Source organism: Coffea arabica, chromosome 3e (genome assembly GCF_036785885.1).
Source record: "Coffea arabica cultivar ET-39 chromosome 3e, Coffea Arabica ET-39 HiFi, whole genome shotgun sequence".
Classification (NCBI taxonomy): domain Eukaryota; kingdom Viridiplantae; phylum Streptophyta; class Magnoliopsida; order Gentianales; family Rubiaceae; genus Coffea; species Coffea arabica.
In genome coordinates, this window is record NC_092315.1 from 48,776,142 (window position 1) to 49,058,416 (window position 282,275).

The 282,275-nt window shown below is 36.9% G+C and overlaps 24 protein-coding genes and 2 long non-coding RNA genes across 50 annotated transcripts; 10 read left to right on the forward strand and 16 right to left on the reverse strand.

Annotated features, from left to right (window-relative positions):
* Window positions 1-29,278: 29,278 nt before the first annotated feature.
* Window positions 29,279-30,792, reverse strand: LOC140038331 (mediator of RNA polymerase II transcription subunit 4-like). Its single transcript, XM_072083642.1, has one exon. It carries the CDS (start codon window positions 30,768-30,770, stop codon window positions 29,538-29,540), a length of 1,233 nt encoding a protein of 410 aa, XP_071939743.1. The 5' UTR covers window positions 30,771-30,792; the 3' UTR covers window positions 29,279-29,537.
* A 4,957-nt stretch (window positions 30,793-35,749) lies between these two features.
* LOC140038592 (F-box protein SKIP24-like) lies at window positions 35,750-36,800 on the forward strand. Its single transcript, XM_072083977.1, has 3 exons — window positions 35,750-35,851; window positions 36,373-36,576; window positions 36,663-36,800. Exons 1-3 carry the CDS (start codon window positions 35,750-35,752, stop codon window positions 36,798-36,800), a joined length of 444 nt encoding a protein of 147 aa, XP_071940078.1.
* Window positions 36,801-38,289: 1,489 nt separating this feature from the next.
* Window positions 38,290-42,725, forward strand: LOC113735225 (cellulose synthase-like protein D5). The gene is made up of 3 exons (XM_027262227.2): window positions 38,290-39,447; window positions 39,806-40,616; window positions 40,711-42,725. Exons 1-3 carry the CDS (start codon window positions 38,546-38,548, stop codon window positions 42,484-42,486), a joined length of 3,489 nt encoding a protein of 1,162 aa, XP_027118028.2. The 5' UTR covers window positions 38,290-38,545; the 3' UTR covers window positions 42,487-42,725.
* Window positions 42,726-43,316: 591 nt separating this feature from the next.
* On the reverse strand, window positions 43,317-47,964 carry LOC140038332 (thioredoxin-like fold domain-containing protein MRL7L, chloroplastic). 3 transcript variants are annotated; one of them, XM_072083644.1, is made up of 7 exons: window positions 47,538-47,964; window positions 46,384-46,630; window positions 45,748-46,265; window positions 44,542-44,623; window positions 44,352-44,463; window positions 44,131-44,257; window positions 43,317-43,998 (listed from the first exon to the last, which is right to left on the reverse strand). In XM_072083644.1, the coding sequence occupies exons 2-7, from the start codon at window positions 46,549-46,551 to the stop codon at window positions 43,995-43,997; spliced, it is 1,011 nt and encodes a 336-aa protein (XP_071939745.1). In that variant the 5' UTR covers window positions 46,552-46,630; window positions 47,538-47,964; the 3' UTR covers window positions 43,317-43,994. The 3 variants fall into 3 exon arrangements, with proteins under 3 accessions (XP_071939745.1, XP_071939744.1, XP_071939746.1); XM_072083643.1 differs by having other exon boundaries at window positions 47,531-47,963; XM_072083645.1 differs by lacking the exon at window positions 47,538-47,964 and having other exon boundaries at window positions 45,748-46,251; window positions 46,384-46,520.
* A 1,462-nt stretch (window positions 47,965-49,426) lies between these two features.
* Window positions 49,427-54,207, reverse strand: LOC140038334 (probable poly(ADP-ribose) glycohydrolase 2). The gene is made up of 3 exons (XM_072083647.1): window positions 52,457-54,207; window positions 52,079-52,182; window positions 49,427-51,950 (listed from the first exon to the last, which is right to left on the reverse strand). The coding sequence occupies exons 1-3, from the start codon at window positions 52,595-52,597 to the stop codon at window positions 51,800-51,802; spliced, it is 396 nt and encodes a 131-aa protein (XP_071939748.1). The 5' UTR covers window positions 52,598-54,207; the 3' UTR covers window positions 49,427-51,799.
* A 145-nt stretch (window positions 54,208-54,352) lies between these two features.
* LOC140038333 (tyrosine--tRNA ligase, chloroplastic/mitochondrial-like) lies at window positions 54,353-56,805 on the reverse strand. Its single transcript, XM_072083646.1, has 3 exons — window positions 56,640-56,805; window positions 55,132-56,133; window positions 54,353-55,041 (listed from the first exon to the last, which is right to left on the reverse strand). Exons 1-3 carry the CDS (start codon window positions 56,788-56,790, stop codon window positions 54,542-54,544), a joined length of 1,653 nt encoding a protein of 550 aa, XP_071939747.1. The 5' UTR covers window positions 56,791-56,805; the 3' UTR covers window positions 54,353-54,541.
* A 1,333-nt stretch (window positions 56,806-58,138) lies between these two features.
* LOC113735226 (poly(ADP-ribose) glycohydrolase 1) lies at window positions 58,139-66,379 on the reverse strand. The gene is made up of 11 exons (XM_027262228.2): window positions 65,873-66,379; window positions 65,547-65,741; window positions 65,169-65,272; window positions 64,193-64,397; window positions 63,903-64,007; window positions 62,938-63,056; window positions 61,834-61,977; window positions 61,106-61,250; window positions 60,710-60,910; window positions 60,006-60,068; window positions 58,139-58,992 (listed from the first exon to the last, which is right to left on the reverse strand). The coding sequence occupies exons 1-11, from the start codon at window positions 66,182-66,184 to the stop codon at window positions 58,846-58,848; spliced, it is 1,740 nt and encodes a 579-aa protein (XP_027118029.2). The 5' UTR covers window positions 66,185-66,379; the 3' UTR covers window positions 58,139-58,845.
* A 1,777-nt stretch (window positions 66,380-68,156) lies between these two features.
* On the forward strand, window positions 68,157-72,368 carry LOC140038594 (inactive glucose-1-phosphate adenylyltransferase small subunit 2, chloroplastic-like). Its single transcript, XM_072083978.1, has 9 exons — window positions 68,157-68,336; window positions 68,526-68,837; window positions 68,966-69,226; window positions 69,394-69,567; window positions 69,690-69,796; window positions 69,898-70,012; window positions 70,162-70,260; window positions 70,329-70,454; window positions 70,608-72,368. The coding sequence occupies exons 1-9, from the start codon at window positions 68,157-68,159 to the stop codon at window positions 70,722-70,724; spliced, it is 1,491 nt and encodes a 496-aa protein (XP_071940079.1). The 3' UTR covers window positions 70,725-72,368.
* Window positions 71,280-80,944, reverse strand: LOC140038335 (potassium transporter 4-like). Of its 2 annotated transcripts, XM_072083649.1 has the most exons (11): window positions 80,552-80,927; window positions 80,287-80,427; window positions 79,467-79,622; window positions 78,099-78,339; window positions 77,765-78,010; window positions 76,857-76,907; window positions 76,505-76,765; window positions 75,537-75,589; window positions 75,180-75,294; window positions 74,832-75,086; window positions 71,280-72,555 (listed from the first exon to the last, which is right to left on the reverse strand). In XM_072083649.1, the coding sequence occupies exons 3-11, from the start codon at window positions 79,620-79,622 to the stop codon at window positions 71,468-71,470; spliced, it is 2,466 nt and encodes an 821-aa protein (XP_071939750.1). In that variant the 5' UTR covers window positions 80,287-80,427; window positions 80,552-80,927; the 3' UTR covers window positions 71,280-71,467. The 2 variants fall into 2 exon arrangements, with proteins under 2 accessions (XP_071939750.1, XP_071939749.1); XM_072083648.1 differs by lacking the exon at window positions 80,287-80,427 and having other exon boundaries at window positions 80,552-80,944.
* Window positions 80,945-83,374: 2,430 nt separating this feature from the next.
* Window positions 83,375-89,460, forward strand: LOC140004198 (RAP domain-containing protein, chloroplastic-like). 7 transcript variants are annotated; one of them, XM_072083655.1, is made up of 5 exons: window positions 83,375-83,657; window positions 84,481-84,602; window positions 84,754-86,495; window positions 86,587-86,669; window positions 88,556-89,460. In XM_072083655.1, the coding sequence occupies exons 3-5, from the start codon at window positions 84,929-84,931 to the stop codon at window positions 88,652-88,654; spliced, it is 1,749 nt and encodes a 582-aa protein (XP_071939756.1). In that variant the 5' UTR covers window positions 83,375-83,657; window positions 84,481-84,602; window positions 84,754-84,928; the 3' UTR covers window positions 88,655-89,460. The 7 variants fall into 7 exon arrangements, with proteins under 7 accessions (XP_071939756.1, XP_071939751.1, XP_071939753.1 ...); XM_072083650.1 differs by having other exon boundaries at window positions 84,481-86,495; XM_072083652.1 differs by having other exon boundaries at window positions 83,377-83,509; window positions 84,481-86,495.
* A 1,508-nt stretch (window positions 89,461-90,968) lies between these two features.
* Window positions 90,969-95,549, forward strand: LOC113735234 (uncharacterized). Of its 2 annotated transcripts, none has more exons than XM_027262250.2 (3): window positions 90,969-91,127; window positions 92,267-93,219; window positions 95,235-95,549. In XM_027262250.2, the coding sequence occupies exons 2-3, from the start codon at window positions 92,269-92,271 to the stop codon at window positions 95,238-95,240; spliced, it is 957 nt and encodes a 318-aa protein (XP_027118051.1). In that variant the 5' UTR covers window positions 90,969-91,127; window positions 92,267-92,268; the 3' UTR covers window positions 95,241-95,549. The 2 variants fall into 2 exon arrangements, with proteins under 2 accessions (XP_027118051.1, XP_071939758.1); XM_072083657.1 differs by lacking the exon at window positions 90,969-91,127 and adding an exon at window positions 92,047-92,191.
* Window positions 95,550-102,663: 7,114 nt separating this feature from the next.
* LOC140038336 (uncharacterized) lies at window positions 102,664-104,852 on the reverse strand. The gene is made up of 2 exons (XR_011842160.1): window positions 104,319-104,852; window positions 102,664-103,822 (listed from the first exon to the last, which is right to left on the reverse strand). It is a non-coding gene; the product is annotated as an uncharacterized lncRNA (long non-coding RNA).
* A 902-nt stretch (window positions 104,853-105,754) lies between these two features.
* LOC113735236 (serine/threonine-protein kinase rio2-like) lies at window positions 105,755-111,248 on the forward strand. The gene is made up of 12 exons (XM_027262253.2): window positions 105,755-106,276; window positions 106,366-106,412; window positions 106,586-106,656; window positions 106,837-106,950; window positions 107,067-107,242; window positions 107,331-107,419; window positions 107,878-107,995; window positions 108,312-108,385; window positions 108,516-108,563; window positions 109,090-109,258; window positions 109,557-109,646; window positions 110,608-111,248. Exons 1-12 carry the CDS (start codon window positions 106,193-106,195, stop codon window positions 110,902-110,904), a joined length of 1,377 nt encoding a protein of 458 aa, XP_027118054.1. The 5' UTR covers window positions 105,755-106,192; the 3' UTR covers window positions 110,905-111,248.
* Window positions 111,142-117,963, reverse strand: LOC113735235 (MLO-like protein 1). The gene is made up of 14 exons (XM_027262252.2): window positions 117,514-117,963; window positions 117,229-117,286; window positions 116,813-117,063; window positions 116,404-116,520; window positions 116,237-116,297; window positions 115,769-115,863; window positions 113,667-113,741; window positions 113,486-113,574; window positions 112,831-112,880; window positions 112,683-112,723; window positions 112,154-112,363; window positions 111,995-112,062; window positions 111,837-111,897; window positions 111,142-111,721 (listed from the first exon to the last, which is right to left on the reverse strand). The coding sequence occupies exons 1-14, from the start codon at window positions 117,640-117,642 to the stop codon at window positions 111,407-111,409; spliced, it is 1,620 nt and encodes a 539-aa protein (XP_027118053.1). The 5' UTR covers window positions 117,643-117,963; the 3' UTR covers window positions 111,142-111,406.
* Window positions 117,964-119,693: 1,730 nt separating this feature from the next.
* LOC113735237 (uncharacterized) lies at window positions 119,694-125,378 on the reverse strand. Of its 4 annotated transcripts, none has more exons than XR_003459546.2 (12): window positions 125,059-125,378; window positions 124,653-124,827; window positions 124,364-124,522; window positions 123,827-123,920; window positions 122,784-122,854; window positions 121,919-121,970; window positions 121,563-121,611; window positions 121,346-121,483; window positions 121,114-121,233; window positions 120,898-121,036; window positions 120,360-120,569; window positions 119,694-120,267 (listed from the first exon to the last, which is right to left on the reverse strand). XR_003459546.2 is itself a non-coding variant. In XM_027262254.2 (11 exons), the coding sequence occupies exons 1-10, from the start codon at window positions 125,262-125,264 to the stop codon at window positions 120,901-120,903; spliced, it is 1,200 nt and encodes a 399-aa protein (XP_027118055.1). In that variant the 5' UTR covers window positions 125,265-125,378; the 3' UTR covers window positions 119,694-120,569; window positions 120,898-120,900. The 4 variants fall into 4 exon arrangements, 2 of the variants coding, with proteins under 2 accessions (XP_027118055.1, XP_071939760.1); XR_003459545.2 differs by adding an exon at window positions 120,648-120,739 and having other exon boundaries at window positions 119,694-120,569; XM_027262254.2 differs by having other exon boundaries at window positions 119,694-120,569.
* A 3,508-nt stretch (window positions 125,379-128,886) lies between these two features.
* LOC140038338 (uncharacterized) lies at window positions 128,887-132,068 on the reverse strand. Of its 6 annotated transcripts, none has more exons than XR_011842164.1 (7): window positions 131,675-132,068; window positions 131,036-131,101; window positions 130,845-130,951; window positions 130,246-130,332; window positions 130,044-130,124; window positions 129,761-129,936; window positions 128,887-128,986 (listed from the first exon to the last, which is right to left on the reverse strand). It is a non-coding gene; the product is annotated as an uncharacterized lncRNA (long non-coding RNA). The 6 variants fall into 6 exon arrangements; XR_011842165.1 differs by lacking the exon at window positions 128,887-128,986 and adding an exon at window positions 129,167-129,504; XR_011842166.1 differs by lacking the exon at window positions 128,887-128,986 and having other exon boundaries at window positions 129,167-129,936; window positions 130,035-130,124; window positions 130,259-130,332.
* Window positions 132,069-136,054: 3,986 nt separating this feature from the next.
* On the forward strand, window positions 136,055-144,882 carry LOC113735238 (methionine aminopeptidase 2B). The gene is made up of 11 exons (XM_027262255.2): window positions 136,055-136,418; window positions 137,579-137,615; window positions 137,710-137,817; window positions 141,326-141,425; window positions 141,585-141,730; window positions 141,994-142,085; window positions 142,217-142,311; window positions 142,503-142,599; window positions 143,628-143,771; window positions 143,864-144,081; window positions 144,508-144,882. The coding sequence occupies exons 1-11, from the start codon at window positions 136,286-136,288 to the stop codon at window positions 144,616-144,618; spliced, it is 1,281 nt and encodes a 426-aa protein (XP_027118056.1). The 5' UTR covers window positions 136,055-136,285; the 3' UTR covers window positions 144,619-144,882.
* A 145-nt stretch (window positions 144,883-145,027) lies between these two features.
* LOC113735242 (uncharacterized) lies at window positions 145,028-150,156 on the forward strand. The gene is made up of 3 exons (XM_027262258.2): window positions 145,028-146,064; window positions 146,467-146,673; window positions 149,721-150,156. The coding sequence occupies exons 1-3, from the start codon at window positions 145,408-145,410 to the stop codon at window positions 149,862-149,864; spliced, it is 1,008 nt and encodes a 335-aa protein (XP_027118059.1). The 5' UTR covers window positions 145,028-145,407; the 3' UTR covers window positions 149,865-150,156.
* A 1,781-nt stretch (window positions 150,157-151,937) lies between these two features.
* Window positions 151,938-156,449, reverse strand: LOC113735239 (uncharacterized). The gene is made up of 7 exons (XM_027262256.2): window positions 156,363-156,449; window positions 155,664-155,817; window positions 153,883-155,359; window positions 152,838-153,791; window positions 152,690-152,761; window positions 152,477-152,605; window positions 151,938-152,383 (listed from the first exon to the last, which is right to left on the reverse strand). The coding sequence occupies exons 3-7, from the start codon at window positions 155,356-155,358 to the stop codon at window positions 152,180-152,182; spliced, it is 2,835 nt and encodes a 944-aa protein (XP_027118057.2). The 5' UTR covers window position 155,359; window positions 155,664-155,817; window positions 156,363-156,449; the 3' UTR covers window positions 151,938-152,179.
* A 16-nt stretch (window positions 156,450-156,465) lies between these two features.
* Window positions 156,466-165,555, forward strand: LOC113735240 (methionine aminopeptidase 2B-like). Of its 2 annotated transcripts, XM_072083660.1 has the most exons (12): window positions 156,466-156,927; window positions 158,075-158,111; window positions 158,203-158,310; window positions 160,128-160,188; window positions 161,942-162,041; window positions 162,195-162,340; window positions 162,603-162,694; window positions 162,826-162,920; window positions 163,112-163,208; window positions 164,249-164,392; window positions 164,485-164,702; window positions 165,151-165,555. In XM_072083660.1, exons 1-12 carry the CDS (start codon window positions 156,916-156,918, stop codon window positions 165,259-165,261), a joined length of 1,221 nt encoding a protein of 406 aa, XP_071939761.1. In that variant the 5' UTR covers window positions 156,466-156,915; the 3' UTR covers window positions 165,262-165,555. The 2 variants fall into 2 exon arrangements, with proteins under 2 accessions (XP_071939761.1, XP_027118058.1); XM_027262257.2 differs by lacking the exon at window positions 160,128-160,188.
* An 889-nt stretch (window positions 165,556-166,444) lies between these two features.
* On the reverse strand, window positions 166,445-179,558 carry LOC113735243 (protein GET4). Its single transcript, XM_027262260.2, has 12 exons — window positions 179,284-179,558; window positions 178,799-178,878; window positions 178,611-178,689; window positions 178,184-178,265; window positions 176,880-177,036; window positions 173,682-173,772; window positions 172,940-173,023; window positions 172,493-172,539; window positions 170,350-170,478; window positions 167,373-167,457; window positions 167,140-167,220; window positions 166,445-166,731 (listed from the first exon to the last, which is right to left on the reverse strand). The coding sequence occupies exons 1-12, from the start codon at window positions 179,329-179,331 to the stop codon at window positions 166,714-166,716; spliced, it is 981 nt and encodes a 326-aa protein (XP_027118061.1). The 5' UTR covers window positions 179,332-179,558; the 3' UTR covers window positions 166,445-166,713.
* A 5,559-nt stretch (window positions 179,559-185,117) lies between these two features.
* On the reverse strand, window positions 185,118-190,084 carry LOC113735244 (large ribosomal subunit protein uL6c). 3 transcript variants are annotated; one of them, XM_027262262.2, is made up of 4 exons: window positions 189,853-190,084; window positions 189,112-189,221; window positions 188,620-188,928; window positions 185,118-185,567 (listed from the first exon to the last, which is right to left on the reverse strand). In XM_027262262.2, the coding sequence occupies exons 2-4, from the start codon at window positions 189,144-189,146 to the stop codon at window positions 185,231-185,233; spliced, it is 681 nt and encodes a 226-aa protein (XP_027118063.1). In that variant the 5' UTR covers window positions 189,147-189,221; window positions 189,853-190,084; the 3' UTR covers window positions 185,118-185,230. The 3 variants fall into 3 exon arrangements, with proteins under 3 accessions (XP_027118063.1, XP_027118064.1, XP_071939765.1); XM_027262263.2 differs by having other exon boundaries at window positions 189,838-190,067; XM_072083664.1 differs by lacking the exon at window positions 189,853-190,084 and having other exon boundaries at window positions 189,077-189,211.
* A 1,334-nt stretch (window positions 190,085-191,418) lies between these two features.
* LOC113735245 (apyrase 2-like) lies at window positions 191,419-198,611 on the reverse strand. 2 transcript variants are annotated; one of them, XM_072083663.1, is made up of 10 exons: window positions 198,051-198,190; window positions 197,801-197,947; window positions 197,472-197,600; window positions 197,292-197,348; window positions 197,084-197,176; window positions 193,697-193,902; window positions 193,398-193,489; window positions 192,240-192,457; window positions 191,913-192,102; window positions 191,476-191,818 (listed from the first exon to the last, which is right to left on the reverse strand). In XM_072083663.1, the coding sequence occupies exons 2-10, from the start codon at window positions 197,936-197,938 to the stop codon at window positions 191,703-191,705; spliced, it is 1,239 nt and encodes a 412-aa protein (XP_071939764.1). In that variant the 5' UTR covers window positions 197,939-197,947; window positions 198,051-198,190; the 3' UTR covers window positions 191,476-191,702. The 2 variants fall into 2 exon arrangements, with proteins under 2 accessions (XP_027118065.1, XP_071939764.1); XM_027262264.2 differs by having other exon boundaries at window positions 191,419-191,818; window positions 197,801-198,611.
* An 18,601-nt stretch (window positions 198,612-217,212) lies between these two features.
* LOC113735246 (guanine nucleotide exchange factor SPIKE 1) lies at window positions 217,213-238,556 on the reverse strand. Of its 3 annotated transcripts, none has more exons than XM_027262266.2 (31): window positions 238,105-238,556; window positions 237,653-237,743; window positions 237,385-237,547; window positions 235,381-235,508; window positions 235,182-235,294; window positions 235,012-235,067; window positions 234,790-234,887; window positions 234,485-234,622; window positions 233,582-233,887; window positions 232,781-233,068; window positions 232,373-232,540; window positions 232,104-232,295; window positions 231,916-231,959; window positions 229,383-229,452; window positions 229,023-229,184; window positions 227,342-227,449; window positions 227,123-227,160; window positions 226,808-226,952; window positions 226,388-226,514; window positions 225,672-225,865; window positions 224,660-224,790; window positions 223,988-224,063; window positions 223,746-223,856; window positions 221,842-222,024; window positions 221,088-221,231; window positions 220,788-220,961; window positions 220,364-220,711; window positions 219,936-220,268; window positions 219,661-219,846; window positions 217,945-218,916; window positions 217,213-217,726 (listed from the first exon to the last, which is right to left on the reverse strand). In XM_027262266.2, exons 2-31 carry the CDS (start codon window positions 237,734-237,736, stop codon window positions 217,472-217,474), a joined length of 5,535 nt encoding a protein of 1,844 aa, XP_027118067.2. In that variant the 5' UTR covers window positions 237,737-237,743; window positions 238,105-238,556; the 3' UTR covers window positions 217,213-217,471. The 3 variants fall into 3 exon arrangements, with proteins under 3 accessions (XP_027118067.2, XP_027118066.2, XP_071939766.1); XM_027262265.2 differs by having other exon boundaries at window positions 232,104-232,310; window positions 238,105-238,425; XM_072083665.1 differs by lacking the exons at window positions 237,385-237,547; window positions 237,653-237,743; window positions 238,105-238,556 and having other exon boundaries at window positions 234,790-234,898.
* A 6,408-nt stretch (window positions 238,557-244,964) lies between these two features.
* On the forward strand, window positions 244,965-247,087 carry LOC140038340 (syntaxin-61-like). Its single transcript, XM_072083666.1, has 5 exons — window positions 244,965-245,114; window positions 245,305-245,498; window positions 246,327-246,417; window positions 246,595-246,660; window positions 246,836-247,087. Exons 2-5 carry the CDS (start codon window positions 245,314-245,316, stop codon window positions 246,944-246,946), a joined length of 453 nt encoding a protein of 150 aa, XP_071939767.1. The 5' UTR covers window positions 244,965-245,114; window positions 245,305-245,313; the 3' UTR covers window positions 246,947-247,087.
* Window positions 247,088-252,214: 5,127 nt separating this feature from the next.
* LOC140038341 (probable phosphoinositide phosphatase SAC9) lies at window positions 252,215-256,511 on the reverse strand. Its single transcript, XM_072083667.1, has 4 exons — window positions 256,243-256,511; window positions 254,425-254,877; window positions 254,112-254,342; window positions 252,215-252,718 (listed from the first exon to the last, which is right to left on the reverse strand). The coding sequence occupies exons 1-4, from the start codon at window positions 256,258-256,260 to the stop codon at window positions 252,437-252,439; spliced, it is 984 nt and encodes a 327-aa protein (XP_071939768.1). The 5' UTR covers window positions 256,261-256,511; the 3' UTR covers window positions 252,215-252,436.
* Window positions 256,512-282,275: the final 25,764 nt, after the last annotated feature.

Here is a 282,275-nt window from a genome sequence, read left to right on the forward strand (position 1 = left end):
AAAGTTAGGGTTCATGAACCCCTAATCTGTCCGAAATTTTAGGTCATAGATAGAGGCCGAATTGGACTTTTCTCAAAACATAAAAGTTGTAGGTATTGATGAGTATGAAGTGCCTACAAAATTTCAGGGCATTTGGAGTAGTATAGAGTGAGTTATGCCGTTTTTACTGTTGCTGTTTTTGGTGAACAGAATGTCCGAACTGCGATAGTAATTGCCTGTTTTGACTGGAATTGGTTTGGATTTTGTTGTTGGTGTCTTCTGATGAAATGTAGCTTGATGTCTTAGCTTTCATATTCCTTTGGAATCAATGCATTTGGACCTGTATAGACTGAATTGGACTGATTACAGTTTTGTGTGATTTGGGAACCTGCAATTACGGTTCTGGGTTGGTTTTCTGCATTTTTGACCCAGTTGTGCTAGGATTTGGACTGAGTGGCCTTCTACATTGTTGTAGCCCTGTCTCTTAGCTTCACGATGGTGGGTCTTACACCCTCATCCGATCAGCGTAGCGCATTTTGTGCCATTACCGCATTAGGAGGCCAAAACTATTTTTGTTGTTGGGTCAAATGAGTTACATTTCCTGATTTTCTGGTTTGCTATAATGCTTGTATATGGTTGCAAAACCCTATTGGGGTTGTGATTGGCATTTTTTTGTGACTCGTTATCGAGTCTCATTGCATTTGTTTACGTGTTCTAGGGCGTGACGGTGGTTCACGACATTCTCCTGACGGAAGTGCATGAAATAGCACTGAATTGATGAGTGAGTATACTACTCACTTAAATGTTACTGCGTGGCTTTGTTATATGTGAATGTGATGCCTTGAAGGCTTATTTGGCTATTGGAAGTGAATGAGGTGAGGGTGTACTTGACCGCCCTCACCCCCTTGTGATTCCATTCATGACTGTGTACCGTTTCACTGAAAGACTGCACTTGCTATATGAGATATTGAATTCCATTCATGGAAAACTGATTTGGTGTCGTTTGGACGAATGTCCAACGGCCTTACTGTATTACTGAGCTCAACCCCGTAGGTAGTCAATTGGATCGAGCCGGCGAGGGCTTGGTCGTGAATATTGACGTGCCACGGGGACTGTACTGGGGAATCTTGTAGTAATGAGACTCTTGGTTCCGGTATACTCGAGTATTACCAAAATGACTGATTGGAGTGCGGGCCCGGTTGGGGTATGTTTGGTGGAAGGAATGGAGTGAAGTGAGGTCTACGGTCGGGTATTCTTAAACATTGACGGAGGGTCAATGAGATTGGATCAAGAATGTAAGCGTGAAAATGGGCTCTTGAGAGCCATCCGTATCCTTTTACCGACTTGTTTTAATTCTTAATTGTGTACTCGAAATGAAAGATTATGCTTATATGATCCTTGTGCTTATGTGGTAGTAACTCACTGGGCTTAAGCTCATTCCGTTCCATTTGTTTTCCTTACAGGAAATGACCACTTTTGGAAAAGGTTGTGTTAGTTGGTTGTCAAGTTGAGCTCCTGTAAATGTTTTTGAATGAAACCCTAATGTGTATTGGGTTCATTTTTGATTGGCAAACCGAATTTTGTCTACCTATGATGAATAGTTTTTGACATGCCGATTTGGTTGTAAAGGTTGGATTGCTATGTATTAATGTTTGGTGGGATTCCGGATTCTACTATTCCAGGCACTATTCATCGTTTTCATTTTTCTTTTATTTTGTTATTTTGATACTTGTGGCTTGTCCGAGCGCGCTTTTACTTTCCCGAAACGTTCTAGATCGTGTGTAACTGCCCGTAGTCCTGGCGAGAGCCGGGCAGGCAGTCCGCTAACCCCTTTGGTTCGCCTTAGGGGAAAGTGGGGCTGTTACACATGAATTCCTCCTAAAAAAGACCCACGGTGTTTTTTGGAGGAGGAGAAACTGCATAATCCAAAGCAAGATAGGATCTTTTACACTCTCTGCTCCTATGTTGCACTTGTAATGTTTATCCGCAACATTGATACTCTTCATTTTTTGACATTTTCTTAATTTATTGGGGTCAAAATTTTCTGGGATTTTCGAGTTAATTTCTTATTTTAGTGAGTCTTAAAGTTTCACATTAGTTTTCGTGGGATGGATTGACGAAATTTTGGAGCTTTGTTTATTTCGAGCTGGGTAGCTCAGCTGGGCAGGACAAAATTGTTGAAATTATGCTTGTAAAAAAGTTATATTTTTTATTTTTCTTCTTTAGGTTGCAAGCTTAGTTAGTTTAGTACTTATTTTTTGGGTCTTCTTCCTATTTACAAACCTTTTGAGGAGGTTCGTAATGTCTCTGTAATTTCATTGTTACTAGATTACGAACTAGTATTTTCATTGTTACTCGTTCGTAATCAATAATAATTTCGTTGTTAACTAGAAATTACAGGTTCGTAATGTCTTCTTCCTGATTTTTTATTTTTAACTTGTAACAAACTAATAATTTCTCTGTAATGTCTCCGTTTTCACTAGGGTTTTTCTTTACCCCTCTCAATTATGTTAATTGAATTTTTTTAATTTTTAATGTCAATTCTTTTCTGCCTAAGTTGTTGTGGTTTAATTTTGATTTTAATTTATTTATTTAATTGTTAAATTATTGAAAATCTAGTAATCAGTCAAAAGAACCCGCAATATTAGAAGAAGGAAAGGAAAAGATGAGAAATTGTCAAAAAAAATCTGTTCAAGTTTTGCATTATATTCTGTTCAAACCAATTGTAAGTTTTTTTTCTTTTGGCAATCATGATATGCTAAAATATTTGGCTTTTTCGCCTATTGATGGGCAAGCTGAATTTAAGGTTTTCAGAAGCTCGAAAAGTTTCTTTTGCCTTTGCCGTTGTTGTCTTATTTATTAAATTTTAAATTGTTCGAGTAGTAGATTAAATCAACTTAAACTCTATCTAAAACCGTCGTGGCCTGAGCCCAAAATTATAAGTGAAGATGCCGAAAGAGAATGAAAATGAGAACTTAAGCTGCATTGCTATCATTTTCAGGATGGTGATGTTGTGCTAGGTTTTCAAAGCCAAATAAGTATTGGGTTAAAAACTCGAAGAAAAGTAACTATGCAACGGATTTGCAAAGGTCTTTTTGTAGTGTGTATAAGATAAAATACACCGTGTATCAGAATAATAACATGATGTCAATACAAAATAACCAGTGGAACATGGTATGTATAAATGCGTACAACATAATATCAGTTTATACACATAAAACAACAACATGTAAATGCTATTAAATCAAGAGATCGCCGTAATGTGTATCAACCAATATACACCGTGTACCAGAATAATAACACGATGTCAAAATTAAACAATGAGTGATAAATAATTGTTATTTGTATGATTTAAAAAATGAATGTGAGGAAATAAATCAATAATCTGTAAAAAATTTTATCCAAAAGTGTAATCATGTGTCCAAATGCAATAACGATATTTTAAAACAAAGTAACCAGTGGTACATGGTATGTATAAATGCGTACAACATATATATCAGTTTGTACACATAAAACAATAACATGTAAATGCTATTAAATTAAGAGACCATCGTAATGTGTACCAACTAAAATATACCGTGTACCAGAATAATAACACGATATCAAAACTAAACAATGGATGATAAATAATTATAACTTGTACGATTAAAAAATGAATATGAGCAAATAAATCAATAATCTGTAAAAAATTTTATCCAAAAGTGTAATCGTGTGTTCAAATGCAATAATGATATTTCAAAACAAAGTAACCAGTGATACATGGTATATATAAATGCGTAAACATATATATGAGTTTGTACACATAAAACAACAACATGTAAATGCTATTAAATCAAGAGATCGCCGTAATATGTACCAACTAAAATATATCGTGTACCAGAATAATAATACGATGTCAAAACTAAACAATGGGTGATAAATGATTTTAACTTGTACGATTTAAAAAATGAATGTGAGCAAATAAATCAATAATCTGTAAAAAAAAATGTACAAAATGTATATTACTATGTCAAAAATAAATAACATGTGATGAACATTCTATCACTAATATGTATACCTTAATAACCAATGTGTACAAGTAAAACATTAATTTGTAACAACTAAATAACGAACAGTGAACTATAATGCACTAGTTCTTCAAAGTATCGTAGCATTGTACCAGTTTCACCATACTTTAATCCCCTCTCTCTTTTTGTTCGTAGATAACGTTCTAAGTCATCACGAGTGTAGCGAATATTGCTTAATCCCCCTGCCTCTTTTCCCATGAGTTCATGGGATTGTTTCAAGGATATTCCTGTATCAAGTGCAATCTCAGCTTGGACTCCTTGAGAAATACGTACTTTTCTTTGCGAACGCATCATATGAACACATTCTGAAATGTGTAGTGTGTGATTATGCTCGATTACTAGATCTCGAACTTGATACTTCATTGTTTCTCTGTTCAAAATTATCCCAATTTCAGCTTTACATCCGATTTTTGTTTCAGCCCGAGTTCTCTTTGGTTTTACATCTCCTTCTTACCGTCGTTTGAAACCTTCTTTGCAACATGTGTACCTTCTCAATGTAATTACACCGTCTTTATCCTTGTTTAAGTAGTCTTTCCGAACACTAAATCCAACAACTAATCCGTACCTATTATAGAAGTTGTATGCCTCATCTTCTGATTGAAATTCCATGCCGATCTTAGGACACAACACTTCCTCCGTTGTGCTGTATTCGACAAAAGCATTTTTTGTTATTATTTTTCAGGACAAACTATTATATTTATTTTTTATTTCCTTATTCACATCATAAGCACTTAATTAATTGTATTCACATATGTACATACTTTATAACAAGGTGTACATGCTTTACAACATTTTGTAAAACAATTTATATGGATATGTATCTTCTCTGTAATAGGTAATCACATAACTCTAATAATTTGCAAAGCATATTTCACACTATATAATATATACATTTCAAACAAATATTATAATCAATTTATGTATAATATCAGTATTTACATACTTTACAATCATATGTAAACACTTTATAACAATGTGTATACCCTTTATATCAACTTGTAACATAACAAATTCATGTATGTAAAATACACTTTTACATAGCGTAACGTTTGATAGAATTATCAAAATCTATACATTGTCATTTATACCGTTTGTGTAGTTATTTAAGTTTGTCACATTGTTAAGTTATTTTTACGCTTATGCTATTTTATTTGTACACATCCTCATTTATATTTGAAATTCTGTACGACATTTTTATTGTACAAGTTAACTATTCTCTCTAAAAGGATAATGACATACTTCTTATAATTTTTAAATCATGTTTCACTAAATAACACATTTATTACAATCAAATTACATATAATATTAGCATTTACCTTGGATAGAGTTTACCAAGCAGTGAATTTCAGATGGGCCGCTCACAAGTCTAGGCTATGCATTTGTTACTCAATAAATATCTATCTCAGTCATCCACAAGTTAAATCGGCGTGTATGTTGCTGCAGCGGATCTTCACAATTATCTTGTGCACACCTCAGACAAGATGTCCGTTTTGATAGGGTTTATTTAAGAGTTGGAAGAGCAGAAAACAAAAATTTATGTCTATGTTATGCAAAATAATTTGTTGAGAGGAGAAGAACAGAAGGAGCTTGTTGAGAGGAGAAGAACAAAATGAGCTACAGCGACAATGTATTGTGTTCAGACAAAAGCCACTACCACCATTTTCTTCCCACATCTTTTAAGTTGAAAGAGTTTTAAAACCCGCCGATCGTACCAAAAGTTGATTTTCAAATTTTGATTTTGAATTTTTCATACCCTTAATGGCCAGACCAAACGGAGTTAAAAGTCAAGTTTGTATTAAAGCAACAATCCTCTACACTCATCTCCATTTTGTTCGGCTTCGTTTTAGCCGTTGATGATGGGCCCACTACATCTTGACCATGAAAAGTTTGGGAGCGGTTGTCAGACAACCGCTTCGGCCCCTTGTCCATTGTACTTGGCCTTCTGACAATGCAGTAGTGCTGTCCTTAAAGAAACGCAACTCGCTTTACTAGTGTTTTTTTTTTAAACCAATCAGTTGACTTCAAGTCATTTTTTTGCTATTTGTTAGACTTTAATTGGCCAATAGAGAGACACTTCAATCCCTTCCTTGGTGTAAATTAGAACTGCAAATGAACCTAACCGCTCGCGGGCGGTTTGAGTTAAAGTTCGATTCAAACTCGATCAATATTGATCGAGTTTAAGTCGAGTTCGAGCTGGTCAAATCGAACTCGAACTCGAGTTCGAATTTAAAATTATTAAGACGGTTTGTGAGCTCGAATATATATATATAATTTTAATAGTAAAATTACATTTATATTCATAAGTTATTTTATTATTTATTAAGAAAAATATTATTTTATTCATTTTTTAAAAAATAAAATAATTATTTCTTATTTTTTAAACTTGAACTCGAACTTGAACTCGACTCGAATTTGAGTCGAACTCGAGTTCGAACTTAATAAAAATAAGTCAAGACTCGGCACAATTAGACCAAAACTTAATTCAACTCGACTTATTTGCAACTCTAGTGTAAACCCTTGCCTTGCTTTTCAACCTAGGATTTCTTGAAATTTCACTTGTTGATGCAAAGTGCATCTGTTTGGTCTAGAGATGGGTAAATTCCTTTCCGATCCCTTACTGGCTGACGAGCGCGGTGTATGCATATAATAATTAGTTTATCCATAGTCAAATTTTACATTTATAAAATCATAAATGCCCCACATGCGATTTTTCCGCAAGTATGCAGGTCGTGAGTGAGTATAGGACATTAAAGGCCGAACCCACATGAAAGATTGTTAATTACCGATGATTTTCGAAATCCTTTACTATTTAGACTATCACATATGCAAGAAATTAAATCTACACTACAAATATGAGATAAAAGTAATAAAAATAACAATAAAAATCTCCTAGAGATTTGGAATTCTTAACTACTCTTGCAAATAAAGTTACAGTTTAAATGAATGCTACTATCTTGACTCGTTACAACGTAATTTTCTCATATACGTGAAACCTACTTTCGTAGTGAATCAACTATACTTGTAACTAAGCCATACGTACTCTCGTGGTTATGAAATTAGTTACAAGCTCATTTCTTCTATGAAATTACACGAAACAAGTCACTAAAGCCACAAAAGTGCTTCTCTACTCTTGTGAGTGAACTCTCTAAGTTTATCATTTCCTTGAACTAGTGTTAAATTCCAATTCTCATTGCAAATTTAACACCTTAAGATTATCACAACTAATGACCAGTTAATCATGATTAGCTAAGCAAAAGTGATAAATAACTTATTCAAAATAATATCATCACATAACTAAGTAAATATCACAAACAAGATATATAAAGTTTATCCATAACGCTAGGCATAAACTTTAACTAAACATGAAAACAAACACCAATCTTATATTATAGCTAAACATGAATTCAAATACAAAAGAGAAAGTGATAAGAGAGAAGTCACCTTTGTCACATGAGTTTCAAACTCTCCATCTTACTCCTCAAATCTTTATCCAAATTTAGCTACAAATACAAGAAAGATAAACTACACTAACTATACTATACTACTCTAATTAATGAATTAAAAAAATTCTAGTAAAGACTACATTTTTGTGAAATTTCTCTAACCTTCCAAAGTGGTGAAAATGTTCCTCCAATGCTGCTATTTATAGAGAATTCAAGAGCCAAATGAGTTGTTTCTTGTTGTCAAAATTAGCTCTTGAAACTCCCAAAGGTTGCTTCCACAAGTTTCCACACACTTCTTGATTAGATTCAACAGAAATTAGTTGCTGGAATTGAGCTGGAAAGTTGTGTGAATGTAGAACAAGTTGTAGAGCAAGTTGCAGCAGCAAATAAACAATACGCAACTTCCGAAAAGGCGAGGTGAAGTCGCATTTTGTTACCCCACATTTTCTTCTTTGCAGGTTTGCACTTTTTGGGCAGAATTCATCCTTGCTCTGTTTTTTATCCAACTTCAACCATATTTTTCTTGATGTCAGAAACCGAACTAGCTCTTGTGTAAGACATGAAAGTTGTAATCCTTTGACTTAGCTTCCCAATGCATTAAGAATCATCCAATTTGGAGCTCTGTGAACTATGAAATGAACAAAATACCCTTGACTGGTCAATCCTCTATTTTAGCCTTCGACAATAAAAATGTACTTATGTATTTCGACTTTTTGACTTGGAAAACGACTAAACTGGACTTTAATGTCTTCACATTAAATGTAGAGCTATCGCTTAGTTTCAAAATGATTTATGAATCACCTCAATTGGATGCTTGTAACTCAAGATATTGCCGAAATACAAACATGTTTCAAAGCTGTCTAACATTTCCTTTTTTATTCTTAATTGCATTTCATCTTTGCACTTCATATTCTCTTTAAACCACTTCAAATCATCAATAATCATCCAAATATCTTCTCAATTCACTCCATTTGATGATTGAATCATAAAACCTACAAAAACATGAAATTTTTGCCATTTAAACATATAGAAATTCAATTTTTTACACTTAAATCACAAAATGCATATTTTCACTAGAATCTTAGTTAATTGGCTATAAAAGTAAATAAAACACTTAAAAAATAACTAGTAAAATACATTTAAAATATACAAAATATACACTTATCACTGACCTATTTAGGTCTAGTTCCTGCCGTTAGTGTATAGTAGAAATAAGATAGATTAGAAATTATTATATCCAAAAAAAGTGTTGCTATCTTTGACCCGTTACCTGTTCCATAAATAGTATTCCCTCCGTCCCAAAAAGTGTGTCGTGTTTTGGGACTTGCAATTATTATCAACAGTGCAAAACTTTTAAATGATTTGCACTGAAGTTCCAGCAATACCCCTTGACTTCCAATGTATTCATATGTGGTTGAATGATAAAGGGCCACAAGTTGTGATGAGACATGTGGGACCGAAAATAATGAAAATGTCTCCACACTACTTTAGAGGATAGTGTCATGCACGAGTGTTATCTGCATTTCACGTGGGACTCACGAACAATTAAGTGCATGTTGGTACTTGGTAAGTGAACGGAAATGTGTCACATTGGACCCACTAAAAGATAAGTAAAGGCTGACATATTGAAGGGTATGGAGCGGAAATGTGCGAAAGTTTTCATTGCCAAATTTAGTAAGTGACAATCATTTTGGGACAGATAAAAAAGGAGAGTATGACACTATCAATGGGACGAAGGGAGTAACATTTTATCCCGTTGTATGAACTAATTGTAATTTGGGATAGAAAATAATTGGATGTTGATGAATTTAGAATTTAAATTGGTTCTTATTTTCAAAACTCAAAATGTCAAATTTTACCAATCTCATTGCATTTTATTTATCACATACCCTTCTATCCACGCCTCTATCCCTTTATGCTTTTGGTTTGGCTTCTATGATAGCAAAAACGTGTTGTGTTTCTAATGGTTCATCAATGGTTGTTATGGCCTTTAAGCATTTGATGAAGGCAAAATTTCTTTCTCTGCGGGCACTAAAATATAGACTACTTTTCTTCTGGCTTATTATTAGTGAATAATTGGACTAAAGAATTATTTAAAACGTTAAGCCTATAGATGATAGCTACCGTAAGCAACTTGGAAATAAAATAGGGAAAAACTACTTTTCTCAAAATAATCTTTTGTTGCTAACTTGTTTAGTTAGCATTAACATGTTCTTGGTTTTGACAGTTCACCTGTGGTTGCTATGGACTTTACAAATTTTATTAAGACAATATCTCTTTTTTGGTATGGACTAAATTATAAATGACTTGTCTTCTGGTTTACTGTAAGTTAATAATTGAACTAAAGAATTATTTATACGTTTAAGTCTAAAAATGATGGCCGGCAACTTGAAAACAAAATAAGGGTTAATTATTATTTTCCAAATAATGTCATTTCCAACCATAAGAAAATGTCAATTTGCAAGATTGCACTTTAATCTCTAACATTTGTTGTTCTCTCACTTTACCCCTATACTAAATGGGGTACTTATACTAAACCCCCTAAAAGTAAATTATACTTTTAACTTTAGTATCCATATTTAAGAGTGTGTCGATTAGCCCCTTTTAATCATTAGTCAACATAATTATGTTGTTAAAGCAAATGTAATGACAAAGATACCCCTACCACTACTAAGATTTTGTTTTCTTGTATAATTGTGTTCTGCAAACAATTTAAAAGACAAACATGTCGCTATACTTTTGTTATTAATTTTTTGTTGCTTGCCTTTTTACATTCCTTGGTTCAAGTAAGAACATATCACTTTCAAGGGGTTTGTTTGGGGAGGAGGGAGAGGGGGGGGCCAAGCGCGCACACACCTCCCCCCTCCCCCCTAAATGATGTGTGGCAAGTTAATTTATTTTAAATGAGAGAGACCCATATCATCAATGATATATCCATCCATCTTCCCCTTTTCTATTTTGCCTTTGTTTTAATGTCACCAATACAAAGTAAATTTGAAGTTTACATTGCTTGAAGGAGCTTGCATGTATAGTAATTTATCAAAAATATATATTAATTATTTCCTTATGTTGCTTGAATCACCAAAAAATTGAAGAATGTATCTATTAGTAACGGAAAATTTGATAGCAGCTCTGTCCTTGAAGAAATGAAACTGGCTTTCCTGGTGCTTTCCGTTCCCAATCGGTGTTGACTTCAAGTCCTTCTTTAATATTTATTAGATTTTGTAGTTATCTCTTAACTACGTGATAAACAGTAATGTGTTATTTCATTATGAAATTAATTTTAATTTGAAATAGTAATCAATTGACATCGATGAATTCAGAATTGAAATTGGTTCATCTTTTTAAAACTCAAAATGTTATATATTTTACTAATCTCATTCGTATTTATCACACACTGTCCTATACAAACCCCTATCGTTTCGTAGTTTTGGTTTGGTTTTTGATTCATCAATGGTTGTTACTACTTTAAAGATTTCATGAAGATTCTCTACATGGACTAATATGTCGAGTACTTTTCTTCCAGCTTATTAGTAGTAAATGACTGAATTAAAGAATCACTAAATACGTTAGGCCGACAAAAGATAGCCCGCCATAGGCAACTTGGAAATAAAATAAGGGCTAATTACTTTTCTAAAAATAATCTTTTGCTTAATCGGCATAAACATGTTATTGGTTTTTATAGTTCATCAATGGTTGTCAAGGCCATTATAAATTTGATTAGGACATCATCTCTTTCTTGGGGACTAAATTATATATTCTCTCTCTATTCTACTTCATTATTAGTCAATAACTTTTTATCAGACGGCAACAATTAGTTTAGTCTACTCCTACTCCTATTTTAGCCTACCCTGGAGGGGGGGGAGGGGGAGGAAAGGGAGAGGCCCAACGGAGCTAAAGAAATTAATAGAGACTGAATCACTATGGGACCAGACGAGTGCACTACACAACCGTATAGATTTAAAAGAAGTCATATATAGTGCTTAAAATTGATTCCTGTATGTAACAAACAAAATTTATACAAAATTGATTCATTTTAATTATTCCTTAATTGCACATACATTGGGCATGCTCTCAACACTAATATATACAGCATCTAAGATATTATGAATAGTAGCAGTTACTGCTCACGTGAACAGTGTTTTATCCTGTATGAGACATAAATATGGAAGCTTTTGGGGATAGGGCATGGAGTCCATATCTTTACCTGGTATCAAACGAGGCTTCATTTAACCTATATTTATGCATCTCTCCTCCATTTTGAAACTTATGAGTTGCTAATTGTGAAATTTATGCATCTCCCCTTTCTTCTGACAATGCCTTATGAATTTAAGCATAGGCTATGGAGGTATTATGTCAAAAGGAGTTCTGGTTCTCTCTTAACCTCTCTATGCCTTCGCGTCCTTCTCCATGTTCTAAAACACGGTACAACGTTTAGATTTTTTATGCTTTGTTCTTTTTATATACGAATAGCAGTTTATTCGTTAATCTACTTTAATGAATCAATCAGTTAATCTGGGTTCGAACGATGTTCTATTGATTGAACAATTGTTGACTTACATCAAACATATGATGTAAAGCATGCAAATTAGTGTAAGGGTGTTCTAATTGAAATCTTTGTTACCTCGATCCCCAATTTAGCTCATCTACAACAGTCTTTGCTCAGCCAATGACCTATTTGGAAGCGCCAAGGCGAGGAATGAATTCATGCTTGTGAATTGAACATGATTTTGTGCTTCAATTTTAGTCCTGGAGATTATTTAGGTGCTTGTATTTTGCTGCCTCAGCTTGGAAACTACATGCATTGAGTATAGAGAGTATAGACTTTGTCCTTGTGCTATATATGTTTTCCACAAATTACTAGTGGAACAAGCAATTGTTCTGAAGAATCAGTTATCAACTCATTCTCTTTGCTTGGAAGATGATTGTAAGAGGTATAGCTTTTGGGTTGTTGTATGAAACTTTCCTTGATTAAGCAATGCTCATATTTTACCTGTGATGCTAAATTTGTTAATTTCTCAGTCATTTTTAAGTGTAGTTCTGTATATTTCTTTGCATTTGAACTCGGATGAGCTTGAGTGCTTTCTAAAAAGGAGATGAAGTCAAAAAACTTCCTCTATAATCTAATCCCAAGTTTTGTTCATAATCACTGGTAGTTGTCCTAATGGTTGGTGAGAATATAAACACCAATTGGTCTCTTTAAGTTGTAGCAATGAGTAGGGGTGGTAATGGGGCGGGGGATCCGTTGTCAAATAGCTCCTCCCGTTCTCCGCCCCATCCCCCGCCGTTTGCCCTCCACCCCTGCCCTGTTTTCCCCACGGTCTCCCTTAGGAGAAAAAATCAACTTATCATAAATGTTCAATTATAATAATACAATTGTAAATAACGTTAAATAAGATTAAAAAGCTGTCAAAATGAAAATAAAACACAAGAAGTCAAGTTATATTCACGTATTCAACAAATTCAGTTGAATTGATTTCTCATATTCAACAAACTAAAAACACTCAACAATAAGTCCGGCTTATTTCTTCATTAACCTAACTCAATAACTTTGAAAGATTTAGTTGAAGGCGAGGAGAACTTTTTTGCTCCCGCCCTGCCCCATTTCTACCCCCACGGATGCTCGCCCCGTTACCACCCATAGCAATGAGCTTTGGTTGTATTTAGCAAATGGGAATTGTACATGGACACACCTTCGAAATTAAAAGACAAAAGCTCTCTACAATGGCTATTTACTGTTCTCGTGGACCGTCAGGAATGTTTCTACCGCCAAGACTAAAATTCAGACACTATGAAATATATAACAAAAATTTTATGTTGATCCAATTACTCATGCATGTTACAACTACTAGCTTTGGTTCGGTGACCATCAAAAAAGAACTAAATTCTTTTTTGGCCTGTAGGTAGAGGGTTCAAATCTCATCTACAGTAAAAAAATTTTAAAAGAAGTGCCAGAACACTCCTTAGCCATGCATGTTACATTTTTATATCTTTTAAGAAAGATAAAATCGTGAGCATCTCAAGTAGAGAACTCTTTATTGCGTCGTATCCTCCAAATATTGCAAGCATAGTTCATCGAACTGTGCACGTCCAGTCTTACCCTTTCAGAGCGATCTTCCATTTTAACCAATGTTTTGAAAATCGGACCGTTAATCGAACCGGTGAAGTGAAAGGGTCGAGATTCAACCGGTCGGACTGGTTCAACTCCGGTTCAATGAATTTTTTTAAAAATAATTTATATAAATATATATGTGCACAAAATAAGACATGTAATGGATAATTTAATACTTTATATGATGAAAAGTTTACTATTTTCAAAGAACTTGGATTTTTAAAAATAAATTTTTTAAATTATAAGTTAAAACAAATAAATTTCATCTCAATTTCAATTATATCTACCAAAAAAATCTTAAATCTAATCCAAAAATATCACAATATTTGAAATTATACAAAATTCATGTCTATGAGAATTTAGACATTGTGAACTTAAATTTTAATTTATATTTTGGAATTTAAATTTACAATTTAAAAAAGGAAGTTTGGAGTTCGAAGAAAATCAAGAGAATTGAAAATAGAAATGCAAATTTGATAAGAAACAAAAAATGAGATAAAAGTGAGTGGTTGTGGTATTAAATAAATTGGGTTAAAGAAAAATAATTCTTTTTTAACTTTTTTAAATTTAATGGACAAAAACAAAATTAAAATATGGAAGAAAACATCAATAAATTAAAAATAAAGAGATTTGATTAAAAATGAGTGCCAAAAGAAAAGGTGATAGAGAGAGAGAGAGAGAGAGAGAGAGAGAGAGTTGAAGATTAGAAAGAAAGAGTCATTAAAGGATGATATTTTGTAAAAAAAAATGGAAAAAAGAAATATGAGTGTTTGTTTTATATAAATAAATTATCAAAAAAAACTAATAAGATGTGATGATGCAACAGTTACTAAATTGGTCTTCTATTACAAAGGTTTTGAGTTCGAATTTTGATAACTACATTTTGCAAAACTAAAAAAAAAAAGGTGGAAAACTCAAAAACGGAAATAACCGGTTCAAATCCGGTTCGGCGATTTCGCGGTCCGACCGATTTCTTGACAAAGTCAAACCTAGCATTGAACTGGACCGGAGCCATGGCCTGTTCGCGGTTCAACCGGCCGGTCCGGTCCGGCCCGATTTTCAAAACACTGATTTTAACTTGGATTTTATCGTGAATGTAATCTTTCAGCAATTTAGCTTTTGCTACTTCGTCTAGGCAGTAATTCATTTTCGGGTAATTACATATAACCCTTCTGTGTTTTTGTCTATTGCTATATGATCTTCCTAACGTTTCAAAATGTTTACTTCACCACCTTATAATTTTATGTAAAGTGAAAATTTTATGAAAAATAACTTATATAACATCGTTAATTGAAATACCAATAGTACCCTTACTTAAATATTAAATCAATTGATGGCTTAATTATCTTGTACAAAAGTGTAGGGGGATTATGCGTGTAAATAAAAAAAATCACAGGGGACTAAGAGGGCTACATGGAGATTAAGATTTTATGACAAACGCTTTTAGAGAGCATTTTGTATAAATACCATAACTAACTGTGCATTCCATCCATTTTTTATTTTATATAAAATTATAGGCGGATTATGTAGCTATTTTGAAATTTTAGGGGATTTATATGATATTATATAAAATCACAAGAGGTTATAAGTAATTTACCCTTCATTTACTGTGTTGATGCTTTATTTCGAGTTATGCTCCACCTTTACTTGTCCACACTTATTTTGGAATTCCATATGCTTGTCTCAGCTTTTATCCTTCGGAAAGTATACTTTTAGAATGATGAATGTTTGGACCTACACCGACACATCCATTTTTCTCACCTGAGATTTGTTTGGTTCAAGTACACGATGTTGAAATGAATTTTTGTTTGGTTCAAAATGCACCGAGGTTGATGAACTTTAAGATTTGTGCCCCCACGTGAATGGGCTGGTGGTTGGTGCCTCTTTCTCAGGACCGTCAGGTCCTGGGGTCGAACCTCCGCAGCAACATCAGTACCTCCGTGCATCTATCGTGCTTGGTTCTGGTTGAGGCGCTGGGCCGGGCCGGAGTGGGATTAGTCGGGCCGCCTTTACGGTTTTGACCCGGACACCCACTCCGTCAGCAAAAAAAAAAGAAAAAAAGATGAACTTTAAGATTTTTAGATATCAGTACTTGTAGGTCAAATATCTCACCTATTTAAAACGATCAGTCGTTAGATGCATACCGTTATTACTCTTTTAAATTAACCTTCTTCAGTGTGATTTTCCATCTTGTGCCTCTTACCTTTAACAATTGCATGTCTAGTTTCCGACTGGGTGTAATTCACTAATGCACTTGCAGTTTAATATTGATCGCATTCTTTTGTCAAGGCTTGAGTCGCTTGACCCCTTGGCTTGAGTTTGTATTCTTTTGTCTCATATTTCAAGTTTGACTCCAATCTTTTTCCACTTTAGTTGTCCCCCAAAGTGTTCTCTACTTTAAAGGAAATGAATTACAGTTATTGCTCCATGGATACAGGGCTCACATCTAGGCCTGTCAACGACCCAGACCGGATCGGATCAGCCAAATTTTTTCCGGATCCGAGTAGGGATATAATTCCGTTATCTGGATCCGGATCCAGATCCGTTTAGCCAAATAAAAAAATGGATCGAATACGGAATAAAGTATTCCGATTCGTATTCGACCAAATATAAAATAGATTAATAAATAAAAATATATATATTTATCAATATATACCCCAAATAACTAAATATTATCTAAATTTTAATTTTTTTCGGGTAGACCTGTCGGATTCGGATCGGGGACACATAAAAAAAGATCCGTCGAATAAACGGGTCAGATCTGAAACCGGTATAATAAAATGGATCTGGGCTCGAAATAATGAATTTCGACCCAAATCCGACCCGTTGACATATGAGTCGCATCCCGTGAAATTTGTTAGGTTTCTGACAATTTTATTTGACACTCTCAAACTTTAAGAAAATCTCACTTATGTCCAGGCTTTTTATATTATTTACAATCCATTTTAAAATATAATATTAAAAAATTCATTTTGGGAGAGTAAATATAATCTCATTTTAAATTTGCCCTTTTTATTGTATTACCCTTTTTCTTTTCTTTTTTTTTATGTAAAAGATCTTCTTTCATTGATATTAATAAGTGTGCACCAGCAAAATTGCAGGACAAGACCAAAACCAGTACAGCCAAACAACATTAACCCCTATCTACTTACACTGTACAAAAATTTCCTGTGGAAAATTCCAAATCAAACTAATCATCCAATTCGCTTTTGAATGATCAGCACACCTCTCCAAGACGCGACATAATCTCTGATCGCCTGCATGATTCTTGATGTTAGCTTCAGTCAATTTGTTACTGTAAATGCGAACATTTCTCTTCTTCCAAAGAAAAATGATGATACTGACAAAAGATGTCAAACTTGAAACAGACAACTTGAGACATTAGAGGACTTTGATGATGATGCTATTGAGTTAGAAAAAGACAATCATCCAACAGATCTCAGGAATGGAAGTCTTTTGCATGCGCTTAAACTCCCAAGCTTGTGGCTCCTCAGGCAAATAAGCCAAAGGTAATGGACTTTGATTTGGTGTCCTATATAATTGAGGAAAAATATAATCTTTTGGAAGTGTGATACCACATGGTAATAGAATTATCACAGAGTCAGTCATCAAATTGCTTAATATCCATGGCATTGACAGTGTACTCTTTTTTCTGTTATGCATGACCTTGGGATTTGCATTTCATACTTCCAGTGCCATAACTTTTGGGAGATCTAGGATTCCATTTCAGTTATTTAGTTGTCCAGCAGGTGACCAGGACATTTTGTCCTGTGATTCATTTGGGGATTCTTTTGTGGTTGGAGAAAATGGGATATGTATGGCTTAATTGACTTACACATGATTCTCAAATTTGATTTATTTTCTCTTGATTGAATTTTGGTTTGAGCCTTCTAGGAAATTTGAGATGCGTAATACTCGAACAGACTTTGTAGATGTAATTGCTAGAAAGCATTTTATGCTTACCTGTGTCATCGTGTGCTATAGATTTCTCCTTTTTGCTCCCTGAGAACAAAAAATGGCGGGAAATGGGAAACAAAAAAAAAAAAGATATGTATAACATACAACGAAAAGTCTCCTGCTACAATCTGGAACGTGCTAGGAAGCAGGTTTGTTCAGTGAGTCTAAATTGTAAAGCCCTTGCTTACAATGAAGCCACAATTAGTGTTGCACAAATGCAACTTGGAAGACAAGTTTTAATCCTAGCAACGATGAATGTTTCTGAATTACATGGGTCTAAGCTTGTCAGTTCATAGGTGACCTTTGGTAATTGTAGATAGCTGATCTCGAAATAGCATCAATTATATGTGTTGTCAATGCTATATCATGCTAATTATGCCACTCTTAGTTCTCCGGTGGACCTATCAGGCATGTGGAGCCTCTTGAGTTTTTGGGTACTTGATGCATCTTCCATGAGGTGATGATTGCTAAGTAGTTCTTAATGCAGTTTGCCTATCTAAACTAACTCTCACGTAAAAATTTTTACCCCTTCAAAGTCCTATATAGATGGCTTGCGATGTTCTTTTCCTTGGGTTATATATCTGTTTGTCAGAATGGTCCCTGAAGTGTATTCCCATCTTTTTTCGAGAAAACCCACATGTTGTAGACTACACAGGACTTGTTGTTTCTCAAAGTTCTTTGCATTTTGATATTTCTTGGTTAAACAATTTGGAGTTTGTGCGCTGTCTAAGCAAATGTTATTGACTTATAATTATTATTTCTTCCTGGTTTTGTATGATATGCTGTTTAGCCATTTTAAATGCCAATAAGCTGTGTTGCGTTTATTAGGCTTTTAAATATTACATGTGATATCTTTCCTTTAACAGGTTGTCTGGTGATGGTGATTTACCAAAAAGAGTTGACATAGGAGAGAGACCAAGAAAGGATGAACTTAGAGTTTTAGCTGGGGCTGGAAAAAGAACTATTGATGTTGTGGATGATGAATCTGGAACTCTTGTGAATGAGAGGGTTCCAGAAGTTGATTTGGATGGTGAGACCGAATCAGATTTGGGATTTTACAAGCAGGCAGAACTAGAACATGCTGCAAAGCTTGCAGCAAAGGCAGAGATGCATACTAGGTTTGTCTCTGGTTTAATCTCATTTCGTAAACTAAATTTTCTGCAGTAAAAGCTGTGATCTTAAAATTGTTCATAATTCTTGTGACACTGAGCATGAAATCTTGTTACGGGCTCGAAAATTTGGCATCTGAACTTTATTATTGAACAGAAATAATAGCTAACCTAAACTTGCAAAATTTGGGGAAATGTCTTGCAAACTTTATCTTTGAACAGAAACACTACTATTTAAGCTCAACTGAAGTTGCAAAATCTGGGGAAACGCCTTCGATGCGATGGTTCCAACCATCCCTTGACCTAGTCATTTGACCTATAAGGAACGCATGAATACAATTATGTAGAATTTAGCAATCAGCTTTCAAGTATTTACTCGTGTATCATCCAGCGCTCTGTTCCAAATCTTTAGGCTCTAGCTCCTCTTTTGATAGCTGATGTGATGAGCACGTGTTGCTGTCAAATTTGCGGTTGTTGTAGTTAGTTCGATTTTGACATTACATTGGACTGAGCCACTTCTTCAAATGTAAATCACATACTTCTGAAAGCGGCTAAGAAATCTTTCTTATCTCTGTGTTGACTAAATTAGTGTACACTTCCATAATATTCTCAAGACTGGCTCTAACAGCTCTTTGTTTTTGCCTTCCTTGAATCTTCCACTTTTTCTGCTATAGCTGTAGCTTTTTTTCAAACTGCCCAAGCCCGTAAATATTCCCAGTTTCTCTGCTTTGGGAACTTCAATCACAGTAGTCTCAAGATTTTGGACAAGAAAAAGAAGAACCAAATAGGTGCGAATGATTAATGCTGGCGGATTGTGAATCTCTCTTTCTCACAACTGAAGCACCAAAAAGCAGTGGTGCGTAGGAACTAGGAAGGGACAAGTGGGAGATATCAGGAAGCCAACTGGTACTTATGGTGGGGAAGCCTCGAGTATTAATGCAGCAATCAGCCGCAGCATTAGGTTTAAGAGCTAGTCGTTGTGGTGCTGCATTTGTATTTTTGGAAATATGAATATATATGTTTTTGCAGTAATTATCATGTTGAAGAGGGAATTTTAGGTTGAGGGAAGTTCATGTCCGCTGTCTATTTTTAGTAGACATCCAATTTTTGTGATAGTGACGAAAAAGTTTTGGAGTTTTCAATTAGATCTTAACTTCATGCATTCATGGTCCGCTAAGTGGTGCATATAGGCTCTTACTTCCTTGGCGCTCAACATTCTAGTGTAGTAGTTTCATTTTATCATATTTGATGATACCACTAGATATGTGGCTTACTGTATCTTTTAGCTCCATCTGCCAATCATTATCTGTGTAATTACCTGTTTAAGAAATAAAAGTACCCTTTTTGGTGACCTGCTACTAGATTCATTTACCCTTACATCAGAAAAAGTGAGAAGGAACCCTTCGATTACTTGTGTGTTTGTATGTTTGTGCTGGAGTTTTTGTTTATTTCAATTGATATTATTATTGAAAGCAGGAAATGTGGTGGTGCCTTTGTTTTCACCATGGGATTGTAGATGTTTTCTCATCAATACTGTTTCTGCTCCAATAATCCTGAAAAGTGCATGTTTGTTATTGGTTTTCTTACCCTGGACTTCCGGGTCTGGCAACGTGTTAAAATGAATCAATGCATAAGTACAGCTAGTTTTGGAGTTTAGGGGAGAGAGAGAAGAAAAATTAGTTAATGACACAAAAAATGATAGGAGATGAGAAGCAAGAGATTAGAGAGCTTTTAAATCTTGTTTTTAGAGTTCAAGAGATGAAAGAAATGGTTTGGTAAATTTAATGCTATCCTATTTTATATATTTTTAAGGCTAAAAGTTACATTTTGGTAACTCTAATCCATTTCTCACCAATTGGACACTTTCTTAACTGTGGCTCCAAAAGCCATCCGCTCATATCTGTCCATTTTTATGCTTTCCATCCCCATAAAAACCAATGTTTTTAAACTCGGACCGGCCAGCGAACCGGAGAGGGATCCGGTTCGCAGTTCGACCGGTCGAACCGGCCGGTTCAATGGTTCTCTATTTTTTTTTAAAAATCTGATTATTAGTATTTTATTTAAATTAAGTAGAAAACCGCCGGTTTACGGTTCGAACGGTTTTTAACGGTTCACACGGTTTGATCGATTTTTAACGGTTCACACGGTTCAACCGTTTTTAACGGTTTTTCATTAACTTCCGGCTTTGGTATCAGACCGGACCGGTGACATGTCCGGTTCGCGGTTTGACCGGTCAAACCGGCCGGTCCGGTCCGGTTCTGAAAACATTGATAAAAACTCAAAATGGAAACTTGACCTTTCTTCTCATGTCTCCTCTCTGTCGATGCTTATATTGTGCAGACAAAGTGGTTTGTCTACTAACAGAGACAATAACTCACATCCACTCATTGACCAACCAAACAATGAGATTCATTGAATTGGTGGTATCTTAAAGTTTGGTATAGCTGATACTAAAACTGTATCTTAAAGTTTGGTATAGCTGATACTAAAACTAGGCCACCGGTTGTGTAAGTAAAATGATTGTATGTACTTTGATTAAAATATGAAATGGAAAATTTTTGTTCTGATTAAAATATAAAGCTTGCAAACATAGCTAGCAAAATTTTGATTGTAGTAAATGATAGGTTAAGATACAGAAACCTATCAGCTTGTAGGCGAACACATCATCAAGAGTACTAGTCTCCAAAAACAATGTTGGTAGATGTTTTGTGTTCACATTTCTAATCGTACATTTCTTTCCTCTAATATAACAAATTTTGGAAATTCTTTTGGCACCAGATTTTCCAAAACTCAAATACATTGTGTAATGTTCTAATACTCAATTCACTTTCACGTATAGCAACAAGGGCCTGTCAAGCAAAATGTCAAAAGATTGTATATCATCATGAGACTGAATATACAGAACTGAAGATAGCATATTATAGAATACACAGAATTGACTAAATCATTAACACACTCAGTGTAGACTTCAGTTTTCTTAGAATTTAAGCAGATTGTGACAACTTAGCATCCAATTAGAATATGATCAAAGTAGAAAATCTCATAGCTCTTGCATCACTCAGTGTTGGGGCAGCTCCCCTTGTGACATCATCTTCCCTATAAATCAAAAGATACGCATCCTATATCCACTCAAGCCTTCTGGTGGATTGGTGGAAGGATTACCACTCAAGCTTTTTGCATTTGCCAACTTAGAACCCTTCAACAGATGAAAGCTTCTCAATTCGACTAGGCTATGTTTCTTTAAAAGGGATGGCTAGCCTCATTTGCAGCAGTTGTCATCTAAATGGAAATAAATTTGGTATCTGTTAGGTTAAGTGCAATAGTAAATACACTCCAGAAAAGTGGAAGTAATAGACCTAGGAAGTAAATGCATGATTATGGGAGCAAGGACATACCACAACTTAAAAATCCGACCAGTAACTTTCCCATGTATTGCTCATCCATAGCTCTGTTATTTAACCTTGAAAACCATGGGTGGAAGATTCAAAATTTCAGACAAGTTTAAAATAAATGGCAATTTAAGAAGATCTTACTAATTCTATTGTTTATGAAAATTCACGAAGCCATAAAGAAATCAGCAATATTGACAAAAGTCAAACAAATTTTCTAAAACCAGAGAATTTTCATCACAAAGGGAAGTCTACCTGATGCAGGAGAATCCCTGTAGCTAGCTAGAATGATCTGTCGCTGTCAGCCTCATATGTTCTTTCACGATTTACCAATCTGAGAGTAGACTCTCAAACTAGACTCAATACTGCCTACAACCACGGGAAGAAATGGCATCAGATCAGGAGCTGCATAGTAAGCATACAACACTGTAGAAAGCATTACACTCATGGTGAATTGTAATTTAACGTTCTCTATATGGAATTAAAGTGCAAGAATCTTCCTCTTGGGAGAGAGCCCAGATAAATCCCTCCAACAAAGGAAGCTTTCTGCTTACTTTTTCTAGTGCAACTGTGATTGAGGTCTTGAACTAGGCCAGTCAAGACCTAAATCTTGGGAGGTCTTCAACTAGACCAGATATAGAAGAGGTTCCTCAATATGTGCAATGACTCTCCTGTTCACAGAGTGTCCTTTGAGCAAAAAAGTAGCTACCATCAGGCACCAACAAAGTAAGAAAAATTAGTAACATTCAATTCTTAGAAGATAACAACATGACTAAGCACTTACTTTTTAAAGGAATGAAGCGTAGATTTAGATCTTGAGTAGTTAATACTAACATGAATATAAGAGGATAAGTAGCTAGCTAAATTATTCTAATTTATTAAACTTGACTGTTGTTCCTTGGAACCCAACATCTCAATGTTTTTGGTTGTGCCAAATTTGTCATGAATAGATTAATATCAGGTTACTGAGGCCAGAAACCCTTTTGCACCCGCAATATAGCCAAATTCAAACTTCATCTAAGTGATCAAGCTATCTAAACAATGTATCAGGACTCTAGCTTTTGTTCAAGACAACCTGTTTCAATAGAAATAGTCCCCATAGATTTGAGGAACAAAATCAAAAGTCCACAAAAACATAAACAGCAAGAAACAGATAAAAAGCAAAATGATAAAGCTGATAGAGGATTGCAGCAGCATTTATTGTACCAAAATCCTTCCCAAAATTTCCAAGCAATTTCAATTTCGAAAACCACACAGTTCATTTTGTAAGAATTCATTAGATAAAGAAAAAACTGAATTTGCAAGATACCTCAAAAAATAAAGTCAATAAATTATATTACTTGATATTTAAGTCATGCCTTAATGCAGTTTCTTCATATTTCTTCCCAATGGAGCTCTTAGTGAAGATAATGGAAGTCTACTATTATTTATTTCATAGGTTATGCTAATGAAGTTACATATCATCAATGTTTTCAAACCCGGACCGGACCGGCCGGTTCGACCGGTTCAACCGCGACCCGGCCATGTGTCCGGTCCGATTCATAGCCTGTGTTGACTTGGTCCAAGAACCGGTCAAACCCATAAAAAACCGTACAAACCGTTTAAACCGGAACGAACCGTGAACCGCGGTTTTTTAATTTTTGGCAAAATTGACTGAATTTTGACCGAAATTATCTAAACCTAATCTCCGGTTCACTCTTCAATCTTCATGAATCAGTCTTCCACTCTTCCTCTTCGCTGCGCCGCTTCGCCGCTTCGGTCTTCCCACTTCCCCTGCAATTGTCAAAATTGCCTGCCGTCCCTAATCCCTTCTCCAAACTCCAATCTTGATCCAGTGCTATTTCCACACTTGCTCATCGATCAATACCCAATTTCTTCCCGTTATATTTTTCTCCAGGAATTTGGGCGATAACCAGTCCGGCAGCCAGGTCTTCTGGGGGTGGCAAGAAGAAGAAAAGCAACAAGGTACCTGTGATAGTTGGAGTCACAGTTCCAGGTTTCGTTCTCATCTGGGCTGTAGTTGGCGTTCTTGCTATATTACATCAGGTATTTTACTTCATACGCCTGCTGCGCTTCTATCTTCTTTTTTTAACCATGAATTGGTTTATGGTACTTCCTCATATTCGGTAATGAAATTTGCATGCGAAACATGATTCTACTAATAGTCTTAAGCATCATTTATTTGGGAGCTAAAACTGTCACCAACGAACTGAACGAAGGCTAGAAAGCCAGACCAGAATCACCCAAAGCTGGAAGCCTGGGAAAACAATAGGAAACATGAACACCATAAATTAGCATCGAACTATGATAAGCACGAAATAGATACTTACTGATGCTTGACGAAGTTAACACTGACCCCAGGAAGCTTCGAAAACCCAGGCCAGATTGTGTCATAACTGCGCTGCCCATAAACAGCTTCCTGATATGAGTCAAGGGCAAGTGCAGCTACCAAATGGAAAAATGGGTACTAGTAGCAAGAAACCAAGTTATGCAGGCGACAGTATTGAAAGAACTGTGAATTGGATGTATTCTTGATAAATTCAAAGTAAACACGAATAAAGAGGGATTGAAAACAATCGTTCTTGCAATTGGAAGCTTTAATCATTTAATTCAAGCAATCATTTTGTAATTCTGGATGCTGGGTAGTCAAGACCATTTCTGCCTGGTGTATTTGTTCTGAAATTTGTCTAAGGCAGGCAGTCATGGGGAAGGCGACTGGCCAATTTTGTATTGTCTTCTTGGTTATAAGCTTATAGCTGCTTTCATATATGCTTAATCAGATCAAGTGCTAAGTTATTGTAACCAGCATTCCTTTATTTAATGGCACTAAACGTAGAACGAGGTTTAGTATTCTTTGAGGCAATTGTAACAATCTGAGAGCATTTTCTTGTTCTTTTGTGGATTTTGGCTTTCAACATTAAAAGGGATATGGCAGAATTTCATTTCCTAAATAGATGGTCCTATGAACCAACTACTTGGTGGGTTGGCCACGAGTGAATCATAAGTAACCTGTACCACAAAGTAACCACCAAGTGAGTATATGGTTTCAAAGGGCTTCCATATTGACGTGCTAATCCAAAGTCACAGATCTTCAACTCACCACAATTATTTAAAAGTATATTTGATGTCTTTAAATCTCTGTGCAAAACCCAGTTATCATGAAGATACTTGACACCCTCAAGAAGCTTTTGGTGACAGTTTCAGTTCAAACAATTATTTAAAAGTATATTTGATGTCTTTAAATCTCTTTTGGTGACAGTTTCAGTTCCCAAATACGAATAGTCTTAAGCATCATTGATTCTACTAAAATTATTGCATTGCATCAAAATCATTTAAATTTACAATTGATCCACTATAATGTGTCCCGAATCACTAATTATTTTTAAATATCTCAACTAGGATGGATGCTGGCAGTGGTAGTAGAATTATTTGTACTCTTTTATTTTTATTTTTAAGATTTGTATTAGTTGGTGTGATGAAACTAATATGATTTTATACTTTTATCACTTGTCAGTGATTCATAAATTGGTCTTGGATGATGATGACGACTTGTCAAGATGGTTTTTTTTGAAGCTTTATTGTCTCAGAATGACGAAGAAGATTATAAAAGCCTAAAAAATTGGACTTGTTTGGATCTTTGATTGTTTTTTACACTTGTATTGTTTTTTTTGTTAATTCTAATATTTAGACAATTGGACATGTAAGTTGGATAACTATGATATTACTCTTATTTTAATTGTGGTTTATCATTTATATCTTATTTTGTGCATAGGTGTGTGTTTCTATATATATATATTTATTTATTTATTGAACCGGGGTTGAACCGGTCCGACCGGTTGTACCTCGACCCTTTCATTTCACCGGTTCGATTAACGGTCCGAGTTTTAAAACATTGCATATCATCCTTGTAGCTGGTTCTTGAAGTTTACTTGTTTATCTATAGTAAGCTAACAAAATACTTTGAGGTGTTCATTTCTTTTTGGTTGTATTTATCTGTTTGTTCATTGATTTCTAATTCAGTGTGTTCAAAAGTACCATAAAGGTGTTTGACTTGCCTATTCATTCTTAACTAAGTACTTGAAGAAGATTTTTGCCTATTCATCGGTTCCACTTCAAGGCATGGACAGTCTTTTCCACCAGGAGATTGCCGTCTAAATGACGTGTACTCCCAATAACGCAAGCCTTCCTCTCAAAAATTTACTTCCTGATTCAATGATATCCATCAGAATTCCATATAAAATTTTGACCGTCTCACCGTCCATTAACCTAATTCATCTTAAAGACTCAAAATGATATACACCTCATGACAGGCTAGAGAATTTTATGCAACATTAAGATGAACCAATAAAAGGAGAGTATTAACCTGGTGTCTTTGCCATCAACCGTTCAATAACCTTGAATTAAAGGACTGCCTCATCACTAGATTGCAAGAATAGCTTGTGTTCTTAGTTACTCATACACAGGAAAACTTCCTTAGCATGTCTATAGGCAATTCATCTGATCTCTGGCACTCAAATAACTGTGCGACAACACAGAGTTGCATTAGAGAATTAAAGAATGAATGTAATCTACTAGTAACATTGTTAAACAGATCCACAATCCACTAGGGCATAAGAACTAACTCAACAACTAAGAGAACCTTAAAATATTCCGATTTGCTAACTACAGATGAACAAGTAATTTCAAGAACCACATACAAAAATGAATATATGCAACTTCATCCTTCGGTTACTACATAGCAAGTGAACCAAAAAATAGCAGTTGCCCATTGTTTCGACAAGTAGCTCTTTTTAGAAGATAAATCAAGTTCAAGGCAACACTTGACCGACTATTCAACCGTCAGACAAGCTTCACTATTTCTTAAAATTTCAGCCACTAATAACTAAAAAAGTTGCTATTTACTGCTTCAAGGCAACACAATTTAAAGGTCGGTTCTTTAAATTGTCTTTGCAATTGGATAAACTTTTCCCGAATAAAAAATTTTTCAGCATAAAGAGGAGTGTACCTCATCTTTGTTGCAGCAGCAGAGCTCTAAGCCTCAAGAAGATATATTCCACCCTCTTCTTTTTATACTGTACCATGAATCTTTTCCAATACTTAACTGTAAACCCTCAAACTAGATTTGTCATTGCCTACAACATAAGAAAAGATGCCACTAGATCAAAAGTTGCCCACCAATTGAATATAGAAAAGGAGAAAGCATTATAGTCATTCTGAATTGTAACTAAACCTTCTCCATATACAGAACGAGAAAGAATCTTCCTTTTGGAGAGCTTTGATGGATCCATTTGAAGTTAGAATGCCACTGCCAAGGAAATAGCCCCTCAAAGATGATAAGACAACCTGTTTCAACAGGAATAGTCCTTACATTCTTGAAATATCAAATCAGAGTCCATAACTTGATTCTCCAGTTCATTATTTTTTAATTTCCGAGTTTTTTAACTAGCTCGGACTGATGTCTGGCCGGTTCTCGGTTCGATCAGTTTGATCGACTGGTCTGATTCGAATCTGCAAGCACTGCTTCCATATTGTACTTTAAGAAGACAAACCAAGAAACAAAAAAAAAGGAAAAAAAAGGAAGCCAACCTGTGGTTGTTCAAGCTAATTTTAACTAGTGCTAGATTCTACAAACAAAATCGCCAACTAATCGCTCTTGGTTTGAGTAATGTAAAGCATGGAAAAATCAGATAGGTTAAAGTTATGAGTTTCTCACATCAGTGAATGAAAATTTGCAGCCAAATCGTCCTGGGACAACTCAAGACCAAAATCAAAGGGGGAGAAAAAAACTAGTGTGCTTGACCGCTATAACAAATTAATGCAAAGACAATTGAGAATCCCAGAAGAACATACATCCCAAAAAAACATATTCATAAGCAAAATCCATGGGACAAATCAATGTAAGCAAAACCCAAGAAAAAGAGAATAGGAGGAAACTAACTCCATACGCGATGTAATTACTACTAGTAAGTATTTACCTGAGGAAGGGAAAAAATAATCTTGGTAAGAGCCTAATGATGTAGCATGATAATTAGCAGCAACAAATTAACAATTTAGTGAGCAATTGAGAGTGATCCACTAGTAAAATGATATTGAAGCTTAGGATTTCTTATGCTGCATGTTAACCAAGCGCAGGAAGTATGCAGGTACACAGCTGAAAAGCTGAATCTGAACAAGCATGATTTGCTGAGCTCTTTTTACATCCCAACTCAGAGAAAAATATGGCAGGCCTGCGAAAAGAAATGGAATTGATGAATTACAAATTTATTCAATAGCTAATAGATAAGGTTACCATGAGAAAGATATTTATTATTGTGTTGCAATCAGAGCCAACAAATTGTTGATTTGGATTAAGCGTCAAAGCAAGCTGATTTTGGGGGTTGCTCTGAATATGTTTGTTGATGATCATCTAACCAGTAGAATGTGGCAAGGACCGAGGACAAAGCTCAGTCTCGAGTCTTCACTGCATGATTCATGATTGATAATCAGTTTCTACTTTCTATAGTCCCTAGCATCTGCAGGCAGGCAGCTGTGCGCTAGAGTTGAGATGAATCATGATTCATGATTGATAAGGACTTGAGAAATTGAGATATGCTGAGTTTGTTGTTGGTCTTTTATTCAACTCCAGCAACAGGGTTTTTAGGCATGACTTGCAAGGTGTAAAAGAAGAGAAAAGCGACCTCAAAGCAGCCAGCTGCAAGTTCCTTCGAGTTAGGAGGAGAGCCCATTGATTTCAGGTGCATCAATCAAATTATATCCTATACGATGACAAAGCAACCAATGTTTACGATGACAACATATTCATTGATAACTTTTACATCTCATTTAACAAACGTTTGTCAATCAAGCATCAAGATTCTAGAGCGACTACGGTGGAAAATACTTTAATGTTTACAGCTACACTAATAGCTACCCTTATACTGAGTAGTGCGAACCTGAGTACAATATTCCTATGTTAGGATGTATGGAGTAACCTACGTAAATTCCCACCTTTCTGCCAAAACAAGAAGTACTTAGATGTATTGACTGAGGAAAGAAGCAGCTTTTCTACTTTCATTCGTTTCTTATCTTGCAGAAGACACAACAATATATACGATTGTCCGGAAAATGATCAACTATCACAAAAGTACGTCAAAGGTGAAACACAAAAATCTATTGCTGCTTTATTACGTGTGTAATGTTAAAGTGTACTGGTCCATATTGTCACAAATTTAAAAGATCATACTCACTCAACCAGGCTTCCAATAACCTTACAATCAAAACCAGTACTTGAACGGATTGCGAGAAATGTTCAGCAACTTGAAAGGATATTCTAGGTATGCAAACACAGTTAGACAACCTTTGAGGAATTGCAGAATTCTAGTAAAACTTCAATTTCATCAGCAGAAAGTACAGGCTAGAGATAGCAACTTCAATCCTCTTTGAAAGCTGTTCTCTGCAGCATTTCAGAATTTACAATGACATAAAAGCATTGGAGTTAAGGACTAATCTTCACTGTCAGAGCTACCAACATCACTGCTATAATCACTACTGTCATCGTCAATGTCAAGCTGCACATGCCGAACTTGTATAGGCTCGGGTGCCTTTGTAAGCATCGGAGGGGGGATATGCTGAGATTGTTGCTCTTCAATTCTAGGAGGTACAGGAAGAGAATCCAATGGGGGCAGTGCCACTGGATCACCAGGTTTCCAACCAGGTGGAGGAAGAATTGGTAGATCACTGGGCAACTCCACGGGCATTCCAGGTTTCCATCCTGATGGCACAGAAATATTAGGTGGAAGCAGACCCTGCATTCCAGCAAGATTGGCAAGTGGATTTGGCTCTGCTGGTTGCCCAACAGGAGTTTCGATCAATGGCTCAATAGTTTTCTTCTTATCCTCATCTGTTTTTGGTAAACCAACATTGAGATCAGCAAAAGCGTACAGTTGGGATGCCCGCATTTGCTCCTCCTGTGGAGCAGGTGGGAGTGCCCCACGGAGAGGAGCCTGTCCAGCACCAAATTCTGGTGGTGCAAAAGTAGTGTAGCTTATCCTATGGGCATATGACAATATATCAGAAAGCTTCAGCTGAGATGCCACAGTGGTGGTTGAAGAATCTTCTGCAACATCTTCTGACTTGGACCGTTTTGAACGGCGATAATCCGAGTAATCATCCACAAGGTTGTCAAGAACCTGCTTAGCTTCTTTGAGCTTGCTTGCAAGTGCAAGAATTGCAGCATCTTTTGACCTGATTTCATGCGAGAGTTTCTGTTTTCCATCTTGAAGATCAAGAATTTCTTGGAGCTCTGCAACAGCTTCAAATAGCTGAGTTTGAAGGTTTGTGAAAAGAGCGAGAATTTCTTTGGAGGAAGAAGGATAAGAATCTGGTGCAGTTGATGTCAAAGGTTGGGATTGGGAAGACAAGAAGGAGGGCAGGGAACCTCGAAATGCGCTAATCCAATGCGACCTATTAGGTGAGACATCAAAGAGTCTTGAGGCAAGTAAGGACATTTGCAGAAGAATAGACTGAGCTCTTGGCAGAGGGGGAAGCAGAGGAAGAAGTGTTGAAGAAGTTGGAATAATGCTTGGTGCATTTGATTGTTGATTGGGTGGATGAGATTGCTGGGCTTGGGAGGCAAACTTAGCCGGAGTAGCGTTTTGAAGAGAAGGTGAATTTGGATTTGGTAAGCCTAGCCAAGCTGGAGATTGCACAATCTGATGCGGAACATTCTGGAGCATTTTGCACTTGGTTTCACCTTCAGCAAAACCTAAATCATCCTAAAAAGAAAAAAGAATTACAAGTGAATTCAATTAAGTACAATCTAACCACAAGTAGAATCCAAATAGAACAAGGCACCACACTGGCTTTGTTAGAGGGGGAAAAAAAGGGATAAATAGATTGGTCCTGATAGAACCAGATTGTTCAAGGCAAAAGAATACTTGTTTCAGTTCATTTTGATCAACAATTTGCCATATAGAAGAGATAAGACAAAAGGGGAAGAGAATGCAACTTGAAAGGACTTGTATCCATCAACAATTTTATGTATCTATGCCTCCTGGCTGCTGTGTTCATCAATTCCACATCCAAAGTAATAGCAACTCATTAAATATCAACTTGAGGAAACATATTTACTAATATTTGATTTTTTCCCATTTCTATAACCCAATTATTTCCTCTTTCCATAGTGTATTTTAAGAAGAAAAACCAAAGAAACCAAATAAGATGTCAACCTGTAGTTGTTCAAGCTAATTTTAACTGGTGCTACATTCTACAAGCAAAATCGCCAACTGATCCCTCTTAGTTTGAGTTATGTAAAACATGGAAAAATCAGATAGCTTAGAGTCCGTTTGGTTGGACAGCCATCGAAGTCATTTTCCTGGAAAATCACTTCCTTCTCCATAATTTTCCGGTGTTTGGTTATTTAGTGAAAATATTTTCCAAATTCCCTTTTTCATAATTTTTTGGTGTTTGGTTTGCCAGTGAAAATATTTTCCGACTTTCTTTTTTAGTGTTTGTTGATATGTTGCAAATATTTTCCTATTCTCAAAAGCTTTATCTCTGGATATGTAAAGACTAATCCAAGACATTTAGAAGGCGACTTTCATGGTCCAAGTATACAAAACTTAGTTCTTCAACTGCTGCACCGTCTTCTCGAAAACCCAAAACTAAGGAAGCTGTACAATTTTCTCTCCAAATCAACCTTTATTTATGCTGTAAAAACTAGAATCCATAAATAATTTTTGCCACAAAATATGCATCCAGGTCATCAACCAACTTGATATTTGGTATCAGGTAACTAAAACTAATTATCATCTTCTTTAAGGACCAACTTAAGCAACAAGCCAAGCATAATACCACAAAACATGCAGCCATTTAAGACACAAAATTGAAGAAAGAATAATTCGTCTTTGATGTAAGCAGATGATCAACTTAAGCAGCAAGCCAAGCAGAATACCTCAGTACAACCATTACCAATACCCACACCCTTTGAATCACAAATAATCACAACTGAAACCTTTATCCTAGGAATTTACATCAATACACAACTTGCAGCAACACCAACACCGCTATTGCCAACATTATGCAGTCAGGTCTGCAACATTGATTCTAACAACTATGTCTTCTTTTGACAACTATGGCTCTAAACAGAAGAAACGGAGCACTCTCCAAGGGTCAGTTTCCACCAAGAAAAAATTGCTTAGTGTCTTTAAATAGTCACAATCAACATCTTGTTCATCTGATCATAGTACAAGCAATAACCACTAATTACAACAAAAACAAAAATGTAAGCATAATGAAACAGTCCAAGCTCCCATGTCCATTGTGCAGCTTCACGAAAATCATTAAAGGACACTGCTCTAAACAAACTAGTATACAACACTAGAACACCAGCAAATGCCAACAATTGAACTCCACAAGAAGCTTAGGAGGACAAAATGATAATCCATCAACAACAGCAACAAACATATTCAATTACAACTTCCTCAATAGTCCATATCCTAAAGAACAAACTCTGCTCCAAATGAACAAACTGAATGCCCAAGTCAAGCAACTCTCCACCCCAAATCTTTAAAGATAGTCAGAATTGCAAGTGCAAGTTCCCAATAGATAAAAGCCACTGAAATTAATAATCAGATTCCAAGAAGGTAGCTTTTGACTATATTATTTATGTAAAAATAAAGAACTAGTAAGTGTATGAATTCATGATGGCAATATATTTGTTGAAGTTCAATGGTAGTGCAATGCACTATCATTGAGGTCTTTTTTAGGGCCAAATATTCGACTGTAGGTACACCTGACTATATTGTGCTCATCCAATAAAAACTTTACAATGCTAAGATTTGATGTCATTGTTTTACTAGAGAGAATGTTAATCTGGTGAAACACTAACTCTAGAATGGGTTTCAATTCACAGATATCTTAATCATGGGAGGAACCAAATTGTAAGATTAATTTGAAAGAAAATAGGCAATCAAGTGCTCTCTCTCATTGTTTGTCCTGGTCTAAAAGTTCTAGACTTATTATTTAAATGTCTAAACAATGTGACTTTCGCTTTACATGCTTCTAAAATTAGGGACATAACCTCAGCTAAATATGTACAAGTATTACTCCTTAGAAAAACAAAAACTTCTAACTTGAAAATGCCAAAATGGACCAGAATAAGGTTTTTTTCTTGATATTCTACAAGTTGGAACTTGGCACTTGGAAATAAAGTCGAGTGATGAAGCAAGCAGGATACATGTGATAACTGATAAGATTAAAAGATTTAGGACAGATAGAGATATCATCAGAAACAGGGAAAGGTGCTGCAACATTTCCAAATCTTCTTGACGTTTCAGAGAACTACGAAGCCTAGCATTGACAGGGAATGAAGACTTTGAAATTTGCCAACCAACAAGACCTCCATAAATATATTCGTTGCTCAAGAAAAGGACCAAAGGAATTCATGAGTCTATCTGAAATTAAACGCTGATAAGTACTGCTATAAATAAAAGATTTGTGCAGCCCTTATAGAAGCTAGCATTGCTTAACAATCCAACAAGATAAACCCAGCAAGTACCTTTTTCTGTTTTGGTGATTTTGTCCCCAGTTCCCCATGATGTATATGGACTATGTCCTGTGTAAGTCCGATTTTACTTCTGGCTGCATCTTCTTTACTAGAGTACTTATTTGTGGTTTCTTGTATTTGCCAAGACGACAAACCTGAGTGATCATCTTACGACAGAGTCGTCATTGCCATTGGGTGATTCGCTTGCTGCTATGTCAAAACATTCATTGATATGGGAATATATCCAAAGCCTTCTGTGTTTCCACGGTTATATTAAGTTAATGGAACTGAAAAGTTTAAGGCTGCTCCGATAGAATTGGAGGAAGGATCTTTTTTTTTGGTTTCAAAGTTTTGACTTATATTATTAATTAACCCCTTTTCAATGAAGCAGCTATGGCAAGAATCAGCCTGTGGCTTCACAAACTTGATGAATGCACTAAAACTTTTACAAATGGTCTCACCAGATTGTAAGAAAAACACTACCCTACCCTACCAGGGTTCAGAGCAAGTCAGAGGGTCGAGACAAAAGCGCCAAGATTAATAATCAGACTCCAAGAATCATAAAACGCCCAAAACTCAGCAGCCAAATTAATTCATTAGCATCAATCAAATCAAATGTAACCCTAATCAGGTAAGCACCAACTAAAACAAAAGCAACCCACAAAAATTCATTCCAATCCAACTTCAAGAATCTACACCAGTAATTCTAGACAATTTTTCAAAGGAAAAGGGAGGAAAAAGAACTAATAACAGACCATCATACCTCTGGAAATACTTAAGGAGTCTTCACCCTTGTTGGAGATGCTGTTGCAGGAACGGGGATGAGATGTCGCCGCCAGAGTGGGGATGAGCCTTGATATTGGCTGCTTTTAAAGGAAAAAAAAGTGAGAGAGAGAGAGAGAGATCATAATTGTAGCTGATTTTTAAAAGGAGAATAACCTAATTGGAGGAGTAGCTTACCTCTGAAAGTGGGTCTTCGCCGGAGCTGGAGATGCCGTCGGCGAAAAAGGGATTAGTTCGCCGATGAGATGTCGTTACCGAAGGTCTTTTATGGATAGTCTTCAATCGTCTTTTTCAGTTGAAGACTGTGAAAAGAAGAGGCTGTGATTTCTGGAGATGCCGCCAGAAATCATTTTCTCAACAGTGGAAACTTTGGAAAATGTTTTCGAGAAAATGTTTTCTGGCCAACCAAAACAGGCCCTTAAACTTATGAGTTTATTATTATATCAGTTAATCAAAATTTGCAGCCAAATCGTCCTGGGACCAAAAAAAAAAAAACATATTCGTAAGCAAAATCCATGGAACAAAATCAATGAAAGGAAAACCCAAGAATGAAAGAATAGGAATCTAACTCCATACCTGATCTTTAGGCCAAACTTGTTTCGAAGAAGGAACAGCAGCAATTGATCCAGATGCAAAAATGCACTGAAAACCTGCTAATTAGTAATTATTTAGCTGAAGAAGTGAAAAAAAAAATCTTGGTAAGGGCTTGATGATATAGCATGAAATTAAAATTTAGCAAGTAATTGAGAGTGATCCACTAGTAAAATGATATTAAAGCTTAAGATTTGTTATACTACATGTTAACCAAGAGCAGGAAGTATGCAGGTACACAGCTGAATCTGAACAAGCATGATTCGTTGGGCTTGCGTTACATCCCAGCTTAGAGAAAAATATGGCAGGCCTGCAAAAAAAATGGAATGGATGAATTACAAATTCATTCAATAGCTGATAGATAAGGTTATCACGAGAAATTTATTATCATGTTGCAATCTGATCCAACAAATTGTTGATTTGGATTAAGTGTCAAAGCAAGCTGATTTGCAGGTTGCTCTGAATATGTTTGTTGATGATCATCTAACCAGAATCTGGCAAGGAGCAAGGACAAAACTCAGTCTTGAGTCTTGACCATGGTTCAAAGTTGCGGTTGCGGTCGGACGTGGCTCGGACTGTTCCACATCATCGGTCTCGATATACCGATCGCCGTCTTGACGAAACGCAAATTTTGAAGCATTTAATATTCTAAAAATTGTTTGTAATAATATAAAAAAATATGCTAAACAAAAATAATAAAAAATTAGCAAAAGAAAAAAAAATAATATAAACAAAATATGCTGAACTCAAGATGACTCGGCGTCGGAGACTTCTCGGCCGAATTTTCGACGATCCATGTATTTTGGAGTCATTTCGCCACAATATCGGAACGGAGAGTTACATCCCGCTGATGACTCGACCGAGTCTTTGAACCATCATGGTCTTGACTACAAGAAGGTGAGATGACCATCAACAAACACATTCATACCTGTACTGGTACCAAGATGCTAGAGGTCCAAGTTTGAGTGATATTGAATGAAATCCATGTTAATGTTGTTCAAATTCACTGCAGCCCTCCATACAATCATTTAAAGGGAGGCATATGCGATGGGATATTCCTTTCCTCAAGAGCCCAGAAATACTTGATCACGCAACTCTACTTATTGGTTGGTAGCAGGAAATGTTAGTTTTGAATTCAAATAGCAGGATGCACATGTCAATCACCAGTTCAAACATGATAAAAGTGCTTAATAGACAAAGTAGGGACATACGTATGCAAGTTGAAATGGACTATTTAATTAAAAGGGATAAACTCGAAGGTTAATCAGTTTCTACTTTCGATAGTCCCTAGCATCTGCAGGCAGGCAGCTGCACATTAGAGTTGAGATGAATCATGATTGATCCGGGCTTGAGAAATTGAGAATCTTAAAGGCTATGCTGAGTTTGTTGTTGGTCTTTTATTCAACTCCAGCAACTAGGTTTTTTGGCATGACTTGCAAAGGTGTAAAAGAAGAGAAAAGCAACCTATTGCATTGAAAGTATGGCAACCAGAGGCAGTTCGAGGTATGCAAAAGCAGATGGTTGAGCAATATGATGTACCTGTTGAGTCTCGGATTAGTGCACAGGAGATGAAGCTCAGGCTTTGCAAGCAACAAATTGCTAATTATGATAGTAAGGCCCTTGTAAGTGCAGATTCTAGTGAATTATTGGGTGAATTATGGGACAAGTGTCTGAAGAACTTAATGCTCTTGTCTATGTATCACTGCAGAGAGTTGAAAATCAGAAGGTTGACAGAGCAAAAGAACAGCTGGAATCAGTAAAATATCACCCCCTGCATGACCTTTGCAGGAAAGGCAGCAGGAGTGATGAACACGGCGTAAGAAGAAAGAAGTGGAAACATGTATGAAGGTGAAGTTCCCCATTTTAAGGTCTAAAAACAGAACTTAGGAGATAAAACTGTAAGCTAATAAAAGTGGTGCATATGATATAGGAAACTCCCGTAGTCATTTCTCCTTGAGTAATGCAATGACTGGGCCTTAATAACCTAATTGGGGAGATTTCTCATATTTTAAAAACCTCGAGGGAGGATAGTAGGAATGTCAAAAACTCGTAATCATTATTCCAAATCTTCTATTCTTTCCGTCTCGTCTCATTTTGATAGTTTTGATTTTTTTTTTCACATAGTTTAGGAAAAATTACTAGTTAAATTTGTTGGAAGAGTAAATTTAGCCTACTGTTTTTCTAAAATACCCTTACATTGATATTAGGAGTATGACTAATCACTATACCTTTATATTAATTACAACAACAATACTATGGAAAATTGTACCATTCAAGGTATGAATCCAAGCAATTAATGAATTAAGTAGGTTATACTCACTAATAACAAAATATATTAAATAAGGGTATTTTAGAGAAGTTACAAGCTAATTATATTTTTAAATTGAAAAAACATACTATAATTTGAGACAGATGAAAAAATAAAATAAAACTATCACAGTGTGATAGAGGGAGTACAAGTTACTGAACAGAATGCAAGAAATGCAAGAAAATAGTATAAAACCTACCCTCAAGGGGCTTGTTTCAAATATGCCAGAGTATAAGACCGGTGGTTGATTTCTCTCAAAATGCTTTACTCTCTTTTCAATATATTTTTTGAAAGTTTCGATTAAATCCAACTTATATGTTTCAAAACTATAGAGGGCCTTTTCTATAGGTTGAATTAACCACATGAGGCATTTCTGTAATGGGTAGAATAGGTATATTAAATGAAAATTAATTATAAAAAACTGTCTTCAGTTACCAATAGTTGTAAAACAAGTGCGTGTGCTTCAAATATGTTAGTTTTGACGATTTTCATCGCTTTTTCAATTTAGTTCAAACCACGTTGGATTATATATTTTGAAATCACGGGGATTATTCTATATGTTCATTTAATCACAAATGGCTTTTTTATTTTTTTACCCTATATTAAATAAGGGTAGTTTAGAGAAATTAAAAGTTAACTATATTCTTCAATTGAAAAAAAATGAACTATAATTTGGAACGGATGGAAAAAAAAAAAACTATCAAAGAAAGATGAAGGGAGCATAAGTTATTATTGAACAGAATGCAGGAAAACCCACCCTAGAGGGGTTTGTTTCAAATATGCCAAAGCTCACGGAGGCTCTTGTAAATTATTACGCTCATGAGATTGCTATACTTAAAAAAAAAAAAAAACTGGACCGACCGTTGAAATTATAGTCGGGCCCATTTTGATCGTTGGATTGTGGGCAGGGCAGAGTACCCTTTTTTTTTTAACTTTCTTCAAAACTTTCGGACACCTCAGCGTCACAAACGGGCATTTTATAAAGTCCAAAGAAGCGCCGTCCGATTTCTCCTAACCAACGACCATAATCAGTCGACCGTTACATGGAAATCTCTGTCTGTCTAAACCCCACAAAATTTCAAATTTATACCATACCTTCCCTGCCAGACTTCAGACTTCCCTTCTTCTTCTTCTTCTTCTTCTTCTGCCCCCCAGAAATACCCCTCAGCTTTCTATGCTTACCATGAATTTCTGATCTTTGTTCTCATACAGCTGCCGACTTCTGTTTCCTTCTTCTCATACCCGTTTTCCCCGAAGAAAAGGAGAACAAAAAATTGGTGAAAATGGGTGTTGATTCTCCATCCTCATCTCCTGTGACAATTACAGTCTCTACCTCAGGTGGTGGTGGGGGCCATGGAATTGGCTTGACTAGTCCAATCCGGCGTCATTCCTTATCAAACAATCCGAATTCGCCCCTGAGTGGAAGAGGATTAAGGGCTTCCAGTGGAGGCAAAGCTTCTTCTTCCAATACTACTGCGAGGTATCTTTCTTTCTCTAAAGACAGCACCGAGGAGTTTGTCGCCTACACAGTTCACATTCCTCCCACCCCTGATAACCGGATAATCGCTGGATCTCAGAACAGCCCTCTAGACAGAAGCAAAAGCAGGGGAATTCCTAGTGCAGGCTTCATCAAAGATACTATTTTTACTGGAGGACACAATTCGGTGACTCGAGCCCACGTCAGGAAAAGCTCCGAGGAAGTTGAGCTACCAAATGTGAAGACAAAATCAAATCTGGTATGCGAAATCGAGGGCTGTGATGAGAAAGCTCTTGATAGGAATTCCAAAATGCAGTGCGAGTGTGGTTTCAGGATTTGCAGGGATTGCTTCTTTGATTGCGTTGAAAATGGAGCCGGAAGATGCCCCGGTTGCAAAGAGCCTTACAGGGGAGATGTTATTGATGACGAAATTCAGGATGAGCCACGGTCCCAACCGCGAATCAGAGTGGGAAAGAATTACTCTTTGGTTCAGTCTTTCAAGAATCCAAACCATGATTTTGATCATGCACAATGGCTGTTTGAGACCAAAGGAACTTATGGGTATGGAAATGCGGTTTGGCCTAGAGATGGATACGTGTCTGGAATGGGAACTGAGCGACATCAAAATCCTCCCGATTTCACTGACCGGAGAAACAAGCCCTTAACCAGGAAAGTTGGAATTTCTGCTGCAATAATCAGTCCCTACAGGTCAGAACCAAAACCAACCAGAGTTTTGTTTTCTAGTTCTTGTTTACTTTTTCTGCTCAATTGTTATACATTTTTGGTTTTTGCATGATGAAAAAGATCTTACTTTGAAGAATTTACTAGCATGTTATCGGACAAGGATATGTTTCTCTAATCTGCGATTGATCATTGACTAATTTATGTCGTATGAGATTCAGTCCACTGTTGCTCTGACTTTTTCATCTTTGCTACGCTCTAGGACCTTGAATAGTTTAAGAAATGCAAATTCCTTTTATATATATATATATATATATATAGGTAGTAGGATATTGTTACCGGAAAATTCAAATTGACGCAAGCTTATGTTGGCTTGGCTGTGTAGATTACTGATGGCTCTTCGTCTTGCTGCACTTGCCTGTTTCCTTACATGGAGGGTGTCACATCCTAATCATGAAGCAATGTGGTTATGGATAATGTCTGTTGTCTGTGAATTTTGGTTTGCACTGTCTTGGCTTCTTGATCAGCTACCTAAGCTTTGCCCTGTGAAAAGGGTGACTGACCTGTCGGTTCTGAAGCAGAGATTTGAATCATCCGATCCAAACCTCAACAATCCCAAAGCATTATCTGACCTTCCAGGGATTGATGTATTTGTCTCTACAGCTGATCCAGACAAAGAGCCACCTCTAGTTACTGCAAACACTATTCTTTCTATACTTGCAGTTGATTATCCGATGGAGAAGGTGGCATGTTATCTATCTGATGATGGAGGTTCTCTGGTGACATTTGAGGCTCTTGCAGAGGCTGCAAGCTTTTCAAAATCTTGGGTTCCCTTCTGTAGGAAACACAACATTGAACCTCGCAATCCGGACGCATACTTTAGTCAGAAGAGTGATCCTCTCAAGAACAAAGTGAAAATTGATTTTGTGAGGGATAGGAGAAGAGTGAAAAGAGAGTATGATGAATTCAAAGTCAGGATAAATGCCTTGCCGGAGTCAATAAGGAGAAGATCGGATGCATACAATGCTCAAGCAGAGCTAAGGGCTAGGAAGAAACAGCTTGAACTTGGGGACAATCTTTCAGAAGCCGTTAAGGTCCCAAAGGCTACTTGGATGTCCGACGGCTCTCATTGGCCCGGAACTTGGACATCGGCAGAGGAAGGTCATTCAAAAGGTGATCATGAGGGCATTATTCAGGTAAATTGCATTTTTACTTCTTGGTTTTGGTGCAATTTTCCTCCTTTAGTCTGATGTGATTCTTCATTGCTAATATCTTGTTTCGCTCTTTCAGATGATGTTGATGCCACCTAATTCAGAGCCAGTTTTTGGGACTGAAGCTGATGAGGACAACTTGATTGATACAGCAGAAGTTGATATCCGGCTGCCAATGCTGGTTTATGTCTCTCGTGAGAAGCGGCGTGGTTTTGAACACAACAAGAAAGCTGGAGCCATGAATGCCCTAGTCCGTGCCAGTGCAATTATGTCCAACGGCCCTTTCATTCTTAATTTGGACTGTGACCACTATATCTATAACTCCTTGGCATTGAGGGAGGGAATGTGTTTTATGCTAGACCGAGGTGGTGACAGAATTTGTTATGTACAATTCCCTCAACGATTTGAGGGGATTGATCCAAATGATCGGTATGCAAACCACAACACTGTATTTTTTGATGTGAGTATGAGGGCTTTTGATGGATTACAAGGTCCAATGTATGTCGGAACAGGCTGCATTTTCAGGAGAATTGCTCTGTATGGTTTTAGTCCACCTAGAGCGACAGAACATCATGGATGGTTTGGAACAAAGAAAATAAAAACGCTCCTCAGGAGGAAATCCAAGGCGCCAAAGAATCAAGATGATGTGGAAACGCTTTTACCCATTTTGGGTGATGAAAATGCAGATGACGAAGCTGCCAAGGCCTTGCTTTCAAAACAATTTGGAAACTCAGCTTCTCTGATCGACTCCATTGCAATAGCTGAATTTGGGGGCAGGCTGCTTCATGAATTGCGAGGAAAGGGATGCCTGGGAAGGCCAGCTGGTTCTCTTGCTGTGCTGCGTGAGCCTTTAGATGCAGCAGCCCTGGCAGAGGCAGTCAGCGTTGTGACATGCTTCTATGAGGACAAAACTGAGTGGGGAAAAAGGGTAGGTTGGATATATGGTTCTGTAACTGAAGATGTTGTCACAGGTTATCGAATGCACAATAGAGGTTGGAGATCAGTTTACTGCATCACAAAAAGAGATGCTTTCAGAGGGACGGCCCCAATCAATTTGACAGATAGGCTCATCCAAGTGCTCAGGTGGGCAACAGGTTCTGTTGAAATCTTCTTTTCTCGAAACAATGCCTTATTTGCAAGTCCTAGGATGAAGTTTTTGCAAAGGGTGGCGTATTTCAATGTCGGAATGTACCCTTTCACATCTGTGTTCCTCCTTGTTTACTGTCTTTTGCCAGCACTGTCGTTGTTCTCTGGAAAGTTCATTGTGCAGTCACTTAATGTCACGTTTCTAGTGTTCTTGCTGGCCATCACTCTCACCTTGTGCATGCTTGCACTGCTTGAGATTAAATGGTCAGGCATCACTCTCCATGATTGGTGGCGGAATGAGCAATTTTGGCTAATCGGAGGAACCAGCGCACATCCTTCAGCTGTGGTGCAAGGACTGCTGAAGGTGATAGCTGGAATTGATATCTCATTCACCTTGACATCTAAATCAGCAGCACCTGATGATGAAGATGATGAGTTCGCTGAGCTGTATGAGTTTAGGTGGACTGTTCTGATGGTTCCGCCAATCACAATAATATTGATTAACATGATAGCAATCGCGGTGGCAGTATCCAGGACGCTGTACAGTCCTTTCCCGGAGTGGAGCAAGCTCCTTGGAGGTGTTTTCTTCAGCATCTGGGTGCTGTCTCATCTATATCCTTTCGCAAAGGGGTTGATGGGAAGAAAGGGGAAGATTCCAACCATTGTATATTTGTGGTCTGGACTGATATGTATTGTTCTTTCGTTGATTGCTTTGTACTTGTATCCTCCTTCCGGGGAACAAAGAAGCTTCCAGTTTGAGTTTCCCTAGAGAGAGGAGAAGCAGAGTTGCCAATGTTCCTCGGCAGCTCCTCAATTTGCCATCATTATTCAGGCCAAACAATAGTGTAAAGAAAGTGCATCTCAATTTCGTGTATTACTCTCTCCTCACTGTTGTGTTTTTTCATATGCCTTAGGATATTCTTGAATTTGATTTGTACAATTTAGACGACCTCAGTATTGAATGGTGTTTTGCCAACTATGATACTGCAACTCAGTTATTAAGTTGTTTGATACTGCATTCTATGTAGAATATAGCAAGGCAGTAGCAGGCAATACACAGCAGGCATCAATGCATACATGATACAACTCCCTATTCTGCTATTTCCTGCTCTCTTTGATAGCTGAAATGTCACAAATTGTCTACACTTGAAGAATGGTCACTGTGCTGAAAGGGGAAGTGAAGAAACCTAAGGTTAAAGCCATTGAGATCTCTGGCTAAATTGGTTTTGGATTCTGAGCCTGGTGGAGGTTTTAGTTCTGCAGAGTAATTGTTTGGGGTGTAAAAAAAACTGGAATGCAGAGTGTAAATTGTTTGGGGTGTCGATTAGACCAAAACTCGACTCGACTCGTTTGCATCCATTTGCATCTCACACAAAAAAGATCATAGAAAAGGTCACAGGACGAAGGAACGTGTAAGCAAACCTTAACTTAAGTTGCCACTACAGGGATCGGAGAGCAGAATAGAATACCAGCTCAGGGACCATTCGAGTCCTAATATTTTCCAAACCTTAAAAGAGTAGTACGTGACTTTAGGCTCCGGAATAGCTACACATTGTGCTGTGAATTTGCTGAATTCAAGAATATATAAAGACAGAAAGATTTGCCTTTGCAATACAGCAGTTCTTGTCGTAACTACATTGATTCCTTAGTGTTCTTTATACAACCTACATCAGCTTGAAGAAAGTTTGAACAGCATTTGTACTCTGATATCAGACACCCTCAAGTATTGATGCAATGATACTTGTTTAAAAGGAGCATGGAGTTGACATCTACTCTATCTCTATAACCACTACCAGTGATTTTTGTTTTAGTCTAATAAACAGGAACCTCGGAGAAACAAAAGAGCATTCTTGCAAGCTAACTATTACAACATAATCTAATACATGATGTGCATCTCGTAATGAATAATCTCACAGGCTCATATCTAAAGCTAAGTTATAAGAAGCCATTTGCAGGCTAGCAGCAACGTCCCACACTCTTTTATCCAATTGAGCTGTCCTTCTGTACCTTCAGCCTTTCATTATCCTAGCCTTCAACCACAACCTACTTAGATCATGGATTAGCCAGTAGCCCCTTTCTCTTTGTAACTAGGAAGGGAACTTTGTGCTGTTGAAATGAGAATATCGACACCAGGAAGAAGTTCTTAACAGGCAACTCATGTAGGTGATAATACTGCCTCGAACGGTTAAAGAAGCAGAGCAGCAGATCTTTGCTTCAACTTTTCATATTTAAGCTAACTTCTATTAAGCCACTGATACATGGTATCAGTATACCAATTTACCTGCCAAGTGTAGAATACTTATTTAACATTAAAGACAACAAACTACACAAGAACCTGGCCCCTGAACATTCGATTTTTAAGAAAAGAAATTGCACGCATTGAGCTGACTAAGAATGTTTAGGCACGACTTACTGCAAGTTCGAACTATAGGAGGGAACATCTTCTTCAATGTTCTTAATGCCACTAAGACAGGGTGGCATTGCTGCTCCAAAGTAAAAGAATGCCATCATTCTTGACAACTCATCTGCCGTTCGAATCGCTGAAGAAGCAAAAGGAAATAAAGTTAAATCACAATGATAGTTTCTTATGAAGGCAATCATCTAATCAGAAACTTCTCAACACTTGAACTTTACCTTTCTCGCGATGTAAGATTTTCCCTGCTTTAATAAATATGAGCTCCGGGAAAACAGAGACTTGTAGAGCAGAGACCAAACCGAGCTCTTTAACAGCATCAATTGCTACACACTATTTTGAAATACACGTATCAATATGCTGAACATGGTAAACTAGCAAATAACCTAATAACTCAAAGCCCTCGCTTACTCTAGGAGATGGTAGCCTGCAGTTCCATATGATATGCACAGCGTTCTCCAATTCATTCCTAATCTTTTCATTTTCCTTTGGTCTGCATAGATCATAAAGCTATGAGGAATAATGAAGAAATCCTTACAGAAGCAACCAATTATAGATCTTTTAAAATTCTTTCCATTGGATTGCATTCTTGAGGATTTTTTCAGAATAATCAGCACTTTCTCGTGGAAGAAAAGGTGGTCGGCAAGCTATAATGGGCATTGTAAAATGTGTTAGCAAAATGCTCCAAAAAATGTTTTGCCAATGACTATTTTGCTCAATATAACCCAGCTCAGAAAATGTAGCTGCAAAGGGTGTTACCAAAAGCCTTCCATCTGCATTTTCATATGACTACCCCCCCCCCCCCCCCCTCCAAAACAAACAAAAAAAAAATAATCCAGGTTCTCCCCGGAGCTGAAATTTTACCAAAGTACTCTATTTTTCAGGATAACAGATCTACAAATATATATGTAGACAAATGCCACAAAGTTATCCAAAACCCAGAAAATTAGGATCAACAAGCAAGGGGAAGAGCACAAGAGGGGAGGTAGAGGATTATATCAATTCTTTCAAAATTTTGCTCTACAGTAACTTTGCCAAGTCAAGCAACCAATCAAGCCTATGTAGGTGAATCAAATCAAATGACGCCAATTGCAATCAGTAAATTCTTGTTGGCACATTACCAGGACCTCAGTTCTATGTTTGCAAGTTATTCGATGCAAGGTAGGATATAGAAGCAAGTCAGAGTTGAAAAACTGAAAAGACGTAATCACATAATACCGAGACCTTAAGATAAATCGGCAAACACTTAGCTGGCAATAGCCTGCTATAAAGGTCAAAGTAACTCAACAAAGGCTATGCATATGCAATATCAATAGCATTTCTGGACAAAAGTCCCTAAATGTTTAACCCAGGGAGAGACAGATCTCTTTAAGTTCATAAGAACTTAAAGAGATCACCTAGCTAAGAAATTGATAGCCAGAAATTATCCCAAAATGATTCAGGCAGCAAATAGTCGGGCATCAGCACTAATCTACAACACTAAGCATCATATTAAAAGACAGGCAATTTGAGGTAACTAATCCCGATAACATTTTAAAAAGAAAAACATGGACATTAAAACCAATTAACTTGCACTAAAGGAGTGCCAATGACAACAACAAAGTAAAGCAAACAAACCTTTTATAACGGTTATGTACAAGAACAACTAAAGGACTGATGTCCTTGAACACTGCCTCTTCCCATTCTGCAGATGTTATGTCCTTAATTGGACGGATATAATCATCATCTTGCCACACAATTTCATTTTCACTATCATAGTTGTCATCATCATCCTTCTTAACATTTTTAATGGTAATCTTGTTGAAGAATTGACCTAAGCTGAAACCCCAACCATCAGCATCTTCTGGCCAATTGGGGTCATCTTCGTCAACAACAAGAGGATAATCAGCCAAAAGCTTTTGCATCTTTTTTCTACGTTCATCAGGATCTGCCTCTTCATCAACGGCAGGGTTCTTACTGATCACTTCCCTAATTTTTTTCCTCCATTCCTGCCTCTCTTCATCATCCATATCGAAGGCATCATCAGGTATAGAATTTTCACCAGATTTTTTGCTTCCTTTCTCCTTCCCATCCTCCGCCTCTGATACATCCACCGCTTTAGTAGTCTTTAACCTATATTTTCTGAACCCATGAACCTGATCAAAAACCCCTACCACTAAGACCTCCACAATGGTATGAATTGACACAAATGAATATTATGAAGTAGAAATAGACATTAGACACGGAAGGGAAATGAGGATCAGATCCACGTACCCATGAAGGCGATCTGGATAGGCCGTTCATAGACATCCAGGTTGATGATAAAACAGTATGGTTCTGTTTCTTTCTCCTCATAGAGAGATCACCATAGCATGAAGAAGAATCTTTTCTGCCTTCTATTTTAATAGGTGAGAAACAAGACTGCAGCCTCAATGCATCCATTTGTTGTAACCACGACTGCCTTTTATTTTAGTAGCTGAAGAACAACCTTTGATGCAAGGTCCTCTTATTGCAACCAGTGCTGCAAAATAACAGTGAAAACATTTTCAACTTGAGTAGCAGCAACAGTGGCCTCAATAGACAAGAAAAGACGTGTGTGCAATACAAATGCAGAAAAGAACCCAAAACAAATCCAATCTCAATATCCACGTAAAGGTAGAAGCTTTACTCCTAAATTACAATGGCAAATGTCAATGGTTAAACAGGCTATCTTATCTTTATTCCACGGAAACACCGTTAGCAATTCCTTCTTTCCAGTCTTCCAGGAAAAAAAATGAAAATAAGAATATATTTCACAAAACTTTTCGTCTGTACTTGACTTTGTGTGATCGTGTTCTTCTCAACCATCAGGGCAGAAGCATGAGATAAAGAAAGTATGATATATGAAAGGGCATGACACTAAAAGATCCTTTGAAAAAAAAAATCAGAATTTAGCAAACGCCAACACCAGTGGAGTGCTGAAAAATGAGATTCGAGCTAAATACACACTACTCATTCAACAGCCAACCCAGCAGCCTCAAAATGTGGAATTAACAAACAAAGCCCCATAGAGCAACCCCTTCCTTTGTAGCAGAAAAATGGAAATGTGCAATTTTATCAAGGATTAAATGAAAAGAAAAGGACAAATAGATAACAATAGAGAAGCTTTAAATTACAATTACAGGAGAAGATGTCTAAAGGTTATCTCCATAGGAAAACTCCCATAACCCCTCACTCCCCAGTGGAAAAGATGCTGTCCACATTTCAATTGAAATCACAGAGAAAGATTCAAACTTTGAGTTGGGGAAAAAAAAAGAAGAAAAAAGGCAACATGCAGCATGGAGGACTCGCATATATTTGTACTACTACTAACTCCTGATGGCATAGAAGGTACAAAAGTTTAGTAGTAACCAAGAAAGGGATTTGAAGGCGGGCTTCTTACCACTTACAATAGTATTTTGTTTTGGTACTGTGAAAAGCTTGAATCCAGAGAGGCACAGATAGAGATGTGGGGTGGTGAAGTTCTTTGCTTTGCGGATGGAAACCGGTCTCCTCAATTCTTTCTTATTAGTTCTTCTTCCTGGTATTTAGTATTACGGACTACAAAAGATAGCAAACTTGGTATCCTGCTACTGTTTTCTACTCTAGCAGTGGCATGGCGAATTCCTGGAGCAAGGGATGATACAACAATAGGGATAATTTCAGAAACCGCCCGTGAACTTTTATAGCTGTTGCACGATACACCTCAAAGTATGTTTATAGGCATCAAACCCCCCTCACTTTGTCCAGAATCATCTTAGACTGCCAGTCTTCGATAAAGATCATCCCTTGCAGATAATGCTGAAGTTGTGTTGCATAGAGTGGGATGTGATGGTCCATAAAGCATCTAAATAATTTTGGAATATGGTGTATGCGAAAAAAAACTGTTGTTTGGAATATATTATTATTTATATATCAATTATTTTTGGTACTTTTTTCTTTATTCTTTACCTTGTTCCATTTTACATTTTTCTTATTCTTTTCTGTCTTGTATGACTAGTTATTTCAATTTTTTACTATTATTATTTATATATTATTTTTAATGAACTTCAACTTATTCTCTTTTCATCTCTTTTTTATGTTCAATTATTAGTAGTAATAATAATTGCAAATATATGTTAGCTATGTGCAAAGCATATTTTGTATAGTATTCAAATTATTTAGATACATCAAAAACAAAAGAGCTCATAATAAATCTAATTATTAATAGAAAAGTCACAAATAATAAGATTAAAATAAAAAAGAAAATATTAGTAGCAGTATATTATTGGTTAAAGACATTTTTTTAGAAAGTTTTTATTCATTTGAGTAGATAAAATTTTCGTACTTTTTGTTTTCTTTTTGGATAAGAAAATTATTTCGAATAATATTTTACTTGCATCACAAACACAATTTACAATAAATTTTTTATCTTTCCAACCATCTTTTTTTTTTTTTTTGCGTACATTACATCCCAAAAAATACTATAATAGTTATTTCAATTAATTTTCTTCTTGGATTGTGAATAGTCCATGAAGTGCATAGAGGTGCTATTCTTTCACACCTGTATCTTGAGTTGAAGTTTGTTGCTTCATATGGATTGCTTGAGCTGCAACTATTAGGACTGTGCTCAATGTGTGTAGAAAACCGTGCAGCATTTGTGAAGAAGAGGAAATAAAAGTGGAGAAACTATGATGAAAATGATAATAAATGAGTAGAATGGACAAGTGACGATAGGTGGAGATAACCATTTATATTTGTTTGAAAGGAGGACAATTCTATCAAGAAATTTCAACGGAGTGCTGCTTGCAAGACACGCGCTTTGTATGACCGTGAAATCTGTGAACGATAGTTTTCGTAAGGTACAAAGTGCTTATAAACATACTTTAGGGTATATTATGCAACAATTATAAAAGTTCATAAAGATTTTCTGCATTTAACCTTATATAATAATATTTAGGGATGGCAACAAAGGTGCGTACTCGTACTAATTCCGCGGGAAAAATAATAGGGCAGGGTGGGAGCGGGGAGGGGGGGAATTTTTCTCTCACACTTTAAATGGAGCCGGGGCGAGGGACGATACCTGCCCCATCACGAAACATTATTGGGGCAAGTATATCCACCACCCTCTTACAAGTCTAAACACGCATTAAATTAATCCCGCTCTACCCAATGCTTGTGTAGACCAATTTTCAGTAATGAGAAAAATTTTCCCCTATTTTGTGGAAGTAAAAGATATGACAAATTAATGGTCCTTGTATGAATGGTAACTTTTGAACCTAATACTACACATATAGACTTAATTATAGGCACAAAGATAGAGAGATCAACTTGACGAAAAGAGTCATACTCTTGGAAGGGGACAAAACAATTTTAGACCAAACATCCGATCCTATCTTTCAGTGAATTCTATGAGCCTCCGTTCACAAAACAAGCAAGAGAGGAATACATGAATGTGGGTTAGATCCTCATAACTAGGCTGGTTATAGACAAAGCTTTTTAACCAATTTCTGATAGCAGCAGAGTTGCTGTCGCAAGCCAGTGTTTGATCACATATGCTTCCGCAGCAGTTTCAAATCCGGGGCAGTGGGCAGTAGACAGTAAATACCCTCCATCTCCATGCATGCAACCCCCTATTCTGTCATTTTCTTGTTCAATGAATAGCTAGAATGTCTTCATTTTATCTGCCCTTGAGCTCATCCATTCTCCCTTACAGGTGAATTGAAAAGGAGACATGCATCTTGGGTCAGACAAAATCAACAATCGGTGCAGAGCATCTCCAGATGCACTTCTTTTTTGTCACTAACGAACAATAAAATGTCCCTCAGATACACAGACCGCGCACCCTATAAGGAAAAATTATGCCAAGTATTCTATATTTCCACATTGCAACCAACAGTCATACATGAAAGCATTTACACTGTGCTAGTCTTCCAGAGTGAATCAAATATGAGCCGCACCAAGCCAAGAAAGTGCCCAACAAAGAAGAAATTTTGGTCAATGTTCAGTAAATCTCATGAAGATTCAGGTGATGCCCAACAGCTCATGCATCATTGGAATCTACCAAGGGAAGGAGCCAACTGAAAAAGCCAACTCTGGTTTCACCTTTTAATCCCTTGGATCCGTACTCAACCATCATATTCCAAAGTTCTCCAACAGTCCACTCATGGGATATAATCCAGCGAGTCACCTGCTCAGTGAAATCAAAGAGAGTGAAAATAGAAACATAAAAGGAAATTGTCAATGACAAATGGGCATGAAAAGAAAGTGTCCATCCATAAAATAAGGAAAGGTGGTCCAAAGTTCAATCAGTCAGATCTAAGAATCTAATGAATAATAGGCTGTGTGTTAGACCTATAATTCGCGAAGTGTAGGAGACACAGTATCCAGAAGCATAAACAATTGACAAGAAATTATTTCAGTATTTGAAATGCAACAGCCACATCATCGGGCACTAAATTTGGTGAAGGTTCAACCGTGCTCCTTCACCACCAATTTGTTACCTTTTGACTTGAACTTAGACTGCCACAACCTTAAAAACAAGGGAAGTTCCTTGATCAAGAAATGACAATAAATTTAACAGAGGAGCTCCAAAAGATAATGGCAACCATCTTTAAGCTATAGTTAATAAATGGACAGAATGAATTTGAGTCAAAGGGACAAACTAAACTTTGGCAAAGGCAACCAACCAGAGGATAGTTTGCCTTCTAAGATTAGCATTAAGAAAATGCTCGGAGGTGACACCACACTTAGTCACAATTCAACCATTTGATCACACCCCTAAAAGAAGATTGCAGGACTAGAATACAGTTTGTTCTTCACTTTTAGGAAACCCCTTTTTCGATAACAATGCACAAATAGTGGTCAATCGTGTACTTTTTCTAGTTTGGCCTTGAAGAAGCTGACCACAAGTGCATGTGGATATATATGAGAATTGTGCAGGTAAGTGCAATAGGAATTGGGACCCAGAAGTGAAGAACAAATTATGATGGAGGGAGCAAGTGTCTGAATACAAAGAAATACTCCAAAGATCATCCCTTTTTAAGGCCACATACTCAAAGCCGACAAAGTAACCAAGACCACTTGTCCTTTACTTATTTTTGTGTTCCAAAAACAGAAATCCATTATTCAGCAGAAAAACAATAAAAAAGAGAAAAAATCTCATATACATTCAAATCATTGTACTTTATTTTGCTTTCCTGGTACTCCTCATAACGCCCGTATAGAGACCTGAAACAACATTAGTATCTGATATATCCACTTGCCGACTGAACTGAAAATTCAGATAAGAATCAACAGCACTCATTAGATTTGATTGATGAAGTTACAATATGCATAATCACTCCCAAAGTTTATAGCTTCTCTTCCACAAGCTTCGAGATTGTAGAGCCAACCTCTCTCTCTCTCTCTAAGTTGCGCACTATCCTAGACTTTCAAGGTTTGACTGTGCTCCAACCACGATGACTGAAGTGCACAGATCAAAATATGAGATGGAGACATGAAACTGTATGCTGTAGGTCGTCAACTTGTTATGCATTATAATCCTCCTTTGTTATGTTAAATTAAGCACGCACATGCAGTACACTAAGTGTATTCTCCTCCATGCTTTCTGATCTACACGCTTAATTAAAAACTCAAAGGCCAGATTTACACCAGGAAAATGTTGTCACAGAAAAGCTAAATTGAAGAAAGACTAAGTCTTGACACAGTTAACCCATTGAAACTTCAGACCCATAGGAACCTTGTGACCACCAGTTTCGAAGAAAAAAAAATCATCAGTTTTCGATAAGGTTGCCCAAGCCGGTTGTTCCTTGATATCAACAAAAAGGGCCCGTAGAACATTGCTGGGAATATGCCAGGGAAAAGTTGTCAGTTTGCAAGGACAAGCAAGAGTGCAAAAATAGCAGAGTAGTTAATAATGAAGAGGTATGCACAAGTGATGATGATGCTGATTGATGGAATGATAACATACGCAAATAAATGATGAAAGTTGATCGCTGGGAGATATGTGGCACCTCTATTAGCAGCAGGAAATAATGAAAAGAAAGCGCAAGAAAGCAGAGCAGCAATCAACTCCTGTTGGGAAATAAAACAAACACAACGACCATCAATGTAAACCAGAAATGCAAATTGTAAAGTAGGAGCAGAAGAAAAGAAGTTTCCGGGAATCAAAATGCATAGAGAAAGAACAATCAATCAAAAATGGAACAGAATCAACGCGTTCTGGCATTTAATCGGTTAAAGTAGCAACATTTGGTGCTAGACAACTAGTAGGAACAAACGGCCAATAGAAAGAAGCATAAAAAGAAGTCCGTAAAGAGTATAAAAGGAATTTGCTTCTTATTCTTACTTGAGAGAGAAGCACAAGGCCAGGCTGCTGGGAGTCCAACAAGCGGAGGCAAGTTGTATTACTATCAAGGGGCTGCTGCTGCTGGCGCCGATAGTGGGTCTCATTTTTAGTTGAAATATTAAGGACCAATTTAGCGCGCATGCTAAATATTGAGAACTAAACTTGCATTTCTACTATAGTCGAAGTAGGACAAGCAAGCAATGAGCATGGGTACGATTTGCAATTTGGTACCAACAATTTTCCTTAGTTTGGCAATTGGCGGGATAAGTTTTACCATGACCAGTACTAATTTTACCCTTTTAAGTGTGTTGCTGCATGCAAGTTTTGTAAAACAGTGCAGAAATCAACTCCTGTTGTCGTATAAAACAAACAAACAGATGTAAATGGTAAAGCAGGAGCAGAACAAAAGAAGTTTTCATGAATCAATGCACTGTCAAAGAACAGTATGTAATCAAATGGAGTAGCTGTATTCTCACACATAATTGATTAAACCATCTTTATGTGCTTATAAACTAGTAGTAGGTACAAATGATTAATAGTAGTAAGTATTAATAGTACTCCATAAAGAGTTGACATTCTTACTTGAGAGTGTCTAACAAGCAGAGGCAACAGTAGGCATACTCTTAAGTAGCTGCTGCTGATAGTTGGTCCTCAAAAGGGACCGCAAATTCAAGAGCAAATCAGCCATCGTTGGAAGACCTAGTCAAACCACCTCACAAATTTTTTTTTTGGGGGGGGGGGGGAGCGCTGAGGTGTCTTGAGTCCAGACATAGTAGACATATCGGGGAAGATTTGTAGTAACATTTCAGACCATTAAGCTTTTTTGTTTCTTGCTATCAATACTAGGAAATATGTCTTCAGAGGAACTATAAGAACTTTTTTGAAGCATGTTAATTTGTTAATTTAGCATTTGAACCTTTACCATTGAAGAACTAGCAACTAATATTCATAACAAATTTTTATCCTTCACCTGAGAATCAGCTGGCTCACATCATTTCAACAATCATCCGGGAGCATAAATTCAGATAATAACTAAAAGAAACTTGCCTCTGTTCCCACCAAATGATGCTGCCAAAACAGGGGACCAATCTTTTGTCCTTAAAGGGAGGGGAGAATATTGAATGTTTACCATTACATGACATCTATTGTACCATCAAGAATGAAAACTTCTATTTGTTTTAAAGGGGATTTACAGCAGTTCCATACCTTCCCACAACCCCCAAATTCTCAATAGCTTTCAAAATCAAAACTTCCCTTTGACAACGAAAGCTATTGTAGCCCAAAACAAATTAAAAATTTCTCCGCAGCTTGGGAAAGTTTAGGTTTGTATAAGTTGAATTATAAAAGTCACCCCTTCTGAAGAACTGAAAGGCATGGCTATAGATTTTAACTCCTTTACCCAGCACATGCTTCTTTCCATCTCTTATTATCTTTGAGAATATTTGCTGTAGAAAAGAGGTATTCTGTGATCGACATCACTCTCCACTGCATTAAACAATTTAGTGTAGTGAACCAAGAAGTCCAGAAAGTTGCAAATTTATTAACAATAGATGATATATTATACATTATGAAGTATAATTTTTTTTCCAGAAACGATAATATATATACATATATATATATTGATCAGGTAAAACTGTACAATTGTTGGGCAACGGCCCAAATTTCGCTTTACAAAAATGTACCTAACACTGAGGATTATCCCATTCCTCATCTTGAGCTAAGCTTAGTGCATAATTACAGACTATGTTGATTCTATATCTATATTCTTGAGATAACAAACAAAATGAGAATTTCAAAAACAAGAGACTTAAGCGATCTCAGTAGTTGCAGAATGCCTTCGAAGGGTACTTCCACTATAAATGATTAATAGTGAAAAAATTCAGATCAGAGTGAAGCTGCTGAAATGATAAGTAATATCTATAATAGAATACAATAATCACGGAAAAGAGGAACAAAAGATATTCCAAATAGCATTAACTCCACCAAAATCTAAGTCCATATGTTTAATCTAGACAAATCCAAAACTTGCAATGATGAACATTCTGCGATGTAAAATAAATGAAAAATAATCCAAGGCAAAAGCAATCAAGAAACTCTTACAACCATCTTATTCTTCTTTCCAGCAGATAAAAGGATAACTTTTCCGTCTATAATATCATTTGCCTCAATCTTTTTTGCCTCACTGTCAACCCTACTGTTGTTCAGATAAAGCCCTCCTTGCTTGAGTAGACGCCGTGCTGCTGATTTACTCTCAAGCAATCCACTTGAAACCGAAAGATCCAACAGAGACAGACTCAGGACCTGATCGTAAGGCAGCGAACAAGAAGGAACATCCTCTCCAATCCCCTCAATGGTTTTAGCATCCAACTTGGTAGCTGCCCCAGGCCTCAAAGCCTCAGTGGCCTTGAGAGCCTCGTCCAGACCCTCTTGGCCATGTACAAAGCGAGTAATCTCCTCAGCCAGCCTACGCTGGGCAGTGTTGGGAACATAGCCAGGGGTATCCATGTCCCTTTCCAGCCGTGCAATCTCCTCCAAGCTCAAGAAAGTAAGCATCTTGAGGAACCTAACAACATCATCATCAGGAACTGAAAAGAAATACTGGTAAAAGTTATAAGGGGTCAACTTGGAAGGGGAAAGCCAAATGGCACCATCCTCTGATTTTCCAAATTTAGTACCATCACTCTTGAGGAGGAGAGGGAATGTGAGTCCATGGGCTGCCCCTTCAACGCGAAGAATTCTGCGGATAAGGTCAGTCCCGGCAGTGATGTTGCCCCATTGATCGCTGCCACCAATCTGAACAGAGACTCCTTCTTGGCGAAAGAGATGGACAAAGTCATAGCCCTGGAGGAGCTGGTAGGTGAACTCAGTGTAGCTCATGCCCTGATCAGATTCAAGCCTCTTCCGGACGCTTTCCTTGGACATCATGGTGCCCACCCTCGCATACCTCCCAACATCCTTGAGGAAATCCAGCAGCCTAACATCTTTCCACCACTCATAATTATTCAGGATAGAAACAGAATCAGGGGTAGGAGCAGCCCTGCTAAGAATGTGGCGAATGGTGGCGGAAATCCCAGAAATGTTCTTATGGAGGGTTTCAAGGTCAAGCTCAGGCCTTTCGGAACTCTTGCCAGAAGGGTCACCTACGCGGCCGGTGGCTCCCCCGATGAGGGCGACAGCACGATGACCGCAGCGGAGGAACCAAGAGAGGACAATAATGCCAAGGAGATTGCCGAGGTGGAGGCTATCAGCGGTGGGGTCGAAACCACAGTAGACTCGAAGAGGTGGTTGGTTAGGGGCGGAGGAGGAGCAGACGGACCTGAGACTATCGCTGGTGAGAGATTCCAGCAGGCCCCTCTGTTCAAGAATTTCCACCACATTGGAGGAGGTACTGGCGGCGTGTGAGCGTGGAAGTTGGGAAGCAACAGCTGCTGCTTCTTGTGAAAGCAAAGAAGAAGTAGAATAAGAAGCGAAGTGGTATCGGTATGGAAATGGTGCAAAAGCTCGGAGTCCTTTGAGAAGAAGACAAGAGCAGGAGGAGGTGGAGGGGGAAGAAGGCAACCTGTTTAGTCTGAACAAGGCGACCGCCCCAGCCCCAACAGCAGCAGCAGCAGCCGAAGCCGCCACAGACATCTCTTCTGCTGCTAGATATATATAAAAGGGCATGAAACTAAAAGATCCTTTGAAAAAAAATATATCAGAATTTAGCAAACACCAGCAGCAGTGGAGTGCTGAAAAATGAGACTCGAGCTAAATACAGACTACTTATTCAACAGCCAACCCAGCAGCCTCAGAATGTGGAATTAACAAACTAGGCCCCATAGAGTAACCCCTTCCTTTGTAGCAGAAAAATGGAAATGTGCAATTTTCCAAGGATTAAATGAAAAGAAAAGGACAAATAGATAACAATAGAGAAGCTTTAAATTACAATTACAGGAGAAGATGTCTAAAGGTTATCTCCATAGGAAAACTCCCATAACCCCTCACTCCCCAGTGGAAAAGATGCTGTCCACATTTCAATTGAAATCACAGAGAAAGATTCAAACCTTGAGTTGGGGAAAAAAAAAAAGGCAACTTGCAGCATGGAGGACTCGGATATATTTGTACTACTACTAACCCCTGATGGCATAGAAGGTACAAAAGTTTAGTAGTAACCAAGAAAGGGATTTGAAGGCGGGCTTCTTACCACTTACAATAGTATTTTGTTTTGGTACTGTGAAAAGCTTGAATCCAGAGAGGGCAGAGATAGAGAGGTGGAGCGGTGGAGTGGTGAAGTTCTTTGCTTTGCGGATGGAAACCGGCCTCCTCAATTCTTTCCTAGTTCTTCTTGCTGGCATTAGTATTACCGAAAATACAATGATAGGGATAATTTCAGAAACCTCCCCTGAGGTTTCTAATAGTTTCACTGCCTTCCCCTGATGTTCCAAAAATATCACTAACCTCTCTAAAAAGTAAAAATCAATTTTCTTGTAACAATTTAGTCCAATTCAAAAAAAAAAAGCAACAATAAAAAAATAATTTCAGATGTGAGAAGATTTGTTTATGCCAAAAGTGGCCCTCAATTATGATATTAGTTACATAAAATATGTGATCTAACTTGTTAATTTACATATGGGGCCATTACTATACATGGTCAATAAAAAATTTCCATTATCCATATGAAAAATAACAACTTTCAAAATTTAACAAAACATTTTTTTTCATACCTTAAGATTCTTGCTATCGCCACAATTATAAGAAAATTTAGCTCAACTAAAATCTCTTAATATTTGGTTCCTTTTTTATTTATCAAGTGCATAAATTGAAAAAACGATGCCTAGTATTGGAACCCCTTTTAGATGCCAAATTAGAATTTTTTTTTTTTTTTTTTTTTACATTTCAAATTATGGGATAGTTAGTACGAGAGCATCTGGCCTACTAAGAGTACTGAAAAAGAAAAAAAAAGGATATAAGTAGGTAAAATAATCCCTGGAATGGGAAAAATTACAATAGCCTAATCATTAGAATGGGAAAAAGTATTTTCAAACTCGAACTCTCAAAACCACCCCAAACAAAAAAAATTGATGTTCATCATGAAACACCAAGCACAAAGAGAGAATTAATCCCCTAAAGTCATCATCGGGCAAGTTTATCCACCACCCTCTTACAAATCTAGACATGCATTAAATTAATCCCGCTCTATCCAATGTTTGTGTTTGTGTTAAGGGTGCAAACGAACCGAATAGAATCGAGTTTTGATCTAATCGAGTCGAATCTCTAATTAAACTCAAATTCGAACTCGAGCTCAACGAGCTCAAAATGTCAAGTTCAAGCTTGAGCTCGATTCAAATTCGAGTCGAGCTCGAACTTAAAAAATAAAAAAAAATTATTATTTTATTTTTTAAAAATGAATAAAATAATAATTTTTTTTAACAAATAATAAAATATTAAAAATATATATATGTAATTTTACTATTAAAATAAAAAATAAAAAATATATATATAATCGACCTCGCGAGCACCAATCTTAATATTTTTTAGCTCGAACTCGACTTGATTAGCTCGAACTCGAGTCGAGCTCGTATTCGAGCTGCTCGCAATCGACTCGCAAGCGACTTAATTCGTGAACAGCCCTACTTTGTTTAGACCAATTTTCAGTAATGAGAAAAATTTTCCCCTATTTTATTTTGTGGAAGTAAAAAGATATGACAAATTAATGGTCCTTGTATGAATGGTAACTTTTGAACCTCATCCAAACGTGTATAGACTTAATTATAGGTACAAAAGGAGACGTACCAAACAGCTGATCCTATCTTTCAGCGAATTCTACAAGCCTCCGTTCACTAAACAAGAAAGAAAGGAATACATGAATGCGGTTTAGATCCTCATAACTAGGTTGGTTATAGACAAAGCTTTCTAACCAACAAATTCTGATAGCAGCAGAGTTGCTGTTGCAAGCCAGTGTTTGATCACATATGCTTCCGCAGCAGTTTCAAATCCGGGGCAGTAGGCAGTAGGCAGTAGACAGGAAATAACCTCCATCTCCATGCATGCAACCCCCTCCCCCCAACAGAACATCCTGTCATCTTGGGTCAGACAAAATCAACCATGGTGCAGAGCAACTCCAGATGCACTTCTGCTCGTTCACTCTACAGAATCTCATTTTGTAACTAACGAACAATAAAATGTCCCTCAGATACACAGACGGCGCACCCTATAGGGACAAAATTATGCCAAGTATTCTATATTTCCACAGCACAACTAACAGTCGTAAAGGAAAGCATTTACACTAAGCTAGTCTTCCAGGGTGAATCAAATATGAGCCGCACCAAAGCCAAGAAAGTGCCCAACAAAGAAGAAATTTTGGTCAATGTTCAGTAAATCTCATGAAGATTCAGGTGATGCCCAACAGCTCATGCATCATTGGAATCTACCAAGGGAAGGAGCCAACTGAAAAAGCCAACTCTGGTTTCACCTTTTAATCTCTTGGATCCGTACTCAACCATCATATTCCAAAGTTCTCCAACAGTCCACTCATGGGATATAATCCAGCGGGTCACCTAAAAGAGTGAAAAACACATAAAGGGAAAATTGTCAACAACCAATGGGCATGAAAAGAAAGTGTCCATCCATAAAATAATGAAACGTGGTCCAAAGTTCAATCAGTCGCATCTAAGAATCTAATGAATAATAGGCCGCATGTTAGACCTATAATTCGCAAAGCGTAGACACAGTATTCAGCAGCATAAACAATTGACAAGAAATTATTTCAGTACTTGAAATGCAACAGCCACATCATCGGGCACTAAATTTGGTAAAGTTTCAATCGTGCTCCTTCACCACCAATTTGTTACTTTTTGAATTTGAACTTAGTCTGCCACAACCTTAAAAACAAGGGAAGTTCCTTGTTCAAGAAATGACAATAAATTTAACAGAAGAACTCCAAAAGATAATGGCAACCATCTTTGAGCTATAGGTAATAAATGGACAAAATGAATTTGAGTCAAAGGGGCAAACTAAACCTTGGCAAAGGTAACCAACCAAAGGATAGTTTGCCTTTCAAGATTAGCATTAAGAAAATGCTTGGAAGAGACAAAACACTTAGTCACAATTTGACCATTTGATCACATCTCTAAAAGAAGATTGCAGGACTAGAATACAGTTTGTTCTTCACTTTTAGGAAACCCCTTTTGAAATAACAATGCACAAATAGCAGTCAATCGTGTACTTTTTATAGCTTGGCCTTGAAGAAGCTGACAACAAGTGCATGTGGATATACATGAGAATTGTGCAGGTAAGTGCAATACGAATTGGGACCCAGAAGTGAAGAACAAATTATGATGGAGGGAACAAGTGTCTGAATACAAAGAAATACTCCAAAGATCATCCCTTTTTAAGGCCACATACTCAAAGCTCACAAAGTAACCAAGACCACTTGTCCTTTACTTATTTTGGTGCTCCTAAAACAGAAATCCATTATTCAGCAGAAAAACGAAAAAAAAAAGAGAGAAAATGCCATATACATTCAAATCAATACGTTAAACATCATTTACAGCTGGAAGAAGTTAAGTACCTGATCTAGCACCTCCAATGTCTCTAAACCAAATGTGTGGTACAAGATGAAAGGTCTTAAAGCCTGGAACATAGGACAATATCAGAAAATTCATAGAAGAACTGAAAGGAGAAGACTAAATAAAACCAGTTGATAACAAAATGCACGAAATCTATGAACTGATGTCTTCGGAAAGAGAAAGAATGTCCATATTGTATGCCAAATAATTATGGTATTACACAAATAGGATATGGGCAAAGCATCCATTCCTAAACCAGATTCCATTACAACAGCAGTAGAAAAGATTTAGTAAGTCACATGTTTGCAATTCATTCAAGAATTCAATCATGATGACAGAAACGAAGACGTAAGTAAAGAGCAGCATATATCAAGAAGCTATCTCAGAATAAATTTGGACTCAACACAACATCATGACAGATCCATTTTTTCTGCAAGACAATACATTAGCTCAACATAGCTCAGCAACTTTCTCAGTATTATCAAATAACATATAGAAATGGTTCACCTGACAATTAACATGGATATCTAATATTTACTAGGAATATAAGACTGAGAAAGAAGAATTAGAACAGAAAACAGAACGCAGTAAATAAATCTTTCCAGCCTAGCAAAATGTCATAATGTCCAATATGGAATCAGTTAATCACACTTGGTGCATTGCACAACATAAAGAAGCTGAAAATGAAGCCTGTAGAGGGCATCACCTGAGAAGCAGCAAGCCACTGAATAATAGCTTTAAGTTGAGGATCTCCACCAAAAGCACCGCAACCCCAATTCCCTGTGACAATCCCAATTTCCTCTTGATGCTGCGAAGGTTGAAATGCCTTTTTATGAAGGCACTGATTCAGCTGATTTTCTGGTGCTCCTTCAGTTATTTGATATGAAGTTGAGGGACCTTCAAGAGTCTACCCAACAAAATTGACAAATAGAAGCAAACAGCCATTTGGTTAGTGCAGCATATACTGAAAAGTTCCACAATATTAAGAAAGTTACACAAATTAATACATTTAAAAATTCTTCAAGTTCAGTTGGAGGTAAGTCACGCATTAAGCAAAGAGAAGAAAAAGAGAACTAAAAAAGGGTTTGCAAAAAAATCTCACCATAGCATCATTTCTCAACTGTTCTCTCAATTTCTTTACGTCAAAATCAACATCAGATTCCCAGTGTTCATCATATTGGAACAAGTCTTGATACTGCTGATACTTAGACATATCACAAAAGCCACAGAATGCCTTGTTAATCTCCCTGCCAATCCAAAACAGAGAAGTATTAGAGAAGTTTGTCTAATACACAAGATATCCATCTAAATCATCTATGCTTAAGACATAGAAAGATAATCCAATACCATAATGCAATAATGGAAAAAGATTATAAAGGCCTAATGACAAGCAAACGATGTCATAACACCCATACTCTGTCCCAGATTCATTCATTTCCATCAACCTTTACCCTAGATCAAAGACTTTTTCATTCTAATCCACATCCTTGTACTTTCTGGTAAATGGGTTTAGATTAGATCATAAAGAACCAATACAGTTACAGTTACTCTACCATTCATTCCCAAAAATGAGCACTTAATTGTAAAGAATGAAGTTTCCTACTACCCATCTAAACAACTGCTAACATGTAAGGCAGTTGGGTACTTTGGACGTTGAACATACTTCAGACTGATGTAGATTAGCATGCCAGAAAGCTATCTGTTAAATCCCAAATCATAGAGAGGCCAGTAGCAACAAACTTCTGCAATCGCACGCTATTAGGCAAATCTAGGTGTCCCATAGCGTGATCAAAATAGATCAAGAAAGACCAAGAAACAAAATTTATGTACCTCAGGAGGCATTCAGATCCATACTGTCTCATCCCAGGACTACAAAGTGCATCTATGGCAATAATTCTTGTCTTCCGCCTCCCTAAAGAATCAGTATCCTTATGGTCCACATGGTCACCAGAAAACCGGAATGAAGAAGCATACCTGCAGCAATCATACCAACGAAAAACTAAATCTAGCCGCTGCAAATAAAACGAATAAAAGATTTACATCATAGTACAATATAGAAAGAAACCTTGATTCTCATGTTGATATTAGTAATCAAGCAGAAGATTATCTAATATCATACGCTGCGTGCCATTCTGAACACTCTTTGGCTCCATTTTTCTGATTCATAGTATACTACTTAACTTTGGCACAAATTGACAGTGCAATCCATGCTTCTGAAACTGCTACTAAAATTGACCAAAACTATCCTGCAGCCCATTGAGCTGTCAAGATCAGCTCATCCCAAATCCCGTCCATTTTATTTTACTCACCTCGTTGCATTATGGTTCGAAACCTACTAGACCCATTATTCAAGTTTGATTTTGTTTGAAGGTTCAAAATGTTTGCATTAATCACAGCCTCCTTTTTTTTTCCAGAAAAAAAAAAGAAATGATTAACGTTGCTAATGAATAAAACCTTTCTGTGCAATATGCACATGGATCTAGAAAATGACTGTAGAAATTATCCTAAAAGAAGGTCAGCAAGCCCCGCGATATCATTATGCCTAAAATTATACAGAGCTGGTGTGTTCTCTAAGATGCCAAGTATAACTCATCTTGTTCATGATTAAAAATAACAGCCATAAAACAATTACAAGGGCTGAACATTTAGCAAGAATTACAAGTTTAAACTTTGAATATAACTACATATAACAACACAAATTACAACCATAATCAGGCCTCATCTGCTAATTTCTATTAAAAACAGCATAATCATTCAAATCTCAAGTAGTCCAGGATGGAATTCTTAATATAAGACATAATTTTAGCAGCTTGTCTGGGATAGTTCCATTCAATATAAATGTGAAAATTCAATGAGCTGTCGTTGTTCCTATTCATCAATATGCCGCCATACAAAAATAATATGGTTCAACAGTAATCAGTTTTACATACTCACCCTGTATAATTGGAAAACCTTTCTGTACCAACGACTTCTATAGCTTCATTGTCTGCCATTGAAGGCAAGAATAGCATGCCGGCCACCAACTCAGGGTTAATCATAAAACGGATCTCTTCCTGAGACAAAGATTATAAACTAAGTAGCAGGAAAGTTTTTATCATTCTCAAACTCTTCCTTTAAAAATTTAAAAGTCTAATGTAACCTTAGTTCAAGTCAGAAAATCACAAAACAAACAAATAAACATGCAAGATTGTTCTAACCAAGAAAACACTGAAAGACCAGAAGAGTATCCTAATAGAGCTACATGCAAGTGTCCTAGCCCAAATATCTACCTTTCTGACCAAAAAGTCCCTCCTAAAAAAAAAACTTAATAAATAACAAATGTCAAACATTCAATCATTCTAACACCAATAAGCATTTTTTACTATCTGAATCAGAACTCATTAAACTTATTTAATAGGGACAAGGTAATCCTTCAGTACTTTAACTTGAAGTTTCATAAAGTTCGTGGCAGAGTCTTCCAAAGATGTCGTGGAAGCCCATATGGGCTACCGAAACATCTCCCTCATGTGGAGCAGCAATAGAAACACAAAAAGGCAGCAGGAAAGAAAGGGAGCGTGAAAAGTAGAGGCAAATGGCCAAGAAGGAGCCAAAAGGCATCTGGTGTTCAACTTCTCACGAAAGTCCAAATAAGGTAAATTACTATAAAACTTATCTTCCCATAGAAAAGCACAGGTAATTTACTGCTGAAAAATATATCTATTTGGAAAACAAAAAGGATTATAGACCATTAACAAGTTGCAAGCGTAATGCACAAAGTGCATCACTAATAGACACAAGCTTTACAAACTAGCTTAGCAACAGGAATCAGATATGCAACTTCTAGAGATGTATGAAGGGTGATTAAGAAATTAAAAGCAAACTAAAAATTCATCAAAGCTGTTTCAAAAGAAAAAGAACACCTGTACACAGCCACGATGGAGAGCACCACCACCTAAATACTGGTTTGCAAAGTCCACTTCCAAAGCTTCACGTACCTGATCTTCAATTAAACCAGACCTTTGGACCTACAAAGAACAGTGAGGACATTAGTAGGAGCACATATAAGAAGCTTTAAGTAGGCATCAATTTGTTCTCAAGTTATGTGGTGGTTAGGAGTTTTTCACAATCAGATGTAATTTTCTATTCTATTCTTATAAGAATCTTTAAGGTTTGTGTGAGTTGTTAAATAGCATCACTGGTCATTCAATACCTCAAAAGGGCACAGAGGCAGATCAGATTTGTTCCAGAAATCAGGCTTTGGATAAGAAATGCCAACAGCTCTCTGATCCAAAGGAAGAACTTTGCGCTCAAATGAGACATTGCCCGTAGGCATGCATAAGCATATCCTCTCAAAATAGTGAACAATGCACTTTATTTTGCTTTCCTGATACTCCTCATAACACCCATATAGAGACCTGAAACAACATTAGTATCAGATATATCCACTTGCCGACTGAACTGAAAATTCAGATAAGAATCAACAGCACTCATTAGATTTGATTGATGAAGTTACAATATGCACAATCACTCCCAAAGTTTATAGCTTCTCTTCCACAAGCTTCGAGATTGTAGAGCCAACCTCTCTCTCTCTCTCTCTCTCTCTCTCTAAGTTGCCACTATCCTAGACTTTCAAGGTTTGACTGTGCTCCAACCACGATGACTGAAGTGCACATATCAAAATATGAGATGGAGACATGAAACTGTATGCTGTAGGTCGTCAACTTCTTATGCATTATAATCCTTCCTTGTTAATGTTAAATTAAGCACACACATGCAGTACACTAAGTGTATTCTTCTTCATGCTTTCTGATCTACATGCTTAATTAAAAACTCAAAGGCCAGCTTTAAACCAGGAAAATGTTGTCATAGAAAAACTAAATTGAAGAAAGACTAAGTCTTCACACAGTTAACAAAGCAGCCCAAAGAAACTTCAGACCCATAGGAACCTTGTGACCATCACTTTCAAAGAAAAAAAAATCATCAGTTTTCAATAAGGTTGCCCAAGCCGGTTGGTCCTTGAGTCTTTGATATCAACAAAAAGGGCCCCGTAGAACATTGCTGGGAATATGCCAGGGAAAAGGTGTCAGTTTGCAAGGACAAGCAAGAGTGCAAAAATAGCAGAGTAGTTAATAATGAAGGGGTATGCACAAGTGATGATGATGCTGATTGATGGAATGATAACATACGCAAATAAATGATGAAAGTTGATCGCTGGGAGATATGTGGCACCTCTATTAGCAGCAGGAAATAATGAAAAGAAAGCGCAAGAAAGCAGAGCAGCAATCAACTCCTGTTGGGAAATAAAACAAACACAACGACCATCAATGTAAACCAGAAATGCAAATTGTAAGGTAGGAGCAGAAGAAAAGAAGTTTCCGTGAATCAAAATGCATAGAGAAAGAAGAGTCAATAAAAAATGGAACAGAATCAACGCGTTCTGGCATTTAATCGGTTAAAGTAGCAACATTTGGTGCTAGACAACTAGTAGGAACAAACGGCCAATAGAAAGAAGCATAAAAAGAAGTCCGTAAAGAGTATAAAAGGAATTTGCTTCTTATTCTTACTTGAGAGAGAAGCACAAGGCCAGGCTGCTGGGAGTCCAACAAGCGGAGGCAAGTTGTATTACTATCAAGGGGCTGCTGCTGCTGCTGGTGGCGCCGATAATGGGTCTCCAAAAGGGAGGGCAAATTCAAGAGCAAAAGAGCCATCTTGGGCAAAACCTCCTCAAACCACCTCACCGAATCAGCCCTAGGCATCAACTTTTTTTTTTTTTTTTTTGGAAAGCAAAGTGCAGTGGACACGTCATTACAATACGAATACGAGACAGAATTGATCAAAGAAGGAAAAAAAAAGGAAAGACAGGAATTGATTGGGAAAGAAAAGTGCATACGTCGTCGAAGAAGAGGGAGTAGCCGTGGAGAGCGGAGGAAGAAAGGGAGGTGGAGGAATAGTTGAGGGAGCTGCGGAGGTCGGAGATGGCAAGGGAGAGGAGTTGACCGGAGCGGACGTTGCTGTGATGGGGACCCAGGGAGAGGGCTTTGAGAGCTTCAACGACGGGCGGGGGCCAGAAGAGAGAGGAGGAACAGAGATGAAGGGGTAAATACGGCAGAATTGACTTCAAGTCATCCTCGGACTCCAGCTCGCCCTCGCCGCCGTGTGAGTTCTTCTTCTTCTTCTTCTCCGTAGAAGTATCATTCTCCATTTAATTTAAATTTTACTACAACTTCCTTCCATCTTTCAGAAATAGTATTGTGCTTCCCAGACAGACAGACTCCCTCGCTCGAACGGACTTCCCACCAAAATTCTTCGGAAAAAAAAACAAAAACTTCCCACCAAAGCCTATTAGTATATTACTCATATGGCTTTTCACTTTGCCCACACGGCAAAAGGAAGAAAGGTTTTTGGTCAATTATCATCCATTAATTACCGACCAATATAAGTAAGTAGTAGTGACTTCTTCTTCTTCTTCTTTTCAATTTATTTGTTTTGTTTGTTCTTTTTTTTTTTTTTTTTTGTCGACGCAGGGGTGCCCGGATCAATTCTTACGGGGCCCGACTAATCCCCTGCGATCCGGATCCGGCGCCCCAACCCGGCCCGAATACGTTAAGTGCGCGGAGGAATCCAGCGAAGCGGAGACTCGAACTTGTGACCAATATCTTATTCTTACCAATAATTGTAAGTGTATCTTTAATACAGACACACCAATCTATGAATAAATAAAAACAGACATTTTTTTTTCTTCTTTAAAACTAATAAAAAGTAACTAACATATTCCTAATTCAAAAGAATCCTCGTTATGGTGGCACACTGCTGTTTGGATTGCTAATTTTAGCAGTTTTTGTAGAAATATGTAATGTAGCGAGTTGTTGTATGTAAGATAAAAAGGTGATTGAGAAATGCATTCACAGAAAACGTAAAAAAATTTTTTGAAACTAACAATCCAAACAAGTAGACAAATCTTGTAATCATCTATCCCTTTTTTTCTCTATGTATGTGCAGCGACATTTCAACCTTGCAGTTGTTGTATATTGAATCAATCTTATGGAGATATATATATATAAATATATATATACTCCGATCAGGGGAAGGGATACATATGTACACACACACTCCGACCAGGGGAAGGGGAAGGCATGCTATTGCTGGCATTGCAATTGACTAAAAAGCAGCTGGTATCAATAATCATACATACATACATAAATCACAATGCTTAACTTCACTCCCACTTCATTCTTAATCGCCAACCTAAGCAAACCCCCAACAGCTCCTCTCTGACGCTGGGGTTCCAATGACCATATGCCCCTCCCTTCCCCATCTTCAAACCTTCTTCGATTCACACTATCATATCCCTATCATAATGCAGATGGACAGATACACTTGAGGAATACAAGCATTTGATAATTTTTCTTTTCAAGTATTAAGCAGTGGGAGATTGATTTCGAAACGAAGACTTTCACTTACACTCTTTCTCTCGTGCCACTCAACAGATCTCTCCCCCACCCCATGCAATTACTACTTTATCTTATGTTGCCTTATTACTGATATTTGGGGGAAGGGGGAGGGGGGTGTTGGAGTTGGTCGCATTTGGCATGGTTAAGGTTCGTTCACCTTTCTAATGTACCCAACCCATGAAACACATGCAATAATATACCATAATACTCAGACAAGGAAAGAAAGATACGCCAAAAGAATCAAAGTTAACACTACAACTCAAGCTACTAGTAAGCAACAACAATCCATTTGTGAAAAAAAGAAAGTTATGTAGTACTTGCTTACTACTAGCTACAATCAACCAGCCAGAAGAATATATTTGCTTTGTCTTTTTGCAACACTTTACGCCAATGAAATAGTAGTGTAAATTGTGAGGAGACCAGCTTCATTCACATTATTATCATTTCCTACTTCCTCTTAGCCAGGCACTATAGGCCAGTCAGTGAAGGAATATACCGCCCCCCCCCCCCCCCAACAAACAACACTTGGAGTATCCATGAGGAGGAAGAAACCTAAACATTCCATTCCACCCTTCCCTCTCAAGTTCCTCTCGCTACCACCATTTACAGAAAACCATGCAGGCGCAGCACATATAAGGGAATCAAGGGTCATTCATTGGCCGAACCAACCAAATTAAAACTTTGCCCGTTAATTGCAGTACCCTCTCATTGATTACTCTTGTCATGTCCCTTCATGTTTCTTCCCATCTCAACATTGTGCAGCTTCCTCATAATTATAACTATGCCAAGCCTGCGTTGAAGCTTACTGTCCCTGCCGCTCGTCCTCCTCCTCCGAGCCTGGCAGTTAAAAATGCGCAGCAAAATCCTGAACATGCAGCTGCTCTGTTCCCTCCTGCAAACCAGGTCTTGGTTCATCAAACTATTCTCCCTCAACCCTTTCTTATTCTATTTTCTGTCAAGATCGTTTGCTTAATTTGCTCTACATGAGTTTCTTGGCATGCATATCTTAGAGCATTACATTCTTGATTATTCTGCTACCTGATGATCAAAATTTTTGTGGAAGGTTTTTCTTTCTCAATGTCATGAGATTGAAGCATTTGTAATGTCCAGCAGAGTGTTGCAGCCATTGTTTTTGGAGATGGATCGCCCTCCAGGCTGTATCCTCTGACAAAACGAAGATCAGAAGGCGCCATTCCTATAGCAGGGAATTACAGACTGATTGATGCAGTTGTCAGCAACTGCATCAACAGTAACATTTCCAAGATATACGCTCTTACCCAATTTAACTCTACTTCTCTGAATTCCCACCTTTCCAGAGCTTACTCTGGAGCATCTCTGGGGAAGGAGGGCTTTGTGGAAGTAATTGCAGCATGTCAGACTCCTGAAGCAATGGGCTGGTTCAAGGTGAAGCACTTGACACTGCGGATAACCAATTCTTTTCTTATTACTTGGTAATTCTTCATGTTACTAGACACCCTCTTCACTGATCATTTGCTTGCATCTGTGTGTTCCTGCTTCTGACTTGATTCTAGGGACCTGCTGATGCTATAAGGAGGAGCTTATCAGTGCTTGAAGAGTATCCAGTTCTGGAGTTTCTGATCCTTCCAGGACACCATCTCTATAAGATGAATTACCAGAAACTTGTAGAGGCTCATCGGAACAACTCAGCTGACATAACTATAGCAGTTCATGGTAGCAGGAGATATGATAATCCAGGATTTGGCATTTTCACAGTGAACTCCAAAAACCAAGTTACTGGATTTCTCCGGGAGCCGGGGATGAATCCTGAATCGGTATGTTTCCTACATTGCTCAATTGTGTAAATAGGTTTTTCTTCCCTCTGAAGACATTATCATTTTCTGACAAACTGAAAGTTCTTCTATCTTTTGGAGTATTTAGAATCAAATTATCTTTGATGCTTTCGTTTTGAAGGAGGCCAGCTGCACTTGTTAATTTTCAGGCACAGCATTCAGCGACATTCACTGATATCCCCACCCAGTACAATATTTATCCTGGCATGGGGATTTATGTGATTAACAGAGATGTGATGATAAACCTTGTCACAGAACATTTTCCAACCGCGAATGATTTAACGGGCGAAATAATGCCTGGGGCAATATCCTTGGGGATGAAGGTCTGTCTAGCTGATTCTAAGTTCTAACATGCTTTCATTCTAAAACCTTACCTGCATCACACTTTTGCATTTCTATCTTCTAACTAAGGGTGAAGTTTCTTTGTTAATGCAATAATGACTAGATTCACGCATACAAGTTTGAAGGGTATTGGGAGGATATGACAAGCATTGAAGCATTCTATCATGCAAATATGGAAAGCACAAAGAATGCAAGCACTGCTGCACATAAGTCAGTAACTTGGAATCCATCAATACCAGGAGCTTAACAAATGCTGAAACATCAAATATACACAAAAATGACTTACTAGTTAAAAATGTTTGTGCTGACAGCAGCTTTTACGACAGAGACAATCCACTTTATACTCTACCTCGACATTTGCCTCCAACTCTGATAACTGATGCTGTCATTGCCGACTCTGTGGTCGGAGATGGCTGCGTGCTAAGCGTAAGAAACTATAAACTTAGTAGTTATCAAAACAAAAACCAAATGCAGTACCGGCATAAGTCACCACATTTCGCATCTTTTACTTTCAGAATAGTGCAGACTGCACAGTTTGTGCAATATAATGAGCTCTTATGATTTCTTCTGAGCAGAGGTGCAAGATCAAAGGCACGGTGGTTGGCATGAGAACAAGGGTCGGAGAGGGGGCAACCATTGAGGATTCAATAATAATGGGTTCTGATACATATCCAGTAAGTAGAATACTTACTCACTTTCACCTGTATTTGTGTCTGTCAGAATAAACAAACTACATTTGCAGGGAAGTATTGTTCAAGGGGTTAACGCAAATCATGGTGTCAGCAACATTCCTATTGGGATTGGGGAAGGTGCAGTCATTAAAAAAGCTATTGTCGACAAGAATGCAAGGATTGGCAAAAATGTTTTGGTACTCTTTCTAATCAATCATTACACACTACTATTATTTGTGAAGCAATTCTGCAATACCAGGACTTGCGTACCAGCTGCACTGATTCATGTTTTTTTCGACTCAAAAGAGTTGCTAATGCCAGTCATTTACTTCTCCTATATAATGCTGCAGATCATAAATAAGGACAATGTGCAGGAGGGAGACAAGGAAGCAAATGGCTACGTGATTAGAAAAGGCATAATCATCATCATAGAGAGGGCAATTATCTCAGATGGAACCATTCTGTGAAAAATTTCAACATCTTGTCCTCTCCACTTCCTCCCAAGGAAAAAAAGACCTCACAGGCTTCTTCCTTCAATATTATGTTGGCATTTACAATGACTAAATAGCTTCCCTTGGGAACCTCAAATGCATAGTGGTGAGCTCCTCTTAAGAAAAAAACATAAATAGAGGACAAATCCATTTTAACAACCTCAAACGACAAGCGTATTCCTAATAATGGAGTAGTTCCCAAAAGGATGTGTACAAATTCACTCCTCATGAAACATTTGAATTTGGGAACCTAGCAAGTACAGTAATAAATTAAAGCCCAGCATCAATAGGTAAATACTAATGGAATGGACTTTTAAATCCACAGAAAAGAATACAAGAATCATAGCTGAAACAATGCCAGAGCACAAATCAACAGTCTCCCCAGTCACCAAATAAAATCTTTCGCAATCAATCATTTAGCCTCAAGTTTTCAGCATTTTTGCCGACTCGGTTCCCAATCCAAAAGTATACAGCTGCATAACAGGCACGACGCTTTATCAGGAGTTTAACCCATCATTTTTTTGGTGTAACTGATCAAAATGATGCTATAACATCAAGTAATTATATACACAAGCTGGGTACAATCCAACACAGCTGCATAAAGCAATTTATGACCTGAAAGCTATGCTGCTACAAAAAGCTTATCAGCCTTGACTGATGTGCTAGCGTATCGCAACCACTGATTCAGGAACTTCTGTTAAATAGAACTGATGCATTAATTACACATAATATATCATGCCAACTTCAATAAGGCTAATGTGAGGAATGTTTAGAGCCACAGCAGGACCCCTGCAATTCTTGCGAAGGAAGGAGTATCCAATATCAATTACAAGCTTTTTCAAATACGAGGATGACCTTCTTGCCTTCACGTACGAGTGTCCCATAATATATGCCGCGCCCGCTTCCTTGGCCTGGATCAAGTCCAAAAGCTCTTCCCTGACCGAGACATCCATGCCAGGGCTTTCTGGCAATTGAAATCTGACTTGGCGTCTCCTGATCTGTGGGTTCTCATCATCATAAGCTGATCTCAAACTCTGAAGAGTTAAAGATCTGCTACTCTGGATGGAGACAATTTCATCAGAATCATCCCGCTCAGATACAACTAAACTTGAATTGGTTCCCACATTTCTGGTGCTTATCACTGCCATCCTTCCATCAAATGATGCATTATCAGAACTTGAGAACTGCGGTTCAACAGCTTCCATCTGGATGAACTCTGCTATACTTTGAATGAGCAGGTTTTCAAAGTTCCCATCATCTCGCTGTATATCCTTATATCCATATCTGACAATACAGCGATACATACGATACGGTCTTGGACAAATGCGGCCGACAAGGAAGCGTTCTTCAGGTGAGACATAAGGCACGGGGACCGATTTTACACAAACAAAAACCAATACCGAATGAAAAGCAGGGAGATTTGTCACAAAGTGTGAGAAGATAGGAGGCACTCCTGTTGCCAATTCTGAGTAAATCAGACCTATCCCAGGAACACGAACAATACCAAGGCTGGGGCCCAATCCAAGCAGCCATTTCAATGGAACTTTATTGTGCACATCAAAGTTGTACTTCTTACGTGTCCCATAATGCCAGACAAACATGATGAACATAAATATCACAGAGAGCAAAAGGGAGACCCATCCACCCTGAGGAACTTTGATGAGTGCAGCCGACAAGTAAGCACCTTCAATGATCCAAAAGAAAAGGAGGAATGCTGCTGCAAACAGGAGATTCCTTTGCCATACAAAAACTATGACGAGTGACATGAGAAATGTTGTTATAAACATGACTGTCATGCAAGCCAGGCCTGGAAACCAAAACCCCAAGGTCAAAACTTAAATCCACTTACAACTCGAATATTAGCTATTGTCAAAGATTTTTAAACATGTTGTGGAAGAAGAATGAGTATCCAATATAACAGATGTACCAGAGGATGAAATATAGTCTTCATGCATCTCAAGAAAAAGTGAACCCTGAAAAACATATATGAATGTTGCCTTTATAGGACAAGCTTGTCAGTAGATATACTTTTACTCATACTGTTATTCTTTCTTTCTTGGAGAAAGAGAGGGAGAGACAGAGAGATAAAACCAAATCTCATTTTCTTACTTCTTCTGTTCTAGGCTTTCTAGTTGAATACTTATTTCAAAATGCATTTTTAAATCTCTCATAGTAACATTCCAAAGCACATTTACTGGTCCATGACCGTGAAGGTAAACTCCTTGTGATGTGTCTTTGCACAAGTTCAGATATCTCATAGGCGTAACACAACACTCAGAATAAAGACCACAAACTAAACAAATAAAAAAAAAATCCACTTCTTAAGGACAAGATTGAGGAAGAACACCATGTTGCATCTTGCCTTTACAAGTTAATACGTTCATGTCACAGTTAGACCCTTATATCTGGTAAAGGCTGATGTTATTGCCAAAGCAATAAGTATCCTGCTAGAGCAATTTCCCAAAAAATGGAAAACTAGGAATAGAAACATGCTCTTTAATAGATAAGCATTCTTATCAAAAATAGTACACTGCAAACAAACAACTAGAGATGCAAAATCCAGAAAAGGAAGTCGGAAGGGCAGTGGCAGCATCAGCTGGTGAGTGGCTTAAAGGGCTCAAAAAGTTGTGGAAAAGTGAGAGGTTAGGAGAATTTTGGAGATAGTAGGATTGGGGACAGAGGGACGAGAGAGGAAAAGAGTGAGCATCATTGCCATTTTTTAACATCAGTCTTTGGTTAACTAAAACTTGCTCAACACTATTCAATTCAAATCAGATGAGAGGCATGACCTTGCTCGCCCAATTTTAGAAATAAAAAAAAGAAGAAGAAAAGAAAAGAGAGGGAAAGGAACTCTTAGGCTAAATCAATATGTCCCTCTAAGTTCCACCTCTGCAAAACAACATCCATCCATCATCACCACCTGTCCCTGCATCGTTTTTCCTTATCCTATGCCACCACGAGAATCCAAAGCTCTCCCTCTCCTGCCAAACCAAATCCATAACCACCACCCAAACCACAAATCTCCCATTCACTCTAATGCCTGCCCTCACATCCCAGTCTTTCCACCTTCCCAAATCTGCCTTCAAGCTGCCCCACAGCCCTCTCCTCTGACAAAACAATGCGCAGTTTCAATCCACCTAATGTCGTATATTTACTCTCCAACGTCATAGTGAGCTCCTCCTTCCTTACCAAAAGTGCAGATCAAACCTTTCACCTCACATAAGCAGATATTTCCTTTAACCCACCCCAGCCCCAACCCCCAAAACCCAAAAACCCCTGGCCTGCACAAGACTTCCAACATTGCCCAGCCTCAGTTCTCACAGAAATCACCAATCTAAGGGCTTCAGTTTCTCCAAGTGCTTGTATGTTCTAAGTTGATGTGTGCAAGTTCTTTCCTCTGCTGGTGTGTCCCTATGTCTACACAAATTTTATGCAAGATTCTGGATTGTGTTTGTACATGCGTAAATACTATTTCATACATGTTTATGCTGCTCTCTCTTTGTTTCTGTGCTTTTTTTTTTGGGGTTATTATTCTGTGTTTTTAGGAGGACAGGGTTCTGCCTACCAAAGAAAGGAGAGAGAATGTTTTGGAAAGGTAGACGAAGAGGACAAGTGCAGCACCAGCAGCAGGGCAGAACCCTTTATTTAATTTCTATATCAGTAGTTTGATACAGGAGTAAAAAGGAACGCAGGGAAGTTGGTGTTGATCTATACCCTACCATCATTCATGGTCAAGCGGCTAAATTAATGCTTTAGCTATACATTTCTAAATTTGAGGGAATGTAACTGTATGGAGAAAGCTGAAGGTATTGAACAGACAAACTCATTTGTCAATTTTTAATTCATTTGCCATCAGATGTAATAAATCTTTGAATGGTAATTGCCTTTCTGGTTAATTTTTCAATTTCTTTTGGTCAAGTAAATCAATTCTGTTAATTGCATCAAGATGGACTAATAATGAAGATTAAACAACTATTAACATATCCCCAAAAAAAAAAAAATTCAGGTGAACTTGAAAAAAGAGAACTATTGGGTAATAATCAAATGCAATAACCTATAGCATAATATATTTAGTTAACTTACCGTATGCATTCCCAATTGTAGTTGTATCCTGGAATCCAATTGCTATAGCAAGGGTAATAATCATGAGAATCCAATTTATTTCTGGTATGTAGATCTGCCCATATATGTGTCTTGAGGTGTGGACAACCTTGACCCTTGGGAAACAACCAAGTGCGTTACATTGTTTAACAATAGAAAATGTAGCTGAAATAATAGCCTGACTAGCAACAATTGCAGCAAGAGTGGCAATCACAAACATAGGCCAATATATGCTACCTGCAAAAGAGACCACCAGCAGAATGAAACGTTAACTTTATTTCATGCAGAAACTTATGGGAGAAATCACAAATTGTATAGAAGAAAACTAACCAGGTATTGAGTCATAGAAACCACGTGGAATGGATGGGATATTTTTTGAGAGAAAAGCAGCCTGGCCCATGTATTGGATCACAAGACAAGGGTATACAACAAAGGTAAATGCTATCTGGAAAGTTAAAAACAGGAAAACCAACACAGTGAAAAGGAAGATCACTGATGTAGTGGTTAAATTACACTCAGTTATGCAACCCATGATGCTTGTTATAATACTTCCTCCAAGCATAGACTGATAGTCCATGATCTTAAGATGAAGTACCACAATAACATCTGAAGAGGCTTACCCTCCAGCCCCCAAGATGTAGAAGGAAAATTCATTACTCAGCACCAGAAGAAAATAATAGGACTTACCCGAATTGAGCTGGCAGTGAAATGGCCAAGATCTGCAAACATAGCTTCAGTACCTGTTGAACCGGCAAAAAAATAGTAATTTTCAGAGTCAAGTAAGAGATTGTATTCACATGGTTTTAGCAGTAGAAACAATAAGTGGACACATTTTGAACTCTAAATTAACAAGTAATTACATTCTCCTCTGTTTTAGCCAAACTAACATTACGTTCAGTTTTGGAAAAACATACACCCTTATTGAAATAAAAGACACGGGTTCTCCAGAAAATAGAATGAGTATATTAGGCTCAAAAAACCAAATGATGACAAAATACAAAAGAATAAAAGCAAACTTCCCCACCCAACTCTGAAACTTCAACCAGCCCACCTTGCTCAAAGACTCTCAAAGTTCTGTACACAAGTGAATTTGACTACTGAATTTGTTCAAAGTTGAAGCTCAAGAGACTGTTTCTAAGGTTCTGGGGGATGGCTTATTCTAGTGTTTTTACAGCCAAATTTGTTACCATGGGGATGAGATGGGCTATGGTGGCATTGCTTGGATTTTGGAAGCCAACTCGGAGCGGTAACAAGTTACAGCAGCAGTTCACTGTCACAATTTTGTATTATGGATTGGTTAGCTTTCTGTTTTCTTTTTGCTATCCTGAATTCGCACTTCAATTGATTTAAAATCTAGATTTCAGGCATTGCCTCAGGATGGCATGTGACAAACTTTATGCTCAAGTAATCAAACTTTACAATCACCATTAAGTATTTAATACCACGGAGGTTCTTTTCTACAGATGACTTAGAATAAAGGGGACATTGTCATTTTTCAAAATCTTAGGGGGTCAAGCGGTTATTTGGCCAGCAAAATGGGTTCTAAATGTATTTAAACCTAAAGATAATGGGGTGAACAAACAAAAATTGCTTAACCACCAGTCACAACTTTCCAATGTGACAATAGAAAACAACCAACATACTCTTACAGCTACCTGTAATGGCCAGGAGAACTCCTCCAAGTGATATCCATCCATCTTTGCCAGTTTCCTTGAAGAACTTAACAATGTAGTGTGGAGAAAGAGCAGAGACTATTTTGGGGTTCCAATGTATTACATTGTACAGCCCAAGGACAAATATTGATATCAACCAAAGGACGACAACTGGTGCAAATAGAAAAGCAACCTTGTGTGTACCACAGTGCTGAAGAGCGAAGAGCCCAACCAATATCACACAGACAATCAATATAACTTCACCTATATAAAAAGGTAGTTTAAAAGCCATAAGAAAACAAAGTAGAAAGACCAACAATAGTCATCATTGACAAATAAAAAGATGTGCATGTACCCTGAGTTAACTTGTTCTCTGCAACTTTAATTCCAGATACAGAAGACAGAACTGCAACAGGATAGCATAATCCATTAGTAAATATGCCTGAGGCCAAACATATAGTACAAAATTTAATTACAAAAGCCCAGGCAAGATGATTTCCAACAGCCTTACTACAAATAGGTGTACTGGAGAAAAAGTTGAGTATTACTAAAAGGAAAAGATAAAAAATATATATATGTACCACATGTAAACACTCCCTCCGTCCCATTGTTAATGTTATGTATTCACTTTTTTGGATGTCCCAAAATAAGAGTCACTCTCTAAAAGTCAACACAACAGTTTATTAGTTTTCCCACTTTGCCATTTGAAAAAGTAGCTTTTCCCACCTACCAATGTGTTCCTCATACTTTCACATTTTGAATTTGAGGATAACATTGTAAAATCACCCAAATCCAACTCATCCAAACACAATGATTACATGTTCCCTTAAAGAGTTGGTTTCCGAAAAATGACTCAAATTATGGGACGTAGGGAATATCAAACATTTCCAAAAGTAAATTAGGAAATTTGTGTAGGTTTCATTCTCACGGTTAGATTATAGCTTCAACCATTTAGACATCGGATGTCATAAAAGTGTTATTGGAGCATACTCTAAGCACTTTTCTAACAATTATATCATACCCAATGATTGATGGCATGAACATAATTATGTCCGTGCAAAACAAAGAAATTATAGAAGGGATCGTTTTCCTCATAAGTGAAGTCCATCTGGAAATATACACCACTAAAGTAAGATTGTAGCTTTGAGTGATTAACTCAGAATCTACCATCAAGCAACCTGGAGTACAAAATTCTAGAGCTATCTTAAACCCAAAACTAAGTGAATAAATAAATAACAAATGCCTATAGATGTACTAGCCTACCAGAAATTGCAGGAGTGATTACACCATCACCTATGACCATGCAAGCCCCCAACAATACCACAAGAAGTAGAACCGTTCGCGACTTCTTATGTTTCTCAAGAAATCGCCTCAATGGTACAGATGATGCATGCTGAGCCGAAGGGCCATATTTATAAGTGGATAACTCCTCGTCAGCTGCTTGTTGATTTGGAAGTAAACTAAACTTTGCATGTCTGCAGAGCAGAGAGTAAAGAGCAAATGTTCCACCTGAATGTAATTGAGCCTAGTTGGTAAAAGAGATGCATATTCCTTCTATAATCCAGACAAAAGTTCACAAAAACGTGGATAAATATACCTTCACCATTATCATCAGCACTTAGCAGTATGAGCGTGTATTTGAGTAGAGGTATCAATGTTAAGGTCCAAAAGATGAGAGAAAATGCACCAAATATGGCATCCTCATTGGTATGACTTGACAGCTTCCCAACAAATATGCTCTTGTATACGTAAAGAGGAGAAGTGCTCAAATCTCCATATACCACCCCAAAGCTTTGGTAGGCCAAAAGCAAGTTTCTGGAAAGATCTGCCAAAGGAATCTGCAAGTCCACATACATCAATTTGTAGTTCAAATTCAAATGTGCTGGTACAGATATATTCATATCGAGGTGGATAGTTTCTTGGATGCAGGATGCATTTGTTTGTGATCATATGTGGCACATAAGCACCGCAGAAAGAGAGAGAGAGAGAGAGAGATGTCCTACAGGTGACCTGAAATATTAAATAGCCAAAGCTCCGGAAAAACAATTAGTAATACAGAAGGTCAACAGACTTTATTTTAGTGGTTATTTAGAGGGGCAGCGATGGCAAGCAAGAAGTAAGGTCGAGGGAGTAATGGAGGGAGGGCGAATCAAACCTCCATCCTAAGACAATAAACAGAGACCCTTACGAAACCCGATTCTTGAGGTTATTATTAAGAACATAAGAACTTAGGACAGATAACTTCCTTTCCTACTTTTCCAAGCTAACAGGATATTGTCCCCCTCTAGCTAAAAATGGAGAATGTCAAAGCAACTATAGGCATGCTTTAGACCCTCCTTGTCAATAACTTTTCGGACACCAAATTTGTTCCTTGGTGAAGCAATTTGTAATCTTTGCAGCACAGAAAAAGAAAACACCTTATGTCAACTTTCTAGGAGGATACATTTACTTTTTCTGGATATTACCTACACTACCACTCAACATCTTATCAAACCAGTAATAGCACAAGTGATGCTAAAAGCAGCATCAAAAAACACAGTACTTACAATCAATAAGCCTATCATAGTTATTAGATGGAAATATATCATAAGATAATAAAGTGAATTCTTAGTCCATAACTTAAACAAGTAAAAGTTCAATGCGTTACATATTTGCAGTTCACTAAATAAAAAAAAAGGTTTATTACTAAGGTGAGTTGCAGGCCATTAATGGGTTCTTTGCTCTTTTGTAAAGTTACTGATTAAATAAAAATGTTGCTTGCTGTGTGAACATTATTAGCACCCTACAGAAAAGTATAAAAAAAAAAAACTTGAAATTATTTTTGCCCCACCGCAAATAAACCACCGCTCACAGGCTCATCAATAAAGAACTAAAATTAATAAAGAACAGTAGTATGACATGTATAGCAAAGGGTTTCACAAAGAAAACTAAGAAGGCAGGCAATAAAAAGCAGATGTTCCAATACCTTGGCAGCTAAATTTTTGGTCCTCTTGGGCACCTGGGTTGGTTCAGTTCGTCCCTCTGGCCCACTAGCACAACTGGAGTTTTGACCTCCATTGGCTGCTTGCTGATGCAAGACATCATCACTGTCTTCCTCGCGATCAATATCAACAGTATACATCTATTGCCACCCAGCATTATATACAAACAATTTCAAAAGTTTATATTCAATTGATGTTGCTAAATGTTTATTTAAAGAAGAGAAGTAGTAAGAGTTTGAACAAGCAAGCAAGCAAAAAACTTCGCTGAGAACAAAGCAGAAATTGAAACTCCAAGCATTAAATTAATCCAAAATGTAGAGAAGTCCCAGGCAAATAATTACAAGAACGATTGAATAGTGCGTTTCAGAATGAAACCCATCTGGGCCAGCATAGAAGCTAGAGGAAAACACCAAATTAATTGTAAAGATAAGCAAGTACTAGATACAGAAAAACGATCTGGGCCAGCATAGAAGCTAGAGGAAAACACCAAATTAATTGTAAAGATAAGCAAGTACTAGATACAGAAAAACGAAATCTTCAGGTAGCAACAAATGATGAACCCATTATCACACAAGCATACATAAACGACATGTCAATATATGTGGACATTCAGCTCACAAACAAATAATTGTCAATCAATCAATCAAAGCTCAATGACAAGGGAGAAACAGCGAAGTGATATCCATGTCATCACAAAGTTAAAGTTCGTATCTTTCTTTGGAAGAAATGGTGGAAATACATATGCATAGATGCATAGATGATAGACACAGGATTGGAGAAATCCAGGATTGATGAAGAACATACTTAGAACAAAATCCAGGATTGGAGAAGAACAAAATCCAGGATTGGAGAAGAACAAAACAAACTATCCACAGGCAGACAGACGGGATGGGATACGTGAATTAAAAATGAAACCCCAGAAAGCTCCACCCACCAACCAACCCCCTGGCAAAGGCAGAAATTTAAATCGATGGGTGCACGTAGAGAGAAATGCCAAAAAAGGAAACAGAGACGTCGAAATCCCAAAATTAGTAAGAATAGAAAAGGGGGGGTAGGAAAAATGACTCACCGCGGAATTGGGGGATGGATTGATGATATGGGCGACGGAAAGGGAGGAGGGGAAGATGGCAGGCTCAAGCTATATTGATTAACACAACACAAGTAGCAGCAACACACTTCTTGTTGTATATTGGGAGGGAGGGAGGGATACTACTGTCTGCAACTCTATATCTCTTCTCCTCTTTTTCTATATACATATATTTAACCAATGAAAACATTAATAATTATCAATTGGTGATGATGAGAATTGATGTCAGGCTTCATCAACATCTACATCTGCTCGCCTGCTCCTCTGCATCTGCATCTTACGAAGTAGTAGTTATATTTGGCTCCTGACTCCCACCATTTCACTTTCACCTCTTTTTTAAGTTTTTCTTTTCTTTTTGGTTTGGTTTTTGACTACTCGTTAGTACTACGTAGGATAGAGGGATCATTTTTATGACAACAAGTGTGCGGTGGGGGGCCCCTGTTTTGTGTTCCCATCCCCCAATCATTTTTATATTTTAACATTAAAATTACACTAACATATATATATATATATATATATATATATATATGGTCCTAGTACCAACTGGCAATTTATTTAGAGAGGAAAGAGGGGCTGGAAGGAACGGTTGCAGTTCATGGTCAAGATTTGATTAAAAATATTTTAAGGTTCAGATTTCATCTTGTACTTCATTTTTAATAATATATATGAGACCTACAAAATTTTGTTTGAAAGTTACACGTTGTTAAAAATAAATTACATCATTTACAAACAAACTTATGCCGCATGCAAAAATACACATAACCTTCAGGAATGATTGCTTCTGCAACCGTTCCTGCCCGAGTCGTCCTTTAAGGAGTACCTTTGATAAAGCATGATATACTACCACTACAACAAAGTTAGTGCCAATAATGATTAAGGGTTGTGTGTCGAAAGCTGAAATACAAGAACTAAAATTTAATAAATGAAGTTTGAATTTTTATAAATTATTAAGTACTAAATTTGATATGTACGTTTGAACGTGTATCATATTCAGTAATAAATAAATAATTTATCACTTATTTTTAAAAATAAAATTTATAAATAAAATTTTAGCACCCCTTAATTAATTCAAATATCTCACTTTTTTATTGTCAAATGTATCTGAATCGTTGAATTTGGTTAGCAGACAGGAGGAGGATTGAGGGACGATCCAAAATGATCCATCCAATTGTTGTCTTTATTTGCTTTGCTTTGCAGATGTGCACACGATTTTCACGCGCATCAGCAACAGCATCTCTCTGTTCCTGATGCGGACTGGACTCTCGTACCCTTTACCACCACCAAGCACTAACTAGAGACAGCACTAGTCATTTCTGGTTCCGCACCACAACTTCATTATTATTATTTTTTTTTTCAATAGTCAACTCTACCCTTACTCTATCTACGGGAAAGACCTAATTGGACTTACGAGGAACCAATAGGAACAGAATCACCATCGAATCAAACGGGACAGAATTACCATCGGACCAAACGGATGCATGGTGCACCCGTCTGAATTTTTTGAAGCACCACAATTGTGCTAGCCTAAGGCTGATGGTTCCACAACTTCATTATTAGAGGATAAAAATTGAGAGAATTCTTCCTAAAGGGATCGTAGAATTTTCCCTAATATAAAAACCATATTTATAATTAATTAGATTATTTCTCCTTGATTGTGTGCCATATACATAATAGGTTTTACACATGTTGGCGGGAGGCTGTGTAAATTTTCGTACGTGTGTAGCTATAATATTGAATTTTTTCCCATCATTTTTTTTTCAAGTTTTAACCAAAAATTCAACGCGAAATAAAGTTTGCAAAATTTTAATCTCTTGAATTCGTCTCTATATATTTGATTTTACACAAAATATGAATGAATTACTATCTTTTTTTTATACAACACGAAAAATAAAGCAAACTAACATAACAAAATTTATTGTGTCGCCATAATAAATTAACAAGAAAAATTATATTACTTTATCATGAGAGAAATTATATTACTTTATTCCCACAATATATAAATAAACAAGAGGGATCCACGTTAAAAACTCTCCACAATCATTTACCTCTTGCACCAATTTAAACTTAACAAGTAGGACTTTATCATATTTTTTTTTAGATTAACTAACTTTTTAATCACCAAGTTAAAAAAAAAAAATCACTAAGAAAGTAACATTTGATGATGAGCATAATTATCTTAAAAAGTCAATGAAAAATGCAAGGGTGCACGGCACACGTCGGGACCTTGAATGGGTGATCCTCATCCTTTAGATATGTAGATAGATGCATCATATAACCCTAAAGTGGGGACCTTGAGCCGTTGTGGAAGAGGATAATCCTCTATTTTTTTTATCTAATAAACGGGGAAATGGAATGCCTTCTATTCACGAGTTCCTAAGATGGCATCAATTGCAAAAAATAACTGAAAAAAAAAAATTAGATCCAATTATAAAAACAACGAGAAAAATCAGATCGTTGACCTACTAAAGTGATATGACCTGAATTAGGATTGCAAACGAGTCGAGTCGAGTTGAAATTTAGGCTAATCGAGCGAGTCTCAACTTAATTTTATCAAATTGAAATTTGAACTTAAATTCGACGAGCTGCCAATTTAAAATTTGAACTGGAGCTCGACTCAAATTCGAGTCGAGTAGAGCTCGATTTCCAAAAAAATAAAAAGTAATTATTTTTTAAAAAAATAAATTAAATAATATTTTTTTGAATAAATAATAAAATATTAAAAAAATATATATAATTTTATTTTTAAAATATAAAATAAAATAAATATATATATATGCGATTTAATAATTTGAGTTTGAGCTCGAATTCGATTTCACTCGATCAACTTGAGCGATCAGTTGGTTTGCAGCCCTAACCTGAACTAACAAGAGAAGTTGCATCAGAGAAACCAGTCGTCAGAGGTTATCAAGTTGGTTTCGGAAGTAATAAGTAAATGATGAAGTGAGTGAGTATTAGAGAAGTGAATGCCGTTCGTTCACCTTTACTCATAATACCTTTTAGTTTCTTCATTGAGATTGGGATAAGCTGTGTGTCTGTGGTGCGAGCTCCCTCCCTCCCTCCCTCCCTCCCTCCTATGGAATAGTATAAGGTTTTTCACTATCCTTATCACAACTGATTAAGGTGTATGCCATTAGACATATTCGGAAGTTTTTACAATTGTCCAATTCACTTGTTTCTTGTAAAAATCTTTCCTTTGGCTCTCCTCTCCACTTTTATTACTTATAATAACTAGACTAGTAGTAGTATTAACTAGTCTATCAAAGGGCAACGGAGCTGTAGAATTCAATTCAATCTTCTGCTACTTCTTCTTCTTCTTCTTCTTCCCATTTCTGACTCTTCCATTATCCCATTGCCGCCCTTAATTTAATACATGCAATTCGCATGTTCCTTCTTCTCGTAACTGCTTCCTTCCTGTCAAAGTTTACCATTCTTCCTGAACAATTCATTTTCTTCTTTGGTACAAATTTACAACCTCCTTTTTTTTTAATTGTTGCTGTAACTAATTGCGTTCTTTTAACTTTTATTTTTTTCAATTGAACATTTTCCCCCCCTCTCTCTTTCAAGTAAAGTCCCATTCTTTTTTTTTTTTTTTTTTTGCATTGAATTGATAAGTGGAAAAAAAAAGATTAAAGAAAAAGAAAGGAAAGGTTGGCATTGAATTAGGATCAAGGAGACAATAATCCTCTTTTTTGTTTTTTTGGGTGTATAGTTACAGTATTGCAAAATGTGCAAGTAGTTTATACCTTGATGTCGTTTCTGTGTAGCTATGTTTCTTTCGATGATTGTGGAAGTTTTCCACTTCAAATTGATGTTAGTTGAGTGGGCCTTATGTGTTTGTTTTTTTGCTTGACAGTAGTTGAGCATTAACTCGGCTCACTACATCCTAAATTTTGCTTGCTCATTTGTGTCAGCGGATGAGCTTTTCGCCTTCACCATTGTTGCAAGCCGTCCGGGTATCGCATTTCCCTGCAGACCAATCAGTATCACCATTTCTATTTGTCTGAATTTTACTTGATGGAAAAGCTAATCCTAAGTACTACCGCTTTTCCTAGCTTTCAAAGAAAACCCTCATTACTTTCCACCTTGGTGCCTTCTGATGCTACTGTAAAGCTGGCAGCAGCAACAATTCCCATCACAAGTACAAAAACTAAATCCCCTTCCCATTTTGGTCTTCTTTTGCATAGGAGTTGCTGCGTTAATCCTTACAAGGGCAATAACGCTGTAGGCGTTCGGACCCTTCACCATGATCATGATGTTTACGACAGCAACGACAAAGATGATGCTGAAGTTGCTGGTGACCATCAACTGCAAAAGGAGGATTCTGCTAGCACTGATTGGGAGGTGAAATTTCTTGGGCAAATGGGCCCTTTCCAGAACTTACCCTCTGAAAAGAGGAAAGAGCAACAGAAATCCAGGTTGTTGCAAGATACTGATAAGATGGATTGGTGTGTGAGAGCTAGGAAGATTGCCCTCAAATCTATTGAAAACAGGGGCTTGACTTCTGTCTTGAAAAATTCTGTCAACGGTAATAAGAAGAAGAGAAAGAAGAACAAAAAGAAATCCAAGGTTGAGGATGTTGTTATTAAAGAACTGGACGAGGATTCAGATTTTGATATTCACGAGGGAGATTTCAACAATGTGGCTGATCTGCATTCTTCGGATGATACAAGTGACCTCAGGGAAATGGCGAGTATGATGGCTGATGGAATGTTTCAAGAAAGAAAGGACAAAACCATGGAAACATTTATTCAGAGGATTTCTCAGTTTTCGGGGCCATCTGATCGTAGGAAAGAGATTAATTTGAATAAACTCATTGTTGAAGCACAGACTGCTGAGCAAGTATTGGAAGTCACTGCTGATATGATCATGGCTGTTGTGAAAGGGCTTAGCCCTTCACCGCTTTCACCTTTGAATATTGCAACTGCGTTACACAGAATTGCCAAAAACATGGAGAAAGTGTCAATGACAAGGGCTCGCAGATTGGCTTTTGCTCGTCATAAAGAGATGTCCATGCTTGTGGGAATTGCAATGACTGCATTACCTGAATGCTCTGCACAGGGAATTTCAAATATTGCATGGGCTTTGTCAAAGATAGGTGGCGAGCTTCTGTATCTCTCAGAAATGGATAAACTGGCAGAGGTAGCCTTGACCAAGGTTGGTGAGTTCAATTCACAAAATGTTGCCAACATAGCTGGTGCTTTTGCCTCTATGCGGCACTCTTCTCCAGAACTATTTTCGGGTTTAGCCAGAAGAGCCTCAGAGATAATCGACTTATTTCAACCACAAGAGATCGCTCAATTGTTGTGGGCTTTTGCTTCTCTCTTTGAGCCTGCCGACCTTTTGCTGGATTCTTTGGATCATGTTTTCAATAATATCAACCAATTCAAGTATTCCATGGATGTTGTAACTAAAAATGCTAGTCTAGAAACAGGAAGGGAAGTTAATGGAGAAGCCACATCTGAAAGCAATTTATGCAGCCCTGTCCTGAGTTTTAATAGGGATCAGCTTGGGAATATATCCTGGTCCTATTCTGTTTTTGGACAGATGGAACGTGTCTTCTTTAACCATGTTTGGAGAACGCTAAGCCAGCTTGAGGAACAAAAGATTTCTGAGCAATACCGGGAGGGTGTAGTGTTTGCTTCTCAAATTCATCTTGTGAACCTATGTCTGAAACATGAATTTCCACATCTCCAGTTGTCTCTGAAGAGTGATTTGGAGGAGAAAGTTGCTCGAGCAGGAAGAACCAAGAGATTTAATCAAAAGACCACTTCCTCATTTCAGATGGAGGTGGCACGTCTTCTTGTTAGCACAGGCCTAGATTGGGTCAAAGAATATGAGATGGAAGGGTATACCTTGGATGCAGTCTTGGTTGATATTAAAGTTGCACTTGAGATTGATGGTCCAACTCATTTTTCAAGAAATTCGGGTTGGTACCATCTCTAGAGACCTTGTAGTATCTATTTTAATTTGAATTTTGCTTATACTGCAGTTAATCTAATTCTTAACCTACTTTGAAGGTGTCCCACTCGGACATACAATGCTAAAACGCCGCTACATTGCTGCTGCTGGTTGGAAGCTTGTGTCCGTGCCGCACGAAGAAGTGAGTAATCTACTTAGTTACTAATTCTTCTTCATATTCTTGGTGTGCATTAAAAAATGTCTTATTCAATGATCTAGAATGAGTTGACCCAAGAGATTCATACAACCAAACGATAACCAGTCTCTGTATCTCCGCCTCGTTTCATACTACCCTCCTTGCACCACAATTTACTGTCCAAAGAGGAAAAAAAAAAGATGCAGATGAAAATTCTGGCATTGGTTTCCTTTCCTGAGACTTTTTTAGCATTCCTAGGTTATCATCTATATGATGTCCGTATGTCATACCTGTTGTTGGCTCAGTGACCAACTATTAGGAGTCGAGACTTTTCTCTGAAAGCTTCTTTACTTTCCAATTCAGAAAAATACTTTGAATGCAAGGTAGTTTTTGGTAACAAGAGGAACTATATGGTTCAGGATACGCTGTTTTCTTTGCAATGCCTTGGAAATCAAGTACAAATTTCTATATGGACGTGAAGATGTTAGAATTGATAAACTTAAAATTTCACATCAAGCAAATGGTTCCTTCATATTACTGGATTGCCGTTGGCAGAAATTATTTTGGTGGTGATAGTTGAATGTTACTATACTATGTGACTGGATCTGTTTAATCTGTAAGTGGATGACTAGGCCAAAAAGTGTAGGAATTCTTCTATGGGTGTGGGAGATGGCCCGAAGCCTTCAAGACAAATGTTTGGTTTGTCCCCCGAACACCTACCAGATAACAGAAGTTGCCTTCTGAAATGATAGGCACTGACAACCATATAGTAGTTTGAGGGGTATAGAAGAAAGCCATAAGAGCTATCTATTGGATTCCTGAGTCTAGAATACAATTGGTGTCATCAACTCACCTTTATTACTTTGATCTCTTTATCAACTATTTAATCCTACTGCTGTACCAAAAACATAATATTTCGGGACTCTTTTATTCAATGGTTGGTACATAAACAGTCTGCGAACTAAGCAGCAGAATTCCTGTATTGCCTCTAGTAATTTGTCAGTTTCAGAAAGCAAAAGGAAAGGGTAATAAACCCTTTTGTGTAGTACACTCTGGTGTGCAAATTGTGATCTTGTAGAATTTAGGTTGGATTTTGCAATATTTTTGCCTGTCTTCTTATTGTTATAATAAGGTTATGTGCATGAAATCTTCAGATGTATCACCAAATACGCATGAATTATATAAAAACGCTGATTTTGTACTTTGAGCAGTTGGTAAAGAAAAGTTTACTTCTAAATGATAGTTCCATGCTCTTTAACAATAGGTTCATTTCAAAAGAATGACTTTTACACAAACACCATGGAAAAGATTCTGGAACTTTTCAGAATTTGCCATGGCGAAAGATTCTCCAATTTGAGACCACATAAGTGCCTTTAGATGGCAAATTATTAGTGTGCTCTGAGCTGCGGTGCTGGTCATGTACTAGACAACAACCTTCATTCTCCACAAGCTTCATTAGTTTCACTTTTCACTGGAATTTTGAAGCTTCCTTGTGATTTTGCGTGCTATACCTTTATTTCCTGTCTTTGGAATCAGCAGTTGATTAAGAGAAAGTGTTACACGAACTGTTCTTAATTGTATGCCCTATAGTAGAGGGAGGTCAAATTTTCAAAATTTTCATTTGTAGTTTCCCTCCTTTTCCAAAGGAGATGCATGCGAGTTTCAATCCCTATTACTTTCTGTGGGCCATCTGCTGGGAGTTCCAGTTTAGTGATTTTTCACCCCGTGCTACAAATATGTATGAGGATACATTTGACTTAAAAAAAACCACTCCTAGTTCTTGGTGTTTTTCTGAATCCCTAATCCATGGCAGGACTCCCTAAACATATAGAAGCAACAAATGAAAATTTTTGACATGTAGCATTTATGTGGTGGTGGTGGTGTTGTTGCAGTGGGAAGAACTTCAGGGCGAATTCGAGCAGCTGGATTACCTAAGAAGAATCCTCGATGATCACATTTGTAGAGAGAGAGAGCATCACTCGGTCTGGTGAATTGGGTTAAAGTGTGTTAAAAGGTTTCCCTGGTCGAGGACAAATGAGTGTCACTCTTCACTTGAGTTAGCTGTTGCTGTTTCCGAGTACAGGTACATATGAAGATACAAGCTCAAAGCCTGTTGTCCACGGGCTCCTGCTTTTGTTAAGGATTAAAACGACTCGGATGGAGGCCCACAATCCATTTGGATGAAAAATCAGCTCTTGTCTCGGTCACTTGTGTCCCAGGATGTGCCACCACCATTTAATCAGTAATTACAGAAGATTCTTGGGGCAAGAAAGTATCTGAGTTTTTATGCCATGTAAAAGAATCTTTTGCTTAGAACAATCTTCAGAGGTATCTCATCGTGTTGAGGAACTTGGAAATAACATGAAAAGAGAATGCATGTGGACACTGTCCTGCAAATTACTCGGCATCATGGAGCATAACACGGAAGAATCGGCCAAACTTCAAGATGGCCATGATCAAAGCTGCAAACCAAAGATGGACAAATATCCAAATAGAGCTGGAAGGCAAGAAGCTGATTAGCCAGCTACATTCAAAGCTCATGTCATCAAGGAAGTCGACTAGCTACAATCATTGAAGACGTGCAGTCCCTTTGTACTTTGTTTTCACAGTGCTGCTCCTCCCCCATTAACATAGATGATAAGAATGTTCAAATGCGCAAATATGCTCTCAACATTTGGAGTGCTGAGGCACTCGAATAGATTATGCTAGGGCCTTTGTCCTTTTTGCTCGGACCGTTGTCCATATACTGTACATTTTGACAGGCAATATTAATACAAGCTATCGTTTCAAATGCAAATGCCACATGAGTAGGATAGAGCAGGGTGGGTCTCAGCATGCAAATGCAAATTTGTTTAGGTGGTGAATTGGTCCTGGCGGATCAAATAAGAATCACACACAAATATTTTGCCAAATAAAATCTCATCGGTCGCTTGCATTGCATATTTGCATTGCATGAGAACAAAAACATTTGTTGACTGTTGATTAGGTTGTTCGTTGAATTTTTTTAGTAATAAAACAATGAGAGGACACAGCTGTACTGCATCCCCGCCTCACGTGTCTGAATCTCAAAGTCAGAAGCAATAAGTCATCCCCCAGGGCGGGGGCTCCGTTGTCTTAGTCACTTGTGTTTTTTCCTTTTCTATTCACCGGTTGTCTTAATCAATCAGTATTTATGTATGTCTAGAGTATCATTCATTCACTAATAGTATTATAGTGGACGTGTGTGATCAAAGTTTACAAATCCAAATTTTACAAATATATCTTACATCCAACTACCGTGATAGTGTAAACTAGGCTGCAAACGACTCGAGCTCGATCAATATCGAACTCGAGTCGAGTTCGAACTGATTCGAGTCGAAATCGAGCTCGAACTCGAGCTCAAAATATTAAGCTCGTTAGTTCGTGAGCCGGGTATATATATATATTTTTTATTTTTTTATTTTAAGTATATATATTTTTTATATTTTTTTTAATTTTAATAGTAAAATTACATATATATCCTTAATATTTTATTATTTATTAAGAAAAAAATATTATTTTATTTATTTTTTAAAAAATAAAATAATTATTTTTTATTTTTTTCGAGTTCGAGCTCGAGTTTGAAATTGTCAACTCATCGAGCTCGAACTCAAGTTCGAGTTCAATGAAATTATGTCGAGACTCGACTCGATTAGGTCAAAACTCGATTCGATTAGATTCGCTTCCAGCGCTAGTGTAAACACTGTTAGTATGTATAAGATTTATTCATATATAAAATAGTTTCTGATATATTGTTAAGAACTTTAAGATACAAAATTTGGCAATGGCTGTGGTCAATATTGGAGTATTATGAATGAAAATTGAAAACTCGTGATATACAAAAGAAAATGATTAATCTTGTATTATGTTGATTGTGTGTATATGTTAGCGATTCTGAACATATATCAGATATTTTTTGAAAAAAAAAAATTACATGCTAAGTAACATACAACTGAAACAATAGAAATAAACTAAAATATGATTCACATTCCTACGACTAAAAGATGGTTCACTTTATTGAATTTATTTATGGATATAGAACTAATAAACTAAAAGATGACTCAATTCATTGAATTTAATTTAGGAATTTTTATATTCATATCAATTGCAATTTAGATGATATGTCCTGATTTTCAATCATTTTTTTTTTTTTTATAAATGGACTCTAATTTCAGTTTTCAATTTCAATTCTTACAAACGCATTTGCATTTGTATAGACATTACAGTGTCAATGTACAGGATTCATTCAAGGCAAAAATAATAAATAAATAACCAAAAAAGGAGTTTTGTAGCGAGTGTACTGAGGCCGGTGCAGCATTCTTGTTTTTGTTCACACTAATAAAAATCAGAACAGCAAAAGTCTATCTCCGTCCTCATCGTTCCCATTCTCACTCACGCTCTCTACTTCCCACTCCGCTTGGATTATCTATCAAATTTCTCTCGCAGGTATATGAATAAATGGATTCCACAAAAAAAAATAAAATGGTGTCTGTTTTCTTTATCTTTTTTCCGTGATCCAGCAGATTGTATTGTTCATTCAGATTAATTGCTACTACTTTGTGTTTGCTTCTAGTCCGTACTCGTACTTGTGAATTTGGGAACTTGTTCCATGTCGATTCAGTTCATTCATCTCTCTCCCTGTTTTCTGTCATAAATGCTGCTGCTGCTGCTAGTATTGCATTCTTGGTGCAGATCGGATCTGATCGAAATTTTTGGTTTATTTTTTTTTTAAAAAAAGTTTATGTCTTTCTGGGTTTTCTTTTGGATTGCTCGTTCACTCATTGCTGAAAGCCAGATCATTCTTCAGTGTCTGATATGTTCTCCCTGTTTGTATTCTCTATTTCTTTTTTATGGCTTCTTTTTTCTTTTGGTTGTTGTTAAATGTTTTCTTTCATTTCTGCTTCTTTATGCTCTTTTTGTAGTGAATATTATTAGTACCATCTGCCAAAGACCGTAGCTTTAACGCCCATCGTTTGCTCATTGCTTTTTCTTGCTCTGTTGCTTTGTCTCCGGAGGATTTCCTTTTCCATTTGCGTCTGTCTTAGTTAAGACACTACCACTGTAATTTGCAAAATGAGTGTTAATCAGGTTTATTACTCTGATCTTGGGGGTTGGGATGAAATTCTGCTTCAGCTTCTCCTCTATAGCCTATACTGCCACCCCTTAACTATTACTCATTCATTCTTTTTCAAGGGTTAGCATGGTAGTTGCTCGTCTCTTTTTATTCATGCTGCTGGAATTTTCTCTTACAAACTTTTACCAAATGTAATTTTTACCTTAACCTATTATTGATTTTTTTTTGGTTTACTTCTTTTGCGACTCAATATGGAGACAAAACTTGAGTGAGTGCTAGCTAAAGTAGTCTCATCGAAACTGGTTGCTCATAATATCCTTTTCTTCCCGTACTTGTATAGCTTCAGCTACTTTGTTTTTTTCAAGTTGCCTAGAGTAGTTCCTGTATATTGTATTAATTTGTTCAAACTTTAGAGCTTGGATTATCAATTTATACTGTAAGTTGCTTTCTTTCTTTTTTTTTGTGCTTACTTTTCTGCTTTATCATTCTTCTTTACTATTCTTCTATCAAGGCATGGCATCTTCTGATAACCCAGAGATAGTTGAGAGGGCCATCAAGGAGAAAGAGGAAAAAGAAGACAAAAAAGATGAACAAAAGGGCGGATTTCTTGAGAAAGTGAAGGATTTCATTCAGGATATTGGAGAGAAGATTGAAGAAACCATTGGATTTGGGAAACCCACTGCAGATGTCACAGGAATTCACATCCCTTCCATCAATCTTGAAAAAGCAGATATTGTTGTTGACGTGCTTGTTAAAAACCCAAATCCCATTCCAATCCCTCTTGTTGATATCAATTACTTGGTTGAGAGTGAAGGGAGGAAATTAGTATCTGGGCTGATCCCGGATGCTGGAACTCTCCATGCACATGGTTCCGAGACTGTCAAGATACCACTTACTTTGATATATGATGACATTAAAAGCACCTATGACGATATCAAGCCTGGCAGTATTATTCCTTATAGGATCAAGGTTGATCTCATAGTGGATGTGCCTGTTCTTGGCAGGCTAACTTTGCCAGTTGAGAAGACTGGAGAGATTCCCATACCATATAAGCCTGATGTTGATCTTGAGAAAATTCGTTTTCAGAGATTTTCTTTTGAAGAAACTGTTGCTCTACTGCATCTGAAGATTGAGAACAAAAATGATTTTGAGTTGGGGCTCAATACACTTGACTATGAGGTTTGGCTGTCTGATGTGAGCATTGGGGGTGCAGAACTCCAAAAATCAGCTAAAATTGATAAAAATGGGATGAGCTATGTTGATATTCCCATTACCTTCAGGCCAAAGGACTTTGGATCTGCTGTTTGGGACATGATTAGAGGAAAAGGCACTGGCTACACCATCAAAGGACACATAAATGTGGATACGCCTTTTGGAGCTATGAAGTTACCCATCAGCAAAGAGGGTGGTACCACTCGCTTCAAGAAGAACAAGGAAGATGGAGGCGACGATGACGATGATGAGGTTTGTGGGTTCTTAGTGTTTGTTTGTCTTTTGGTGTGTCTTTTTCTTCCGTCCAATGTTGTTCAGGCTTTTTCATCTTTTAACTTCATTTCTGTGATGATACAGTAATGTATTTTTCATCTTTTAATCAGTCTGAGTTATACCATGGGAATTGACCTGCAAACTCTGTATTTGCATAATGTTGAAAATATTGACTTGACCAAATTATTGCTGGTGATAGATTCAGAAAGTATTTAGTGCATATATTGAACAAAATGTGGGGTATTTATGTAAATATATGTTGTCATCGATATTGGGTACTACCCAAGTTTCATTTTTGAGATAGGCTAACTAGAATGCTGGAATTGATGGTTAGTGCTAATTTAGAAGAGCTAGCTAGTTAGATGCTAATTGAAGATGTAAGTTCTCAAGTACATCTCTATTGCAACCCTTGAGATGCATAGCTCTCACGTGTTCTAGTGAGCATTCAATGATTAGGCTTTGGTTTTTGGAACCACATGTTTCGAGTTCATACAGATTTTCCTCCTCTTAGCAACCCACTAATGAAGTCCTCTGAACTTTCACAATTAGTACATTCGATAGTCTGAATTCCGAAAGATTGAATTCTTAGATGCTGAGTGGGATACATATTGATCTAATGCATAATTTCACGAACACGTCTTTAGGAACTGTGGTTAAGGTGAATTCTCAGTATGTTGGGAACATAAATGAATGACAACGCAACAAAGATAACGCTTTTTATTTTTACAGTGATTTTATTCTACAACATGATATTAAACATATCCATGACTGTGTAGCTAATTGAGATCTTTCTGATAACCTTTGAATGAACAAGCATTCATCACTTTTTGTGCTTATAGCATACTGCTGCAGGGGACAGAAATGTGTTGCTTTTTTGCCAGAATCATTTGATTGCCCTTGAGTTATATATGTTGGTTTTGAACTTAACATATTATTGCCCCACCTGATATAGCTGGGGCAGTGAAATATCTTGTTGTTGGACTTTTTGCAAATGTTGGCTGAGGAAAGAAGTGCATTGGTTTCAGAAGTCCCTCCCCACTCCCACACCCCCCACCCACCCCCCCCCCCCCAAAAAAAAAAGGCGCCCCACCCCTTTCCCTTTAAGAGTTCCCAATGGTCCCTCGCATCGAAATATTGTTAACAAATGACCAGTAGTTTTCTAAGTCTTGGGACCATTTCCACCTATCATCTTACTATTTTCGTACTGTTTCCTGAGGAATAGATGGTAAGGGAAATCTTTTGACATTTCCTGTAAATTTCAGCTTCCTTTTCATCGTTTGGAGCAGAGAAACTACAAAATAAAACTTTATGTGAGAAGAATGAATCTGATCCCTTTTTATCGGAGAATGATTCTGGTAGAAAAAATGGGAAGGAGCAAACAATTTGATCGATTTTTTTTTAACACTTTCCTAACCGTATTTCGTATCTCATATTTGTGTCTGTTGTCCTCCTTTCATATGGAAACCATCTTAACATCACTTATTAGTCTCTTGTTTGCTTCACTTTGGAGGCCTGAAGTTTAGATGTCTGCACGTGCTTATTATCATATTACTTTGAAACATTGAATGTGGCAGATTTAGGTGGTTATCAAGAATCATTCAGAGCTACAATTTCTTTTAATATCTAGCATGATCTGATATCAGTATTTTTAGAAATAATGAAAGAACTAAAAGTCTACTATATTCTGTAGGAGGTCTTGCACCGTGTAGGAATGTTATTAGATAAAATGAGCTCCAACCCCTGAAACTGTAGGCACTAGCTAATACAAACATTGAATCTGTGTTCAGCATCAGGTGCCATCATAGATAGATAAAGAGTCGATTTGTGTTTGTCCTGTTGCCTTACAAATCTGTCAACCTTGATATTGGCAACAAGGAAGGCAAACTAGAATGATTTCCCTGGCTTTCTGAGCTTCTTGGAGTACGTTTTTTTTTCGTTCTGTTGTTTGCATCAGATTGGATGTTGGATTAACATTTACATTTTTTGTTCTACAGGAGTGAAGACAATCTTGGTAGGGGAATATGGAAGCCAGAGCTGAATATGTGCTGTTGGTGAGGTAGTACTGCCTTAATAAATTAATTTAACTCGAGCTCTGTTGTGTACCTCAAATAATGCAAATTCTGTAATCTTGGAGGTGTGTTTTTTTGAATCATTTTGTGGCTGTGGGTGACTTTGGTTGTCTGTACAAGTTCTCACTCGTTCCATGCGCAGGTAATATCTGAGTGTAGTGTCCTGGTTGACTGGATATATTTTCTTGATAGAGTACATAGTGAGGCTATGCAGCATCAGTATATTATGCTTGTTCTCTATATTACCAGAACAATTTTATACTTTTCTTTTTTTTTTTGCTCTGGATGATGGAATCGCCCCCATTGAACTGTCTGCTTGAAGTTTTGGTACAGGGAAATATGTCACATCGTGTGAGAACATTCCAGCTTTGGCTTAGAATTGCAAGTATGAGTTGCCTCGGTAGTTTTTAGTGATGGGACATTGAAGCTTTTGCCAGATAAAATTTTGACTCTGAATTACACAACATGAAGCCTGAGAAGCTTGCCTGATGCATAAGTTACTCAGCCAAGTTGACGCATTACATTACGAGTGTGTGACAGATTACAGTACAGGCTTTCCTCCAATTCAACGAATGTGGTATTTTTGAGTGGATAGGATGGGATAGAAGGTTGTAGGTGAATTGGATTTGGTTGATGATAGAGCAGAGGAATGGTCTGAGTATGAAGTATGCATGTTTTTGGGGTCTAAAGTCGTGGATTTGCAAGTTGCACACGGCAGTGAGTGAGACGGAGGTGGTGGAAAAGGGAGGCATAATCATATATATGCAAGTTGGACTTTGGCTTTCTATGTACGTAATATATATTTTGTCTTTCTTTGACTTTGGGTGTCTAACCTGAGTTGCTGGATGGATGGACCAAGAAGAAGAAGAAGAAGAAGAAGGATGATAACTAAAAACACACTAATAAAACGTTGCAAGTAGGCAAAGGAATCGGCGTACTGACGGACGCTCTTTGAAGTTGATTTTTCCAACTTAGAAAAGAGGCATAAACGAAAAAGGGGATTTTTTTTTTTTGGGGGGAAGGCCATTGTGTGTACGGCAGATTGAATTTATCTCTTGCTCTTGTCGTTGTTCAGGTTCTAATATAATATTGGAGATCCTCATATTGAAGCTTGAGGGTAGGTATAGCCGTGTGGGTGGGTGGGTGGCCGGAGGTTGTGAGGACGGTGGGGCTTCTTCTACTTGTTGTTGTCGTCATTTTTTCATTTTTTTGTCGCAACGATAATATTTGTATAACCTATTCTAGTCTAATCTAAGGAGAGGGAGAGCCGACAAGATTATTCGGTCGGAGGAAGCCTCAATTAAGTGGCAGCCACAATTTTTTTCGTCGTTAGTTAATATATGATACTTACTAACATTGACGAGTCATTTGAGAGTAGTATTCAGAGAGCTGTAGTGTTTGGAGGGCCATTCTCATTTTCACTCCATCGGGGCTTGAGGGCCCTAAACCCTATTTTCACTCACCCTTACTGCAAATTTTTGTTTCAAGACTTGTAATAATAATAATAATAATTGTAGTGACTCGACCCTTACGTGGCTTTGTTTGGATTGTATTTTTTTGAATTTTTTGTAAAAAAATTATTATAGTGATTTAATATATGTGAAGTAAAAAGGTGATTAAAAAATATGTTCACAAAAAATATAACAATTTTCCAAACAACAAGTATAATCTTCTTATTTTGTTTGTGTTGCATGATGGGGAAACAAGTTGCAACCTACATTATCATCGCTAAGGATGCACCTGCAGGCAGGATCCCCCGTTATCTTAGATTGATGATCAGCAAAGAAGAAGCAGGGTAAAAGTACTCATAAAGGATTTGAGTCATTTGGGTGGACTAGTCAAACCGTAAACCCAAAAAAAAAACTCCAAAAAAGAAAAAGAATTCACTTCTGCGACCTGATCTGAATCCCAGTCACTTATGACAACCAACGGAACGGAGCCAACAGTCACATTTTGAATTCGCTCAAAAGAAAGCAAATAAACGTGTAAAATCCATTTATTTATATTCTCCTTTTCTGCGAACCATCCATCGAAATTTTGCTGCTTTAATGGACTGCACATCAACACGTGATGAGGGTCTCTTTAATTTAATGAGCACGAAGACATGTAATTCAGGTGTTAATTTTTTTTTAAAAAAAGAGTAAATTTAATTGGAGAAAGTATATAAATGCAGAGTAAAAAATTTAGGGAACTCATAAATAATTATCACAGTTTGTCCACTTTTGGTCCCTAACCTAAACTTTGCCTCTAATCGATTTCTGAACAATTAAAATTGCACAATTTAAAGAATTACGACCATTTTAGACGTAGGTCTAGCAAGAACCAAAGGGCATTTTTATACACAACCTCTCAATCAAAAAGCATTGGGAGCAAAATTTCAAGTTCGGTTTTTCAAAGATTTGTGGAGAAATCTTATGCAGAGGTTAAAGAAAAATGAAGGGTAGGGGGTCGGTTAGAAACAATACTTAGATCGGGGATTAAAATTAGACAACGGTGATAGTTTAGGGATTCTCGGATTTTTTGACTAACAAACATAAATATGAATGTGGCAGAGTAATAATTATTAGTATGTGTATTCTCTGTTAGGTGTGATTTAAGTGCATTAACGAATTATTGCCATGGAGCACAGTTAATTAAAACCCTTAACACATAAAAAATGTGAGATGTGATTTTCAGATTAAAAACGCTAGGTGCATGAGAAATAATACCAACAAATGGGAAAGCGGGAAAGGAAGCAGCACGACATGAGATGGCATTAGCAGTAGTTGCAAAGCAGCTACATGAGATGGTATTTGATTCCGTAATTATAATGGAGTGAGTCATGAGTGTTCTGGTCGGTGGGCAGAATTCCCTACTTGCACTGAAGGATATTTTCTGCATATATATATATATATATATATATATATATATATATGGACGGCGACAAACCCACGTGTGCCATTTGTTTTGCTTTCTTCGTCTTGTAATGGTGCATTAATCCTCTATTCGCGGTAGGTATATTAATCCACTTTCCTCAAATCTGCTTCTATTAGTAGTTCCAAAGATGATCATAGTGCCGCATAGAATTTGATAATATCCTGTTATTCGTGAAAGATTAAAGATACCATCACTTATAACGAATTATAGATGGAGAGAAAAAAAAAGAATCAAAGAATTTAGTACCTAATTATAATCATGCTAAAGCTCTATAATGTTGCTTTTCTTAAAAAACACACACACACCCAATACACTGACAGTATATACACTATCATCGTTAGATGAATATCACATAAGTGAAATTTAGATTTGATATGTGGTATTCATCTAAGCATGACAGTGTATATACTGTCAGTGCATAGAAGATTAATCATATATATATATACATACACATACATACATCAGCTGCTTGCCTGCGACTCATTCATTAGTCATTATTATTTATGGTGGAAGCAGAAGAGGAATTGATGAGCAGATACAAAGCAAATTAGGAAACGGAGAGATGGTAGTGCATTATATCAGATGAGGATGGTGGTGCATTAAGCAGGAGGACGAGGAGGAGGTTCAATTCAATGAATTGCTGACCGGTTTTCCTAATTAGGTGCAGTTTGGTGTGCCTGTATATCTATCGTATACTATTAGGTGCTTTTTGATTTCTTCCTCTGCCATTGTGTCGTGCTTCGTTGGGCTACTTGCTTTCTTTCTGCCTTTTTTTCCCTTCCCTTCTGATCCATTGACGATGCATCATATCATCAATTACCAAACTTCAAGACCCGTATATCTTTTTTCTTTGGTTTCTGTTTATTTTATTCCTTCCCAAAAAAATGAAATAGCTGTTGTGTAATGTTTTAAACAAAAAGATTTTAGCTTTAATTGCTGTTTAATTGGTTAACAAATGGCAATAACATTTTTTTTCAACACAGGGAGTATTCCAACTTTTTGATAGACTAATCTCCATGCACCTTTGCATCCCGCCTCCAAGAACATACGAGCGATAGAGAGGTGATTCGAACACACGACCTCTAAACCTAATTAGACTACTCCGAGACTATCCAGTAATAGCCAACATATTTTGAAGACTGGCGGACGGACGCACGACTCAGTAGACTGACTCCGGAGAAAGATGATCGATCGGTTGTGGATTTGGTCAATAAATAAATACTTTAATGCAAAGGTGGCTGCCGGGACTATTTACGTACGCACGAGTACATTAACGTGGAAGGGAATCGACAATAGTGAATTTTAGTAAGTACTTAGTAATTGTCGTGAGACGGATGGGTAAATTCAATGGAAGGGCGGATGCATGCGGCCTGACTAACTCGATATGCAGGATTCGTTTGACCGATGACTTGAGATCATGCCAGTGCCACAGCCAGCCGTCCCCCAGCAAGACAAAATTTACTCACCATGTTCTCTCTTATTACTTATTACTACTAAATTTATTCGTGCCCATCCATTCAAATAAATTGAAATGATTGAAGTTTTTCTATTTTGAATCGTGTTAGGTCTAATTCCTATTACTTTGGCTGGAATACAGGCTTGGTGATCAGTTGGACCTTTGATGACTACGAATTCATGAACGATTTGAATCTCAAAATTGGATATTTTCTTTTCCTAATGATATAAGTAAGAAAATACAAATTGATACATCAATATTGAGTTAAAAATTCCTCTCCATTTCAATTATAACAACAATTATGAGTATCTGTGAAAAAACCTGCTAGTGGAGGCTGGCCTCCTAAGGATAAGACATAAGGCTAAAGAGAGAGCCGAATATATGGATATGGATATCTTAAAATTTTACATATGGATATAAATGGGCTATCCAATAATACTTATTTATTAAATAGGCATTATTAGGTAACCCATCAAATCTAATTAACCCATTTAAAATTGTCTTCCCTCAAGCATCCTCTCTTCTCTCACTTTTTTTTTAGATTTTTCATTTTGTCATAATGTTAACTACTTTTGCATTATTATTATTATTATTATTATTATTATTATTATTATTATTATTATTTGCTGGTTTTATCTTATCATTTTATTTTCTCGTAGTTTGCTACCTTACTCATTTTTCAGTATTACCAATTTATGACAAGTTTTAACATCTTTTCCTACCTTTCCAAAATGAAATTCTAAATTTGCACACGAAAAAAGAATGCTTGGGGTTCAAAGTTGTTTGATTAAATTTTTATGTTAACTTTCATAGGATTTAGTTCAAATTTTTATATTCTTATTGTTTAATTATTAAATAGTATGTAATTTTGCGACGTAGAGTACGAATGGAAAAAAAATTGATAATTAGCCTTATTGAGCATTATAAGTAAATATTTAAAACTAATGATGGGTGCAAAAGGTGGTATAAATTGATAACTTATTTTGCGAAAATGAATTCAAATGAGTTTATAAAAATTTAAAATAAATGGGTTACAAATGGGTAATTGGGTTACCTAACTCATTTTTCGACTTATCTATTTATACCCATCTAATTAAATGAATATAAATATACTGACTCACTTATATCCATTACTCATTTTAACTAACCCAAACCCGCACATGTTTGTTTGGATTGGCCTTTATTTTTCCAAATATATTTGCTTACATCATCGTTACAATTTTCAATACACCTTTTTACCTTCTCAATTACCTTTTCATCTCATATACATCACATCACAAAAAGTGCTACAGTAAAAATATCTCAAATAACTTACAATCCAAACAAACCATTTGACACCTTTAGATATTACCATCAATTCAGTAGTATTTAGCATTTTGTGGACTATACTTGCTCCTAAGATTATACTACTCAGAATATTATAGTGTAGTACTAGTATTTACTACTAATACTCTAGAACTCTAGATTTGATTCCAAGAATCGATAATTAAGGGAGGGTCCGTCTTGTTGGAACTTGGGAGCGGGATCTCTCTCTCTCTCTCTATATATATTTATACATACATAGATACATATCTCTCTCCCAAGACGTAGTACTGTGTGTAGTGGGGGCGGGGGAGATGGAACGAGTGATGAGATGCCGAGTAACGTAGCAAGATGGGGAAAGAAAAGATTGCGCAACGGCACCAACAATAATAAAGAAAGCAGCGATGAATGAATGCATAGGGAAAAAAAAAATGGGAAGTTTGATTGCTGATGTCCAGGGGAGAAGAACCTTGGCCTTGGGCGTACATCCCATCGAGTTTCCAACCGAGAAAACATCAACTTGGTCTTTGGACATGAGCAGCCCCCACTTGTTTGTTGCTGTTCACTGAACCCAACCCCATTCCCCCCAATCCTCCTCTTTTTTCTACCCCTCTCTATCTTTCTTGGTCTCTTTCCACATAGATTATGCCACAAATATCCTGCACCGAATCATATAATTTAGTACTACAATTCAACCTCCCCTCAAGTTTATGATAGTTTCACTTGGCATCCATAAAGTTTTAAAAGTATTACTTGCCTCCCCTAGTTTCAAATTTTTGTAACATTCTCAAACCGATTCAAATTATAAATACTTATCTTAGGGAAGAGAAAATAATTTCTTTCCAACAGTACCCTTTTGTTGCCTTACTTTTCTTTTTTTTTTAAAAAAAAAATGTGTAAGTATGATAAACAGACGCTAAAAATTAGGACAAAAAGCATGGAGATGTATCTTTCTTTAAAGAGACAGGATATAACAGTCACAATCATAAGCGGTATGTTTTTCTAATGTGCAAACAAATAATAATAAGAAACATCATATTTTTCTAAAGTACAAACAAATAATAAAAGTTTATTTGCCAGAATTTTTTCCCTTTAGGGTTTGTCCCCTAAAGTCACATAACAAAACATAAACCCATTATTATTATTATTATTATTATTCTTTTGGAAAAATTGTAGATTTCTTCAGCAAAAGTGTTGCAATTTAGGGTTTTATCTATGATTTTAAAACTTCAATATTGGGCTCACTTTCATTTTATCCATGTGCTTATTATTGTGTGCCTTTAGATTACTAAATGAGAATCAAAAACCTTTCTTTTATGTAAATTGTTTTGAGCTGATTTAATAAATTTTATAAGTCGTTTAGAATCTTTAATTCTTATTTATCCGGATCCATGGCTTGAAAATTAGAAAAAGAGATCAATGTTTAACATTACATTTAAAACTTATTTGAGATGTTTAGAAGGCGAAAAAAAAGATATTTTCAAATAGTTTTTAGTTATTTATAATTTGTTAAATTTAAAAGTTGTCTCCAAATCATCGATAAGATTTGTCAAGCTATTTTAAATTGATTTGTCATTACATCTATAGGACCACAACTAAAGGGCAACTTTGGAATGAAATGATTTTCTCCTTCCTAATCTTACACCGTTTTAATCATATAATTTTACAAAAATTTGAAAATAAGGAAGACAAGTCATTTTTTCTTATAAAGTTTATGGGTTCCAAGTGAAATCGTCAGAAAATTGAGGGCAGGTTTCTGAAATCCAATCTCACGATTTCTCATTCCAACTTGATTCATTCCACCTTTCAAACCAGAAACCACCCCATCTTCCCCCTGATTTCCCTTCCCTGATAATGTACCGTACCCCTTCCCTTCTTCAAATAACTTGCGTTAACTCTCCTCCTTCCTCCATCCCTTATGATCACAGTCTTCCTCATTCTTTCTTTCTCCGATACCAACAATTCCCTATCCCCGAATAAATAGCTTATTCCATACATTATTATTATTATCAAACTCCTCTTCAAATTTGACATTTGTTGGGGAGGGAGAGAGAGAGAGAGAGAGATAACAGATATTGAGGATCCATTTTATCATTTTCCTCCTCTTGTTCTATTGCATCTGCTGCTCATTTCCTGGGCTCTTCTCAATATCAGAAGAGATTCGTTTCAGGGTACTGCAAGAAGGAGAATAAAGTAATAGTCAGCCAAATCAACAACTGATATTAGGAATAAGCAATCATCAACTTAATTGGCAATTATCAGGAAATCTGTACCGCATTGAGATTTTAAAGACGAAGCTGCTTCTGCTGCTGCTGCTGCTTGATACTACTGAATTGGTCGGTTGTATTGTATGTTGGAAATGGGTAGTGCTGCACAAGGAGGGCGGCGGCCTTCGGAGGGAGCAAGAGACTTGAGATTGTTCCAAGACCATCATCCTCGGCATCATCATCATCATCATCTGTATTCGGCCGGCGGCAGTTTCATGGATGTAACGACGTCTGCTGCTGGGAACAATATCAATACCGGTGGCCGGGGTGCTAATGCTTTCCCTGTGAAAAAGATGATGAATGGAACGACGACGGAAGACAAGAGAACAGAATACAGGCGGTCATTGTCCCAGCAGGGGAAAAAGGTGTTCTCCGGCAGCTCCGGTTATCTGAGCTTCCAGGGGCTGTTTCTGTTGGTTTGCCTGACGGCGTCATTGCTGCTGCTGCCTCTCGTCCTTCCACCGCTGCCGCCTCCGCCATTTCTCCTGCTTCTGCTTCCAATCTGCATTATGGGACTGCTCATGGTCTTGGCTTTTATGCCTTCATACGCTCGGGATGCCTCCTACGCATATCTGTAAATCCACAGTAGTGTTTCAGGATTAAAAAAAAACCCCAAACATCCCATCATCCCATCATTCCATTTCCATCCTCAACTTTCCCCTCCCCCAATTCCAATTAGTCAGTCCATCTCATAAATTTTGTCTACTCAATATATATTCACAGAAATACAACACGGTTCTTTTATTTCTTACTATCATTTATACATATGTTATGTGGTGCAAAATCAAGAGAAAGGGATGTTGTTTTGAAGACAGGCCGGGGAGGAAAAGGGACCTTTCGTCCTTTACTGTTCAACATCGGAAGGAAACGAACAAAATTGTGGAATCTGACATCTAAACGTGGAGGAAACGCGGATTAATGAATTCCAAACTGATTTTTTTTTTTTTTTGTTTGTCGTTAAATTTACAATCAAAAGTTTAAAACTTTTCTTCAATCGAATTATTATAAATATATAAATTGCTTTTTCTCAATGCAGATGAGTTGTAAGAGAGTCAATTTGGATCATACCTTTTAGTGTAGCAAGCCTTGATTTCACTGTGATTTGTAGTTCAGACTTGAATTTGAGCTTGGGATCTCAATCAATTTGATTTTCTGTTCTAGAATTCTATTTAAGCCTTAAGAATTAGCAACAAATTTGAGATTGAACTTGAGATGGAGCAATTTGATGCTATGTTCTAGACTGCTATATATTTCAGCCTTATAGCTAGTTTGGAAGGGCAGATTTGGTGAGAAAAGAAAAGATTACAAAGGAAAGTTGAATCTTTCTCACATTTGGGACTTTGGATAGGAAAGAATTGAAAAGAAACGGAAGGATGTCAGCTCCCTTCCACGTCAGAAAAACTTTCTGCCCAAAATCGGCGGAAAACGTGAGAAAGTGGAGTGAGTTAAATGAATTATACCATATGCCATTTTTACCCTTAAAAGATTAAAATATAACTATATAACCTAATAAAATTCTCATGGTATCTTAAGATTTAAGGGTTTTTATGTAAAATTGAATCTTGTCTTTTCAATTCTCTCCCTTCCAAACAAAGGAAAGTTATTTCATCTCCTTTCTTCTCCAAAACTCCCAAATAACATGAAAAGATATTATAATCTTTTCTTTTCTTTTCTTTTCTTTTCTAACTTAAGGTTTCTGTTCTTTTCTTTTCTTTCCTAAACTCCCAAACTAGCTATTAGAATTAGCAACAAATTTGACATTTAATAATGTTATTAAAAGAGCGTAGTATTTTTCACACACAAGTGATCATATATATGATTTCAATCTCTTTATTTCATTTAATTTTATGCAGCGGTCAGATTTCAATTGACGTTTGGTTAACTTGTAAACTCAAAGCAAGGTCGTATAATTCAAAAAATCATTCCAATTTCCACTTTGCAGCAGCAAACGAGCTGAGTTTGAGACGAGCCGAATTTTAGTTTAGTCGAACTGAGGTCGAATTTTACCAAGTTCGAATTCGAGGTCGAACTTGATGAGTTTCAATGTAAAACTCGAGTTTCAATTCGACCTCAAATTTGACCCTTGTTGAGTTAGAAGTCGAGCTTATTTGAGCTTTAAAATGTAAAAATAAGTGTCCTTTTTTTAAAAATAAATAACATAGTCATTTGTCCATAATAAATAATAAAAATATTAGGAATGTAATTGGAATTTCACTATAATTATATACACATGCGCACATAGGCGTTCGAGCCACTTCGATGCGCTGAATTTCTCTATACTCCACTCAAATTTGATTACTCGATTTGATCTGACTTGAACTCGACACGACATATCTACTTGTTCTGTCAGTACTACCCATTAACTGAGATGATGGATCCATCCATCCAAGCCTAAAAATTTTAGAGTTGGGGTGGAGGATGTCCGGATAAGAATAGACAGGCCAGGCCCAAGGTCAAAATAGCGAAACAAAACAGTTGTGCTTCTTCATCTTCTTAGGTTTATGAGCTCAACACCACCCGCGTGTGTGTGTGCGTGTTTTTTTTTCAGTGTAATGCTCAACGAGTATTCCTGATTCCTGATTCCTGATTCCTGAAGATCATAGATGCAGCAGCAGCAAACAGTTTAACATAAAGCAGCTGTGGGTTTGGGTTTGGTCTTCTTCTCCTAACTCCTAAAAAGTCAAGTGTATAATTCTTCTCTCAAAGTCCGTCCAGCACTAGCAAGCAAGCCGCCATCATCATCCTCAACTCAACTGAATCCAGAGACAGGTTAAACTCGCTTAAAAAGTACCCTCTCCACCACAACCACCGGCCGTCCAGGCGTCCACCGCCCACGCCTCCGCCTGTGATTCTTTTTGTTGATTTCCATATTAAAAGTAGCCGGGCTGCTGTACTACTAGAAGTAATAAGAAAGAAAAGAAAACAAAAAAAAGGGTTTAGGGATGAAGTTGGATGTGGACGTGTTGAGGTACCTATCCAAGGATGATTTCAGGGTTCTCACCGCCGTCGAAATGGGAATGCGCAATGTCTCTTTTTCTCTCTCTCTCTCTCTTCGGCTTCTTATTCATCTTTGCTTCTTCTTTTCTAAATTGCTTTCTTTCTGTTATATTTTCAGCACGAGATTGTTCCCTCAGAGCTAATTGACAGAATTGCCTCCCTCAAGTAAGTCCCCGTCTTTTCGCTCCCTTTTCTATACTACAACTATTCTCGTTTCTCACTTCACACTTACGGCTATATTCACAAATTTCACCTGCTATGTGTTATTCAACTCTTTTCTGCGCCTTAGCTTTCTGCTTTGTCTGAAACTATTCCTTCTTACTTTTGCATTTTGAAAGGCACGGAGGTACTTATAAGGTCTTGAAGAATTTGCTCAAGCACAAGCTCTTGCACCATGACTCCTCCAAATGTATGTTCCCCCCCCCCCCCCCACCCTACTTCTTACTTCAGCTCCACGATTGTTGTCATTCTCATGCCCACTGAGTTATAAATTTGTAAATCCTTGTGCTTCCTGGAAAAAAAAATCTTGATTGAATTGTACAACAACAATAGTCTGATTTGTTATTATCTTTTCTATGATGTGTGTTAGATGATGGCTTTCGACTCACTTACCTCGGTTATGATTTCCTCGCTATCAAAACCTTGGTTAATCGGGGAGTTTTCACTGCCATTGGTCGTCAAATTGGTGTCGGCAAAGAGTCTGGTAACTTTGTTGTTTACTTAAAAATCCCTACTTTTCCTTCGTATCTTGAGTTTTAACTGCTCTCATTCTCAATGTATTGACAAAGACTGTTGAAACATTTTGTCCCCTTATTGAAGATATTTTTGAGGTGGCCAAGGAAGATGGCACCGTCCTTGCAATGAAGCTGCACAGACTTGGTAGAGTATCTTTTAGAGCTGTCAAGTCTAAGCGTGATTATTTGAAGCATCGCAGTAGTTATAATTGGCTCTATTTGTCGCGCCTTGCTGCTCTCAAGGAATTTGCCTTCATGAAGGTTCTTCAGCTCTCTCTCTCTCTCTCTCTCTGCTTGTTGCTTTCTGCTTTTCTGATTGTGACATTTAGCTGATAGTTTGACTGAGCAGGCTTTGGAAGAACATGGCTTTCCTGTTCCACTTGCAGTAGATAGCAACAGACACTGTGTTGTTATGTCACTCATCCAAGGATACCCACTGTAAGTGCTTACCAATAACCGCAAATAGTTTAAAAAGATGAACTTTCTACTTTCATGTTAAGACTAGTAGCTCCAATATAAGCTTATGCTTGTAGGATTGCAGTGTTTATGGCTAACCCAAGTTTGTTTGTCAGTCTAGGCTGAATTTAGCTTCATATTGTTTTAACTTTTGGGCAAAACTTTCAAATATCAACTAGAATACATGGAAAGCTTCTCCCCTTATGGACCAAACTTCTGTTGCTCAACTAGTCTGGGCTGGCACGTGTCAGGAATAATTTCTGTTAGGCGTTACTCATCAGGATGGAATTTGTATTGAATGTTCTGCTGAAACTTAAGAATTAGTCGGTATCTGCTGCAATAGCATCTTTTCTCTTAAGTATCCCTTATTTGTGTACCTTTAGATTTCATGCAAGATGCTTTTCTGGCACAGTTAAACGTTATTTCCTGCTGTAATGTAGTGTACAGGTTAAGGAACTGCAGAACCCAGATACGGTTTTTGAAACGATTGTTGGCCTTGTTGTTCGTCTTGCTGAGCATGGGCTTATTCACTGCGATTTTAACGAATTCAACATCATGGTATGCTGATAAGTATTATATTACGTGTGCAATATTTGTCATTTGTACTTATTAGAAAAAGGGAAAAAGTAAAAGAAGTCTCCTGTTTTTTTTGAATTTTCTTTTTCTGATGGGCTGTTAAGGTGCCTATCTGTCTCGACTGTCTTTACTTAACCACTAATATTTCTGGCAACTTGCTTACCCAAAAAAGAAAAGGTTACTTTTACTTGTCAAGATAATTAGGTAATTCCAATGCTGTGACTGAACATAGCACTTCTATTTCTAGCTCCACATGTGTTGTGCCTTGCCTTTAACCTTGCTGTTTTGCTTGTGTTAGATTGATGATGATGAAAAGGTGACAATGATTGATTTCCCACAAATGGTGTCAGTCTCTCATCACAATGCTCAGATGTATGTTTATTGCTACTGATGTACACTCTAGCTTGTCTTTTTATTTTGTCCCCCTTGCTTGTTGCGTCATTTCATTCTCTAAATACTGTCAATTGTCATCATTGTTTCTTATAAGAGTTCCAACTTTCAGGTACTTTGATCGTGATGTAGAATGTATCTTCAAGTTTTTCAGTAAGAGGTTAGTGAATTTTTTCTGCTAGCATTGACAGTTTGATGGCTAGAAATCTGACTGGAAAGTTGTTTTAGTAAACTGGCAGTATGTACAATTGGACACTGTACTTCAGGCATATTGACCAGGTGACTTAGTTGATGTGCTGATATAGCCATTGCTAATTGATTGCTCACAAGATAATTATGGGGTTGCAACTGCAAATAGAAATTAGGCTATACAATGATATCCAACAACGTTGTAGCATTAGGGGATTATGTTTTTTGATATGGTCATGTTAATTCATTTGATGCTGGAGTTGGAGGAATCTGTTGGAAAAAAATGACTTTAGCAGCTAAACTTTAGAAATCTGTTATCCAGGAAACAAAAATAAAATGGTTTAGTGATGGCTTGTCAAAGTTTTCTTAGGGCTCATTATGTCAGAGGTTTTTCTGTGTTGCATTAATATCATTATTTAGCTTATCTTTTATCTTTTCGTACCTGGCATAATTGTTAATGCGTTTGTCTTACTTCCTTTTCTGGTAAACTGCTGCAGGTTCAACCTGTCTTTCGAGGAAAATGCTGGTCATTCGGATGATTCCAAGGTAGACTCAGAGGAAATTGGCAGGCCTAGCTTTGCTGATATTAAGAAAGTTACTGGTTTCTTAGACAAGGAACTTTCTGCAAGTGGCTTCACTAGAAAGGATCAGGATGATATTGAACGGGTATGAATCGGTTTTTGCCATTTTGCGAATGATGAAATTCTCAATAAATGATCATTCTTTATTAGAAATTACAAAAATTAAGACTCCTAAGGTAACTACAAAAATCTCTGGAGGCTTGGTGCGGTTTTGAAGTTTGATATGTGGTTTTAACATAAACTAATGATTTATACCACAATCGACTTGAATGTTAGGGCTTCTTGATTGCTGCCTTGGCATTAATTTTTGAACTCATTGATTGTACAAAATGCGTGATACTGACTGATTTTGGGTTACATATATGTAATGCATAATATTGCAGTTTACAGGAGATGAAGTTGAGAAGGATCTGGATTCTGATGACAAAGAAAGTGCAGATGAGCCCATTGAGAAAGATGAAGGACACTTTGAGGTATCTGATTCCTTGAGCTTGTTGATGGTAGTTTCTTAACAAATTTCTTGATTGCTAATGATTTTGCTGATCAAGGAAAACTTTCAAATCAAGGTTTTCTGGTTTATATTTTAGAGTACCTGAACTTTGTGACATCAGTTGGAATTTGGTGGCAAAATATATCATTTAGATGTAAACAGGCTGGAAGTAATGGGTCTTTATGCAGATTTTGTATTCGAACTCAACTAGTAAAAATGTTCCTAAAATTCAGTTTATAGTTTGGTTCCTACTTGCTGCTGTTACAACTCATTTGCCTTGTGTAGCTATCAAGCTGTGACATGTCAGCAATTATTAACCTGTGAATATCATTCTCAACTTGTGGTAACTGGGGATGATACTTGGCTCAGGATCATTTTGGATCAAAATTTTATTAGCGACTAAAAGGCAATCAGAAAATTATCCAGCACTACTCTAGGGATGTGTGGGAAGTCCTGATTTAATCTTATTGGGTAATAGAGAAATTATATGTTATCTCTGCTGTGGCACCATGATCGTAGACTTTTTTATAGTTCCATTTGATGTTAGTGCTTTCAGTAATACTAGTTTAGTCATCATGATTCCTAGTGAAATTGGAAGCATATCCTCAATTATAGCTTCTCATTTTCATGTGGATTAGATCACATAACAGATACCTTTTGTTCAATTGTCAGTCGTTACTATACTTGATTTGACTATGTCATCTAGCAGGCTTTTGCAGTATAATAGATGTCATAATTTGATTATTTTTGTTGGGATGCCTAACTCAATGTTGGTTATCGTATTAGTAGTGCCAGCATCTGAATTAACTGGAAGCTATACAAGCAGTAACTAGCGCCCTTCAACCTTCGACTTGTGTTACTTGTTAAATGCTTTCTTGGACATTCAAGATATCAGTCTTGATTTAGAAACTTGTCTTTTGAGCAAAGAATAATTTTTATTGCAGGAGGAAGGTAATCCAGTTGAACAGGGTGAGACTTCTAAGGAAGATACAGAAATGAAACAGGATGTTGTTTCTGAAAATGAGGGACCGAATGATCTTGGAACTGTTCCTGAGGAGGGCAGGCAAACTGAGCATGAGAATGAGCCAGAACTGACAAAACGTCTCAATAAGCAGAGAAGGCGGGCCATTCAAGCAGTCCATGGGGGAAGAAAGAATTTTACATCTAGAAATTCTTACAAAGATAAGGGAGGTCGGTCCTCTCACAATTCTAAGATTCAAAAGCAATTGGGCAACTGGTAAAGTTTGCACAAGACTCGTCAAAGGAACCCTTGTAAAGATGAAGATGGAATTGCTTTTAACGGTGTGGCTGGATTCAATCGAGTCCTGAGATGAGAACCTCTTCACGTGGAGTATTTGCCGAGAATTGAAGGCTAAGAAGAGCTAGGAGTAGTGTTAACGCTGCCCAGTAATTTATTCGTTCTAGTTTTGAGTTAGATTGTTTGGTATCTGCCTGCCATGTTTAAATTCACCGTCCGATGGTAAAACAAGTATTTATGGCCCATAGATTGTAACAGTTTTACACATTTGAAATATAGAGAACTATTATCATCTAGAAATACAAATTTGAGGGAATGGTTCCAAAAGGGATTATAGAATTTTAGCTATACTGCATGCTAGAACAAGCTGCAACTTCCCTCAAGAGTGCAAGGAATGTAGTAGAAGCCGCAATTCACAATTAACAATTGCAGCAAGACATGACAGTAAAAGAGCAAGATTTCGCACGTATTCTGCAATTGTCATATTATCGCGAGTCATTTGCATCAGCAAGTCTGATGTCAGAAGCTGAGGGGAGTGGCGTTTCATGCAGTTCAGTTTCAGGTTCAGGTTCGATTTCTCCGGCAGCTTTATTAATGTTCTTTTCCAGCAGAGTTCTACTCGCCGACTCATTCTGTGTTTGTGTCATCTCTACCGAGGGAGACTCCTTGGAACCAACTTGTGTGGTAGAGGCATTCACCACTTTCCTCATGCCCTTGTTCTTTCTTGCCTTTTGAGCCCAACCCACGAGTCCTTCTTGAACGTGTTCCTCGAAGATAGCTTTCTTGAATGTACTTCCCATCTGTATATATATTTTTTCCCCAGAAAAACAGCAAGAAAAACATGTCAGATAGGTGGATCTTTGTCAATGGACTCCACTAACCAACCACAGAAGCCTAGATGAAACGTAGCTTAACCTGTGTCACAATTGCATACAGAGGCAATGTACTGTAACTGCAAATGAACTGCACAAACGCCCTACATACACAAGAAACATTAGCAGCTTCAATTAATAACATTTCCTACACTCTTCATCCCAACTAGAGAGAGATTGAAAGGCGGTGATTATACCCACCCTAAAACAAGTCTTGGGATGACAAAACCAACTGCTCCCATGATGCAAGAATCAAATTTGTACTGAGCCTGTCATTTGGTGCAGCATTGTGTAAATCTTTTCCTTTTAGGAGGGGGCAGAGCAAAAAAGAAGCATTGAAAAATGAGATGATTTCCTTACCCACGTCCAGAAGAAAATAGCAATCTCAAAGGCATTCTGGAATAAAATGATATGAATCAGATGCAGGACAAGTTTTGGGCGGTTAAACCAGAAGTGATCATCTGAAGGCCTGACTACCAGCTCCCCTTGAACTGCAACATGTTTCTCAGCGACCTCTTGAGCTAACTGTGAGATTACATGCTCTAGTTTGGTGCCCACAGCAAGCAACAGCTGCAAAGTTCATAGGATATCTATCTCACTTTACCGCAAAGAAGACAAGTTAAATACCATATGTCTTCTAAACATGGTATCCAAAATTTTGATGGGACTTGATTGACTTGGATTTATGGAGATCAAGGAACTCAAGGCTTCACCAAGTTGAAAAAGAACAATTTTTTTTTTTTAAATTTTCGTGCATCCATAAATGTGTCAAACAACAAATGCGTTGCCATCTCATTTCTTCAGAGAGAAAAAAAAACATTTTTTAGTTTGAGATATTAATTCTTGTATGCTCTTATCTATGTAGGTAGCAGTAGCAGTGTATACTTACAGCGAAGGGAATAAATGATATCCAAAAATATGTATGCCAACCTGCAGGAGATGCATGAGAATTCTTGTTAATCAGTATATCATTTTTCACACTTCACATCAAATGGTGAGCAGGTGAGTTTTTTTGGGGATTAAGTGAATCATCTCACCATACACATTCAGCAAAAGAAAGAGGACAACGAATAGCCAAAGGTACCAGCTGCATTTGAGACACGTCCAGAGTCAGTAGGATCCATCAAAAAGAGAAAAGGATCAATTCTAAAGTTCAAACGCACTTCTTGTGCATGCTTGACTAAGAAGAGTAACCAAAACACTGAAGCTTGGTCAAATCACTCATATGCCAGAACATGATTCAATTCTGAAGGAAGGTAACAAAAGATAAGGAGCTGCCTCTTCAAAAAATCATAACAACATAGAAGAGAGAAAGAAATGCTTTCATTGTCCACCGAATCAAATGATGGAGAAAAAGTCAAGTACAAAGAGAGGATAAGAACAAAAGGTACTGAAGGAGCGAAGCAATGAGAGAAAGAAAGAAGAGAAAGGGGCCAATACGTTCCTTTTTTAAGGTTGTACCACGAAACTTCAGCACTAATGTAGTTGCCAATGAATCACTTGCATTTTGAAAATCAAGATAATATAAAAATTGAATGTAATTAACTTCCCATCAGTAAAGTTTTGCAGCTTTATGCACCATGTTGCTGCTCATATCAAAATGGTGTACAAGAAAATATCATGCAAGTATTGAAGAGCTACCTGGTCTGTTTTCAACAGATATGGTGTGCAATGAGCTTAGTTTGGAGTTACCTTATTCCAACAACTCTCTTAAAATCCGCTTCAAGGGCACGTATCATGTACTTGTGAAAGTTAAACTTTGGATTTCCTCGACAATGAGTCTAGCAAAATTAGGACATCAGACAAGTTAGTGAATGAGTACAGAAACAGAAGTTAACTTTAGAAGTATAGACTATGGTATACTTCAACTCACCATAATGAAGCCAAATCGCAGAGTGGTATAATCCGATTCAGTAACTGACCCATAAAATTGCTTAAAAAAGGATTCCTGCAGGTGAAGGAAACATAAAAATGTTAATGAACTTAATTTCCTCAGTTAGAAAGGACAATCTGAAACTTCTAATCACCTTAAAAGCCACAAAAAAAGAAAAAATGTATTAGGCCCAGAATTTGGAAGCCATAATGGTTTGATTCTCATATTTTTTATTGTGATGCATGTGGCCTTGAGGTTTAGACGCCAGGCATTCGCACAACAGCAAGTTAATTTCTTCCACTTTGATCCAGGCATCAAATGTTCCAACCACAGAAACAATATCATGAAAACAAGGTATAAAACAAACCCACTCTCTTTCTGGATAAAATGAGACTTCATACATCTAAACTTTCTAAACCCTGAAATGTGAGTTTTCCCATTGGCCTCACACTTTTGGAATTGTTTTCAAGGTACATGTGCAACAATTAGGGAAAATCTAAGGACATGAGCATCTTGTCTCCACGGAAAAGGCCTTGAAAGAAAAATGAAATACTGCTAGAACCTGGAGCCTGTAAACCAGGTTGGAAACAATTTCTAATTAGATGTCGTGGAAATGCTTTGGTTCAGAAAGATATTGTACTTCCGTCGTATGAACCCCTTTATAGAAGCATGACAACATAGTATTGTGGCTTCTATTCATTTTGATTTTGATATCTGTTGATCAAAAGCAGGTGACTTTTTATATGTTCATGATTGAAATGAGTAGAGACCAAACTGTGAAGTCCTCCTGGCCTCTGGGATTGAACATTTTGTCTTTACTTCAACTTATATGAAAAAAATAGTATAATATAATCCTGTTGCTAATTGTGAAGAACCATAAGGTACAACCGGCATAGAGTCATGAAAATGTCTTTCAGTTAGGGTAATCAGTAGCTTATGTTGTTCCGCACATGCCTTGAAAGTGCAGAGTGAACGGCTCCAGTTTTTCAGATAAAGTTGGGTTCTTGTACATGAGGCATTTTTGGGGTCTACTGCTTCAGTAACAAAAATGACTGGGATGTCCACTACTTCAGTAACAGTAATGATGGGGGTATTTCCTCAAAACTCAGAAGTGGTAATCTTAGTGATTAAAATTCAGAACTACACTAACCAAGAGAATAACTAGGAGAGGGAACTAAGCATCTGTGTAAACTGAGCCCTGTATATTCATTTGTGTGATCATCGGAATTGTAATTTGAAAGTGGCACCAAACTAGAGCATTGTGTTACTTTCTGCATGACAGAAAACTGTGAACTTCTGTTTGCATCAAGAGAATTAGTGCTAAGCTATGGCAGACCTGCAAGTGCTGCTTCACCTTGGACATATTTACAAAAGCAGTTCATCTGGTGGCAAACTAGGCTCAGATACTCGGTCTACTTTCAACTTATACATTTTTTAAAGTTTATCATGTAGTCTACAGTGCAAGAGGAGCCATGATTTTGGGCAACGTATACCCCTACCTTATATCCTGGTGATGCTTAAATCCAACCTTTATGTTAAGATCAAAGATCAAGCCAGTTTGTAGTTCAACATGATGCATTAGAGGAAATCATATAACGAAAGTCATGTGAAGCATGAGGACGGTCATGCACAGAATAAATAAATCAGCAGACTTTTTATTTACAACCTAACAGCAGAAAAGTCTGATATATGTACTATATGCGCTGGAAATATGTATATAACTCATTAAATCACATTTGAAGATACAACAGATGTTACTTCGCCAGTTATCTGTCAGGTTTCTTTCCTTCTGACTTCTATCTGATTAATTTTGGAAGTCTCTCAATGCAATAGACAACCAACAGTTGTTACTGCATTGATGTTTCCTGCCATTGAGTATTTCCATCCAAACACAATGTCATTGAAATGCATAAGGTTGGCCAAATCGCGTAGGAGAACTACATTTGGAAGAGTGAAATTGTTTCTAGCACACTAAGTACACATACAATCTACAATAAAGGAAACAATTTTGTTGCCATTTTACTGTTTTTTGTTTTATATTGTTAAATTAGCAAGAAAGCAACATAAGTTTCATCACACATAATTCTTCAACTTCAACTTACCACCCAACCAAGTGCAGCCGAGTCCTTTCCAAGGCCCAGAAATCGGTCCCTGATGAAGTCATGTTCCTGGACGTGGGTAAATTTCATCCGCTCAGCTGCATAAGAAACATCTTAAGTTCCCAAGATTGCAACTTAAATTGAATATTGGTAGGTGAGAAATAATCAGTAGACTTGAGTAAAACATATTATTGCTTTCCCAAAAGCAAATGCTGAGACAGAATGGAAGCACGGCCCATGAAGACCTTGCACAGGGTGAAATAGTGCCTGTCATATGAGGTGACACTGATTGGGATGTTTGTTGCAACATGTATTGCTTATCAGTACATGAAACTTGTTTCAAGTGGCTTATAAGTACCAAATTGAAGTGCGAATATGCATTGGATATACATCGGATATGCGATGACTAGTGATTCCAAGAGTGCAGGGAGGAGAATCCAAAGCTGAAGCAGTACTAAGAAATTCAAGTACCTTGTTCAGGGTCATCTTCCTTTTTCTGAATAGCATCTTCCCAGAGTTTCCATTGGCGGATCTGCAGTTTGGAGAGAGAGCAAATAAAATTGATAACAAATAATTAATGAAGAAACTTGTTTAAATAATACTACCATCTCCTGATCAATTGCCCTGAAGTTGCATACCTTTGCACTGGCAAATAGAATTGTTAGCGCACAGAAGATGACATGAGAAACGGCCAGTGCAAATATAAAGATGTGAAGATGATGCAAAGCTGTGAGAGATAGCAGCGGTGCCTTCCCCTGATGCAAAAGGCAAGAAAGTGGTTAGGAAAATTTTGGAGTTAAAAGTCTGATGGATGATAATGCAGAAATTCCAGAACCTGGCAAAAGAAAGAGCGGGACTTAAAATTGAGTTTCAGAAGATTTCCCAATTAGCAACAGAGAGAGTGAGTGGCATATGTTTAACTGTTTTACTATATGAAATGAAGCATAATAACTTCCTCTGGAAAGTTGAGGAGAAAAGTCGGCGGGCGAAAGGGAATGAATAAGCTAGCTAGGCGGGCAACAAGGTCAGTAGTTAGCAGGGCAGTACCCTTTCTTCGCAGTAGCCTTGAGTAGATGATGCCTCAGCCAGAAGGCGGCGGTGGAGTCCTCCTGGTCCGGGAAGGAGAGAGGAGAAGAAGGCGGAGGTAGTCTGGAGGTGGGAAGTGGTTGAGGAGGAGGTATCATCTTTCTTCTTGCAGGGAAGCCAGTCGTCGGTCAAGTGCTTGGCGATGCATATCTCATTAATTCTGCTTTGGGACACGGTGAGAAGGAGAGATATGAAGCCCAGTAGCATCAACTCTGAAGGCCGAGTCCCAGGAGAGAAGATGATCGTTAAAAAAAAAAAAGAAGAGTCATCAATCAATCATTCACGATCATTTCCATAAAATTAGCAGAATGGCGTGGTGTGGTGTGGTGATATCATTTATGTAAAAAGAGAGATGGAAGGTGATGCAGAGGGCGGACCTTCCTTGATTTTGAGCAAGGCCTGATACAGCGGCTTCTGATTCTTCTTCAGCAAATACTGCACACGTACGCGGAAGAGAACCATCCATCACCATTCACCAACCGATCAAGAAGAATTTGTTAGTTAGCCCACGAATGCGACCAATGTTGTATCATGAAAGAAAAAATGAATGATGAATGGAAGGTTGGATGAGCAGCAGCTAGCTAGAGCTATCTAGCTAGCTGGGAAATAGGAGTAGTATATTATGCAGGGAGGCAGGCAGGCAGGAAATAGGTAGGAGGTACCTTGCCGGTATAGTGAAGGACCCTTTCGGCAAAGAGAGAGAGGGCAACTATAACGGTGCACACCAGAGCCACCACCCACGTCGGTGTATACTCCAAGGTAACTCCTTCTCCTTCTCCTCCTCCTGCCATGATCGATATTCTCAATATTGATGATGTATCCTTCTTTCCTTCCTTAGTATATATTACTACTTTTTAGTTAGGCTATATGCCCCTCTCTCTCTCTCTCTCTCAGAGGCTCAGGCCACCAACTAGCAATCGGTCCAAGCTCCGCCACCAGTACTCTCCTCCTTTCCTTCCTTGTTTCTTCCTTCCCTTCCTCCTCTTAGCTAATTATACCAGTAGTATATGTCTCGTTTGTCTTTTTCACTACTATTATATGTAACTAGATGATTACTACTGATAAGAGGAAGAAATACTTCAACTAGTCGTAAACTAGTAGTATTCATTTTTTCAACACGCAGGTTGATATCATCATCATCCAATAACTCGGCAATATAGTACATAAGATGAGATGATAACTCGGCAATTTGTCCCTTTTATTACCAAAAAAAAAAAAAAAAAGGGGAGAGAAGAGAAGAGGAGGAGCGTGTGGGACCATATATAGGACGACAAATCTCTGCGTTTCGACCCTGTTTCGTGAGGGAGTTGCATGATCATCAAAGGTTTCATTTATTACTACTATTAAGTACTAATAGTGCTCTAATACTAAATTACTAATACTAATAAGTATTATTGAGGTTGCTCTAGTACTAATACTCCTGAATTAAGAGTCGGAATTAAGATTTAATCCTCTAGCATCCACGCTAATACATATAAATTAAATTATAATATTTCTGGGAAATGGTAGGAGAGCCGTTTATGCGTTTCATATTTTGTTGATAATTTTATTAGGGCAATAATTATTGGATTAATCTTCTATACACTGACAGCGTATAAATACTCATTATCACCATTGGATTGGATGCATGACAATTCATCCGAATTTAAATTTAAATTTCAAATTTTACTCATGTATCATGCATCCAACCGCGATTGTGTATACACTGTCAGCACCGTATATAAGATTTACTCACAATTATGACTACTACATAACATATGTACTCCTCATTGTTGTTATTGTTATTAGTATTAATATTGTTCAGTGATGGTGGATTGGATGATAAAAATGGAGGGATTGACCGTTATAAGAATGAAAATGACAATTGATACCGAATTCATAAAATTGATAACACCCCCTCCCCTCCCAAAAAGATGTATAGGATGTCTGGATTACAATTTTTTGAATTTTTTTGTAGAAAAATTACTATAGCGATTTGATATATGTGAAGTAAAAAGATGATTGGAAAATATATTCACATGAAGACATAACAATTTTTTTTTTTTTTTTTTGAAAAATGGCTTTCCAAATTTCAAGTCCTCGCGATAGTCAAACCCACCCCGCGGGGTCTGAGAATGAGGCCTCTGCGGTCCAGTCCCCTGAAGATGTGGCCGTGATTGTAGTTGGTTGACTGTTACTACTACTGTAGCATCCTCTTTGGTTCTTAAGCCAACAGGATTTCAATATAATCACCCTTTTGCTTCTGCTAGCTCCGGGTGCATGATTGCACGCATGTTTTTACTACCAAGACAGACACCAAATTCAGGGAGCTTTTCATTTCAGCTATCCTGAAATCGTTCCAATTCCAAAGATGACTGGTTCCTATGTCAAATAAGTTACAGAAAGAATCTGCAAATTAAAGTCCTTGTTAACTTTATATCCCATTCATCTTATTTATGTTTTGCTCCAAAATCTTTGAAGAAAAGTCAGTCAAGACAAGTAAACTAGACTTATAGTCCTACAATAAGATATTTTGGCCTGGCTTGATTGAAACATTCCCCCCCCCCCCCCCACACACAACGAATCCAAAAGGCCTTCATCTAGAATGTGATTTCAGATTTGACTATCTGCTATTCCTTTTCACAGTCTCTTTAATTCTTCCACCGTATAGAATAGGATAAATTAGATTATATAAATATTTTAAAAAAAAAAAAAAAAAAGAGAGAGACTTCGTCTGGAGGCGCGGAACTACTAAGGTGGTAGTACTAATACTAATTAAACTATTACTAATACCAGCAATATTACTACTTTTGTATTAGCCATTCAAGGTTGAAGATTGTAAAGTCTTTGCTTCTGTTCTGACTTTGCCGAATCCGGAGAGCTGCAGTGTCCAGTGTCGTCTTTTTCTTTTTATTCCTTATCTTAATCAAAGACAATTTCAAAGCTACCCAAAAAAATGCTCATATTCCTATCCTACCCACCTATTTCAACCACTCATCGAAGTGATTAATACCTTACCACAACACAATATGAACGTGCGGACATGACTGCAAAGCATGCAGCCCAATATGATCTGGTCACGAGCACATGTTTTCTTGGTCAACCTCAAGGGTTTTCAGACGGAAAAAAAGAAAAGAAAATAAAAACATTTGGTCGGAATGAAGTGACAAATTAAAGACTCACTCAAACTATTCAACGTAAGCAAATACCAGTCCGGTCCCTCGAGACGCAGTCAAGCCGCCCCTGCCCTTTTGGACCCAAGAGTCTGTTCTGTGAGTGCCCGTCCTGCACCCGGTACCATGGACATGCCTGCCTCGTACTCTGTTGCTCATAATTCCAACCACCGCCAGACTGGTGAGGAACAAGCAACGTATGTAGTATATATCTGAGAGCTGTCTCTTGTTCTTTCTACTCCTGGTTTTTCAACACGAAGAGGACTTCATAGAGGAGTCCAGAAAGTTAAGAAAATTTATGAAATTCAATCCCCCAAATCAAAAACTTAACGAGCATGCAAGGAAACGTTCCTTACAAATCCATCCACTGCATCCATAACTAGCACCGTTCACGGCATCCATAACTGTCAACACCACAAAATCGCTCAAAACCAGTAACTGGTAATCCACCTCCCTTCTTTCCGGTACAAGCTTAACATTTCCTCGTAAAAAATAGCACATTCCATTTGGTCATCAAAAGTATTAACAACATCATCAGAGAGTCCAGAATGAATTCATTTGATCTCCTGCAAACCAATGCACGAATAGATCACTAACACCACAAATTAAGTACCCGATGTCAACAGATCTGTTGATTTCTATACCTTACAAGTCACCACCACGAGCAATTGTTGCGCCAAACCAAAATTCAGATTTCAAAAAAACAAAAAAAAGAAAAAAGGGTCTGAATACCATGCTGCCAATGAAAAGAAGAAATAGACGGTGAATTAATTGGTACAAGAAGAAGGTCAATCAACGTTCATTGTACTCTTCCTCATCTACAGAAGGAGCATGGTTTCTTTAAAGAAAAATGCCTACGTTGAAGTGTTGTCTGAATCTCATATAAAAACTTACAAGTTAATCACTCGATGCAGCAGCAAAGAGACATTCACGTCTACTTTCAACAAAGTTCCTCCGGAATTGCTCAAACTTGCCTTCTTCAATAGCCTTTCTAATTGAGCAGAAGAATCCCAGATACTGGTGTGTGTTGTGTCTGGAACACAGCCAGAGATAATCATATTAGATAAGTACATGACAGTGAAATAACAGTGGTTCCAAGAGAATTCATACATCTCCAATAGAGTTTGTGCCAACATTTCATGAACGTTGAACAAGTGATTCAAATATGCCTTTGTATGATTCTGGCATGTGAAGCAGTTGCAGCTTTCAACAATTGGTGATGTATCTTTCCTGTCAAAAGGAAAAAAGGAAGAACACCTCATGATACTTGTCTCAGCATGCTCAACTAACATATATTAAATACTAGCAGAAAGCATCCAGAGGTTTCCAGATCTGTTATTACCTATATATAGTAGCTTTCAGATTGATCTTCATGTCATCACCTCCCGAATCACTTAGCTGGTAATCGGCATTGTCACCCTTATTTCTCTCAAGAGGAAAGGTTAGAGCAAATCCACCAAGTGTAAGATGGTAAACATACCTGTTATAACCCTGACAGCTTTTAGTTACTTTCCTGAGTAGCCAGTAAAATGTTCAAGAATGTTAAACTACCAACATACGTAGAGTCAAATAGGTCAATGCCTGCAGCAACTCCCTGCAACACCTCCTCTGTTGACAGAAAATAGCTTTGCTGAACAACACACAATCCCAGATGCTCAAAGCATAACAAAAGTCCCATTGAACGCAACATTAACATGATCCTTTAAGAAAGATTATTTTTAGGACTGGCAATATGATTAAGCAGTTGATGAAGAAAAAAACTAATTTATTCTTTAACTCATCATTTGATCAAACATGAGGCTTCAAACAAAATCTTTCATCATGCACACCCCTCCCCCACCCTTAACACTCCCCCCCCCCCCCAACAAAAAAAAAAAGAAAAAAGAAGTTAAGGGTTTGAAATAATTTCCCTTACCTGGAAGTCCAAGTCCAGAGACATGCCTTGGCATATCCTCTGGTAAATTGTCCTGGGTCCATTGATGATAAGCCCAAACCAACAGATAAATGTAAACATCATTCTCACAATTGATCACATTATGCAAAAGGATCAAGATAAACTAAATCAATGATGAGCATAGGATTAACTTAAGTAATTCAACTGGACTAACTTGAAATTAATGCTTACACCAAATTGATATCTAATGGATTACGTATAATCTAGTTCCCATAGGAATCTACAATACTCCTTTTTAACAATGCTCAATTCTTCAAATTTTGCGATCACAGCAGAACTTGAGCTGATTAACTCGACACATCAGCCGATTAAAGACCTCTGAAAGAAAGCAAGTCTGACTCCATTATTGACACATGATGCACAGACAACAATGAACAATTAATGCTTTCTAATTCAGGTTCAAGAATGACATTAGCAAACACTGAATATCTTCCAATCATCAGATTTTGTGTCACAACAGGCACTTTCAATGATATCTGGTGCAAAGTGATGCTTGAAATAAATTGAGCTACCATTCCATCAATCACATAGTCTCCCATGGACTTCTTGAAATAAAAGTCAATACAATGCTAGCATCAACAAATCCTTAAAGCAGCATGTTGGGAATCTCTAGAAAACCTGTACTTACATTATTGGATAACGAGCCTTTAATAAAGGCAGACAAGCAAAAGCATAAGTATTCCAGCAATTAATAACCTTTAGTAACTGCAAAATATTATCTCATATTTCCAATTAAACAATCATATTGAATCAAGGAAATAGCCAACATCACCGTAGACAAATCAGGATATGAAATGATGTTTCTAGCACTAGATTTAAGTCTTACCGTAACAGCAGTGAGAAGAGCAGCCCGCTCGTCCATACTTTCTCCAAGCCCAAACCCACCAATCCAATATCCTGCAAGCCAATTTTCATATTCTAATTGTAGAATTGACAAGAAATTTGAAATCCGAGTGTTCCAGTCTCTGTTTCCTCACTAAGATCCACAAAGCATCGTGCACTCTAAAAATGTTTGTACTATTCATGACACCAAATTCATAACCCTAAGTTGGAGTATTCCAGATGGAAAGGAAGACAGATCAGTATGTTTGTCCCCTTTTTTTAAACACACCATAATGATTTCAAATAAAATTTTCTAGTGCCTGAAACAACTTAAATCTCATCTTTCTATAACCTAAGCTTATAGGACTATGTACTGGTTTTCAAGCAACAAACCAAGCCCAATAAACCCTGCAATTCTTTTGTGGGAAAGGGCTACAGAAGATCTCTTAAATGCTACACTCCACTGAGAGTCATGTACTTGAAACACGGCTAGACCTTGTATTAGAGTTTGTGGTACTGCTAGAGCTCGAGTCGATGTTTACTTTGAAGTTTTAATTGAAAAAGAGTTGATATTTAAGGTTTTGTTCTTTTCACAAGCTTTTGAATTTGAAATTCAAGAACATAGAATGTTTAATTTTAAATTTATTTTTTTTTATTAGACAGGATTTTGTATTCCAATCAGGATTTGAAATCCCAGAAATTTTCAAATTCCAGAATTTTAATATAAAGGAACAATAGACTGTTTAAAAAACCAGGAATTCGCAATTCCTGTCAGAGATTCCGGCTTAAAGAGCACAATTTAGATTCAACTCCACATAGTAAAGGGGTTCGAGAGCACTTAAAGTCTGCTGAATATGAAGCAGCAAATGTAGGACGATTATAAAGGGAGGACAAAGCCAATGTTATCACCACTCTGCCTCAAAAGTTGTTGCAAAGTCAAACAACCATTGAAATGAGTCTAAAATAAAAGATACTAGCTCAGAAGGTAAGCTAATAACTTGAAACAGGACACAAACATAAAACAAGATACTAGTAAAATGACCAGACCTGATACATTTCTTTGTGCAACTTCTTGTGCACACCGATGCCGTTCTTCAATGCTGGAGCCTCCTACAATGGATCCAAAAATAGTAGTACCTGTCTGCAGTGATAATTAATGTGCAACCTGGTAAGCCTTCAGAAATTTATAACAAAAATAGCTTCTGGGTAAACTCCTATAGTACGAATAAATGCATCTCTAGTAGAAAGTTGAGAATTCTACCAGTCCATGAAATGATCAATATGAACTTACAAATGTGCACAAAAAATAATCTCCTGAGCATGGATCCTATAAAATTCAAAACCATGTAATCCTCACTTTCCTTTAAGCAGCTGAGCACCATTAGAAATCCCCTGAATTACATTTTGGCTGTGCAAGAATTAATGGTCCATCTGAGTTGGATTGACTTTCATAGTAGATATCAGTTTGACCTAAATGCCCTAAGCTCTTGACAAGTTAACATCTATTACCAGTTAGCAATCAGTACACAAAGCTACACACCCCGGAAGAGGGGGGGGGGGGGGCAGGCGGGGGAGGGGGTTAACCTTATTGAGTGAAAGGCAATCGTCGAGCCATCTCAGAGTGCGGTCAACTGAGGTTCTGTTCCTCTTATCAGAAACCCAAGCAGGAACTTCATCAGCCAAAGTGACCCAAAAGTCAGGCTTCATTGAAGAAACAAGTTCCACGTATTCTGCAGGTTTTATCTGATTCATTCATGAAAGTGCAGAACTCGTTATACAGATTCTCAGAGCATGAAACGTTACCATCACACTCCAAAGGATTAAACTCAAACATTTAAAAAGAAAAAAGGAGGTTAAGGGGAAATGAAATAACCAGAAGACGGCCTCCAGGAGTCTGGAAAGACGCTCCATATTTGTTAGTGCTGTCATGTTCAGGAAGGGCAATGATGGAATCCCGCGGTACGGCCGCGAATATGTGTTGGTGCAGACTAAGCATTTGGTGCAGTCCTCCAATGTTAGATATTGTTTTAGGAGAAATACCCTCTAAGCTGGAGAAGAAACACGGCAGCTGTACTTACTAGCATGAATTGAATCATACAAACTAGTTAGCAGTATTAGACTATTTAGTGCTGGCTTGGCTGGTATAAGGTTCCAGCACAGAACAGACCAGACAACAAACACCTGGTACGCGAGAGACAAGATAACATCTCATAGACAAAAATTTTGCTTCTTTTGAGCGTAAATAAAATCTTTTTTTTTTTTTTGGGCCAAGCGCTTACAAGTGAAGCGGGCTGAACTGGAGCAGGTGAGAATCCGGAGAAGGAAGAGAGGAGGTAAGGAGGTCCGGAGAGATGAAAGCGGGCAGGCCTTTGCGGGTTGTGAGGAGCAGAGCGGGAGTCTGAATTGGGAAAGGACAGCTGCCCAGCTGCAGAACCCCTGACCGGGCTCTTCCGTTGCTCCATCCCTTATTGACGGCGAACTTCATCCTTCTCTTCTACAACTCCGGCTCCAGCGCCGGTAGTGCTGCTACTATTTTTGTTTGTTCTTACAATTTCAAAGCGTCGCTCTCTGCTTCGCGCGCTTTAACTCAATTGTCTGAGTTATTTGCACCAAACCCGCTTTAACTGTGCACCCAATTGCAATTTGCACCACTGAGATTTATTTAATCCGCACTAGACCCTTCTTTTGTGTCCAAATCTGCCTTTTGTCTATTTCAGTTTCTTTTTCTTCTTCTGTTTTCTTGGCCCTTCTTCTCATGCCACTATTTCCTTGCTTTTCAATTAGTATTACTAACCATATGCTTACAATCGCATTCTTAAATGAAATTTTACTTATAATTTTTTAAGTAGTTATAGTTTGTTTATTTCTTCAATTTTCCTATCAGTAATTGACAAAAACTAATCTGGCATTAAAAAATTCCATAAGCTTGTCACACGAAAATCCATGCGTAATCTACTAACTCAATTATTTGAATAGATATAAGCAGATTAGAACTCATGATTCGTCGATGCAAAAAAGAAATTAAGTAAACAAAACAACATCTAATGTTTGTTTATCGTTATATTTTACTATTCATATTCGATTAATCATTATTTTTAGTATGATCTTATTATTTGTTACTTTTACTATTAGCAACTCAATTAGTTTTATTCTTATATGTGCAATACCTATTAAATTACCTACCCCATATGAATTCAGCTGGTTACAAGTCTATTGTCCTACTGCAATTGTCATTGCATGAAAAGGCATTTTGGTAATGTTATCCAAAACGTCTGCTTTTCATCTTAATGTTTTTTGACATTTCCATTTACTACTAGTGGCTTTTTCCCCCTTCCATGTCTTTTTATACTTGGTATTTTCTGTAAATAAATATTTTCAATCAACTTTTTTAATTCTTAATCTTTTTGTAGAAGAGCATGTCACAAATTAGTATAACTTGTGTTACTAACCTATCACGTGTTTATATCCGGAGTATCAATATTGCCTATATATGCTGCTGCATTTGTATGTGTGAAAATAAATATCATGAAAAAAAATCTGTGGTCTTTTATGATGTCAGTCCACACTCTACTAGATCCCCCTTCTGAGGTTAAGAATAAGGCTTGTAATACTATGCAAGAGTTGAAGAAAATCAGTTGGGATCTTCTGTGCCACTACTCGATGTCAAATCCAGTGTCAATCCCACTAATCACGTGATGGTAGAAGAAATTTAAATAAACAATATATGACAAATTAAATAAATAGAACACTTGCCATAAATATAGAAGTGGCACTGAGTATTCCGTGTGGAAGAAGATGATGCGGAAGTCTACCGCCAACCATCTAATTGCCTTCTTTTTCTAGGTTGCAGTCATTTTCTAGCAGATTCCGTTTCTTGATTATTTGATCTCCTGTGATAATTAATTAGAAGTTTGTGGGAGTTGTACTTTTCATATTGTGGTATCTTTTAAACTCCAAGCAAGAACTTGTAACATATATAGCTGTATAACCTCCAAGAAGTTAGTTTGGAAATTTTCTTAATGCCTTCGTGATGAACGAAGCAATAGAAGATTTATCTATGTAATTTGTATCTATGATTGGTTGTATGTTAATTTCTTGTAATTTCCTCAGAAGAAAAAGAATGTTATTCACAACATTCTATTCTATTTCATAGAAATTTTTTTTAAAAAAAATACAATTTCCTTCCTAGAAAAAAAAATAAGACTTTAACATTAATGTTACACGAATACTCTCTATAAATTTAAAAAACCACTCAAATTAGGAGTCATAGAATTATCTTATATGTTATAATAGGGGTATTACTGAAGAAAATCTAAATCACTAGGGGGAGGGATGAGTTGGGTGGTAAGGGGTAAAAAAGCGCAAGTGAGATCTACACTTAAAAATAAAAATTTGAAAAAAAAAACTAAATTACTAAATCATGAAATCATATGTTTTATTGTGGTCTTAAATTAGGAGATTAGCTAACTTCCATACAAACCTCCCAAATTTACGTGCTAAACAATTTTTGCCCTATAAACTATATTGTGCTTATAATGGTTTTCAAGGTATCAATATAATGTATTGATGAAAATTGATTTTTAACACATTTGTATAGTCATAAAATTTTTTGAAAAGGTTAATTTACATTCTACATCATATATTAATTAATTTGTTTTTGGTAACTAAATCAAGAGTTATTTAATTCCCAAAACTTGGTTCTCTTCGTGGTGATATTCAACAATTGACATATATAAAACATTTTTCGCATTGCCACCAAATAAATCATACTTGCTTAGTCTCATGTTTCCATGGGTAACTGCTTTCAGTTTCCTCCATATTCTCAAAATCACAATTCCCTTCGTGTTAATCTTCTAGTTGATGATTAGTGTTGTTGATTGGTCCCTCAAAAATAAGAAAAAGAAAAAAATTTAGAAGAAATATCGGGTCTTATTCATAAATAAGATGTGGAAAGTACTCGACATATTCTGAGAATTAAATTTTGACTGCTTAACTAACAGCAATGCTCCAACATTAACAGTGTCCAGTTGTAATCTAAACCAAATCAAATACGATGATGCTCCAAAATCAGTGCCTTTCCTTTTCACAAGAAATCATAGGCTTCGTTTGATTGAAAGAGTAAACAAGAATTTTCTACCTCCACTGTGGTTATGCAGCTAAAGGTGAAATCGAACCAAACTCCACTAGTTTCTTTAATCGAAAATATTCACTGTGATTGTGCAGCTAAAAGTGAAATCAAACCAAACTATAGTTCATCCACTAGTTACGTAATTTGATTTTTTGGAAAATGATGTGATTATTATTATTTTTCTTGTATGTCAGGGGTGCTACAGAAACTTCGGCAGCTATCTCTACGTTTTCACATAGAAGTCCTGCTTTGGTTCCATGTCATATTTTGCATCTGTGAATAAATTGATAAACTTTGACTATATATTAGCTGTATTGTGATTGTTGTTAGATGAGCAAGTCTCATAAATTGTTTCTCATAAAATATCATTTGTATTCCCAAAGTTTGGTTCTCTTCCTGGTGCTATTCAGCAGTTCACATGAAATATTTTTGCATGGCCACCAAATTAATCATGTTTGCTCATGAGTCTCATGTTTCCACGAGTAACTAGTTCTATCGCAAATTTTGATAGCCTATGACTACACATATTTCCAATCCTATTTATACAGGACTAGGAGGTATAAAACGCGCGATGCGCGTAGGTAACTAAAGACAATATGCCCTGCCAAATATGAGGATTAAGGGAGTGAATGAATTTCGGTGCATTCTTCTTTTATCCAGCATGTTATGCAATTTTTTTTTTGTATATCAATATGAAAATGCATGACAGTTGACAAAGGAAAAAACAACACGGTTGATAATCCAAAGTGCTATTAACTTGAAGGAAATGCAAAAACTTTAAATCTATTTCATCACATGAATTTGGCAATGATTCTGATAATGTAACTGGCTAGTGAACTGGATAGCGAAATCAAAAACTATCAAGCGAGGCATTCTCTACATTTTTTACTTTAATATTAACCGCTCTTCTTCTCAACCCATAAAGAGACTCGGCAAAAGAAGCATCAGTTGTTCTCAAGTTAACACCGCATTGTCCTCATTTCCCTATTAACAGTACCAAATCTAGTTTGACTACTGATTCTCTGCTGCTAATGAAGATTCAACTATGTCCAGAATAACTGAGCATGATTGAACATCTTCTGCAAGATTACAGGAATTGTGTATTAGCCAGGCAATAAAAATTTGCTGCGTTGACCTTGCAAATCCTCCTCCTCTTTGTCACCGATACAGAGGAAAACTTGGAAAATTTGCAAAAAGCAAGAGCTTTACATTCATGCATGTCAGTGTTAGAATACAAACCCCCAAAACACAAAGGGAAGTACAAAAGCTAGGCATTAAGTGTTATTCAATAGAAATGATCTCGCTTACACGAGTCGGTAGACCGAATTAAATAGCTATCAATTGCATTGCAAATTTAAAAATTTCAGTAACGGTAAATTTATTGCCCACAAATTCCAGTACAATGAAATACACCACCATTTCTATCATGAAATTATAGAAAGTCTTTTGGAATCCAACTCCTGAGTCAAGGTGTTTTGATTGTGGTAGCCCTCCAAGTTCAACTTTTCAATTGCATGAAGCGGAAAATTATAGTAATACATGGGACAGTACTGGAAGAATAACAAAATAAGGGGGCAATCTCTATTTTCCAAGTAATCTGGCAAAGGGGCAATAAATGTCAAGAAAAATCTTACAAGCATTTTAAGAGAGTGACCGTAAAATCTAATAATTATGAGCAATCAAAAATGTACTGTAGTCTTAACATGACATCACTATCGAAAGAACATCTAAGAAGAATGATCAGAGTGCAGCAAAAGTAGGTAAAGGCATTCAAAATTCAAAAAGCCAACAGAAATGTATGATATGGACTTATAGAAAACAGATTGAAGTTTCACCAAGTAGTTGAAAACTACCTTTATATCTCCCGAGAGCCTCAAGAGATTTCGCTTTTAGAAATATTGCTTCCAGGAGCAAACAGCATCTAATGACATGGGCATCAAGGAATAATTTTGAGATTGTTTTCTGGGATGGTATCCTCGTCTAGCAAGTGTGATTTTCATCTTCGGAGTAACTGCAGCAATATCGATTCCTTCAAAAACATGTAAAGCAGCTTCTATCAGACACATATTCTAGAATTCTAAATGTCAATCCACCAAGTCTTTGAAGGATGCTGGGAAGAAATCTCACTCTATTGACCTTATGATTGTAAACCCAAAATCATTTAGATGAACACCAACAGCAATCATTATGATATCTGCCATTGAAGAATAACCATATCTGCCATTGAAGAATAAATCACAAAAGGGACCATAACTCTCAACATCTGGCCTAAATCCACTTCACAGTACCTCAAACATAAGTCAGATAATCCAGAAAAGAATAAGAAGAAAGGACAAACCGCGCATCCATACGTTTCAGTTCATATAATCACTAATCTGTCAAGTAAGTTGATGGGTGTGCCATGAGGACTTGTCACATCTATCGTCTACACACCAAAAAAAAAATTCAGTTTAGCTAAAAGTAGGATTTCTAGCCATTTTCTGCAATCAGACTATTAAGATTAAGATGCAAGCAACTATTGGTGAAAAATACACTCTTCTAGTGGCGAAAGACAGTAGGAAGACTACTACAACATTATTAGGCAAAGGGATGCCTATGCGTATGTCACCTCTTGATGAACTTGAGAATACAAAGAAAGCTGCCTTAAGCATATTCATCAATCAGTGACTAATTACAAATTAACTTCAACATATACATGTGGAAGGTAACACCAATATGTGACCTTACACATTCAAAGAGCATCTAGAATAATTTTAAATGAATCACAGAGGATGAACTAAGATTGAGAATAAAATGTTAAGAGCACCTATGCAAAATTAAGTGGTTCAAATCTACGCTCTTGATGTTCCACTAAGATTATAGCAACCAAATAATTAAAGAAATGAAAGGATGAGAATCAAGATGTAATTCAAAGAACTGCACCACGTTGCTTTATACCTGACATTACATATTCCCCTATTTGCGGCAAAAATCACTATTGGTGATAGAAAACTTTCTAGAGCACAGTTCAAGTATGAAAAGCATTCCATATCCAACATATCAACCTGCAAATAAGATGCTTCAAATAATTAGAACATACCAAAATAACATCCAAGCTCATTCATAATAATGTGTATATATAGATGAACCTCATCAATAAACAAGACTCCGGGAGCAAGCTCTGCAACACCTTCATCAATATAACGGTTCAAAACCTGCGATAGACATCTTTTGTAAGATGAAACAACACACAACACAAAATACCAAATCCAAGCATCGGCTTTCTATGGTGATAAAAATTATCACCTTCCTCCTGAACATTGAGTTAACATTTTACATTTTATAGTCCAGAACAGTTACTTCGTACAACATAAGCTTGTTTCTACTAAGTGGTAATGATTTTAACAATATAAAAAGTCAAAACCAAGTATTCAATCTTCTGTACATCTGTATTTGCTCTTTCATTTATTAATTTCTTGGCTGTATGTACTTTTGACATATATATTCGCCATCAGGGTCAATAGAAGTCAGCAACATTGTTTTGAAACACCACCAATTTTTCAAAAAAAAAAATCCCCTAAAAAAGTAAAAAAATACAACCAGCCAAGAGGGAAGAAACCGCTAAATCACCAGCTCTTCAAGCCCTAGAATTTCAAGATAAACACCAAAGCAAAACATCACAAAAAAAAGACATCTTCCGATATAGAGAAACAGGAAGAGAAAAGGAAAGAAAAATCCCCTGAAAAGCAAAAAAATACAACCATGAATGTGGATATAATGTAACTCACCAGAAGAATCATGGCGATTGCTTTGGATCAATGGAAATCTTGGACTCGCCAATTGACAGAGAGGAGAAATAGTTATAAAAGAAGGAAGAAAAGTTTTGGAGTAGAAGAGGAAAGAGCGGCGGAAAGTTTTGGTCAATTCCCTCAAACCCTAATCGATCTTCAAACAACAATCAGAAGGACTTAGGAGAGGCACGCATGGCAGGGAGAGTGGGGAAAAAGGAGGAAGAAATGAAGAGTGGGGAGAAGATAGAAAACGGCTGATGTTTAGGGTTGAAAGAAAGACAATGGACAAAGGAGGAGAGAGAAGAAATGGTCACGTGAGTACCACGAGGGCCGACGAAACAAAATGAGAGGCCGACGAAAAAGAGCCTCAGACCAAAACCACCCACTCGCTCTTATTCTATATATGTTGAAAAAGTCCATTGCACAAATAGCTCCCTCAGGTCAAAAATAGCCTCTAATATTCTTCCAATCTTGTTGTCTATGCTATTCCCTACACATATATTTTTCAACTACAAATCTTGCCTTTAGCACTTTCATGCTCTTCTATGCTTTAGCTAACTCTTGTATTCTTTAACTAGGCTGCTCTTTTCATTACTTATCTCTTCTATTCTTTAGCTAGGGTACTCTTTTCATTGCTTACTCGTTCCTTTCATTTTTTTTCCTAAGAAAACTGACTATAAATACTTCATAATGGCACTCACATTCCACCACAAAGCCCATACCACAAAAGGCATTGACAAACAATGGCACGCATCATCATGTTATTGTTCTTGTTGTTTATCTTTACTACCACTATCACTAACTCATCTTTTGACTTCTTCAGGATGGCTAGCCAATGGCCACCTGGCTATTGCACAAAACCAAGATCAAATTGTAGGAGAAATCCATTGTCAAGCAATTTCACAATCTATGGGTTGTGGCCAAGCAACTTTAGCCGACCTGTCTTCACTTGTTCATCATCCCTATATACAAATATATCGGTATTTGTTCTAATATTTCTTCTCTGTGTTAACTTTATTGACAATGACTACTTTAGCTACATACCTTAACAATTTTCAATGTTTTAAACGGTTTGAAATGCATTCAAATGATTTTCAACTCTGTGATATTGTATGACCAAATCTAGAATTGGTTGGATATTGGAAAGATAAAAAAAAATTTGGGTACATGAATGGAAAAACCACAACACTTGTTGCTCTCCACCATATACACGAAAATGTTATTTTGATTTAGTTATAACTTTAAAGAATTAAATATATCTTCGGTAGCCATTTCAACGTGCCGGTATAACTCCCAATAATTTTTACGATTTTCACCATTGCTACTTGTCTATCATTGCTGCTACCACCAAGGTTCCCAACCTGATTTGCAGGCAGCGTGTAGTTTATCAGCATTTGGGAGCTCTTTAGATCCATGAAGTTGTTGTACTTTGTTATGACAACACCGGCCATGCACTCATTGATTGCCTTCTTGCCAAATTTGTGAATAAGAGGATAAGCTATCTTGTTAACATATATCACTCTTATATTCTTTATCATCTCTCATATTATTTTATTATCCCTTATAACTAATAGACAATTAGGATAGAATCAGTTTTTGTATTCCTATATGATAAAGATAGAATTAATTGTATGATAGGATAGAATTAGCGTAGTATTCTAGTATGTTAGCTAGAAGTCTACTATTTATTTTTATACAAATTCTCAGTTGTACATGACACAATGAATTATTTTTTAAAATTATGAATAAAATAAATTAAAGATCAATATTTTTTTTGTCCAGAATTATCATGCATGTAATTACTTTAAACGGGTAGATACTAAACTTTGAGAAAAATGAAGAAAAATATATGCTACATTATAGTCCTTCAGATTTGTTATTTTTGTAACATGTCTGATGTTGTATTTTCTACCATTAGTGCATTAGTGCAGTTGTTATGAATGGAATAATGATTTCTATTAAACAAGGGTTACTCGTGCAACTAAGCAATTCAATTGTGACATTTCTACCCCCTAAGCATTGCTCATAAATGTGTATAACACTTGAAAGTAAGGTTTAATTATTGAACTTATTAAGAGCATCATTGATAATGAAGACCTTTATAGAAACATGGCAACATGTAGATTGTATTATCAAAATTGGTTCTTAGCTGAACTAAACACTACTATTCGAAAAGTTTAGTGAATAACCGAATAATTTGCTCCTATGCCAAATGAACCCGGTGGGTACCTTACCCAATACAAATTGACATAAGGGTACATTCAATATCCATAAATAGCGAATCCATAGTTATTTTGATTATATAACCGATTAGTTATCTATTAAGGTTTAATGTAACCTAATAAAGTTTGATAATATGTTGCTAATTCAGTGGATAAGGGAGGACTTTTAAAATATTCTCCGTTGTTAAGTTTAAGATTCAAATCCTATACTCGATAGTTGGAGTGGAAAAGATACGGAGAAGGGGTGAGAGGATAAAAATAAAAATAAAAATAAGAATAAAGGTCGCTAAAAAGCGAATACACAATACCAACAATGGACATGTCATTGAGATTTATCGGCAATGATGTGATTGGATGGTGGGCCAAACTTTACTAGCCCATTATGATTTACTTGGGTAGAAAAATCATCCAATTGGGTCCTTCTCCATGGACAAATGCTATTAAAGGCCTCAGGCTTCAAAGAGCAAATTCTGGGTTCCAGCTAGAGCATGTCATCCTCAATGGCGCGTTAGGCAGTCCACCAAGTGTACTGCTAGTCTCTTCCTTTTTTTTTTGTCAGCAAAGATACATTTGTATAACCTACTCTATCCTAATCTAGGGGTAGGGGAAGCCTAAGGAGGCTGTGATAGGGACTAGTGGGTATACAGACCCAACTAGACCAAGGGAGTGCTATGGCACAACCTTTAGATTTTTTTCGCTGCTGGTGAGGTTTGAACCCTCACCAACAACCCAAGGAGGGACTTAAGTCCCTCCCTGGTGCCCACTGAGCCATTGGTCCAGTGGTTGTACTGCTAGTCTCTTCCTCAGTTGACAGTTTAATCTCAGACTATCACATTTTAATGTTCCCTAGTGCTTCAAAATATGCCCAATAGGCTACCAATTCCTTCAAATATCCTAAACTACCTTTTCTGCCATAAAGATAAAAAGAGCTTTGCTTATTGCCTTTCTTCCAACACCAAAGCCAAAAAACTCTTTCTGCCAAAAAATAAAAGTTTGAAAAAAAAATCCAACTATGAGGATTGCCTTCTTCCAAGTAACACTACCACAAAAACCAACCAAACACCCCAATCTAAATCAAAATAAACTCCAATAACTCTAGCAGCCAAAATAACGCAACCTGATTTATGTCCAGCAGCCCTAATCCCTACATTTCTTAGACAAGTCAATTAAACTTGTCACTTGATGCTAAACTAGGTAAAACTCCACCTCAAATTTTACCCTAAACTAACACTTCGTCAACAACCAATTGCACCTCTTTTCTCTTACTCTCTTTGCAATTTTCTTTATTATTTTTTTCAACCACTCATTTCTAAAGCCCATTCATATCTCAAATCCTTGACTTTGACTTTTGACATCACCAAGTTTTATCACCTATAATCAACCAAAATTGGATAAAACAAATAGATGCAAAAAAATCAAACCCATTATACTTAGAATTAAAAGAAAAAAGAATGAGTCTAATCATGTTTGCAAAAAGGAGAGGGGATGGAGAAAAAATAAAAAGGGAAAGAAAGGGATAGATACGAGCAATGGACGATAAACAGAATTTGGTCATAGATTGGATGACGAATATTAGGCAAAAAGGAAGGTGGCAGGAATTTGGGCAAAGAGCAAAGTGGAAGAAAAGACCAAGGTAGAAAGGAGGAAGTATGAGAGACGAAGAGAGATAGAATAAGTCAATTTTGGTCTTCCTTGGAATTTCTAAAATTTTTCCCAAAAAAAAGTTACTAATACCCTGTTTAATAATTCAATTCAACACTTAAACTTAGTAAGTTCAGCTTAATATGTTCAGATGCATTTGATAACGAAAAATAGAACATCTAAATTAATTAAGTAGCATGAAATTTTTGAGCAAAACTTATTTCCAAAATTAAGTGATAAGTTATTTACTTATTACTTAATGTGATATACACACAAATGTAACAGATTTAGCACTTAACAATTTATAATTTAATGAATTCAAATTTCAATTTTATCAAACACAACTCAAGTATCCTATATAGGGGTAGTAGAGTACTTTTGCAACAATAGGGGAGGTATGTGTAATTTTATAATATTAAGGGGAGCTTCATAAAATTATCAAAAACCTCAAGGAGGTTTCTGAAATTATCCCTTTGTGAATTGTGCAAGACTATAAGGGACTAAAATTTTGTACATTTTCCAACAAAACGGATTCCTGTGGGGTTGGGTGGAGTCATTTTCCTTACCTAAGGCTCCTTTCCTTGAACCCAAACAGATCCTTACTAGTCACCCGTATCAAAGAGAGAAGACTAATTTTGATCGGAGTCCACGGAGAATTTGGGGTTTCTCCAATTTTCAATCGTTTTTGGTTAAGAGAATTGGTGCAGGCACCCGCTTTGGTGCAGTTGCAGCAGGCCTAGTGAAAATGGCAAAAGACGACGAATTGGGGGCTGCAGCCGTTCCAGAAGAAGAGGGACCATCAGAAACTGCAGCAGCAGATGAAACTGAGGACAAAGTTGAGGACAAAGTTGCTGAGCTCACTTTAGATGGCCCGCAAGGTTTTTATTGCATCGCTGCTTAGATTAATCATAGTTATTTTACCTTTCCAATAATCCCTTTTAATTTGGTGCCATGACTCTCGTTAATCGATCTTTAGATACTCTGATTGTAATAGATTACTAATGTGTGCGCAATTAGTAGAAAAAACTTTCTGAACTTTGTTCTCTAATTAAATTGCATCTGTTAATCAGAGAACGACTTTTTGCTTCATGTATAATGGTGGGATTCCCTTGTTCATCTTTTTGGTTCTAAGGTTTGTTCAGTTGCTTGAAAGATATGATTTGTGAAACAGTAGTCGTTGATTACGGTAAAAAGAATTTATAAAGCAAAATTTTTTTTCGATTCAGTACTTGTTAGGGTAGCTTCTTACAGTCAAAGCTTTTGCGGTCTAATAAGTCAAAATCACAAGTCCAGTGAACACCTGAAAAGAAGTCCTATCCCCAGTTTGTTTTTTGAGGGAATAGACTGGTTTATTTTCCCATTTTCAGCTTGGTATCTAGCTTTGGTCTATTCCAGTGCTGTTGATGATTATCAGATATACCAAATGATTTCTACCTGTTCTGCTATTTTCTCCTTTTTATTGCTCACGAATGTGTCTCATTCCCATGATAAGCTGTCCTTTCCAGCCTGTTAATAGATTCATTTTCTTTACTCCTGAGCAGCTGAGTTTCTTGTTTGCTTATTATAGCTCATTGAACATTGAAATGCATATGAAGAGAGGTTGGTCATGCACAAATTTATTCATTCAGCTTACAAATTCTCTGTAACTTGGAAAAGAGTTTAGATAATATGGATATTTATGTTCGCCCATTCTTCTTTGCAAACTATAAGCTGCAAAAGTCTAGCTCTCCTCAAACGTCATTTTAGTTGTAGCATCATATTTGTATATTTGTACACTCTCTCAACACATGCTGAAATATGAATTAAGTTTTCAGGCAACTGATTAAGCATCAGTATCTATTCCCCCTCAAAACATATGTTTCATTTAATCCAGTAACCAATCTATAAAAAAAAATCTGGATTTAATTGACATTTGATACGTTTTTTGAAATTTGGATAGCAAAGTGATATATAATTACTGATTACTTTATTCATTCTTTTTGATAAATAATTTAATAGTAGTATTTGCTCTTACACTTGGGCCTTTTGAAATTCACAGAAGCTGCAAAAAAGAAGAAGAAAAAAAGTAAAAGCAAGTGAGTGAGCACTTTCTCTCCTTTCATTGTCTTTTTTCTCCTTATGGAAGGATTTAGGTTTTCACTTCTCCTTTTTCATGTTTTGCATTTTCAGGAAGAAAAAAGAATTGCGGGTGCAAACAGATCCTCCATCCATCCCAGTTATTGAACTCTTCCCTTCTGGGGAATTTCCAGAGGGTGAAGTTCAACAGTACAAAGACGAGTATGTACCCATTACTGTATGCTTTATTGTGTTTGATGACCTATATTAAGCATTATTGCAATCAGAACAGATTGTCTGAAAAATTCGCAATGGAAAGGGTCAGGATATTTTCTGAATTTGATTATTGGTTGTAATTAAAAGTCCATAGTAGTGAGATGGAGAGCAAAAGGATTGTCTCTTTTAATTGATAAATGCTTCTGACAGCATTTAGTTTCCATACAAGAGAAAGTTTCTGTAAGAGTGAATGTGCATGGATATACTAATTCTTTACTACAAAGTTGCTGTAGTCTGCAGATTGGAAAGCTTTTTATTAGGATGTGTTGGCGAAACTATGTGAGCTATGATTGTCTGAGGAGAAAGCTCGAATAGTAAACCCACTTTTAGGGCCTGTTTGATAACTCTACTTAATGCAGAAAATTAATTTATTCAGAATTTTTTGAATTTAGCATGTTTGATCATAGAAATTCCTTACCACTTAATGTATTAAGCACTGCATAATTTGTGTACAAAATTTTAAGTGACAAAAATTTTGACTGAATCTTCTGAATTGACTACGCATACTATACCTTTTATAGTGTTCTTGCACATAGTGCACGTTTGTTTTCTTTATGCTGGACATACACAAAGACACACATGCATGCACACAGACACTCTTACAACAAATATGCACACTTAAATACCACTTCTAAATTATTTCATTATTTTCTCTCTCACACACATGCACACTTTTCTTTTTCTCCAAATGCACAAATAAAGTTAATGTTTTAAAAAATAGAAATACAATATTTGTGCGATATTTCAATTCAGTATCATAATCCAGTTAGTTATCAAACAAATATAACTTAAACAATTCAGCAACTTAATACATTCAGCACTTAATTTTCAGAATTCAAAATTGACATTTCAGACTTTAGATTTATCAAATGGACCCTTAATCTTGAGTTTTATTAGTCTTTGGGCTTATATTTTTCTAATTTAAATAATTTTCTTCAGTGGGGTGCTGGGGGAAGATGCGTGCTTGCTCATGGCTGCAATGTGTTGAGGAGTTACTATATTTTCATTGGCATATTCTGCCTGATGTCCTAAGCATTTTTCTACTTGGAAGATTTTAGCATCCCAGTGCTCTTTCTAAGAGCAACAAAAAGAAGTGGGATATCTTGACACTTAAGAATTTATATGTATCTGAAAATTAGGGGATCTAAGCTTCTTTAATTAAGCTGTAGTAATGCTGGATTATTTTTCCTTTCAGGGGTACCTTTTTTTATTTATTTTTATTTTTAAAAAGTGGGCAGGGATAGGTGAATCTAATACGACACTCTTGGGTTTGTAGATGTTTCTTGGTATCTTTGCCCTTTTATTGTGATGATTTTTCGCCAATGTTTTCTTATTGGACATCTTACATGTGTCTTGACTGTATATGCCTTCTCCTGGAGATGCTGTTGATGCACCTGAGATAGTGTTTGATTGTAAAGTTAGTTACGTTTTCCTTAACATGCGTAATTCAGGTCGCAGGAGAGTTACAAAAAGTTGCTGCCTTCTTTTTTTTTCAGACTCTGCTATTTTCTCTCACATATTTTATCATTGGCAAACATGCATACAAAAATTGATTGCACTTTCTTTTACCTAATTTATTGCATACATAATCTGTTTTCAGTCCATTCAGGATCTACATATTTACGTGTACAATTTGATTTGGGGATAGCAATGGTGCAGGTATATGCTCTTTTAGTGAAATCAAACCTAAATAAATGCATCCTGAATAAGTGCTTTGATATTTAACGATAAAACTGTACTTAAGCCTGCCGTGAAAGTTCTCTTGCATCATTTAAGAATTCCATAACAATCCTCTAGAATGAAAGTTAAAAAAGTAATGAACATGGACCTGAAGAGATGTCATCCGAGATTAGAATCCATTCCTGTAAGGAAATGCACTAATAACATAGAAATGATAAAGTGTGTATTTGATAAAAAATAGTAACTCTAACAGGGAAAACCATCAGGCATCAAAATCCTAAGATGTGTATAATTGGTCACTGTAATAGGTTGGGTAGCTCTGTTTACCATAATGGAAAGATATATTTTCTGTCTGTAATCCTCTCCATACCTTCTGATGAATTAAGAAAATTGAGTAATATTCAGAAGATGTGTTTTAATATCAGTCTTGCTTTGAAACCATGATAAGAAAGAATGGAGTACCATCTACTCTCTGTAAATATGTAAATTGAATTGGATTTTGATGTATTTTAACTGTATAAGTTTGTGGGAATATCTTAAATAAGTACTTTAGAAGGTTCATCTCCATTACATATCTACATGATACAACATTCAACATTGTTACATCTAACATGTCAAAGATGACACGTCAGCATGTCAAATAATATTTAGCGTAACCAACTAAATTATGAGATTGCATATGCTTATGGTTGCTGATTACCCAAAACCATCCGTGGCAACTTGATGGGATATGCACTTCTCCATTTCCATCTTCCATTTTAACATCTCATACATTTTTGCCTTCTCTTCTGTCTAGGGAAGTGCATGTTTATACATAAGCCTTCCATGAGGAATTTAATGCCATGGGATTTGGCATCTTGTGGACTGGAGGTTTAGAGCAGCGACAGAGGCCACGGCAATTTGTGGGCCGTATTATTGGACCACTAATTAACCTTCCTTATATGACAGAGATATTTCTGCCACTTGTTATTGTAGTGTGCTTTGTACTTTCTACTAATCATTGTGATGTGGCTAAAGTCAATTTTTGCATGTTCCCAATCCGATCTAGGGATTCTTTTTATTGGACTTGATATATTGGTTACTCTTTTTTCTTTCAATAAGCAAAGAGGCTGGACATCTGTTTTAGAGGGGATGATGTCAGTATGTGTATGAATAGCTCCAAGAACTTGTTTTCTGTTATGAAAATGATGTAGTCTTTGCTTTCTGTTTTATGGGTGGGGCTATTTTCTTTTAAACCTTGTGTTTCTTAGCATCAAAAGAGGAGTAACATCTGTTCTTTTGATATCTCTGAAGGATCAAAGCATGCTGAAGTTTTTGCTTTGATGGGGTCAGTTGAGGTTATTCTTGGAAAAAAGAGACACAGAATGAGGATGGCTAGCTGTTTTTGAACCCCCGTGAATGAACCATTTGCATCTCTTGCATGAAGTAGTTCTGTTTTTACAAGTGCCCACTGATTTGGATCAAAACGCGTGGTTTATCTGTTACAGTTTAAAGCATGGTTTTGGAATAGGTGCATGATTGCAATTAGTTAGCTGCATGCGAATTAAAATTAGACAACACTAGTGCACTTTTATATTCCCAATTAGAGGAAAGTAGCTGTCATACGTTTTCAAATGTACCGGATCTTTTTCCTTTCTCTCTCGAATGGTTTAAATTCAACTGATTTCAGTATGCAATCCCGTTTTCTCTTATTATTGGGCTCTTTTTTTTTTTTTTAATTTAATATCATTGAGAGTTCTTAAAATAAATTTCTGTTGTTGATGATTCAATTCAGTAACTTGTGGAGGACAACTTCTGAGGAAAAGAGGGAGTTGGAGCGCCTGGAAAAACCAATATACAATTCCGTTCGCCAGGCAGCGGAAGTTCATCGTCAGGTAGGTACTAAAACTTTGATATTTATCTGTGTGCTTGGACATGTCTGTTCGCATTTGAGAGCAACCCGAAGAAATGAATATTTCCCTATTTGGTTGCTGAGAAAAATATATTTGGCTGGCTCTTTTCTTCCATTACGGCAACCTTGTAACTGTGTTCAGGTTCGGAGATATATCAGGCAGATTTTGAAGCCTGGAATGTTAATGATTGATCTGTGTGAGACCTTGGAGAATACTGTACGTAAATTGATATCAGAGAATGGTCTCCAAGCTGGCATTGCATTTCCCACAGGATGCTCATTAAATTGGTGAGTATGAATGTGTTGTTCGTGCAATATTATGTAACTTAAGAAATTGAAAACACTTTATAAACATTCACTATGTCAGTTTTTTACCGTGTTAAGAAACTGAAAACACTTTATAAACATTCACCATGTCATTTTTTTACTGTGTTTACTTTTACAGCTTCTAGTCAGCTAATTCATTTATTTCTTCTTTTCTCTTTTTCAAACTGAGTTCTTTTTCCTCTCTGGTTAAGTTCTTTCTGCTTCTAACCTGTTTCTTCTTACAGGGTTGCAGCCCACTGGACCCCAAATTCTGGAGATAAAACTGTGCTTCAGTATGATGATGTCATGAAACTGGATTTTGGAACTCATATTGATGGTACTATTTTCAAATCTTACGTCTGGTGGTCTGTGGGCATGCTTCGTACTGCCTCATTGGTTTTACTTGTTTTTGTTTGCTTAGCATCATTCCACTGTTGGTGTTTAATTCTGGCATGTTTGTACTTGCAGGACATATAGTAGACTGTGCATTTACTGTGGCATTTAATCCTATGTTCAACCCTCTCCTTGAAGCCTCACGTGAAGCCACAAATACGGGAATCAAGGTGGGTGTATTTGTGTTGGATAACTGGAAAGAAGTTCTTTAAAGTGAAAATTTGAAACCTGCTGGTAAATAAGTGAAATTTAATGAGATGTAAACTTGTCGTCCAAGTTATATAACAAATGATTTTCACAATGCATTCTGTTAAAACCAACTCATATCTTCACCGTATTGTATACTTTGTTTCATTTTCAGGAAGCTGGAATTGATGTCCGCCTTTGTGATGTTGGTGCTGCAATCCAGGAGGTCATGGAATCATATGAGGTTGAAATTAACGGCAAAGTATACCAAGGTAATTGAAATTGAAATGAATGTAGCTTTACTTTACATCTGTCAGATGCTTTGAGGTTAGAATAATGGCTGATAATGTGAAACCTTTTTTTATTTTTTTGGTGATACTTTTACTATTTGGAGTCCAATTCTTCTTTAAATGTTTTACAATCTTAATAATTATTACACTGAGAACCATTTGATTTTACTTGTTGGGATAGTACTTTTGGTATAGAAACACTACCTAATATCTTTCCTTTCACTCTCTAGGTTACATTTTTATTGGCTGAACGTTGTTTAAGATGAGTGCATTTATTGTACAATGAATGACGATTGGCAAAACACTCCAAAATTACACCCTTCATTGAATTCATTGGTAATAGAAAGGCCTTTTGCTTGGTTAAGCATTTTCAAGAAGGGTAAATTTTTGGGGGGATAAGAAAAATTATTGCAGTAAATGGCTTTTGAGTACTGATAGGGGCCAAATTTTGGCAGAGTCCAAAAAGAAATCTGGCCAATAAAACTGGGCTTGATTTAATGCTTTTTAATGGCTTTACAGGCATAGATTGAATATTATTGCTTGCAATATATTTTGTCTTCTGGTCATCCTCAGCGTTTAACCTAAACAGGAGGCTAATATGTATCATCTTGTGTCCTTTCTTGATTTGAGCAGACTTCAGGGATTCCTTTGGATGTTCAGGCTGATAGTTATCATGCCATTTTCTTGGTTTAGAGCACTGTATACAAACAGTGAAAGATAATTTTCTTTATCTCTATCTCAGGGAAGTTTGCAAAGTTAAAATTCACGGAAACAAGGACTTTCATAACTAGTCAAAAAAGCATTATGATTTTTAAGTTTCAAGTCATGACTGGTTGCTGGATTCTGTTCTTAAGCTGTACTTTGTGTTGTGCCACAACCACCATGAAAGAAATTTTTTTTTGTTGTTCTTTCATTTTTGTATTTTGTTGTACTTGTAGTCTGTATTCATCTTATGATAAAATTTCATATAATGAATGACATTTAATGTGTTTGGGGTTGCTCTCTGTCAGTTAAGAGTATCCGAAATTTGAATGGGCACAGTATTGGAAGTTATCAAATCCATGCTGGAAAATCTGTTCCAATTGTGAAAGGAGGAGAACAAACAAAAATGGAAGAGGGCGAGTTTTATGCAATTGAGACCTTTGGATCAACAGGTGATGGTTTCTACATTTTTTGGCTGAGTACTGTGCTTGATGGAACTTAAATCTATATGCAGATTCATTTTCCTGTTATTTGTTTTGTACAGGAAAGGGGTATGTCAGAGAAGATCTAGAGTGCAGCCATTACATGAAGAATTTTGATGTTGGCCATATACCATTGCGATTACCGAGAGCAAAACAGCTTCTGGCAACAATTAATAAGAACTTCTCTACATTGGCCTTCTGTAGACGTTATTTAGATCGCCTTGGGGAGACAAAATATTTGATGGCACTAAAGAATCTATGTGATTCTGGGATTGTTCAGGTATTTCACGTTAATTTATTGTCAGTGAGGTAATGAACTTTGAAGAAATGGAGGTTTCAATTTTGACATTAATAAAAGAAAGATTTTAAGATGTGGGGGGAGCATGTGATTTTGTGGATGTGGAACCTTCTGGGGTGTTTAGATAGATGCCATTATACATCATGTCCAAATGGTGAGAGGATCTTCCTATATCTTGCTGAGTATGTTAAGATGACTGGAAGATGCAAAATATCAAAATCTAGAAAGATCTGAAGATATGTGTCGGCAGACATATTACCTAATGTCATAGAATGGAATACTGGGAATTACCTGTGAACTAGCCAAGTTCATAATGGGGTATATAACTTGGTTTGATAAATTTCTCTCCTCTCTTGATTTTAGATTCTAGCTATATATATTAACAGAAGCTTGTTGTATGCTTTTCAGCCTTACCCTCCTCTATGTGACATCAAAGGCAGCTATGTATCTCAGTTTGAACATACCATATTACTCCGTCCTACTTGCAAAGAGGTGATATCAAGAGGCGATGACTATTAATGGCACGACAAAGTGTGATGATGATCTGAGCTTAATCAATAATTAGGGTTTACGTTCTGCCGGGCGCTGTGCGGAGGCTAGTCCCTATTTGTTGTGTATCTTTAAGTCTCCTTATTCGACTAACAGCTACATGCGGCTACCTTTTTCCTTTCCCACTGTTTTGTTTGGAGAATGGTTCTTGTTAGGAAAACTTGTGCAACTGATTGATTATCTGTTGGTGAGAGACAGAATGTGAAGCTTATTATGAAAGGTGCATTTTCTTGAGATTGAAGAACTGGGCTAAATTTTTGATACAGAATACAGAGAAGCATAGATCATGTGGTCCTCCGGTGATCAGGAGGCTATAACTATATGGTTGGAAGGATGCAAGGATTATTTTCAAATCCTGGAAGCTCGGATGGGAACATGGGCGAGAAATTTCACAAGAAAAAAAAGGACAGAGGAAGAAATATTAATTCAGTTAAAAAAAAAAAAGAAAAAAACTTGAATGTGTTTGTAAACTGCCATAAATAATGAACCATGAACAAATTCAATATTTATGCCCCAAAAAATCATCACATTTCTTCATTTTGAAACTCCCAAAACACCCCAAGATAAAAACTTTTGGGTCTTGCATTTTGTTTGTTTATGTCAAAACTAGGCCCAAACGAATAATATTGCATTGTTATTATTGTAAACGGGTGGAGGTTGGGCTGCTTCTTGACATTCAAAGCCTACTCGCACGGTATTGGTTAGTTTTAGGTTGATCCGAATCATAGGCGTCGAGTTAATTGGATTGGATTGGATTGGATGGGGCTGGGGGGCAGCATGAGCTTGTTGAGGGGAGGCTGCTCCTCCTCCTCCTCCTCCTCCTCCGGCGGCTACTGCTGCTGTTCTAGTAGCAGCAGTAATTATGGATATGGTGGTCGTCGCCCTGTACTGCTACGAGCTCTACTTCCCTCTGCCACTGCTTCTGCTACTTCATCTTCAACGCCGCGGCCTCTGCAGCCTCTCCTCCTCCTCAGGCCCAGAGATAAGAAGAAGACGATTATACTAACCCCACCATTCTCCACTTCACCTCCTACTAATCCTAATTACTCCTCCTCCTCCTCCTCCTGGGCTACTCCTAAAAAACTAACACCGCCATTTCTGCTGCCTTCCCCGCTCATCACAAAATTTACTCCTGTTACTCCCATTCCAACGTTGTTGCCGGGGTGGAAACGCTGTTTCTGCACTGCCCCCTCCTCCTCCTCCTCCTCCGTCAAGGTGGAGGATGATGACGATGATGAGATGACCAAGATCAAAGAAGCCGCCAACACATTGGACATTCGAGTGGGCAAAATCCTCAAGGCCTGGAGGCACCAGGAAGCTGATTCCCTCTACGTCGAAGAGGTCGATGTTGGGGAGCCTGAACCCAGAATCATTTGTAGTGGCCTCGTCAAATATCTGCCCCTCCACCATCTTCAGGTACCATATTATACTGTTCTACTATTTCTACTGCTACTAAGTCATGCATCAAAATTACCCCTACTGCTGCTGCTGCTGCTTGTTAAGCTATTAGTGACAAATTTGGACAACCCTCGTGCTTAATACTACTAGTGCTAGGCCACGACTACTAGTTATTGACAAAAATGTCTGCTTCTAAGCTAGCCATGTCCCCATAGAGCCTTCCATCCCCACTCTTTTATTGCTATCATCATAAGGAAGACTGTGTTCAGCATAGCGTCGCGCATGCTTGAACATACCAAGCTTTTTACTTTCCCAAAAGCTCATCGGACGGCATTTTCAATTGAGAAGAGCTGGTCTTCTGTCTCTTCTTTGAGCAAACCTTCAGGTGAAAATATCTAACCCCATGAGATCAACATGCAGGGCATCAATGTGGTTGTCCTTGCTAATTTGAAGCCAAGGAATATGCGTGGTGTCAAATCATCCGGAATGCTGATGGCAGCTTCTGATGCATCACATGAGAACGTGGAGCTACTAGTGCCTCCTGAAGGCTCAGTTCCTGGTCAAAGGATATGGTTTGGTTCTGTGGATGAAAAGGAGAATCTTCCAGATGCCGCATCGCCCAATCAGGCAAATTCTCAAACTCTCATTGCGTAAAACAAGTTCCAAACTTTTATTTGGTATGGTATGGAATTTTTCATGTCAGAGACAACATCTAGACGTGCACAGAAAAGCGGGTATTAAACCCTTAGCTTTCCCGTTATAGACCTCTCTAGGCAAAAGATAATTTAGTGGCGACATGCCTCGTGTATCAAAGCCTATAAGTATGAACTTAAGTAAGCAAAAAAATTATATGAGGGTAGTACATCACTTTGTTGGACAATTGAATGTATGCTCTGCTCTAAAATACTTTACGGTTACGTTATAAATGTCTCAGCTCTTTAATGCATGGTATTCAGAATTCACATGGTCGGCTTTTGGTTAGATGTTTAGTAACAAAATTCTTCCTGATCTTTTCCATTTTCTTATGGGAGTTCTCCAGGATCCTGTTTATAAACTACTTTGTTGGTAGGTTATAGCTTGCAAGTTCATTGACAAATGAAATTTGGGCAAGAACAATAATTTTGCGTTACTTGTGGAATTTTTGCTTGGTCATATCCTCAATGAAGAGAACTCTGGTGTTTATTAAAGTACTACTTATGTTGGTTTGATGGATAGGGCTTCAAATGCAAAGGTGATAAGTTATACTAATACAGGATCGTAAAAATGCTCAAATGATTATAATTCAGCTTTGCATTGAGATGATGAATTACTGAAGAGGACACTGGGCAAAGAATAATTAGCTTTCCTTAATAAACCTCTTCAATGCACCTTTTGTATTTTTGATTTCATTGTGAAGAACAATGTCATAGATGTCTTACTAATGCATGGATGCTAGTAGAATCTCAATGTAAAACTGCCCTTGGTAAGAAAGTGAGTGTGCTGAAACAGTTATTAGCGATACTGAATAATTTAGTTCTGTTATTCTTTTCTGTAGGTAAAACAGTTAGATTTTATCGATGAAAACAAAGTCAAGTTTGTATAAACATATGGGTGATACCCAAATACCTTTTAGTAAATGATTTATTAAATGCGGCCTGGCAAGAAGCAGAACTTTTCGTTCAATGGGTTACTAATTTTATTCGTCCATAAACTGATTATGTTTATGGCTTCGTAAAATGATAAGGTCAAATCAACATCAAGTCAAATATTGAGAGATAACACATATTTCTTCTCAAAGAAACATACATCACTGCCATGTCACCAGATTCAGCTGCTGAAATGTTAGGTCACTTCCTTGCCCAGTCAAGTTGTCAACCCAATCTGATCAACTGGCTGTTTAGTCGTTGGCCTTTAATATGAGAATTTTTAGTTGGTACGCATCACATATTGCAATGTTTACTGTGGTTTTTGCTTACTTATTAAGGATTAAATAAAATATCATGGCACAACTGAGATGTTTGGATGAGAATGTTTTGCAAGTTTGTTACCATAAGCAACTAAAGGCATATTGTATTTACTTTTACTAGATAGACAAAACCTTTAAGCTATCCTAACAGTAAACAGACCAGATATTGCTTTTGTTGTAAGATTGGTGAACCAGTTTCTGAATTCACCAAGGTACAGTGATTAGACATACTGAAACTTAAAATGTCTTAAAGGTGCCTTGGGTCATGGCTAACTCTATCAGAACAGTCATCTTAAAATATTTTGTTGTTAGTGGAATCCTGTTTCATGGAAGTGCAAGAAACAATCTGTGGTTTCAAAGTCTGGTGTTGAATCCGATTATAGGGCTATGGTGCAAACTATGTGCAAGTTGCTATAGCTGAAACAGCTGTTGAAGGAACTTGGTCTTGAAAATAATAATCCAATGGATCTGCAGAAGGCAAGCAACTCTACGTATTGTATCTAATTATCTGGACAACTGTGGGTGGACAACTGTTATTTGTGTACCTGTTGGTGGAATCTTGTTTCTTGGAAGAGTAAGGTACGGTGCTAAATGCCAATATAGGGCTATGGTGCAAACTACAAGTGATTTGCTATTGCTGAAATATCTGTTGAAGGAACCTGGTTTTGTAAGTAATATGCCAGTGGGTGTATCATGCAATAATCTTGCAGCTCTTCATATTTGCATCTAATTACCCTGGCTGCCGCCACCTTGCAGTGGACTGGGGAAAGTGAATACCCTTGACGCACACCCACCAACCTGTGATCAGAAGGCTAGCCTCTTTCTAAGGATATTTGGTGGACTTTATACATAGACAAAGCACATTAAGATAGATTCTCACTACATCTGCAGATTATATGTTAAAAGATGAGCAGCTAGTAGACTCGCTCAGTAAATGTTTTGGCAGTTCTAGAATGCATTTTACTTGTAACTAGCTAGGGTATTACTAGAAGTATTGAGGATTTGAAGGTCAATAGTTATGTTTTCATAACAAATATTGTGGTTCAGGGAATTAAAGCAGAAAAAGGGCAACCCAAATGGCCATTAAACTATTCCTTTGGTGTAATTTTGGCTACTGGACTATTTTTAGTTCCAATTTTTCCACTGAACTCCTAAAAACATTTACATTTGGCACTTTTTAATGTTTCACTGTCAAGTCCTTTCTCTTCGGTTAATTTAGGGGGATACCTTTTTCCAAATGTTTTTCTCTTCGGTTAATTTAAAAGTTTTACTTGAATTCTTGATTAAGGTATCTTGAATGCACCCATGTCAGTCAAACATCTGTGAGTGAATGGAGTGTGACATAGTTTTAGCTTAACGTGCTTTTGTTTGACTTGACTAAACCATTGATGCAACTAATGATCCAAAGAGGATGATTGGAGGAAGAGCTGTTTTTCTCAGCTTGTGGGCTTGTTAATGGAATGACAGAAAAGTGATTGTTGATTTGGTACTGAGGCTGTCGGGTCGCATTGCAGGTTGGAGTCGGTAAAGCTCTCTGACTTTTAATACTGAATTAGTTCTATGACTGAATTAAAGGTTCCAAAGGTCATTGTGCAAGAATTTGGTGTCAATGCATATCTGCGAGCTCTCTCTTTGTTGTCTTCAGTGCAAAGTAGAAAGACACTGAATTTATGCATTTTTAATTTTCTATTCTGCTCGGCTTGTTATGCTTCTTTCCAATAATTTGCAGATTCAGAAGAAAAAGATCTGGGAACAGGTTCAGCCTCATCTGGGGACGGATGACTCGTGTATTGCTGCACTTGGTATGCACACCATGCGAACAACTGATGGTGTTGTGGTCTGCAGATCTCTAAAGAATGCTAGAATATCATAACAGGCAGTTGGAAGCTCGTCAAGGTCACAGGATTCTTTGGTCTCATAACTTGCACTTCTAGTGTGCCCCACTATCTACTGCTGTCTTTGGACCTAAATTTCTGTGCAGTATGTCCGCTGGTTTTTAGTGAGATATTGCAGGAAGAAAAGATAAATGATAATGGGCCTTGTCTATGTTTGACCTGTCATAGTTTACATCACTAATGTATGGTCATTCTTTTGTCTTTTATCTATCTTTTGTTGACACTTTGGCAAATAGCTGAGAATGTAATCTGGCTTGCAGACTTGACCTTCGGATTGATTTTTATTAGGTTCTGCTGGCTGTAAAAATTTAGGAGCGTTGTGACTTAAATGGCACCATTAAGATTAGAGTTGATTTTGTTCAATGGGAGATAAAATGAGACAAAAAAAAGTTACTGAGTAAAGTGAGAAACGAGATATACTTTGATGCGATTAAATGTGATTAACCCTTAAGATTGGTTGCATTTATTCACTTTATAACATGGTATAGTTTTTGCTTCGCTAAGCAAAAATTTTCAGCTTTCGACACCCAATTTGATGACATCAAAATTTGTAATAAAGGAAACGTCTCTTTATAATTATTGTAGAAACAGCTATGGAATTTGATTAAAACTTGAATCATAAAGAGGGGAAATGGGATAAGTAGGAGGCGTGGTAGTAAAAGTAAAGATTAAAAGACCCCAAGTTCTGGAGTTTCGGAAAAAAAATAAGGGGACAAAGGGCAAAAAATTAGCACTGATCAAAATTAACATAACTTTTCGTTGCCGTTTTGATAAAAAAAAAAAAAAGGATTTCTTTTTACTTTTAGCGAAAACAAATGGAAAACATTAGACGCAAAAAATAAAAGAAACCAAATAAGAAAGGGTTTTCTAACCAAAAAAATAAAAAATAGGGATAATTTCAGAAACCTCCCCTGAGGTTTCTGACAGTCTCAAGGACCTCCCCTGAAGTTCCGAAAATCCCTTATACCTCCCCTAAAACTAAGTAGATAGTTTCAGGTCCAACCCAATTGAGGTGGACAATGAATATAAAATGTGTTTCAGGAGAGAGAAAATAATCAAATTCCACCTCTGCCCTCAAGATTGTCATTAGTGAGGATGTTTATGTTGAAAATTTCAATGGAATCTAGTTCCTTTGAAATTGCAGGGGGTGTATGTGAAACTGATGGAAAAAGGTAAGGCTGTATTGCAAGAAATTGTCTTCTAGTTCATGCCAACGGCTCTCAAAGTAGTTCTTTGTGACGGTAATAAGAAACAGTAGTGTTGCTTTGGAGCTCTATATAATTGCCTACTGAAGTTGCAAGAGAAACCAGTGAATGTTGTTGGGTTGTGACTGAGGTTTCTGCAAAAGTGCTCATACAAGTAGCAAAATTCTAATCAAAATCTATTTTTTGATCACAACAAGAAGTGTTACCTATAACAGGAGCGGGCAGTTTAGAAATTTATTTATCGGATAAAATAAATTTAAACCCATTGTTGAATAAAAGACCAGCTCTTTATGGCTTTCGTCCATTATACTTACGGAGTACCCATTTTCCTTAAATACTAATTTATTTGTCGGATAACATAAAATAAATCCGTTGTTGAATAAAAGAGCCCCACTTTTCAAAGCTTTCATTCATTATAAGAACAGAGTACCCATTTTTCTTAAACAAAAATTTAGTTATTAGATATAATAAAAATTAACTCGTTGTTGAATAAAAAACCAGCTCTTTATGGCTTTTCTCCATTACAACAACATAGTACCCAAGGTCCCTTAAATAGAAATTTATTTATCGGATAAAATAAAAATAAATCCGTTGTTGAATAAAAGACCAGCTCTTTATGCCTTTCGTCCATTATACTCACAGAATACCCAAAGTGCCTTAAATAGAAATTTATTTATCGGATAAAATAAATTTAAACCCATTGAATGCCGAAATTAAAATAAAATAAAATAATAAAGATGAGTATTGATTCATAATAGTAAAGAACCAGATTCATTATCATGTGCTTCCAGTTTTGCTTATTGAATACCACATGACAGATTTTACAAAAACACAGTGTACAAGTAATAGTGCAAATGGAACTTCAGTCTTCTGTTGAGAAGCATTTTGAGTGTACAACAGCCAAATCTTTCCACTTATGCATCCAGGTTAATACAAAAAGATAAATTCGTCCAAAACATCAGATAACTAATGTTCAGATACCAAAATTAGATAACCAAGACATCTAAAAGATCCTGATATTCATCAGTAATGATCAGATATTCATGTCCTCTGATATCCAAATAACAAAAGACTCTTAATAGATTCTACTAAAAGGTGAAGCTGCTACTGACATTATGAGAATCATGAGAAACTGAAGCATTGATGTTGACATCAGTTTGTACTTGGGCACTTCCACTGGGATGTAGTGCAGCAGTATGCATTCCTGCAAATGGTTGAGGTGCTGCTGTTGAAGTTTTCCTTTTGGGGTTATATACAACAGATGGAGCAGATTTGTTGGAAGGTCGGCCTCTCTGAAATTGCAGATGAAGCATGATTAATATACAGGCATGTAAATAAGCATTAAAAGTGCAGCTATCTCTGAAAAAGGATTAAGGAACAAATACCTTTCTCTTAGTAGCATTGGTTGCTGTTTGCAGATTCAAGTCAGCATTCATTAATGGTAATTGAGTTGATGGACTTCGGTTATTGCCTTGACTAGAAACTACAATAGGCACATTGCCATCAGCATGATCCTGCACAAATCAATGGCAAGCATTAGCTCATCAGACAACAGCAACATAAGAAAAGTCTGTTTCTGAATCTAAAAGAATTGTAACCCATAGAACAGATCCTGCAAGCCCTGTATTTGCAATTCCCCTTCCTGGCTTTCCTCTAGCAAATTGAGTCCCCTGACATGAAAATTAATAACAAATTACAAGCTCGCTTAGCAATTTCAAGTCTCTCAATTAAACCACTAGACTGAACCTTGTTTGTGCTGGTGCTTGTACTCCTTTGTCTCACAGGTGCTCTTTGACATGTTCTAGTATTATGTCCAGTAGCTTTGCAGTTGCCACATCTCATAGTGGTTGACCTTTTTGCTTGAGATTGGCTTGGCTCATCAGGCCCTCTCCTTCTATTAACTCTTGGACGACCTGGAGCTCTTCTCAATGGTGGTGGAAGGACAGTTTTTGGTGTGACATCAATTAATGGAGGCCATCTCTTCTCGTGAGGAATTGGATGTATCATGCCACTATATGTCTTGAGATACATTTCTGTTGAGAAGCAAGGATCACAGTATGTCTCCAACTTCTGTCTTTTGTATACAATTCCAAGTGCAGCATGCTTGCATGGGAGTCCAGACAATTGGAAAGCTCCACAGTCACATGTCTTCTGGTTCAAACTCACTATAAATGTTCTGTCACCATCAGTAACTTCAAACGAATCCTCACTGGCCATCTGCAATGAACATCTCCTAGAATGTATTGCAATTTCCTTGAGCTTTTCTATGATGTTTTTTGGGATAGCAGACGTCCATGTGCAAGCCTTCTGGTACCTTTTGTGTAATTTCTTCATAAATTTTTTCCTCAGTCCTTCAACAAGTGTCAGTATTGGTTGGCACCTTAAGTCTCCAATCCAAGCATTGAAGGATTCCGTGAAATTGTTTGTGACATGGTCACATTTCAAATTTGTTGAGAAAGCATGTCTAGCCCAAGCAGAAACTGGAATCTTGGATAAGTACCTCCATGCTTCTATATTCATGTCCTTGATTCTCTGCATTGCTTGTGTAAATCCAACTGCATCATAACTCTTAGCAGCTTGCCAAAAGAAGGTACTCAGTAACACTCCAGGGAATTGAGACTTGAAGTTCATGCAAATATGTCTGCAACAGTATCTTCCAATTGCAGATGGCAGCTGCTGTTCATATGCAATGTTCAACCCCTACATCAAAAGCAAAAAATCAGTCAGCCTTTTTTACCATATCTACACAGCAGGTTGTCCAAATTTGGCAAAGTAAAGTATTTAGTAATACCTTTTGTCTGTCACTCATGACAGTTAAGGGACAGTTGTTATCGAATGGTCCAAAAAATTCTTCAAAGAAATGAAAGAACCAGCTCCAAGTCTCTTTGTTTTCTACCTCAACAATAGCAAAACCAATGGGAAATATGCTGTTATTACCATCCAATGCAACAGCAGCCAGCAATACTCCACCAAAACTACCTTTCAAATGACATCCATCAAATCCGACAAAGGATCTACAACCACCTAAAAATCCATCTTTCTGACTTTTAAAGCTAATAAAAAGTCTGAGGAACCTTGGTTCAACTAGTAGATTTGGTCTGTCATAATGAATCTTACAAACACTACCAGGATTATGTTGCCTAAGAAGCACAGCATATTTGGGCAGTTTACTATATGATTCTGAATGTGTGCCTTCAATCTCTTCTCTTGCCTTTTGTTTGGCTCTATACACTTGCTGTTTACTAGGATGCACACCATATTTTAGCATCTCAGCTTCAATGCCCTTTCTTGACAAGTTAGGATAGGTTCTCATCACAGCTATCAGTTTTTTGGCCATCCAGTCAGAGGTGGCCTCACGATTTTTATTATCCATCACACATGTGTGTTCAGGTGTGTATGTCTTAATCATAAATGTTACTGAATCAGCTATAGGGGACGCATGAATCCTCCATGTACATCCAGCACTATCACAGATTGCAGTACACCTGGTTTTCTCATTCTTCAGCCTTTTGATGGGAAATCCTTTTTGGATCACATAATCCTTCAGTGCTGCTCTAAAGGCATCAACATTAGTGAATAGCTGTCCCTTCTTGAATTCTATGTCCTCTCTTGGATTGTAAGTCCACATCTTGTTTCTTAGCACTTCTTTTAAAGGGTCCATTTCTTGCTCAGATTCAGAATCTGGTACAATTAGATCACCAGTTTCATTATCATCCAAGTTTTGAAAACTTTCATCACTGCTAGAATTCTCAGACAGAACCATTAGCTCATCACCTATATCATCTTCATTGTCATCATCAAATCCTTGCTTCCATGAATCATCAGAGCTCGATTCACCCCTATACCCCTCATCCTGGGAGTCAATAACATGAACATTCTGCTCATCAGCAGCCAAGGCAGAGTGTTTGTTCTGAATTTCTATGTGCTCACTCTCACCATCAATCTTTCTCAACAACATGACAGGTTGTTCAGCTGGGATAATATCCATGTTGAACACCTCTATATTTATGACTGGTTGACCTTCATACACACTGAACATATCATGGACAGCTTCATCATCATTCACATCAATGTAAGCTTCTGTTCCAGGTATTGCACATCTCATATGTACAAGAAGATTAATATTTCCAGGCAGTTCATCTAATGCCTTCTCGGCAACATCATTCAGCAGATTAAAGAAAGAGTATTTTTCAGGATTTATATTGGAAATTCGAACTTTTGTCCCTCCACAATGGAGTACAATGTCATACACATCACCAGTCACCATCCTACAACATCAGATATCACTATTTATGAACTTCAATGTATACAAACATATAATACTATGACAGAGTAACTCCCTAGACCTCATGCAAACCACTTTGTATGATTCATATAAACAGCACCATCACATATGCATGAATACACATTCTAGTTTATAACTATTATAACCAGAAATAATGAAAACATTGTCAGGTGATCATATTAATAACAAAAGCAGAAACGCAGAGCTAATGTAGGAAAATAAGAAGACATGCTCAGTTTCCACATGGTCAGTAACCTTCATCAGCCATAAGCTACGTAGTATCTAACCTTGCTTTGCTTCAGATGCTCTCAGAACACCAACAGTTCACCCTTTGCAGCAATACTTCAGCTCAATTTCCAGAACTCAATTTCTTCAAGAATTCTCCCGTTTCTCCTGGAGCTCTCAAATGCTCTTCTCATGATCAGTATGGCTCAAGAAGGTCTATTCCTCATCAAAATTAACGTTCAGTCAGCTACCATTGTCACATCAACAACCAAATGGGCGCCCATTTTTGGCGCCTTTTCTCTTAGCCCAAATTAGCAATTCATTTTATTATCAAATTCCAGTTAAGTTACTTAATCCTTTCTATTACTCATTTCACTAATTAATTCATGTTATTATCAGAATATATTACTTCAACAGCAGGGATATTTGTGTCAATTCAACGTTTTTCAAGTCATTTTGGGACCCAACAATCTGACAGGGGAGGTATAAGGGATTTTCGAAACTTCAGGGGAGGTCCTTGAGACTGTCAGAAACCTCAGGGGAGGTTTCTGAAATTATCCCTAAAAAATAAGAGAGAAATATTCAATAACAATAAAACGGAACAAAATATATAAGAAAGTTTGAATAACAGTCAGAAACTTGTGAATGGGAAACAGGAGATGAATCTGATGGAGAGTACAATGGAAAACAGAGGTCTTCTAGAAGTGTAAAAACATGAAAAAAAAAATTTCAATGCAAATCTGCGGAGAAAAAAAGATTACCATATTAGTCTTGCTGACTGAGGAAGAAAGAGGAAGATGGCAAAGGAAAAGAAAAGGAGAGAAGAGAATGACGAAAAAGAGGAAGAAATGAAAAGAGAACCAGAAGAGACCGAGGGAAAAGAGAGAGATAAAAGCACACGGTTTCTGGCACACGGTTTCTGGCACACGGTTTCAGGTGGTTTGGGAAATAGAAGGGAACAAAACCGGTACAAGGAATCCAGGACCAACAAGTATGAAGAAGGACGAAACACCAACAACAAACTTCACGACCCATTCCCACTCTATATATAAGTTCTTTATGGTACAATACTACAAAGTTAATAAAGACTAATTTTGATAGGAGTCCGCGGAGAAATTTGGGGTTTCTCCAATTTTCCATCGTTTTTGGTCAAGAGAATTGGTGCAGCCACCCGCTTTGGTGCAGTTGCAGCAGTCCTAGTGAAAATGGCAAAAGACGACGAATTGGGGGCTGGAGCCGTCCCAGAAGAAGAGGGGCCATCCGAAACTGCAGCAGCAGATGAAACTGAGGAGAAAGTTGATGAGCTCACTTTAGATGGCCCACAAGGTTTTTATTGCATCGCTGCTTGGGTTAATCGTAGTTATTTTACATTTCCAATAATCCCTTTTAATTTGGTGCCATGACTCTCGTTAATCGATCTTTAGATATTCTGATTGTAATAGATTACTAATGTGTGCGCAATTAGTAGAAAAAACTTTCTGAACTTTGTTCTCTAATTAAATTGCATCTGTTAATCAGAGAACGACTTGTTGCTTCATGTATAATCGTGGGATTCCCTTGTTCATCTTTTTGGTTCTAAGGTTTGTTCAGTTGCTTGAAAGATATGATTTGTGAAACAGTAGTTGTTCTTCATTAAGGTAAAAAGAATTTATTAAGCAAAATTTTTTTTTTTTTTATTCAGTACTTGTTAGGGTAGCTTCTTACAGTCAAACCTTTTGCGGTCTAATAAGTCAAAATCACAAGTCCAGTGAACACCTGAAAAGAAGTCCTATCCAGTTTGTTTTTTTAAGGGAATAGACTGGTTTATTTTCCCATTTTCAGCTTGGTATCTAGCTTTGGTCTATTCCAGTGCTGTTGATGATTATCAGATATACCAAATGATTTCTACCTGTTCTGCTATATTCTCCTTTTTATTGCTCACGATTGTGTTTCATTCCCATGATAAGCTGTCCTTTCCGGCCTGTTAATAGATTCATTTTCTTTACTCCTGAGCAGCTGAGTTTCTTGTTTGCTTATTATAGCTCGTTGAACATCGATTTAGATTATTTGCGAATGCATATGAAGAGAGGTTGGTCATGCACAAACTTATTCATTCAGCTTACAAATTCTCTGTTTCTTGGAAAAGAGTTTAGATAATATGGATATTTATGTTCGCCCATTCAGGTCTAGCTCTCCTCAAACGTCATTTTAGTTGTAGCATCGTATTTGTATATTTGTTCACTCTCTCAACACATGCTGAAATATGAATTAAGTTTTCAGGCAGCTGATTAAGCATTAGCATCCATTCCCCCTCAAAAGATATGTTTCAGTTAATCCAGTAACCAATCTATAAAAAAATCTGGACTTAATTGACATTTGATACTTTTTTTGAAATTTGCATAGCAAAGTGATATATAATTACTGATTCATTCTTTTTGATAAATAATTTAATAGTAGTATTTGCTCTTACACTTGGGCCTTTTGAAATTCACAGAAGCTGCTAAAAAGAAGAAGAAAAAAAGTAAAAGCAAGTGAGCACTTTCTCTCCTTTCATTGTCTTTTTTTCTCCTTATGGAAGGATTTAGGTTTTCATTTCTCCTTTTTCATGTTTTGCATTTTCAGGAAGAAAAAAGAAATGCGGGTGCAAACAGATCCTCCATCCATCCCAGTTATTGAACTCTTCCCTTCTGGGGAATTTCCAGAGGGTGAAGTTCAACAGTACAAAGACGAGTATGTACCCATTACTGTATGCTTTATTGTCTTTGATGACCTATATTAAGCATTATTGCAATCAGAACAGATTGTCTGAAAAATTCGCAATGGAAAGGGTCAGGATATTTTCTGCATTTGATTATTGGTTGTATTTAAAAGTTCATAGTAGTGAGATGGAGAGCAAAAGGATTGTCTCTTTTAATTGATAAATGCTTCTGACAGCATTTAATTTCCATACAAGGGAAAGTTCCTGTAAGAGTGAATGTGCATGGATATACTAATTCTTTACTACAAAGTTGCTGCAGTGTGCAGATTGGAAAGCTTTTTATTAGGATGTGTTGGCGAAACTATGTGAGCTATGATTGTCTGAGGAGAAAGCTCGAATAGTAAATCCACTTTTAGGGCCTGTTTGATAACTCTACTTAATGCTGATAATTAATTTATTCAGAATTTTTTGAATTTAGCATGTTTGATAATAGAAATTCCTTACTACTTAATGTATTAAGCACTGCATAATTTGTGTACAAAATTTTAAGTGAAAAAAATTTTGACTGACTCCTCTGAATTGACCACACATACTATGCCTCTCACGCACATGACACAATCTCATAGTGTTCTTGCACATAGTGCACGTTTGTTTTCTTTATGCTGGACATATACAAAGACACAGATGCACGCGCACACACACTCTTACAACAAATATACACACTTAAATACCACTTCTAAATTATTTCATTATTTTCTCTCTCACACACATGCGCATTTTTCTTTTTCTCCAAATGCACAAATATAGGTTTAAATAAAAAAAAATAGAAATACAATTATTAGAGATATTTTTACTGTAGCACTTTTTGTGATGTGATGTATGTGAGATAAAAAGGTAATTGAAAAGGTAAAAAGGTGTATTGGAAATTGTAATGATGATGTAAGCAAAAAAAATTGGGGAAATAAAGCCCAATCCAAACAAACCCATAATTGTGCGATATTTCAATTGAGTATCATAATCCAGTTAGTTATCAAACAAATATAACTTGAACAATTCAGCAACTTAATACATTCAGCACTTAATTTTCAGAATTCAGATTTCAGACTTTAGATTTATCAAACGGACCCTTAATCCTGAGTTTTATTAGTCTCTGGGCTTATCTTTTTGTAATTTAAATAATTTTCTTCAGTGGGGTGCTGGGGGAAGATGCGTGCTTGCTCGTGGCTGCAATGTGTTGATGAGTTACTATATTTTCATTGGCTTATTCTGCCTGATGCCCTAAGCATTTTTCTGCTTGGAAGATTTTAGCATCCCAGTGCTCTTTCTAAGAGCAACGAAAAGAAGTGGGATATCTTGACACTTAAGAATTTATATGTATCTGAAAATTAGGAGATCTAAGCTTCTTTAATTAAGCTGAAGTAATGCTGGATTATTTTTCCTTTCAGGGGTACCTTTTTTTATTTATTTTTATTTTTAAAAAGTGGGCAGGGATAGGTGAATCTAATAGGACACTCTTGGGTTTGTAGATGTTTCTTGGTATCTTTGCCCTTTTATTGTGATGATTTTTCGCCAGTGTTTTCTTATTGGACATCTTACATGTGTCTTGACTGTATATGCCTTCTCCTGGAGATGCTGTTGATGCACCTGAGATAGTGTTTGATTGTAAAGTTAGTTACGTTTTCCTTAACATGCGTAATTCAGGTCGCAGGAGAGTTACAAAAAGTTGCTGCCTTCTTTTTTTTCAGACTGTGCTATTTTCTCTCACATATTTTATCATTGGCAAACATGCATACAAAAATTGATTGCACTTTCTTTTACCTAATTTATTGCATATATAATCTGTTTTCAGTCCATTCAGGATCTACATATTTGTGTGTACAATTTGATTTGGGGATAGCATTCGAGCACAGGTATATGCTCTTTTAGTCAAATCAAACCTAATAAACGCATCCTGAATAAGTGCTTTGATATATAATGATAAAACTGTTACTTAAGCCTACCATGGAAGTTCTCTTGCATCATTTAAGAATTCAATAACAATCCTCTAGAATGTTTCATGTATCATTCAAGTGTTAGTAAGATACCCCACAAATAAGAAAGTTAAAAAAGTAATGAACATGGACCTGAAGAGATGTCATCCAAGAATAGAATCCATTCCTGTAAGGAAATGCACTAATAACATAGAAATGATAAAGTGTGTATTTAATAAAAAATAGTAACCCTAACAGGGAAAACCATCAGGCATCAAAATCCTGTGTATAATTGGTCACTGTAGTAGGTTGGGTAGCTCTGTTTACCACAATGGAAAGATATATATTCTGTCTGTAATCTTCTCCATACCTTCTGATGGATTGAGAAAATTGAGTAATATTCAAAAGATGTGTTTTAATATCAGTCTTGCTTTGAAACCATGATAAGAAAGAATGGAGCGCCATCTACTCGCCATAAATTTGTAAATTGAATTGGATTTTGATGTATTTTAACTGTATAAATTTGTGGGAATATCTTAAATGAGTACTATAGAAAGTTCATCTCTGTTACATATCTACATGTTACAACATTCGACATTTTTAATCTAACATGTCAGCATGTCAAACAATATTTAGCGTAGCCAACCAAATTATGAGATTGCATATGCTTATGGTTGGTGATTACCCAAAACCATCCCTGGCAACTTGATGGGATAGGCACTTTTCCATTTCGAGCTTCCATTTTAACATCTCATACATTTTTGCCTTCTCTTCTGTCTAGGGAAGTACATGTTTATACATGAGCCTTCCATGAGGAATTTAATGCCATGGGATTTGGCATCTTGTGGACTGGAGGTTTAGAGCAGTGACAGAGCCCACGGCAATTTGTGGGCCCTATTATTGGACCACTAATTAACCTTCCTTATATGAGAGAGATATTTCTGCCACTTGTTATTGTAGTGTGCTTTGTACTTTGTACTAATCGTTGTGATGTGGCTAAAGTCAATTTTTGCATGTTCCCAATCCAATCTAGGGATTCTTTTTATTGGACTTGATATATTGGTAACTCTTTTTTCTGTCAATAAGCAAAGAGGCTGGACATCTGTTTCAAAGGGGATGATGCCAGTATGTATATGAATAGCTCCAAGAACTTGTTTTCTGTTATGAAAATGATGTAGTCTTTGCTTTCTGTTTTATGGGTGGGGCTATTTTCTTTTAAACCTTGTGTTTCTTAGCATCAAAAGAGGAGGAATATCTGTTCTTTTGATATGTCTGAAGGATCAAAATGAGGATGGCTAGCTGTTTTTGAAACCCGGTGAATGAACGATTTGCATCTCTTGCATGAAGTAGTTTTATTTTTACAAGTGCCGACTGATTTGGATCAAAACGCGTGGTTTATCTGTTACAGTTTAAAGCATGGTTTTGGAATAGGTGCATGATTGCAATTAGTTAGCTGGCATGCAAATTACAATTAGACAACACTAGTGCACTTTTATATTCTCAATTAGAGGAAAGTAGCTGTCATTCGTTTTCAAATGCACCGGATCTTATTCCTTTCTGTCTCGAATGGTTTAAATTCAACTGGTTTCAGTATGCAATCCCTTTTTCTCTTATTATTGGGCTCTTTTTTTTTTTAATTTAATATCATGGAGATTTCTTAAAATAAATTTCTGTTGTTGATGATTCAATTCAGTAACTTGTGGAGGACAACTTCCGAGGAAAAGAGGGAGTTGGAGCGCCTGGAAAAACCAATCTACAATTCCGTTCGCCAGGCAGCAGAAGTTCATCGTCAGGTAGGTACTAAAACTTTGATATTTATCTGTGTGCTTGGACATGTCTGTTCGCATATGAGAGCAACCTGAAGAAATGAATATTTCCCTATTTAGTTGCTGAGAAAAATGGCTGGCTCTTTTCTTCCATTATGGCAACCTTGTAACCTTGTTCAGGTTCGGAGATATATCAGGCAGATTTTGAAGCCTGGAATGTTAATGATTGATCTGTGTGAGACCTTGGAGAATACTGTACGTAAATTGATATCAGAGAATGGTCTCCAAGCTGGCATTGCATTTCCCACAGGATGCTCATTAAATTGGTGAGTATGAATGTGTTGTTCGTGCAATATTATGTAACTTAAGAAATTGAAAACACTTTATAAACATTCACTATGTCAGTTTTTTACTGTGTTAAGAAACTGAAAACACTTTATAAACATTCACCATGTCAGTTTTAGTGTGTTTACTTTTACAGCTTCTAGTCAGCTAATTCATTTCTTTCTTTCTTTTCTCTTTTTCAAACTGAGTTCTTTTTCCTCTCTGGTTAAGTTCTTTCTGCTTCTAACCTGTTTCTTCTTACAGGGTTGCAGCCCACTGGACCCCAAATTCTGGAGATAAAACTGTGCTTCAGTATGATGATGTCATGAAACTGGATTTTGGAACTCATATTGATGGTACTATTTTCAAATCTTACGTCTGGTGGTCTGTGGGCATGCTTCGTACTGCCTCATTGGTTTTACTTGTTTTTGTTTGCTTAGCATCATTCCACTGTAGGTGTTTAATTCTGGCATGTTTGTACTTGCAGGACATATAGTAGACTCTGCATTTACTGTGGCATTTAATCCTATGTTCGACCCTCTCCTTGAAGCCTCACGTGAAGCCACAAATACGGGAATCAAGGTGGGTGTATTTGTGTTGGATAACTGGAATTAAGTTCATTAAAGTGAAAATTTGAAACCTGCTGGTTAATAAGTAAAATTTAATGAGATGTAAACTTGTCGTCCAAGTTATATAACAAATGATTTTCACAATGCATTCTGTTAAAACCAACTCATATCTTCACAGTATTTTATACTTTGTTTCATTTTCAGGAAGCTGGAATTGATGTCCGCCTTTGTGATGTTGGTGCTGCAATCCAAGAGGTCATGGAATCATATGAGGTTGAAATTAACGGCAAAGTATACCAAGGTAATTGAAACTGAAATGAATGTAGCTTTTACTTTACATCAGTCAGATGCTTTGAGGTTAGAATATTGGCTGATAATGTGAAACCTTTTTTTATTTTTTTGGCAATACTTTTAGTAATTGGAGTCCAATTCTTCTTTAAATGTTTTACAATCTTAATAATTATTACACCGAGAACCATATGATTTTACTTGTTGGGATTGTACTTTTGGTATAGAAACATTGCCTAATATCTTTCCTTTCACTCTCTAAGTCACCTTTTGATTGGCTGAACGTTGTTTAAGATGAGTGCATTTGTTGTACAATCAATGACAATTGGGAAAACACTCCAAAATTACATGCTTCATTGAACGCATTGGTAATAGAAAGGCCTTTTGGTAAAGGATTTTCAAGAAGGGTAAATTTTTGGGGGATGAGAAAAATTATTGCAGTAAATGGCTTTTGAGTACTGATAGGGGCGGCCAAATTTTGGCAGAGTCCAAAAAGAAATCTGGCCAATAAAACTGGGCTTGATTTAATGTTATTTTATGGCTTTACAGGCTTAGATTGAATATTATTGCTTGCACTATATTTTGTCTTCTGGTCATCCTCAGCGTTTAACCTAAACATGAGGCTAATATGTATTATCTTGTGTCCTTTCTTGATTTGAGCAGATTTCAGGGATTCCTTTGGTTTAGAGCACTGTATACAAACAGTGAAAGATAATTTTCTTTATCTCTATCTCAGGGAAGATTGCAAAGTTAAAATTCACGGAAACATGGATTTTCATAACTAGTCAAAAAGCATTATGATTTTTGAGTTTCAAGTCATGACTGGTTGCTGGATTCTGTTCTTAAGCTGTACTTTGTGTTGTGCCACAACCACCATGAAAGAAAAAAAAAAATTTTGGTTGTTCTTTCATTTTTGTATAAGTTTCTGGATATAGAATCATAACAGGAAAATGACAGGAAGAAAAAGTCATGTACTTATAGTCTGTAGTCATCTTATGATAAAATTTCATGTAATGAATGATATTTAATGTTTTTGGGTTTGCTCTCTGTCAGTTAAGAGTATCCGAAATTTGAATGGGCACGGTATTGGAAGTTATCAAATCCATGCTGGAAAATCTGTTCCAATTGTGAAAGGAGGAGAACAAACAAAAATGGAAGAGGGCGAGTTTTATGCAATTGAGACCTTTGGATCAACAGGTGATGGTTTCTACATTTTTTGGCTGGGTACCGTGCTTGATGGAACTTGAATCTATATGCGGATTCATTTTCCTGTCATTTGTTTTGTACAGGAAAGGGGTATGTCAGAGAAGATCTAGAGTGCAGCCATTACATGAAGAATTTTGATGTTGGCCATATACCATTGCGATTACCGAGAGCAAAACAGCTTCTGGCAACAATTAATAAGAACTTCTCTACTTTGGCTTTCTGTAGACGTTATTTAGATCGCCTTGGGGAGACAAAATATTTGATGGCACTAAAGAATCTATGTGATTCTGGAATTGTTCAGGTATTTCACGTAATTTATTGTCAGTGAGGTATTGAACCTTGAAGAAATGGTGATGAAATTGAGGTTTCAATTTTGACATTAATAGAAGAAAGATTTTAAGATGTGGGGGGAGCATGTGATTTTGTGGATGCGAGGCCTTCTGGGGTGTTTAGATAGCTGCCATTATACATCATGTCCAAATGGTGAGAGGATCTTCCTATATCTTGCTATGTTAAGATGACTGGAAGATGCAAAATATAAAAATCTAGAAAGATCTGAAGATATGTGTCGGCCGAAATGGAAGAAAGCAGAAATATTACCTAATGTCATAGAATGGAATACTGGGAATTACTTGTGAACTAGCTAAGTTCATAATAGGGTATAGAACTCGGTTTGATAAATTTCTCTCTTCTCTTGATTTTAGATTCTAGCTATATATATTAACAGAAGCTTGTTGTATGCTTTTCAGCCTTGCCCTCCTGTATGTGACATCAAAGGCAGCTATGTATCTCAGTTTGAACATACCATATTACTCCGTCCTACTTGCAAAGAGGTGGTATCAAGAGGCAATGACTATTAATGGCCAGGTCTTGGCACGACAAAGTGTGTGGTGATCTGAGCTTAATCATTAATTAGGGTTTACGTTCTGCCTGCACAAAAATACCTGCCGGGCGCTGTGCAGAGGCTAGTCCCTATTTGTTGTATCTTTAAGTCTCCTTATTCGACTAACAGCTACAGGCTACCTTTTTCCTTTCTCACTGTTTTGTTTGGAGAATGGTTCTTGTTAGGAAAACTTGTGTAACTGATTGATTATCTGTTGGTGAGAGACAGAATGTAAAGCTTATTATGAAAGGTGCATTTTCTTGAGATAGAACTGGTCTAAATTTTTGGTTTGATGGAGTGTGTGTGGTCACTATTATTACTAGGTCGTTTGCCACATGGAGAACAACATAAGTTGGAAGAAATCACATTTGGTGGACTTTATACACAGACAAAGCACATTAAGATAGATTCTCACTACATCTGCAGATTATATGTTAAAAGATGAGCAGCTAGTAGACTCGCTCAATAAATGTTTTGGCAGTTCTAGAATGCATTTTACTTGTGACTAGCTAGGGTATTACTAGAAGTATTGAGGATTTGAAGTCAATAGTTATGTTTTACTTGACCTTCGGATTGTTTTTTATCAGGTTCTGCTGGCTGTAAAAATTTAGGAGCGTTGTGACTTAAATGGCACCATTAAGATTAGAGTTGATTTTGTTCAATGGGAGATAAAATGAGACAAAAAAAAAGTTACGAGTAAAGTGAGAAACGAAATATACTTTAATGCGATTAAATGTGATTAACCCTTAAGATTGGTTGCATTTATTCACTTTATAACATGGGATAGTTTTTGCTTCGCTTTACACCAACTGTTGCCACATTGGCTTTTGCGCTGTCAGCTCTTGCTTCTATTTTTGCATCTATTCTCTTCATAACATGCTTCTATGTAGACTGATTATCTCCAAGATTTTGGCATGTTTTCAGTAACCCTAGACTCTCCTCTAAAACAGCAAAAAATACCTTAAAATTATGCACGCACACACACAAAAGGAACCCCCCACATAAAAGTGTGCCAAAAACCACAGATGATCGAAATGCAAAATCACATAAAAGTCACTTGACTGAATGTCAAAATAATGCGCATTATCATCTTAGAAGAATTGAGAAAAATGAAGTGCGAAAGGTGCCATGCAGTGTATTCCCCAGATTAATCACTGAAGTAAGTGAAATGAGTAATCCTCGATTGAAAAATTCAGCTTAGCATTCAATTAAACCATTTGGACAGGGAAGGTGACAACAACCTCCAATTGACTGCCTCCAGAATGAACAAAATGCAATTCATATAGCAAAAGAAAAAAGGTACTATATTACAACAATCGGCCTAACAATATAATCCAACATCAATCATTTTCGCAGATAGCAGACACTTAGGGGTAGCGCCATGTACAGTCTCTTTGGCTTTAGAGTCGCTTCAACGGCTGATAAGGTTCTATTCACCTCCCATCATCTGTAGAGTAAGGTATGCTAAAATTTCAAAACAAGAATTTAAAGGCAAAGATAGAAATTCAACTATCAGGTATCTTTCCTAGCTAACAACCTCATTTCTCAAAAAGCAAAAACAGAAAAACAAATTGATCATCACACCAGAATACGAAGAGAAGATACAAACAATATACAGATGTTGCTTGTCACTGACTTCATATTGGAAGCAGTATCTATACCTTGAAAATGAAAAACCCTCACTCAGATTCTCAAAACAACAAAAGGGACACTAGACTGGCACCATCGCAGGAGGTGTCACCATGTATGGACATGTTTCAAACTAACAACATCCGCATGATAATGAAGCAAGCATAAGTTATGGCAAATCAAGGCTCATCTTAAAGTTATTAAGAGATGCATAGAAAACAATTACCTTAAAAATATCTCCAAACATCCCTTGCAAGGGATTCCTACGTCGTACTCCATAGAACTTCTCAGCTATTTCATCTAGCAACTAGCAATAGAAGTATCAAATAAGTTCTGGTAAGAAATAGACACCAACATGCTGAATTGCTTGAAAATTAGCAAGCAAAAATTAGAGGTCATGTGCACTAGCAAAAATAGTCTGATAACTTTTGCTACAAAGTGTGAAAGAAAGCTTCATACCTCATGGAATACAGGTTCCCTTTCTATGCTAGACTTGTAATTCTGTCTTAACATGTTAAATAAAGGCAAAGCGTCTCTCTGCAACCTGCACATTCCGACACAAACAAAATAGAATAGATTTGGTCAAAAAGAAGAGCTGGAAAGTTACACCTATTGATTCTTCAGCTAGAGAGGTGATTGTCCTCAAGACTTCATAAGCAATTGCTTAAATTGCAGTTAAGCCCGTGGTTTATCCTCATGACACCTAACCCGCATTTGGTTTAACAGTTATACATTAGCAACCCCCCTGTAGTTTCAAAGCTCTACATTAGCAGCCCTCGTATGGTTTCAAAAGCTCAGATTGCCAATTTGGGCACTGGTAGAGCCACATGTAACTAAGTGGGGGCAATTGTCCCACTTAATTGTGAGAAAATGAGTTATTAAGGTTAGGAAAACTTAGAAAAATTTAAAGTTAGCTTCTTATTTGTCCCCACTAAAATTTAACAAATTCATAATTGTTACCAGTCACTAGATATTTAGATCTACTTAAAAGTTAATTGTAGAGGTTATTTCAAGAATAAATTCTTTCAAAGTTTGTAAATGTAAATAGAAAAAATGATTTCCAATTCTATATTTAACCACAATATAACTTCAAAACGTACTAAACTTAGAAAGATAGTACAATATAAACTTCAAAGCGTATTAAACTTAGAACAGAGAAGTTGTGTTTCACATATATGTCCATTGGTTATAAACATACTATTTTTTCATTTCATGTGTCATCAGAGATTGACCCCCCTCACCCTAGGGTCTTGGCTCCGCCACTGGATTTGGGAGCTAAGGTGCTTGCAGGAGAAGGCAATGGCGGTGGTGGGATGGTGGAGGAGGTGCTCATTGTGTGGAAAGAGAAGTTTTTAGAATTCTCACTTTGACCACTATATTCAAGTAAACTGACAGTTTGACCTAGGAGGAGACACACAACACAAATTCTACCAATAAAATTAATCAAATACCAAATCTACCCTTTTGTAGTTAATTGTAGCAGCAAAAAATTACCTTTCCACTTTAAGTCCAAAAATGGAGGCTAGTGTATAGGTTTTGAATCCATAGGAGGGTTATGTGTCCTGAAGACTACAGTTCAAGCTGTATATCCTCATTATAAAGTTGTAGTAGGCTACAAATCGACGCTCAATATCATTATAAAGCAATATAAATCAAATAAAATTCAAAAATATAATACAAAAAAAAAAAAGGATGAAACTCATAGGAACTTGGGTTACAAAATTAGTGATTGAGTAAAATACCCTTGTTTGCCCAATAAGAATGGAATTTCATGTGGATGATCAACTAGCGTTCTTCTAGATACATGCAGAAGGTCCACTCTTTGGTGTATACATATAATACATAGAATATAATATACATACACAAATATATATATATATATATACAAGTCCATTGAAGACTACAGTTCAAGCTGTATATCCTCATTATGAAGTTGTAGTAGGCTACAAAATCGACACTTAATATCATTATAAAGCAATATAAATCAAATAAAATTAAAAAATATAATACAAAAAAAAAAGGATGAAACTCATAGGTACTTGGGTTACAAATTTAGTGATTGGGTAAAATACCCTTATTCGCCTAATAAGAATGGAATTTCATGTGGATGATCAACTAGCGTTCTTCTAGACCACATGTAGAAGGTCCACTCTTTGGTGGACTCCAACCTAGAAGCTTTAGAACTCATCTATGTACCCCCTCCCATTGCAAAAAGTTCCTTTTTTACAAAATAATCAAAAAGACACCACCAAATATAAACTCATGATAAAAGGAATTTGTCCAAATGAAGTTGAAGAAGCAAGATAGCTTTGTATAAACAAGAAGGAAATTGAGTTCTTCCATTGGTCAACATACTATGATCAGACAAAATGTGAGCCATGAGTTGGAGTTCCATGTTGAGAATAAGTTTAAGAAGCAACAAAAGCAATAGAAAAGGACATAACATTCTTTTTAGAGGGGGAAAAAACTAGGAAACAGAAGTGAAGAAGAACATCTTGTTTCTTTCTTGTTTTTGGTTACAGGACAGGGTAGAAGCATGAACACAAACGTTCAGCTTGAAATTCAGAACATCAATCACCACAAATTGTCACAAGCCTAGCAACCAGCATGTACAAGTCTGCCCAGTCAGCCATCCCCACCCACACCCCGTAGTGGGGACAAAAAATGGTCTACGTATGTAATTTACTTACAAAATAACTGCAGCCACTGGGCAGGAAAAAGTGGGGAACCAAGAACGTGATGATTAACCTTCACACCTTATTCTTTTTTTAGGTGATAGTAAATACTCTTCATTTTGCACCAAACTTGAATTTGGCTATGCTGAGTTCCAGATGTAATATCTTCTTAATTACAATTACTACCCCTTCCCCCAACTTGTTTCCCCATGTTAAAAGAATTGCCACACTATTTGTGTAAAATTCAAGACTTAAAAGCATTGAAGATGAGCATTCACTCTCCCAAAGATGAGAATATTAGTTAAGCAGATAGTTAACCATGCAACAACAAACAAACTTAATGTATTATGATCTTTAACTTTTTCTCTGTACACATTTTGGAAGTCATGGATTTAAGTTGTAAATGTGAAGGAGTGGGAAATAAAATTAAACAAAAAATCAAAGAATAACATTGAAGGTGATGAAAAAAAAGCACAAAACTAAGGACATCATATTTCTTAATGCTATTTAAGACTCAGCATCATCGAACTCTATAATGTTCCATATCCCAGACTTCTTTTTTCCCAATTTAAGACTCAGCATCATCAAACTCTATAATGTTCCATATCCCAGACTTCTTTCTAATTTTTCCCCAATTTTGCGGCAGGGTGGGGAGAATTTTCTAGCTGACAATTGTGCCTCCCAAGTTAACTTTTCAGCCAAACAGTTAAAAGCATCACAGACATTACAGAAATATGAAAAGCATAGTTGAAAAGACATACGTCAACAGAAGATAATTGATAAACTGGATTAGTTCTGATTGTGGAAAGTCAAGCTCCTTAGACTGCATTTGCTTCTTCACCTCATCCATGAGACCATTAGCATCTCTCAGGTTACCTAGAGATAAGTACCTAAACAAAAGTGCGGGCCCATCAGAAACTTAATGGCAAGCAATATCTCAATAATATGGTCAAGATCCAGATGAGGATCTGCAGTGGTCATTGACAAGTAGTTTAACTATTACACAATCAAGATGAACACTGAATCGACAGAAACTTTAAATAACATACATTCCCAACATAAAATTGGAACTAGCCCATTTTCATCTCTTCTAAAATATGGAACTTCCAAAATGGTTGTGAGGCTTTTCAGAATCTCTTAATCATGTAGCATTTACTTAAGCAGAAGTAGTAGATTGCCTGAGTAGATGCTAAAATGGTGATATGATATAAATGCTACTTAATATTTCAGTTTTTACAAAGGTCATAACATTTCAGTCCTTTTAATCTAAGATAGATGTAAATTTGACTTAACATGGCCATGTGATGACACAAAAATGGATAACCATCACTCTGACATCTTTACTGTGAAGGCAAAATTAATTCTGCCTGATTAACAACCTATAAACCTAAAGACTTGCTTCATAAGGCAGGCAATTTGCAATATATCTATATATAAAGCACAAGCTATATTTTTTTAAAAAAAAAAGTTTGTCACTAGTTGCATCCTCAATTTTACCCTACATGATCAACTGATAACTATCAGAACCCATGAAACTCACACAACCCCCACCTTCCCCAAAAAAAAAAAAAAGGAACGGCGAACCGTAGGTACTTTCTTCCACTTTCATATATGACTTTTTAACAAATCATAGTTTACTCAACTTCTCCATGCCTGCCATCTCCCACAACATATATACATGCATGCATGCATGCGTATGTTAAGAGAAGTATTGAACTATATTTTACTATTGGATCTTATAGTTTAATTTGATACCATTATCTATAGATGGTATCTACAAAAGATGAAGAGATAAAAATGTGTTAGAAACCAAAAACCTATACAGTAGAAACAATTTGATGTTGAACCAAACCCACCCTAGCAGCAATTTATGTTAAAAGAAAACAAAAGCAAAAAAATTAAAAGCCACATGCTGTATATCCAACTAGGTGGTTTAAGCTGAGTGTATCCTTGCCTTATACATGCATGAATCTCAGTACATTCCAACCATGTGTATTTATTGCTTCTACTCTACAGTCAAGAAGTTAAATTGTTTGAGGTTCAATACTCAGATGTGGACTAAATGCTATTAGAAAATCTAGAAATTCTGCTTCCAAGAAAATTTCTACACATTTAGTTTTTTGTGTCTACGTCTGTCTGGAAGCAAGAAATTTGCTTGATTACACACATTTGAATTTAAGTCACATATCTCAACATTTGCATATGTCAGCCTATACTGAGCTAGACACAAAGTCATGCACTCATCTATAGAGGGATAAGGTAGGTGGAGTGGTCAGTTAATTCCACAAAGTAGTCCATATGAATCTGAACCTTATTTGTGAACCATTCAGTGAATACCATTGATAGCTAGAGATAATCAGATGCAATTCAAGATAAAGGCGATGTGGCAATGTTCACTCTTTTTTCCTATGAAAGTAAAGCATTCACTTCACGACTGCCTTTAAAGTGAACCTTTAGGTCTAGCTGCCGCAGGGCCTATGACCATTGGAATGGAACTGAGGTGATAGTATTAGCCAAAGAGGAATTCTACAAGGATGCAATGGTTGAGGAAATATTAGATGAAATCAATAACAGTAGAGAAAGCTAGGGTACAATTTTGGACGCAGAAATGCAGAGATGTAAGAAACAAAAACATATAACAGCAACGGCACCAAAAAAATCACGTATAGGGAAATAAGTGCTAATAAAGTTAAGCAACAGAAGAAATGAAATGCTGATTTTTAACATGTCGATTTTGGCAAAATCTGAGTTTTGTGCAAAGAATCCTACAGAGATGTAGTGGTTATGAAGAGGCAGACAATTCCATGCACGAGAATGGGAAAAGAAACAAGGAAAAAAGATAAAGGCATCCAATCAAATACCAAGCAAGCTTTTTACAATACATCAAACAAGAACTGCACTTACATCAAAATTGCCCTTGCAATGGCCAAATCATCTTCACCTGGGTAACACTGCATGAATACTACTATTAATTATATGCAATCCAAATCCATCAAAAGGATGCTAGTATGACTCAAAAACATTTGCAGGTAAGGCAGAAACAAAGAGACACCTATGGCAGTCATGATGCATGAAATGAGAAGAAATAAATCTAAGCATCAAGCCATCGTTGACCAACAAGGAAAATGCATTATTTTCCAAGAGCAAATAATGATTCAGATGGTTATTGCATAATACAATAGTACAAATATCATTTGGGCCTCCTCTAACAAAGATAACATATCAGAAAAACACAATTTATTTTAACTTCCAAAAAGACCTTATGTATTCTACCATGACGTGAACGAGTTTTGGTATTATAGTACATTTAAGATCCCATCAACAATTTGTGTAAAAAGCGTGATGGCCAACCTTGCCCATGAAATTCACCAGTGTTGAAGCAAACTTTTTAGGGTTCTTCCCTCGAACAAAATGAAAAGACACTTTGGTCATGTCCTGCAAAGAAACAATGTTATGAATGCGATGATGAGACAAGCACAACTAATTTTTCTGAAACTCTTGATTTTGGAAGTACTGCCATGTAAATGTGTCTGTTTGATACACCAAACTACATAACAAAGTTGCAATAGACTCATCTAAGTTTTGGAACTCCCCAAGTTGGAAGACTAAGTAAAGAAAAACATTACACTATCTACCGCTAGAACTAGGCAAATTATTTAAGCTTAACATATTCTTCCACAAAGAAAATCAGGAATAACAAAGTCAAGAATGCAAGGAAAATCAGTGTCAGATGCATGTTTGGGTTCTTAAATTGGTTTTCACGAGCATCTCACCGCTTACAAGAAGTCTACAACCAGAATAATCATACTCTAAAATGGTAAGAATAAGCATGAAGGGATAACCCACCATAGTAGCAAAATAATCTCTAATCTATTGAATGACAAAACCAGTTCAAACATTGCTAAGCAACACTCTGACAAAGTTTTCATAGAAAACCCACAAAATAACTTACTGACACAGACCATCAGACTGACAAAGTTGCATCACTCATGAATAACCAACTTGACCATGCTCCAAAACTTATCGTGAGACATACCAGCAAAACAGCATATCCTCATTGAAAGAGCAAAACAGCAAGAATCAGGAGACATACCACCTCAGGAGATTCAGAATATATATATTCAGCTAGCATATCGTGAATTTCTGGGGATCCATTCCTACATGCTCCAAATTCCACAGACCACCTAGCAAGAAAGTATCAGTGTTACAGATCAACTATAAAATCATGAACTTGCGTATGGTCCAGTTCAGTCCTAGACACCCAAATACAAAAACAAATTGGGGGAGGACGAATACAAGCAGCTGCTTACACATAACTTAAGGAACAAATTTGTAAACAAATAGAAGAAACTTGTCACAATACAAGGTTTAGACCATATAATCTTTTGTCAAGATAATATCAGTCATCTTTTTTTGTGAACAGTTAAACGAGAAAAATTGAGCACACATTAAACCCTAGGAGTTGGACCCAAGAATGAAATACTGCAAATCTTTTTGTACTTAAACTCTTTAAGGAACTCCATAGGATCACTCAGTAACATCAATCTCAAATGACATATGTGAATTTTACTGACACGACATTGATCAGAAACCTTAATGAATTTTCAGATGTCAGTCAGCTAATAGGAAGACTTCCCAGCAGGAAAGTTCTTCCCGTATTTAATGTCATGACAATTTTTTGAGGACTTCACAGTAAATTTTAATTTCTGAAATAATTCAAAGAACTGTCCAATAACTACCTACTTTCTTTCCAGTTCTTCTAGTTTACACAGTACATGAAAGAGCCTTTGCCCCCACCCAAAACCTGTGTTTACCTAACTTTCTTGAGAAACACTTATCTGAACAGCTTTCCTCTATTTATGCAAAGCCTTAATTCTTACGAACCAAAGAGAACAATGGCCACAAAACAAAACCATTTTCCTGAAGTATAAAAACGCAAAATAATTCCACTCACTTGGTTCTTGGTTAAAATCTGTACACAGTAATAGCCCATCAGGACTCTGCATAAGGTAGTAAAACTCAGAAAGACAGACTAGGCACATAAACTAAAACTAGTTATAGTAGACTTTGAGGCCTTCCCTGAAAATAAAATGCTTTAGAAATGGTATAAATGGAAAGTAAATAACCAAATTATTAAATTCCATAGAAAGTAAATGACCAAATTATTGAATTCCATACACCAATGCGCACCAACCTAATGGAAACTTGATGACAAATTTTCCTAATTTAGAACATACAGCCTTTCCAAACCTTAAGAATAGCCAATTTAAGTTTACAAACCCTCCGAGATACTCGAAACTAACTGTACTTTTGTGATTTCAAACATCAATTAGTATTTTTTTGTTTTATACAATTTATAAGCCCAGGTAAAGTAGAAAATGGTACATACAAACTTCACAGGCTTAAAAATTCAACTAAGTTTTCTCAGAATTCTGCCTTTATCTTTTAAAGGGAAGAAATGCCATATTTGATGAACAAAAGAGAAGAAAATCCAACTTACAAAAATTCAAGTCCATTACTACAACAAATTTTGAGAATATTAGGTAGACGGAGTACAAGATCGATAATTTAGTGTTGTGGTAAGTGAATGCTTTCTTGCTTAGCCCAAAAAATTAACCAGAAAATAAAACTTTTAACATCCAAACAGGACTTGGAAGGATCAGGGCCACTGGGAGTGCAAGGTTTAGCAAGTCTCCCTGGAAATACGGCATGCAACCTAGCAACCAAGATGATGGTAGAGTGAAACACACTTTCCATACAGGCTCGACGACACATAAAGGCTCATTCACTACAAGAATCGTACCTGCACAATTTTGCTAATCTTGAAAGGCTTCCCTTATCTCATTTGGAAAAACTTGGACAAAAAACACTTACCAAGTTTACCAAACAGATATCATGATTCTTCACCACCAATATGATGACATCTAAATTAAAATCCTAAGCATATTGTTGTTCCTTATTCACCTCCCCAATATCATAGGTTTGGCTAACTTTAAGTTATTTAAACAGCCACACAGTCTTCGACCCGGCACTCCGGCTCCTCTTTTTTTTCCCTCCTTTTTTCTTCTCAAACATCAACAAAAGAGAGTTTTTTTTTTATTCACTTGCTCTCTCATCAAAGTTGTATCTTGTGGAGACCACATCCAATGCTACGTAATATCATGTAGAAAGTCACTAATTTGGTCTGTCCCATTTCTATATTCTACTTTCATGTAAAAACTATTCTAATATTTATAGTCTATCATTTCCTTTTAAAAGCTTATGATTGTGAAATATCAATGTAATAGAAGAACAATAAAAAATAAACAAGGAGTTCTGTCTCTTATTTAGGGCCAATTATCAAAAAACTGGGATTCTGAAAAGAAAGATGAAAAACAATCTGGGATTGGACATTGACAGGCAACAAACAACACTGAACAGGTCTATTCTGTGGATTCTATTGAAGATAGAGAATAAGGAAGAAAGAAGAAGAAGAGGAAGGATTCTGTTAAAGTTTGAAACATCAAAAAAGGATGAAGTGTGCTAGCACTGTATAGAAAAGTGGCTCTAGTCACTACTTAAACAATGGCCTTAAAATGGTTTGTCAACAGCAATTTTTCCTGCCAGAGGAGGGAACTGCTCAAATGATCAATATGCTTATAATTTTGAGATCATAACATACACTTTTACAAAGACAACCATATGCCCGAAGTCTATAATTTCTAAATACACAGGAGCGAATCAATAACCTCCCCAAAAAGGGGGCTCCAGCTCTATATTCTGCTAATATAAGGGAAGGGAAGCAGGGAGTTCTTGAATCTGTATTGACTAAGTTTCAAAGGGATTAGTAGTTCACTTAGGGCCATTTGCAAAAATAACCATTTCTGCCAATAGACCAGTTATACTATGTAGAAAAGAAAATTTTCTACACAAACACAATTGCAAGCTACAACTGGAAGTCAAGGTTGCAATCTTTTTTTTTAAAAATTTTTTTCCTTGATAGATATCAGGCATGGAGATTTCAAGGGAAAAATCACCTCAAATTCAATAACACAACTGCTCGTCTCCCATAAAATTCAATTACATCTCACATCCAATTCTCTAATCAGTGCTATAAGATAGGGTTCTTACCACAACCACACACTTGTACATTGGAAAAACTGTAACAACAAAAATAAAAAGGATGTCGAGACATGATAACACATCAAAACAATTATGCAGAATTAATGACCCCAAAGCACAATTTGCTGAATATGCAAGTGCACTATCTGACCATATAGTATTATCTCATAGAGACAGCATAAAAGCTCACTTAATAGCAGCTCTTAAAAATGATGAGCAGCCCTCGACTCTAACTTTTGCAGCAGCAAAGGCTTCAGAGAGTTGCTGCATGTCATCATCATCTGTCAGGTCAAGATGTTGTGGCACAGATATCCGAGGGAACTTCTTGTAGATTTTCCTGACACGATCTAAGATTAAAGCTTGTCAAGACCATTAAACAAAAGGACCAAAACATTATATCTACCAAATCAGAAACTCTATAACAAAAAATCCAAACATGACCAGAATATTAGACTTTCAACTTTCGGCCAGAAATCCAATTTATCTGTGAATTCTTAGACAGAGTTGCAGAGGAAGTTAAGAGAGGAAAAAATAACAGATAAACAGCAAACCAACAAGGCATACCAAAATAGAATCAAATATAGTTTGTGTTGTATCATTAAACATTCATATCCTCCAGGGTTTGAAAAGCCAGGGCGCATAATTCTGAAATCATAGGTTTTTTAACGAGAACTTCTTGCAGGTAAAACCCTGAAAAAGTATTAAATCCTAAAAGGAAATTTCCTAATGGCAATCTTTTGTTTGTGCTCTAGAAAATCCTAAAGGTTCCAAATGAGAAGATTCCTAGTGCAGTTATCCTCCAAGCAAAGCCAACTTTAGAAATTTCAGATACAATCCTCAAGTACACCATATTGTTCGAAGCCATTCCTTGCACAGAAGGACATGAATGATTTGACAATGATTTCTGGAGCACTGAACATTTGAGAACATGCAAGACTACTTTCAAGCAAAAGCATGCGTTCCCTCAGAAACCCCGATATTACATGGCTAACTCAGTTCCATATCCTAGAATTCCCAAATCAAATCAAATACTAGTTTTAAGGGTTTGGCTTCAACTTGCAAATGAATCTATAACTAGCAAACGCAAATATGAATTCCTTTTTCCACTTCCTCTAGCTCAATAAAAGCTGGGAAGAACCTTTCTGACAAGCAATCTTAACAGACACTTTTCCAAAATAACCTTTTCCAGGAGTTTCTAAAATACAAATACCTCCTATTCCAAATACTGGTCTAATAGTCAATTTTGCCAGAAAATTTTAGATTAACAGAAAAATCAGAACCCACATAGCATCTTTGTTCTTTGGCACCACCAAAAAACGCCAATCACAGGAAATGAAGCATAACAGCATTTAAACAGCAGTGAGACCAAAAGTGGTTACTGGCTAAGTTGGGTTTGGGAAGTTCATAAATGGCACAACCAGCTTACCTTCCAACCTTCCCCGCAACCAGCCCCAAGGAAGAACTATAATGCATATCATATAGAAAAGAACTAACCGAGAGTATCGTCATCATAAGCATATTTTCCTTTGACAAGTGTGTCCACGAATAGCATGGCAAGCTCAGCCCCGCAAGTAACCTAAATATGAGAAAAACATCAATGCACTTAAAGAAGAGGAAGCTTTGAGATGATACCGTGATATACTTTTTGTCAAGAAATTGTCGCAGGGTTCAACCTTCTGCTAAAAAAACCATGGAAAATCCTATGACATCCACGTACTTGTGTTTGCCGCCGTCCAGAATGCAAAAAAAGGAGGGGGTTTGGAAAAGGTAATATTTCAGCAATCCAGTAGATGAAGAAACTAGACTGCCCCAACCAAAGCTGATATAAATTTGACTGAACATGGTATGTACCAAGTTGTTCCCAGTTTAAGAGGAGAGAAAAGGGGGGCGGGGGGCAGTCAAAAGAAGCATAGAGTATGACCTGTCCCTTTTCCAATTGTAGACCAGCACCAGAATCAAGAACATCTAGAGCTTCGGAATATCTTTCAGCGGTCACATACCTGCAACAAACCCGAGCAACTGAATCAAACAGGCCATTGAACAGAGCAACTGAACTAAAAGGTGAACAACCTTCATAAGAACTGTTGGCTACAAAGAGAGTTGCAATACCTAGCACTAAATGACTTGTACATCTGTTGCGCTCCATAGTAATTGCCTTCTTTTACTACTTTCTCAAGCTTGGCAATATTCTGCAGCGAGGGGACGCGTGAGATGAGAACCAATCTCATAAGTGAGTTGAACTGAGACTAGACTTAAATAATTTGGAGTTTGCTTGACTTGATAAGCAAATTATTGTCAGCAAAAAGTAGCCAAGGCTAAAGGCCAGCTTTCAGTTTCACAACAATAGATACATATGCAGGTTCGAAATACATAAAATTAGATGTTTAGGTTGTTCATCTATATAATTCAATGGCCAGAAAAAAGAATGGTAACTAGTATAATGTACAAAAGAAGAAAAGGGGCAGGCGATTAACTAAGCATTCAAACATCCAGATGTGCGAGTGGTAAAACAAAATAAAGCGATTACACTTGAAAGTTGAAGAAAGGAAAATCAATCATCAGAATTACTGTACGCTAGCTAGTATTCGTATTACCTCTTTAGCAGGAGGTAGGGTCAATCGCTTAGCTCTCTCCCGCGACATGATTTTTTATCCCCACCGGCTTGGCTGCAAAAGCACAGATGAGAAGAGAAGATCCCTCTTCTTCGATGCGTCTCCTCGTTCGGAACCGCCGAAAATGAAAGGAAATCCCAGCAGAAAATCTGCAAAAAAAAAAAAAAAAAAAAGCGATAAAGGTTTCTACCAGTTGCACTCACCTCCCCTGAGATTTCTAAAATAGCACTTACGTCCCCTAACATGAATTTGGGCTCGTAGTTGACATAAGGTAGGGTGAATTACTTTTATACTCTTAAGAGTTTAAGGTTGTTAGTAAACAAATTTGAAGCAAAAAAATTAGACCAATAAACAAGTTCAGGATAATTAATTAAACAAGTTAATGGTTATTTCTTACCTGATTAGGTACTGTAAGTGCACTTACAAAATGGCATCACAAAATAGCACTAATTGATGCTCCAATATGGCATCATTTTGTGATTGACAGCACTTGAAAGAACACTGCAAGTAGAACGTATATTGTCTGCATAGAAAAGAAGTAGAAGCAAAGGGAAAGAAATCTCCAAGCAAGGCTTCATAAGAAAATATGTTCTGGTAGTTTTGGTTGAATTCACTTCATCGTAGGCATTCACGAAATGGAAGAAGAAAGAAAGCAAAAATCAAGGCAATTTTTGAGAATTTTTCTGTTAAAATTTGCGACAATTAGAAGATAATAGTTAAGCAATCCTTTGTAGTCTCAACTTAATACACAGAGTTTCTATGCACACTAGTGAAGGAGAGTTTTTAAAGTTGGTTGAACACATTTTATGCTTTAGAACCTTAGATTTCTGAACGTATATTCATTGTTTTTTCTACTTGTTACCGCTACACTTGTTCTCTTTGCATTTATATGAGTTTCACGAATTGTTTTCCAACTTTTGATTTTATTTATTCTTTTACTAATACAACCTTACAAAAAGGTAAAAAGGGTACAAATGTATCAAAATTATTATCTCTCTTTTCAAAAGACTTTTTTAATTGCACTTTCTCTAACATGGGCTAATATTCAAGAGAGGTTAGTGCCATTTTCGAAAGCATAGAAGATGTGAGTGCAACTATTAGAAATCTCAAGGGAGGTTTTCTGCAATTATCTCCCAAAAATGGTGAATCTCTTAAAGGATTAAATTCTTGAATTTGGCCACATGAATATTAGCCCTCATCTCAAGGAAAGACTGTTGATATAAAATTTACAGACTTCAGGTATTTCGGTTTTAGGCTATGTTTTTAGACTCGGACCAGGTATCGACTCGGTCGAACTCAGGAGTCAGGGGTCAATGGGTTCAATCGGGTTCGATCAGGGTTGAACCGGATGATGTCATAAATAAAAATTATTTAAAAATTAAAATATTGTATATAAAATACCTAAAAGTATGTTAATATTAATAAAGGTATATTCATATATATTTGATGTTTCAAATATATTTAACAAGAAAATATAAAGAAATTAGAACAATCAAGTAGCAATTTATATTATTTAATGAACATTAACAAGTTTAGAATTAAAATTATGGATTTGATTGAAAAATAACATCAAATTTTAAGACAACATTTATAAAGTATGAAATATTTAAGGTATATTAATAAGTTTTAATAATTTAAGGGTCAAAACATAATATTGAAAAAGTTTAACTTTTTTTTAAAAAAAATGCTCTGGTTGAACCGTTTTTTCCAGTTTTTCTCGGTCAAACCCGGTTTTTGACCGGATTTTTAGTCTTCTGGTTTTGAAGAACAACTCGGACCGGACACTTGGCAGGTTCCCGCTTCGACCGGTCGAACCGGCCGGTCCGGTCCAAGTTTAAAAACACAGGGAGGATTGTCTCAAAGGAACAGTGGTACCATTGGTAACTCTTTACACAGCCACGAATGACAATCCAATAAAAATTTCCTTATACAATGGTAATGGAATTGTTTATCTCATAGTCTTAAAATACCCGAAAATAGAAATGTGTATTTTGTTACCTTTTTAGCCCAAAAAAAAGTGTATTTTGTTGCCTGATTTTTGCCTATTTTTTAGAAATAAAATTTCTATTAAAACATATCACGTAGACTGGACTCCTTTTGAGAGTACTCCTCTTAAACAGGTCGTACACATTTACCAAATGCAGTTGCCAAATATATCCGAAATTTTTTTATAAAAAAAATAGCTGAAAACTGCTTGACTTAGTTACTTTCTCCTCCACCGACTTTTTTTCAATCTAGATGGCACCCGATGAATTTTCTTAAATTTTATAAGTGGGAGGTTTTGAATTTTGATTTTTTATTTACAACCTCTTTCACTTTATCATTCAATCTAACTCTGCATTATGCGATGGCTTTGACACCCTCTTTTGTTTTTGTTTAAATAGAATTACAAGAACTATCGGTAATGGAAGTGATACAAACAAATCACATTTCAAACTAACTCATAAATAGTAGGAATTACCACTCAATATAACTGCATAATACGAATCCATGAGAGAAAAAACTCACATTAGTGGACATTTTAATTCTTTGACTCTGATTTCATTTTTTGAGTTTTTTTCTTATTTCAATGGATGAATAGTAAACATGTTATGGTAGTAGCACACCTTATTTGCAAAAATTATCTATACGTGCTTTAGGCCAAAATTACGGTACTTTTGGATGTAAAAAGAATTGAAGTATATTTGAACATATCCACTCAAAGAAAAGAGACAGGTTGGAACATAAAAAATTGAAATGTGTTTGATAAAACTGAATTCATTAAATTGTTAAATTGATAAGTACTAAATTTGATGCATTTGAATGTATTTTACATTAAGTGATAAGTTAATAGCTTATCACTTATTTTGGGAGCAAATTTTGTTTAGAAAATTACAGTGTTACTTAATTAATTCAAATGTTCAATTTTTATTTAACAAACGAACATATTAAAATTTGAATCCATTAAATTTAAGTGTTAAATTGAGTTATCAAAAAGAGCCATATGTACACTATAACTTAAGATTATAGCAAATGTATTAATTGCCTTGTCCTTATAGGAATTTTTTATTTTTCTCAAACAGGTTGATATATTTACTTTAGTGGTTTTTGTATTGCTTAGAAATGCAAGGGAAAGAAACTATGACTCTATTGATTTTGAGAAATTCGATACAAATGAAACTTGAATTTTAGAAGCAATGTTTTGAAAATTGGACTGGGGTTCGATTGGTTGAACCGTGAACCAGCCATGCATCCGATCCGATTCAATTAAAAAATCAAAGAATTAATTGAACCATTTGAACCGGTGAAAACCAGGAGGTTCAACTAGTTTTCATTAAGTTTTTATTTTATAAAATAAATATTTTAGTTTTATTCAAAATTCTTAATAATAAAATGAATAAAAAATTATTAAACCTTTGAAATTGGTCGAACCGTGAATCGGAAGACTCTCCGGTTCGAATTTTAAAAACATTGTTTAGAAGAAGAACCATTGTAGCTGAATTGGAAACTTGTATGAACAAATTGGTAACATGTGCTATCCTCACAAAATAGTAAGCAACTAGGTATCCTTACTTGCCTAATCTATTTTATTTAATTATTGCTACGCATGAGTTAAAATATGTCTATCTTTTGTTTGAACTGATGGTGGTCATAAATTTGGTAATAGTTGAGAACTGTGCAAATGAATAATTCGAAAAATATGTTATTGCTTGTTTAGTTTGTTGTCCTTGTTTTTTTTGCTTAATGACTGAAAGTCTAAAAATTGCGAGTCTGGATTCTAGAACTCTTCTTTTATGTTAACAGGTGGAACTGGAAGCCTAAAGCTCCTTTATTTATTTATTTATTTATTTTTTAACATTTGGGGCATGCGCTATTTCATTTGGCGATGAAGCAATGTAACTTTAAACAATTGGGCTTTTGAGGTTAAATTTGGGATTATGTTTAATTAAACAATTTCTTACTTCTGTAAGAAAAGGAAAAAGGTTCGCTGGAGTGGTTGACTGAAGTTCACAAGAGTAGTTTTTATTTTTACTAATTCGTACAATTTTAATTATTAATAATAGAAATGCTTAATCATATTATTTTATTCATTTTTGAACTCGACAATTCAACCATGCAATCCGTAGTTGAACCACTAATCCAATGACCTTGTCCTCTTGCCGGGTTGATGTCCGGACCGGATAGTTTTTGGAAAAAAAAATTACTATAACACTTATTTAGGATGTGATATATGTGAAATAAAAAATAATAATTGAAGAATGTGTAAAAGAAATATTCATGAAAACTCAAAAATTTTCTTCAAAAAATCACAATCCAAACGAGGGCTTGGTTTTTTTTAAGAAAAGTACTGCCGAAAAACTGCCAATCCTAAGCTATAAACTGTAAACCCTGTCATAGTGCATCAGTGCACGAAACAATGCAGTCTAGCAGCAAGTGCAGGTTTTACAAATAAAAGCTCATCAAACTCTTATTGAAGAGCAGATGTCACGCTTGAAATTTCAACGTCAACCTAGAACCCGAATATATGATGCTTTTCAGTTGTTTTGTTGAAGTTCAATAGAAAGGCAATTGAAACTCTCCTGATTTGGAATAAGTTAGTGAAGTTGAGCGTAGGCATGCACGAAATATCATCACGAGGCAACTCCATTCGTGTCACGGAAGGTACACGTGACTGCTATACCTAACAATTGGACCGATTAATATTGATTTTCACTTATATCCAACCCGTCCAACTTTAAATTGGATTGGATCATATTAGGTCATGTTAAACCCATGACTCAAATATAACCTAATTTATTAATTAATACATTGTGATACATAAACTCTCTCTTGTACATTTATAGATACAAAAAGATTTTTTTCACATACATAAATATATTTTCACACACCAACAAAACACACCATAAATAGAATAATATTTTATATTACTTCTATTGTGAATTTTAGATAATAAATTGTATTTTTAAATAGATTAGCCAAAAATATTTGTTTACTTTATACTTTTTAATACCACTAATTGATTGAAACTTATTTTTGTCACAACATATTTAACACTTTTACTATTCATATATGCTGTATTGTATTTGTAATATTCTGTGTATTTAATTTATTGAATGTTAGATTATATTATGCTCGAAAATATAATTAAGAAACATATAATTTGTTGTATTATAATATTGATGAGGAATTATTAACAATGAAATAAAACAAGTTAGAGAAAAATAAAAGAATGCAATTAGAACAAATTTAAAATTCTATTATAGAGACACGAAATATTAACAAATAAAAGTAAGTAGCAATTGAAGAACAATAATAAAAAAAAAAGAAAAAAAAGGGAGGAAAACAATATACTCTTAAAAAACATAATAAAATATTATAGATGTTGAGGAAGTTTATTTCAAGTTTTTTTTCTTTTAAATAAGAATTAAAAAATTGATTGAAAACATGTATATGAGAATTTTGAATATAAATTGGTCTATAAATTATTAACACATGTCTAAATACAAGTGATTGGACAGATGTATTTTGAATCTTGTATTTATTATTTTTCAATTATTTTTAAACAAGTTGAGTATTGAATGCCCAAATAAAAAACCCAACACGTCTAATAAATAAGTTGAATTATTCTTAGCCAACTCAACAAAACCCATAACTCAACTGACCCAATCCATCCTTTAAAATTAATGGGTGGTTTGAGCGGATTATTGGATTTTGAACTTTTTTGCCAGCTCTATTGAACACCATAGTAGGGTTTACTGCCGCACTCAATTACAGAGGAAAACTTAACTAACTGAATATCTGAATTGCGATTTAGAACTAGCGCTGCAAAATGGATCTACCTGCAAACAATTGTAAGCATTGGGGCAAATGATACGGCCTTGGGTTCGACTTCTCCCATTTACACACAAAAAAAAAAAAAAAGAAGCAATGAGTCAAATGATACAATTTATCACTTTTTCTTCCCTGCTTTACCTTCCTTCCTTCTTATTACCTCGTCAGCATATTTTACACCCTTACCTTTATATGGCTCTGGCGGCCTCCATTTCCTAATTGAAGCAGCAAATTGACCAATAGCAGATTTGTCAAAACCACCAACAATAATTCTGGTATTATCTTCAACTTTCACTTGCAGGCCATCCGGGATTGTCATCCTGACTGGATGAGAGAATCCAAGACTAAGTACTATATCTTTTCCTTCAATTGTTGCACGATAACCCACACCTACCAATTGAAGCCTTTTCTCAAATCCTTTTGACACACCTACCACCATGTTGTTAGTAAGAGTCCTGACAAATGAAGTTGAACAGATTGTTGGAAACAAGGAGAAAATTGTAGATAAGGCATTTCAACTAACACACGTCCTCTATTTTTTTCACTCAATGGAATATCTGAAGAAGAAAAAGATGTTATGGCTTCACACTATCTGCAACACATAAATTTCAAGAAACAAGTTCAGGAGAAGATCCACATTTTACATTAAGATGGCTGAGTGCATACTTGGACCACAGCTGTTTTAGGACAAGTCAAACACAACCGCCTAGGAGAGCATTCAATTGGGGCTGACCTGATACTATTAAGTAATAAAAATTCAAATACTGACGACACCAAATACAGGTAAACCATGTCATTGCACAATTATCCACCAATAGACAAATTAATATGCTTCATTTAACATCCCAAAAATGTGCTTATACATTCTTGTCAGTATTTTCTGTCTGAGGAACTATCGGCAACATGGAGTATAGACATTAGGAGAAAACAGAAAAGAATAAAGTGGGATAGTGGTTATCATATTAATGATAAGATATCTCAAATACCAAGTCACAGCTGAACAATATATGTCTTCTTTTCACAAATCCAAATTTAATTGGAAAGCATAGGTGATTTCTCTATTCATTTTCTACATGCATTCATAGTTTCCAATTCCATTTCCACGTTCCCAAGTTTACTACTGCTCTTCCCTTCTGGAAAAGAGCCAGCTCCTCCGTTACCTCACTATTACGATCTTAAGGTCTAAAGACACGTCTCATTCAACTTTCCAGGGAAATCTACATCACTCTTCAGGCAATCCCGACCACACCTCCAAGATTGAGACTCATGAAAACCCTCCTTTCATTAATGTGACCAAAATCATGACTGAACCATGAATTTCTCAACGAAAAAATTGAAAATACAAATCTGATGTAATAAAAGTTGAAATATCATGTTCCAAACTTCATGAAAGCAAAGCAATATTTGATGACAGAACCATGAATTTCTTCTTCATGAAATCAAATACTACTCATAAGAAGAAATTCATGGTTCTAACCCCTAAACTATATAATATGACTGAAATTCAGAAAATCTCAATCAAAACAAATGACTGCATTAATAATAAACTGAGATAAAGACTGGTTTGGACTTAAACCAACTCCCAAGTATGCTCATCTCCTAAAGCATGCCAAACCAAACTCTGGACGTTGAAAACATCCTTGCCGCGCCTGTTATAAACTTCTGTTGCTTACAGTATGGTTTTATAGCGTTGAAGATGGATATAAGATGGTCTGTATTGAGCTTGATGAAAAAGGGCTGTTGATTTGGACAAGTATTCGTAATTTTGAATCTTGTATAATTGTTCTTTCTTGTGAAAACTTGTGTTTCTTCAAGCATTTTTCTCAGAGTTATGGAGCTAGCTTTGATTAGTGCATTAAAACTCTTTACAATCATGTATTGAGCCAATTATATGCTCATTGTTCTTATGGTGAATGAATCTCTGGAATACCTTCTCCATAAGTACAACCTATAAAGGATGCCCAGTAACAGACACCACTCAATTGAAAGCGGAATTAGGTTTTCCTAAGAAACTTCCACTCCCTACAGCGCCGTGAAGGATTATTTTGTTTGGTGCAATTCATTGTTTTGAATATGAATATATCAGCGTTTAATGTGAATAGAGCAACTTGTGTCTTTCAAAAGACTAAGAGTAGTGCAACAGACTTGCCCAATACATTAGACATTCTTGTTGGGAAGATTATCAATGACAAGCAAGTCATATAAAATTACTTTTTCTGTGATCTATAAGCCCAACTCTCCAAACTTTCACCACTAATTCTAAAATATTCATAAGAACACTTAGTGCTACCCACCTTATCTGCTGGTGAAGAAATGAGGCCTAAAACATTCAGATAGCTTATTACCATTAGGACCCATAGCTAGAAATTAGGATTTTTAAACAGATGGCATATTAGTAATCATTGTTTTCCTCAATTGGCGAAAGACCAAAATACTCCAAAGGAACCACAGGGTAAGCATAAATGTACTATGTAGTAAAAGAGTTTTAAGCAACTGCTCTCTTTCCTGTGGAAACAAGACATAGGACATTATAAATCATCAGCAACAAGAAAGACAAGCTTCAAGATGCTCCTGCATCAGAATTTCAGATAGTCTACAAAAAGCTTATGAGTCACAAGTAGATCTTAATTTCAGGCTCATCATGAATACACAGAGAAAAACCTATAAGTATTTGAATGGAACAATGAAAGCAACAGGTCCTAAACAAGACATAAATGACTTTGTATGTGAAAAGTAGGGGTAAAAAGTATGTCGTTGGAATTTGAGCCTGACTCTGCTGCAGTCAGAAATATTAGTAGTTGAACCTTTCGGACTCTAAAAGGACTCAGGATTTTCTTGAGCAAAAGGAAAACCATTTGTTGGAAATAAGTTTTTGAAACTGGTATATAGCAAACTAGGATGAAATGGAAGAAAAATATTGTGACAAAAAACGCTCATCAACAAACAAGTTTGCTGAAGATGGAGAATCATTCAAGGAACGCCCAAACTCAGATAATCATTTTTGCCAGTTGTCTCCTCCTTGAGCACCATCAATAAAACCCCAAATTTCCAACAAGAACATAGTATACGTCTCTCTGCTGACCTGAATCCCTCATCTCTCACCTTCACTCGTTGTCCCTTCCACCTTTAATAAAACGAATAAAAACGAGAACAGTTTTTTGAGGTTGTATCTAATTCCCTCAAGTCAACCGACAAGATAGCTGGGGGTATATTATATCCTTGACCTTGCCTTTCATCTCCCTCACCAAATTTACGTTCCAAAGAGGGCATTTTAGCATTTTGCTTAGTTTACTTGGAAATCAGTAGTGTTCTTTGAGTTAAGAAAACACAAAAGAACAAAAAAAAAAAAAATTGTCTAGTACAACTACAAACTTCCATTCACAAAATTTGACATTACAGTAGTATGGGAGAGTATTAGGAGAACTGAATAGTATCACTTTACAGACTAACTCATAAATCAGATCAGACTGACAAATAAAGTAGGAAGAGAATGAGCAAATTTCCTACCTGAATAAACCATGCATTTGATTGGCTCTTCTAGTCTCTATTGACTTTCTGACTCTAAGACCAGAGTCATCCCTCTGGAGCAATATCTCTTTCGGATAAGTAAGAGCAAGCTCCCCAAGAGGACCCTTGACTTTCAAATCTTGGCCATCAACTGTTAAGGTAACATTTGAAGGTACTTCAATCAGCTGCTTTCCAATTCTTGAGTCTTTGCATTCCACAATTGTCCTCCTTGTCACAAACTTAGCATGTTGATAACCCACAACAGCAATACGGGGTACACGCATTCCAGTGAATGGAGATTTCAAATTGCTAAATAAATAGAAGAGCTAAAAGAGTCACAAAAAATCATCAAATTCACTCATCATCATCATGTCATTCAGTCAGAAGTAGCAATAAAACAATAGAATAGGAAGGCACACAAACACTTGTCAAAGCATTCACTAATTGCAGTACATACATTGTTAGATTCGAAAATTGCACCCATTATTTTACCAGTTTGGTGAGGAAGCACCAAGTGACGTAGCCATCTGTTGACTGGACAGGGGAATGTTTGCTGCTGTTGCTCTTGTTGTAGCTCAACTCACAAGGGTACTTTCGTGCATCTACAAATCCAAACATAAATACAATAACTTCAAATATCGATTTCAAAGCAATTAAATAATAGAGCAGAGAAATGATAGAATAATACCACAAGTGATCATTTAGTGGGTCAACCGACACAAAAAATAGTATAATGAACTAGATGAAAATTAATCTTGGAAAAGTTTAGCGACTACACAAATAAAAAAGCGGAAAGTTTATTTATTTATTTATTTTCCCTGTTAGCCGGCAGGGGCACCAGTATCCATCCTTGCACACACATCACACTGATTCTCAAATCGTCCTTTTTCCGTTCGTTGTTGGATGAGGCATTTCCACAAGCAAGTTCACGACGTAGACCAAAGCATGACATACCTATCTTAGATGCTATAAGAAGGAGGGCAACGCTAAATAGAAAAGATGGAAGGAAAACCATCAAGAAGTCATTATTTTACTACCCGTTTTAGAAACTATAAGAAGGAAATTAAAGACAGGAACAGAAGAGTAGTCAATCTCAAAACATAACCGCACAAATTGGCAAAACAGGGGCATCCACCGAAAGATAAGGAAAACCAACAACCAGTCATACATTTCACCTACAATGAGAAGGAAATTTAGAAGGGAAAAGAAAAGACGGACAAAATGGAGCTTTACAGTAATGCGTTTTGGGTGATGACTATCGGGCAGCGACGAAAATAGCGGCCTCTCCTCCTGTTCCGGCTGTTCCCTATTTCTTTTTTCGAGTAAATTGCTTTTCTTTTCTTTTCGGTTTGGAAAGGATAATCGGGAAGCAGAATGCGAAGGATGCTAATGGAAAGTGGAGTGAGAGGGAGCGAGGGAGTGGAGTCGTGTTGTGTGTGGTGATGGGTGTGCTAGTAATGAATTTGATGAAGCACTTGATAGGGAAGGGAAGGGACGGGACGGATAAGGTTTGTGCACCACGGCTTACTGCGACTTGGTCAGTGTGCAAATAAATTACTGCGACCTGGGAGCACTGCACCATGCTTGCAATTAAATCCTCCATTCTAAGCAAAGCGTGACAAAACTTATTCTTGTACTATCTAACAATCAAATTCCCATGACAAAATAAAGTAATATTATGGTATAGTTATTAAAATGGCAAAATTCCCCCCTATCATGAACGTCCATGTTGGAAGAGACTACGATGGAGTAATTTTTTCTGAAATTTGTTTTTTTTGAATGATAGAGGGCAATATTAAACATTGTCATTCATTTTGAATGATTCCTGAGGATGGTCATCCTGGTTCGGCCATACCGAACTGATCCTTTATTACCTAGGATGGGTCGTTGCTAGTTCCGATCACCTCAGTTAGACATCGCATACGGGTAATCGAGGTGACTCCCACATCCACTGGTATCCCGGATTGGGCCTGTGCATGTCATGACAACCGAGATCCTATTGAAGAACCTGACACATGTCGGGACCTGTTTACTGCACCGTCTTGTCAAATTAAGGCTGAACATGCTTAGTCCCTGTCAGGTCCTAGGAAATTTTTTTTCAACAGCCTGAATCAGACTTTTGTTGTTTTATAAACCTAATCCCAGAATTAACCTCAAAAGCCGGCAACTCTTGAGGCAATCCCAGGGACTTATATCCCAACCCAAACCCAACCCCAACCCCGATGTGGGACAAATGTACCTATAGGTCCTAGGAAATTGGAGCCCACTATCTTTTCCTCCAATTTGTCCCCTATAAATATCATTTCCCTTCACTAAAGGGGCAGATAATATACTGTAAGAATCTCTCTTTAAAATTCCCCAATCCTAACTCACACCCGAATTGACTAGATCGTTGGAGGAGAACCGGAGGGGCTGTGGAGGAGAACCGGAGGACACAGCCCGGTCTCCAATAATCTTAGCAGGTAACTTTTAAGGTAGCTGCACCCCGCTAAGGAGAAAACCTCAGCTGGTCGGCACAGCTCACAAAACTAAAGCTCACCTCTTCAATTCCCATAAGAGTTATTAATCAAACAGTAGCTACATATATTATTCCTGCCCCTGTTTCTATTTTATGTAAAGATTGAATGTTCATGCCAAGAGCTAAGTCAGTGATGTGATCCAATGCAACAGTAAGGTCAACAAATTCAGTTGAAATTTGAGAGTAATTTTGTCAACTCCAGATACGGTGATTTCTTGTGACCAGTTATCACTTTACTCCAGTCCAACCAAATCATGGTGAACAAGATAGGAAAAATAGAATTCAGGATCAATAGTTTCTTTTTTTTTTTTTCCTTCCCTAAAATATTCCACTACACATTCTTTATAAGTCGTGTATCAGATTCTCATGTTTCACTATCAGAAAACATTACATCAATGGGTAAGTAGTAGTCATTATTCAATATGTCAATACAAAACTTGCTCTCATTTTTGTCATGGAAGGATTTCTAGCGAGAAGCATAAAGCGATTTTGAACTGTAGACACCCATTATGATGAAATTTAAGCAAGAGAATCACAAACTGCTGCAATCAACTCTCTGCGGTGGCTATGTCAAAGATGACACAACTTCTATTGCGCTACCAAGTGGCCACGCCGCTTCAACTGAGGAATTTTTGTACTCAACCTTTTTCACCAAAGTAATCTCCTGCCAAGGATCAAGGCCTGCTTAATCGAAAAAGAAACCCATTAGTATTCACTGATCAATATTATAGGACGGCAACGGAAGCTAACATAGAGTTGAATAAGTAAATCGCACCAAACCCATCTACAAGCAAGGTGAACTGATACACAAGATCCATGCACAAGTACGGTAGGTTATCAGGCTCCACATGAGAATATGTAGATTTGGCATCTTCAAGCCTGGTTTGACAAGCACGCTTAGCAGCTTCCTCAAAATCAACTGGATGAACTTTTGCTACATGAGCAAGCGGATCAACAAAACCAGCCTACGAGGGAATGTTAACACGGTCAACATGCTGATATAGTGACACAAAGGTGGGGTACAAATTTTCACTGCCTACTAGAAGACCAATTATTCTGAGTTGCTTACTCCTTCAGAAATATTTACACAACGGATACATACCTCAGTAGCTCTGTCGAAGAAAAATGATGCAACAAAGAGATTCTTTTGACCATCCCCACCTCCACCATTCCATACCCCACCAAATGTGCATTTCATGTGGGTGCACGCTGAATCATTTACTTTGAGAGCTTTAAGAGCTACTTCCCTACATCCATCCAAACTGGAACCAGATGGTGAGGCGGATGATGGATATTCTTTCCCTCCATATTTGTAAGACCCTACAAAGGAACAACTCATAGTTAGTACTTGAATGTTAGCTTCAGTAATTAGTACTTCACAAGGAGAGGGTTTTCTTTGCCTAGCAACATTAACTATTGATACCTAGTAGAGAATTGAAGCAAACACATGCTGAACGGAAATTGCAGATTAGTTAATTATGTGGAAACAAACATGCAAGAGCAACATACCTTTTTCTTATGATCTGGTATAAGAGTATTTCAACTTGCAAAACCTATCAATTCCCTCTGACCTAACTGGAAAAGTACTAAAAATGTACTTTGACATGTAAACAAAAGATTTCAAAATTTGTGGTTCCATATTTTCAAAATTTCTGTACAAAAGGGCAAAGATACATCTGGTGCCATTCTGATATGCTGCAATTGTAAACTTTGCTTAAAATTAAAAATTATGCCTAGTTGACCACACAAAATTCCAAGGAAGCAGTTATTTAAGACAAGGTTCAGGTTTCTACTCTAAGCCCCGGACACCAAAACGCACCTGATAGCAAAGGCTAACTTTTGATGAACCTATGGGGGAACATGATGATAGAAACAACAAAGTATGAGTAGCAATGCATGACCATGCTCCTTTGTAATCCATTATGAGCAATTACAATGCTTAAGAATGAATGCCACGTTTTGAAATGCACTATTTGAATTTCACTTCCACTGTACTAAGACTTTTAGTGCCCAGCGGCTTAGCCAATAGGAAACTTAACCAATCATATACACAAATCCTTTTTTCTTGTGATCGTATACCCTTCTTCTCCATAAAAAAAAAAAGCTGCCTATTCTTTCACAGTCTTGTCTAACTTCACATAGAATGTAACTAACAGGCAGAAGTACGTAGGAACGCCAAGAAAGAAGAAGATACAACATAGGAAGAAAAAAACACTTCCAAAAGGAAATCGGCCCTGGAGAAGCTAAATGCAGGCCATACCATCAAAGCCTGCCAAGATGCATGGATTACTGGATTCTACACCAGCCTTCAATATCTCAGCACGAGCTGCTAGTAAGCCATAGTGCAAGTAACTGTGTATGAGATCCAATAAAAAAAATGTAAAAGAGATGAACCTAGAAGAGAGGTGTAAAGTAATAAAATAAAGAGCAGCATGTAACCTAAAATCAACATATCTGAAGTTTACTTTAACTAACTGGTTAATACAACAGAGGGTTCTATCCCAATGAAAGGTGTCAGAAATTGTATGCTATAGATCATTGGCCAAGGATAAGCAATACCTGTGCACATAAAGGTAATATTTTGTCCCCTTCAGATACATTTCCTGGACATAGGCATCCTCTCCATCTGGTAATTTTGGAGCCTTCGCAGCATCTGATTCTGAGATAGCATAAGCCATTTGGACAGATCCACCACCAAGATCGACCACGCCGACAGTACGGGAATGTTTTTTTCCCAATTTCCCCGAGAGATAGTTGATGGTCACCTGCATAGGCACAGAATAGTTCAAAAGCAGGCCTAAATCCTTCCCACTGCATACTTTCTCTTTGAAGGTATACATAATTTTGACTCATGACAAGCAGGTCTATGCAATCTTCAGTTAGCTCCTTCAAGGATGCTCAGAAATCGAAAGCAGGCTCAGAAAATCTGGTAAACAACACTATGCCAGCCTTACTAAAATGCCGAAATGCTAGGTATCTTTTATTGCTGCACAAAAGCTGCAGTAGTATTGCAATAACAAACTTAGGCATACAAACAAGCTTCCTTACAGAATGAGATGATCCAAGTCCAGCTTGCTAGAGCAAAATCTTTACAAAGTAAAAAAGTTGCTTCAGTTGTGATGCAAACCCTTTCGGTACGTTTGAAAAGGCTTTGATCATTGTCTGGGAAATAATTTAGGTCAGAATAAAGTTAATGCCAACATACTTTGCTTTGCCTTATTGTTGTGGACATAGTACTTGGCTAATTTGCTCAAACTCTTATAAATTGATATGATTTGAGTATCAATTATGAGATATATACTCAAGTAATGATTTTAAGTAGCTAGAAAAGCCACAATGAAGTTTTTATGTAAACTAACACTTCAATTTGCAGTCATTGTTATGAGGAAAGGCCTACCATTCAACAGTCCATCACTGAGTAAATGTATACGTACTCTGTAAACAGAAGATAGAGGAGAGCATTATGCGATTATGTGAAAACAATTTTTTACCAGAATTTCATGCCTAAGGAACTCTAGTGGATTTCCTAGAAACTGTTTTTCTTCTTCTTGTAACTACAGCACCATTTGTCATGCTTTTGTCTAGATTTGTCAATCAAGCGCTAGATTTGCCTAAGTTACGCTGTGTATTCACATGAAATCAACCAGACAATACTTTAGAAAGCAAAAAATTCAGACATTCTAAATGTTGCTACATCAAACCAACGGCCTCTTGGGCCGTTGGCCACCACAAAAGACTCAAGTCTTTGTGGAGTGGGAGGTCAAGGGTGCAAACCTTGCCTCCCATCACATTGCTACTATATGTGGCTTCTCCAAATCCATACGGTTGCACAACACACCTGTCTGGTCTAATAGTGGTTCAGTCACTATCAATTACGCAATTGGCCCAGTTGAGCCTCCCCCCTAGAATAGGCTAGAGTAGGAGTAGAAGTAATGTATATGCTACTGATTGGCAAAAATAATGTTAATGTTGCTGCACCATGTTCCTAGAAAAGTGTAGCATTCAAGCAATAGTTCGTTGAAGATTCAACAAATAAAGAATAAAATTTGATGATACAAAAAACGATTGGCTCTCAACCATGAGAATGATTAATTCCATGATGCTACAGGGGATCGAGTGTTAATTTAGGAGTTGCACTTTCTTATTGAGCTAACCAGAACACAATCCTTCTACCACTAACTCTGGCATATTGCCTAAGAATCCTATGGTACCAAACTTGATGGTTCGAGTACAATAGAGTCATAACTTGTTGCACTTTTCTCTATAACATAACCAAAATCTTTACTTCTCACTAAGAAGTTAAAGGAATGCTTTACTACAAGCTACATATGGTTTCTGCAATTATCTTTTCCCAAAAAGCTGGTATAGGGGGGAAAAAATCTCAGGTTGCTGACCAAGTTCATGAATGGTAAAGATAAGGAGCATTGAGGAAACTTATTCAGCGAAGAGTCCATAAGGCAATGTGAAAGGTTAAGTGCACGCTTCAGACGATCTAAGTTATAGGCATGTAGCAGTTAGATTGGACACAACTTCTATAGAATACTATTCAACTATCTTATGAGACAAGATGTTGAGCCACAGCAGGTGTGTCCTTACATAGATACGTATAAGATGATTTTATCCTCTTTATTGCAGAATAACAATAACAACATTTGCAAGGGACATGCCATATCTATTAGAGTTAGGGTGCGCTTGATAAAACTGAAGTCTGAAATCTGAAGTCTAAATCCATTAAGTTATTGAATTATTGATAAGTGAATAGCTTATCACTTAATTTTGGGAACAAGTTTTGCCTAGAAAATTCAGTGCCACTTAATTAATTCAAATGCTCAATATTTGATTATCAAATGGTTTGAATATGTTAAGATCTGAATCCATTAAATTTAAGTGCTGAATTGAGTTATCAAACAAGGCCTTAGACAGGAAAGAAGACGAAGACCACAAATTCCACAACAAGTTCAAATGGAAAATTTAGCACTCTTTTTAGAAAGGTAGCAGCTGTACATGAATAGACATGGAAACAGGACTGATAAAAACAACCCTAAATAATTAGAAAAATGGTAGCTGAGTGTTCAATGTGCAATAGCTGGTACAAACTCATTCACAGGATTGAGGGAAGCCAATACCTTTCATCCCAATAGTTATTATAGTGAAAAATGACATGGTTAATGATGAGTATGGCTTCTCCATTTATCACATGAAAAGTTTAACTTGCAAAATATTCATGGGGTCCACAAATAGTAGGCCAAATTACACAGCCCTTCAAAAAGATTTAGCATGACTGCAGAGCTTACCAGTCAGCTTTTCCAAGGTTCTTGTAGACACTAATTTTCTGTGCATAAATCTCCATAAAATAAGTAGCCCATTGGTTTTGGTTTTCTTTAAGAGCATTTGAACTTTCATACCAGGATGGTTTCCTTATTTACTCGTCACAGGCATGCTCATATGTTGATTACACGAAAACAAATGCAGCTAACGTCATGATGCAAGGATTTGAGTTTTACTCAAAGTCAAGTTTGCAGACAGAGTATATGCTTGTTAAGAACAGCTTAATATAAGGCGCTATTTTAGAAAACTTGAGAGCTATCTGGTGCTCCCATGCCTTTCCACGTCTAGCTTAGCAAAAAATGTTCTTCTCTACAAAAAAAAAAAAACTGGTTGGCTGTGGAACCCATAGCAAATCTAACTTAAGCTTTCAAATTATACATATTGGCTCCAATCCATGAATAGGTATGGCAAGAAAAAAATTGATTTCTTCCATAAACAAAATAAGCCCTAGGCTTCAAGCGGTCCTATGAATCCAAGCTAAAGAATGAATTATCATCTGCACCAGTGATAAGAGAAAGTGCCAAATGAAGTTGCATGAATAAATGACACAGCAACCTTCTGTATCCGATAAATCATCATCAAGATAAATAAATAAATCAACAAAGGAATACAACATACCCACTGATAAGCACCTTCCTGATTGCCATCAATAACTGTGACCCAATCTGCCTTTGACGTGAGGCTGCTTTTGTTCTTTAAAAAATCCCTAACCTAGAAGGGGAAATTTAGAAATATAAAGAAGAAACATTAATAATTATTAGTACTGAAATGTCAGAGGAAGGCATTTTCTGAGAGACAGAAGTAGCAAGGAAGAAGGCAAGCTTACCGCTTGCAAAATCCTATCAGAGGTATCTCCTTCCAGTTGCCTTAGACCTGCAGTTGCCTATGTAGGCATCAGTATCAGCATCACGATCGAGTTGTGTGCAAAGGACACAATCACAGTAAGAAAAAAGAGAAAAAAAAGTTATTATTTACAATCGACTATTGGAAACGGAGATACTCTTACCCCAACCCTGACCGGTGTTTTTTGACGCAATTCTGGGGGAACAACAGCTTCGGCCTTCTGGAGAAGCTCCTGTAAGGAATTGGCAGCAGCTTCAGGGTCATTCGCATATGCACTGAGACCCGGTTTTTTCTGATAAATCATAACCACAAGAAGTCAGTCCACTTTCAAATTAGAGCTAATAGCAGGAAGTTGTTTTTTAATTTGTACTAGTAGCTAGTAGGTAAGGTAACACACGTGATGACGGCAGGTAAATGTAGAAAAGGCCAAATGCAACAAGTCGAAAATCCAAATGGGTGAAAATACACTCATAGACAGAATGCCTAATTTACCTGTTCGAAAAGTTCAAGATCTTTACCGATGGGGACAAGATCCAGGTGGGAGTCAAAGCAGAAGACGTGAACCCGACTGCCAGAGCTGCCAGCGTCGAAGATGACAGCGTAGGAGCGGGCGTTGGCATTGGCATTCATGGGTGAGAACTTGCGGGGGAGAGAATCGGAAGGGGAGCGGGCAGGCATTAGAAAGAGGACAAACATGACGAGAAGAAGAGGGAGGGAAATGACGAGGAAGACACCTCGATACCTCTGGATCTTGTCCAAAAGGGAATGATAATAGTAATCAGGCTGCTGCTGCCTGTTCCGTTTTAGCATCTTCTCCATTGGAGTGGAGCTGCCGTTGTTGTTGTCCAGCGGTTGCTGCTGCTGCTGCTGCTGCGTCTGCGCATCCAAAAGCTCCGCGGCCGATGGAGACCGGTATCGGATCTGACCGTTTCCGCCCGCTGCCTGATTACCTTGCACCGACTCCAGCTCTTCCAATCCTTTTTTTCTCCCTTTTAATTAATTAAGGGGACGATGTATATTGAGAAAAAAAATGATAAATAATAATAATGCACTTCTATCCTATCCTCCTCCTCCTTGATCTTCTTCTTTTCCTGATGAGATGATTGACAATCAGAGGAGTACGTATCCGTACTCCCAAGCCCCCCAAGTGGAAAGATTGCCACTTTCTTTTATTTATTTATTTTTTAATCAGATCAATCAACTGAATTCAGCAATGATTTGGAAGAGTCAGTAGTACTCAATTTGATCGACTACTAGTAGTGTTTTTCAAATAGAAAATACTACTGTAGCAGCCAAATTACCTCTGTATGTTATAGTAATTTATAACCAATTCAACAGATGGATTGATGAAACTGGCCTCCTCCTCTCACCTCTCCCCCTCTCTCAGAGGAAGTTGATCGGATCTGACAGAAAGCGATCTTTCCTTCCTCCACAAACACTATCCCTTTACTTATATATAGCACCGCCACCCACCTTCAGGATGTTAATAGGGGAGGGAGTGGATACGGCTGATACTGCGCAAATCTCATGCAATTGCAAGCAACCACTCACAAATTTCCACATTTCAAAATGTCCTGCATTTCTCTGTGAGAATTGAGACTCACAAATTAGTCTTTTTTTTTTTTTTTAATGACAGCTGCAGTAAAATTTTTGAAAAACATCCTAAAAAAGTGAGTTTGTTTGGACAAAGAGAATTTGGAAAAAAAAATTTTGCCTCACAAATCTCAATCACCTTTTTATTTTCTCAACCACCTTTTTATCTCACATACATCACATCACAAAAAGTGCTACAGTAAATATCTCAAATAAACTCTTATCCAAACAAACTTAGTATGGGTTTCGTTCTTGCTCTGGTACTCCCTCCGCCAGAAGCACTTGCCTCCATGTTATCCCTATTCTCAAATTTTAAAGTCCAATTTTATTATAATTGGTAACGGAATATTTTCTTTGTTTTAGTGCAATCGATTGATATTCATAGTGTATTTATTTGGAATTAGAATTTTGAGTTACGGACATTGCACATACTCAAATAATCTTTTTTCTCAAAAGAAAGATAATCAAATTGAGAAGCTTATGAGGCAATAAATGTCCATACATATTTTGACATGGTAAGTTGGATGCATTTAGCAAAAAATTTCCAACATACCCTTTAGATAAATTCTTAAATTCATTTTTTGGAGGTAAAAATTAAGAAAATTCGCCAATATCATCCTTGAACTTTTTCATTAAAACTAGGGATAATTTCAGAAACCTCCCCTGAGGTTTCTGACAGTCTCAAGGACCTCCCCTGAAGTTCCGAAAATCCTTTATACCTCCCCTAAAACTAAGTAGATAGTTTCAGGTCCAACCCAATTGAGGTGGACAATGAATATAAAATGTATTTTAGGAGAGAGAAAATAAAGAAATTCCATCTCTGCCCTCAAGATTGTCATTAGTAAGGATGTTTATGTTGAAAATTTCAATGGAATCTAGTTCCTTTGAAATTGCAGGGGGTATATGTGAAACTGATGGAAAAAGGTAAGGCTGTATTACAAGAAATTGTCTTCTGGTTCATGCCAACAACTCTCAAAGCAGTTCTTTGTAACGGTAATAAGAAACAGTAGTGTTGCTTTGGAGCTCTATATAATTGCCTACTGAAGTTGCAAAAGAAAGCATTGAATGTTGTTGGGTTGTGGCTGAGGTTTCTGCAAAAGTGTTCATACAAGTAGCAAAGCTGAACTGCGTACAAACAGATACACATGACTTCTTCAAACCTGGTAGATTCATCATGGAATTCACCAACTTCATTTTCAATAAGAAATAGATATTGCCATTGTCATCGGAAAGCAAGTATTAAGATTTTTGAGAGCAGGAGGAATTCGAACAAGCTCTATTTCTACTGCTCAAATTGCAAATTCTTTCAGTGGTTCGAAGGACCTGAAGAAGGTGAAGTGAGCAGCCAAAGAACAGATCAACGTTCAAGCATGCAAAAGGAGGATCAGATACAGTTTGCCAAAGTAGAGCAGTCGAACTCCATTGTGAAATGGCTGCTTATAATGAACCTGTTATTCATAGCTATTTACATTTTGTTGTTGATATTGTTTCAGTGGTTCGAAGGGTCTAAAGATGGTCAAGTGAGCAGGCAAAGAGCAGGAGGACATTCAATCATACAAAGAGGTGATCAAGTGCAGAATTTGAATGCTGTCAAGTTCAACTCCATAGTGAAATTGATGCTTATAATGAACCTTGTATTTTTAGCTGTCTATGTTGTTATATTGACTGTAAAAGATATCAAATGAGTATTGATTCATAATAGTAAAGAACCAGATTCATTATCATGTGCTTCCAGTTTTGTTTATTGAATACCATATGACAGATTATACATAAACACAGTGTACAAGTAATAGTGCAAATGGAACTTCAGTTTTCTGTTGAAAAGCATTTTGAGTGTACAATAGCCAAATCTTTCCACTCATGCATCCAGGTTGATACAAAAACATCAGATAACTAATGTTCAGATACCAAAATTAGATAACCAAGACATCAGATATTGCCATTTCTCCAATGTCGACAAGTAATGATCAGATATTCACGTCCTCTGATATCCAAATAACAAAAGACTCTTAATAGTTCTACTAAAAGGTGAAGCTGCTACTGACATTGTGAGAATCATGAGAAACTGAAGCATTGATGTTGACATCAGTTTGCATTTGGGCACTTCCACTGGGATGTAGTGCAGCAGTATGCAGAGGTGCTGCTGTTGAAGTTTTCCTTTTGGGGTTATATACAACAGATGGAGCAGATTTGTTGGAAGGTCGTCCTCTCTGAAATTGCAGATGAAGCATGATTAATATACAGGCATGTAAATAAGCATTAAAAGTGCAGCTATCTCTGAAAAAGGATTAAGGAACAAATACCTTTCTCTTAGTAGCAGTGGTTGCTGTTTGCAAATTCAAGTCAGCATTCATTAATGGTGATTGAGTTGATGGACTTGCGTTACTGCCTTGACTAGAAACGACAATAGGCACATTGCCATTAGCATGATCCTGCACAAATCAATGGCAAGCATTAGCTTATCAGACAACAACAACATAAGAAAAGTCTGTTTCTGAATTTAAAAGAATTGTAACCTGTAGAACAGATCCTGCAAGTCCTGTATTTGCAATTCCCCTTCCTGGCTTTCCTCTAGCAAATTGAGTCCCCTGACATGAAAATTAATAACAAATTACAAGCTCGCTTAGCAATTTCAAGTCTCTCAATTAAATCACTAGACTGAACCTTGTTTGTGCTGGTGCTTGTACTCCTTTGTCTCACAGGTGCTCTTTGACATGTTCTAGTATTATGTCCAGTAGCTTTGTAGTTGCCACATCTCATAGTGGTTGACCTTTTTGCTTGAGATTGGCTTGGCTCATCAAGCCCTCTCCTTCTATTAACTCTTGGAAAACCTAGAGCTCTTCTCAATGGTGGTGGAAGGACAGTTTTTGGTGTGACATCAATTAATGGAGGCCATATCTTCTCGTGAGGAATTGGATGTATCATGCCACTATATGTCTTGAGATACATTTCTGTTTAGAAGCAAGGATCACAGTATGTCTCCAACTTCTGTCTTCTGTATACAATTCCAAGTGCAGCATGCTTGCATGGGAGTCCAGACAATTGGAAAGCTCCACAGTCATATGTCTTCTGGTTCAAACTCACTATAAATGTTCTGTCACCATCAGTAACTTCAAACAAATCCTCACTGGCCATCTACAATGAACATCTCCTAGAATGTATTGCAATTTCCTTGAGCTTTTCTATGATGTTTTTTGGGATAGCAGACGTCCATGTGCAAGCCTTCTGGTACTTTTTGTGTAATTTTTTCATAAATTTTTTCCTCAGTCATTCAACAAGTGTCAGTATTGGTTGGCACCTTAAGTCTCCAATCCAAGCATTGAAGGATTCTGTGAAATTATTTGTGACATGGTCACATTTCAAATCTGTTGAGAAAGCATGTCTAGCCCAAGCAGAAACTGGAATCTTGGATAAGTACCTTCATGCTTCTATATTCATGTCCTTGATTCTCTGCATTGCTTGTGTAAATCCAATTGCATCATAACTCTTAGCAGCTAACCAAAAGAAGGTACTCAGTAACACTCCAGGGAATTCAGACTTGAAGTTCATGCAAATATGTCTGCAACCGTATCTTCCAATTGCAGATGGCAGCAGCTGTTCATATGTAATGTTCAGTCCCTACATCAAAAGCAAAAAATTAGTCAGCCTTTTTTACCATATCTATACAGCAGGTTGTCCAAATTTGGTGAAGTAAAGTATTTAGTAATACCTTTTGTCTGTCACTCATGACAGTTAAGGGACAGTTGTTATCGAATGGTCCAAAGAATTCTTCAAAGAAATGAAAGAACCAACTCCAAGTCTCTTTGTTTTCTACCTCAACAATAGCAAAAACAATGGGAAATATGCTGTTATTACCATCCAATGCAACAGTGGCCAGCAATACTCCACCAAAACTACCTTTCAAATGACATCCATCAAATCCAACAAAGGATCTACAACCACCTAAAAATCCATCTTTCTGACTTTTAAAGCTAATAAAAAGTCTCAGGAACCTTGGTTCAACTAGTAGATTTGGTATATCATAATGAATCTTACAAACACTACCAGGATTATGTTGCCTAAAAAGCACAACATATTTGGGCACAACATATTTGGACAGTTTACTATATGATTCTGAATGTGTGCCTTCAATCTCTTCTCTTGCCTTTTGTTTGGCTCTATACACTTGCTATTTGCTAGGATGCATACCATATTTTAACATCTCAGCTTCAATGCCCTTTCTTGACAAGTTAGGATAGGTTCTCATCACAGTTATCAGTTTTTTGGTCATCCAGTCAGAGGTGACCTCACAATTTTTATTATCCATCACACATGTGTGTTCAGGTGTGTATGTCTTAATCATAAATGTTACTGAATCAGCTATAGGGGACGCATGAATCTTCCATGTACATCCCGCAACATCACAGATTGCAGTACACCTGGTTTTCTCATTCTTCAGCCTTTTGATGGAAAATCCTTTTTGGATCACATAATCCCTCAGTGCTGCTCTAAAGGCATCAATATTAGTGAATAGCTGTCCCTTCTTGAATTCTATGTCCCCTCTTGGATTGTAAGTCCACATCTTGTGTCCTAGCACTTCTCTTAAAGGGTCTATTTCTTGCTCAGATTCAGAATCTGGTACAATTAGATCACCAGTTTCATTATCATCCAAGTTTTGAAAACTTTCATCATTGCTAGAATTCTCAAACAGAACCATTAGCTCATCACCTATATCATTTTCATTGTCATCATCAAATCCTTGCTTCCATGATTCATCAGAGCTCGATTCACCCCCATACCCCTCATCCTGGGAGTCAATAACATGAACATTCTGCTCATCAGCAGCCAAGGCAGAATGTTTGTTCTGAATTTCTATGTGCTCACTCTTACCATCAATCTTTCTCAACAACATGACAGGTTGTTTAGTTGGGATAATGTCCATGTTGAACACCTCTATATTTATGACTGGTTGACCTTCATACACATTGAACATATCATGGACAGTTTCATCATCATTCACATCAATATAAGCTTCTGTTCCAGGTATTGCACATCTCATATGTATAAGAAGATTAATATTTTCAGGCAGTTCATGTAATGCCTTCTCGGCAACATCATTTAGCAAATTAAAGAAAGAGTATTTTTCAGGATTTATATTGGAAATTCAAACTTTTGTCCCTCCACAATGGAGTACAATGTCATGCACATCACCAATCACCATCCTACAACATCAGATATCACCATTTATGAACTTCAATTTATACAAACATATAATACTATGACAGAGTAACTCCCTAGACCTCATGCAAACCACTTTGTATGATTCATATAAACAGCACCATCACATATGCATGAATACACATTCTAGTTTATAACTATTATAATCAGAAATAATGAAAACATTGTCAGGTGATCATATTAATAACAAAAGTAGAAACGCAGAGCTAATATAGGAAAAAAAGAAGACATGCTCAGTTTCCACACGGTCAGTAACCTTCATCAGCCATAAGCTATGTAGTATCTAACCTTGCTTTGCTTCAGATGCTCTCAGAACACCAACAGTTCACCCTTTGCAGCAATACTTCAGCTCAATTTCCAAAACTCAATTTCTTCAAAGAATTCTCCCGTTTCTCCTGGAGCTCTCAAATGTTCTTCTCATGATCAGTATGGCTCAAGAAGGTCTATTCCTCACCAAAATTAACGTTCAGTCAGCTACCATTGTCACATCAACAACCAAATGGGCGCCCATTTTTTGCGCCTTTTCTCTTAGCCGAAATTCGCAGTTCATTTTATTATCAAATTCCAGTTAAGTTACTTAATCCTTTCTATTACTCATTTCACTAATTAATTCATGTTATTATCAGAATATATTACTTCAACAGCAGGGATATTTGTGTCAATTCAACGTCTTTCAAGTTATTTTGGGACCCAACAATCTGACAGGGGAGGTATAAGGGATTTTCGAAACTTCAGGGGAGGTTCTTGAGACTGTCAGAAACCTCAGGGGAGGTTTCTAAAATTATCCCTTAAAACTAATTTAGTCATTAAATTTTTTTTTGACAAATTTAGTCCTTCAACTATGTTTTTCATTCCAATGTAGAACTTTCACAATAGAGCCACCATATTTTATCACTTTCTCCCAGCCAAGTAGGGGTATTTTTGAAATATCTAGTTAATTTAGCAACGCAAATGATTAAAATGAACAAGAAAGAAACAACAAACAGAAAACTTCTTCAAAGAAGCAAAATTTTGCTTTCAGAAACTATACAAAATTTTGCTTCTTCAAATGAGTTTTTTTTTTTTTTTTTCAAAACAGCAACACTTTATTAATAATCTAACCCAGATTACATAAGAGGTGGCCAACCGCCCTTACAATTTGCTTGTGCTAACTCAAGCAGTCAGACTGGCAAGTCATTCTTCCATTCAGCAGATCCTTTCAAGTTTATAGCCATCTTAGCTAATTTATGACTGACAGAGTTGTTTATCCTTCTAATGAAGATGAAACAACATTCATCAAAGTTGGACTTTAATTTCCTAATAGCAGAAGCTACTGTTGAAATGATTACATCATCTTCCTCTCTACTTATCCCATTCACTACCTACATACAATCTATTTCGAATTCCACTCTTCTCCACCCTTGCTGGTTTGCCACTAGCATAGCAGTTCTTAGCGTTATTGCTTCCTCTAGCTTTGGATTTGAGCAACTTGTGTTTGGCACTGCCCAAGCTCCTAGAACTTTTCCTTGCCAGTTCCTCACAACCATTCCCCAGCCTGCTTTATCTGTTTTTTGGTGTAGAGCTGCATCAGAATTCATCTAGACCCAATCCTCCCTTGGTCTCTTCTAGCCACTCAACACTTCTTTTTTACTCTTGCTATATTCTTCTATTTTCATTTATGCTTCCTGAGCTTCCTGGTGTCGCGCCCCATTTTTTACAAGAAAAATAAAATGGTTTTAAAAAGTGAATTTTTGATTTAAAAAGTGATGTTTGATTTACAAAGAAAGTGGGTCTAAATGGGACTTGAAAATGCGACGATTTGACCCAAAATATAGTTTAAAAAGGATTTTTGAAATAAAAATCGGAATCGCCACTTGGTATAGAGTTAAGGTGTACCAAGTCACCTAAAATGAATTTTTTTAAAGGAAAAGGTAGAAAGAAACCCCTTTTAAATGACTCATAGTCTACGTAAACCAACGAAAAAGGTTCGGGAGTCACATTTGACGAAGGGAAAGGCAAGGATAAAAATTCAAGGCACCCCTTCGACCTAGCCAAAACTAGTTGCGCGATTTAGTCAAAGATTTTCTTGCTTTAACCAAAGCATTTATCACATTTGGATGCACTATATGAATGCAAAACCTAGACCTAGGGGGACATCGGGGGGCAAAATTTCTCTTCAAAGTTTGAATGGTGCCAATCACATTAATAGTGATACCCAATAATGACTCTTTGGAGAGGTCACGAATAATGCTAATGACGTAAAAATGAGTGGAATGAATGTATGCAATGTGAAAATATGAGTTTGTGTGAAGTAAAAAAAAAGTAATAAAAAAAATAATAGTGTGTAAGTGGGAGTGTGCAAATGGGTATGCAAGGTGAGGTATGTAAAGTGATAGTGTGAAGTGTATGTGTGCTCAGTGGTAGTATATAAAGTGCAAGTGGTAGAGTGAAAATGTGCAAAATAAGAGTGGTGTGAAGTGAACATGTGGAAAAAGGGATAGAATATGAAGTGAGAGTGCAAAGTGATAGTGGATAAATGAAATGCATGAACCCTAAAGGAATGCAAGCAAGATGGGTACGGGGAGACCCTAAATCGTGACTTTTAATTTACCTTTTGGTTTGAAAAAGAATGAGCGTGCTAAGGCTATGTGTAGCCAAACTCGTCCATTCCCCTTACCAGAAGGGTGACTTCCTAACCTATACAAGCAAATGAGCTAGTCTAAATGAAAATGCAATCCTAAATGTGCAAGGGAAAGGGAGTGAAGGGTCATGCAAAAGTGTAAAACTAAAAAGGAAAGAATGAATGGAGATGTAGTGAAGGCATGCGAGTATGTACTAGCGAGAAGGGGTCCTATTGGGTCTAGCGTTGGACTAGCCCACATCTACGCTCTCTCACAAGTATTGGACTTGTAAGAGTTCGAGGGGACAACCATGACTAGCATTGGATTAGCCACGGTTACGTGCATTTGCATCCATCATACACATATATAAGTAATGTACATAAGTAAAGCAAATAGACATGTGAGCACGTAATTCACTTAACATATAAGCATGCATATCTAGATGTCAAACCCTAAGAAAGCGATTAAACACATAGCACCTAAGCATGCAAAACACATAAGGCAATTAAGACCCTAACTATTATATTTTTAGGGGGACCTACTACAATCTAAAGGGGAATGTGAAAATAAATAAAATAAACCTAACTATTACAACTTGGCATTTAAATGCCTTTTAAATAATCAAAACGAACTAAAATAAATATACAAAAACTAAAACCAATAAAGCGAATAAATAAATGAATAAAATAAAAAATATTCAAAAAGCATGCAATTAAGCATATAAAATCACATAGAACACGTAGGGTCTAATAAAGTAAAAATAAACGAGTTAGAATGTACCTCCCTTGAATTGATAAGCTAGTGGGATGAAATTACTTATTTATCCTCCAAAATAAAAGAAAAGGTCAAGGCATTATAAATAGCTATGAAATTGAACCATTGGAAACATTTAAATAACTAAACAGTCCATATTCACAACATTAGGATCCAATTGAAAGGAAAAAAAAGTTCAAGGGGGGTCAATTTGATTGGTTTTTCCAATTACTCGGGCCATAGTAGAACAAAGGAGACTTGGGGGGCCAAAGTCCATTTTTGGAAACATTTTTCATGCAAGTTCATGCAGAAATGGCGTGAGAAACATTCTGCAACAAAACATTTCTGCTGGAAGCTTTCTGCAAACTAAACAAACATTTCACCGCGACTTTCACTTTCTTTGCATGCGGATCTCAATCTCAACACAAATTTGATCAAAAACCTTTCAACCAAACATCCAAAACCTTATCTAAGCAACATGCAACACAATTTTGACATTCAAACGAACCAAACATAGAAGGAAAAACATTGCAAATGCTGGAGAATTTTATGCAAAAAAAAGGTTTGGCAATCCTGATTTGCTCATTTTCCAGCAAGGGTTCGAATATGATTCAAATGTTTTAGACCCAAACATGCAAACCCATCTTCACTCATCCAATTTTCTCTCATCAAGTAGGTGATGAAACCCACTCGGCGGGCTGGGCTGTTACGGGAAAGAAAACAGCAAAAACAGAACGCAGCAAGAATTTTCGCAATCTAAGGTGGCTAATAAACCTTGCGGCAACTTCTTTTCTACCAATTTGGCATGTATATGACACATTCATAAACCCCAATGGAGCATGCAGATACGTCAACTACTTCCCTGAAGATCAACCTGACTTACTTAGGACCCAAATAACTAAAATCATGATACAAAATCATAGTTCCAGTAGCTACCTTTCCCTCCCAGAAAAATTCCACAAACAAACGTTTTACTCATCTAGCATCAGAAACAAACATTGACTCAAGTACCAGGCCTGATGAATTAGGCCTCTGGAGCAGATCATACATAACAGAGGCGACACAAGTCAATCTTGAAGATCTTAAGACAATACTTCAGCGAACCAGAAAGGAAACAAAAGAACAGCTGCAACAAGCTGAAAGCTTCAAGCTTGTTGCAGCTTTTTGCAATCTTGACTTCATGGATTCATCATAAAAAAAATATAGAAAGACTCCCACACACACATCAACAGGTTTTAATACTAAGCACGCAACCGAGAGCAAAATCTAAACCGGAGGAAAACTAGCAAACCAGATTTGTCCAGGAAACCTTTTACAAATGGAATGGGTTTGTTGTTTAGCTAAAGAAACCAGAGATAGTTTCTACACAAACAATCTTAAGATCCACAGTAACGCACAACCTAGATGCCATGACATGAAACCAATATCTGCATCAATCAGCGCATGAAAATGAAAGAACCGAAAGAATAAAGACAGATCATGAGAACAAGAACAACAAGTAGCGGAACTTTCTGGTTGCAGAGAAGGAGAATGTGTAAGCGGAGGAGGATAACAGAACGAGGTTACCTCCTTAACACCAGCTTGATGAAGAAACTCCCAGCGGAAACCTTGAATCTCCTAAGTTCCTCCGTCGCCCAGATCTTTTCCTCTATTTCTTGCTTTCCTCATTTTGCTTTTCTTCTACTACTTAGCCGCCGCACTGTTTTTCTCTCTCAAACTTCAGACCTCTCCGTTTTCCTTTCTTTTCGCCTCTGTTTCACTCTCTTGCCCTCAAAGCTGCCTCTTTTCCGCAAACCTAGCTTTTTCTTCTCTTCCCCCACAGAACCTCAGCTCTCTCTCTTGCTCTAGATTTTTTTCCGCCGTCACTCTGCTTCTCCCCCTTCTTTCTTGCCGTCTGTTTTCTTTTTATAGGGGAACACCAGGTCCCTAAAACCCTCAAAGTCCATCTGGATGGCTCACAAATGATTTTAGCACCCCAGCCCCCCTCCTAGCCATCGATCATGGCCTTGAATTGGAGCTCCTAGATGGAGCCAGATGGCCGGTACTTGCCTAATCTAACGGAGCCAGAAAACACAGCAAAAATGACCGGAAAACCCACTGGAAAAAACTGCATTTTTTTTGTTTCTTGCATGCTGTTATTTCCGCGTTCTTTTTTTTTTTTTTTTTTTTAGCATTTCATTAATTCCTTTACTAATTTTTCCTTTCTTTCCAATGAGTTAATAATAGTGAAAATAATGATTTCAATGGGAACAAAAGATAAAAATAAAATTTAAACAAAGTCAACTACAAAGGAATCAGAATGCCGGAATTTTGTGTTTGATTAATGATTTTTCTCTCATTTTCCTCTTTTTCCGATTAATAAGCAATAAAAAGAAACAAAACATATTTCATGCATAACTTTCTCTTTTTGACAATTTTTATACTAAAAATCTTAACAATAAAAATAAACAGCTAAAAAGGCAAAACGAATACAAAAATAATAAAAAATAAAAAATAAAAAAATAAAAAAATAAAAAACTAAAAATAAAATAATAGATCATAATAATAATCTGAAAACGCTATACAAATGCTAAAAAAAGAAAATCTAAACCAAAATCATAAAATTAACAAATAAAAATAGATAAGAATTATCACTAAATCAAAAATAAAAATTATTTAAAAATTATTTAAAAATTTGGTGTCTACACCTGGTACTTCCTCCACTTCAGTATTGCTTTATTAGCTTCTACCATTGGGTCACTTCCTTTGTCATTAAATTGCCTCTCATTTTTTGATTTCCAGATTTGCCATAACAAATTTATAGTCAGAACAAGAGTCTCTCTTCCATTTTCCTTATTCATATCATCTTTCAATTCTTCCTACCAATGCCAAAATTTATTCTTGTAAGCTTCCAGACCCTCCTAGCATAGTGGATCAGATTTCTAGATTGACTTGGCATTGTTACAAAAAAACAACATATGTTCAATGGTTTCTGAATTTTCCCCACAACATCTCCTTTTGAACATCTCATTTTTGAACATTTCCTGATTGACTTGGCACATATGATCTCCTTTTGAACATCTTGCCCTTATAACTATATTCACTGGTAAAATACCTTTCAGGCATTTTCAGATGAAATGCTTCAGTTTATGCTTCATGTTCAATCCCCATAAAAAATAACAGCTCTGTGTTGCACATTTTCTTCTGCACCAGCCCTATACTGATCCTTCCTCCTTTTTCTACTTTTTGCCAACCTATATCCTGATTTGACGTATAAACCCCAGTACTAGACATTGCCCAGTATATTTTGTCTTTCATAGGCTGCACACTGAACGGGATTCTCATTATCTTCCTCCCTTCCTCGTTTTCAAACACCTGAGCAATCAGCTCTTTATCCCACTTCCCATCTTTGATGAGCTTACTCACTTTCTGAACTTTTATACCCTCCACATCCCTAGTCTTGACTTTTCCATCTTCAGTTTCTGGAAGCCATTTATCCACCCATATGTTTATTGATTTTTTGTTTCCTACTTGTTTCCTTATTCCTTCCTCTGGTAGCTCCTTTGCACTCAAAAAACTTTTCCAACACCATGAATCAGCACCAAAACTCTTTTTCTTCCAAATTGATGTTCCTTTAAAATATCTAGCTTTCATTATTTTACTTATCAGTAAGTTAGGCCTTGTCAGAATTCTCCAAAGCTGCTTTGCCAACAATGCCAAGTTAAACTCATGTAACTCTCTAAAACCTAGTCCTCCTTCTGCTTTGACTTCTGTCATCCTTCCCCAACTCAACCAGTGAATTTTATGTTCATTTTCCTTCAGCCCCCACCAAAACCTTGCCATTTCTAAACAAATTTCCTTGCAAAAAGCCTTTGGCAAAAGGCAACAGGACATAACCCCAGATACTTACTTTGCAGAACCTGCTTCATTCCCTGCAGCTCTTTCATCACCCCTTCTTTTTGCCTATCTTTCTCATTCCTACTGAAGAACAGTGTTGATTTCTTTGCATTGATCAGCTGACCAGAAGCTCGTTTGTATACATCTAGTATTCTCCTCAGTTGTCCTATCTCCTCAACACTTGCTTTGTAAAAAATCAATGAATCATCTACAAAAAATAAGTGAGATAGGCTAGGAGCCCCTTGAGCAATCTTCATTCCTATTAGTTTCCCCTGTACATTTGCTTGCTTTAGCAAAGAGGAAAATCCCTCAGCACAAATCAGAAACAAATAAGGGGACAGAGGGTCCCCTTGTCTCAAACCTCTAGTTGGCCTAATGAAATCAGTTTTCTCTCCATTAATGTTTATAGAATAGGTTACACTAGTAACACACTCCATAATCCATTGAATCCACCTAGGACAGAAATCCATTTTCAACATTATTTTTGGCCAAAAACATCCATTCTACTCTATCATAAACCTTAGATATATCTAGTTTACTAACCATGTAACCATTTCTCCCAGTCCTTTTCTTTTTTAAGAAGTGAACGCTTTCATGAGCAATCACAATATTATCTAAAATCTGTCTTCCAAGAACAAAGGCAGATTGGGAATGACTAATGTAGCAGGTTAAAACACTATTGAATCTGTTTGTAAGCACTTTAGAGATGATTTTATAGATAATATTGCATAAACTAATAGGTCTAAATTCTGTGATTGTACTAGGGGAATCAGTTTTAGGAATAAGGCTTATCAAAGTCACATTGATAGATTTAAGAAGATGACCAGAATCAAAGAAACCTTGCACTACATTAACAACATCAATCTTAATAATTAGCCAAAATTTTTGGAAGGACAAAGGGGACATACCATCTGGCCCTGGAGACTTGTTTGGTTGCATCGAAAAGACTGCATGACTAATTTCCTGATCTGTGACTTTCCTGGTCAGCTTCCTGTTCATCTCAACAGTGATAGTTTATGGGATTCCTTGCAAAATTCCTGCAAAGTCATCTGGTTTTTTTGAAGTAAAAAATTGTTTGAAATAGTCAATGATCTCCTATCATGTTTTCTCTTCATTCTCATGCCAATCCCCACTCCTTTTCTTTAGCACACTAATCCTATTCATTTCCCTCCTTCCAGTCACTCTTGCATGGAAGTAGCTAGTATTCTTATCCCCCACCTTTAAGCATTTTACCTTTGTTTTTTAGCTCCAATATTATTCCTCTCTTTTATAAGCATCAGCCAGTATCCTCTTAAGACCAGCCAACTTAATTTTGTAACTATTAATTTTACTGTTCTTAACCTCTTTAATTTCATTTTTAACCTGTTCTATCGGTTTCTTAGAGTTGCAAAAGCATCTTTTACTCCAATTGAGCAAATCCATTCTAACTTTTTTTATTTTATATCGAACTTTGAACAGCCTAGGCCCTGTTGATATTCTCTCCAAGCTTTCTCTATTACCTCCCCTATATCCTTTTGTTGTAACTACCTTTTATCAAATATAAACCTTTTTTTCCACCTCTTTTCCACTGGCTTGGTATCCAATACCAGTGTACAATGATCCAATGCTTCAGTTTCTACATGTATACATTTTGCCTTTTCAATCTTTTCTATCCAGCCTTTAGTTCCCAATATCCTATCTAACCTCTCTTTCACCTCTCCCTCATTCATCCAGTTATTCCTCCAGGTCCAAGGAATTTCTTCAAATCCAATATCAACCAATTCATTATTATTTATTAAGGAGTTAAAATCCTGGAACCTCACCTCAGCTCTTTGTTTACCTTTCTATTTTTCACTATTAGAGGTAATATCATTTAGATATCTCATTATAGCCCAGTACTTACCTCACACTAAGCTTCTTCTAGTTATAACTTTCCATTGTTCTCTTTTAACACCTGCATATGAGCTAGCATAGGCACATATACACCACCACTGCTTCACATTATTCAAATAACTTTTTTTCTTTGTTTCTGACAAAAACACTAATGAAGGAGAATGGAGTCTAATGACCTCCATGGGTTGGGAAACTGTCAAGGGACTCTCCACACCTCGACAGTTTCACACCATAGCCTTTATTTAGACTTTGAAACTCCATTTAGGGTGGAATCCAACCCCTCAGAGAGTTCCATCCAGTCACTATTTCCATTCTTAACTGTGATTTTTTTCCAATTTTCCTTCCATAATTGCTCCTCTTATCCTTCCCAATCCATAATCTCTACCTTCCTTTTCCCTTTCTCAGTTCTAGCAACTTCTCTATTGGTCTCAATCAGTGGTTTTCTCCTACTCACCTCTAGCACCAATCTTTTCCAAGTCTTACTTGCCATTTGATTCCCTTTAGTCCTACTTTCTACTTTCCCAACTTCCCTTTACCTTAGGTGTTATTTCACATTCCCTCCCTTATATTATCTTCCTAGCATTCTTGTCCTCATTATTCATACTCTTGACTCCATCAATCCACATCAGGTCATCTGATCCTTCCACTGTTTCCTTAACACTTTTTGCATCCTGCTGTTCTATTTGCTTCCTTTCCCTCCTGTTCCCCTTTTTCTCTACTATGTTCCTACCTCCTGCCTTACCTATTCCCTTTTTACCCCACCTCCTCTCTCCCTTCCTATCTTTAATCACTTTTGTACCCCTCTCCTCAAATACTCTCTTCTCCTTCCTACTCATCAAAACAGCATCCGTAGTCATCTCTTTCTCATAAGTTTGTTTTAGTTCCTCGTCCTTATGGAATTCATCTGTATAGGTTAACAGCAACTTATGTTCATCTCTCTTTGCATCCCTATTGTCCTGAGTCTGGTGTCTCTCTTCTTCAGCACCCCCAATCCTATTTCCATTCTATTTCTCTTATTAGGACTTCAAGAGTAGCTAGCTCTCAACCAATTTTCATACTGTGGTTCCCTCTCTATAGTAATTCCTTTTTTCACTACAATTATGTTCACTATGATCAATCATTTGACAATAAAAACAGTAATCTAGACATTTTCATATTTAAACTCAATCCACCTCTTAATGCCATTACTATTAATCATAATCCCTCTAGGTAATAGAATAGAAAGATCAATTTCAGCTAGAATTTTTGGATGTTTACCTTCCTTTCCTTCGCTCTACGGAATGATCACCTCATTTACTTTTGGAGATATGCTGCCAATCTTCCTACCTCTTCCTTCGTGACCCAGTGCAAGGGTATATTCTAGATCTGAACCCAAATTAATCTTTTACTCAGAGCTTCTTCATCCTCCTCCAAACCAGCTTTCCACTGCAGCAGAATTAACGGTTGACCATCATAAATCCAGGGCCTCCTGTTCATTACTAACTCTATATCCTTCTCCTTCTCAAAAATGAAATGGAACAAATTACGTCCAATTTTTGTTACTTTCAGATTCTTCACCTGAGACCACATACTGTTCATGAAGCTTTTGAATCCGCCAATGTTAGCTTGCTTTTCCCCTTAAACTTTGCCAACCAAGCTCAGTTTGCATTCCAGAACTCCTTCAGCCACGTCCACCTCGTCCAAACAGACACCATCTCTTTCCTCTTTGGAAAGTTTGAACCTTCTTAATATCTCTTCAATATTCTCCATAGTCCTTCCCACAGACCTAATGCTGCGATTTTCAGTATGCTTCTAGTCCAACACAGATCTGAAACCAGTGCGAGTCCTTGTAATGCCTCCCAACTAGTTCCCAGCTCTAGCTAATTCTAATTCAAAACAAACAAAACAAAAACAAGATCTAGATTAGAAGCAGAAACAACTAAGGCTAGCAAAACATGAAGAAGAAGAAAATTAAGACTAGATATGAAAACTATCACATCTTATCCAATAAGAATTGGAAAGTAGAAATAGTTATGGTTACTTTCACTAGAAATTCCAACGTTAATCCAGAGATAATGGATGAAATCGGCAAGTTTCCTTCAATGGAAAGTTTTTAACATTGGCACCTAAACACTTATTTCGAGTTTTGAAATTTTAAAAAAAGTATGGACACCCACAGACGGGGAATTTTCTCTCTCTAGGACAGAGAGAGAATTGCTCTCATAGTGAGAGACAACTAATACGTTCTTCTTCAAATGAGTTTGCAGAACCAAAAATCTGTTTTTGGAAACTATATTCTTATATGGCCTGACGATAAAAGACCATATAGGAAGACTAGTATAGATTTAGTCTCTTTAGAAATTGTTTGACCATCTCTCTCCAAAGTTGCATAGAAGAAACCCTCAACCCAAATCTGTTTCGTATGGAGATAGATAAGGAGAATCTTGAGATTAAGTCTCCCTGAAGTCTGCAAAATAACACAAAGTTCTGAAGAGAGTCTAGTGAACTAATTTTGTTATCAAAACCTTAATCTCAAGAGAGTCTAGTGAAATTCTCAAAAACCTCAGGGGAGGTTTCTGAAATTATCCCAATGATAAATGTTTTCTTACATTTTATTAAATGCACACAATGAATCAAATTAATAATACTATGTATATAAATAATGAGGAAGTCTTTTTATAATGGACAAACACAAATTTTTCTTCCATATCTTATTGGATAAAAAATAAAAAAATTCTGTGATAAATCTAATATACAGAAAAACCCATCGTAGTTTCAAAATATACAACACGATACCCTATGTTTTGAAAAAAAATTGTAAAGGTGACGGAATCTTTTAAACTTAATGGAAATGGACAAAATAACCAAAATACCCTGATATAATTAAGCAAAAGACAACTCAAAAAAATTATTTGTTTTATTCCCTAAATAGAGAGAATTAAAGATTAAGGGGTAAAACAGATATATTTGTTAAAAATTAGGTATAAATTTTTTTTTTTAGGTTCCAATAAGTCATTTCTGTTAAGTTTAATAGATTCCGTCACCTTTATAATTTAGTTCAAAACATGAGGTGTCGTGTTATACGTTTTGAAATCACGGGAGATTTTATTGTTTTTTACTCTATCCTATTACTAAACTATAGAAAAATCTGATATATAATTTTAGTGAATTATTAATTTATAATATAAATAAAATTAAAGAGCTATGTAAGGTTTTCAAAACAAAAAATATTATCTTATTATTTTATCAAAATTATTAATTTAGCTCATTAGTCTAAATCAAGATCGAAAAAATTTGTTATTTTATAGATGTTATTAATTTGTCGAGTACAAATTTAGAGAAGTTTTACTGTAACGTCGTTAGTTAATTTCATCAAAACACGTGTAATTTTCACAAAAACACACATAAGAACATAGTGTCATATTATTAGGAATACCGCCTCAACCACTAATCCACTTTAGAAATATCGAGAGGTACAATCCGAATTGCTGGAATTCATAAAAAATACCGACCCATAATCTGCATGCTTCGTTTGCCACTGAGCTGCGCTGCACGCATGGCTCCATCTAATGGCTTCTTAGGCACAAAGCAGCACAAGTTATGAAGTTTATAAGAAGCTTTAAATAAAAACCGCAGCACGCCCAGCTGGCTTTAACAACAGGGTTCCCTGTGACACGGATTGCACTCAGCCGCGCGCATGACCGTGCCTGTGCCCACGCGCCCGTGCCCATGCCCATGCCCATCCTCACGCACACCCGCGCATGACCGTACCTAGTCGCATGCACACCCGCGCATGACCGTACCTAGTCGCATGCGGCCGTGCCCAGTCGGCCAAGCATTCATTCCGTATTATAACCGCACATTGTGTGTTAAAGCTAACTAGCAAAGCGTTCATAGCTTGAATCTTGAACGTACGCTAGTGCCGCACGAGGTGTTAGCTTGTTGGAAAACAAGCAGCCCGTGACACTTGGCAATCTATTCTAATTTTTTGACAAATAGTGAGACCATTGCACGTTGCACAAAACATGAAACTACTGATCTATATTCCTTGTGCATTATGCTACATTACAGACAAGCCCCTTCAACCCCATAGCAAATAACTATCTACCAAGGGAAACAACGCAAAACTATCATCTAAATCAAAACATAATGCAAGAATAGGCGAAAAGAAAAGACTAATGTGTGAACTAAGGGAGCACATAACTAAACAATTACAATTGATATACAAAGATGCACACTTTTGAACGGAAGAAACAAGAATTCGAAGTGTACATCAGAGTTCCGAAAGAATTGCAGGGATATAGTGAGACAATTCTGCAGTAAGTGACTGAAACCCATTGACAAGCTGCGTGTGGAAGTCCTGGTCTTCCTCTCCAATCAATCTAAAATGCACCCGAATAGCTCGCTTGCAGACAGCCATAAATTCCAGGAGGGCAGCAATTAGTTGCTGTAATTCCTGTGAGCGCAGCCTTGTTGCAGGCTCACCAGAAAGGAAAGCTGTACATACACTCAGAACTCCGCTGTTCACCTGTAAATGCATTAATCTTTTGAGTTTAATAATGCCCCCAACTTAGAAGATCTTATTAGACCACAAGCAAATAATACAATTAAGGCAAGCATTCTTCCAGAAAGAAAATAATGCCAGGAAGCATCTGAAGCCAAGCATGTCAGAAAATTTTGAAAAGATTACAGTTAATCACAAAACAGAAGAGACCGATGAATCATTTAAAGTGTGGCCAAACTCACTTGAACAGCCACAGAGCCTTGAAGTATCCTTTGTAAACTCTGAAGCCTTGGAAGTTGATCGCCTTCAGAGCTGCGAGGTTCTTCAAGTTCATTACGTAATGCAGCAGTTCGAGTTTCAATCATTCCTATTGCATTCTCAACTGGGGAAAACTCCAGTGACTCTGACTTAGTAACCACAAGCCTATTAACTAAGGCAGGGAAGGAGCCCTCAGTCTGCAAAACAGTACGGCGCTTCCACTGGTCTTCCAATCCACCTTGGGTCTTCCCATTTTTAGTAAAAGGAGTGTCAAACAAAAAACGGTCAAAGACACGGGCACGTATGCTTCCCGTAGAAAGAGAAAATATTCTTTCCCTTCTGCTTCCGAGATCCTCATCTTCCATGACCGGATCAACAGCAGTAATCTGAAGGTAGCAAACACTAGGCTCCAACTCATCAGCTTTAACTTGTCGAGAATCCGGAATGACATGCAACGTGGTTCCACCCATTCTTGACTCGTATATATGACTAAGTTTCTCCATTATATCACCCAGCCGGACATCACGGGGTTCTCTGTAAACATACTCTTTTCTATCTAGCCTCCCAAATTTTTCACCATAGAATCCCACCCTATAGTATGTGGCATCTGTGAATGGTATAGGACTAGATTCTTGCTCAAGGATGGATTCATAGATATTGGTTAACATGGTATGGCATTTTGCTAGCTGTCCATATGACCTTCTACTTTTGTACACTGGAATCACAAGTTCTAAAATGCTTGCACAGAAATGGTAGAGCTCAGCTTGTGAGAAAAGCTTGTTTGCAAGCTGTAGATATTTTACGGCGGAGTCAACTGTAAGTTTCGAGGCACCATAGCCTTCTACCTCTGCTGCTGAGGCCTCAGAAGTTATCTCACTGCTGACCATTGGGCATATTTTGCGCAAGGCGTTGACATGTTCATTGCTCCAGACACCATCGTTCCTGCTCACGAGGGCCTAGAAATAGTTGTGAATGTTATACTAGCACCAAAACTTGGTATATTGATAGTTAGTTCCTAAATAGTGAAAACCAATCACGCTAAAAATAAGGTCCAAAATATATAATTTTTCCACAGTGGGTGCCAGCTCTTTCTCCGTTTCCTTTTTTGTTTAATTTTTTATTTACTTTTATTTTATTGCAGGTAGTTATGTCAATATATGCCACAGCATAACACCGTTTATGTTCAGTGAAGTTAAAAGGTCTGCTGGTAGCTTTGGCAAATCAAAGTGGAGGGTAGCATAGTATACCTTATTATTTTAGAGCTCAGTGGTCCTAAATAAGTTGGATAGAACTCATTGGTCCATAAAACTCCAACGTTGGACTAATAATTCCAAAGAAAAAGCATGTCTAAGGATCTTTCTTCATTTCTTTAATTTACAAACTATTTGTTTATGCATCTCAATTTCCCAAAATTGCAAGATCACTAATTATTTATTTTTGGGTGCAAAATGTTGTACCTGCACTGCCTAAACCTACATGGAAAGGTTTCAGAATTCAATCATCAGATGGAAAGTAAGTCAAATGCTGAATAAATGGAGGTCTGAAAACTCCTGGGTCCTACAGAAACACTAAATGTAGCTTTCGTAAATTATATACTTAAATTAGCTCTAATCAGATAATGTAAACCGGCAGATTAAGCAACAAAACAGTTAGAGGAAGCTGCTTGTGTTTTCTCCAAGATAGACAGAAGGAGAAAAAACCTGCATTACTACACCAGCAACCGCAACAGCACACTGCGCAGCTTCAGCCCAAGACTGCATCTCCTGATGCGCGTCACACAAATGCAGTAACCACATTATATGAAGATCTGGAACAGGAGCAAAGGCCAATGCAAGTTTGTAAAAGCCCTCTGCTGCTGCATATCGATCCACAGTCATAACAGATGCCTAAAAGATTTTTTGGTTAATACCATATATTAATAAAAATCCATCATGCATATTATATGTGGTAGGATTGATCATAATATCAAATATACCAGAAGCGCATGTTCCAAGCTAGCATCAAGAGCCAAAAGAAGACTGTCAGCAAGATATTTGACCTCAGTCCAGGACCAATGGTTCTCTGATGAATTTTGAGGAACAGAGACAAGTGAATTATCTGGAAGACCACAATCATTTAACAAGTTAGGACTCTTAGATTCATCTGCCATTTCCGTCAACGACATTCTAAGACGGCGAGCTTCACCACTTTCTTCAAGTGTTCCATCAGATTTCATCTGAGTCACTTGAACTTCAGACATCAATTCAGAAAGAGTAATAGTTAGCATGACCCTTAGCCTAGCTGTTTGCGTGAAGTAGGAGAAAGAGCTCTGCAACATGAAAAAGCTGAACTTTACTCGACATGTCAAGAAGCATATTTACTGCTGGAGCGATATAACCATCCTAAGTAAATCAGTAACTATACCCGGACAAGTATTTGTAGGCCAATAACAGCTCTTTTCCTGATATTGTCATTCCGAAAAACTGCAAGACGAAGAAGATGAAAAGCAACTTGCTTCAAGAATCGATCATTTTCCCTTGCCATTAGTGTTGCTCCATGGAGTTCAAAGACACTATTGAACACAGGGAAGAGAGCTTTCCAGAATTCCAGGGGTTGATTACGTGAGAAGACATTCATAAATATAGAAGTCAGGCAGTCAAGTTTCGCATAATCAGTTGCGATGCTGTGGGATGCAGCAGTTCTTGAAAATTTCTCAGCTATTTCCAGAACTTGAAGACTGACGGCTGCACTAAGGTTTTCTTCCCAAAGTTCCTAAAATTATGCATTTCTGTCAAGCTAGCAAATAGGAAATCCAACCGCACAACAGTATTACTAAGAGATATTATACCAGTTTTTGTCTTAGGATTGGGTGCAAAGATTCCCTCAGCGCTTGAGTAGAGGCACCAATCCTGGAAGACTGTGCCTGAGCAAGAGCTTCCCGCAAAGAATATGGCTGACTGGGTGAACTAAGCTGGGAATTGACTCTTTGCCACAAGTACCCATTTTCAGGTGTTCCCTGAGGCTGGATTAATAGAGATTCCTAAATCTTCAACCATTTACTGGCACAGACGGAAACGACAAAGAAGCAGAAGTCTTTTTTTTTTGGAGAGGGGGGGGGAGGGGATGCTAAAGCTCAGATAAAACGTACTCTCACTTCGTGTCGTGCTGCCTCAGATAGATAGTGATTAATTGCTGGTGAAAGTCTTTCAGAATATTTTGGAGATGCAGGTTTTTCCTGTCCGGGACTGCGAGAACTATTGCTGATTAACATGCTATCAGCAGGTCTTCTGTGCTGCAAAATTTTTCTGGCCAATATTAGTAAACGAGAAATCAATTTCATTACCAACATTGTACACAAGAAAGTTATCTCAACCGACTAAGCAGACTAGGAAGAGGTGCTCTTGGTTGGACTGACAGCTTTAGACCATCCTCCGATGAGGAGGCAGCAAGAATAATCTGACCTCTTATAGCATATCAAACTCCATCATGTTAATTCTGTTGTCCTCAAATTCCTTGAGTTTGTCTGGATAGGAGGTTATTTGAAATAATTACTGTAGCACTTTTTGTGATGTGATGTATGTGAGATAAAAAGGTGATTGGAAATTGTGTTTATGATGTAAGTAGAAAAAAATTTGAATTTTTTTTTGCAAATCTTCCTATCCAAACAAACTCCTTATTACCAATACTCGTATCATAGTGTACAAACTAAACAAGCACAATTCATTGTGAACATTGTTAAAGAATTGTTATCACCACACATTAGATGACTAATTGAGTGTACCAGTATTAACAATTATGCTCTATTAAGAAAAGAGTAGGGCTAAAAAACGTCACGCTAAACACATACTAGAATTGAGCAAAATTATGAAGAAATAAACAACTGCACAAATTCATATTCTAACCTCAAAATGAACTAGGCCCTCCTCCAAAAGTTTGAAAAATAATCTAGTCCGAGCAATGCTTTGTTGCCATGCCTTCACAAGAGAGGCATCATCCAAATTGCGTATTATTTCCAAAATAATTATCAATACTTCACGCTTTTCTATTGCACTCAAATTGTAGAAGACAGGCATTTCATCTAAGATCTGCACAGACAAAACTTTCAAAATGAGATGGATAGCAGTTTGTTGACTTCCAAATTTCATTCAGCAAATTAAAATATTTACCATGACACCTGCAATATTATTTAAACAAGGGAAAGCAAGCTACTTAAACCTAACACATTAGAAAAGAAGGCTTCGAGTAAGAAGTCTTGAGATTGAGGGATGCATAGATATGCCTTCCAGGGCCTAAAACAGATCATAATGGCAGACAAAAAAAGTCAACTAATGACATCGAAGTCCTAGAAAAGAACTAGAGTAACACTATAATCCAGAACTTGTATACACTTAAAGCTACTGAAGCTACGAATTTAAAATCTATCCTACCTTTGAAAATTGAATCAGATAAAATCTTTGAGAAGTAGAAAGGGGAAAGGGCTAAGTAGTGCTTAAAGAATAAGCCTCCCATAGCAAGCTAGAGAAGGAAAGCAAAACAGCTTATCCAATGAGTAGCTCCATTCTAGTACTTTACACTTCGAGCTTATGAAGCCGTAGACACATAAACTGTTGGTCTGAAGCTTCTCTTTAGGACAGCATGGTTAACAAATACAGAGTTTGGGCACAGAGGAAAGAGATAAACTTCCATTTGACAGATTATTCGCCAAAATTGTTAAAGGAAGTATATGAAGTACTATATTATGAAAAACTGTAAAAATATGGTTTAAACACATAAACAGAGGGTTTCTATAGGGGGGTGGAAAGATACAGAAGAAATGTTGAACTCAGCAGCCCCTTTACACAGGATTCTAAGGTCAATAAAACTGGTAAAAGATGGAATATCAGATATTCTGATCACAGGTTCACAACAAAGCTTTGTAACCAATAATGAGGGACAATTTATAAATTATTAGGAAACATTGAGGTGGGCCCATGATCAAAATACTCAATGGGCCATCGAAAGAAAATGAACACAAAGAGGTGTTCCAAATGGCCAGTAAATGGAAACGTGGTATAGCAATGTTAATTTATTAATGTTGACACTTACCAATACGTTTTGCAATGCAATTCATACTTCTTTGCAATTTCCACATTAACACAACATGCATTTGACTTCATATCAATTAGAAATTTAGAAGCAGAAAATGGAATCATAGTGCTGACACCTGAACCCAAGCACATCTCCATGAACCAATCTAAAATTATCAGTTTTTGAACTGTAACCAATCTGTTAAGGTTAGTTAACCACATTGCACTTTTATTGGTAAAGGGGCTGGACTTCAAAAAATACGCATCCATCAACTGTCTTATGCAAACATTAAGCCCATAATAACTATGGGATGATAACAAAATGACCTAGCCAAACAGATTATATCAACAATTGCATCACATTACAAATCACATACAACCACAAAGAAACAAGAAAAAAAATTTTAACCAGGTCAAATAAAAGTAACATATTAAGAGCAATACGTTTATCATGTTAAGCTCTACAGCGTCATCCTTAGTTCAACAGTTAACTGCATTTTCTTAAATTGTTAGAGCTGGAGCTAACCCATCGGTGCAATCACCATACATTTTTTAGTTGTTTCAGTTTGTTTTTGCAGTTTTCTGTTTACTTATTGTTTCTTTTTCCTGTAATGCTTCCTTGGCTTAAATGAGGATCTTGAACAGGACAAGACCATGAGGCTAATACTAGAAAGAGTTAAATTGTGCAATATAACAGGTCTATGAGATAACATTTCTAAGCACCATTAAAGCCAACTTACCTGGCCAACAAGAGGAAAGTATAACTGGGCAATGTAGAGCTTATCTTCAGTCTTTTGGTAACGCACGTCAAATTCATGCTTGCAAAGTAGGACCACCAGAATTCTAGCTGCCTACAAGTGCACCAAAAAAAAGGATCTAGTTGTCAATGTGCAGGCCTACCGCTCGTGCATCTCAACTGAAATATGTCAACTATTGAATATCACAAAATAAATATCCAGGCAAGCAACAGGACTATACTCACCTTTGCCCGCATAGACAGATCATCATGGTCCCACGTTAGGAAAATTTCTTGTATTAGGACAGAAGAAAGGTAATTCCTGTTATAAGAAGATCAAGCTATCATTAGAATGAGGTCTGATGCAGTCAAACATGATGGCAAAGACAGAAAATTTGGGAGACAGAGGTGAGGGAAGTGGGCCACACAGGTCATGGAGACCAGACAAATGAATGGCCTATGCTCATTTTTGCCAATATGACATACTAATTCGTCAAACATGAATTTTATTTGCCACTTGAAAAGAAAAACTATCCTCTTGTCCTGTCCTGCTTGAAGTATCTGCTATGTCAAAAGAAACATTTATGATTACAATTCTCTGAAGTCAATTATTGCCAGATTAGTTCCTTCCATCCCTTCTATTGTCTTTATCTCCAAATCTAAAGCTGAAAGTTGTATAGATGAATCAGATTGAACTCAAATTCTCTGAAGTGATTTTCCAGCTTGAACTCAGTTCAATTGTTTAACGTCCATGCCAAGCTGAAAGTACAGAACCCTAATACTATATGGAAGCTAAAGATAGTTTTATACTCTACCAAACCTCAGAGGAGTTCAAAGTAAATACACTATTACAAGAATGAAGGTTCATATATAGAAGTTCCAAACAAGAAGAAAGATAGACCACTGTCGAACTTTTACCTATCTGAAGGATCTCGCCCAGGCATCTCCACGAAAAGATCATGGTCACATATAATTTGTAGAAAAGTAAGCTTGCAGTCATGCAGCACAGCTTGACAAACCCCAGAAAATTTGTCCAGGTACAAAGATACCTATGTAACATGAAAGAGACAATAACTTCAATTAATGCAGCACCAGATTGTTGAGAAACGGAAACTCTAGAAGATTAATATAAAATTGCTAGATGAGCACTGCAGCACATAAGTACAACAAACTTTAACAAGGGAACACATCTGAAGAAAATCAACTTGTCACAGTCAAAGCAGTTAAAGAAGGAAGGTTCAAACCTTCCAGTCTTATCAGCAATGTAAAAGAAGCACAACATTAGAAATTAATTTCTCAACTAACATACTATAATTAATTTTTCAACTACAACAGGATTCTGAAAAGTGATTGAACATTAGAAATTGCACGAAGTTCACACGAACTAATCTCATGCTATGTCCGATAAAATGATGGACAGAATCCTTGCACTGCTATAGGCAGCATTTTACTTCTTTAAATATGCAAAATACACTAAATATCAAGTCCCCAGAGGCCAAAACGGCACAAATTTGTGACATAGTGCGCTTTAAAACATTTGAATTAGGACCAAAGTTCACAAATAAACTGCTTGAACTTTTTCTTCTAAACTGGTATTAATTGAGTACCAAAATTCCATCTTTTAATGGGGAAGGACTCTGCTTGAAACTGATAATACACTGCAGAAGATTAAGAATGTTCAAACATCACAAAGCCATCCTAGCAACCACCCAAAGATCTGTAACTTTGCCCAGTGTTGAAACTCATTCATTACTCCTTAAGATGGCATCAGAATACTGTCAAGTATCATTTTTCCTCCTCTTTCTCGGTAACAACACCACCCAACAGTACGCACATTCAAATGTCCACCCAACAGTATGCACATTCAAATGTTTCCATGAAGAAGAAAAAAACTAAATTTGAAAGAAATATAAATAGGTAGTGAACTAACCAATTCAAAAACTTGTCGTGGCTCTATGATAGACAAGAGGTCGTAACAAAAGAAAGCCAAACTGCTGTTTAAATATTTGGCCAACCCTAAACCCTTCTTGCAACGCTCATGAACTTCCGTAATAAGGCAGTCATATAGTTGCATTATACACCTGAAAACACCTTCTTTCAATTGCATTGGTGGGACATCCTCACCTGAAGAGAAGAACAAGGAAAATGGAGTTCATTAAGAAAGAAAGAAGAAAGACTGAAATAAAGAAAATGGGGGTAGATATTAATAGTAGATTAGTTGATTCAAGATGGAAACAATCTCCAAAAGCTTTTCTAGCCAAATCAAAGTTACAACATTTCCTTTGGCACACAAATATATGAAATGTGTATGATTGAGGAAGAAGAAACATATTATGATTTCGGATCATTAAAGGCAGACCGTAAATCTGTGGCATTGATATGATCTTGCCTACATAGAAGTACCAGGTAAATGATGCACAAAAATTACAAGTACCATCTTGACAATTGTGATTGGTGAGCATGTAATCTTACATCTCGTTAAGATCTTTTGAGGAAAACATCTTATGCATGCTTCCATGTATCAAACAAAAGTAAGAATTTTAGCTTGCCTGGAGCTATCCCTCAAGTATTACAAGAGTAAAGGTCTTCATTGTAAGTTATTCAATCTTTATGCCAAATAGCACACGTTTAAAGATGCAAACATACCTGAGGGAAGATTGTGATAGTACAGTCGCGTCTGCTCCAATGCCATTGATTTCACTATCAGTTCAAGGAAAAACCAAGCCATTGCCAAAACATCATCATAAACCGGCCCTACACGGTAGCCTTTTGCCTATACAAATAGTTAATGGGTAAGAAAAAATTGGCAGTTTAGTTGTGCAGCCCAGTCATACAGAAAAAATGGCCTCCGGCCTGTTTTTGAAACTATAAACTTGTGGAATCCAACAAATTTGTTATAACGATATGTCTTTTGCACTCTTTGGCCATGGCCTGTTGGTATTCAAGTATTCAACCACCATAAAATTGAATTTTTTTTTTTTAAAAACTGCATTATAAACCTCAGGCCATTGAATGCCTATTGTCCAGGGGCTAGGTCCAATAAGCAGCAGGAAGCAAAGTATGTACCTTACTGCGAGCCAGGCTTCCCCAGACTGTAGATAAACCAGGGTATACTGGCGGCTGACGACCACCAAAATCATCAAAGGCAAAATCAACATAGTTCACTAGATAAACATTTCTTTCGGCTTCATCTACTGATTCTTGCTGCACCCTAAATACTCCATGAGAAGAAAAGGAGGAATTAAAAAGCTGTTGACCAAAATGACTTTAAGTAAAACCTATAAATTATTCACTTGTAAATATACGACCAATGAAATTTCAAATATAGCCCCAACAATGTTCTTGAAATACACCATTCATATGCGTGACAGAAAAGTATACCTCGTCAAAATGTTAACCATAGCTCTGAAGGCAGCAACCTGGATATATGGGGAGCATAGAAAATAGAAAACATCAGAATGAAGACACATAAACCCAAAACCCAACTAAAACTGTTGAGTAAGAAAAAGAACAATGCTGACAGTAAAGAACCAACAAGTATATAAATAGAGACATGTATAGAGATGGATTGTATGGAAACGTTCAAAAATAAGGGTGAACCTGGAGAGTTTCTCCACCATTGCCTATAAGATGGAGGAGCATATTTAGTATAGGATGGAGAAACTGAAGCAAGGCAGTAGAATCCACATTCTTCAAACTGTTGATAGCCTGCATGAATACTCAAAAAAAGCTTGAATCTCATCATCTGATTTGACATGTTCATTTTCTTAACATTTTCTAATCAGCTGTTAAGCTGATAAAAAAGAACATAATTTAGCAACTGTCAAAATTCTAAAAGATCAGTTTCCCTTGATATACACTAATTTAAGCAGTAAGGATTGCAATACAGAGGTGTTGTAACTTGTAAAAGAAGTGAGAACTCGCAAATTTATCCTGCTATTAAATTTGGATTACTTTTCCTCTGGGAATGGCCCAGCAGATCTCATGAATTCAATAACGTGATATGCTATATATACAATATGCATAATAAGATTCGGAAATCTAAGTTACCATATTCACCGGGTCTCCCTTTCTGATTCTTCCATAGTAATATTCTTCTATAGAATATAAATGAACGGAACTTGAATTAACTAACATTTTTTCCCTTTTTGGCTGTGTGGGTAAATATTTGCCTTGGTCCTCCGAAGTATCAAGTGAAGTTACTGCAAAATTGCTTAGACTAACTTGACTGGACTTAGCGAACTCTGCACCCACTAAAACACTTTTGATGTACTTCACACAGCAAAGACTTCAGGAATCAGCAGAGAAATCGTGCCACACAAAAACTCTACATGCCATTGAGGTAAACAATTCATTACCAGTTGTAAAAAAGCCAGCACATGGCTACAAATATCTTGCATTGCCATATCAACACATTGCTCTTTGACAACATTAAAATGACCTTTCTTAACAACAATGTACTCAATCACACAGGACTCTTTATCACACAAGAGGTCTGCCAATACACGTCAAGATAGCAAAGGGCTTAGTAAGAACTTTAAATGGACCTTGGTCATCTTTGGAACCACCTACTCAAATTGTCCATATGAATTGGTTCAGAGCAAGGAATTCCTGGGACTTCTTACCTTTTGGGTGTAATTTAGAGGCTCAGCTCGCAATCATGTTCTAAGGTGCAAAAAGGTCATAACCAATAGTAGGTGTTGCATCTTTTCCTTCAGTTAAATTGCTCCCAAATAAAGTATAACTGTTCAATTGATTCCTTATGGATACCATGCAAGTCTACTTTCCCCTCTCTATTATACTCTGATTGCATTTGCACACATGGAACTCACAACTATCTTCTATTGAACATCTTGCAGAACCAGCTACCGTTTGAGCATGACAATACAAGGCATAAAAGAATAAGGTAGGTGTGTTAACTTTTCTAAGAGAACATAATAAATTAGAACAATCAGAATACCTAGCCAACTCTATAATTGAAGAAACAACTTATCTTTGAGCACATCATAAGCCAAAATGGATTCACAAATTTTCTTTCACTTTGAAGAAATATAGCGTGCCAGATCTGGATAGCTGGATTCAGTGCTACCTCATACAAATTTCTCTTTAGTAGCACGCATTTAAGTTTGTGTATATTTAGTTTTTCTTTTTTTGGGAGGGAAAGGAAGGAGGATGAGGAGGAGGAGGAGAAGCAGGAGAAGTTTTGTCCGTAATATCACAAAGATCGCCAGTAATTTACAGAGTTGAATTTTAAGCATAAATAAGCAATGAAAATAATCACCTCAAGTAGCTCAGATCCCCAAGGTGGACTAGTTCGAAGAGTGTGTCTGTCATACTCAAGAAAAAAATCTCTAATTCGCTCACTAATGGGGTATAATGATGAACATAGTCGCAAGCGAAGCCTGAATACATTTTTCCCATCCTCCAAGTAATCCAGTCGCTCCTACAAAATATTCAAAGGAATGGGAATTAGAAATTAAATAGAAGCATAGCAGTAAATCTGTGGTTAGCCATCAAATGGATTGATTATATATATGGAAGCGGCACACACTTATTTTCAAGACAAACATGCAGAGAGAAAGAGAAGCATTGATATGCTAGACAAGAGATCAAGATTACATAGGAGACAAATGAAGATTACCTTAACAGTATCCTGAAGGTAGTGTGGAACCAACTCTCTCATTATTGGCAAAGAAACCTCAGACCTGAACCTAATTTAATCCACAGGGACAATTAACATTTGACAAGCACAAGCAATTAAAGATTTTATATGGAAAAAAAAGAGCCCAACACATGCTCTGACAAGATTTCATATGATAATATAAAGCATACCACAACAAAATACACCATTTATCAAAATGAGAACACTCCAAACCCGTAGACTGTTTAATTCAAGAGCCCCGTCCGCTTTCAAACATTCAACAACACCATTTCACAGATTATAGTGTTTTAAACCAGAAATGTGACATTCATGGATTCAAAGCTGAACAGGTGCTCAGGTTTCGGAAAGAAACTGGAGATAATCCCAACACATTTCAGCGGATCTCCAAGTAGCGACAGGGTCCGACCTTTTTGGAAGAATTGCAAAAACCCCTACTCAATGATTCTAAAATTTCTGAATTGTTCTCACAAACAACAGAAAAAAAAACTGTCTTCTGTCGTTCATTACATGGGGCTCTCACTCTAAACTTACCCCAAAAAAATCCAGGAAGTAACATGTTTCAACAATCCAAGATTTTTAATCACCATATCGGTTATCACAAAACCACATATGTTTCCTTCGGTCGCTATCCATATCCTAGCCTACAATTCTTAACATACCACAAAAGACTATCACATAATTGAAACTGCATATTTTCATCGGTTAAATCTTTTGTCAAGCAATTTAATCCATACCCCAGCTACACATATAATTTGATTATTCTTCATGCAGCATTCAGACAGATCCCATAGACTCCCAATTCCAGATCTTTACAGCTACATATCCACTGTTCATCCAAAGCCTTTCAAGCGGAGCGTAAAAGCCCCTTCCTTGCACCAATACCCTTACACATCCATGGCTTTGTATTTTGTTTCTTGATGTCTTTGGAAGACCAATTGGCATACCAGTAAGCATTCTTTTATCAAGCTTACAAACAGCAAAAGAAGTTCCCCACGGGAATGCACGGCCAAGGAAGCATTCCGATTGTGGAGAAAAAGGTAATCAAACCTTTTATTGCATCAAAGATATTTAGAGTAAGTCTGAAATCCAACCAGACATAGTAAATTCAACAAATTTTAAATGCCAACCCATAGACTGATGCATAAGGCAAATTCTCATGACAGTTTTATTGAGATGAAATCACTTCGTGCAGTGAGTTGGGAAACAAAAGTTGGCTTTGTATTTTGTTTCTTGATGTATTTGAAAGACCAATTGGCATACCAGTCCAATTGGCATACCAGTAAGCATTCTTTTATCAAGCTTACAAACAGCAAAAGAAGTTCCCCACGAGAATGCATGGCCAAGGAAGCATTCCGATTGTGGAGAAAAAGGTAATCAAACCTTTTATTGCATCAAAGATATTTAGAGTAAGTCTGAAATCTAACCAGACATAGTAAATTCGACAAATTTTAAATGCCAACCCATAGACTGATGCATAAGGCAAATTCTCATGACAGTTTTATTGAGATAAAATCACTTCGTGCAGTGAGTTGGGAAACAAAAGTTGGCTTTGTATTTTGTTTCTTGATGTATTTGAAAGACCAATTGGCATACCAGAAGCTTCTTTTATCAAGACAAACAGCAAAAGAAGTTCCCCACGAGAATGCATGGCCAAGGAAGCATTCCGATTGTGGAGAAAAAGGTAATGAAACCTTATATTGCGTCAAAGATATTTAGAGTAAGTCTGAAATCCAACCAGACATAGTAAATTCGACAAATTTTAAATGCCAACCCATAGACTGATGCATAAGGCAAATTCTCATGACAGTTTTATTGAAATCACTTCGTGCAGTGAGTTGGGAAACAAAAGTTGGCTTTGTATTTTGTTTCTTGATGTATTTGAAAGACCAATTGGCATACCAGTAAGCATTCTTTTATCAAGCTTACAAACAGCAAAAGAAGTTCCCCATGAGAATGCATGGCCAAGGAAGCATTCCGATTGTGGAGAAAAAGGTAATCAAACCTTTTATTAACAAAAGTGGGAAACTTGGATTTACATTGACATTTTAATAAACAGTAGCTATCCATAAATAATAATTGCACTACAGAGGATTAAGGAAGCAAGAACCACAGGAAGCCTTGAAACCCCATTTGCTAACCTTTTGGCAGTAAAGTTCTAGGTTTAGTTCTAGGGTTCTTAAAGCTGAGTTAAATAGAAGCAAGGCCATCTGTTCATTCAAATGTGGCGTGTCGCTCATATTAGATCTCTCAACAGCAATAATTTTGTAGCGCTGATACAACTGCTTAATCAAAAACTAAAAGCTTGAGATAGAGTTAAAAAAAACCATCAATTTTAAAGATATGTGCTTCAGGACCATATTTTTATGATCAAATATATCTTGCAACATAAAAGGGGCTAAGTTGCATTGCCTTGTTGTTATAGAATTTGTAGTGAAAGTCAGCATAAAAAAGGGCCAATGAACTTCATGAATTTGACAACAAATGGAAATGACTAACGAGAAATAAAACATACTGAGCATGAGTAGATAATGGAACTGAAGCATATCCAATTACAACCTGCCAAAGGGAAAACAAATTAAAGGACAAAAGATGCCATTATAAAACAGAATAAAAGAAGTTGCTGCAAATCAGCAGTCAAGCTTAATCAAACATATAAGAGGAAAAGAAGTCCTTAAAAAGCTAGACAAATGACTGTCTCACAGGCTTTGGCGCTTCCAGTTTCGTTTGAAGGTCAACATGAAAGAATGTGAACAATAGGTGATGCAGTGGTGTCCAAATGGCTGGCAGGGAAACTTTAATCTCATCATGGTAGCAAGCAACCCTAGCTGCAACCGCAACTTGAGTATGAGCCCATTTCTGAAGTGATGCAGCTGGTTCCCTTGGATGCATTGCCTGGAGAATAGAAAACTGCATTCAAACTCAGATTTGGTCTATTATTGAAAAGTGCTCGCTATGGCACCCCAACCTACCTCCAATGGTGGTTTACGAATATCAACATCATCTTTTCTCAGCTCAACCCGTATAAACAGATTCCTTTTCCGACTCATGCTAACATTCAAAGGGTACACATAAAGACAATGGAAGAGCTGCAAGAAAGGCTCATTTCTTGTTGTTGTACGGAAGTCAAAAGCTTGGAACTGCAAAAAATGTGATCAAATTTCCAGTTGATATCTGATCGATGTACAAACAAAAATTAACAACTAAACCATTTAATGGTATACAACTATGAGATGAAAAGACTGAACGAATATTTTGCACACTAACTTTGTTGGCTAAAACAATACTTGGCAGAAGAAATATAATAGACAGAACCTTGTTTGCATAGGACTTTATATAATCATATAAGTAGATTATGGGGGAAATACTGTATAACATACATCGTCGGCAGCAAATTCCAAGTTACTTTGAGCAATTGATCCATTTCGAGCCATCTCTTTCCCCTGAAAGGATATTGATTTAGAGCTGGCATAGTGAGGTCCATAAGAACCATTGCTGGGGCATCTAGTTATACTGGGATCATTCAACCGGTCCACATGTTCAACGGACCCATAGATGGTATGCCCACTTTCCAAAGTGTTTTCCCAATCAACAGAGCTGGCTTGGAGCTTTTCAATTTCCAATCTTAAGACACCCTTGACAGGTTTATGAACCTTCCGCTTTGGATCCTAGCATACGGAGATTGAGTTGAATGACAAGCATAAAACATTATATAGAAGTTTTAGTTCCAAAGAAAAACAGACGTTGAGATTATGTGATTTTAGACAAAAATCAATTGTTCAGGCCGACATGAAGCAGAAAAAAAAAAGGTTGTTCTACAGAAATCATTCATGATTAAGCATGTTATATTATTTATACCAAATATGTCTTAGGAGATTAATTTCCACATAAAAGACAAGAAGTAGTGTCCATGCTGATCATATCATAGTAACTGCTGAATATGTAGTAAAAGGTTCAGTTTGGGGAGCAACAAATAGTAGAAAATGAGAAAAGTAGTACCAACTTTACCAAAGCCAAAACCAGAAGCGACCTTATCTTATAGCTGCCATATTGTATACTTAAGGTGAAAACTAGCATATAATTATTTAACTGTTAGCTGATATTATTTCAAGATTAACAACAGTCTGAACCCAGAAAGCGGAAGATGGTAATACCTAAGACAAGAGAGATCTTTACAATACCTGGAGTGAGTCCTCAGTATAGCCTTCTTTAACTTTATTCAAATTGGAAACTTCAACCACCACGGCACTTGTATAGTTAAGCTTCCCTTCCGAAGTAATCTTTGCGATTGGCTCCATAACGTGATCTTGAGAACCTGAACCTGACATGCTAGGAGTCAAGGGGCTGCCTGGTGAAGCAGAACCCCCAGATGGTGCAGTAATATTGCTATCAAAGAGTGGAATGATGGCCCAAGCAAAAGACTCTCTGTAAGGCATGATCCGGGACCACACTTGCAGCTTCTGTTTCTCTCTTTCAGTCAAGTGCACCTAATCAAATACAAGTTACTACTAGTGCAGCCAGAAATGTAATCCAGCACATTGTTAAAAGCCAAAACCAACTCAACAAAAAAAAAAAAAATTTTATCTTTTACATTAGAAATAAATCGAACTCAAGCTGGTGTAAACAAGAGTGCAGCTCTTCCTTAAGGGCAAGCATTGTAAACCATGTTTTACGGCATTCATTTTATTTAGTTAACTTGTAGATGTATAAAATCTTATCAAGAATCAGGCAACAAATTGGGAATATTTTCCTCCTGCAGGTAGGGAATCTAACACATTAACCACCTTCTATGATACATTGGGTGGATGATACCCAAGATCAAACAGAAGTAGATAGACAGATCAAACCCTGTAGCAAAGAGGCAATTCCATGGCTTACAAGCTCTCACATTAACCATACTAATGGAACAAGGTAGATTTTAAGAAACATAACACTTCACTCCTAGAATAAAATGCACAAAGAAAAACTCAAAGGTGAGTGGATTATAATCACTCTTGGATTCAGTCTTTAAATCAGATAGTTTTGCGATTTAGTGACATCAATTGACTCCTTCATTTGGAAGTTCATATACATCTAGCTCTTACTGGTTCTTTGCGTGAATAAACAGAAGGAGTCACCCCGTTTTCTTCTGTTGCAGGTTTCTCTAATTGAATCAGCAGACAAACTGATGCTGATGGAGCATCTAGATGGAAAATACCGCGCTGTTCAGAAGAACTGCTGGCCTGGTGACAGTTGAAATAGGTGATGAATATATCACGTAGAAACCTCAGAGGACAGAATAAATTGGAGAGAGAGAGAGAGAGAGAAAGAGAGAGAGAGACAAGAAAAGCAACTAAATTCCTAAAACATAGTCCATTCGAAGTTCGATGGATAAAGAACCGTAGCTTACATCTTGCATTTCTGGAGGTGACAGTTGAAAACTGAAATCCTCTGACAGTTTTTCTCTTCTCTCCCTATTATATAAAGAAATGGTGCCATAAAACGGCTCTACAAGAAAACTTCTGAATCTCAGATGTGGAACTTCTGGAAGCTAAAAGCTCAATAAAATGAAGAAAACTAAAATGAAATCCTACTAATAATAGATTAAAAGTTTGGACAAATTCAAACTCACCAACAAGTCCAGCTTGAAATGATAATGATAGAACTTTCACAGCGATCTTTAGTCCACTATAACCATGTAAAAATACATGAACATCAGACACATGTTCAAAAACTAAGTGCAACTTTGTTTATGATAAGAGTGAGTGACACACAGACAGATTTTGACACAACAGTAAAAACCTGGCATATTGAGGCAAGTGTGTTTCTGGATTTCTTTGACCAAATATCATAGATCGCTCATTCTCCCAGTCAAAAACGGGTTCATAAGCTGGTAGGGGGGATTCACCGAAATGCTGCAAAAGTAACATTTCCATAACCAAATAATGAACTAGCATATGCACACACAAAGACAAATAAATGAATCCTATAACAGCAAAACCTTCAGTAGTAGCAAGTTCGATGACTCCGGGATACTAGATCCTGAAGGTTGAATCCCAGACGTACTAGGAAGTTCTTCATCAGCTGAATCTTCAGTCTTACTTTGCCTAGCATTAGCAAGATGCATTTCTGCAGACATTTCAGAATAATATCAGCAGCAATGTTGAACAGCACAGTTTTCTACCCAAAAAATAATGGTATGTCTGTCAAAGTTGTAGGTACAGTAAACATAACTTGCTCCCACAGTGAGAGTCATTACTGATTAAAATCTTTTCAAAATGGTAATTTAGTTCACCAATCTTCTATACAGGTACTACTGAACTCCAGAAACATAGCATCTCATACAACCTGTTGATGAAGTTAGCTACAATTTAGCACCACCAAACATTTTAAATCAGCTATTGTATGCCATAATACTACTTCCAGCCCTCTGTGAGATGCTTGAAAACAAAAGAAAATCTTTTCATGCAAGGAGCATTCAAACAAATTATTCCATTTTTGTGCTAAAATTTATTTCAGCTATCATCTTCATCCAACATACTAATGCTTCGGATGTTGCTCTTCTGCTACAAAGGAGCCTCTCAAAAAAGTGTTCTTGTGAACTTAATGTAGTTTCCCAGTAAGATCCTTATAAGTAGGAATTGGACTATATGAATATCTCCCCTTTGGCTAGAAGTATAAAAATATAATCGAAGAATTTTTTCTACATCCTTTTAGAGCCAATAGCTGTTCTTTTGTTGTAAAGGAACTTGTCAAAAAGCTACTTTTGTGAGCATAACACAATGCCCTCGAAAAATCCTTTTAAACTTTAAATATCATATATCTCCCTTTTGCCTAGGAGAACGAAAAATAATCCATGAGTTTGTCTCCAGCCTAAAAGCTGATAGTTGCTTCCTGTCCCTAAGAAAACAATAAAAATCAAGGCTTATTCTTTGCCGGACCACGGTGCTATTTTGATATATAAAAAATGAGCTGAAAGTAATTGATGATTAAGAATATTGTGAATCCTATGACCAAGTACCTAGAGATTACTCCAAAAGGAAAAGGTCAGATGTTAATGACCCAACATGAGCTCGGGCAATATGAGACTACCAAGGGTGCTGTGGGGATGGGAGCAGAATTTGCAAAGATGAATTACCAAAATGAAAAGTTCCCTAAATCTCTGAGAAGCTACTGCAGATATTACTTGGACATCTATGTTCTTTACATGTACATCAAGTTTCAAGTTGGCTGCACAAAGAGTCCTATATTACACAGGTCTGTTTTTTATTCCTTATTGGAAGTTATGGTGTTCATTTGGTTGCTATAGTCACAGCAATTTGGATGGAGCAAAAGTAGTCTAACTGATTTATTTTCTTTTATTCTGTCAAATATATTAATGGTCCAGTTAATGGTTATTGCCCTAAACAAACTCCAAACTTGATTCCATTGTGTTACTTGAAGTCCTTGGTCATATTATTCCGACCATGTCATCCAGAGACCACCCACCAAAGAGCAACAAAAGATTCCAACAGGGAGAAGTAAATGATATCGAAAAAACAGTTATTTTCTTAAATGTATTCCGGGATAATTTTGATTAGTTGTTGTCTGTAGTTTATAAAGTGGCCGACTGACCCCCCCCCCCCCCCCCCCGGCCGCACGCGCATGCAATGGTTTAACGGCATGCCCTTCCCAACTTTATCAGAAGGATCTCCATCTTAACTAACTTAGGTGTAGGGGGAAAAGATAATTGATGGTAAGTACATTAAACAAATCTGTTCATCGTTTGAGCAACAAGTCACCAAAATGCTACATGTTGAACTTGATCAAAACCTATGGTCGCAAGAACCCCTCAAGATTCAACCACATTTTCCCCAACATAGTAAGCTCATCATGCACGCCATCTATCATATCATATCAGATTTTATTTTATTATATTTTTCTCACATCGCCTCTTCAATGGTAATTAGTATTTCCTGGAAAGTGGGAAGGACAAGAGTTGTGTGAGGGGAGGGCAAGGGAATACCTGTTTCAATATCTGTATCGGGTCCTTCGAATATTTGGTTGTGGAATTGAATGGGGCCGATACTTTCATAGTGCCCGTACTTGTTATCATCTTTCACCCAGTCAGTTCGATAGCACTGAACAAGTTCATTTAAATGTGGCCACTGTTCCAAGTTTTCGTCAAGCTGATGAAAAGGGGAGGGAATTAAAGGTATGAAAAAGAATACAAAAAAAAAATTCTAAGAAACCCAGAAAAAATGAAGAAGCACCAAAAAAAAAAGAAGTCTTACAAGGGGGTCTAACTTCAAAGAGGCAGCATAGGATTGCCGGGGAATCCTTCGGAAGCGGTGGCCATTGGATGCAGAACTCTCCATAATTTTACTGAAACAAAAAACAAAAAAAAAGGAGTCAATTAAGTGGGCCTAAAAGATCAGTGACGGAAGCATCTGGAAATGTGGATCCAAAGGAAGAAAGAAAGAGAATGAAGTGAGAATGGGGAAGCGAGAAAGAGTGGTAGGGGTCACTCAAAGCTGTTGTACCGTGCGTACTACTGGTAGAGAATGAGACTGAGACTGAGGAGATGGGTTGAAAGGGAAAGGTAGTCATTGCATTGCAACTCTTGGGGGAGAGGGAGGGCTATGGAGAAAGCACATTTGCAATTTGATTAAATAAGCGGATGCTTCCTTTCACATTTTTGCAGCACAACAAGCGAAACAAATAGAAAGAAAGAGGGATCGTGCACCTGATGTTAATGTAGAAGACGCAGTGCTCCTCCAGGGAAAGAAGTCCGGCAGCTACTGCTCGCCCAGATCCGTGTCAATAGTAATTAATATCCATAAGCATTTTGCTTTTACTTGCAATTCTTCTGCCACCTACCTCGTTAAGTTTTATTACTTACTACTTCTAGTGATTAGGGCTTCTTCGGAGTTCTTCTTCTTCTTCTTCTTCTTCTTCTTCTTCTTCTTCTTCTGCTACTAGTTTGGAAAGTATAAAGCACAGTTAAGTAGTGCGATTTTGCCCGGGCAGGGTGGGGTTGAGGTGGGGGAACCAGTTTTATCGCGTCGGCGTTGGCGGGGTTGGGACTGGGGTCCTTTCAGCGTCCCATTTCTTTACTCAGAGGAAGAGGAGTTAGGGTGCTCCTCACTCTACTCCATTACGATTTGAGTTGAGAAATGAGGGTCAAAACAGCGGCAGCAGTTAACAAAAGGTCAAACTCCTTCAACTTCATTTCTGACGGAAAACAAACATTACGTTGAAAGAAAGCAATTCATGCTTCATCACCACCTGACATATGGCTAACTGAATTAAGGAAAACAAAAAATCATAAGGGGTTGGTTTGTAATTATTAAAGGTTTAGTGGTCAAATAATAAATAATCAAAATATCACAGGTCAATTTGTAAGTTTACTAAAGTTTGCAGGTTTAATTGTAAATTAGCTAAAAATTAGGGCTCAGTTTGCAATCACATAAAAGTAGAGGTACAAATCATAATTTACTAGAGGATTAGGCGCCACTTATAATTTCACAAAAATATTTTGGGTCAAATTATAATTTAGCAAAAATAGAGGGCAACTGTGTAAGCATGTTTAGGCAATCTAGTAAGCATGTTTAGGGTTTGGGCTTTTTTGATTTAGGGAGATTTTAGGGTTTGGGGTTTGGGGTTTAGGGGTTAGGGTTTAGGGTTTAGGGTTTAGGGTTTAGGGTTTAGGGTTTAGGGTTTAGGGTTTAGGGTTTAGGGTTTAGGGTTTAGGGTTTAGGGTTTAGGGTTTGGGGTTTGGGGTTTAGGGTTTAGGGTTTAGGGTTTAGGGTTTGGGGTTTGGGGTTTAGGGTTTAGGGTTTAGGGTTTAGGGTTTAGGGTTTAGGGTTTAGGGTTTAGGGTTTAGGGGTTTAGGGTTTTGGGTTTAGGGTTTAGGGTTTAGGGTTTAGGGTTTAGGGTTTAGGGTTTAGGGTTTAGGGTTTAGGGTTTAGGGTTTAGGGTTTAGGGTTTAGGGTTTAGGGTTTAGGGTTTAGGGTTTAGGGTTTAGGGTTTAGGGTTTAGGGTTTAGGGTTTAGGGTTTAGGGTTTAGGGTTTAGGGTTTAGGGTTTAGGGTTTAGGGTTTAGGGTTTAGGGTTTAGGGTTTAGGGTTTAGGGTTTAGGGTTTAGGGTTTAGGGTTTAGGGTTTAGGGTTTAGGGTTTAGGGTTTAGGGTTTAGGGTTTAGGGTTTAGGGTTTAGGGTTTAGGGTTTAGGGTTTAGGGTTTAGGGTTTAGGGTTTAGGGTTTAGGGTTTAGGGTTTAGGGTTTAGGGTTTAGGGTTTAGGGTTTAGGGTTTAGGGTTTAGGGTTTAGGGTTTAGGGTTTAGGGTTTAGGGTTTAGGGTTTAGGGTTTAGGGTTTAGGGTTTAGGGTTTAGGGTTTAGGGTTTAGGGTTTAGGGTTTAGGGTTTAGGGTTTAGGGTTTAGGGTTTAGGGTTTAGGGTTTAGGGTTTAGGGTTTAGGGTTTAGGGTTTAGGGTTTAGGGTTTAGGGTTTAGGGTTTAGGGTTTAGGGTTTAGGGTTTAGGGTTTAGGGTTTAGGGTTTAGGGTTTAGGGTTTAGGGTTTAGGGTTTAGGGTTTAGGGTTTAGGGTTTAGGGTTTAGGGTTTAGGGTTTAGGGTTTAGGGTTTAGGGTTTAGGGTTTAGGGTTTAGGGTTTAGGGTTTAGGGTTTAGGGTTTAGGGTTTAGGGTTTAGGGTTTAGGGTTTAGGGTTTAGGGTTTAGGGTTTAGGGTTTAGGGTTTAGGGTTTAGGGTTTAGGGTTTAGGGTTTAGGGTTTAGGGTTTAGGGTTTAGGGTTTAGGGTTTAGGGTTTAGGGTTTAGGGTTTAGGGTTTAGGGTTTAGGGTTTAGGGTTTAGGGTTTAGGGTTTAGGGTTTAGGGTTTAGGGTTTAGGGTTTAGGGTTTAGGGTTTAGGGTTTAGGGTTTAGGGTTTAGGGTTTAGGGTTTAGGGTTTAGGGTTTAGGGTTTAGGGTTTAGGGTTTAGGGTTTAGGGTTTAGGGTTTAGGGTTTAGGGTTTAGGGTTTAGGGTTTAGGGTTTAGGGTTTAGGGTTTAGGGTTTAGGGTTTAGGGTTTAGGGTTTAGGGTTTAGGGTTTAGGGTTTAGGGTTTAGGGTTTAGGGTTTAGGGTTTAGGGTTTAGGGTTTAGGGTTTAGGGTTTAGGGTTTAGGGTTTAGGGTTTAGGGTTTAGGGTTTAGGGTTTAGGGTTTAGGGTTTAGGGTTTAGGGTTTAGGGTTTAGGGTTTAGGGTTTAGGGTTTAGGGTTTAGGGTTTAGGGTTTAGGGTTTAGGGTTTAGGGTTTAGGGTTTAGGGTTTAGGGTTTAGGGTTTAGGGTTTAGGGTTTAGGGTTTAGGGTTTAGGGTTTAGGGTTTAGGGTTTAGGGTTTAGGGTTTAGGGTTTAGGGTTTAGGGTTTAGGGTTTAGGGTTTAGGGTTTAGGGTTTAGGGTTTAGGGTTTAGGGTTTAGGGTTTAGGGTTTAGGGTTTAGGGTTTAGGGTTTAGGGTTTAGGGTTTAGGGTTTAGGGTTTAGGGTTTAGGGTTTAGGGTTTAGGGTTTAGGGTTTAGGGTTTAGGGTTTAGGGTTTAGGGTTTAGGGTTTAGGGTTTAGGGTTTAGGGTTTAGGGTTTAGGGTTTAGGGTTTAGGGTTTAGGGTTTAGGGTTTAGGGTTTAGGGTTTAGGGTTTAGGGTTTAGGGTTTAGGGTTTAGGGTTTAGGGTTTAGGGTTTAGGGTTTAGGGTTTAGGGTTTAGGGTTTAGGGTTTAGGGTTTAGGGTTTAGGGTTTAGGGTTTAGGGTTTAGGGTTTAGGGTTTAGGGTTTAGGGTTTAGGGTTTAGGGTTTAGGGTTTAGGGTTTAGGGTTTAGGGTTTAGGGTTTAGGGTTTAGGGTTTAGGGTTTAGGGTTTAGGGTTTAGGGTTTAGGGTTTAGGGTTTAGGGTTTAGGGTTTAGGGTTTAGGGTTTAGGGTTTAGGGTTTAGGGTTTAGGGTTTAGGGTTTAGGGTTTAGGGTTTAGGGTTTAGGGTTTAGGGTTTAGGGTTTAGGGTTTAGGGTTTAGGGTTTAGGGTTTAGGGTTTAGGGTTTAGGGTTTAGGGTTTAGGGTTTAGGGTTTAGGGTTTAGGGTTTAGGGTTTAGGGTTTAGGGTTTAGGGTTTAGGGTTTAGGGTTTAGGGTTTAGGGTTTAGGGTTTAGGGTTTAGGGTTTAGGGTTTAGGGTTTAGGGTTTAGGGTTTAGGGTTTAGGGTTTAGGGTTTAGGGTTTAGGGTTTAGGGTTTAGGGTTTAGGGTTTAGGGTTTAGGGTTTAGGGTTTAGGGTTTAGGGTTTAGGGTTTAGGGTTTAGGGTTTAGGGTTTAGGGTTTAGGGTTTAGGGTTTAGGGTTTAGGGTTTAGGGTTTAGGGTTTAGGGTTTAGGGTTTAGGGTTTAGGGTTTAGGGTTTAGGGTTTAGGGTTTAGGGTTTAGGGTTTAGGGTTTAGGGTTTAGGGTTTAGGGTTTAGGGTTTAGGGTTTAGGGTTTAGGGTTTAGGGTTTAGGGTTTAGGGTTTAGGGTTTAGGGTTTAGGGTTTAGGGTTTAGGGTTTAGGGTTTAGGGTTTAGGGTTTAGGGTTTAGGGTTTAGGGTTTAGGGTTTAGGGTTTAGGGTTTAGGGTTTAGGGTTTAGGGTTTAGGGTTTAGGGTTTAGGGTTTAGGGTTTAGGGTTTAGGGTTTAGGGTTTAGGGTTTAGGGTTTAGGGTTTAGGGTTTAGGGTTTAGGGTTTAGGGTTTAGGGTTTAGGGTTTAGGGTTTAGGGTTTAGGGTTTAGGGTTTAGGGTTTAGGGTTTAGGGTTTAGGGTTTAGGGTTTAGGGTTTAGGGTTTAGGGTTTAGGGTTTAGGGTTTAGGGTTTAGGGTTTAGGGTTTAGGGTTTAGGGTTTAGGGTTTAGGGTTTAGGGTTTAGGGTTTAGGGTTTAGGGTTTAGGGTTTAGGGTTTAGGGTTTAGGGTTTAGGGTTTAGGGTTTAGGGTTTAGGGTTTAGGGTTTAGGGTTTAGGGTTTAGGGTTTAGGGTTTAGGGTTTAGGGTTTAGGGTTTAGGGTTTAGGGTTTAGGGTTTAGGGTTTAGGGTTTAGGGTTTAGGGTTTAGGGTTTAGGGTTTAGGGTTTAGGGTTTAGGGTTTAGGGTTTAGGGTTTAGGGTTTAGGGTTTAGGGTTTAGGGTTTAGGGTTTAGGGTTTAGGGTTTAGGGTTTAGGGTTTAGGGTTTAGGGTTTAGGGTTTAGGGTTTAGGGTTTAGGGTTTAGGGTTTAGGGTTTAGGGTTTAGGGTTTAGGGTTTAGGGTTTAGGGTTTAGGGTTTAGGGTTTAGGGTTTAGGGTTTAGGGTTTAGGGTTTAGGGTTTAGGGTTTAGGGTTTAGGGTTTAGGGTTTAGGGTTTAGGGTTTAGGGTTTAGGGTTTAGGGTTTAGGGTTTAGGGTTTAGGGTTTAGGGTTTAGGGTTTAGGGTTTAGGGTTTAGGGTTTAGGGTTTAGGGTTTAGGGTTTAGGGTTTAGGGTTTAGGGTTTAGGGTTTAGGGTTTAGGGTTTAGGGTTTAGGGTTTAGGGTTTAGGGTTTAGGGTTTAGGGTTTAGGGTTTAGGGTTTAGGGTTTAGGGTTTAGGGTTTAGGGTTTAGGGTTTAGGGTTTAGGGTTTAGGGTTTAGGGTTTAGGGTTTAGGGTTTAGGGTTTAGGGTTTAGGGTTTAGGGTTTAGGGTTTAGGGTTTAGGGTTTAGGGTTTAGGGTTTAGGGTTTAGGGTTTAGGGTTTAGGGTTTAGGGTTTAGGGTTTAGGGTTTAGGGTTTAGGGTTTAGGGTTTAGGGTTTAGGGTTTAGGGTTTAGGGTTTAGGGTTTAGGGTTTAGGGTTTAGGGTTTAGGGTTTAGGGTTTAGGGTTTAGGGTTTAGGGTTTAGGGTTTAGGGTTTAGGGTTTAGGGTTTAGGGTTTAGGGTTTAGGGTTTAGGGTTTAGGGTTTAGGGTTTAGGGTTTAGGGTTTAGGGTTTAGGGTTTAGGGTTTAGGGTTTAGGGTTTAGGGTTTAGGGTTTAGGGTTTAGGGTTTAGGGTTTAGGGTTTAGGGTTTAGGGTTTAGGGTTTAGGGTTTAGGGTTTAGGGTTTAGGGTTTAGGGTTTAGGGTTTAGGGTTTAGGGTTTAGGGTTTAGGGTTTAGGGTTTAGGGTTTAGGGTTTAGGGTTTAGGGTTTAGGGTTTAGGGTTTAGGGTTTAGGGTTTAGGGTTTAGGGTTTAGGGTTTAGGGTTTAGGGTTTAGGGTTTAGGGTTTAGGGTTTAGGGTTTAGGGTTTAGGGTTTAGGGTTTAGGGTTTAGGGTTTAGGGTTTAGGGTTTAGGGTTTAGGGTTTAGGGTTTAGGGTTTAGGGTTTAGGGTTTAGGGTTTAGGGTTTAGGGTTTAGGGTTTAGGGTTTAGGGTTTAGGGTTTAGGGTTTAGGGTTTAGGGTTTAGGGTTTAGGGTTTAGGGTTTAGGGTTTAGGGTTTAGGGTTTAGGGTTTAGGGTTTAGGGTTTAGGGTTTAGGGTTTAGGGTTTAGGGTTTAGGGTTTAGGGTTTAGGGTTTAGGGTTTAGGGTTTAGGGTTTAGGGTTTAGGGTTTAGGGTTTAGGGTTTAGGGTTTAGGGTTTAGGGTTTAGGGTTTAGGGTTTAGGGTTTAGGGTTTAGGGTTTAGGGTTTAGGGTTTAGGGTTTAGGGTTTAGGGTTTAGGGTTTAGGGTTTAGGGTTTAGGGTTTAGGGTTTAGGGTTTAGGGTTTAGGGTTTAGGGTTTAGGGTTTAGGGTTTAGGGTTTAGGGTTTAGGGTTTAGGGTTTAGGGTTTAGGGTTTAGGGTTTAGGGTTTAGGGTTTAGGGTTTAGGGTTTAGGGTTTAGGGTTTAGGGTTTAGGGTTTAGGGTTTAGGGTTTAGGGTTTAGGGTTTAGGGTTTAGGGTTTAGGGTTTAGGGTTTAGGGTTTAGGGTTTAGGGTTTAGGGTTTAGGGTTTAGGGTTTAGGGTTTAGGGTTTAGGGTTTAGGGTTTAGGGTTTAGGGTTTAGGGTTTAGGGTTTAGGGTTTAGGGTTTAGGGTTTAGGGTTTAGGGTTTAGGGTTTAGGGTTTAGGGTTTAGGGTTTAGGGTTTAGGGTTTAGGGTTTAGGGTTTAGGGTTTAGGGTTTAGGGTTTAGGGTTTAGGGTTTAGGGTTTAGGGTTTAGGGTTTAGGGTTTAGGGTTTAGGGTTTAGGGTTTAGGGTTTAGGGTTTAGGGTTTAGGGTTTAGGGTTTAGGGTTTAGGGTTTAGGGTTTAGGGTTTAGGGTTTAGGGTTTAGGGTTTAGGGTTTAGGGTTTAGGGTTTAGGGTTTAGGGTTTAGGGTTTAGGGTTTAGGGTTTAGGGTTTAGGGTTTAGGGTTTAGGGTTTAGGTCGTAATTGTCCATGAAAGTAGCATGGTTACGATTTTGCTTTGAAACTCAGAAAGATGCATTTCGTAATGCTTAATGACTCCTTTCATCTTATACTACATGGTTTTTTGTGAATTCAACAACTTATATAAATGTTAAATTTTGTAACTTCCTCTTGTCATGGTGTGATTTTTTTTTAAATGCCAGTTTATTTCCCCAGATTTTCTCTGAAGGTTTTGGGTTGCATAAAGGTACACATGTATCTTTCATAAATACTGAAGATCTGTTTTTGTGATAGGAAGGTGGATGAATTGGATAAAACAATTTCCGTAGCAGCAAGAGATCCTTCATGGTATGGTATCAATGAACCAGAGCTTGAGAAAAGAAGAAGATGGACAAGCAATGCTCGAAGTCAGGTATTTGTTTATAAGTTGTTCCATAGCTGCTATAATTGCAACTTGTTATTCCTTGTGTTACTGTACAGGAATCTTCTTCTTCTGTTTAGGCATAATACATACTACCCAATGAATAACTTATATACTGGATGGATTTGCTTTGGATTTATCAGACACTTGAGGTTAACAGACTTATGTGTTGGGTAATTAGGTTGGCAATATGAAGAAGGCAATAGTAGCTGGGAAGGAGTCTAATGGCTTAAGCTCTTCAAATGTAAATGGAATGCGTAGGGAACTCATGAGAATGCCAAATTCGCAACAGACGGACAGATCCAACCAGTATGTTACACAAGCTAATGATGATCTCATATCCTCAGAATCAGACAGACAGCTACTTCTCATAAAGTATGGTCTTTTGTTTCATTATCAACCTCTTCCCAGCTTATTCTGTTTGATTTATTTTCTTTTGCTATATTCTTTTTTTTTTCCTTGTCTTGAACATGATCTGTTTGTGTTCCTGTTTCTTTCCTCAAGTGATGAATATGCCTGACCAAACAACAATTACAATACAAATGATTGTTTGTGAATATATAGAATTTTTCTGGTTAGTTTTCCCAGGATTTAAAGTTTTGGTTTCACAACATTTGAATGTGATTTTGGTTAACATCTTTAATTCTTTCTCTCTCAACAAGAATATGAAAAATAACTTGGCAACTTCGTTAGAAGGTTATTCCCCATTAAGCATCTATTACTTTGATTTTTTGGTAAAACAATAGGCTGAGCTCTAAGAATAAGTAATAAGCTATTCATTTATCACTTAATGTAATATACACTTAAATGTATCAAATTTAGTACTTAACAATTCAGTAACTTAATGGATTCAGATTTCAGTTTTAAGACTGATCAAATGCACCCTTAGTAATTGCTTGTCAGCATTTCAAGGAAACTTATTTTGTCCATTAATTGAATTTATTTCATATTTTTTGATGTTTTTTTCTAAATTATAGAATTGAAGGAAGATTTACATAATTAGTGAAAACAGTTTTTAAAAAAAATTGAAAGTAAGCATGATTCTTGTTAAGTGTGAAACTGCAAGAATAATAAAATTTTTTAGACTGTTGAAGATTTCAAAATTATGGCCTGATTACTTGATCAACTACTAGATCATTCAATCTATAGTCGTATTTTTGGAGTTTTATTCATTTCTATTGTGTAATAGTGTGGCTTATGCAGGCAACAAGATGAAGAGTTGGATGAGCTCAGTGCTAGTGTAGAAAGAATTGGTGGTGTTGGCCTTACGATACATGAAGAACTTCTTGCACATGTACTTCTTTTGACACTTTTTGAACTGTCATTTCCATTCTGGAGAATTGGTATTAGAGTGAAATTTGCTGCATCTCTGTTGTGTAGTTACCTATCTTGTGTCCAAAGATTTTCTTTAGTCAAATATTTCTACGAAAATCAAACAGCACTCCTAAAATCCAGTTTTGTTGGTGTGCAGGAAAAGATTATAGATGACTTGGGTACAGAGATGGAGGGAACATCAAATCGCCTTGATTTTGTTCAGGTTAGTATTGCCATCATATGACTTCTGCATCTTACTTTGGTTTGTACCATTCCTATCTTTGAATGTAAGAGCTGATATTCCACTTATTGGCCTCAAGTATATCCCTTGCTCCTCCCCCCTCTTTCTCTCTCTTTTGGTCTGAATCTTGTTTAATTGAAGTTACACTTCTCTGCAGAAAAAGGTTGGCATGGTAATGAAGAAGGCTGGAGCCAAGGGTCAATTTATGATGATTTTGTTCCTTCTCGTTTTGTTTATCATTCTGTTTGTGCTGGTCTTTTTCACTTAGTCTTGAAAGATTTTGGCATTTAGTCTATTGCATGAGGGAGGTTACCACTGTTGGAATAAATTGGAAACTTTTGGTGGATGTATATGAATTAGAAATTTCTTTCCCGTATATGAATTAGAAGTATACCATCATTGGAACGTTGTTGGCTGTGTTGTACTTAGCAGAGCTTCTTAGTTTCGATATTCTTTGCACATCATAGAAGTTTACAGCAAAATTTTGTCCGCTTTTGCATCTGATTACAAGATAGCTAGATGTTATGATGCCCAAGCAGCAAAATCAGTTATTTGCCTTTGTGTTCTGCTTCCTAGTTAGCCTTGACTCTTTATGATTCTTGTGCCCCGTCCGGCAAAATGATTTTGGCTATTCAAAAGTTTGGTAGTACCAATAGTTGATTGAAGTAACACTTTTTTTTTTGGCATCTTTGTAATTTTTTTTTTCAAGAATATGATAGAAGTTTGGCTTAGAATTGCAGATATCTATTCAAAAAAGGCTTGATAGCTTCTTTTTAAAAAAAAAAAAAAAAATTTCCAGAGAGGGGACAGGAGGATTAGAACTTAAAATCTCTAATTCTTGGGGCTCGTTTGCTAATTTAGGGCGCGTTTGATAAAACTGAAGTCTGAAATCTGAAGTTTGAATTCATTTAGTTATTGAATTGCGAAATATTAAATTTAATATATTTGATTGCATATCACATTAAGTAATAAATAAATAATTTATCACTTAATTTTGGAAGTAAGTTTTGTCTAAGAAATTCAATGTCATCTAATTAATTCAGATGTTCAATCTTTGATTATCAAACAGTCTGGATATGTTAAGATCTGAATTTATTGAGTTTAAGTGTTGAATCTGAATTTATTGAGTTCAAGTGTTGAATTGGATTATTAAACGGAGCTTGAGTTCACCTTTTCCTTCGGAGGTTTGACTTTAATGCCTTGTTTGGATCCTGGACTGTGGGAAGGAATTTGACATATCTTGCCTTGCATTTTTTCCCATATCAAAATAAGACTCAAGAATAAGTGTATTTTTACCTTTGATTGAACTTATCTTGAGTACTATCAGGATTAAACCCTTTTTTTTTCTTGCTTTCCTTTTTCGGTGAAATTCTTGACTCAACTATTAGTTCAGTCTCATTCCCAAAAAAAAAAAAAAAAAAACCTATTAATGTTATAAAACTAATAAAATAAACTACTATAATATTAAGTGAAATATTTAAGAAAGAAGTAGAGGAATGGAGAGTGATTTTCTTATATTCCAACCAATACAAAAGTCCTTTAAAAGGGTGTCAATGTACCTTTTTATATAGGTACTACAAGATTAAAGGAACATCAATCCTATTAAACACCCACTATTACAAGAATATGAAGAAGCCTATGAAACGGTTCTTCCACTAAATGAATAGATTTATGGATTGTAACTTCTATACATAATGTATCCATAAATCAAGAATTAATCCTCTTGGGAATACAAAGGGACATCCATACTTTTAATTGTTTCATAACACTCCCCCTTGGATGTCCATTACATAAAGAATATGCCTCGTTAAAACCTTACCAGGGAAAAATCCATCGGGACAAAAACCCTAGTGAAGGAAAAAGAGTACACTATTCTTGTGTATTAATTTCTCCCCCTGAAGCAAACATCATTTGAGATCTTTTAATCGTCGCATTTCAATATGCTTCACCAATTGCACTGAGATATGGTACTTCAGGACCAAGTATCTCTCCATCTTCCTCTTGCGGTCTAAAAGAATCTTTATTAGGATCTAATGATCTGACGATCATTGGAGTACTTAATATATGTGTCTTATTCATATAAAACCGCTTTAATACCTTTCGGGTATATGCAGTTTGGTGGACAAAAATTTCACTTTTTAAATGCTCAATTTGTAAATCAAGGTAGAATTTTGTTTTTCCAAAATTCTTGATCTCAAAATCTTTCTTCAAATATTCAACATTATTTTGAATCTCTTCAGGAGTTCCAATCAAATTTAGATCATCAATATATATAACAATGATCACAAAATTTGATCCATTTTTCTTGGTAAAAACATATGGACATATTGGATCATTGGTATAACCTTCTTTAGTCAGACATTCATTGAGGCGGTTATACCACATACGTTCAGATTGTTTTAGGTCATACAAAGACCTTTGTAATTTAATAGAATAAATATCTTTAGAATTTGATTTGCATGCTTCAGGCATGTTGAATTCTTCGGAAATTCTCATATAAATATCATTTTCAAGATTTTCATATAAATATGCAGTAACGACGTCCATTAGACGCATATCTAGTTTTTCATGTACTGCAAAACTCACAAGATATCTAAATATGATAGCATCCACTACAGGTGAATACGTTTCATCATAATTAAATTTAGGCCTTTGTGAAAATCCTTAAGCTATTAGCTTTACATCTTTAGGTGTTTGGACTACAAGTCCAAAAACTTTTCTTTTAACCAGTGAGTCTAATTCAGATTGGATCACATCTTTTCATTTTGGCCAATCATTTCTATACCGACATTCATCAATCGATTTAGATTCATAATCCTCATCAACTTCTATAATATCAAGTGCTACATTTTATTAGGCTCCAATTAAATTTTTTTTTTATGATTTCATTCTCTTCAGGAGTTGGCTCTTCAGGAGCAACCTCTTCAAGAGATTGAATTTTGTCATGACATTTATTTAATCTCCGGAGATATTTGAAATCAATTTATACTTTGTTTAGGTAGGCCGGCCTTAAATTTATTTGTAGCACTTGTGCATATCCTTCAGGGACATCAATTTTAACCAGAGTATTTCCTGCAGGAATAACTGATTTAATGACTCTTCTGGAGTCGATAAATATAACTTTCTATAAATGAAGAATTTCTTGAACTTCTAGTTCACATTATTTTGTATGAGGATTGAGGAAATTCAATTTTTCAAATGATTTCCTTTCGGTTGATTTCTTCCTCCCCTTAATGTCGGGAATCGTAGTTCATCAGAATAAATAAATCATTTAATAGATCACCCATCAAATATTTTACGATATTTAATCGTAAAGTGATTCATACCCGACATAAATTCTAAATTTCTTTTTGGAGCCATATATAATATAAAGGGGGTATGTATAAATATTTGTCGGCTCTCAAATATTCTCACTTTTGTCAAATCATATATCCATTGGGATCAGTAAACTTCTGGTTTACTGCAGGTGAAAATAATAAATCAAATGAGAATAAAAACAACTATATCGATAACCATTTCTCTCTCGAATGGTTATTATGATATAATTAACCTTTATCTCACTTGATTTCTAAACATGATTTCTATTATTGTCTCATTTAATGTCTCAATTTGATATCCATTTCAACGGATATATAAATTCAATAAATTTTCCGAGACATGGTAAAAAGTAGTGCTTTATTTATAATAAACTTTTCTCCTACATGGAGAAATATAGTAGTGGATCTTCTGGAGTTTTCAATCAGTTAAACACTACCACTGATTGTGTTTGTCTCTCTCATTGGAATATAGTGTATGTAGTAGCACTTATTAATGAGACACATATCATTGTCACCATAATTCTTATGGGACAAATATCATCACCATAATCCTTTGATCCCAAATATTTAACATCCATTTCTTCTTCAGGAAAAAAAATTAATTACTATCATAAATTAAATCAAGCATCATATACCTTCAGGGTGTTTAAAGAAATTGACCATGTGAAGATGCGATTATAATTTTGATTCGTCAAATGTACTTCGGGACATTTATCTTCAGGATTCTTATTTTCTTGTCCTCATCATTATTATCCCACTTCAAGTGGTAATTTTTTCTCTTGTCATGGTAAAATACATATTTACCAAAATCATAGTCATGGCATCAACCATAACTAGTAAATTGAAATTTAGTCACATTCACTTCTGGGAATGGACTAGAACTAGCATACAATAAGTACAGAATAATTCTCAAAATTTCTCTCAATATTGCCACTACAGGAGCATATTCGAGAAATCAATTGTGGAGAATATCATTTTAAATATATCTTATGAGTAAAATTTTCTCGACACAATTTCAACTGAGAAGTAATTCTGAAAATTGCATAATTATGCTCTTGTAGCCACAGGTAAATTTATCATACCAGGCTTTTGAAATAATGACCATCTTCTAGTGGTCAAATATTTTTGTTAAAGAACGACCATCTTCAGGTGGTCGAATCTTTTTCTTTAAGTATTTCAAAGAACAAGTGAATCCTCAAACATAATTGATTTTCTATAATAACATCTCTAAAACTCAATGCATCAGAATATAAGTATTTATAATAAATAATTATAAAGATAAATAAGTAGAATTAAACGGAGAAATATTACCTCAAAGATGTCAAACAATATATGTTTGTGTTTAGTGATTGTTCAGCAATAAGCACTTGTATTTTGCGATCATTCAAGTGTTAACCATAAGAAATTGAAATAAGTTTATGGGTTAGAGATTTACCTCAATAGGTAGTCAAGAGTTGCTCGAAAAAAAACCAACAGTTGATTTGACACTAGCAGAATCTTGACAGAGTCTCGTGTTTCACCTTTGCTCAGAAGTAGAGACTCGTGCTGATAACGTGTTATAAAACTAATAAAATAAACTACTATAATATTAAGTGAAATATTGGAGAAAGAAGTAGAAGAATGGAGAGTGATTTTCTTATATTCCAACCAATACAAAAGTCCTTTAAAAGGGTGTCAATGTACCTCTTTATATAGGTACTACAAGATTAAAGGAACATCAATCCTCTTAAACATCCACTATTACAAGAATATGAAGAAACCTATGAAACGGTTCTTCCACTACATGAATAGATTTATGAATTGTAACTTCTATACATAATGTATCCATAAATCAAGAATTAATCCTCTTGGGAATACAAAGGGACATCCATACTTTTAATTGTTTCATAACAATTAGTTCAGTCTCTATTATTTCTGTGGATTAACGTTCTTTTGCTCAATTGAATTTCTGATTTCCAAACAAAAGCCTGTCTGTTTTGTTTGTTTGTTTGTTTGTTACTTGCCCTTGAGAGTTCGTGGAGCCATGAATTCCTCTAAAACATTTCATGATTCTTCTTTTTCTCCTTGCAACAGACTCGAGTTGGGCTGTCTGTTGGTAATGTTGCCATACAACAAATATCTGTTTATCTTGTGTTAATCGAAACATGAGACTAGCATGCAATTTTAACATTTACTCACGGAGAGATTCACAACTTGGTTCCACATTAAACTTAAAACAGTACACAAACAATATCATCTTCATATATTGTGGGAAACCTGTTTTCCTCCTCTAGCTTTTCTTGATGTTTCAAGAGGGGCATATAGTTACTCCTTTTATACACTGTAAACATCAATCAATTAATAACTGCTACAACAGATCCCAAAAATACAAGAAAGAATTATGTAATTTGTTACCCTACAAAAAACCAACTCTGAGTATTTGAATTGATGTCCTCTCCTAACTAGACAGCTGAAAGGCTCGCCCATTTACCAAGTTCATATGGATCACCATAATAATAAAGTTTAACCCTACCTGACAAAGACAGCCCAGATGCAAGTTGCCGAGCTCTATACTCCGAGTCATCCTGTTCTGCTGGGTCATCAGCATATGCAGCAATATCTCCAAGAAGTCGAAATGAAATACGGCGAGTATTTATCTGTCTAGGGAAATCAAAGTACATGGGCGTCCATGCCTTCACTTCTGGTAGCCGATACTCTGCAATTGTCACCATATTATGGGGTTCCTGCAGAAGTGACAAAAAACTCTCAGTTGAACAGTCAGTGACAAGATTACAAGAACAGCCATTATTAGCTTGACCAAGAAAACAAAATACAGGGAAAAACAAGTCATTTAATAAAGAAAAAATGCAAAAAATTACAGAGGCATTGTCTCTCGGCAAAGAGGTGCTTGTAGCAGCTGACTCAACAGAATACTAGACAATACTAGACCTAAACAAACCACTGTCAATGCAGCTTCACGAAATCAAGTGTCCAATTTGGAATCCTTGAGTCCATAATAAGATATATATGAAGACCCATTCCTCATCGACATCTTATCATTTGAAGGTAGACTGGTAGAGAAAACTTAGCTACAACTCGTATGCACTATAAAGGTTGCTCATGCATAATACATATCATTTATGTCAGCAACAGGAGGAAACACAACGCCTCCAAGCATCTCTATATTTTCTTTTCTAGCGTGCTTGACTCTCCACCATACCACGAGCTAGGTTCACTTGTAAAACTCAAACTCTTTAAGAAGGAAACAAAAAGATGCATGGAGATACATAGAGATTTGTTACCAAATAATTAAAATCAAAGCAACTAAATCTCCCATTAAACCTTTCTGATTGCACTTAATTACAGCATTAGATCAATAAATAGCCTCTAAACGTATGAACCACTCATCACTATTTTAATGATTAAGGAAATGGCATGGCCTTTAGATTTTACTAATAAAATAAAACAGTAACTTCATCAAGGAGTACAGGTGCTTAACATGGTTAGTAACCTGAATTTCCAATATAAAACTGGTAAGAGGTTTGGATAACAGCATGGGAAACATATAAACCTTTGAAAGCAACAGACTGGCTAATTGTACAGAGAAGGCTGAAAGACTCCTGGTATGTTGATTGAGCAAATTCGCTTTGCATCAGATTGAATAAGTAGTTAAATTTGAGTTTCTTTTGCCTGGAGATGGATTTCATATCTTGATAACGTTCTACAAGCCTTGGATATGCCATATTCTTGGAGGACAGAATGAAACTAAAACTGGCAACTGCCTAAGAAGTTGATATCATAATCAACCCTGTAGAGATAGCTAGTATAGCTTGATTCCCCAACAAGTGTTACAACTTTATTGATTTAAAATACCAGCAAATTTTTTGCTATCAAATTTAGCTTACAAAACTTGTGGTTCTGCACCCCTGCTGATGTCTGATCCTATGTAAGCCAAAAATACAGTAATGTAGTTCCAATGCTTTGAAGGAATGATTCAAAACTAATACCAGAATAGGAGGAATACCAGGAAAACCACAATCCCTGCCCCCCCCCCCCCCCCCCCAAAAAAAAAAAAAACTATCCAGTGCAAATAAAGCACCAAAAATAGCAGCTCAATAACTTATTTCTTGGTCATACCTGGAGAGCAGATACTTGAATGTACAATACAGCAGCGGATATCAATCTATCGTCCAAAATGTTCGACGACATATCCAACATATTTACATCCGATGAGGGTGAATGTGTGACCCAAGGTTTTATTGCACTAAAACCATCCAATCGAAAACCAGCCAATGTAAGTGAAGCTGGGGATAAATATTGCTCTAAAACAAGATCATTATCAGTTAACCTCTCAGCCTCAACAGGAACCTGAAATCGAAATAGGAATTTAAGATTACGCTTGCATGTAAAATTTCATATTTTCTTTTTAAAAATCAGGCAGTGTATGCACCTTGAATCTATTCAATGCTGGGGGTTTGTCCAACCAATTTCGTACACTTGTTTGGTCCAAACCTCCAGATGATACCTCAGTTTCTTTTTTTGTAGGGATTCCAACTACTAGAACTCTTTTAGCGTGAAGGCATGGATCACTTTCAGCCAGTCCACCAAAAGAGGCACGTCTGCTAGGTTCAGAAAAGGGGTTTTCATCGAAAGATAACAGATTAAAATCTTTCTCCAAACTAACAGAACTTGAACCCATTCTCTGAAGGCGTAGAGTTATCCAAATGATGCGGCATCGAACAGGGTTCCTGAAGACAAATTTTACATGTCTGGGCACTTTCTCCTCTTGAGATTTTTCTGGTCCACAAAGTTCAGAAGAAGACTTAATCAGAGTGTGCACATCCCATTTACCCACACATGATCTTTCTTCCTTGTTGATCTTATTGCTTGCCCATATTTGGACCTGTATAAGCAGTAAAAGAAGCTGATTGACTGAGTTGTGAATCACGTGGAATTGGTAGTGAGATATTACCAAAGACTGAAGAGTAACATAAAATCAAAGGAATTTCATATGGAGGAGTTCATCAATATAACTGACTGTTCTTTACATGCGTGTAAAAGGTTCACAGCAGATAAAAGTCAAGTAAACGCGTACGACATTGGATCAAAGTCGATCAGAACTTTTCTTAAATAACCATCATATGACAAAGTCCTCAATCCATGAACTAATCTTAATGAAGAGAACCATTTCAATGTTACAAAAATTTTGGAACAGTGAAGATTATTAAAGAGACCCAACAAACTTCAGAACTTTTGAAGAATTTTCTTCCACATAATTTGGCTTCAACATCTTTAACAAAATAAAGGAAGATCTAAATTAAGCATATAATATTAACTGAAAATGTTCGACTTCCTACCACCACTAAAAGTTTAATGGAGATACTGGGTTTGTTTGGACAAAGAAAATTTGCAAGATTTATTTCAGATTTTGTTTTGCTTGCATCATACACACAATTCCCAATCACCTTTTTATCTCACATACATCACATCACAAAAAGTACTACAGTAACTGGATCAAATAAATCATCCAAATAAATTCTTATCCAAACAAACTCACTGTCATTTAAGACCTTTGTCTTTTCCCTGTCCTACACTTTACTGTTCCTCTTTTATGAGCAGTTTTTTTTCCATACAAAATCAATCAGTCCCCAAAATCTCTTTTCCCCTTTCTGTTAAACAGGCAAATGGCTCCTCAGACCAGGGGGGTTTTGCACATGATGCACTTGAATCACTACTGAATATCAATTAGTGTGTTGTGCAACTAGATCACAATCACAAAATCAGTCAAGAAAAGAAAAAGAAATGAATAACATTTGGCCCTTTCTGAAAGATTTGCACTTGTAAATTGACGACTAAGTTATGTCTCCAAATCCTTGGAGCTTCTCTCATCCACAAGTGTACAGTGTTAGACAGAAGTATAAAATTATAGAACACTACATCAAGTCTTAAGGACAATTTTTTTTTTGGTTTTATTAGTATCTACTGAAAGAAATCAGCACAAGTAATTGAGCTATACACGCGTTTCGATTTTTGTTCTAACAAAGAACCTATAAGCAAGTTATCCCCCATCCCTTTCCCAGAATCCAGTTGATTATATGTCCCTAACTATACCTAATCGCAAATCCTCTACAGAATTGCACATAAGCCAGCTCCAGCTGTATGGCATCACTACTAAGCATCCTTTTCGTACATTATCATCTGTGCAGATAATTGGATAGCCTGCAGTTGCATCAATTATAGAACAATAAGCTGCACAGAGAAGACTTACAATAGGAGCATCAGACATTGAATAGCCACATGGACTAACTAGAAGGATCACAGCCGAAACATCAGAAAGATTGCTAAGGACAATGACAAAGTCAACAGATGAAGCACTTGGCGGAGCTCTCCAGTATGAATGAGGCGAACCAGCATCCAGTGGTGCCAGTAATGACAAGAAAGGCGCCGAACCTACTGCTGTTTCCACCTTCAATACATAATAACCAACAGACAATTTCGTAAAGAAGTCAATCGGTTTGAATTGAGATGCAGCCAAGCAAAAAGGTTCAATAGTATAACATGCATAATATCAAAAGTCGCAAACAATTACTGTCAGGTGCACTTCAAAAAATACAAATTTTGTCACTTGGAAAACACATTTCGGGAGGAATCAATGTTTTGGTTATTTGCAGCATTTCTGCATATTAATTATTTCTTTGGCTGGTCATATCATGGTCACTAATAGATTAGCATAGGAGCGGAACCAAGCAAAAGTTTAGTGGCCAATCGGATAATTTGCTCTTTATTATATTGCTATTTCTCTTACATAAACATCATGTTTTACTTCTTTTTTGTTTTCTTAACATTCAATAACTATTAGTTGAATAAAAAATAAATACAACAAGTTCCAAAAAATAATATATAATAGAAAATTAAAAAATACAGCAGAAAATTCATGAAAAATCTCATTTTTTATGCATTTTGATTTTTTGAGTTTGTTAAATTTTGTGTATTACTAAGTTAATAGTTATTGGATATTAAGGAAATAAAAAAGAACTAAAACATGATGTTTATATAAGAGAAATAGCAATATAATAAAAAGTGGGATAGAAAGTGGCACAGGATGCGAGACAGAAGATCCATTGCGATTATTGTTGGTCTCTCTTTCTGACCTTTTCACCTCAAACCCCGAACCGGTTTTTTCATAAATTTTGATTAGATAAATTGAGAAAAGGAAAAGAAAGAAAATGAGATTTTAAATTTGCCCCAAATTAATTTGTGAGTGACTCAAGTCAATGCAATTTTACCTTGACAGTTTCTCTAATAAAAAAATTATTTTTTCTTTTAGATATGTATAGTTATTTTTGTTACATTTATTTAATTACATTATTGGAGGGTTACATATTGTAAGCATGTTTGGAACTAAGTAAAATTAGCAACGAAATAAAACTAACCAATCTATAATCCTATACCAAATCCAAACATTATTTTTGGTATATATGATTAGCAAATTGTATTTGTTAAGAGAATGATTATCATATGACATGTTTGGAACAATGTCAAAATTAGGGAACTAAATAGATCAACCAATACATGACATTATGAAAAATCCAAATAGAGGACATGAATCGATTTTTGGTAAAAAATAATTAAGTAATCTAAGAAACAAGAATGGGATATATATATATATATCTTGTATACACTGTCAGTTTTGGATGAATAACAACTATGCAAAATTTGAATTTAAAATATTACTTTTATGCATATATCGATCATATAAAAAATCAAAACATGTGAGAAAGTGATGAGATGGTGATCATGACTGGACATGGTGAGGGTGATACACACATGAAGGTTCCAGTCGGACTAATAACAAGATCACGAGCTAAGAAGTTAAGGGAGTCTCTACAAGTCTTGGTTCATGCGGTGAAAGATCAAGTAGGTCAACCTATGATGATTGAAGGACTTGAACATCAAGACAAGACCATTTATACCCTATTTCAAGTTTCGGAAGTGGAAGAGAATGACTTCAAGGTTGGTCACAACATTCGAGTTCAAGAGGAGTAGTTCGAGTACAAGCTTGATCCATGGATTAGTCTTCATTGTTTAGTTATTATTTCCAACATTTCATTAATAGTTCGAGTTGTTTATTAGTAGAGAATAACGGCCAGCTCTGTTAAGTGTCTTGCCCGAGGTAATGTGTCCTAGTTTGGGTAGGAATTTCACTTGTTTTCATTGTTTCCTTGTTGGAGTAGGAACTAGGGTTCGACAAATGTTAAAATAAGCTGTCTCATGCACTTTGTGTCATAATTCAGAATTTTCCAGCAATAAATTGTGAGAATTTGTTCTCTTGGCTTCCTTGAGAGCTTGCTTGAATATTTGAGAGACTGTCTTGAGAGTATTCAATCGATTGATCAACCAAGAAACACCCTTGGTTGTGGCGTTGCTTTACTCAACACTTTGCTTCGCTATTCTATTGAGTTATGGGTTACGATCATATCAATGTTCATAACTCCATGGGTTAGAAGGGTCAAAGTTTTCCATCACTTCAACTTTGATATATGAGTCTAAATTCGGGGCTTTGTGGGATAAAAGTTCTAGCCATCTTGGTGGGTTCGTTATCAGCTTGGTATCAGAGTTAGTTGACGGTATCATGTATATCCCTTTTGTCTCTTGTTGATCATTTGTTGTTGTTTGTTAATTGTTTGTTCAAGTTAGCCGTGTCTTGTTCTTGAGTCATCCATGTGAGTCTTGCAATTCTAGGGCTTACTACATTTGGCTCTTGTGTTGTAAAAAAAAAAAAACCAGAATCGTGATTGTCATTTAGGGTTTCTTGTCCATCGGGTTTAGGGTTTGCGTTTTATTAGGGTTTTTCTTGTTGAAATTGCCCGAGTTTCCTGGTTGTTGAATTCATCGTGTTTTTCCATTCAGTTTATGTGTTAATTTGTGTCATTTAGTTGTGATATTATTCCAGCAAAAAAAACCTGCTTACTCATGAATTCGTGGCAGTTCAAGTGTCACTTCATGGCAGTTCAAGTGTCAATCCGTGGCTGTTTGAATTTCTTGGAACACTTGATTGATTTTTGGACCCGTTCTTGAAGTGTTTCTTGATTTTATTAAGCTGCGACACAGGTTCTTGAAGTTTTTGGGAATTTCTTGAATTTTTTTCGAAGGGTTCTTGAAAGACCTTGAGGAATTTTGAGTTATTATTCAACCAAACTTGAATTCTTACATTCTTGAAGGTCTAGTGTTGGTTGCAGAAATAAACAAAAATATGGACAACTTTGGCTTGGAAATTCGATTCTTGATTTCTTCTTGATTCAAATTCAAAAAAAATGAATCAAGAAATGAAACACCAAACCCTAGTTGGATTTCCAAAACAATTTCGTTAGTCACTTGTGGTTTATCAAAGGAAATTTCTTTCCAATTTGAAAGCCTTTTCCTAGTACCTCTTGGATTTGACTAAGAGGAAGTTAAAAACCTGATTTGAGTAGGAAAGGGTAGGAGATTTCATTCCAAAACAGCCAGCCACATTAATTTCAAAACAGTTTCAGATTCCTTGAGTTTTCCTAGTGATCTAGGTTTCGTCTTTCCTTGTCCAAATTAATCCGCTCAGGTTCATCCATCTTTGTCCAAATTCTAGCAAGCAGTCACGAGTCCTTTGAATTAAATCTAGTCCTTTTTGAGCTCAACACTCAGTCCAAGTGAACCGAATTATCATTAACCACTCCTTGAGTGATTCTTGACTACAAGTCGGTTGGAACACTTGAGCAATTTCTAATTTCTTCAAGTGAAGCAATCAAGTGCCTTGAGAACTAATTGATGAGAATATGAGAGTGTTACATACACTTGAGTGATACACGAGTGTGAGTGAAACACATAAGGGAGAGTGTGAGGTTATTTCTTTTATTACTAACCAATTTTTGTAGGTTTCATATAACAATGTCTAATGGTGGTGAAGAAAATCTTCAACCATTTGATATTAAGATTTTCACTGAAATGCTAGAAGCTAAATTTACGAAGATGCTAGACCAAGCTTTGGAGCCAATTCATGAAGAACTTTACAAAACATGAAGTTCACCTAGCAATTCCAAATCGTTCCACGGCAAAAGTCGAGTAGAAGAATCTGATAGCTCTAATGATGAGGAAGAGCACCTTAAGAGACTGCGAAGGATACAAGACTAGTTGGGGACACTATAAAAGGCATTAAAATGAAAATTTTTCCTTGAAAAGGGAGATCCGATCCAGATGCTTACCTTGAGTGGGAAAGGAGAATTGAATTGGTCTTTGATTGCAATGACTACTCTGAGGAACAAAAAGTGAAATTGGTTGTGGTAGAGTTCACTGACTACACCATAGTTTGGTGGGACCAAAAGATGACAAGTCGGCGAAGATGTGGAGAACTGGCTATCAATACGTGGGCTGCATTGAAGCGTATCATGAGCAGGCATTTTGTTCCAAGTAAGTACCAAAGAGACTTGTACCATAAGCTCCAAACCATGATGCAGGGCAGCCGAAGTGTCGAAGATTACTACAAGGACATGGAAATCTCCTTACTAAGAGGCGACATTGTGGAAGATAGAGAGGCAACCATGGCTCATTTTCTAAATGGTTTGAGGCCAGAGATTGCTGACCAATTAGAATTGCAACACTATATAGAGATAGCCGAGATGGTCGAGAAGGCAATCAAAATTGAGCGGAGGCTCAAGAGGAGGGGTCAAACACGATTCCATCCTACTTATTCACCTCCAATCACATGAAATCAGCCAATAAAGGAGGAGATGGGGACAACCAGTTCCTCACTCAAAGGCCAAAGCAAGAAATGCCAAGAAGTGAATCGAAGGGAGCTTCAATACCCGCGAATGATCCATCTCAGTCCCGTAATCATGACACTATGTGTTTTACATGTCAAGGGAGAGGGCATATAGCCAGCCAATGCCTGAATCAAAAAGCGGTAATGGTTCTATCAAATGGGGAAATTTTCACGGACGATGAAGCCGAATATGAGAGGATGCCACCACTTATCGAGGAAACCAGTGAGATAGAGGAATTACCTAGGTGTAGTTTGGTAAAAGGGGATCGAAATTATTAATTGAAATAATTGCAATTCTTACTGTTTGGGTTGCATGTATTGGATTCAATATCTTGGAGTGAATCATTAAAATTTGGGGATTCTCAATCCCTAACAAATTTGGGGGTTTTGGTGGATTTCCAAATTTGACTCAATTTGACTCAAAGACTTCAAAAAAGAAAAGAAAACCTATCGTTTTCATTACTCTATCACATCGGCCCAACCTCCATGGCAGCACCTTACCATCAGATTTCCTTTTTCATTTTTTCCCTCTCATTCCATCTTCCAGAGCAAGATTTCATTATCATTCTTTTCTCTTTTTCATCTCTCTTCACTCTTTCATCCAACCCTCCATGGCAGCAGCCCCACCCTATCTGGTTCTCTCTCCTTTCTTGTCAATCTCTCTATCACCTTCTCTTTTCTTCTGTCTTCACTCTCTTCCTCTCTCCTCCAATACTCTATGGTAGTTGCTCCTCTCTATTTAGTTCTCTCTGCTGTCTATTTTTTCTTTTTGTGTAAGCCTTTCTCTCATCTCTTGTCAGTCGCTCTCCCATGTTACACAGACTGCAAGGTTGATTGGTGATGGTCAGGTGGTGCTTCAAAAGAATTTGGTAAAGCATGAGTACTTAAGGGCTGGGAAGAAAGAAGCAGGAAAAAGGGAAAAACAAAAAAATAAAGAAAAGAAAATGAAAAATAAGTTGATTCTGAAACCTTATAAATATATTCCAAACACTAGTCATTGTAATGATACTCTTGATCAAATCCCATACTGAATTATTGGACGTGATTCCAATTACAATTCCTAAACTTGAACCAAGTGCCACCCTACAAATGACAAGGTTAGTTTGATTGCATGAAGAGCACTTACTACACAAATTAGTAAAGACGAGCTCCAATGGGAAAATGTCGACACTCGTTGTCACTTAAAGACAAAGTGTGTAGCATGATGATTGACTCGGGAGGCTGCACTAACGTAACAAGTGCTTTTGTGATGACCCCACTCCCCCTTAGAGCATACCCTAAGGTTTAGCGGACTGCCTGTCCAACTCTCGCCAGGACTCACTCACTAACATTAACTTGAGAGATAACATTAACGCCAAATTAAGTACGAAATTTCTTAATCAAACATTACAAATCATCCAACTTTTTAAAACATCCATACTTATATGTATAACTAAATGGATTGACATACAAATTGTTCAATGAATTTGCTAAGTACAACTAGGATGGCAATTACTTAAAGCGAAAATTGCAACTCTCGAACTCACTATTTTTCAGATCCATGATTCCAATCCCTGTTAAGGAAAACAAATAATGGGATGAACTAAAAATCCAGTGAGGTTCCAAGAAAACATGCAGTCAAATTGGCAAGATGACAATCACATATATCAAATCTTAAAGCGAAAAAAGTTAATAGTTACAAACGAAAGCAGTAATAGTTCACAATTTCAAATAAACAATTTAGCACAGAAGAAAAGGATACGGATACTGATACGGTGGTTCTCGCCAGATTCTAGGTAGAGCACTCAGGATTCAAATATTGATACAACTGATACGGTGGCTCTTGCCAGATTCCAAGCAGAGCATTCAAGATTTAAACGTTGATACAACTGATATGGTCGCTCCTGCCAGATTCCAGGCATAGCACTTAATTCCGTTCAGTATTTCACTTGCAACTCAAAGAATACAGTTGGCTTTTGCAAGCCAGTTCAGCAGCAACATTTTTCGAGTTCGTTGACACTCCATCAATGTTTGAAATGTAGGAATAAACAAATTCCATAGATCATTGCATTACACAAATTTCCTTTCCCTCGATCAACCCTCTTTACTGGGCCCAAATGCCAAAAAAGTGGGTAGTAATACTCGAGTATACCAATCCCAGATGATGCATCCAGTGGATTAAACAAGTAACAAGACCCGTGGTTCGTCAATCACCTTGACCAAGCCCTTACTGACTCGATTTAACTAACTAGCCGATAGGATTTGGGATTCCAAGAACAAGTATAGTCGATGAAATAACATCTCCAACTGACTTTCAAGTCATGCACATGTATATTAGTTCACTTGTAAATAGGATAACAAGAGCTCAGTCAAGTTAGGTCGAGTGCGATAAGATACACACTTGCCTATTCAATATCAAGTCAAGCAAGTTTAGCAGGTCAAGTGCGATAAAGTACACACTTGCCTTTGCAATAACAAGTCAAGATATCTAGCAATTTCAGACAACAAATCACATTTCGATCAACAAGTCACATGAAGAATCAATCAAGTAAATCACTTGATCCTAACATGCAGTTGGAACACTCACCGACTTATCACAATTTTTACACTTCAATCACAGGTTCGCCCCCTAGGCCACTCTTGAACCCTGCGATCATATATAGTAGAGCATGTGAAAAGTAATAAGGTGTCAAAATTTCTTCAAGACCCAAGGTCAAAAGCAACTAAACCTGAGTTCTTAAACCACTACTCAAGCTGTCAAATTTCCAACAAACATAACTTGTATTTTCCTTCAAAATTCACAAGGTTTTCTTGTTCAAATCAAGTGAAAAACTACATACATGATAGGTCAATGTCTCAAGCAAACTATGGAGTAAAACTAGGTCAATTTTAGTCACGAATTTTGAAGAAAACGAGGCAAGGTTCTTGAGGTTCAAAGTTGGAAATTTTGAGAAATAAAATGTTTTGGAGCAAATCATTTTTTTCCTCGTAAACTTCTTTGTTTTAGCTCAAATCCAACATAGGTGTGAAGACCAAATTCTTGTCAAGTGCCTTGAGCCAAAATATGTCAAAATCACCACATAAATTCTAGCAATAAAGATGAAATTCTCTCTCGCCCTCTCAGCTAACCGTAGCAAAATTTTCAGCAAGGACTTAATAACTTTTTCTCCAAAATCCTAACTTTTCTTACTTAGATTCATGGCAAAAATCCAGTATCTAAACAATCTAAAGAACTAGATTTACTTCACCAAAACTCTTTGTGAAAAGCTACAAATCAACATACTTGTGAAAAACTCCAAATCAACATACATGTGAAGATCAAAATATTAGCAAGTATCTTGAGCAAAATATGTCAAAACCATCCCAAACTTCCAACTCAAACAAGAATTTCCAGCAACTTGTCCTTAAATTCCTTTCTCTAACTTCAGATTTCAACCTTATCTGCATGGTGAAAACACAATAAATAATAGCTAACATGTCAAGAGGTATTTAGTTCATGTTCTTAGCAAAGAAATACATCAAAAGGTCACTTATAGAAACTCTAAACTAAACTATATACCTTATGCATCAAATCTAGAAATTTAGAGCATTACTTGAGTTAACATGAAGTCCTCCCTAAAATGTTTCCTTTTCATCAAAATTGCACATATATAAGTTCTAAATCAAGCTAAATAGATTACACACCAAAGCTGAAAATTGCAACATAATTTGATAAAAATATGAAATCTTCGATAAAGCTCCTTTCTTTAGCTTCTATAACATCGTACCTCAAATAAACTCAAAGATAAGGGAAGAAAACTAAGTTTCCTTGCAAAGTTTACCTCTTTACCTCCAAAACCTAGGATAGCAAGCAAAATAACATGGTTGCAATGCTATCCTCCTCCAAGTACTTCTCCAAGAGCTTCCTTCTAAACTTGATTCAAGGTTTAATGGAGTAGATTTGAGTTGTTTTCTTGCTTTCTCACTAAATAGACAAGAATCAAGGCTTAAACTTTTGCTTTCTCTCCCTCTTTTTCTCCCCTAAAATTTTGTCCACCCCTGCTCCAAGGAAGAAGAAAGTTTTGTGATGAAATGAAGCTTGGTTATAAGAAGAATTTGTATTGGTCTTGGTCAAGATTGAAAGGATGATTGACAAGTGGCCAAGAAACATGTCTATCTTAATTTTCCAAATATCTCTCTTCCTCCAATGATATCTTAACACCTCTATTCACAAAAATCTTTTTACACAAAAGTCCATTTAATTCACCATATTTATTGCACAAACCTCACTAGTTGGTCACATTAGCATAATGCACTATGAATTCAAGTTGAATGGGGCAATAGGAATCAAAATCATGACTCATTAAATCAACCAAAAATTCAAGACAAGTAGAATGAAACACAAAATATAAAAATAATTTTTGAAAATACAAAATATAAAAATAATTTTTGAATCCTCACAACTTTAATGGTAGATAAATTGAACTTACCAACAAGTGAGCACCCTCGGCCATACAAGCTGCAATGGCTCAATAATAGTGGCGAGGTATGTGTGATGAAGCACGTTCTAGTCTCCTTTCACATTGGAAGTTATGAGGACGAGGTTTTGTGCGACATAGTTCCAATGCAAGCAGCACATATTTTTTTGGGTCAATCTTGGCAATTCGATAAAAAGGTTAATTTTGATGGATTTGCCAACAAATACTCTTTTGTCTATGGCAATTCTTACACCCCCAACAAGTGTATAAGGATCAAGCAAGCCATCAAATGGAATTCAAACAAGAGAGTGAAAGGAAGAAAAATCTGAGAGAGAGAAAAGAATTGAGGGCTAGAAAAAAAAGAGGAAAAAAAAAAGGCTAATGATGAGTCGGCCATAGCGGTAGGAAAGGAGAGAAAGCAAAGTATGTATGCAAAGGCCAAAGACGTGAGGAGAGCATTATTTTCTAGCCAGCCTCTCTTCATACTCATGTGTAAAGAAGCTTTCTTGTCTACTAATAATTTTGATGTTTCTTTACCTAATGTTATTACTGACCTTTTGCAAGAATATCAAGACGTGTTTCCCAAAGAGATACCAAGTGGCTTACCACCTACGAGATGAATTGAGCATCAAATTTATCTCATTCCCGGAGCTTCACTTCTAAACAAGCCCCCAGATAGACACAATGCCAAGCCGATGAGCTCCTCAATAAAGGATGGATTCAAGAGAGCTTGAACCCTTATGTTGTTTCGGTTCTACTTGTAGCTAAGAAAAACGGTGGTTAGAGGCTGTGCACCGATTGTTGAGCTATCAATGTTATAATGATAAAGTATCGCCATCGCATACCTAGACTTGATAATATGCTTGATGAACTACATAGTGCTGTAATTTTTACTAAGATTGATATAAAAATTGGCAATCACCAAATAAGAATGAAAGAAGGTGACGAATGAAAATTGCCTATAAAACTAAACATGGATTGTAGAAATGGTTAGTTATGCCTTTTGGTTGAACTAATGCACCAAGTACATTCATGAGGTTGATGAACCATGTCTTACATTCTTTCTTGGAAAAATTTATGGTAGTTTACTTTGATGACATCTTAGTTTATAGCAAGAGCTTAGATGAGCATGTTATGCATCTTAAAATTGTGCTTGATGTATTACGTCAAGAAAGGCTCTATCCTAACCTTAAAAAGTGTACTTTCTACGCTAAACAACTTGTCTTCCTAGGATATGTAGTATGTGCACAAGGAATCCAAGTTGATCAAGACAAAATGAAATTAATTAACGAATGGACAAAACTTACAAGCATTAGCGACATGAGGAGCTTTCACGGATTGGCCAGCTATTATCGATGCTTTGTCAAAGATTTTAGCACCATAGCTACACCATTGACCGCCATCATCAAGAAAAATGAGAAGTTTAGTTGGGGTCCCGACCAAGATAAGTCATTCCAACTACTTAAATACAATCTCACACATACACTTTTACTGTCGTTACCTTGTTTCGATAAGACTTTTGAAATAGAGTGTGATGCTTCTAGAATAGTGATTGGAGCCGTTTTGATGCAAGAGGGCAGACCCGTGGCATATTTTAGCAAAAAATTGAATGAAATGGACTTAAATTACTCTACCTATGACAAGGAGCTGTATGCATTAATCCGCATCCTACAATCTTGGCAACATTATATGCGCCCAAAGAAGTTCGTGTTACACATAGGCCACGAGTCTTTCAAACACTTGAAGTCTCAAAACAAACTAAGTAAGAGACATCCGTGGTGGGTAACATTCATCGATTCATTTCCTTTTGTAATTAAGTGTAAGAGCGACAAAACAAATGTGGTCACCGATGCACTTTTGCGTAGGTATTCCTTAATAACTCTTTTTGATACTAAATTATTAGGATTTGAATGCATTAAGGAATTACACTAACAATTTTAATTTTACCGAGATTTATAACTCTTGTAAGCAAGCTGCCCAAGATTATTATTTCATTGCCTATGGATTCTTGTTCCATAAAGATAAACTTTGTATTCTTGTATGTTTCTTAAGGAGTTTTTTGGTTTGAGAGTCACACAGTGGAGGACTAATGGGGCACTTTGGGCCAAAACTTACTATTTCTGCAAGAACACTTCTATTGGCCATGAATGAGATGTGATGTTGAATGTTTGGTTGAAAGGTGTGTTACTTGCCATCAAGCAAATTCCAAGGTAAACCCTTGTGGTCTTTATACTCCATTAACTTTTCCAAGTGCACCGTCGATTGATTCATCCATGGACTTCACCCATGGCTTGCCTTGCTCTAAGAAAGATAATGATTCTATTTATGTTGTTGTTGATTGGTTTTCAAAATGACGCATTTTATTCCATGTCATAAAACCAATGATGCTAAACATGTGGCTAATTTGTTCTTCAAGGAAATAGTACGTTTGCATGGTATTTCTAGAACCATTGTATTTGATAGAGATGTTAAATTTCTTAGCTACTTTTGAAAAATCTTGTGGATTAAGCTAGGTACTAAGTTGCTATTTTCTACATCTAGTCATCCACAAACTGATGGTCAAATTGAAATAGTTAATTGGACTTTGTCTACCTTGCTATGTGTTTATCTCAATTCACATCTTTTGATGATTACAAAACAAATGGATGTTACTAATATTCTTTGTAGAGATCCTTTTCAGAAATAACACTAAACAGGTCTGTGGACTTAAAGCAAATAAAAGAAGATCAAAAAGGATGAAAGTGCTGAGGAAGTTGTCGGACGCACAAAAGGAGAGTATCGGACGTCCGACATTCTTTGAGTATCTTCGGACGTGTAAAGAACTCAGACTCGGACGTCCGAAGAAGACAAGCCAGGGCTTCTACAATTACTGATCACGATCGGACGCTCAACACCTGAGTATCGGACGTCCGACAAGCGTTGCTGCACTTCGGACACAACACTCTGGACACATCGGCCGTCTGAAGGAATTGAAGAGGAAAATTTCAAATGTGCATCTTACCCTCGGACGCATGATGATCAGGGATCGGAAGTCCTAAGAGATTCAAGAAAACTTCCAGAACTCATTGATCTCGTTCGGATGCATAAAAACTGAACATCGGACGTCCGACAGCACCAACGGCTAGTTGACTCTTCAGTTGCCTTCTACCCGTTGACAGCATTGATTGAAGAATTTTCTGGTCTCCTATAAAAAGAACAAAGTCAACCATCTCAGGCCAACTTTGCACATCAAGTCTACATCAGATTGTGAGTGATTCAAGTGTTAGAAAACTCCAAAGGAACATTTGTATTCTTAGCTTGTGCAATTCTCTTGTAGTTTTTCAAGTGTGACACAGCTTCTTCAATAGTGTAGCATTGAGAGGGTTTTTCGTTTGTTTGTAAAACTTCCTTGCTTGACCAAGTGTAGGTTGGGGCAAGAAGGAAGTGATCCTTCCCTTGTACACAGAATATTGGTTGCAAGATTGTTCAACTTGAAGTAACCTGGTATATAAAAGTGCTGTTCAAACTCCAGTAGAGCTTGAAACCTGGTTTGTTTCACTATTTTCGTTTACAGTTTTTCTATATAAACTGTTCTCCTCTTCATCTTACGAATACCTGTGCTTTCGTGTAATCTGATCCATTGGGTGGTCTTTGAGAAAAGAAAAGTAGGCCGTGAAGAAAAGTGACCTATATCTTAGCTATTTTTTTGTAAACCTAATTCACCCCCCTCTTAGGTTGTTTTCGATCCTTACAATTGGTATCAGAGTTTGGTCTCCTAGAGATTAAGTTCAATCGGCTTGGGAGTAGATATGACAACCAACAATGCCATGTTGTTTGAGGGACAATCTGTTACTAGACCTCCAATGTTCAATGGATCAAACTATGTGAGTTGGAAGGAAAGGATGATTATATTCTTACAATCAATTGATATTGAGTTGTGGTTTATTGTTAGTGAAGGTCCATATGACGCAACTATTATTGATGAAACTACTCATAGGTCGAGACAAAAGGCCAGAAGTGAGCTGACTGCTAAAGATAGAATTCATCTCACTCTAAATGCTAAGGCCATGAACGTTTTATACACTGCATTGGACTCAAATGAGCCTATTAGAGTCAAAGGCTGCAGATCTGCAAAAGAAATTTGGGATAAACTTAGAAAGATCCATGAGGGAAGCGAGAATGTGAGAGAACAAAAGAAATTCATTCTGATCACTAATTATGAATCTTTTAAGATGGAGTCTCATGAAAACATTGACAAAATGTATTGTAGATTCAATGATCTAATCAAGGATTTAGAGGTGCTTGAGAAGGAGTACTCTCTAGGTGAGAAGAACAGAAAAATTCTGAATGCTCTATCAAATGACTGGAAAAGCAAAGTGACTGCCATTGAGGAAGCCAAGGATCTAAATACCTTATCCATTGAATCTCTGATTAACTCTCTAACTTCTTACGAACTGAAACTTAAATCTAAGATGCCGGATGAAGAAGACACAAAAGTAAGAAAGAGTATTACTCTGAAAGCTTCACAAGACGAAGATGAAACAGCCTCACAGGATGAAAATGATTTGGAAGGTGATGACAGTGATATTGCACTCATCACAAGAGGTTTCAAAAGATTTCTCAACAAGAGAAGATTCAGAAAAGGCGGATCCAGCTATTCCTTACCAAATCAGTCTAATGACTTCAGAAACAGAGGGAAACTGGAGTTCAACAAGAAGTTGACTGATAAGTGTTTCGAATGTAGCCAACCAGGACACTATGCGAATGAGTGTCCAATGAAGAAAAAGAAGGAGAATAAGGTTGAACGAAAATCAAAGTTCAACAATTTCCAGATTACCTGGAATGATTGCAACTCAGAAGGTGAAGTTGAAGAAGAAGAGGAATCTGCTCAAGTGGCTTTCATGGCCATTGGAGATGAAGAGGTAACACAATGCAACTCTCAAATCGACAGTGATAGTGAATCTGATGATGATGTTAATTCTTTTCTAGAAAAAATGCATAACAGCCTGAAAGAATCCTATGTTAAAAACAAGGAACTAAAGCAAAAAATTAGCTTTCTTATACAAGATAATGCAAATCTTTTTCGACAAAACGAGTGTCTTGAGCATAAAAATGAGAACCTGAAAAGGACTGAAACTGATGTGATTGCTGAACTTTACAAAAAGAAAAATTTCTGTGACATACTCAGAAATGAGCAATGTAACTTAAGAAAAAGGATGGATAATTTATGTCATTTGTTACATCATATAAAACAGAACCATCTTCAAAAGAATGACACTGAACCTTATGTTAATACTCATCAAATAAGACTGAATCAAAATGCCAATGAGTTTGCAATCCACAGGAGAAGGCAAGTCAGATTCATCAAACCTGTTCATTTGATTGATTCGATGTCAGTATGTAATTTTTGTTGTCAATTTGGTCACATGAATAGCAACTGTTATGTTAAGAAAAACATGAGGAATGGCATGAGATGCATGTGGATTGTTAGACATAAGACTAACTCTCAAGGACCCAACATGTAAAGGGTACCAAGTATTATCCTGTGGGTTTATGTGTGTAGGTGAATCAGGATAACATTGCTAAAGAATCAAAATGGTTCATTGATAGTGGATGTTCAAGACATATGACTGGTGATGCATCACAATTCGTTAAACTCAAGCGAAAAGCAAGTGGAAAGGTAACGTTTGGAGATGATAACAAAGCCAAAACTGTTGGTATTGGTGATGTTGGTAAGAATGGTAAAACCTCTATCCACAATGTTCTTCTCGTTGATAATCTGAGCTACAATTTATTAAGTGTTAGCCAACTGTGTGATAGGAATCTGTTTGTATTGTTTAAAAAGCTTGAATGTCTCATATTTGACTCAAAGTTCAACATTATTTTCAAAGAAAAAAGGGTTAATGATGTCTATGTAGTTATTCTTGAAAAAATTGATTTCTCCTATCTCAAATGTCTCAAAGTAGCAAATGAGGACCCATGGTTATGGCATAGAAGACTGTGTCACTTCAACATGGATTTGCTGAAGGAAATCTCTAAAAAGGATCTTATTAGAGGTCTCCCGAAAATCAAATTCGAAAAAGACCGGATATGTGATGCTTGCCAATTTGGAAAATAAGTCAAGGTATCTTTTAAATCCAAGAAATGTGTGTCTACTTCAGAACTACTTGAACTTTTGCACCTTTGGTCCTACACAAACTGCAAGCTTTGGTGGTAAGAGATATTATTTTGTGATTGTTGATGATTACTCTAGATATACTTGGGTGTTATTTCTTGCTCATAAAGATGATGCCTTTAAGAATTTTACTTCATTGTTTGCTAAAGTGCAAAATCTGCTTGGCTTGAAAATTGTTAGGATTAGAAGTGATAATGGGTCAGAATTCAAGTTCTGTGATTTTCCAGAATTTTGTGATCATAATGGCATTACTCATGAATTCTCTATTGCTAGAGCCCCCCAACAAAATGGAGTTGTAGAAAGAAAAAATAGAACTCTCCAAGAGACTGCCAGAACCATGCTCAGTGAATGCAGTTTACCAAAATATTTTTGGGCTGAAACCATAAACACAGCCTGTTATACCATGAACAGAGTTCTCCTAAGACCAATTTTGAACAAAACCTCCTATGAGCTTATGTTTGACAAGCCTGTTGTTGGTTACTTTAAAGTATTTGGTTGTAAATGTTTCATTTTGAATATCAAGGAACATCTTGGAAAGTTTGACAAAAAATCTGATGAGAGAATTTTCTTGGGATATTGTGAAAACAAAAGAAGTTTCAGAGTTTATAATCGTAGAACACTGATCATAGAGGAAACGATACACATTATATTTGATGAATCTAATGGTGACATTTCTATGAGTTGTGGTGAAGATGATGATACAGGTGTTCAAGATGAACTAAAGAAGTTAGCAATCAATGATCATGACTCTGCTTCACCAGAAACTGATTTAAAGGATACTGATACTCAAGACAGTCCAGCTGGAGAAGTGAATGACAGAGATACTGCTACTCCTAATGATCTACCAAGAACCTGAAAATTTGTTCATAACCATCCCAAGGAGCTTATAATTGGTGATCCATCTGAAAAGGTCAGAACTTGTTCTTCTAGACACCTAGTAGATAATCTTACTTTAGTATCACATATTGAACCTAAAAATGTTGTTGATGCATTGAATGATGAGCACTGGATTTTAACTATGGAAGAAGAGTTAATCCAATTTGAAAGAAACAAGGTTTGGACCCTGGTTGCTAGACCACAAGACCATCCTACCATTGGCACAAAGTAGGTTTTTAGAAACAAAATGAATGATAAAGGGGAGATTGTTAGAAATAAGGCCAGACTGGTGGCTAAGGGATACACTCAAGAAGAGGGGATAGACTTTGATGAGTCCTTTGCACCTGTAGCTAGGTTGGAGTCCATAAGAATGTTTCTAGCATTTACATGTTTCAAGAATTTTAAATTATTTCAGATGGATGTTAAGAGTGCTTTCTCAAATGGTTTTATAGATCAAGAAGTCTATGTTGACCAACCTCCTGGCTTTGAAAATGTATCTTATCCAGATCATGTTTTTAAACTCTCAAAAGCTTTATACGGATTAAAGCAAGCTCCTAGAGCATGGTATGAACGTCTGAGTGGATTTTTGATTGAAAATGGTTTCAAAAGGGGCATTGTAGATACTACACTCTTCACAAAACAAAGCTCACGAGATCTTTTAATTGTGCAAATATATGTGGATGATATCATATTTGGTGCTACTAATGAGAACTTGTGCAAGGATTTTTCTATCATCATGCAAAAAGAATTTGAAATGAGCATGATCAGAAACTGAACTTCTTCCTTGGACTCCAAGTGGTTCAAACCCAAGATGGAACATTTATAAATCAAGCAAAATATACCAAAGAGCTGCTGAAAAGATTTGGAATGAAGGATTCAAAGTCTGTTAGAACACCTATGTGCACCTCTACCAAACTTGACAAGGATGAGGAAGGTACGAAAGTTGAGGAAAAAAAGTACAGAGGTATGATTGGAAATTTACTTTATTTAACTGTCAGTAGGCCTGACATCATGTTTGTTGTATGCTTATGTGCTCGATTTCAATCCTGTCCAAATGAATCACACTTGAATGCAGTAAAAAGAATTTTTAGATATCTTAAAGAAACCTTAAACTTTGGCTTATGGTATCCAAAATGCCATGAACTTCCTTTATATGGATTCTCTGATGCTGATTTCGGTGGTTGTAAAATAGATAGAAAAAGTACTACTAGTATATGCAACCGGGTTTTCACCAAGGTTGCCCCCACCCTTTTTGTTTTTGTTTTGCTTTTTTCTTTTCTTTTTTTTTTCCTTTTTTCCTTCTTTTCCTTTTTTTTCCTTTGTGAGGTGCGCTTTCGGGTTTTCACCAAAAGAACAATAGAAACTCTCGACCATGATCACTTCCGGCATGTGAGTTGAAGATTGCTAGCATCAGTAAAATGCACTTCCCCTATAAGGTTAGGCGAAAGTATTATGGACATCACTTGCTAGTTGATTAGCGAACTTCCTAATAGAAATACAACAAGTGACGAAAGCCAGGACTTTGGGCTTTTGTAATGAGACCAGGTGGGGTTCTTCAAGAAAAGTTGAGGCTTGAAAGCAAAAATTTCTGATGAGAGGTGTGAAAAAACCTGAGATTGTATCATTTTAAAATGGACTCTAATGAGAAAATTTGCCCCAGTTTGATTGAATGTTCCTTCATATTTTCTTCCCTTCTTTTCTTATTTTCCTTTTTTCTCTTTCTTTTTTTTTCTCTTTTGCCTTTCTTCTATAACTAAATTTTTCCCAGTGTGGGGTTTTCCTTTTCTTTTGATCCATTTTTCAAAATAAATTTGCCCCCAGTGTGGGGTTTGCAATTCTCAAGGGCTGTCAAACGAAAATTATTATTCTGGTAGCTCAAAGGGGATGACTAGGGATGAAATATTTTGATTGGAAAAGAAGATGGCCTGACTTTTGTCTCGCCGCCTGCGTAACTTCTAAAAGAAATTTACATAATCAAATAAAGAATTTCCTACACATGTCTGAGTTGATAGGTTGAGGAAATGTCTGTCCATCCATCTCTGCTAAAACAAGTGCTCCGCCAGGTAGTACCTTTTGAACAATGAATGGTCCTTGCCAATTTGGAGCGAATTTGCCTTTGGCCTCATCCTGTACTGGCAAAATTCATTTTAGTACTTGGTCACCTTCCTCAAATGCACGCCGATGGACTTTTTTGTTGTAGGCCCGGGCCACGCATATTTGATAACATTGGCCGTGACAAATAGCATTAAGCCGTTTTCCATCAATCAAAGACAGTTGTTCATGACGCTGCTTTATCCAATCAGCTTTTTCCAACTTAGTTTCCATTGGAATACGCAATGAAGGGATTTTTCAATGAAGGGCTTTCTTAATGAAGGGATTTTTCAATGAAGGGCTTTCTCAATGAACAGATTTTTCAATGAATGGCTTTCTCAATGAAGGGATTTTCAGTGCCAATGTTAACAATCTCTGTCTCTTCTAGGTTCGATTTGGATTTCGCCTCATATTGTTTGAGACCTTTTGAAAAATAATCAGATACTTCCTCGCTATCACTTTTGTTTTGAATTTCAGATTCCATAATCTCAAAGCCGTGAGTGATATCGAGATTGCCATCATCGGATTCCAGAACAGTGATAACCAAAGGGTCAAATAATTTTATTTTTGGCCATCTAAAGAAATTTAAAAGGAAATAAGCAATCAACAAAATGGTATGAAAAGATGTAACTATACACTCTATTGAAAAACACAGGAACTTGATAATGCAAAAATTGTTTTAGCAAAAACTTGATTGAGCTTGATAAAACTATTTACACAAAACAGTGACAATTTTCATGAATTTTTAGAAAATGACAATCCCCAGATTCACCGAAATTCCCTTCGAGAGGGAAGATACTCGGCAATCCAATTGTGCAAACCTCCTTCAGGATTTTCAAGTTTCTTCTTTGGGGGTGGATGCCTCAAAGGCATCTTTGTGTTCGGGAAAGGGATTTGTACTTATGCTCAGTCCTTGTTCACCCTTTTCCCTTAGCACTATTTCCCCTGCCTCGATCATGTCTTGAATTTTATGTTTGAGGAGTCGACAATCGGCAGTGGCGTGACCAGGTGCCCCTGAATGATAAGCACAAATAGCCTGTGGATTGTATCCAGCAGGTGTGCCATAAGGGTAAGTTGGATGGGGAATCACGCCTATTTTACCGGCAGCCTTCAATTGCTCGTACAACTGGTCCAAAGGCCTGCCTAGGTTGGTGAAGATTCGGGTGCGGTTTTGATTATAGGTTCCAGTGGGTTGGGGATAACCATAGGTGGGTGTGTTTGGTGGGGAAAATCGCTGGTTGTAAGGAGGATGAGGACGAGTTTGTTGAAAATTTGTTTGAGATATATGGAAAGGGGTTGTAGGCGGATTGGCATAACTTGGGCGAGGTCGGGGGTGGGGGGTAATATTGGTGTTGTAGACAGGGTGAGGACTTGGATAGTAGGGATAAGGTGGTGAATACGTTGGGCTGTGTTGAAATCTGGGTCTTGGTGTAGGGTTTCAGTCCCAAATAAAGGCAGCTTCCCCCTCTTTCTTCTTAAAAGGTGTCTTTTTCACATTGCTCCCTTGTCCTTGCAAAGCTTCCAACTGCGACTTGAGGGCAGAGACATTAACGATTTTCCCAGCTCTTACAAAGTCATCATACTCTTCAAGCTTATTGACAATAGCGGCAAACGAGCATCCAGTCATGCGAAAAATTTCCTCAAAGTACGGCGGATCATGTGCCTTAATGAAAGTGCGGATGATTTCGTCCTCAGTCATTGGTGGCTCGACTTTTGCAGCTATCTTTCTCCACCTTTTAGCATATGTTTTGTGGTCCTCATATGGTCTCCTCTTTGTGCCTTCCAGTGTAGTTCGTGTCGGAGCCAGCTCGCAATTATACTCGTACTGCCTTACAAAAGCATTGGACAAGTCAAGCCTGGTCTTCACTTCCTCCGGTTTCAAATTGGAGTACCAGTCGAGTGCATCCCCCTCCAAACTTTCCGGGAATAGCCTTAGAGGCAGATTCTCATCATCAACGGGCCTTCCCAACTTGTTAGCAAACAGTTGGAGGTGTGTTTTGGGATTACCCGTCCCATCATACTTGTTAAATTTAGGGGTTTTGAACCCCACAGGCAATTGCACATTCGGAAAAAGGCAAAGCTCATCGTAATCCAGGACTCCTTTCTTGTTCAACCCCTGACTCTTCCTCATAAATTCGTCAAAATGGTCCATGCGCTTGAGCAACTTCATATCCCCAGGAGCAGAAGATTCTCCTACTTCTGGTTTAGCTTGGACGGTGTGGTCTGATAGGAAAGACTCTGCAGTGGTGTGATAAAAGGTATGCGGCTCGGGGGGTATATTCGAAGTGATTTGGGGTTGTGGACCTTGCATGTGAGTAGGGAAGAATGAAGGATTAGGCGGGTAAGTGTATCTCAAATTTGCGGTGGTATAGGTGAAGGTTTCTTCGGGTGGAATAATGAAGGATGGAGTAAAAGTGGTTTGGGTCGTGGGTATGACAAATGATTCTGGCTCCGGTTGACTGACAGGTGCGGGTTCGGGTTGAACACCACCGCTGATAAGTTGATCAATTAATTTCCTCTGGGCCGCCATCTCAGTGGTCATCTTGCTGAACTTACAAAGCATCTCGGTTAACTAGATCCCCAAATTTGTAGTCTCAGGTTGAGTTGTAGTAGTAGACCTATCCGACTGTTCCGGTTGTGAACTCATGTTTACACGATTCCTCTAGGCTTGACTACGGGATCGTGTTATGATGGGGTTTCGACGAGAAGTTATGTTTTAAATATTACCTGAAAGTTTTGAAAGGAATTGCCTTTAGATTTGGCCCTCACTTAGTTTTCCCAACAAAAATAAAATAAATAATAAAAATAGTTTTCCCAACAAAAAATAAAATAAATAATAAAAAAAAAGAAAAAGATAAGAGTTAGTAAATATCTAAAAATTTCGGATGCATGTCCTATGGGGGAACCCTTTTTGTGCCAAGGGTAGGCCTACCATGATGCAACACTTTCGGAATGAGACCCGTTAATCAAACCTGTTATTTGACAAACACTTTGTGGAAAGGGAGAGATTTCACTTCATTGCAAAATACCAAATACATTTGTTTACATCATGTCACGAAGGCGATTTCGTACAAGGTCACCAAAATTTCTGAGCCTATCTAGTACAGAATCTCTACTTTCTCTAGCATATGGCATCTTGACACGTTCGGCTTGATCATATAATTCGCCACATTTTCGCTTCATCTCTTGGCGCTTTTCTCGCTCCTCTTCATATAACCTTTTGTTTGCCTCTGCCCTTTCCTTGTGTGCCTCAACGGATTTCTTCAGCTGTAACACCTCTTTGTCCTTGGCTTCAACGATGGCTTTCAACTTCTTGATCTCCTCATACGGCTCACATTGCAACCCTTGCGTGGTGGAGTCTTTTAACCAATCATCGTATTGTGAAGTTGCTACACCTTTCTGTTTGAGCTCTGGAAGGTAACTAATGCTTCTATTGTCCGATATTGTTCTCCAAGCTTCAGTGATTTGGCTCTTCATAGGGATCACTTTTGGACATACCCCCTTATCAAACAATACGACGACTTCACTTAACTCAGATGTAGACGGCAGTCCGTGGATGCGACCTAGTTGTTTGAGAAACCTCTTCGGGGTATATGAGATGATTCCTTGAGTACCCAATAAGAGAACACATTCTGATGCCTTAGTGCGAAGTACCGGCTTAAAACAGTCCGTCCAATCTAATACCCACCTAATGTCATGATCTTACAACATTTCCAAGTAGTCCACATATTCGGATGCGTTCTTCGGTAGACCCTCTTCGTTGACTCTTTTGGGATGAGTAACTATCCAATTATACCCAACTACCGGCAAACTATTGGCAACAGACGCTTGTCTCCTAAAATGCCCTGTAGCCCATATGTGCAAAACCAAATTCGCCCCATAAAAGAATTTTTCTCCCTTTTGGCAACTGGTACAAGCTAAAAGAATGTCTGCGAGAATGGTCGGGACTATAGAGCATTGCTTACCTTGGATTCCCAAAAAAAGGTCATTCACAATTTTTGCTAACTTAAAAGCTATCTTTTGATCTTTCCTCAGAAAGAAATAGATCCCTAAAAGCTATCTTTTGATCTTTCCTCAGAAAGAAATAGATCCCAGCCATAACTATTCCGTATACTAGTGGCCTTTTGCGCTCCCATATGGCTCGGGAAGTGAACACAAAATCTGTCGCATGCCTCTCGAACCCGTCGCGTGGTGCAAAACGTTCAAACAGAAAATTCACGGCAACGTGTTGGTCTGACCCTCGTAGTACTGACTCTTTCAATCCTATGATCTTACAAAATTCGGCCTTGTCTAAAGCGGATGGAAAAATCAAGGTAGTTCCATGCATGGGTAGATTAAGGTGGCCAGCTACTTCCTCGAGTGTTATAATCATTTGCCTATTACCTATTCTAAAAGCAGAACACTTTGGGTCCCAAAGATGCACTAAAGCCTCTACCAAATAACCGTTGGATTTTATCTCCTTAAAGTCTCCAATCGGTCCTAAATATTGGGCTACTTGATACAATTCACTGGGTAGCATGAAGGTAGGCCATCTTTGAACCTCGATTGACGGTATCAACAACTGATAAATTCGGCGAGGGCAATCCATCTAAAGTGGAGAAAGTAGTTTATCAATTACCTTACCTACGAGTCTCATTCCTTCAATTAAGCGATAACTTAAACGTGTAGTCCCTTGAAGGGTTAAATACCCACGGGAAAAACTGTAGACATCAAATTTTTAAATAATTTTTTGTCCTAATTTTATTTTTATTTTAGTAATAATTCTTAGCTATTCTTTATTTGTTAATTTCATGATTTTTAGTTTTAGACTTTTAGCATTTTTAGATTATTATTATCTATTATTTTTATTTTAGTTTTATTTTGTATTCGTTTTCACCCCTTTTAGCTATTTATTTTTTTATTTTATTGTAAGACTTTTTAGCATAAAATTTGTCAAAAGAGAAAATTATTCATAAAAATATGGTTTTGTTTCCTTTACTGTTTATTAATCGGAAAAAGAGAAAAAGAGAGGGAAAATCATTAATCCAACACAGGAAAAATCTTAGCTTTTTGTTTTATCTTTTGTTACTAATTTTGTACATTTTATTTAAGTTTGTTTAAATTGTTATTTTGTATTATTGTTGTTTAATTAAGTGATTGGAAAAAAAAAGAAAAAAAAAGAGGAAAAGTCCACGTTTTGGTTTCGGCTGCAGCAGAAAGGAATTGCAGCTGCATTTCTCGGCTATTTGCCTGGGGTTGGCGCAGTTCGATGGTCATAGTACAAACCATCTGGCTTCATCCAAACCATTGTTGATAGGGTTTAGTTTTGGGGGCCATATAAAAGGGAGGAGAGACGGCAAGAAAGGGGGGAACAGCTAGAAAAAAAGAAGAAACCAGAGAGGGGTTGACGGCTGTTGGAGCGAGGAAACAAGAGAACGGCAAGGAAAAATTTCTAGGAGGCGAGCGAGAGAGAAGCGAGAGAATGGTGGTAGAGAGAAAAGCTGAGAGCAAGAGGGAGATTTGGAAAAAATTTTCGGGAGAGAAAAGGGAAAATCTGGGCAAAGGAAGCTACGGGAAAAACCAGAAAAATTCCAGATTTCGCGTTGCCTTCATCAGAGCCAGTAGCAGGTCCCTTTTGATTTCCGTGAGAAGCGATCATCTTCCAAGCTCGCGGGTCTCCATTTTCCTCAAGTTAAGATCTTCAAGGTAACCCTTTTTCTTTTCATCTTTCTCCGCTTACACATACTCAGAGTTATATGCTTCAGTATTCAGTTTCTGTTTTCATTTCCTGTTTCCGTCGGCTTTTTCTTTTTCATGTTCGTTGTTTCAGGCCTTGGTTTCATACCACCGTATCCGAGTCTTGTGTCATTGTGGACCATAGGACCTTTTTCTGTAGAGATTATACTGCTTTTTTCTTAGTTAGCAACGAACTCAGTAGAAAGTTCATTAATGCGTCCGGATCTGCAAGTCGCTTCTTCTTAACTCAGAATTTACTTTTGTTGTGCGTGCTCAATCTGGTATTTTGGCAATGGGTTTAGGGAAGACTAACTTTCATGCTTATGGTTCTGTAGCCTGGAAATGTCCAGTTCAAATTGTTTGGGAAAACGCAATCTTGCTTGCGCTGGTTCGGATGCGCTGATTCCTTTGCTTGTTGTTATCGTTTCGTGAGTTCATTTTGCTCCATGTTTTCTTTAACTCACCTGTTGACTGTTGGAATCCTTTGGATGGATGTGAGTTATGCCCAGAGGGCGCACAACCAAAAATTCATTGGTTTGCTTGAAGCTTGATAGGTATACCATGTATGTATTCACCCCAAGCTGTCTTCATGTTGTCCAGTCGTATGGGTGAGTTGTTGGGTGTAGACCATTGCATTTGGATGAACAACACGGGTAGAAAGCTATAACATTGAGCTTTAAGTCATCTTTATTTGCCTTAATCTTGCCCATACAATACTTTAGCATTGGATGTTGTTGAAATGGAAATCTGGAATTCTTGTTTGAAAAATGAGAAAAGTTGCATTACATGCTCCTATTTTGCGGTCTCCTTTTCTGTAACAGCCCACCAAGTGGGTCTCCTCATCTACTTGATAAGAGAAAGTTGGATGAGTGAGTTGAGTTTGCATGTTTAAAACACTTGAATCATATTCGAACACTTTGCCGGAAAATGAACCATCAAATTGCCAAACCATTTTTGTATATTCCTCCAGATTTTTTTTTTGCATGATCTCTTTCTAAGTTTTCTGCTTGTTTGGATGGTAGTGTTTATGTGTTTGCTTAGCCTAAAGTTGTAGGGTTGGTTTTGAACAGTATCTAATCAAAGTTGTAAGAAATCTGTGTTGGAGACGGAAAGTGCAGCAAGTTCTTTGGTTGCAGTCACTTCGTCCGTAGGCTTGCATGAAAAGCTTTAAGAGTTTGCATAGCTTCCTTCTATGTTGTTGCTTGTTTGAATTACGGTAGCTATGTAGCCCAAAGCTTTGATGTTTGGTGAAAATACCCAACTCCCCCCTCAGTTGCCGAAGCTTCAGAGCTTAGGAAGGATTGCAGAAAACTTGCGGCATTTTTTTTCTTTTTCCTTCTGTTGCTGTTTTTTAGTTTTTTTTACCCCTGATGGTCAGCTCTGATTCTCTGTTTCAATCCTGCATTGAAGTCGCATGTTTAGTCGATGATGGATAGGTAGAATTCTGGTTTCTTGGTGAATTCGCGTGCATGAGGAAATGAAAAGAAAATTGCGGCTGGATTGGTGCAGAAAAGGAAGGCTCTTCTACGTAGTTTGCATGCATGTTTCAAAGAAAAATTGCATTTTAACCCCTTAGGTTTTGCCTAATTTCGTTATGGCCTAAAAATTGGAAAAGTTAATCAATGTTGTCCCTTCAAAATGTTAATTTGCTATGGTATGTCTTAACATGAACCTTGGACAGATTATTTACAATTTTAGGATGAAATAGGGATAGTTGTGAAGAACTCATAGTTTTGATTTCCATTTGATTAATATTTTCGCTAATTTTATCATTTAATCCTAATAAATAATTTTCCATTCTTCTTTTGTGAGTTTAGCATTTGATTGGGATGGATTCCACCTTAAACCATTAAATTTATTATTCCATTTTAGACTCTTGAAACTTTTATTTGGGACCGTGTTTGCTTACATAGGGATGGTTTATTCCGTGTTTAATTTTCATTTCGTGTTTAATTTTCATTTTTGTGTTTAATTTTTGGTTTCATGTAATTAATAGTTAATTAAAGTGATGCCTTGACCTTTTTATTATTTTGGAGGGTAAATAAGTCATTTCACCCCATTAGAGCTCCAACTCAAGGGAGGTAGACCTTATCATTTATTTGACCCTACGTGCGTATATGTGTCTTATGTGTGCAATTGCATAACTTTAAGTGTTTATTTCATTTTCACTTTATTTATTTCTCTAGTTGCTTAGTTTTTGCTTTAATTTTAGTTCAATTTTATCATTTGGGAGGCAC

Bases quoted from the DNA above. Each gene is read 5' to 3' on its own strand.
- LOC113735237 (XM_027262254.2), bottom strand. From the start codon at position 125,264: ATGAAGTTCGCCGTCAATAAGGGATGGAGCAACGGAAGAGCCCGGTCA. The intron at 121,484-121,562 runs GTATGTTGGTAG...GGGTTATAACAG, and splicing joins ATTGACCTATTTGACTCTAC to GTATGTTTACCATCTTACAC. The intron at 121,037-121,113 runs GTATGAATTCTC...GCTGTGTTCCAG, and splicing joins GCACAAACTCTATTGGAGAT to ACACAACACACACCAGTATC.
- LOC113735226 (XM_027262228.2), bottom strand. From the start codon at position 66,184: ATGGAGAATGATACTTCTACGGAGAAGAAGAAGAAGAAGAACTCACAC. The intron at 61,978-62,937 runs GTGAGTATGTAA...TGATTGCTGCAG, and splicing joins AGGTTTTCCAATTATACAGG to GTATGCTTCTTCATTCCGGT. The intron at 61,251-61,833 runs GTACATAAATTT...TTGGATTGGCAG, and splicing joins GGATCTGAATGCCTCCTGAG to GGAGATTAACAAGGCATTCT.
- LOC113735240 (XM_027262257.2), top strand. From the start codon at position 156,807: ATGGCAAAAGACGACGAATTGGGGGCTGGAGCCGTCCCAGAAGAAGAG. The intron at 162,042-162,194 runs GTAGGTACTAAA...AACCTTGTTCAG, and splicing joins CAGCAGAAGTTCATCGTCAG to GTTCGGAGATATATCAGGCA. The intron at 162,921-163,111 runs GTGGGTGTATTT...TTTCATTTTCAG, and splicing joins CCACAAATACGGGAATCAAG to GAAGCTGGAATTGATGTCCG.
- LOC140038334 (XM_072083647.1), bottom strand. From the start codon at position 52,597: ATGCGCGCTAAATTGGTCCTTAATATTTCAACTAAAAATGAGACCCAC. The intron at 52,183-52,456 runs GTAAGAATAAGA...ATTTCCCAACAG, and splicing joins GCCTTGTGCTTCTCTCTCAA to GAGTTGATTGCTGCTCTGCT. The intron at 51,951-52,078 runs GTATGTTATCAT...GCATATTCCCAG, and splicing joins AACTTTCATCATTTATTTGC to CAATGTTCTACGGGCCCTTT.
- LOC113735238 (XM_027262255.2), top strand. From the start codon at position 136,286: ATGGCAAAAGACGACGAATTGGGGGCTGCAGCCGTTCCAGAAGAAGAG. The intron at 136,419-137,578 runs GTTTTTATTGCA...TGAAATTCACAG, and splicing joins CACTTTAGATGGCCCGCAAG to AAGCTGCAAAAAAGAAGAAG. The intron at 137,616-137,709 runs GTGAGTGAGCAC...TTGCATTTTCAG, and splicing joins AAGAAAAAAAGTAAAAGCAA to GAAGAAAAAAGAATTGCGGG.
- LOC140038592 (XM_072083977.1), top strand. From the start codon at position 35,750: ATGTATTTTGGAGTCATTTCGCCACAATATCGGAACGGAGAGTTACAT. The intron at 35,852-36,372 runs GTGAGATGACCA...TCCAGCAACTAG, and splicing joins ATGGTCTTGACTACAAGAAG to GTTTTTTGGCATGACTTGCA. The intron at 36,577-36,662 runs GTAAGTGCAGAT...GTATCACTGCAG, and splicing joins ATTATGATAGTAAGGCCCTT to AGAGTTGAAAATCAGAAGGT.
- LOC113735225 (XM_027262227.2), top strand. From the start codon at position 38,546: ATGGGTGTTGATTCTCCATCCTCATCTCCTGTGACAATTACAGTCTCT. The intron at 39,448-39,805 runs GTCAGAACCAAA...TTGGCTGTGTAG, and splicing joins GCAATAATCAGTCCCTACAG to ATTACTGATGGCTCTTCGTC. The intron at 40,617-40,710 runs GTAAATTGCATT...TCGCTCTTTCAG, and splicing joins ATCATGAGGGCATTATTCAG to ATGATGTTGATGCCACCTAA.
- LOC113735234 (XM_027262250.2), top strand. From the start codon at position 92,269: ATGGCATCTTCTGATAACCCAGAGATAGTTGAGAGGGCCATCAAGGAG.
- LOC140038340 (XM_072083666.1), top strand. From the start codon at position 245,314: ATGAAGAAGGCAATAGTAGCTGGGAAGGAGTCTAATGGCTTAAGCTCT. The intron at 245,499-246,326 runs GTATGGTCTTTT...TGGCTTATGCAG, and splicing joins AGACAGCTACTTCTCATAAA to GCAACAAGATGAAGAGTTGG. The intron at 246,418-246,594 runs GTACTTCTTTTG...GTTGGTGTGCAG, and splicing joins ATGAAGAACTTCTTGCACAT to GAAAAGATTATAGATGACTT.
- LOC113735244 (XM_027262262.2), bottom strand. From the start codon at position 189,146: ATGGCTACGTCACTTGGTGCTTCCTCACCAAACTG. The intron at 188,929-189,111 runs GTAAAATAATGG...CTATTTATTTAG, and splicing joins GGTGCTTCCTCACCAAACTG to CAATTTGAAATCTCCATTCA. The intron at 185,568-188,619 runs GTAGGAAATTTG...TTCATTTGTCAG, and splicing joins CAAATGCATGGTTTATTCAG to GACTCTTACTAACAACATGG.
- LOC113735246 (XM_027262265.2), bottom strand. From the start codon at position 237,736: ATGGAGAGTTCTGCATCCAATGGCCACCGCTTCCGAAGGATTCCCCGG. The intron at 235,509-237,384 runs GTATTCCCTTGC...AAATGTCTGCAG, and splicing joins CGATACAGATATTGAAACAG to AAATGCATCTTGCTAATGCT. The intron at 224,791-225,671 runs GTTAGTTCACTA...CATGTTACATAG, and splicing joins CACGACAAGTTTTTGAATTG to GTATCTTTGTACCTGGACAA.
- LOC113735236 (XM_027262253.2), top strand. From the start codon at position 106,193: ATGAAGTTGGATGTGGACGTGTTGAGGTACCTATCCAAGGATGATTTC. The intron at 106,277-106,365 runs GTCTCTTTTTCT...TTATATTTTCAG, and splicing joins TCGAAATGGGAATGCGCAAT to CACGAGATTGTTCCCTCAGA. The intron at 106,413-106,585 runs GTAAGTCCCCGT...GCATTTTGAAAG, and splicing joins GACAGAATTGCCTCCCTCAA to GCACGGAGGTACTTATAAGG.
- LOC113735245 (XM_027262264.2), bottom strand. From the start codon at position 198,127: ATGGAGAAGATGCTAAAACGGAACAGGCAGCAGCAGCCTGATTACTAT. The intron at 197,601-197,800 runs GTAAATTAGGCA...ATGATTTATCAG, and splicing joins ATCTTGAACTTTTCGAACAG to AAAAAACCGGGTCTCAGTGC. The intron at 197,349-197,471 runs GTAAGAGTATCT...ATGCCTACATAG, and splicing joins AAACACCGGTCAGGGTTGGG to GCAACTGCAGGTCTAAGGCA.
- LOC140038332 (XM_072083644.1), bottom strand. From the start codon at position 46,551: ATGGATGCATTGAGGCTGCAGTCTTGTTTCTCACCTATTAAAATAGAA. The intron at 44,624-45,747 runs GTTTGTTTGCTT...TGATCTATGCAG, and splicing joins GTACATAACCGTTATAAAAG to ACCAAAGGAAAATGAAAAGA. The intron at 44,464-44,541 runs GTAAGCGAGGGC...ATTTCAAAATAG, and splicing joins GCAGGCTACCATCTCCTAGA to TGTGTAGCAATTGATGCTGT.
- LOC113735235 (XM_027262252.2), bottom strand. From the start codon at position 117,642: ATGGCAGGAGGAGGAGAAGGAGAAGGAGTTACCTTGGAGTATACACCG. The intron at 113,742-115,768 runs GTAAGTTGAAGT...CTTCACCTGCAG, and splicing joins CGGCTGCACTTGGTTGGGTG to GAATCCTTTTTTAAGCAATT. The intron at 112,063-112,153 runs GTAAGGAAATCA...ACCAAATGACAG, and splicing joins CTATTTTCTTCTGGACGTGG to GCTCAGTACAAATTTGATTC.
- LOC140004198 (XM_072083650.1), top strand. From the start codon at position 84,584: ATGGAAAAGCTAATCCTAAGTACTACCGCTTTTCCTAGCTTTCAAAGA. The intron at 86,496-86,586 runs GTTGGTACCATC...CCTACTTTGAAG, and splicing joins TCATTTTTCAAGAAATTCGG to GTGTCCCACTCGGACATACA. The intron at 86,670-88,555 runs GTGAGTAATCTA...GTGTTGTTGCAG, and splicing joins TGTCCGTGCCGCACGAAGAA to TGGGAAGAACTTCAGGGCGA.
- LOC113735242 (XM_027262258.2), top strand. From the start codon at position 145,408: ATGGGGCTGGGGGGCAGCATGAGCTTGTTGAGGGGAGGCTGCTCCTCC. The intron at 146,065-146,466 runs GTACCATATTAT...ATCAACATGCAG, and splicing joins TGCCCCTCCACCATCTTCAG to GGCATCAATGTGGTTGTCCT. The intron at 146,674-149,720 runs GCAAATTCTCAA...AATAATTTGCAG, and splicing joins ATGCCGCATCGCCCAATCAG to ATTCAGAAGAAAAAGATCTG.
- LOC140038331 (XM_072083642.1), bottom strand. From the start codon at position 30,770: ATGCTCCAGAATGTTCCGCATCAGATTGTGCAATCTCCAGCTTGGCTA.
- LOC113735239 (XM_027262256.2), bottom strand. From the start codon at position 155,358: ATGGTGACTGGTGATGTGTATGACATTGTACTCCATTGTGGAGGGACA. The intron at 152,762-152,837 runs GTTCAGTCTAGT...TTTTCATGTCAG, and splicing joins CAAGCACCAGCACAAACAAG to GGGACTCAATTTGCTAGAGG. The intron at 152,384-152,476 runs GTATTTGTTCCT...CTGCAATTTCAG, and splicing joins CCAATGCTACTAAGAGAAAG to AGAGGCCGACCTTCCAACAA.
- LOC140038335 (XM_072083648.1), bottom strand. From the start codon at position 79,622: ATGTATACTGTTGATATTGATCGCGAGGAAGACAGTGATGATGTCTTG. The intron at 76,766-76,856 runs GTACATGCACAT...CTTTTTATATAG, and splicing joins AGAGAACAAGTTAACTCAGG to GTGAAGTTATATTGATTGTC. The intron at 75,087-75,179 runs GTTAGTTTTCTT...TCTCTTTTGCAG, and splicing joins TTTCTATGACTCAATACCTG to GTAGCATATATTGGCCTATG.
- LOC140038333 (XM_072083646.1), bottom strand. From the start codon at position 56,790: ATGCCAGCAAGAAGAACTAGGAAAGAATTGAGGAGGCCGGTTTCCATC. The intron at 56,134-56,639 runs GTAAGAAGCCCG...TTTTTTTCAAAG, and splicing joins ACAAAATACTATTGTAAGTG to GATCTTTTAGTTTCATGCCC. The intron at 55,042-55,131 runs GTACTAAATTTG...ATTTCTTTTCAG, and splicing joins TCTCCTCCTCAAGAGTGATG to TTCCTGATGATGATGTTGTT.
- LOC140038341 (XM_072083667.1), bottom strand. The intron at 254,343-254,424 runs GTGCATACACTG...TTTCGATTTCAG, and splicing joins CAGCATTGAATAGATTCAAG to GTTCCTGTTGAGGCTGAGAG. The intron at 252,719-254,111 runs GTATGACCAAGA...TCACTTCTGCAG, and splicing joins TTCAAGTATCTGCTCTCCAG to GAACCCCATAATATGGTGAC.
- LOC113735243 (XM_027262260.2), bottom strand. From the start codon at position 179,331: ATGTCGCGGGAGAGAGCTAAGCGATTGACCCTACCTCCTGCTAAAGAG. The intron at 178,690-178,798 runs GTATTGCAACTC...GGTTTGTTGCAG, and splicing joins TACAAGTCATTTAGTGCTAG to GTATGTGACCGCTGAAAGAT. The intron at 172,540-172,939 runs GTTGGCCATCAC...GTATTCATGCAG, and splicing joins TGGTGAATTTCATGGGCAAG to TGTTACCCAGGTGAAGATGA.
- LOC140038594 (XM_072083978.1), top strand. From the start codon at position 68,157: ATGTCCCTTCATGTTTCTTCCCATCTCAACATTGTGCAGCTTCCTCAT. The intron at 68,838-68,965 runs GTGAAGCACTTG...ACTTGATTCTAG, and splicing joins AAGCAATGGGCTGGTTCAAG to GGACCTGCTGATGCTATAAG. The intron at 69,227-69,393 runs GTATGTTTCCTA...GTTAATTTTCAG, and splicing joins CGGGGATGAATCCTGAATCG to GCACAGCATTCAGCGACATT.